The sequence below is a fragment of the Sceloporus occidentalis genome, unplaced genomic scaffold (assembly GCF_023333645.1).
Source record: "Sceloporus occidentalis isolate IW3139 unplaced genomic scaffold, rSceOcc1.0.p SCAF_346, whole genome shotgun sequence".
Lineage (NCBI taxonomy): Eukaryota > Metazoa > Chordata > Lepidosauria > Squamata > Phrynosomatidae > Sceloporus > Sceloporus occidentalis.
Window position 1 is genome coordinate 315,001 of NW_028317326.1, and position 247,500 is coordinate 562,500.

General features: G+C 40.4%; 17 protein-coding genes and 1 pseudogene across 20 annotated transcripts in view; 4 read left to right on the forward strand and 14 right to left on the reverse strand.

The window, feature by feature from the left end:
- Nucleotides 1-18,232, forward strand: part of LOC149274131 (segment polarity protein dishevelled homolog DVL-1-like) — a 49,751-nt gene extending 31,519 nt beyond the window's left edge. Inside the window, exons 5-15 of one of the 3 annotated variants that reach the window (XM_089505793.1) lie at nucleotides 4,500-4,635; nucleotides 5,879-5,972; nucleotides 6,199-6,268; nucleotides 6,994-7,133; nucleotides 8,064-8,140; nucleotides 8,422-8,489; nucleotides 8,750-8,953; nucleotides 10,841-10,972; nucleotides 12,481-12,648; nucleotides 13,446-13,652; nucleotides 17,826-18,232. In XM_089505793.1, coding sequence (XP_089361919.1) covers nucleotides 4,500-4,635; nucleotides 5,879-5,972; nucleotides 6,199-6,268; nucleotides 6,994-7,133; nucleotides 8,064-8,140; nucleotides 8,422-8,489; nucleotides 8,750-8,953; nucleotides 10,841-10,972; nucleotides 12,481-12,648; nucleotides 13,446-13,652; nucleotides 17,826-18,232 — 1,703 coding nt within the window. The remainder of the gene's footprint in view (nucleotides 1-4,499; nucleotides 4,636-5,878; nucleotides 5,973-6,198; nucleotides 6,269-6,993; nucleotides 7,134-8,063; nucleotides 8,141-8,421; nucleotides 8,490-8,749; nucleotides 8,954-10,840; nucleotides 10,973-12,480; nucleotides 12,649-13,445; nucleotides 13,653-17,825) is intronic. The other 2 variants (XM_089505790.1, XM_089505791.1) reach the window with 2 other exon arrangements.
- A 6,165-nt stretch (nucleotides 18,233-24,397) lies between these two features.
- LOC149274132 (ceramide-1-phosphate transfer protein) lies at nucleotides 24,398-25,209 on the reverse strand. The gene is made up of 2 exons (XM_089505805.1): nucleotides 25,085-25,209; nucleotides 24,398-24,920 (listed from the first exon to the last, which is right to left on the reverse strand). Exons 1-2 carry the CDS (start codon nucleotides 25,207-25,209, stop codon nucleotides 24,398-24,400), a joined length of 648 nt encoding a protein of 215 aa, XP_089361931.1.
- Nucleotides 25,210-27,252: 2,043 nt separating this feature from the next.
- LOC149274133 (integrator complex subunit 11-like) lies at nucleotides 27,253-34,368 on the forward strand. 2 transcript variants are annotated; one of them, XM_089505794.1, is made up of 17 exons: nucleotides 27,253-27,280; nucleotides 27,703-27,800; nucleotides 28,070-28,143; nucleotides 28,321-28,549; nucleotides 28,880-28,978; nucleotides 29,343-29,377; nucleotides 29,719-29,857; nucleotides 30,002-30,066; nucleotides 30,305-30,494; nucleotides 30,830-30,913; nucleotides 31,007-31,096; nucleotides 31,197-31,359; nucleotides 31,810-31,917; nucleotides 32,200-32,264; nucleotides 32,625-32,767; nucleotides 33,055-33,184; nucleotides 34,303-34,368. In XM_089505794.1, exons 1-17 carry the CDS (start codon nucleotides 27,253-27,255, stop codon nucleotides 34,366-34,368), a joined length of 1,806 nt encoding a protein of 601 aa, XP_089361920.1. The 2 variants fall into 2 exon arrangements, with proteins under 2 accessions (XP_089361920.1, XP_089361921.1); XM_089505795.1 differs by lacking the exons at nucleotides 28,070-28,143; nucleotides 28,321-28,549.
- A 2,337-nt stretch (nucleotides 34,369-36,705) lies between these two features.
- LOC149274134 (uracil nucleotide/cysteinyl leukotriene receptor-like) lies at nucleotides 36,706-37,779 on the reverse strand. The gene has a single exon (XM_089505775.1). It carries the CDS (start codon nucleotides 37,777-37,779, stop codon nucleotides 36,706-36,708), a length of 1,074 nt encoding a protein of 357 aa, XP_089361901.1.
- Nucleotides 37,780-39,870: 2,091 nt separating this feature from the next.
- On the reverse strand, nucleotides 39,871-49,138 carry LOC149274135 (tRNA pseudouridine synthase-like 1). Its single transcript, XM_089505776.1, has 6 exons — nucleotides 48,968-49,138; nucleotides 46,213-46,400; nucleotides 44,245-44,391; nucleotides 43,587-43,760; nucleotides 41,170-41,224; nucleotides 39,871-40,053 (listed from the first exon to the last, which is right to left on the reverse strand). The coding sequence occupies exons 1-6, from the start codon at nucleotides 49,136-49,138 to the stop codon at nucleotides 39,871-39,873; spliced, it is 918 nt and encodes a 305-aa protein (XP_089361902.1).
- Nucleotides 49,139-64,615: 15,477 nt separating this feature from the next.
- On the forward strand, nucleotides 64,616-139,105 carry LOC149274136 (arf-GAP with coiled-coil, ANK repeat and PH domain-containing protein 3-like). Its single transcript, XM_089505778.1, has 26 exons — nucleotides 64,616-64,662; nucleotides 99,587-99,644; nucleotides 100,301-100,420; nucleotides 101,440-101,493; nucleotides 108,198-108,256; nucleotides 113,584-113,767; nucleotides 114,015-114,059; nucleotides 114,598-114,693; nucleotides 115,097-115,171; nucleotides 116,027-116,038; nucleotides 124,066-124,178; nucleotides 124,503-124,554; nucleotides 125,099-125,199; nucleotides 126,505-126,616; nucleotides 126,693-126,901; nucleotides 127,183-127,252; nucleotides 127,367-127,461; nucleotides 127,823-128,031; nucleotides 128,353-128,451; nucleotides 129,752-129,853; nucleotides 130,796-130,888; nucleotides 131,440-131,660; nucleotides 131,795-131,904; nucleotides 132,294-132,404; nucleotides 132,838-132,899; nucleotides 138,999-139,105. Exons 1-26 carry the CDS (start codon nucleotides 64,616-64,618, stop codon nucleotides 139,103-139,105), a joined length of 2,616 nt encoding a protein of 871 aa, XP_089361904.1.
- A 3,961-nt stretch (nucleotides 139,106-143,066) lies between these two features.
- Nucleotides 143,067-144,508, reverse strand: LOC149274137 (phospholipase A2 homolog otoconin-22). The gene is made up of 3 exons (XM_089505779.1): nucleotides 144,336-144,508; nucleotides 143,729-143,838; nucleotides 143,067-143,215 (listed from the first exon to the last, which is right to left on the reverse strand). The coding sequence occupies exons 1-3, from the start codon at nucleotides 144,506-144,508 to the stop codon at nucleotides 143,067-143,069; spliced, it is 432 nt and encodes a 143-aa protein (XP_089361905.1).
- A 25,574-nt stretch (nucleotides 144,509-170,082) lies between these two features.
- LOC149274138 (nicotinamide N-methyltransferase-like) lies at nucleotides 170,083-171,955 on the forward strand. The gene is made up of 3 exons (XM_089505780.1): nucleotides 170,083-170,230; nucleotides 170,495-170,702; nucleotides 171,526-171,955. The coding sequence occupies exons 1-3, from the start codon at nucleotides 170,083-170,085 to the stop codon at nucleotides 171,953-171,955; spliced, it is 786 nt and encodes a 261-aa protein (XP_089361906.1).
- Nucleotides 171,956-174,806: 2,851 nt separating this feature from the next.
- Nucleotides 174,807-175,481, reverse strand: LOC149274139 (indolethylamine N-methyltransferase-like). The gene is made up of 2 exons (XM_089505781.1): nucleotides 175,334-175,481; nucleotides 174,807-175,036 (listed from the first exon to the last, which is right to left on the reverse strand). The coding sequence occupies exons 1-2, from the start codon at nucleotides 175,479-175,481 to the stop codon at nucleotides 174,807-174,809; spliced, it is 378 nt and encodes a 125-aa protein (XP_089361907.1).
- Nucleotides 175,482-189,710: 14,229 nt separating this feature from the next.
- LOC149274140 (nicotinamide N-methyltransferase-like) lies at nucleotides 189,711-190,350 on the reverse strand. Its single transcript, XM_089505782.1, has 2 exons — nucleotides 190,203-190,350; nucleotides 189,711-189,922 (listed from the first exon to the last, which is right to left on the reverse strand). The coding sequence occupies exons 1-2, from the start codon at nucleotides 190,348-190,350 to the stop codon at nucleotides 189,711-189,713; spliced, it is 360 nt and encodes a 119-aa protein (XP_089361908.1).
- Nucleotides 190,351-196,245: 5,895 nt separating this feature from the next.
- Nucleotides 196,246-196,880, reverse strand: LOC149274141 (indolethylamine N-methyltransferase-like). Its single transcript, XM_089505783.1, has 2 exons — nucleotides 196,733-196,880; nucleotides 196,246-196,457 (listed from the first exon to the last, which is right to left on the reverse strand). The coding sequence occupies exons 1-2, from the start codon at nucleotides 196,878-196,880 to the stop codon at nucleotides 196,246-196,248; spliced, it is 360 nt and encodes a 119-aa protein (XP_089361909.1).
- A 2,205-nt stretch (nucleotides 196,881-199,085) lies between these two features.
- Nucleotides 199,086-199,751, reverse strand: LOC149274142 (heat shock protein 30C-like). The gene has a single exon (XM_089505784.1). The coding sequence runs from the start codon at nucleotides 199,749-199,751 to the stop codon at nucleotides 199,086-199,088; it is 666 nt and encodes a 221-aa protein (XP_089361910.1).
- A 2,695-nt stretch (nucleotides 199,752-202,446) lies between these two features.
- On the reverse strand, nucleotides 202,447-203,109 carry LOC149274143 (heat shock protein 30C-like). The gene has a single exon (XM_089505786.1). The coding sequence runs from the start codon at nucleotides 203,107-203,109 to the stop codon at nucleotides 202,447-202,449; it is 663 nt and encodes a 220-aa protein (XP_089361912.1).
- A 12,666-nt stretch (nucleotides 203,110-215,775) lies between these two features.
- Nucleotides 215,776-217,435, reverse strand: LOC149274144 (charged multivesicular body protein 2a-like; annotated as a pseudogene).
- Nucleotides 217,436-222,474: 5,039 nt separating this feature from the next.
- LOC149274145 (charged multivesicular body protein 2a) lies at nucleotides 222,475-223,941 on the reverse strand. Its single transcript, XM_089505799.1, has 5 exons — nucleotides 223,774-223,941; nucleotides 223,256-223,435; nucleotides 223,013-223,143; nucleotides 222,749-222,810; nucleotides 222,475-222,596 (listed from the first exon to the last, which is right to left on the reverse strand). The coding sequence occupies exons 1-5, from the start codon at nucleotides 223,939-223,941 to the stop codon at nucleotides 222,475-222,477; spliced, it is 663 nt and encodes a 220-aa protein (XP_089361925.1).
- Nucleotides 223,942-226,309: 2,368 nt separating this feature from the next.
- On the reverse strand, nucleotides 226,310-226,534 carry LOC149274146 (small integral membrane protein 15). Its single transcript, XM_089505803.1, has one exon. It carries the CDS (start codon nucleotides 226,532-226,534, stop codon nucleotides 226,310-226,312), a length of 225 nt encoding a protein of 74 aa, XP_089361929.1.
- A 4,645-nt stretch (nucleotides 226,535-231,179) lies between these two features.
- Nucleotides 231,180-238,398, reverse strand: LOC149274147 (NEDD8-conjugating enzyme Ubc12-like). Its single transcript, XM_089505787.1, has 6 exons — nucleotides 238,290-238,398; nucleotides 237,048-237,142; nucleotides 236,424-236,462; nucleotides 236,050-236,153; nucleotides 232,338-232,401; nucleotides 231,180-231,326 (listed from the first exon to the last, which is right to left on the reverse strand). Exons 1-6 carry the CDS (start codon nucleotides 238,396-238,398, stop codon nucleotides 231,180-231,182), a joined length of 558 nt encoding a protein of 185 aa, XP_089361913.1.
- A 3,275-nt stretch (nucleotides 238,399-241,673) lies between these two features.
- LOC149274148 (transcription intermediary factor 1-beta-like) overlaps nucleotides 241,674-247,500 on the reverse strand; it is a gene marked incomplete at its 5' end in the record, with an annotated part of 8,269 nt that continues 2,442 nt past the window's right edge. The window contains 9 exons of the mRNA XM_089505788.1: nucleotides 241,674-241,880; nucleotides 242,347-242,481; nucleotides 242,688-242,762; nucleotides 243,175-243,286; nucleotides 243,428-243,726; nucleotides 244,005-244,197; nucleotides 244,275-244,317; nucleotides 244,841-244,871; nucleotides 246,755-246,840. Of these exons, the coding sequence (XP_089361914.1) occupies nucleotides 241,674-241,880; nucleotides 242,347-242,481; nucleotides 242,688-242,762; nucleotides 243,175-243,286; nucleotides 243,428-243,726; nucleotides 244,005-244,197; nucleotides 244,275-244,317; nucleotides 244,841-244,871; nucleotides 246,755-246,840 (1,181 nt within the window). The remainder of the gene's footprint in view (nucleotides 241,881-242,346; nucleotides 242,482-242,687; nucleotides 242,763-243,174; nucleotides 243,287-243,427; nucleotides 243,727-244,004; nucleotides 244,198-244,274; nucleotides 244,318-244,840; nucleotides 244,872-246,754; nucleotides 246,841-247,500) is intronic.

Consider the following 247,500-nt stretch of genomic DNA (forward strand, 5'->3'; position numbering starts at 1 on the left):
GGGGTGCACAACTCCAGTCCTTGAGGACAGAAAACAGGAGATCCCTTGAACGTAGGTATCTCAATTGAAAATCAATTAAGCTACTTTCGGACAGGGATACACAGAATTCCTGGCCTGTTTGTGGCCCTCGAGGACTGGAGATTAGCATCTTATTTTGTCCTTTGTATAAGGTCCCTTCTATGAGTTGGTTCCGCAAACTGCCGGGCAGAAGGCGACCTGAGATGTATCCTGGAAAGATTGACCAACATGGCTTCCCTACTAAAATGATGCCCGTACCAGCATGTTTTGGATCAAATATGAATTAACCCCTCGGCGTAATTCCTGATGTATCCATGTATGCGGAACGCCTCTCTGTTAGCGTTTGGAAGTTAGAAAAGCTTAGTGATGTGTTTCTACACAAAAGACACAGCGTATTAACGCTATCTCCCGTTCTTCACTAGTCAACCATTATTTCGGCTTTCGTCCTTCATGAGGATGTCAGGACATCTTCTCGTGGCTTGTAGTCGCACAGATGTATAGTATGTAAACTTAAATAGCCATAGGCTAGACAAACGTAATCACCTGGCCGCATACCAGCAGATAATGACCAGTGCCAGCATCCCCCTCCTCATTTCTTTGTATTTAGTGCTTTCAATTACAGGTGTGAAAACACACCGAGGGAGGAAAAACTATTACCGCGTGTGCACGAGGCTGCTTATGTTTCAGGTCTCCATTAGAACCGAGAAATTAACCCATTCCGGGCATGTTTCTAGGTCAGCTGCCTACGCTGTACAGAAACGGTGCGCCGTTGGGTTTGACCAGATACGTGAAGATCGTGGGTAACTAATCAGCTAAGTACAGGTTAAGTAGTCAGAAGATACACTTTGGCCAAACTCGGCCTGGACTCCACAGCTGGACCTGCCAGGGTTCATTGGAACTCAAGTTATGGGGTTAGTGTTTTGTGACCGATTGCGTGTGAGCTGATTTAGTTACTAAGATTGGGTTTACATTGCAGAAAATGGTCCTTAACTCAAGATGACTTGTGATTTATCGGAGCAATGGCTAAAGCTGACAATTTCTCTACTTAGATACATCTCAGAAGGTCTTTTGGATCACTTCCTGATCCATACGGTCGGTGATATTTATACCATAAGGTCCGAGATCAGAATACGTGAGAAAGACAAGGATTAAAAAAGAATATGCAGTTTAGTAAATTTGTGCCGAATAGAAGTTTGGGAACTTTGGTAAATACAGGCTGAATATAAACACTTTTGAAAGGTATAGCTGCGAACGTACAATCATTTAATCTCAGCAGTTCCTGTTAGTCCAGAGGCATCAGGATGACAAACTCAACCCATGTATCCCAGCGCAAAGAAACAAGTCATGGCTTGAGTCTTCTGAATACCATACGGTTGATTTTAGAATGCATGTTAACGCTGAATAACCGGTAATCTGATTATCCCACAAAAATACCCGCATGCTAAACGATCTTCGGTCAAATTTCACCTTTCATTTTAACTCCCTAATTACTGTTGATGTGTTGGGCAAATGTTGGACAGAACAAAAGTTTAGCGATATATTTGCTAACTATTTCCATTGGCCGGCGTATATTGTATTTCGTTCGAATGGAATCTTATTCTAGAATCTACAAATGTTTCTATAGGTGCTGTTTGGCTCATATAGTCACATTCCATATTCCATACATGATGGTATGCGGATCACGAGGTTATGTTATGTCGCTGCTCATGATAAACTCCATTGACTAAGGGGGGGCACTTTTGTTTTTTGGGGTGTAGTTAGAAGGGGTACAGGGTAAGGTTTTACTGAGACTTTTCATGTGACTGAATATTCACTTATAGATACTTGGGGACAAATCTATGTGGCTTACTGATAAAGGTACAAACTCTCGTCTATTCCGACCAATGCGAACATTAACATTTTGGAGAAGAAATTTTTTTTTTTTCTCTTACTGCAGAAAAAAAATAAAATTAAAAGCACAAACCCTGTAGCAAGCGAAAATCCCAGCGTAAGGGGAACGTGTGCAGTTTACCAATACAGATTCTCTTAAGCCGGGGGCTATGTCAGAGAGAGAAAGGAATAATATAAAATAAAGCACCAGCTGGGGAAGGCAACGGAACCGTGACAATTGGGGCTACCATCAGCCAATGGCCGATAAACCTTATAAACGGTGCACATATGTTTTTTTTTATATTTCTTTATAACTTCTTATGGACTGTAGAAAGCGCCGCAGAAATTGTTGCCGCTATATAAATAAAATGTATCATATTAATAATATTAGATGTTTCCTTTAACTGGGGACACCAATTATAAATGAGCAGAGATTTGGGGGTAACTGGTGTGAGAAGCTAAATGATTTTGAGTAGGACCATAAACTACATATAGATGACATGTTTCTGATTTTTGGAGTATAAGAAGTTTTCATGGAAAACAAGGACATTTCTGGCTGTAACATAATTGCAAAATAGTTTTCTAACGATCAATTAGCCTTTTAAACTTAAACTTGGATCAGCGGACACAACCTGCCATTGGAACACAGGAGTGATGGGAGTGATAGGAGTGATGGGAGTGATAAAGGGTCCCTGCGCGCCTTTGAATATATCCCATAAAAAACTTTCTAGCCACAAGGCATTTAAAACATTAACCCCGTCTGCGCTGTATTTCTGATCCATTTCATGTTATTTTCATGGACAACATTTGCTTTTCTTTCACAAACAAGGAACTTTCTAAGTGACCCCAAACTTTTGAACGGTAGTGTATATATCTATATAAGCCTGCTGTATTTTTTTGTGCTATATAAACAGCAACGAATAAGCATCAGCCCAACAAAGCTATGTTTCTCCAGTATGCACAATGTATACCAGGAATGTCAAGCCATACGGGCGGGTGATACGGTTTAGCTGTCTTTGTTTGACATCTCATATAGATTCAAAGATCCGACGATGGGGGGGGACATGAAATGCGGGCGTGAAGATTCCGGAATATCAGATTAGGAATTGTTTAGCTTTGCGTGAAAGTGGTTATCCGAGCCGCAGATGAAAGGCACGTAGTCCCTGTTCTGTGCCTTTACTGGAGAGAGATCAGAAGCTACAGCTCCGTGATAAACCAATTTGCTCTAGAATTTTACACCGTCGTAGAATATTACGTTTCCTCGTCAAAGGGATGATGGCTATCATCATTATATGTCACGGTACGCGTCTCGATAAGCCTTCATCACTGTTTACATGGAGAATAATTAACGATTGGGGTTGATTTTGTCACGACCGGTCTTTAAAGGCGTGTAGTCTTTGTGGGTACATCCGAAATCGTGGTTAATGATCTGCTTCTAGTAACCATAGCTTTATTGTAAGCAAATATTCTGTATATAACCTGAATAAATATGTACTAATTATAAAAATATAATATATTGTATAATGCCATATTTTTGGGGAATGTGTATTTCATGTAGGGCTCGGTTTTGGTTATCGAGTTATATTTGAACACATTGGGTTGAATTTGATCAAAGTAAAAAAGAAAACTCTGTGCACTCTCTTCAAAAAAAACATAAGCTGATCCAGAACCCCATAAAGTAACTTTAAGAAATGACTTAAACCTAATGGCTACATTTTCGGCTCGGATTGGCTGTGCCCCGATGCTATCTCCAGGGTCTTACCCTGGAAGAAGAAGTTTTTAGTAACGATGCTTCCCATTATGGTAAACACGACACACGTGTCCCATCATGTGCAGGACCAGGGCACACTTTAAGGCCATCCTGTTGGTTTTTTTAATGGTGCTCTAGATCTCTCACACCTGCGGTTTTGTATAAAAAAGGGATTATGTAGCAAAATGTGAAAAGTGGTCTTATCACCATACTAGCTAATGGCATTGTCCTTTTGATTCCATTCTGTTGGGTTACTGTGTTGGTTAAACGACTTTTCAAACCTTGCAACAGAATATATATTTGTTATGTTATGAATATATATGTTTAAAAAACATTGACACATTGGTTTGGATGCTAGAAATTATTTTTGAAACATTTTTTCTTTACGGCCTTTTTTGTCCCCTGATTTCTAAAGCCGGTGATGCCAACTTTGATTAAAGGGGAAATGTCAACTATAATTGAGCCAGAAAGGAGTGAGCATGGCTTTGTGCCGGGTCACCCGCCGCACTCCAAGCATTTAGAGAGATGTATTGAGTTACAGGTAGCAGAGGGGGCTGGGGGTGTCTGAACGAAATATGTTCCTACCTCTACGGTCCCCGCGTCCCAGATCAAACAGCCCGGAACCGACAGCGTTTATTATTTTGATTAAACGCCCCAACCTTTCCCATCTTTGTTGTTTGCCACTATCCGTAGCATCCATTTTTCATTGATGAAAGGAAAGATATAAGTGAGAGAGTATTATTTCTTTTCCTCTATCGATGGGATCTGAGTGCTGGGTGTAGTTCCTGTTTTTTCCTTGTATGATCTCAAAAGTTTTTACCTTTAATGGCTTTTTTTTCCTTATTTTTCTTCTCCCTTTTAGTTCCCAGAATTAATGGACACCCCAAACTGGAGAGGATTCGGGATGCAGGAGGATATGACAGCGCGTCCACCGTGATGAGCAGTGAATTAGAGACCAGTAGCTTTGTGGACTCTGATGAGGATGAGAACACAAGCAGGTAGGATGACTTCATATTGATGGAGGAACTTCTTGGACTTAACTTTCCGAACCCTGTTCTTATCGCGTTCAACCAACCTCCTACGTCTCAGCTGCATCAGGTCTGGGGAGACTGTAGATGTCCAATTTGTTATGGATCACATCCACCTTTATCCCACATTGTGTAAATTAACCAAAATACTGCCTTTGATACAAAAAAAATGATTCTAAATGGAATAAGAGACCCTAGTATTTACATGTCAAATCAACTTATCACAAAATGTACCATAAATTCCAACCTTTACCAGCTATGAATTAAAATAAAAAAAGCTTAAGCTCAGAAGATATTTTGGGTTCAATGTGATAGATATCGAATCATTACAATCAAACAGGTAATTAAACGCTGCAGGTGATGCCGTCCTCAGAATGTGTGTACCAACCAACCTGAATATGTTAAAATATAAAGACGTTAAATTAACGTAATATGAGAATGATATCTGTCCAAAAATCTGGCAGCAGATGGAGACATCTGTAGACGTTGTTGAGATGAGCCAACTCTTACCGTGTTTGTTCTGTATCCAAAACAAGCAGGAATGTGACGAGTGCAGGTAAAGACTTGGGAAGTCGGTATAGTTTGGGTTAAGATGTATCTTTTTCATTGGTTCCTGCCTGTCATCGCTTCTTAGAGCTCCGTTTTTCATGTTGCAATTGAAGCACCCTCAGATGAAACCACCTTCCCCGGGGCGCCATGTCTGAAGCATATTACAAGCGGAGGGTGTGTGCGTGTTTTGAGAGCAGGTTTGCTTTGGATATTAGTCTCAACCCTGACAGATGAATGAAAGGTCTAAATGACCTGTCAACGACTGCGTACGCTCTTAATCCACGCTGACTTTGATGCAATGTAGTTTAGGAAAGTTTCATAACAGATAGAAAGGGCAGGTTCTCAATTATGGGCCGACAGCAAAAAAAACCAAAAACTTTAAAGAATAGACAAAATAAATATTACAGCGGCAAAGGAAATGATACAAGTATCTAGGAGTTCATCAGAACAAGCTCTGGCTACCATAATTCCACCTGGAAAAGAGTTACTGGGCCCATGGCGGCCATGATGGTTGTTTAGGCCGGAGGTGCAGATGTGGTCCCACAAAATATTTTATATGGCGTCCATCCAATCGTGACCTAAGCACTGGGAATTATGATCAGATTTAGCGTTGATATGGTGGTTTTTTTCATTGTTACTAATTTTCACGCTTTTCTGTGTGTAGGTTAAGTAGCTCCACGGAGCAGAGCACATCTTCCCGGCTTATCCGCAAACACAAGCGGAGGCGGCGGAAGCACAAAATGCGTCAGATCGATCGGGTAAGTCACGGCTATTTCAGTAATCGTTAACCCTTTAATATGCACAGCAGAGTCAGGTAGTTGAAATGTTCCGCAGACTCCCCGTTTAGTGAATACGCCCGAATGTCAGCACAGATCGCCCTGCGGGGTGCATTTATTGCACTACCGCAGTAAGAAAGATCCAGTTTCTGGAGGGTTAATACGTGCGCATCTATTGTTCTGAATATTTTATGGTTCTTCCTTGCAGTCGTCATCTTTGAGCAGCATCACAGACTCCACCATGTCCCTGAATATTATCACAGTCACGCTAAATATGGGTAAGAAGCTCCACTTTCTACAAGCTGACCGGGTTTGTGCAGGTATCACAACTATCACAACTAAAAGTATCACGACTACATCTCTCGTGATGCTGGTCCAAAGAATATATGCTCTGTGCGATTTTAGCACATTAGTAAAGAATTTTATGTAACATTACTGATAGGTGCAGCTCCATCACTACTCTACGTCATGTAGGCCATTAATATCACCAACTGTGTATTTCTGTAGAAACCAATTTTTTTATTTTATCTTTTGTCTACTTTCTCCCGTACACTAAGCAGTAAATTCAATTACTTTGGACGCATTTCATCCAAAATATGTTTGTTTGACAGAGATTCTCACTCATTCTGTTAACTATAAACTCACCCAAAACAGTAAAGGAGAAAACCGCATTTAAAGAAACGGGAATCGCATCCGACGTAGTGATGCCCTGGGAATTCCTCAGTCTCCAGATTATTTATAGACAAAGAATTAACACTTCAGGAGAAATGAATTCATCTAATTGTCTTATATTGCATAATATTGTTTAGTTTTAATTAAAAAAAACCCCAGAAATCCTTTAAAATTAATGTATACATTTTTAGCATCACTTTTTAAATGGAATAATTGCAGACATTCTGCATCTCAAATACCTAAAGTGGACATGTTCATCTCCAACGTTCACCCGTCTTGTTGAAGTATCTCATTTAATGACTTCTGAACTTTTTTTTTCCTTTTCCACCAGAAAAGTACAACTTCTTAGGTATCAGTATTGTTGGGCAAAGCAACGACCGCGGGGACGGAGGCATTTACATCGGGTCTATTATGAAAGGAGGAGCAGTGGCAGCCGATGGCCGCATTGAGCCGGGAGACATGCTACTCCAGGTATGTTCCCTGTATCGAGTCAGGAACATGCGCAACCGCCTGTGAAGCATCATTCTACCACTATTTTTGTCTCTTCGGTTGTGTACCTCATTAGTTAAATGCTCTGTGACTTAAACTCAATAGGGGTTACTTATAAAGGGCAATTCTGATGCAATATGTTAACAGTGGTATCATCATCATAGCAGCCAATGAAATGCTCCATTGGTTGCTGTGGTGAGAAGATAACATTTAAGACTTTGACACTGGATTGTTCTTTATGTACACTACCCAATTAACCTCACTTATCACATCATTACATCATAATCCTTTACATCCCTGAACTCCTCATCCCTTACGGAATCCCCGTCACTACCCTGTGACCGTTCCATTAGTCGTGAGATCTGTGGCTGGCTTCTTAGTAACCTTCGGTGGCCTGGCGTTATTATATAACCAGGAGAATTAAAACAGAATGATCTTCACCTAAACGCAGCCGGACTCTCCTGGAGCAGATCTCAATCTTTAAATACATTGAAGGAATAGCTGTGCCCTGCAACTGACTCGCTATCAGAGCCGGACCGATCATCCACCCCGTACTAATCACGATGGGGACGGGGATAAGGATGTTATCTGCAGCGTCACTTCAGTAACCGCCCGGTCCAAACATTACATCGGACATTTTCATTTTTTTTCCGAAATGTCATACAATATTTACATTTAAGGTTTTTAGAAGGTGCAGCTAAATGAAAAGCAATCAAAACTGGTGACAAAAGCCTTGCTACCTTTCATCTTACACTCAGGCATGGCTCTAGACGGAGCATTACCACCTCTGCTTATACCGAGTAATATTAACCATGTCAATGTCATGAAGGCTGAGAATGGTTAGGACTCTCCGGTTATGATTAATGGGATCTTAGAGTCATTTTGTTACAAGCCGTTGTCTGGTTCTTGCAGGTTAATGATGTCAACTTTGAGAACATGAGCAACGATGATGCGGTGAGAGTCCTACGGGAGATAGTCTCCAAACCGGGGTGAGTCTGTGCTCCATAACGATGGACGGGGAGGCCGTGTTAACGTATTATATATATTATGTTATATTATAATATTAAATACGTATTACAGTAGAATGATTAATATGTACAGTGCTTAATAGTTTCTCTGTAAAAAAAAACCAAACCATTGGAGGCCACATTTTATATCCAACTCTCTTTGTGGCGTCTTCAAAAAGTGTGGAGTATTTAATGAGGGAGCTGTTGAATTATGCAGATGACGCTGGAGCCAAATAATTAACAGTAATGCTTTTTTTTTTAAGGCCAATTAGTCTAACGGTAGCCAAATGCTGGGATCCCACTCCAAGAAGCTACTTCACAATTCCTCGAGGTAAGTGATAATACATTTTCATGTATCCACTCGTCTAAGACACTGAAGCGAGAACTATAACCTATTAAATGCTACAGGTTATCATACTCTATACGTCTATATCAGTTCAATGCAAAAGCCCATCACGGTAGGGGATACAAGCTACCCATATCAGACTTTACGTGTCTTCGGCTCACGCCCTTACACTCTTGATGAGCCCGCGTTGGCTCACCTGTCTACACATACCCACAGTGTCACTTTTTATGATGTACGATACATTCTGCATCCGCAACGATGGTCAGCCCCTGATTGTTTTCTTCTTTTTTTTTTCACAGCGGAGCCCGTGAGGCCGATAGACCCGGCTGCCTGGATCACTCATACCTCAGCCCTGACGGGAACGTACCCCCGTTACGGTATGAGCCCCTCCATGAGCATCATCACATGCACCAGCTCCTCATTAACAAGCTCTATACCTGAGTCGGAAAGTAAGTCACACTGCAGCCCCCTACTCTGGGCAGAACCGACCCTGCTAAGGGGCAGCAGTGTACCCATATACACACACAGATATATCGATCAACCGGGCAAAGCGATTTTTTTAAATCCTAGCCTGTGTGTGATCTACCCATGTAGACTAGAAGGCGCACACGTGGACATTTACGTACTGAGTCTCTGACATATATGACAATATAACGGTGAACGTAACACATTCGTGGTATTAATTGTCTGACATGTTGTTTATCACTCCTTGTACTCAGTGTACTACTTTCTATCTGCAGATACCCGTCATGCAATAATCGAACTGTAACCGTAAACGTTTCATGTTTAATGCAATTCCTCGTTGCGGGATATTATCACAAGCTAGACATGCCAATACTTGAATATCCATCATGGATTCTTGTGGCCTAAAAACAGTCCAGCTGTGTTAAAGCAGAGACAATGGAAGAATAAACAGAAATGTTTATTATTATTTTAACCTTCAAGTCCCAACATATATTTAATGGAACGTTCATTACAAACCCACGTGCATTCAACGAGTCTCTGTGGAATCATGAGCGGCTCTCGACATCGCACCAGCGACATTTGGCCCCGCTGAATACACCCGTGCCCTACCTTGATCCTGCCCGCTCCCCTTGACTTTAAATTGTTATGGGGGGTAAGCCCCGCCTCATGTGTGTCTAGCTCCGCCTCCATAGACATGCCCCTGTCTCCAATAAGAAACAGGAAAGGGTTGTCCCCGCGCATGTGCCTTCCGTATTACCTATTTTTTTAAGAGAGTTCCCAGGTACGCTCATTACATATCCCTTATTTTTCAGCAGTTGAGTTATTATTTATTTGAGTCGTCATGCGTAAATAACTTGACCAGAACCCGGTGGAAGCTGTGACAGGTCCTCTTTAAGAATGTTTATGGAGTTCTTTAGCGTTATTGTGTTTCATGGTCTGTCGTGAGTGGTAGATTGATATATGGGTATCTATTATGTTTGTTCAGCTGGTGTCAAGTAACCTCTTCCCCCAGCACTACCTTTTCACCTCCTTCAGAAGATCCTCCTGTTCCTCATGAAAGGGCTTGAGTAATCTTTTTGATGTTAGCCAAAGAGGCGAGGGGTGTATCGTTTTTCCATTTATTAGCCTGGACTTTCTTATTGACATTGTAACCCTCGGAGAGACGTTGTCCACTCGTGTATCATCTCATGATTTCTCCCACTTAATGGGTAGTGGGTCTTTTGTTATTTTATTGAGTATTGGTTTCATGCATCGCATGTTACAAAGGAAGGCCCTCAAACCAGTGTGATGGGATTGCTGATGACTCGTGAATCTTATTATACAACAGAGCAGTTCAGAATATATATTAGGGGAATACTGGGATTGTCCATGATGGGCAAAGTGAATTAACACAGAAACATGGAACCATTTGGCCCGTCTACTTTGGCCATAAAGCCCTTAATCAGTCTGCATGGTCTTTGTGGAGGTTTGTGGTGTTGGTGGATTAGTTTTGGTAGCACATGGGTTACCTAGAGCCAAATTTCCATCTTGTAACTACATCTCTCCTATAAACCCATCCATTTGGTGGCTATATCAGTAGACCATAACCATTGGCTGTGTATTTTAAAATTTTTCCAGCAGTTTCCAGTAATTTTACTTGACTCTTCAACCTAGACAGGAATTCTTGACAGAGTGCGTTGGGCTTCATCTAAGTGATTGGCTGCCAACCCCAAATACTTGTTTGCTTTTAACGTGCATGCTCTTTGGGGCAATAGCTTAGATCATTTCATGGTAATTTGTTCCTCCTTGCATTGTCTGATGTAAAAGCTGGCCTTGGCTTTACCCCAAATCTAGACTATTTTATAATAAATGCATTTGTCTTTTTATTTCAGAACTGGAGGAATCTCCATTGTCCGTGAAGAGTGACATGGCCACCATAGTGAAAGTAATGCAGCTGCCAGATTCCGGGCTGGAGATCCGGGACCGCATGTGGCTGAAAATTACAATCGCCAATGCAGTTATAGGTACGTCTGCTTCTGTAATAGAACTACAGCACATATTGCTCCACCGATGGAGAATACGGATTAAAGTACTATGCAAGCCATTTAATATGCTTTTGTTAAACCTGTAGGAAAAAAAGTACTTACTTAAGGAGAAGCTGCAGCATATCTCCACACTTTGAATTTTTGTGCCAGCCTTGATTGCTTTACTGGCAAGAAAATGCTCCACGAGAGTGCTTCTGGTACATGCACATTGTGCAGCATTTTCATAGGTGTCTATTATAAAAGACAGATAGATAGACAGATAGATAGATAAATACAGGTAGATAGATACAGGTAGATAGATATAGATACAGATAGATAGATAGATAGATAGATAGATATAGGTAGATAGCTACAGATAGATAGATAGTTCTTTATTCAGTGTATTAGGCAGATAACATTTAGAGAACTGTAGATATCCATTAGAATGACATTTACAAATAACTATTGATCACACAGTGAACTTGCCCCGTGGCTAGTTAAGGTTTAAACAAGCGTGACCATTCATAATTAAATGTAAACCCTGAGGAAGCTGACCGGAGAATCCCAGCAAATACGTATCAATTAACTAGCGAGTATGTAAAACCAAAGACACAGCTTGTTTGATTAACTTTTTGTACTCAAGTGTACTTCAAATGAGAAGTCAGCAGTGAGATAATTGAAATGTGTAATTAAATATATGGGAAGGCATAGGCAATCAGTCTCATGGCAGCTGTTGTGGCATACAAGTCCCATCATGCTCAGTAAATATTAATCATTTGCCAGTTAAAAAATGCTATATTTTAAAGACATGGAGTCAAGGCAAAAAAAATGACATTCATGCAGTTGGCTATTATATAAAGTTATTTAATGGAACATTGTATGTTTGTTACAAAGATTTAAAGGGACACTGTGATGCGTATGATAGCTGAGTGCTCTCTCTGAATTTATGTGGTGTCCCCTTGAATGCGTGGCGGGATTCTGTAAAATCCCCCATAGTCGGTCAGCTCTTGCACTGGCTTGGCGAATGTCGCAAGGGGAGAGGTCTGATGAGACCCACACATGCGTGGAAAGTGCTCCCACTGATTTCAGCGCTGGTGCTTTCCTGCCATTGATTGGCTGCTTCAAGCACAGTGTCGAGACCCATGGAGGAGGCAGAGAGCTGCTGCTCTGAAGCTGCAGATTCTCCCTAAGGTTAAAAAAGGGTGTTACAATTCTGAAGCTGCAGCTTCTCATAAAGGTAAGTGATTTACTTACAAAGTCTGTCTGTTGATGAGCCTGCCTGGGATGCTGGTGTGTCCCTTTTGGCAATGGTGGCAGCCAATAAACCGGGGGTGACCTGTGTTAGCCCGCAGCTGTTGTTGTACCGTTCCCTCACCCTGTACTCGCTTGCCGGAGTGATAGAAGATCATCCGCGTTACCCAACCCTCCTTTATTGGGCGCGTGTGCTTTGTTAACGCGTTCTTTGCTTCTTGTCTCAAGCTCTTTGTCTTGCGTGTGATTGTCTGCAGGGGCTGATGTGGTGGACTGGCTGTACACGCGTGTCGAAGGCTTCAAAGAGCGCCGAGAGGCCAGAAAGTATGCCAGCAGCATGTTAAAACACGGCTACCTCAGACACACAGTCAACAAAATCACCTTCTCCGAGCAGTGCTACTACGTGTTCGGAGATCTATGTGCTAGTAAGTTTATTTACACTGACATTTCCCGAAGAAGTCTTTGTATGGCTCATTAAAACAGATTTTTGTATAAACTGGTTCTTTTATAGATTACATTGCGACGCTGTAGATAATTTTATATATATATATATATATATATATATATATATATGTATATATTAAATTAGTTGTGGGGTTGCTAAATGGAAATGTAAAGAATCTCGACAGTCGGCAGTATTTTTAAAACATTTTTTAAACTTCATGAGCTAGAAATAAATTGTGATTATTAAATTGAGATATATTTGTATTTCAGTTACAAATTATTATTATTGATTGTTTTATATAGTGCCATCCATCATATTCCGTAGTGCTGTATACAAGTCCCATCATGCTCAGTAAATATTAATCATTTGCCAGTTAAAAAATGCTATATTTTAAAGACATGGAGTCAAGGCAAAAAAAATGACATTCATGCAGTTGGCTATTATATAAAGTTATTTAATGGAACATTGTATGTTTGTTACAAAGATTTAAAGGGACACTGTGATGCGTATGATAGCTGAGTGCTCTCTCTGGTTCTTTTATAGATTACATTGCGACGCTGTAGATAATTTTATATATATATATATATATATATATATATATATTAAATTAGTTGTGGGGTTGCTAAATGGAAATGTAAAGAATCTCGACAGTCGGCAGTATTTTTGTGTTCTTATAATAACATTAATGACACTATTTATCAAAAAAAATTACTTTTCCCTAAACCACACATTTTTAAATATATACAATAATAAATGCCGTTTGCTTTTCTTTATCAGATGTGGCAGCGCTGAATCTGAATGATGGCTCCAGTGGTACATCTGATCAGGACACTCTTGCCCCCCTCCCGCACCCGGGCGCACCTTGGCCGTTAGGTCAGGGGTATCCTTACCAGTATCCTCTAGCGCCACCTTGCTTCCCGCCAACATATCAAGAGCCAGGATTCAGCTACGGCAGCGGAAGTGCAGGGAGCCAGCACAGCGAAGGTAAGCAAGCAAAATACAATGAGCTCTTCTACACGGTAGGATCTCCCTGGGGAAGCATGTTACTATCAACTCCATTCCATTCAACATATGTCGGCCAAACCATTCCGCCATACTGGGACCTGTCAGTCATCTCCCTTATTTAACTATGCATTATACATGGCAAATTAAGCTCTTCTTGTAGCAGAAGCTCACCAGGGATGGCCCTTCATAGCGTATAGGGAAGTTAAAAATACTTTCAGACAGCAGAGCTGTGCTTGAAGGGGTCTCAGTAGCCTATTTTCTCTGTAAAGGTTATAATTGGGGACACTTGTGGAAAATCCGTGATCCAGGGCGATGTTAAAAGTACGACTGAATGCTAAAAACGTATGCACCACGTTCCCCAAAGCTTTGGCTGTTTGCTGGTAGCGCTGGATAAGAACAGGACTGCTGTCCCATGCGAGCAACTCATGAACCTCTAGAGGGGTTCCAGCAATAAACACCAATGTCCTTTCCCAGGGTGTCCTTACCGAGAAGAGGGCTGTCAGCCTGGAGTGGACCTGCTGCCATCCATGATGCCTGCAGTGACCCAACTCTATGACCATTTTATCCACTGATCTCATAGTTAAACCCCTCCTGCCCACATTAAGTAATTATTTAACATTGCTCTTCAAAGTTTCAGATACACCTTCATCGCGTGCATTAACCCCTCTACATTCATTCTCTATTCCTGGCCCCTCCTGTTGGAAAGGTAAGATTGATAGGATTTGAATGAGAGATTTCATCCCAGTCTTCCTTTCACGCTCAAGTAATTACCTGACCTTTCACTTCTTGGACCTTTGACTCCATTATTCCAGGAAATAGACAACAAAGAAACCCCTGCCCATTTGTGTTCTCCACCTTTCCTATAACTCTATCTCCCACACTGTGAACAATGACATCAATCCTACGTGCCAAGACCTAATTGTATCCCCTCGCCCACTTCCCTTATTTATAAATATATATATACATACACAGATATATATATATATATACATATATATATATATATATATACACACACACATATACGTATACACATATACATACATACACACACACACACACACACACACACACACACACACACACATATATACACACACACACAAAAGGCTTCTAAAAAAAAAAAAAGTGTATTTATTGAAGAAGTCCCTAAAATGTTCTAACTCGTCAGGTCATCAATATTTCATCAATATCACATGTCTGTCCAGTTTAAAATGGCAACAGTTTGTTAATCAATTTCTTTATTCTTTAAACTTCATGAGCTAGAAATAAATTGTGATTATTAAATTGAGATATATTTGTATTTCAGTTACAAATTATTATTATTGATTGTTTTATATAGTGCCATCCATCATATTCCGTAGTGCTGTACAAATATGCGTACTCACGTATCTGCTTACATGGCCAGAGGTTGCCTACAATTTCAGGGCTTACTAAAGACCCACGTAGAGAGTCAAACCTTGGCTGCCTATCCTACATAGTACTTTATTTATATTTTCTACCATTCCTGGCATGTGTAATTTAAAAAATATAGATTGGGCTCAGCAAGTGCCAAGGTCGGATTAATGCATGATTTAAAAACACATTCAGATATTGTGTGACCCGTAGAAATCGGATTTTATGTAGTCCCTAACATGCCACCTTCTGTTTAAACAACTGAGATGTCTACCTGGGCTTGCCAGGAGTTGGAATACCATAAGTTATGCTCAGCCCTGTAATTTACTATCTAAGTCTGCACATAACCCCCTAACTGCGTATTTATATGTTGCTTATGTAATAAAGTATTTGAACGCGTTCTGTTACCCATTAACACCATCACTGGAAGGCCAGGTATCAACCACCTTTTCAGTAATGAGTACTTTGGCAAGTTACACCTCAAGCTTCCACCTTCCATTGCAGATCATGCCCTCTTGTTTGAGACCTGCCCTTCTTCTGCTCGTGAGCTTCTTAACACCTTCTGATATTGTGGGATCATCTAATAATGAATCTGTCATATAATGCATGAATAGCTGGGTACAAGTCATGGAACTATGTAACACAGGGAGTCTAAGTATTTGCAAGGATCGCCACTTTGGCTCTGTTTGTAAGGAAGATGTGGGACAATATGTCCTGTGCTACTGGTAACTGTGTTATTCCCTTGTTTTATGTTGAGCAAGCATTAGACTGAAGGATACATGGAAGGAATGGAGCAATCTAGGTTTTCGGTAAGCGTGAATCTCAGACCCTGACACCAGACTCATGGCATGCGCATTTGGATCCTTGTAGTCTCTCTTTCACCCACCTAGGACATTCCCTACCTTCCTCCAGTGATGACAGGCTTCTTCCCGCGTCATGAAATGTTACCCTGCTAAATGCAATGATAACCCCAACCCGATTCCCAGTATTCCCATATTCAAACTGCAGTATGTAAGTATGTTAGGAGGTTAAGGGTTGAGGTAGGTAGCTCTAGCTCCAAGCTACTGGGTCTTAATGTTTGAGAACGTTCATGTTTACGCAAGTTACTCACATCTTGTTGAGTCCTCATGGAATACATCAGACACTGACCTCTCCATCTGAACCTCTTGGCTCAGGTCTCAAGACGCCTCACCAGCTGATGAATTGGGCAGAGTTGGACCCAAACTCACAATTAGTAATAAGTGAACACTCTACTCGTGCACTCTCACCGCCTGAGTCATTAGTGTAATATACTTTGATCCGGATCTAAGAAAACCTGTTTACATGAAACTGGTCGTAATCCTTTTACATCTGCATTCACGCGGTTACAAGAAAATAGCCAAGCCTGACTTTCAAAGAATTAAAGCAATTACCTGTAATCCACATCGCTACGTACAGGAGAAAAGTGAGAACTTGGAACATTCATTTTCTTCCTAGTGAACAGGGAAGCAGGCGTGATAATTCTACATCTGCAAGCTTTAGGCGTTATCAGCGTGGCCGATCCTGACCTCCCCCAAATTACAGAGAGATTTCAGAAACGGCTAATGATTTGGTTATGAAAATATTTCTGTATATTTTTTCCATATATTTAAATTATCCAACTTTTAAAATGATATTGGTTTAGCGCAAACATAGCAAAGGGCAAGCGGCAAATGGTTTACTAAAAATGTCTTCTGATTTTCTTCACGTGTCATAGAAGTTGGTACAAGTCAGGGTGTCATAGTGAATTACATATACACTAATGATATAATCATGGCTGTCCCGAATATATCCTTTGAAGATTTTGGGGCAGCTTCGTGGAATTCTGCAGGTAGAATGCTAGCGATTTTTTGGATTGTACTATACATATAAATCATTAACATTTGAAAGTAGATTGCTCGTAGGCGTAAGTGCATGGCAGTGCATGACCAACCCACCTCATCTTCATTATCCATCTTTCCTCATCATAGCAGTTCCACAGGTCCTTGATAGATAAGCTCTCACGCAAAGGCTTTTCACCAGCCAAGAAAAACCTTAAAAATATAATGTTCATCTAAGTTAAAGAAATTAACAAACACAATCGGTTTTAATTAATAACACTCAAATGAATGTATTATTCTTCTCCATATTGAATACATCATTAAAAAATTCACAGTGTGGGTTTGAAAAAGTATGTGAACCCCTAGGTTGATGACTTCAATAAAAGCTAACTGGAGTCAGGAGTTACCAAACCTGGAGTCCAATCAATGAAATGGGATTAGATCGCATATCCACATGAAAACATACTGAATATGCCGCATACTGGTTTACTGAATATACCGCAAATAGTTTACAGTTAAAATTACATTCCTATCAGTTTTCGGAAAATGTATCATCCATACAGTATTTGCTCTTCAGTTTTACTCCATGGGTTGGATGAAAAAGGGAGATGCATGTATCTTTAATAAGCTAGTTGCCCTTGTGTTACAACCTTGTTCTATAGAAAGTAAGCTTTTACGATAACCGTCCATACTCTGCATAAGGACAAAGTGGTGTCGATAATGCATTTGGAAGGTGAAAGCCACAAGATCTCTGTATTGTCCACTCGGCCCTTAAGTTCAAAAGAGTTTTATAGCCGCCACCATTTTTGCTTTGGTTTTAATTTTCTTCCTCTTGTTGAAGCTTCTCAAATTTCTCGTTAATATTTTATCAATTGAGAAACAATTTTTAATATATTTATTTTAACTTTTATTTGATTAGGCAGCAAAAGCAGTGGCTCCAGCCGGAGCAATCGAGAAGGAAAGAGGTCATCTGGACGAGAGAAAGACAGAAAGTCCACTGGCAGTGGCAGTGGCTCCGATCGTGTCGCACACAATGGAGGAAGCAGAAGCGAGAGGCCTGTAAGCCAACACAGCCAAAGGAGTCACAGCTCAGCGGCCCGAAGCGAACGCAGCCACCGCAGCAGCCATCATTCCCACTGTCCTCCAGGGCACCCACCTCTTTATAGCCTGCAGAAGATTGGGAGCAAGGTATATGGCCCAGGAGGCTCCCAGGTGGGTCCTCCAGTCCGCGAGCTTGGCAGCGTTCCCCCAGAGTTGACCGGAAGCCGACAGTCTTTCCAGAAGGCCATGGGAAACCCTTGTGAATTCTTTGTGGACATCATGTGACGGTAAAAGTGCCTTCTGTGTCAGACACCACCAAGTAATTGTAAGAATGTTCTAAGACAGAAGAGGTGACACTGCCATTGCCAACCTCCGGAAATCAGCATATCACCTGCGATGGTCAAAATGTCTGTCGAGCCACCATAAAATATAAAGTCTGTTCCGTATAAACAGAAGGAAGTGCAGGTCTGCGATGGAATATGAGCCAAATGAGGGATTTCTAACGTTGCAGCCAACGTCATTTGGAAGTGGTGTTTTCAGATGATCTAATATTTTGCAGCAACTAAAACCAATCCTAAGATTTAATATTGATAAATAAGTGGATAAAGCATTAAGGAACTTGGTCTGCTAATTGGCCTTCTTTAAATCTGCTCACAGACCAGGCGGACTCTTTTCCACCCCATGATTGTTCCTACTAACACCTGCAAACCAGAAATGAATCCTTCTACCACAATGAATTGTACAGGAAATCTGTGTATAAGTAACCATATTCTAATTTAATGTTTTTTTTTTTAATTTGTATATCTGTGTAAATAACAGTCTCTAACCAGAGCCCCGAGTTCCATCAGCACTTTCCAAGTTTTACATTCATTTTTATTTTTTAACCTACTTTCCTTACTGCATCTAGTAGGCACCTACTCCATGTTTACTTCGGTGGCTTTGTGGTGATGGTAGGACAATACAGAGGCCATATATATGCCTGCAAAGTTACAGTTTGAATGTATTGTTCACCAGTGTCACCACGTGCCAAAGTATTCCACTACATCTCTACAATAAATTAATTAATGTCGTGGTAACCGGGTCGCATGCATGTCTATCCTTAACACGCAAGTCAAGCAGGTGCCCTACAATCGGGTGAGATTATTGCGTTTGCACGCGGAGTAACCCCGGTCCTGGAAAGCTTATTTGGACTGGGCTACTTTTTAAAAGGATTAATATTACGTACAGCTGAGTGAGCAGCCATGGGCTCCAGCCCAACGTTGCCAGGCTTGCCAAATGGTAGCAACACAAGCTACAATGTGTCCATCTCTTTGGTAGTTTGGTCCTCACATGCATCGATATGAATGTATGTGAGGTCTTCTGGTATCCAGTGGCCCCAGCTCCTGCTCCTGACCCATTTCATATACAAGATGCCACGTATTGATAAGTAATTAACAAACTCACGCAAGTTTAAACTACTAGCCAGCCATCCCAGCTCGTCGACTTCCTCTAGAACAACTTGGTTATTGTGTTGCCTGTATGTCCTACACCATATTATTATTATTATACGCTCTCTAACTCATCCCCTTCTACATCCAGATGATATAAGCATTGTGCAGCACGAGAAAAGCCACAAACCACGGACCCAGAGCTGCCATCAAAATGTGTTTTTCTGCATTGTACCCAAAATAGACGTGCGATACGCAGCTCTGAGAAGCCTTCTGTATTCCAAGGAAGATCTGGTCAAAGTTACACTGATAATAAAAGGAAACACTGAAAAAGTGCGATCATTTACCACGGCACGCCTGTACAGCCCCAACCGCGAGTAGATTTGCGAACGGTGCGTTGTAGATATTGTAAGATATAATGTCCTTGCAGCAAGAAGCAATGTTATCTAAATAGCTACATTTACACTTCTGCCGTTGTGACACCGAAGTGATTGATCTGCAGCTGCTTATATATAATTGCTATTTTGAAAAAAAAATAATTTTATGTCATATCTGTGTGTGTGTGTGTTTTTTCGGTGTTATATGACACATTGATTGATCTCATATTATTGACTAAATTTGCGAATTTCTATAATAGGACGGTTGGGACCTGTAGGAGCCCTTTATAACTAGTTCATTATTACGTTTATGTACTAGCGTGGGCTCAATGAGGTCTAATAGGCAAAAAAAAAAAATAGATACATAGATACACATTACCGTTTAAAAGTTTGGGGTCACTTAGCTGTTTTCATGGAAACCAATGAAATTTGTAGCTGTAACAGAATCGCAGTAGGGTTCTCCAACAATCAATTACCCTTTTAACCTTAAACTTGGATTAGCAAACACAATGTGCCATTGGAGCACAGGAGTGATGGGAGTGATAAACGGCCATTGGAACACAGGAGTGATGGGAGTGATAAATGGCCATTGGAACACAGGAGTGATGAAGGGCCTCTGTGCGGCTATGAAGATATTTCATTAACATAGTCATTTACTTTGTATCCATCTTCTACCAAATAAATATTTGTAAATTTCTAAAACAATTATTTTAAGGGAGATCTGACAAATTAAGCATGAAACTATGGAGAAAATGTCTTTATGGGTTGAAAGGACAAATTCTTCCCAGTTATCATGCCTTCTAAAGTTTTATCAGTTCCATAAGGTTCTAAACCAAATCTGCTTTGGACAGCATGTGATAACGACACGATGACAGGTAAGGTGGAAATCCAAAGGTAATGTTTATGACGTTAGTTTGTTCAGACAAAGCGAATTCACAGAACTTCCAAACAGATTGAAGACTGGTCCGAAATTACAGAGAACCGGGCCAACTCAACACAGCCCTCCATATTGCCAATGGGCCAGTTGGGGAGGCTCCATGTCCGCCACTCTAGGCTAAGGGCTACTAGGCTAGAATACATGACCGAGTGCCCCTTTTAAAGCGAATATAAATTAGTAACATTATATCCAACTCAAATTAATTAAAAAAAAATGTTTTTGGCGAGAAAAAGTTCACGTCTTATGACTGGCTGACTGCTCTGCTTCGTCAATGCTATTTTTAATTTCGTGAAACTGAAATAAGAACATTTTTTTTTGGTGTTAAATCCCTACAATTATGATCTCCAGAATAAAACTGCACATTATTCAGCGAACGGTTGGGTAGATAAAGCTGTAACGCAGACCACTTTGTGACTTGATGCTCTGCCCTTCGCCGACCTCTGTTCTGCTCTAGACGTAAGAATGATGCCACGACGGACCCGACACTAAAAAGTTCTTTTTGTTTGCTTTCTATAGAATAAGCGCAGAGCCGGCCTTAGGCGTTGTGGCGCCCTGTGCGGACTACTCCTCTGGCGCCCCCCCCTCACTGCCCCCTCAAACTACCCCTTCAAACTACCCCCCCTGTCCCTTCAAACTAACCCCCTCGCCCCTTCAAACTACACCCCCCCTGCCCCTCCAAACTACACCCCTCCTCTGCCCCTTCAAACTACAACCCCCCCCCCTCTGCCCCTTCAAACTACACCCCTCCTCTGCCCCTTCAAACTACAACCCCCCCCTCTGCCCCTTCAAACTACACCCCCCCACTTAACTTGTTGCCGGAGTCCTGCGGTGAGACCGGGAGGCATCCGTCTTCTCGCTCTGCCGCGCTGCCGGCATTTCATGTTGAGCGCCGGAATAGTCCGGCGCTCAACATGAGATGCTGGCACCGCGACGGAGTCAAGGAGAGTAAGGGGCGCCGAGCGGTTGCTGAGAACTTCACGAGCAACCGCTCGGCGCCCCTGCCCGGGACTTAGATTAAAGCATCGGGTTTTTTTTTGTTTTTTTTTAAACTTTATTTAACATGAATGATGTTAAATAAAGTTAAAACAAAAACAAAAAAACCCCGATGTTTTAAGTTAAGTCCCGGGCAGGCGCCCCTGCTACCATGGCGCCCTGTGCGGTCGCACAGGTCGCACACCCCTAAGGCCGGCCCTGAATAAGCGGACATTATTTCTGTTACAATTAGGGGGGAAACAAGTGCATTTAGCTGCGTGTTAAACACATCCCTTTACACAATTTAAAGGGACCGTGCAGCTATAATTCCATCATATTACAGTGTGATGTTTAAACATAAAATGTTTACATGTACTATAATCAGGAGGAAAGCACCGGGTGTCTCTGTATGTGACTATACATGCATGCGCCGACGGGTGACGTCAATAGGCTGCTGAGGCTGAACACCAGGAAGGAAAGCCATTGCATTGATGGCAAAGTGAAAAAGGCTTAGTCCTGTAATAACTCCCTAACCTGCCTTGGGATACCCCAGAAACACTCATGAAGACCCTCATACTGTGTAACGGCTTCCATAACAACAGCCAGGCTGTTACTGGGAAGAGTGACCTCAACTGGTAGATCATTAGAGTGCAACCAAAGACAAAAGGAGTAAATCCTCTCCAGAATAGTTTTGAAGGATCCATGGCTGATAAACCTTCCCAAGATTTTCCCATTTTCTGACAAATCTCAAGTAGGGTATTTAGTTTTGCACTAAAATGAACACACAGTCCAGATGCAAGAGGTGAAAGGATGCATTCATATCTATGATTACAAGGAGGGAATGAAAACAATCCTAGAGATGAAACAATGGATATGCCACGGAGAGCGGGTAAAATGGGTTGAAAATAACACATTGGCATACCTAGTGCATCTATTTGCATGTTTCCACTAAGGCGGTCCTGGAGGGAGAGGGAGAGGGAGAGGGGGAGAGGGAGAGGGAGAGGGAGAGGGGGAGAGGGAGAGGGAGAGGGAGAGATTGGTCGCCATTCCCATAGAGTAACGTGGGAAGAAATCCTTCACTAGAAAGCTTAAAGGGACACTCCAGCCTTCATATGTAATTTAAAACATAAGGTAGCTCAATGGTCCCTTTTAAATTCCCACACAAATGCTACAAGTCTAAAGTGATTGTATACCTTGTATAAAAAAATAAAGACATATATAATATTTCATAATAAAGACAACAGAGGTTTCTAGGAAACTAATCGGAGCATATGGAGGCACTATGGTTGTATATACATAAAGTGTCTCAGGTGCATGCAAACAGTAAGTGAATCATAAAGTGCTGAATCATTCAAATATTATTGCCTATCACTCACCCCTTGAAAAAGGAGAAGCGAAACGGCGTAGGGGAAGTGGAGGTTAATATGGGGAAGCACTACAGCACTTTTAGGATGTCCTTTTGATTATTTGGATTATTTATGTATTTATTGGAAATTATTAGTCCTTCACATGGTTACAGAATTAATAGGTGCACTCCGTAGTGAGTGATAGGCAATAATATTTGAATGATTCAGCACTTTATGATTCACTTACTGTTTGCATGCACCTGAGACACTTTATGTATATACAACCATAGTGCCTCCATATGCTCCGATTAGTTTCCTAGAAACCTCTGTTGTCTTTATTATGAAATATTATATATGTCTTTATTTTTTAATATTCTTTTGTACAATACAATAATATATTTTATAAGGGCTTGTGTAGAACTCTTTTTATACAAGGTATACAAGTTTATAGGAGTTTCCCTGGTTTGTGGGATGAGATCCTTATATACACCACAATATCTGTAACATCACGTTATCTGTGGAGGGTGTGGTAGGATTCTTGCGCGTTATAAGTCTAAATTGTTACGGGGGGCACTATACTTCAGCACTGCAAAATATGTTGGTGCTATAGAAATCAATAAATAATGATTGAGCTGGTGAAAATTAGTTCAAGATTCAATCTCTGGATTATAGCATAGAGTTCTTCTAAAACCTGCTGTCTTTAGGTAATAAAAGCATCTCCTTGTAAACAGAACGTGGCAGCATTACATTAGATAAGAAACGGTCAAAGACACGGCCGATGGTTATTAAACTGAAAGCGACGACAATTGGATTGTCCAGAATAGAATTTCTCTGTAGTACGGACTTTATTTCTCTTCACATAATAAGTGGTTGCTCTTAAATGAACAAAGGTTTGACAGACACTGGTTAATACCCAAAACACCAGGTTAAGGACAATAAAGCCAGACCTTAACCCCTGAAACATGCAGGTAGAAGCCAGGGGCCCAAACATACATACTTTTTACTTTAAAACCATTTTAAAAAAGTGGCACAAATGAGTGGTGTGAAAGTTTCCAGAATGCAGGTAAAATTTGGCTTTTGTTTTTTCATAAATACAAGACAGAGCCGTGTAAAAAGAGAATTGTTGGTCATGATTCAACCTAACGCGGCTGTTACAATAACTAATCGGGTGGATCCGACTATGAACTAACCCCCCCATCATAAATACGTAGATTTCAAGAGCTATATGCGAGAGTCTAAAATGGAATAGTGTCATTCATAAGCGTCTGAGGCATCAGCTGCACAGAACCGATAATACTTCACTGAGAAAGGTGTATTTATAGTACGGCTCCAGTATCACACAAACACGTTACATGGACCCATCCTTTTCATGATTAGTCGCCGACCGCCCTTTAAGGTAGATCTAGCAGATTGTGCTGGGAGTAGAGCTCCTGTGTAAAGTCATATACTTTGGAGACAAAGGGGAGAGCTTCCCCCAGCATGTCCACGACTTCTTCTGGTGTCCCCACGTTCATCACCTCGAAGAAAGTATTACGCACCGGGAGAGCGAGGAAAGCCACAGAAGCAGTCTTGCGTATGATCCAAGGATGGAAGTGGGCCAGAGAGTCATTGTACGCCTCTGAACATAGAGTGGAAGTCTTGCTGTCTTCGCTGCTTGTTCTTAACTTTTCTAGAAAGAGCTGTAGCCAGCGCAGCGCACGGTGGAGGCGCAGTATCGTGCGACAGCCGGAATCCGGGTGGCTGGAGCGTTTGGTTAAATCTACAAGGTTACTGCTTAACTCGTATTCGACCATGGACTGGAGGGACCGGTAACGCTCGCCGATTTCCCCCTTCAAGTAGTTTTCCATTATCTGGATTTTGTTCACAGCGTCCTTTGATACAAAGGAAAAAATTGATCCGAGGGTGTTCATAAACCTGAGATGAAAGAAACGGCGTTTGGGATTATCCTGGACCATATATCACTAAATGAAGTGGGTTTTTTATGAGTTGTTGGTCAAAAACAACCCAAGTCAGAAAAATAAATAAAACCCCCAAACAATAATACATTTCAGTTAACAGAAAGAAATAATCTCACATACCTCACTAACCCTTTCCAACCATTGAGGTAGTGTTCTAGCAGAACATCTTGGTCATCATCAACCAAGCAGGACTTGAAGCTGACCAGAACTTCCCCGAGCGAGAACTTTTCCTCCACGCCGGACATTATAAGTCTTTCCTAGGACGGACTCGGCAAGCGGTTCCCTTGAAGATCTCCTGGTGAGAAAAACATTATTAATTCAGAGAAACAGTTTATTCTGCGGAGCGCAGGCTTGTAGATCAGCAAGAAAATACTAATGTAAACAGATGGTGCTGGAAGAGCAGAGGGTCCGTGAAAGCCGCAGCCAGGTGTTTGCACATCTCACATGACAGCGTAATGCAGGACACAAAGAACCAAGATCCTGGAAATCCTTTCCCTTTAACCCTTACATGGCCACAAGGCCTGTGCTAAACATAACATCGGCCCCCAGACCCCCGGCCGAGGTACGAGAGGATGGCTTCACAGTTATCATCATACCTGGGGACCCTCAGGGTCTCGCAGCCCGGACTCCTTCCTATTCCACGCTCTTCTGACCATATAGAAGACCCCCACATGTTGCCTTTACTGCCAGCGTGTATACCTGGGAACCTTCGGGTAACTAAAGGAAGCTCCGGGTCGCGGGAGCGGCGTTACGACCCACTTCCGGCCCGTTAAAAATAGCTTATCCCGGGACGCCCACCCGCTGCAGCGAACAGGGGTCTTCATGGAGCCCAATGGTCCGTATATCTGCCCTTCTACCTGTATGCCAACATCATGCTGACATGAGATACATTGTTATCCTCACCTGCTGTTTCTGGAAGTCAAGTTGTTATGTTATATGCTACTTGTTATGCCCTGTCTACCCGCTGTGCAGCGCTACGGACTGTGATGGTGCTATAGAAAACAATAATAATAATTTGTAACAATCGCCAGAATACATTTATTTATAGATGGGATATCTGTCAGCAGATTGGATGATGTTTCAAACGCTCGTTTAGTAACAGATGTAACATTTTCTTCTGTTGGGAAAACTGGTTTCCATCCGGATTATATGAATATCCGATAATTACCGACCAGTTACCCGCCTAGCGGAAAATTCTATAACTAAGGGGATCCCTGAACCGGCTTAACCCTCACACGGCCGGACGTTAACCTGCATTGTCCTGTACACTGTATTCATGCACCCTCAGGAGCCATATGCTTATCCCATACATATTTAAATCCCTCACTGTATTAGCCTCTACCACTTCTGCTGGGAGGCTGTTCCACTTATCAGCCAATCTGTCAGGAAAGTAAAATACTTTACTCGTCTAGCTGGCAGTGAACGGACTATATAGTTGCCCAAAATAAATGAATAAACCCCCCATAAGAGTGCGATAATACACAGAATGCGCTGTCAGCAGGAAGTAACTCACCTCCCTTCCGTATCCACCTGTCACCGCACCTGAATCCTCCTCTGCACAGTAACCCATACCGATCCCTGCCTTCCGCCAACGTCACCGTGCCAGCCACCCAATCACCCGCTCCCCGTTACAATCAATGCACGTCTGCCAACCACACTTCCGCCCTTATCGTTGTCTCGATATCCGATTGGCTGACGTTCTAGAACGGCCGCGCCGATTGGTTGAAGCTGCGCCATACGCTTTGTATCGTAAAACACTCGGACTGTCATGGCGCTTCCCAGTCTATAGCTAGTAGTAGCTGTGCGTCTTCGGAGCGTTTCCAGCCCGCATGGGGTGATGTTGGCTTCTAATCATGTTATCTGAGCCCAGATATATAAACAGTCTCTGATGAGTAAAGTGACAGGCATTCAGCCGTTGTGTCCCACAGCTACTAATATTCAGCAGTGTGATGTAAAGTGATACCGGATTTTGTATTCGAAGGCGGGGGAAAGAGGAGGAAAAACGTCTTCCACTGGGAATTATATATACATAAGGAGGGTTTTCCATCACCTTTACCCACCATAACTTGTGTAATGGTATATATATATATATATATAGCCATACATATATGGAGAGCGTGTTAGAGCCTTTCACAGTACAGCCTGCCAGATTACCCCTGTTAAGTTATTGTAATGAGTGATTATTGTAATTAATGAATATGTCCGTCTCCCTCTTTAGGTTTGGAATGTAGCAGCGATCCCTCTGTGTATCATTTGCGTTTCAGCCACTGAGGATAATTGATCCCAAGATGCCGGAGATTAAGGTGACCCCTCTCGGTAAGGCCCTTGCGGTGGTCTGTCCGCTTACACGTTTGTCACTTTGATTTATGATCAATACTTTGATTAATCTCCAAATGTTCCTTCCTTTCCTGTCTTGAATTCCTTTTAAGAGCTCTGCGTGTAAAAAGTGATTCTGGTACATAGTTTGCAAAGTGGTTTTATCACCGTGGCAACCGATAGTGGTCTAGCCAGCAGGGACATTCTGTTGGTTGCTATGGGGATGAGACATCGTTTAAATCTTACTACCAGAATCACTTTTTTTCCATTTAAACCCTATTGGCTTGTAATATTGGCTGCTGGGTAACCTGAAAGCAATCACAGGTCACCTCAGACCTGTAGGTAGCCAAAGTATATCTTTTGTTTCTTTAATTTGCTTTTGTCTAGTGAGCTGACAGGTTTAACCTCTTGTTTCCTGCTAGGTGCTGGACAGGATGTGGGACGCAGTTGTATCCTGGTATCTATTGGAGGCAAAAACGTGATGCTGGACTGTGGCATGCATATGGGATTCAACGATGATGTGAGTGGCATACACTATATATATATATATATATATACATTTAAATGTGTCCAATGTGATACAGTTAGAATCATACATGTCATGCTACCAAGTGAGTAAATGAAAAATACTTTTGATAGAACGTTGACTTTATTTTATTGAACTATTTTCAATTGCCATCCATTACGGCATGAAATGTCTTTAAGAGAAAATTAGGGACTGTTTCTGAAAATCCAGTTGAGTTGGCAAATATGGCTATAATAGGTTTATTTTCCTCTCCTGATAAATAGCGTCGTTTCCCAGACTTCACGTACATCACGCAAAATGGACGTCTCACCGAACTGCTGGATTGTGTAATAATCAGGTAAGACACAGAATTGTGCGTCTCCTCGCCAAGTATGAGTGAATGAAACACAGCACAGAATTTTGCTTAAATCCTATAAACATACACGGTTGTGATCATAAAGAATTGTGGCTTTAGTATTGTGTATGCAAATACCTGAAACCTTGTTGTCAATTAATAGAGTTTGTTTCTTCACAGCCACTTTCACCTGGATCACTGTGGAGCGCTGCCTTATATGAGCGAAATGGTTGGCTTTGATGGCCCCATATACATGACTCACCCAACCAAGGCCATATGCCCCATCCTGCTAGAGGATTACAGGAAGATCACGGTGGACAAGAAAGGGGAGACCAACTTTTTCACATCTCAGATGATCAAGGACTGCATGAAGAAAGTGGTGGCCGTAAACCTTCATCAGACAGTACAGGTGAGAGAGGAAGAGGGAGCTACGCATGACCTGGGTCATCAAGCACCTCTCGTGTATCTCCAGCCGATGTGCCTTAACGCATGTTGCAAGAAGGATTTTCTAGACAGTGTGTCCTGCCTCTGGAGCATTTTCAGATATTAAATAATGTGTGAAACATGTTCAATATCTTTAAAAGGAACATAAAGGTGTAAAATTATATTATTTATATATATATTATGCAATATTATTATATATGTATTTTTTTAAAGCTAAAGGGATTCTTGAAATGCTGAACGTTTCTTTTTTTTCCGATTGATAAACTGATTATTTTTATTATTTTTCTTTTTCCAGGTCGACGATGAGTTGGAAATCAAGGCTTACTATGCTGGGCACGTCCTCGGAGCAGCAATGTTTCAGATTAAAGTCGGCTCGGAGTCTGTGGTGTATACTGTGAGTTTCTATATGGGATTGCGCACAACGAATGCTGGTCTTCTGATCGTACAGATTGCTTTGCTTTCTTGTGTAATTTCCTGGAGTCTTAACGTGGAATCTGCTAAATTTTAATTCTGTAATTACTTCCAAAATAGTCCAAATGCACGTCCTACACTGCCTATAAAAGGTGGCCATATTTAGGATATGTTCAAGAATTGAATTGCCTCCTTTTGAGCGTCTTTATTCAAGTCTCTGGCCTCTTGTGCAATCTGCCTTTTGTAGAGAACCAAGTTGGAGCACATGTAAAATAACACTGCCAATTTTTATTTGAAGCTTTTTTTTTAAATTCTGTTTACTGTTATTTTTCCTTTTTTTTTTGTAGGGTGACTATAACATGACTCCAGATCGACACTTGGGGTAAGATCCTAGGCTTATCAAACTTGGGAAGATCATCACAAGCATCAGAGCACCCCTGTCACCGAATAAAAAAAAAAAACTGTTTATATGACATTGTTTGTATGCGATTTTAATGATAGAACACCTTTTAACAGTATTTAGGGTGTTTGTAACATTTTGTAGGCTGATTTTAAGCTCTTCCTGTTTATAGTCTTTTGCCCCTTATTGTAAGACGTGACACGAAGGGGAGGCCAGTTTCATGTTGGGATTTCACCTGGTCAGCAGTAGGGACCGAAAATCCTTCTACGCAATATAGACCATTCATTCGCCAATGTATTTAAAATAGATTTCTCCCTTCTCAGGGCCGCGTGGATTGACAAGTGCCGACCTGATTTGCTCATAACGGAGTCTACTTATGCCACAACGATCAGAGACTCGAAACGATGCCGGGAACGAGATTTCTTGAAGAAAGTCCATGAGACTGTGGAGAAGGGTGGGAAGGTGCTTTGCTGTGTTCCTTTTTTATTTAAAACAATGTATATATGTATAATGCAGAATTAGAATTAACCACAACGTGTTACACGAGGAGGCTTTGAAATCATGCACTCAATATACTGTATTAACTGATTTATTTTCTTTTGTTAGGTTCTCATTCCTGTGTTTGCTCTTGGACGTGCACAGGAGCTCTGCATCTTGCTAGAAACATTTTGGTAAGAATTATTAAAGAAGTGTTTAATTATTTAATTTACTGTAATTTTGGAGATAAAAACCTATTCTTGGACAGGAAAAAAATACTTTTGCACATGTTACATCAACGATGTTATCTCCATGACCGTGTTAATTAGGGCAAACTCACAGGGTCTCCCTGTAGTTGAGAACACCGAATCCTACATATGTTTTGCCCTTATTTATCTACGTTAGAATGAGATGTTCTTCTCTCTCTTTCAGGGATCGGATGAACTTGAAGGCCCCAATTTACTTCTCTACTGGTCTGACAGAGAAGGCAAACCATTACTATAAGCTATTCATTACTTGGACCAATCAGAAGATCAGGAAGACCTTTGTGCAGAGAAACATGTTTGAATTTAAACACATAAAGGCCTTTGATAGGGCCTTTGCTGATAACCCTGGGCCAATGGTACGTGGTGATGTAAAAGTGCCTTCAAACCATTCTCCAGTAATGAGCTGAGAAGGTGTCTGTTTATGACATTATATGCTAGATCATGAATTTGGTGCAGGTTAAATGTCTGCAGATCTGTTCATTAGTAATAAGGATAATCCCCTGGTGTGTTACTCCACACGGTGAATCAGCTTTGCCAATCATAACAAGCTCAAGTGTATTTGGGGATTGGTTTTGCTACTTGATGCCGGTAGTCTATCCATTCAGTATTAAGACAATATGTGGCATCTTGTTCTAAAACCATAATTGGCATGAAGACTGTGGGTTTCATGCTCATAATTTGCCTCTTGCAGGTGGTGTTTGCGACACCGGGGATGTTGCACGCTGGTCAGTCACTACAGATCTTTCGCAAATGGGCAGGGAATGAGAAGAACATGGTGAGAGAATGTGGATTCCCTACTTCAGATCCAAGATGCTTTTTAAGACTCTTGACTCGTTCTATGTTTAAATTGCATTGTCTTCCCATACAGGTGATTATGCCTGGCTATTGCGTGCAAGGCACAGTGGGGCACAAAATCTTAAGTGGTCAGCGCAAGTTAGAGATGGAAGGAAGGCAGACTGTGAGTTTTGGGACAGAATTTTGGGCAGATGCTCATAACATTACATGGCCTATAATAGACACATTTTAATTCTGATTTTTTTTTTCTTTCTACTGACCAGCTTGAGGTGAAGATGCAGGTAGAATACATGTCCTTCAGCGCTCATGCCGATGCTAAAGGAATCATGCAGCTGATTCGCCAGGCAGAACCTCGAAATGTACTACTGGTGCACGGAGAGGCCAAAAAGATGGAATTTCTCAAACAGAAGATAGAGCAAGAGTTTAGTGAGTGTGTATTTTATACTTGTTAGTACAAATAAGAATTTTTACCCCATCCATGGTCCCACAAGCTATCTATGAAAGTTGCATTGATTAAGTAGACCATGACCATGAACAGAAACCATGGTTCCAACAGATTCTGCAGAGGTGATTTATTAGGTTATAGCACCTATTGCGAATTATAGCATAGACAAGTTGCGGAGGGCCTTGATTGCTATAGCTTACAATTTAATAAACAAGTGTTAAACATATTAGATTACTAAACTCCATGGACAACTTAAATATAAATAAAATATCCAGTAATGAATACAAATAAAGATACAAAAACATGTTTATAAATAAAAGACAAAATATATACAATTAATGTTTGGGGATAATTTGTTTAAGTTGGTTCTGTGTAAATGCAAAGATGGGGAGCTACTAGTATTTTTACTGTACTGCATGGTCTTTTCGTAGGAATTAGGTGCTACATGCCCTTCAACGGAGAGACTGCCACCATCCTTACTAATCCCAACATACCTGTTGATATTTCTTTGGGTCTCCTGAAGAAAGAGAGTGCATTGAGTAAGTCTGTCATTATTTGGTCAGCGATGCAAATTAGTGTTTTAAAGTCCAGATCAGAGAAGCTTTCCCTAGCCAGGACTGGGAAACAATATTCATCTTGTTCTATATAATACATATATGTAATAAATATATAACACATGCTCACTGCCCCAGTTACCCCGTTCATTGCATGGACATTTTACGATGTGTTGGTCTCGCCACAATTAGTTATAGCAACAGAACTCCAGAGTAACTCCAAGCGATCCATATGCTGACATGAAATACATGCATTTTCTTTTTCAGGCCTTATACCACCAGACTCTAAAAAGCCGAGGCTGATGCACGGGACGTTAATAATGAAGGATAATGTAAGTAAAGATGAACCTTCTTTGGATGCGTCGTGTAGTATTATTTAGCACAATGAACTCAATGAACTTCACCAAAAGACATTTGCGCTCAGTTTGGTAAACCTTTGATTTGGGGTATTTCCCTAAACTATTATAACCGTGCCTTTTAAATGACTTAAATAAAAAATCAGTTTATCCAAAATGTACCAAATTTAGAATGATATGCTGAAATAAACTGTGGTCAAAGCAAACCTTAAATAACCTTTGATAGTGTTGTCATTGTCCTAGTGAACTAATGTTTCATCCTTCTGTAACTCAAAGGTTTAACCTATTGCTATAGAACCATATGACATCTGTGTTCCTCCTTGTGTCTTCCCGTAGACCTTACGCTTGGTTTCTCCTGAGCAAGCCTTGAAGGAGATAGGTGTTGGAGAGCACCAGCTGCGATTCACCTGTAGATTACATATTCAAGATGCACACAAAGAGCAGGAGACCGTGCTGCGGATATACAACCATCTGAAAAGGTGCACAGACGGCGGTGTGGATAGATGTTATGGCTCATTTGATCTATATGTATTACCCTGAATTATAAGATAACCATGGTCTCATCCTACTTACTATACTACATTTTCTACAAGTATAAAAGGTAGTGAGAATGCTTGGGACTCTGTACAGCCCAATCTATGACGCATTGTAGTCCATCAGTTCCCCTCAACTGTAGGAAATGCAGTCTTTCATATTTCATTTCATCTGTAGGTATGTCTGTAAAAGCTTTACAAGGTTTTAAACATTTTATGCATCTCTTCTACAGTGTGCTTAAGGATCATGTTGTCCAACATCTCCCTGATGGCTCCATCATGGTGGAATCTATTCTGCTTCAGGTGTCAACCCATTCAGATGACCCAACAACAAAGGTTCTTTTGATATCGTGGACCTATCAGGTTAGTTTTACTGTTATACCCATGGGGGCTGATGTTTAATTTGAATGAGGGTGTTGGATATAAATGCAACCTTCATTCATCAGTTGTTTGTGTTTGAGGAATATTATCAGTAGCCCCGATAGCATCTGGTGCACTTCATCAATGTGTCTGGTTATTGTGTTACAAATAGTAAGAGTGCAACATAACGAGCACCTAGAGGGCCACTTTACTCTATGGGGAATACTTTGTGTTGGTTGTCTTAAAGTTAAAATTATCCTTCATTATTAACTGTAACTTCCAATCCTTTTTGGACTCACTCCAATACATTTTACTGCATGCAAACTGGGGCATCTGTTGTTTAGTTAATGGAACTAGAAACCTAGACTCCTGTCTCATTTACCTTCTCCCAGGGCTGCACATACTCAGTATCACTCCTATTGAAGTTACTTAAGCAGCAGCCAATCACACGTATTGTAGCAGAACATCAGATTTTAAATAACAGCCAATCACATGTATGCTGCTACACCCATTGATTCTGAGTTCTACTGAGCATGTGCTAGAAGCATACTCGTGTATGCCCCCCGACCGCTAGAGGGAGGAGCTGAATGAGACAGAAGTCTAATTTCTTATGTCTGCACCGATTTGCATGCAGTAAAGTGCATCGAAGTCTATGCAAAAAAGTTTCCAATATGTATGTAATATAAGAGTGTGGCTGGAGTGAACCTTTAATGAGACTTAGAGGGTTATTTATAAAGAGCAATTCTGGTTAAGTTTAAATTCTAACCATATAGCAACTGATTGCATAATCATGCTTATCGGCCCACTCCATTGGGTGCTGTAATGATAACGCCACATACAACATTGTGCCCCAAAATCAGCAATCTGTTTGCATGAGGTGCTAATAAAGTACATAACAATGTTGTATTAAGTCCTAAGTTGTTTTGCTGTTTTTTGTTAACGTAAAAATATATTTAGCTTTTGTAATCATGTGGTTTTGGTTCTGTTTACGTTTAAGACCGATTGGCATCAGGAATTTTCCTTTAAATCTATATGACTGTTCATTGTTGCGATGGTAATTTTTTTAGACCTTTCATGTTGTTTACATTTACTGTTTTTAATTTTTGCTTGAATATATTCAGGATGAAGAGCTGGGGAGTTTTTTGACCTCCCTGCTAAAGAAAGGCCTGCCCCAAGGAACAAGCTAGACCTCCGGGTCTGTACATCATGGCCGTGCCGTCCCTGTACAAGTCATCGAGCATCGTATGGTCTGCGGAGTTCGACTGAGTTGGGAATCCAAGCTTTGAGTGTTCTGGAATCCTTGCTGGCTCGCTGTTCCCCTGTCTGTTTTTTTGTGGCATCAGCCGAAGATTACTTTCTGTTAACAAACGTTTCATACCAAGGACTAAGAAACGCTACCGACCGTATAATATAAACTACAGAGGTGATCGGCACACGCTTGGTATGTACAGGATAGATGGACACCACAACTTATTTTGTATGATTTGCAACTTTTTTAATAAAGCAATTATAAGGTGGACTTTTCACAAATTAATCTTGTTAATGTAAGAAACAGATATATATGTGACTAGGTGTCTTAAACTGTATTTAATGTATCACCGTTAAACTGCTTAAGCTTTGATATCATAGAGTGGTTTTTGATGTAATTGTAACTAACTTATGAATGCTTAATTATTTTCCAAGCAACCTTCAGGCATTTTAAATAATACCAGGGGTTAGAGCTGTCCAAAGCCACTTCTTGGAGTCGATTGAAAAAAGCATTGTTTTCATTACCTTGTAAAATAAGTTTAAGGGCATAAAAATGATATATTAGTATATCTTAATAAGTAATATATATCAAGAGAGTTTGCGGTGGGTCTGGCCCTGTCGCATCTGGCGGGGCTGTTCATTTGCTCTCTGTGACTGTGAACACCAAAGGGGATAATTGTCTGGTTTCTGTCATCTTGAGGTGAAAGTTGGTGGTTTTGCTCTCGGTGCTGTGCGCGGGGACCTCAGGTTCCTTTATTAGTAGGGACTGCAGTTTTTTCTTTCATGTTAAACTATATGCACCATCATTTTATTATTAATGCAATTTTAAATAGGGTGGGAGGCATATAGTAAATTCATTTGTCAAAACCAACACAAATCATTACAACAATGGGTTAAATCTTTGATTAACGTTAGACAGGTAGAGGGACAGAGCTGTAGTTGCGATTGGATACTTCAGTGATCAAGTGACTGAGCGTTTGCCCAATCACTAAGACGTACGCTTGATACCATTCCCATGGGTGGCATGGAACCTGGAAGACTATTGTTTCGACGATGGTGTAGAACATCCGTTTATGTGAACAGGTTAATAGGACCTCCAACAGAAAATCAGTAAATGATGGTAAATACAGAATTTTGTAGTCACAAATGAGTAGAACCTTTCTTCTCACGGACTTCTTTATAGGTTATGAAGACCCAACAGGAGTCTCTCTTTGCAGGAAAGGCTGAGTTGGTCCTCCATAATACAGAAAGTGGGGATGGTTCGAGTCAACTGAACAATTAACCGTGTATTCTTTTAGGAGAACTCAGACCTTCTAGCGCTATAAGGTAATGGAGTTAGTTGGCCTTTCATAATGCACAGAGTTCTAAAAAAAAAAAAAACCTTTTCATCTCCAACTTTTTTTTTAATTATTATTAATATAAGAAACATGTTTTAAAAATACAAAATGTCTGCTGGTGTCCGTTTTATTCAAGACCATTGGGTCTGTAATGTAAGTTAACAAATTACAACAGAACAAATACAAACAACCTCATCGCTGCAAAGGATATTTAACGCATTATATGAAAAAAGCACCATGCTCAGGAAATTATTTGTACCGCAGAGGGATATAAAAAGTAACTATTTCCTGTAATCGTTACTTTCAAATGAGTTTAACACCTCAAAGGTTCAAACGGGGTTTTTTTTTCTTCATTACTTGCAAGGCGTTTTTCTGCTTTAATGGGAACGTCTTGTCTTTAATGCCACCACATGGACCTTATCTGTGACAAAAGACAACGTGAATTTAAGACACACGTGCCATGGCTTGAGGTCCTGTGAAACAGACTGTGAATAAGTCAAAGAAAAATGGGGTGTCCAAAAATATCCTAGATTGTACTTTTTTATTTTCTGAGGAGGGTAGGGAGGGTCTACGGCCTGAAGCCCGGTTGATTTTATTTGAGAAAATACATTGAAGCCATTATGCTAATTCAAGCATTTTAATAACTTTTGCGTCCAATACTTGTTATCCGAGATGTTTACGGCTAACAAGCTGTTAATCTTATTTAAAGGCGTTAGCACATAGATGAAACACACCTGTTTCAGGGTATTCCTTTGGGATTCCTTTGGATCAATAACTGTCCTCTGGAACATAATTATGCTTTTTCCAGGGTGTTCTTGACGGTTATAATTAATGAAACAAAGCTGTACATGGACAATCAAAGTTTAGATGGTGAACTGCCTTGTGGGTAACTGTCTTGTGGTAATCTCAAGTGGGACATGACGGTGATATCTTGTATCTTTAGACCGCTGACCATTCTGCCGTTGCGACCGTTGGGAATACGGCAGCTTCACGTTGACACAATGGATTTGTGGCCTTAGTCCTGGAATGTGTGTTTTCATTCATGGTGTATACCTTCTTGGAGTGAAAAAACTTTGGGGCACTGAATCGTCGGCTTATAAGAGGTATGAAATAGAGAATGGGGTTGAGGCAGCTATTTAGACTTACTAGTGCTAAAGTAATCCGGCGGAGCTTGTAGATGTGTCTCGAAGCCGCACACTGTTGGATGAAGCCAAGTCTCATAAGGAAGTGAAATAGATGCGTGATGTTGTAGGGCAGAAAGCAAAAGAAAGAGACTGCAACAATAAAGCCAATGATTCTCATAGCGACCTTTCCGTGCATACTGTTTTTAATCCGCCACACTCTGTGTGCCATCACTGGGAAAACCACTGCGATAACCGTGAAAGGGACCAAAAAGCCAAAGGTCAAGGCACAGACGTTATACGGTATTAGACGATTGTGCCAGCTCCGCTTGGAAAAGTCTTCAAAACAAGAAATCCGGCTACTGTTTCCCGGCCCGTTGTCAAGTGGACCCCCAAGAATTAACGGCAGAACGATGGCGCTGCCAAGGATCCAGATACCGACAGTCAACACCAATGGGTACTGACTGGACTTCAGTCTCAGATAGGTTACTGGATGCATTACAGCAAGGTACCGGTCCATACAAATGCACGTGAAAAAACCAATGCTCAAGTAGATGTTCAAATAAAACAGGGTGCCAGTAATCCGACAAGGTACGTCTCCAAACACCCAATCGTTTCCTCGGCTGTGGTAATAGATACGTATTGGCAGCAAGCATATGAAAACCAAATCCACTGCAGACAGGTTTATAAAATAAATGTTAGAACGTCTGGCACGCTGCGAAGGCTGACATAAGAAGTATAACGCTACAGCATTCCCCGGCAGACCCAGAATGAATGCAAGGCTGTACACAACCGTGAAGAAGCCATACTGGAATTCCGCTTCCAATCCACATTCTTCGTTGGGGTTGGTGGAATTGAGAAGAGTTGCCGCTAAGGGAGGTTGATCAGCCATAAGTAGACGATGGAGCAAGAAAAGACGTTGTGGTAACTGAAATAAGTTTGTTTAGTGGTTGTTTAGCATGCCCGCCAAGCCCAATGTGTTCTTGCCGTCTGTGAAGTTGACGATCCAAGTTTCTCAGTACAACTAATGCGGAAAAGCATTAATCACAAATGAACCATATAGACTCAGCAGTCTATAAGGCATAAGCCTACATATAAAGGAAGCAGCTACCCACAATCACGTGGAACTCTATAATTAGCACCCGACCCACACAAACTTACACAACTTGTGTTCTGACATCACCTTGTTGTACATAACTTTTTAAACATGATGGAAAATATTAATCTCACATAAAGCTGCACATAATAATAAATACATATGCTGACCTTAGCTGTTCAGTTGCTCCCAGCTTCAAGAAAGATAAAAGCATGCTTGATGATTAGAAGGGAACAGAAAAAAATAATTAAAATAAAAATATTAAACTTTTATTATCTTAATGTTACAGCAATTCCATAACTTATCTTTCTCATCGTTCCTTATAAAATATGCCTTAAGTAAGACGCATCTGAGAGGTATTTGTTCTCTGGGATAAATACACTCCTATGAGGAGTACACATTTTGTCCAAAGTAAAATAAAACGGTTGTTTTAATAGGACAAGGAAGGATATCCTATTTGAGGTATATATTCACGGAGAGCGTCGGACACCCAAACTGAACCATATCTGTAGCAACGAGGGTTGACGCACCATCAGTGACACCGGGTTGGTCTGCAGACACTAAAATGCTGCCAGGAGAAAACTTTTATCTCCATGGTTGACTCTTGGGCTCTGGAACAGGTTTAGGCATTTTGTGGGGCAGGTGTCGGCCCTTATAGGACACGGTAATTAAAAGTCCATGCACAGCGTTTCTCCTCGGGAGCTGATGTGGCACCGAGTTGCTGGTATTCAGCTAGAGAGACTCCGACATTGGATTCTCAACTTAAACATCATTTCTGAACTTCAGTCTATGGGGAGAAAAAAAGAGTCAGAACGTTAAAAAAAACCAATCCATTATAACTAAAATGGGAAATTACTTCCAATGTCATTTATACTGGTAGAAGGCGATAACGCGTAATCACCAAATCATAAAAAGTGATACTACAATAGTTCTATTAGAGGGCCACAGTTGGACAGCTATTAATAGTAATTTTAAACCCTTCTGGGACTCAGTAGGTTAAAGTTTTATAGTGATGTCATACATCCTGGTATGTGAGGTAATTACTGGGCTCTTATATGTCACTAGCTGTCTGTCCTCCTCCTGCTTTATTGGCCTCTGGTACAGAAGAAAGATATGAATGTGCAGACCGGGCTAACAAAGATGGCTTTGTCTCAGCGAGGGTCTTCCTTCGTTCCCCCTCACTAATAATGGGGAGGAATAGAAACATACTTTGAACCACAGCCAGTTTGGAGGAAAATATTTTAAGGAGTTATTTTCTCTGTACGACTCCTGCTTTTCCTGGGGCGGGAGAGACTTGGGGTCGACCAGAGTCTGTTTTAGCTATAGAAGCCGGTAAATTAAAACCCAATACTAGTCCCAAACTTCTCTGACTTCAGTCCCTGTACATCATAAATATTAACGACTGGAAGGACAGACAGAAAAGTCATGTGTCCGGCAGAGAGATATGTAGTCCATTCCCTGCTTTCCTCCATGTAATTTAGAGCGATGGCACGTTGACACGTGAAATCCTTAATTAATACGTTAACACGTGAAATCCTTAATTAATACGTTAACACGTGAAATCCTTAATTAATACATTAATACGGGAAATCATTCATTAATAGGTTATATACGGGAAATCAGCTTACTGCGAGGCTTTCAGATCTGAACGGGCCGGTCAATTCACTGAGGTCAGAGCTGTCCGTCGCATTAGAGAAGTAATGATGTCAAAATACAAGTAACTGTCCATACTACAAATTAACTATATTTTATCAGCCGTCACATTTTGATACCTATGTTGTTTCTATAGCAGGCCAAAAAACTAGCATGTTTACATCACAAACGCTATCTCTACAGCAGAAAACCGTGACAATCTGTGTTGATAAACCTTTGCCAAGAGATGACATATTACCCCGCAGGCTGCTCACCAATTCCATCGTATTCCACTTTCTTCAGGAAGAGGCCGTCCGGTGGAGCGATTGTGTTCCCCGGGAATGCTGTAGGGTCTCGCGCCTCCATAATAGCTTTCATTTCCCGAGGTGTGAGCCGACCCTGACCAACGGCTACCAAAGCCCGAGTCATCCTCCTGACCTGTCAAGACCAGCGATGGAATAACTTTAAAAAGCCATTGTCTTAAATAACATCAAAGCTAAGATTAGAATATCCACAGACGAAAAAGGGGCTGCCTGGAATATAACATCCATGTATCATTTAACCGTCACACAAGGTTAAACAATAAAGACGAACATTTTTTTATTGTGTTAGTTGTTTTTATCTCTATGTCTTCTGCTGGAGGTTTTAATCTTGTCCTTCTTACACCTGCTTTAAAGGCATTTTGTGAGACTTTCACCAGGGGGCAGAGCGAGAACACATTACGAAGCTCTAGCTATGTAGCTTGGGACAGCCGTGTTAGCCCAGTAATGTAAACCATACTGCCATATGAAATAATATCAATTGTCAATAGCAACAAACTGTAGGTTCGTATCTTAGTCACTAATCAGCAAATTTGGTGCCTTCCTTCAAATCCAAGGGCGAACGAGGCGTATTTTGACATTGACATGCTTTAAAAGGAGTGTCCCATCCATTGTTTTGTTATGAGGTCAAAAGTAATTTAATGCACTTGAGGGCCCTGGGCAGAGCTCTTAAGGCTGAAGTTTTTTCGGTATTTGTGTATAATTCTGGAATCGCCTTTATTTTTTTTCTTCAAATTGTGTCATTTTCAAATACAACATAATATTTTTAAAGGGTATTTATTGGCAGTTCTCCAATGAAAATGTTGTTTTAAGATAAATATATATATAAATATAATATAACCTTGTCGACACAGAAACAGGTACAAATGGGAGATGATGGGGTTCAGCCAAATGCCGTACTAAGAAACATCTTGGAACTTCTCAACGATTCATCCAAAGTTACTTTGCAGGATTTATGTTGGGACAACTTATCAAACAAGAAAATCTCTTTGATGCAATTTGTGATTAAACGTTACTGGCCTCCAGAATGTAACACGTGTTAAGATAACTGAATAAATAATTACCTGTTTGGAGTATTAGTACTTTAAAGAAACTTTCGTAAAAACAAAATATGTTATAAATATTATGTCACTTGTTCTCTATTATGCCACTTAAATCACTTGTTTTTAATAAAAAAAAAAAAAAAAATAGTTGTCGCACGGATAATCCACCAGTTATGGCCAGAGTACCGTACCTGCTTATAAAGGAATGATCTGCCCTGGAAGGTCAAGTCCCAGAACTGCAAGTCCCTAGAAAATAAAAGACGCAGTAAACACCAGAGACAGAACATATACTTTGTATGCTCTACTGATGAAAGGCCTTTCTTCTAGGTCAAGGGTGTCCAACCTGCGACCCTCCAGCTGCTGCAGGACTACATCTCCCATACTCCTCAGCCAGCCATTGAGCTGAAAGAGAATTATGGGAGATGTAGTCCTGCAGCAGCTGGAGGGCCGCAGGTTGGACACCCCTCCTCTAGGTCAGGGGTGTCCAAGTTTTTTCTGCAGTGGGCCACTTCATCAGAATTGTATACATGCGCGGGCCGCACTCACAAAACCTTTACCCTCACTGATTTCTGGGCCTAGAAAGTGTTGTGACTACAAATTAAGCATAATTAGAGATTAAATAGTTCTATTTATTCTAGGGATACACCAAAATGAAACTTCTGGACCAAAACATTCACTTAGCCACCTTTAAAAATAATAATAAAAACTCACATTTTTTATAAAAGTAGGTAACACACCACAATTGGACAAAAAAAATTAGCAAATGACTTGGCATGATAGGAGTGTGATTGTTAACAGCAATCACACTCCTATCATACACAGGCAACAAGTAAATGCTGGTACCTAGGCATGATGGGACTGTGCTTGCTGTGATTGCTGTTGGCAATCACACTCCTATCATGCCAAGTCAGCCAGTACATGCTGGCAGCATCAATACACAAGGGGGCAGCTAGCTAGTTTTCAGGATGTACTGGCTGACTTGGCATGATAGGAGTGTGATTGCTAACAGCAATCACAGTCCCATCATGCCTAGGTTCAAGCACTTACACATCCATGCTATCACACACATACTCATTCATTCATATACTCATTCATTCACAGATTCATTCCCTCAATCACACATACTCATTCAAACACCCTCCCCACCCCCTTACCTGCATTGCAGCTCCTCGATGCCGCTCACAGACTTCAGCAGAGGGCGTGGCCTCCCTCTGCGTTCTCTGGTACTGCACAGAGGAAGCAGGACTGGAGCAGCGCCACGTGATGTCACGTGAACTCTGCTGGGTTCCGCTTGCTCTTTGCAGTACAAAAGACCCTCCCACTGGTAAGTAGCAGGGCTCTTGTTGTAGCAGGGCTCGAGGTACGGCCCGCGTAAGATCGGTTGCCCTGGCTGCCGATCTTACGCGGGACGCACCTCGAGGTCTCGTGGGCCGCATTTGGCCCGCGGGCCGCATGTTGGACGCCCCTGCTCTAGGTGATTGTTACCTTGTTACATCATCTTCAACATGGTAACCTTTTTTTTACATTGTAAACACCAGTGAAATTGCAATGTTTCTGCAATGGGAGGATTGTCTTTAAGATACGGAAGGTTTGGGTCACAGATGGAGGGTGGTAACGGGGATCTTCCATTGTAAAGCCCAACATTTTTATGTCGTTACATGAACGGGTGGAGCCGGCTGTCCATTGACGCCTGCACAAGAATCCAGAGGGAAACATGATTATTTACACCAGATGTTGCCTCATTTATGGGAAATTCATGCCTACTCTTAGTCTCCGCTGTTAACCCATTCAAAGTTGTATCTTTAGGGTGAAATCAGATTCAATGCCTTTCCCCTAAATCCTTTAGAACTACTGTAATAATAAAATGAACATAATGCCAATGTGGCCCTGGGTAAGCTTTCCTCAGGGGCCGTGCTGCCAGGAGCCTTCTCTCATTACTGGCATGAGACTCAGTTATTCCTCCTCTATGCAGCTGGCTGCTTGTATGCAAACAATGGGGTCTCAATGGGCAGCTGTTATGGGCCCCTAAGATAAGTCCAGGGCAGCTGCCCCTTTTGCCCTGGGTAAAAGATGGCCCTAAACATGCTTGTGTATCTTTTCCAATTTATGTCCCCACTGCATATTTCAGACCTAAACCAATACCTGAAGTGTGGACAATCATAAACATCGAGAAGGAAATGACAAACCGGGTGTGTAACATTTCATTTTCCATACTCGTGGTTACATGGTCTCCCTTGAGGGTTTGTCTACACAGTCTCATTTTCATTAACCCATGAAACCAGGAAGCGTACTTAAGTACCTTTCCTGCACATGATCTGTACAGGACCTCCCAATGAGGTTAATGGAAATAGCCAATTATACGCATGCTACTAGAACTGAAACTGAGCAGCCAGAGCTTTATACAAAGTTCCTGTCTTTAAGTGGCCGGCTTGTGAGTTTACAATCTAAGGGATTTAATAAATAAATGGACTATCAATCCTGGCTGTCATTATTTGATCTCTGCTTTGGATATTCCCAAAATGAGTGACATGATAAGTGATGTAGAATGGTTAAGATACTATTTCCACATTCTCATGAACCTAAACCTAAACCCAAACTGTAAAGTTACCTGTATTGTGTGTGATGGGGCCAGAAACCAGAGGAGGGCGTTATGTCTGCCCGCAGTAATGTCTTGATGGGAGACCTGAACACATTTTCAGAGTTGGCTGATTGAAAAGCACTGAAGTCATGGGTCCCAAGTAGCTGCTGTGCCGCTTCTTGCATGGCTGGGATGTTCAGACTACTGCAAATAACAATAATACCAAACATTAAAGGTAATCATTCAAAAGCTAGAGTATGCTTAGAAAATTAGCTCTCATTACAGGCAAGTGGGTGAAAACTGGCTCGGGAACTTGGTAAGATGGTGGCATTTTCTCATAAAGTCACCAGTTTTGCTCCATGGACTCATACACATGACCAATAATTATGGTATATACTCCTATATAACCTTTTGGCCAGATCTGCCCAACATCAAACAGCCATGACCAAGTCTTAACCTTCACAGGAAGAGAGGGGTAGTCAGCCAATTAAAAATGTCACCCATGCAAGACCCTTAGTGAAGACACCTGTCTAGTCAAGGCTTTAACACTCAAGGACTGGACTTTTGAAGTGGTAGTATGAATATATTTTCCATAAGCTGCTGTTGATTTGGGAGCACGGTTCCATCAAACATCACAAAATCCCAATTTTCTGTTCCCGTTTTAATGTTTCAGTTCCCGAAGACCTACCTTACACACGCTGCCCAACACAGATTCCTCTCGAACACTGGAAGGTCAAAGTGGTTGCATCCGGTCACTATGCGGTATATGTACGTCCGAGATAATGCATTGTATCGCGCGTGGAAACTGTCACTAACGCGAATGGTCTTAAGTACCCTGGGCAAAAGAGATACAAACTTACAGTAAGCATTCACGAAAGCTGAATATAACTACAAGAATCCAGAACATGAAAAGAATACAGGTAAACTGATGATAAAGCGGTTTCATGCGGTTAAATAAAACCCTTTAACACTTGGATTCAGGTTTATTACAATACATTGTCCCTTCATTATCTTAGCTTAAGGCCTTGTCATCTAAACGCAGTTCTGGATGGTACGCACATGTGGGCAACATCCTTGTTTACAGCCGGTACCAAAGGCTGACGCATGCCTTGGCAATAACGCCCCATAACTCCAGGGTCAGCATGACACGTTAAACCAGACAGAAAGATTTGGGGATGTTGTACAATTTGAATGGGCAGATTCTATGGATCAAAGTCAGGAGCTGACTTCATATTCTACTCTCCTTGAATGATATCTAGGCATCCCAACTGGTGCTTTTCTCATCACAGCTGAATTCCCTACTTTGATACAGGTGGGTCAAGTTATGGTTTTCATAAGAACCATTTGGTTTTCCACCATTAGCGAGTTCCTGCAGCAGAAAGTTTGTGAAGTCCTTCAACTATCCCAAACCAGCTGGATGGCTGAAAATGGCTGACACGGTCTTCACGTTGGGCTGTAACTTGTTATAACTAGACTTGTGCATTCGTCTTCGGGCGAACATGAAAACGAACAGAGTCGCTCGTACAGACTTTTAAAATCCCAATGCTGCAACTTACCCGGCAGATCCCACTGGTCTCCCTGTTCTATCAGTTAATAAATGCTAGAACAGGGAGACCAGCGGGATCTGCCGGACAATTACGGCACCAGGAGTTTAGCAGTCTGTATGAGCGACCCTATTGGTCGCCAGCAGGGGGCTCGTCTGCCCCCTGCTGACGACCAATAGAGTTGCTCATACGGACATTTAAACTCCTGGCGCCAGAGCGGCTTTAACCCCGTATTAACCCCTTAACCGAGGAAAACGAAGAAAAAAACGAACACGAAGAATGTCCGCGAATATTCGCCCGAAGAGAAGACAGGAACAGGCGAATTTCCGCGGAATACAAAGTTTTTTTTCCCGAAGACGAGCACGAAGACGAACACGAAGAGCCCCATGGTGCCCAAGTCTAGTTATAACTTGGATTCCAAAATGTGAGCATCCTACTGGCAAGTGTACCGAGGCTCGCCTGTCATCCCCCGAAAAAGTAAAAACTGAACATGCTGTTCAATTGTGGTAATTAGTTACCATGGGAACCAGGCATTGTGTGCGAGATTTGCAGTATGGGCAGGAATGTACAGTTTTCTGTGTTTCCACGCCAGAAATCATTGCCGCTCCATCTCATCTGTTAGCAACAATAAACATACAGTGCATCGTCCACTTATCTGCTTTACTTCTCCTGACTGCCAGAGGCATCTGCAGTCTATCTGCTCTATCACAGACCGCTCTGGACGTTTCCCTGATAACAAAGTGCACCTGTCATCCAAAAAACTAAAAATAAAAACAGTTTGATGACTGCTTTAAATAGTAATAATTAAATATCTTCAGGAGTAAGCGGTGGATTTGCAAAAGGATGCTCTGTAATACGAACGATGACGGAGAACATAAATTCTCAGAGAACTGTCCATTAATATTGAAGGTTTAGTCCCAAGTCCCCAACCATGAGATGAAGCGGGTACCTTTTTCGATTGATCTCAAATTTTGGTAACAAAATACGTCATAGGACTCAACGGCATCGTCTATTTTTTGCCAACAGATGTTCTAGAACTAAACTGGTTACTATAAAAGTAACACTCCGTGAAGTGTTTCTAAACGCCCTACCACGGTCTCCTTGTTACTCACGAGATGGGCTCTGGCTTCAAGTGATGGTTCAAAGCGTTCACAAGGATGGTCTCTGAAAACGGTGGCTTTCCTCCTTCTCTCTCGATGTCCACATGAGCGGAATTACAGAGGGCATGGACGCCCGTGTCTGTCCGGCTGGAGATCGAGAACTTGGCTTTGCCAGCAAGTCTCAGCTTCTGCGCTGCCATCTACGGAAAGAGTTCAGAGGATGTATGTATGTCTGTATATATATATATATAATGCAAGAGGTAAAGTTTGATCCAATCATGAATACTTCTCTCTCTCTCCCTCTCTCTCTATATATAGGAGACGTCTACATAGGATCCTTGTAACCCAAAACATAGACTTTAAGAACTTCTCCCAAGGATCATTATTATTTTCTGGTTGCACTTAATTTATAATCTCACACTGAAAATCTGTCCCATGAGGAACCCCGTGGCAGCGGTTGTCTCCCAAAAACGCTTGGATTTTGTTTTTTTACCAAAAAAAAAACATTTTATTGAATATTGTATCCCATCACCATTCCAAAAGTCTTAGCCTCAAACGTCTCTTTCCTCCCTCATTTCTACGCCAGCGAACTACGTTGACACACATTTGAATTCGCATTTGGCGGCTGCCTTCCAGCCTCCCCGCTAATTTTTTTTTTTTTTTCTAGACTTACGCAGTGGGGGGAAAAGAGAAAAATAAATGTATATTTTGTAACTAAGACGGCCGCGTATGCCTGGGAACCAGAACAAAAAAAAAGAAGAAATAAAAGAGAGAGACAGACTGTATTCTTTTCGCCCCGTCTGGGTAGTTTCACGTTACATGTGGTTCTGATTAAGAAGCAAAACCTTTTTGCTCAGCGGCAGGACGGAAAAGACATATTTCCTTAGTATGGCTGCTTAAGGTTGAGTAACGGGGTAGGGGGGGCTTTTTAGTGCCCCGAGTCATAGTGACGCATAATCACATTGGGGTCAGTAGATTTATTCCGACTTATTCACGAGAAAACAATTTTCCAGTATTTACCGTTCCTAATAACTTGAAAAGAAAGTGCTATTTCTTTATTTGGGGGGAATGGTGACTAAATTCTGAGTAATAACCGTGTGTACAAAAATATCTGAAACTCACCAAATATTCCAATCGTGTTGCACAATCGTGTAATTATTAATCAAATGAGCGGCAGGGTGAAAAGCTAATTTATTTCCAAAACTGATCGATAAAGGACTAGTGTAGTCCCCAAAACACTTCATGCAAATTCACGCATGAACTCTATATGGAGGCATAAGTGGATAGCGTTCACAAACATAGACAAGGGAAAAAAACTGTCCTACCAAGGATAGTGGGAGAGAACAGAAACAGACAGAAACAGGCAGAATTGGGACACTTGGCAGGTATCGTTCTCTATGGTCATCTATTGTAGATCTATCCATCTTTGGTAAATGGTATTCTCATACAGATAACCTGATGTTAAAAGTGCTGAATGGGAAACTTTCGCAACTAAATACATCATTAGAAACATCATTCCCGGTACTGCGTCCAAACCCTTCCCAAAATTTTTTTTAATCATCGTCTCATTCATGATTTGTGCTGGGAACACTTAATTGTCATGTGACACAAAGGCAGGAACTGATAGGTTATTGCCATAGGGGAAAAAAACTAATCTTAAAAGTTTCCATTCAGATGAAGGGCAGATCTTCTTAGGTTAATAAAATTAAGTCCTTTCAGAGATTCTTTTGCCTGAGAATGCAGTATTTTATTTAGAAGCTGCGAGGACGGAAGGAGACCTCAGCCAAGCTTTGCTTAACCCTCATTCTGCTGACGCGTCCATAACCCCATCGCCGTAGAGAAATGTTTTAGCTGCTGATATGGACTAATGCCCTGAGCCTTAATCATGTCTCTTTCCTTAATGCTTTCCGTCTCCAACAACATCCTAAGTAAACCTCACTGGGTTGCAACCAAAGTTGAGTCTGTGAGCAAAAAAATATATAATTCACAGTTAATCTATCTAAAAATGGCAAGCTCTCCTTGAGGGACTCCTGTCTATATGTCTGGGTAACGCTAAGGGGTCTATTCACTAAAGTAAATGTTTTACTATTCATTATGAAGGGCCAACTCTTGCAAGCTCCAGTATAAAGGACCTACCTAGGCCTGCATAATGCATAATTCAACGGGTGGGGAGACTTTCAAGAAAATTCACTTAATGAACTATACATTATACAGGGCTAACCATGCTCTGCCTGAAGTAGAAGCTCATGGGGTTGGCTCCTAATAACGTACAATGAAGTCAAACTCTCCCTTTAGAGAACAGACCCAAAAGACCCAAGACGTTCACACCATTAACTTTACCAACGAGGGTCAATCTTCATTGGCAGTTCATCGGGTTCCAAGGACTGTACCCTAATCACAATAACAAAATAACCATAAAACACCCAAAAAGGTAATAAAAAATCATTAAGAATATACAGCCCGGAAACCGTAACCCAGCTGTAGAATCTCTTTGATGCCCGACATTCAGTTATATCCGTGAAGGTTCACTGTTTTTTTAACCTCAAAAACTAGGGCACAGAACAAAAATATTTATTAAATTTTTATCTTATTTTTCCTGCCTTTTTTTTTTTTAAATATAAAGTCCCTTCGATATTTGACTCGAAAAGCAAAACGGGGGAAGGGGTCGATTTCCGAATGACGTTCTGTCAAGATTTGCTATTTATGGTTAGAATGAATGCTTTCCGTCTATGTTTGATTTCATGTTAGACCAGGATTAGGATTTTACACGGACCTGGACGTGAGCCAGCATCACTTCATAACGCGTCCCCGCGCATGTAGTTATTGGGATTAAATGCTTAGTGCTTATCACGGATTTGCCGTATTTGTGAAGTGCCGTCAACGCACTTGGACCCCCGAAAAGCTGAGATGACTCGGCAATGACTCGAATATTATCCATGTCCGCAGGGACCTACAGATACATCGTATCCAGTATCACCATGTCAGGTTGTCCAAGTAAATATTAAACGGCTTCAGCTAAAGCAATTCTGCCAAATTTGGGGCGGTCAACCTAAACTATTTAAGAATGACAAAGGCCAAGCTGAAACGTTACAGCCAACAAGAAGTCTGGGTCATGTTAAGCGGCTATAAAGCTGTGTTTGCGCCAAAAAAGTTAGTGAATTGGCTTAAGTAGTCGGTTTACACGCAGCTTGAATTGACGTTTGACGAGCTTTTCCTGCAAAAAGGGCTAAACCGGCATTCTGTAGATTAACACGAAGCGGCAGCTATGATGCCGGGATGGGCGTTCACATCTTCTGAAGGGTTAATGTCTATGAGAGACGGTCTGTGTTTGTTGGGTGAAACAGAAATAATATGGCGTTTGTCAAACACGAAGAGACACATCTGTCATATGATTTGACGGGGAAGGAGATGTAACACGCTACACCTGCCAACACGTAACAACCTCCATGTACCAAAGAGTGAGAGCGAATTCATACACACCCGCAGACACACATTTTCATATGACGGGCCCGAAAAAACTGAGCAGGGAACAAGGAATTCCATGTTTGTTTTTTTGCAGCTGCTCAGTCAGCAAAGAAAATAGCTTTTATAAAAAAAAAAAGGAGGTCTGGCAGTGAAGAGGTTAATGGAGCATTGACATGTCTCTGGGCGTGCATGCTCTGCTCTGATTACACACATGGAGCCCGCTTGGAAGCTGGCCCCAGCCTTTGGAATAGACGCGTTCCCACATTGGCCCCGATTCGGCCCTCTCTCTGCGTGCGTTCGGCCGCCGGGGCAGAAAGAAGAACATGTGGAACGAATAAGGATTCAAAGGAGCGTGAGGGGGGAACCAAAAACCACACTCGGGGCCCACAACACCTTCCGTCACGCTTCTGTGACTCCCACACACCAGAACTCATAATAATCGGGGAGAAAAAAATAATACACACAAAATATTGTTTATTGTGTTATCGGTCTCTATCCTTATAACACATGCAGGCATTGAGTAGAATGTGTGGTATGTATATATGTGTGTGTGTGTGCGTGTATGTATGTGTGTGTACATATATGTGTATGTGTGTGCATATGTGTGTGTATATGTGTGTGCATATATGTGTGTATGTGTGTGTGTGTATATATATATATGTGTGTGTGTGTATGTGTGTGTGTGTGTAGGTATACTTGAGTTTGATAATATTTTTGGTGTAACGAGAGGCACACAGTTGCAGTGAATTGTTCAGAGTATTTTATTTAACAATGTCCCACACTTTGGGGTAACACAACAGGACGGTATTATATTTCATGAAAGTGTTAAAAATTTTCATCTTTTACTTCTTTTTAGGTATCCAGAAAGTGTATTTTATGGGAAAAGATCATATGCTTGCCGGCGCATTTGTTTTACTATCTCCAAAACACTGAAGGGTGGTAAAATAAACGTAAAAAGACACAGGATGTAGGGCTGATGGGACATCCTGGTAGCATTTATGAAGCCATTGGTCGGAAACCTGTAGGGAAAGTAATGAAGGTCATCCGTCTCATTGAGATCTGGCTTCTTTGGGGCCCTCTTCTCCAGTGATGTGAAGAAAAGAAGGGCAGCCAAAAATCTCCGGTTGGTCAGGCCTGGTTCATTGGCTTGTGTCGGCTGGGCTAATGGCCAATAAGGTCAGTATGGACAATTTTTAAGGGTTAATTATGCATTCAAAGATGTCTTTGGGGTTCCATCATGTTGCTTTCATGAGTGTTTTTGTTTATGGTTGGGATAGATGTTTTAATGTTGGGGAACCTCTCTATCATTGCTTAGTAAAGAACCCTAAAAGGTATAAAAAGACACGTTTGCTTCTTCTAGTGTGCTGATACAAGGACAAGTCGCCTCATTTACTCATAAACTAAAGCGGGGAAATAAAGTTACATGGTTTGGCTCGGAGACCTGAACTCTGAGGCTCCAGAGCTTTCATGAAGCCAGAATCTCACATACCATCGCAAGCCTCGCTGCTGCTGGAGTCTTCATAAAATATTAATGCTATCCATCAGCTTGAGAGAGTGGAGATTCCCAAAGGGATCAACGAGGCCCTTTTACAAATGTTTGCTCAGCAAAAGGTTTTCTGTCCTCCCCTAAAAATTGATTATTTCCACGTTTTTCCATTTTCATTGACTTACTTGCATACAGAGGAAATTCCAGCGAAGCTAAAAGACGGCACGACGCTCTGTGATAACCCCCAGAGTCTGAGGACTCGTAGCCGTTTCACTGCACTGCTCTGCAAATAGAACGGACCTGCCGCTATCGCTCAAAGTAGCTTTATTTACAGACGTCATAAAACGATTTCTGTGTTAACTTTGTATCCCGAAACGGAACCATACATGAGTTTAATGGCACATAAAAGGGGCCCAAGTCTCTGAATATCAGAACCGATAGCATTCACTTCAAGCCAAATGCTGCCTTATATGATGTGACCTGTGGGTAGTTCCCCCGTAGAAGGGTCAATTACGGGGTTTTCAATATAGATAATGTATTATTATGTATCGTTTTATATAGCGCCATCATATTCAATGGATAAACAACGTAGTATATAACACAACGAACCACCTTGGGTGTTTCATGATGTCTGGATTTTGGTGCAAAAGCCCCAAGAATACGTATACACAGAATGTAACTATTCTTATGGCATGATCATGCAGCAGATCTTTTTGTTGAACGCCAAACAAATCTAGAATTGAAAGTCCAACTCTCTAAAATCCAAATGATTTACTTTATTTTTATTTTTTTTAGCTTAAAGCTCCAAACTCACCAAGTGTTATTTAATCATTGAGGAGGCTGAATAGTGAGTCACGCAGCCCACTGAGTCTTAAAAGAAGATTGATAAGCTTTTTTCTGTCCTCCCACCTGTTCTGCTGCTATTTGCCTGTAAATTAGCAAAAATTCAATTTTTACTTTAAAAAAAAAAAGTCAGAACTTAACATATTAGATAAAGTACATTGGCTGAAAATCGTAACTCATTGGCCCCAAGTATGAACTTTCCCTTATGTCTTCCACATAATACATACACAGATCACAGATTTTTATACCCTATTTTAATGTTTTTAAGTCTATACGTGAAATGTTTTGAAGAACCTGAACTCCAGATACTTTAGGGACTCATTTTTCCATGAGAGGCTAAGTTTGGTAAACATTATGGAACAGTATTATGGCGAGGAATACCATAAATACCATAAATAAATACCATAAATACCAGTCTATGCATAATTATAAATCTGTCACGGACATTACTGTTGTAAAAAACGGCCTTAGATATCTTCATATCCTAAAATTGCTTCGACGTATGTCCAGCAACGTGTTCTCTCTACGTTAACCCCCTTGTGGTCCTAGAACATACTACTGCACCCTAAAAAAGGAGTCATAGCTAGTAGGGCATATGTTTCCTGGTACAGGGGACCAATTGGAGTCTTCCACAGTCATGTGATTACTGCGATCACCAATCACATGCATTTACAGGGCAGACTATATGTCTGACGCTCTGCCTCTCTCTTCTCGCCTTGATCTGATGCCGGAGATGCAGGGCAGAGAGTATCAGTGCGTTCTTCTACATTCTAAACGAAGAACGTTAACTCCTCCAGTGTCTTCCAGAGCTCCCCGGCACCCTTTTCATTACAGTTTGTGCTATCGTATTGTTCATGTTTTAAAAGTTCAAATGTTTTCTATGGTGGGGGTGAAGAGGAACCGGAGGTGGTGTAAAAAGTTCTAGTGTTAGAGAAAGTTTTAGGCACGTGTAAAAAAAAAATGGTGTTGAGTAAAAATGATTTCAAAAATAGACATTTTAGTTTATGTTTATTGATTAACAAAAGGCAAAATGAGTGAACGGAAGAAAAATCGAAATCAAAGAAATATTTGGCTTGGTCACCCTTGGTCAGCCTTCAAAGCAGCATCAGTTCTTCTAGGTACACTCGCAGAGGAACTCGGTTGTTCCAAATATCGTGGAGAACTAACCATTCTTTTGTAGATTTAGGCAGCCTCAGATCCAAGCCAGACTCATCCAATCATATCTTTATGGACCTTGCTTTGTGCACCACTATATGGACAAAAGTATTGGGACACCTGACCTTTACACCAACAGGGACCTTTACGACATTGCATTCTAAATACATAGACATTTATATATAGTTGGTCCCCCCTTTGGCGTTCCACTCTTCTTGAAGTTAGGAGTTAGACCCCTTACTTCCAGTGAAGAAGATCTTAAGGTAAACTTCTGCATACAAAGACATTTTGGACAATGCTCTGCTTCTGACTTTGTGGGAACAGTTTGGGGAAGGCCATTTTCTATTCCAGCATGACTGCGCCCCAGCAGACAAAGCAAGCTCCATAAAGACATGGTTGGATGAGTTTGGTGTGGAAGAACTTGACCGGCCGCACAGAGCCCCGACCTCAACCCCATCGAACACGTTTGGGATGACCTGGAATGGAGGTTGCGAGCCAGGCCTTCTCGTCCATCATTAGTGACTGACCTCACAAACGCTCTACTGGATGAATGGGCAAAAATTCCCACAGAAACACTATGAAATCTTGTGGAAATCCTATGTATTTAGAATGTGATGTCATAAAAGTCCCTGTTGGTATAATGGCCAGGTGTCCCAATACTCTTATCCATATAGTGGATATGCAATAGCATGAAAAGGGGCCTTCATCGTTGGGCAAACATATAAAAATGACAAAAAGAATACATCATTCTTTAGGGGTTCAAATAAAGTCTGTCAGACCTGTTGACTGCTTCCAAGATACATTAGAATTTGGTTTGTAAAGCGGTGTTAAATGTCATATAATGGGAACTGATCTTAAAAGTGATTATATAAAAGGCTGTGATTTGTCTCATATATTTACAGAGTGTTACTAACACGAGCTTAATGTTTTCCGCTACTAAAGCTATAAAGCTTCTCTGATGTCATAAACTAAAGGCAACCTCCATAACAGTTTATAGAATATAAATTCTCCAGGCCCTTTATGAACCCGTCTGCTATTGTAAACTGAATCTCTCAACCGCTACCTAATTCTGTCCTGCGATGATTGCAGTTAGAGAGAGGACATCTTGTATGTCTCTAATTATCGCATCACATATGCAGACTCCATGCAGAAACCAATGTCTATGAAGGATCTTCACCGAGGGTTTTTAAATTTAGCCCAAATATTATCTGATGAACGAAGACCCAGCCAATACATACCAAGCCGGCCCCAAGTTTTTCTCACGAACTATGCAGCTTTCTATAAACTGAACTTATCAGGGGTTAAATTTACCACCTCGAGCGCAATAAGTACAATGCGATTTTTCTTTTATACAGGGAACGGATCGGCAGAGTTGGATTCTCCATGAGGCAGACATGCGTGTCTATAAACGCGTGGTTCACAGGCCACCATTTTTGTATATGTGGCAAAAGGAAGGGATTTTATAGAAGCTTTGACCATTCACATTTATTATCCACCCATATAGCTTATCTTACATCTTATCTCTGATCCCACCTTTCCTCCCAAGCCCCGCTTTATTATATATTTATTTAATGTTAACCTGGAGGTCTTATCTAGGTAGAAATACAACAGAAATAAAATGGTAAGATTTTTTGGGGGGAAACATTAGGATAATGGTAAATTGTAGAAAGCTGGTCTCATCCTAACATAACACATGGTTTCCCAGGTACACACACCTACACTCTCTGGTGACTCACCTGATCATAGATTGACAACATAAGAGCTTAATAAAGGAGTACGTCTACTTTCTACCCACACACACTAAAATAACTTGGTACGCGGTACAGGGGCAGATTACCTTAACCCTATCGGGGAGAGGATAAGCTTCTACTGCAGTCCTCTGGCTTTTTAATTTTTTATAACAGACTTGAATGACTCTAAAAGTAGAGCTTCATATGTTTCTAGCCCCATTAGAACATACTGCCCCCCAGGGTTGCTAATGGCCAAGGAGGGTCGCTTTTTTAAGTCCAATTTTTGGTAACAGATGATGCTAGGGGGCACAAGACTTTTTAAGTAACTTTATGACCTACTGATAACTGTTTATATAAATGATGACATGGAAGAAGAATAGTATGGTTTATTTATTTCTGCTGTTTCTATGCAGATTATTGCACATTTTTTGGCTGTAGAACCCTGCGATACCCTCATATCCAGAAAACATTCTCCTAGAAAAGATGGACAGCGGGGGAAAGAGGGACAAAGTGATCCGGCTCTTAAAGAAGGACGTTTGTGAAGGAGTTAAGGGCAATTTTACCTCGGTAAAGCTCAGTTTTATGGTCCTCAATGTATTCTCAAGGAAGCAAAAATTATAATTTAAGGGAAGCATTCAGCTATCATATGCAGCAAAGAGCTGGACCGTCCCTTTAATTTGAGATCCAATGGTTAGACCTGTTTTTTGTGCAATCAATTTGTAATGGTGAGAATTAAAATAAATCTATACCCCACAATTAACCCTCTTACTTCCAGGCTGCCTGCAAAGTAAGTGAAGTACTCCGCCTGACAGTTCTCCCGCTGCTGCATGCTGAGCTCTCCTGCATCGCCGGGTCTTGGGACAGGAGATCCTGTTAATTACCAGCAGGTGATGCAGGCGATGGGTACCAGCGGGAGAAGCACAACACAAAGCTGCCTGACACACTAATGCCGTTTTTGTTCTTTAGTTAAACGGTCATTAACTTGGCATCCTCTGAGGTTTTGTTACAGGCGCACACTGAAGCCTGTTCCGCTATCAATGTCTCTCCTGGAAAGAACTCAAGAAAAGATGAGGTGCAATGTATGAGGTTCCGCTTATTTAAGCTGCAATTAATTGCAAACGCTACTTGGTAAGTAAAAGTAGAGTAACAAGAATTTAATAGGGGACATTACAGAAGATCAACAGAAGTTCTACTAGTGCCCAAATGTATCTTCTCACCATGCACTGCCATCCAACAACTGGCCAACCCAATTAGGTCAACTGGACAAATGACCAAACATCTAGATGTGTACATAGACGTGTCTTCTTATGAGACTCAGGGTTTGAAATAACATGTAACATAGCATGATCCATCAGAGGCCAGGGGCAAGTTGTCCCTTGAAACATATTCATGAATAACCCATTAAGTTGCTAATACATGCTAATGCGTGCTGATCAATAACAATTTCCTTGAAACATTATAGAACTAGAAAGGGTTTGTTTGTGAGAGGAGCAAAAACCAAAGGCACTCAGCCTGAATAAAATTGGTTTCCGTGAGCTATGTTCCGTTTACGTTCAGTCTTTATAACTCAACTCAGTCTTAAGCATGGTTTCGGCATTGAAAACAGGAGAATATTATTGAACGTTATTTGAAAGGTGAGGCGGATTTATTAAGATTAAGATTTATTTATTAAAAAAAACTTACCTCTAAATAATTTTGCACTCCAAGAACAGCCTGATCGGCTGGTGTCTCCATCACGCCGCTGAAACCAAAGCGAAACATACCATTAGGTCAAATTCTACTGGTTTTCTTGATGTCTACTGTTAATTGGTGTTTTTAATTGATACAGTCACCATATTTACATCTATTTAAATGTTTATCTTATATCAGTCTGACATTTAATTCTAAAAGTGCCTTAATTTATGGCATCCTAAATTATGTTGAGCTATCTCTAGAGGACCATTGGGCAAACCTGGGCAAAATGATGTGTGTATATTTATGAAAATATTCATACAATAATTCATGGTTCAAAAATCTAATATACTAAAGTCATAACTGATCTAAATAATGAGTACAGCTTTAAATATAATGTACCATATGAATTACACGACATTAAGAGACAATTCATACACATCTAAGAAAACATTTTCCTGGGAACTCCACTTGTGAGCAGTCTCTGGCAAGAGATATCAATGATTCCCTTGGCATATTAAATTGCATTTTAAATGTCACGAGTCAAATTGAAACTGTGACAAAAACAACATATTTACAAGTATATCTAAAAATTAGCCGTAATATGTAAATGACGAAGCCAAAAATAGAAGAGATAATAAACAAATCCAATTGCTTCGTTATGACTCAACAATAACTCATCCGAAGAGCTGAAACGCACGCTCCAATGATTCACGCCGTAGCACAGGATGATAAAACCTTGTGTTTATTTCAGAAACATGCAGAGAATTAAAAGGAGCTTGTTACAAAAAAGCTGTGTATGTATGAACGTGGAAACGGGTGTTTTAAAGGGTTTTCATTTCTGAAGAAATATCTGCTTCTCATTGAAGTAGGGCTAACATTACATGAAGTCCTGTTTAAAATTAGGGGTCCTTGAAGCATGCGCTTCATTCTTACGACTCTTGGTCTCTGTTGGGCATTCTAGCACATAAACTCATGTGAGCTTCCAAGTGGAGAACCATCTCTAGACTTCCATGGTTATACCTCTGCTAGAATGGTCATCCAATTACATCAGTATTTATTTGCTTTCCTCCTAGCCCAGTCATTCAGCCTTTACACTGAAGACTATGATTCAAATATCTCCATTGACGTACAAAGATCTGCACGACCAGACCTCGACTCTTATCTCTATATACTCTCCTAATGGTCCTCTTTACATTGCTGTCTCTCAACAGCCACCACTTCCCAATCACAACTCCAGGGCTTTATCCATTATACCCTGTGTCAGATTCTCCCGTAGCTTTGGACACTCACTAAAAACCTACCTGTTCACACAAGCATACAATCTATCCTCTTAACACCTTAAAACCTGCATTCTCGAAAAAACAAGGTCCCCTTCTCCTTGTGTAATAGTATGTGTTATGTTTGTTCATGTTCCCGTCAATTTTAAATTTGCCCCTCCCTGTAATAGAAACACAAAATTGATTGTAGATAAAATAAAATGAGATGGAATATATGGAATCACCTGAACGAGAGTACATGTATAGTTTTCAGTGTTGTGACAGATTCTTGATTCTGGATGAACTCGTGATACTACTCTATGATTCCTGACTGGCTTGACTTACTTGGACTTCGGTTGTTGATGACCCTGACCTTGGCTTGAGTTCCAGTTTACTTGAGACTCTGGTGTCTTATATAGCCTTTTTAAATCTTGTTTGTTAGCTCGGGGTTCCATAGTGGCTCTGTTTTATGGTCTTGCAATGTTCTGTGCTCAACCATGGGTGGAAAATTATATGTTTTGAGCACAAGATCACTAGCCAACCAACACTCTGGAAATTGGCTCCTGACATGAGGCTAATTAACTTTGACTGCAGTAGAGCAGACTGGAGTTTGATGAAGGCCATTACCATTGACACAGTATATCCAGGGCAGAAATGCCTTTGTTCAAATTGAAGAGAAGCCCAAAATACTTTCTAATAGGTGTTTTCAATGTAATGTTTAATATCTCTACACATTCTTGTACCTCGTATAATGCAGAAGATTTTAAGTTCTGCATGGATATCTGTGTTTTTGACATTACATAATTTCCACTAAAAAAAAAATAGTTTCTGTAGAAAATTCCAAAGGCCAAAATCCTCCATGACCCCAGTATTTTTAAAATGATATTCTATATTACTGCTTTAACAACCAGTTTCTCATTTGATCGTTACGCTGTTCAAACTACAACACGGGAGGGTTTTGAAAAAAATATAATTATGAATATCCATTCTAGTTACCATAAAATGCTATAAGTCATCAGTATACACATATAAATTTGTCCACGATTATTAAGCAGTTGTTATGTCGCCACCCCTGCTTTAGATGTATATGTGTTGTTGAATAAATATAAAGTATATCTAGGATTTCAGTGACGCCAAGCCAATAAAAACAAAAGGACATTAAATATATTAGGATTTTCAATGTGTGAAATTTTACACCCTCTTTTAAAACTCACTCTGCAAGCTTTAAAGGGTCATCCATAGATTATCGATTCCTTCTATTTATTTTACGTAAACTGGTAGAGGAATAAAGTTATGTATTACAGTAGATCGTGCCAATCTTTTACTGACGTGTTCAAAGGAACGTCATCGGCACATCGTTTTAATGAATGGCCAGTTGTTAACATTCTTGATATCCATTTTTATACGTTAAAAAATCTGAGCATCTCCAAGTATACACTTCACCCATCCGTTTTAATCTGTTGTTTTTTTTCTTTTTCTAACAATATTCTTCCTGCGTAAGTAGGGTCAAATTATTATTTATTGTTTTATATAGCATCATCGTATTCTGTAGCGCTGTACAAAGGGTAGACAGAACAATTTGACAGAAACAACAAGTAAGGAGATCCTGGATCAAACGAGCTTACAAATCTCTCCATTGACCAAGAAACATATGGTGATCAGTACCTACTACCATGCCAACCGCCTATTTCCCATTACACTAGTCCATGAAACACCTTGCCCCTGCCTCTTAGATGGGATCCAGGATTCGCACCAGCCTGGTTGTTACGACTGTCTCTGCAAAATCAGATTTTTTTAGTATGTATGCAATACACACCGATATGCATAATCGTTCGCCAACATAACTATGTACAAAGTAACTTTTGCTGAAGGGTCTCTTTTATGTATCTATATGTTTATTTATTTGTCTACTTGTTACTTCTGAAACGGAACACACATTTTAACAATCTGAAGATTTGCTATTACTTATATACATGATTGTACGGACTGCTGGTTTGAATTTGTTGTATTTTGAAAACAATAACCATCTAAATCCAATACTTTCCTCGCACGGCACATTTTTCTAACTGGTCGCCAGGCATAGTAATGGCAGTTAAAGGAGGAACAGGGTAAATCATAAAATCATATGCTAGTAATTAATAACAATACACAGCATGCCCACACAAACTAATGGCGTGTTCAATTTGTGGCATATCCACAAGGTATATTTAAGTGGCCACACACTGATTGGGTTCTGAAACAGATTTAATGAGCACCTACCTATATTTTGTCCCAAAATACTGGAAAAAGACTAAATATCGAACTTTGTTCAGAGTCATTATTTTAATCCCAGCTGAAACGTTAATTTACATAAAACGTGTGTTGAATAAACTTCAGTGAACCCAGTGGGGGTCCCAAACACACTTCCGGGACAAGGACAGTAATTCCAGCATGGGTACAGTTTAAGAGAACGAAGGACCCGCCAAAGGCACTCCTCCGCCTGACTAAAATGTCTACTGCACTGGGTGAGTAATACTTTCATAAAACAAAGTAAGCACATCTTTATATCGTTTATTAAAGTAATAAACATACAGAGTTAATATCAGATACTTGGAAGCCGATGTAAACTGTTTCAGGCATGCCAAGGCCGACCCGTCTTTCATGTAACAGGCGTGAGATAGAGCGGTTTCAGGGTCCTGTCTAATAGCTGTCGCGTAGTTATGACGTTGACGATAAGCAACAGCCGAGTAGTCAGTGACCCGAGTGACTTCCCGGATGTAATGTGAGGAAGTTTCCGAGCATTTTTAGATTGAGGTGTAATTAATAATTCTCGCACAGGCTCATCATTTATTTATTGCATTTTGTGCAGCGGAAAAATTGCACAATTATATTTAAATTATGATGTAATAAATTAACAGAATTTTTAAATGGGTTCTATGAAATGTGATCACTGGTATTAGTGATCTAATGTATGAAACACGCAGATGTATGTTACTATTAAAAAGTATTTTTCTTTTCATGGAGCCTCATGTATCTTTATGGTTTTGTGTTGATGATCCAAAGTGGTAGGGCCACCATGGGAGCCAGATCCCTGATCTTCCTCCTCTGGGGCCGCACTCCCACCCAGGGGCTATTCTTCTGGCTGTAGCCTATGAGAGTGCTGGATCTTCTAAGTGCCGCGGTGTATAAAAAGTAATAATGGTGCAAGAATGTTATGGTCCAATCAGCAAGAGCATTCCGTTGGTTGCTGTGGTAACCAGGTCATTTTCCAACCTTTCAATCAACCTAATCGTTGGTTACACAAATTAGTTTGAATAATTGTTTATATAAGGCTTGTTTAATGTAAATAATGCGGCGTCTGCGCTTGTGCTCGCGTTTTCTTTAGTAACAGAGCTGCTGAAAACGAATCTTTTGCTGGTTGATGTGTCAGGTGACTCAGAAAGAAGGGAAAGCTGTAGAAACAGCCTCAAAAGAACGCATGGAATCATTGAGCTTAAACTGGGAGGATGAAAGGGACGCTTTAGAAGAATGCAAATAGAAGTGCTTTAATATGCATTCTTCTTCTTCTTAAAAAAAATTTTTAAGTGCAGTAGAAGCTGCAGCTTCCCCTCCATGTGGCTTTCGGCTGATTGGTTGCTTTCCACGCATGTGCACGGGGGTCTGAACGCCCCCCACACCATTCTTAAAGTTAACTTGAGATGACTGGTGGTAAGTATATCTCTTGCATGTGTTTGGCCCATTGCATCTGCATAGAAAACAGCTGGGGAAGGGGCGAGTGCATATGTAGGATACCCCAATAATTCGCAAGGGGGTCCCCAATAAATTTCAATGGGCCAAACAGCTATCATATGAAATGTGGACATAGGCCGACTTAGAAGAGGTCAAGCCTGTGCTGATCTTAAAGCAAGAAAATTGCTGGAGGGAAAGGTATTTCAAAACTGCTGTCCATGTCGACCTATTCTGTGTATAAATAACACATTCTATGGAAAATAGAAAATAAATAATCTGGTAATATTTGTCTCCTGATGTGAGAAATGCAAATATTATTTAAATAGTGTTCTCTAATACAGCACCTTGGAGGTATCTACAGACGATGAGATCTCTGATCTTCTGGAAGCTTGTATCTGTGTTGGCCCAATAAAATTCACTTCCCACTCAAGGCCTCCATCTTTTCTTGGACCAATATGGCTATATATATATGACTGAGTTTCCTTCCAGGTTTGCTTGGATTTTTCTTTAAAAACATATTAGTAAATATCCCAAGACTGTAGACTACTCACCCCAGCTTTATCTTCGGGCCTACCCTGCTCCTTAGGAAATACATTCTTAAGTCATACCGCTGCTAACCTGAACATTAACAAAAGGAATCCCAGCTCAACCAACGTTATTAGATATTTAATGTTTTAAAGAGAACAGTAGGACGCCTTCCAAATTTTGTAGTAGTGTCCTAAACTAATGTCTGTTGCACCTTCTCCAGGAGTAGTCATCCTCATGTTCTCCATCCTTGACATACCTCACCTTCCTAAATCCTTTACCCTTCTCCCTCACCTAGCCTTAGTTAATTTACCTTCCAGAACCATAATCCTCATTTCTGCCATAAATGATTATCCTGTTTTTCTATAAGTCTGTCTAACCTATTTTGTGTAGGGAGGGTATCTTATCTATTTGGATCCATCACAGAAAGGAGATATCTCCATTGTACCACCCAGGCTTACTGAATGTGTTCTTTCCCCTCTGGTGCCCACCAAAGAGATGGTGCCACTTTTCTGAAGGGCATCAGGTCTAATGCTTCGACCTCAGCATTACACCAGGTGCCCCAATGAGACTCAAATATTGCCAAACAACCCTTACTGGCACATTATTTTAAGTTTAAAATCTCTACATAGATGTTCTGGGTAACTAAGGATGTATTCTACAAATCACACCCATCTCTGCCAAGCGTACTGCACGTGTACCAAACAGTTCATGCAACACAACCCTTCTGTTTTCTTTCTTAACAGTTAAATATTTTTCTCCGAAAGTATTTGCATTAGTCATATGTAATTACTATGTAGGCACGGCGTTCGTATCTTCAGTTGTCACACTGGTTTCATGGTTGCCACAGCTAAATTCTTGTTCCCCAATCATACTTTGTGGGATTAGTGTGACAAGAACAAGATTCTAGGAGGAGAATGTTTAGATCATTTTATCCCTGTTGTAAAAAAAAAAAAAAAAGCAGTATCGGCCAAAACCTTCATGTTTGTGATATTTTATAAAGCTTCATATGTGGTCTTATTAAACAGTTGAAATGTGATGTTTATTCAATAGCTAACTCATGTTTGGAAAAATGTTTCCGTCTATGGATGGCAAGAGACTCGAAGCCTGACGAGAAAAATAAATGGGATTCTATGCATACGACGGAATGCTTAGTCAAACAAAATATCATAAATTTAGATGACAGAAGCGAATCTATCATAAATGGAAAAATGGCATAAGTTTCCACAAGAAAATACTTCTAATGCTGTAAAAATGCTTTCCGACCCAAAACTCTGCCCCCTAGTGTTCAGTATTAAATTGCAGTGTTTCAAACAGCACTAAAAACACTATATTCAATGTCTTGTAATGGTGCTTAGTTTAAATGTATATAGACAACATATATAGCTGGAGTAAGTATACTATTTAATAAATAATTTACAGAAACATGCAGCATTATTTACAGTAATTGTGAAACAAATTATATTTTTTACAAAATTGAACATATTTAGATTTCATGCTGTAAATTAATCTATCTATCTATCTATCTATCTATCTATCTATCTATATATATATTCAAGTAACTTGGAGGCATCTCTAGATTGTAAATGCTTTACCTAATGTATCGCTTTGTCTTAGTCTGTTTATTTTAATTGTGTCAGATTATTTGTCTGTACGGACTGGAAGAAGCGCTAAGTAAATTGTTGGCATTCTATAAAAAAAAGATAATCACCATAATTTCCAATATTTCAGTCCAAAATTAGACACTCGAACTATTATGAAATAGTTGATGCAAGAAAATGGTAACATCAGAAAGCAGTTTGTGACATAACTATACCTGTATTTATTGCTCTGGAACCCTTTTGTACACTCATACAAACAAACTATCCTGAGATTCTAGCAGAAAGCGCTGGGAAATGACAGGGGGCATCTACATGTACCAGTGTAATAAAATATAATATTGGTGCTGGTAATCCTGACAAAGAAAGCCTCTTTGGTTCTTACATTGGGGCCTTTGCAGAATACAAATGCTCCCCCAAATGTTACAGACTGTGGGGTGCTCCCTGGAAGTGCCATAATGTGCAGATTACAGACACCCCCTGGCAGTGACAGGATTGGGTATTTACACACGCTCCCTGGCAGTGACAGGCTGTGAATGTGGAGAATGCAGACGCTCCCTGGCGGTGACAGGCGGTGGGTGTGGAGTTTGTAGACGCTCCCTGACTGTGACAGGCTGGGCTGCCTTGCCGGCAGTAGGAGTCACGCTCTGAGACCGGGGAGGGATCGCAGGCTCCGGCGTACAGCATTGGGATTTCCCGCTGGACCGAGCGAGTGCCGGGAGTCAGCAGCAGCAGCAGCTGGCTGGATTCGTTAAAACTCTGAGCTTTTTCCTATGCAAGCCTCCCATCAGCCTGCATCCATCCTCTGGATCCCGGTACCCGGTGCATCCCGGTGATCCCCCTGCTCTGCGCAACTACACGCATTGCTGGATTCGGGGTATCACAAGGGCATCCCGGGTCTACTTGGTACCTGCAAGGAAAGGGCTGGGGGGCATTTTACCGACTGCAATGCACTGAGGACCGGGAGCTGCAAACATGACTGTGGATTTTGAAGAATGCATCAAGGATTCTCCCCGGTTTCGGTAAGGGGGTGCGAGGGCTGGGGTACAAAGACATGGGGGCAGATCCACAGCCCACACCCCATAATGTTATATGCAGATAGGGCAGTTTTAAGCAGGGGGGTAGGGCTGCGAGCCCCAATACTTGGAATATGACCATGGATGAAAAGATTCTAGAATGCTCATTATATGGGGGGTTACGGTACGGATCATCGTTGGAATGATACAGAAAACGTTTTGTATTTTGTTTAAGTCGTGGACTGGTAAATAGGAAAAGCTGGAGTAAGGGCTCAGGACTGATCTTTCAATGTATGGAAAGGATTAGGCTTTTCTGGAATGGGAAGATGCTCTAGAGTAAGTCACTCAATGGATGAGTAGATGAGGAATGACCTGAAGGGCACATGAAGACCTGCAGTGACCTTTAGGTTTATAATCTATATAATGCCTTAGTCCTGTCTAACAAATGACATGAGTTATGGCCAACTAACTAAAAATGTTATTGAATTATCTGGAAAATGAACATCATAATGTAACAAGGCGGTGTTTTAGATACATCTGCTGAGATATTTATAAACATTTTAGAAGTTCAATAAAGACTAAACATTTCGTGCACAGGGAACTCCTAAATCAGAAGCACATTGCTTCTAGAGAGTAATCTGGAAGGTTTGAAGATTAAATGGTTTTGCAGTTAACTGGATATTGTTCTGGATTGCTCAATATATTTATTTATTTTAGGACATGTTATGTCTTCTGTCGGTGGCCTACTAGCTTTGATCGTGAGGGAGTCCCCTTAAGCCTTATGGGTCAAAAGGCATGAAGGACATTGTTAGGTTTAGCTTTGGTTCTAGAGTTCTGAGGAAATCTAGATATGGACTTCTCAGTGTCTGGAATAAGTGTATCCCACAAACAGTACGTTTTATAAACACTTGTTTTAGGATGAGGCCTCAAGATACTATATGACGGGACCTAATGATCCATAGGGTCTAGATTGACACATTGTAACCTCCTACAGAGGCAAGGATAACTTCTCCACAGTTTCCTTTCTAAATGTGTAAGAGCCAATTAGAGCAGCATTAGTCTTAGATGGGGCATTCAGCCCTATACCCAATAGGAACAGCAGCTCTAGATAAATCTGGTTGTGGGAACATTGGCAGAACATGTGGACCTCATAATTAGGCTTTGCAAGCCATCTATCTGTAACCATCTGGGTAGGGCAGGAAAGATTTGGAAAAACCCAAACATCTTGCAGCAATCTGAGCAGATTAGGCCGTGATAAGGAAGTAGCAGCGAATGTGGATGAATTAGATGGATTATAGTTTCCGTATGAGGTCACTGGCATTCCTGGGAGTTCTGGATTAGGATAGAAGATCTGGTATTATGAGGTGTGTGATTGTCTGCTGAGCAGAGGGAGGCAGGGCAGGGACATTGTGTGCATGGAGCTGGCTAGGAAGCCTTCCATGTTTTATTTATGAGCAAACCTCACGCTGTCAGTGCTATTATAAATCACACCAAAAGGTGGAAAGCATTCTTGGTCTTGGAAATGGCATTCATTTTTACAATGATTAACACTTTAACTGCCAGATGACGATGGCCACATGCAAACATGCAGCGCATTGCACGAAGGGTGCATTGTTTAATGTTGCATTTATTCTCTCATTCTCATCTCAAAAGAAATACTTCATTGTTGCTTTTTTTTAGCTCGTATTGTGTGTTGGGTCCATTTGCCATCCCCACCCCCTTAATTGTATTTGGAAATGATATGCATTCTATACCTGATCATTGCACAAGAGAGGCCTTAGGGAACGAGCCGACAGCTCTGGGTAGTCATAGCACGGTGTGATTCCTGCAGTCTTTAGAGACCGTCCGTCGTGTGCTGATCTCATAACAAAACAGGGTGGGCTTGTTGGTCAGGTGCTGGTAGTGTTTAGTGGAGGACATGTGTTAGAAGAGTGGGGGGGGGGGGGGGGTCTGGCTGCAGATCCAGAGAGCTGCTGATATTCCCTCCACCAGATATTCCCTGCCGGTTACGTTGCATGGCAGTGGCTGCTGTGGGGACCCTGTGTGTCTCTTTAGTGTGCATCAGAGGACAAGCACCACTGCAGCGTCTGTAGACTACAATTCCCAACATCCTCAGACTATTCCAAGCTAAGCTTCCTGGAAGTTGTTATCTGCACATTTTTACATCGTTGTCTATTCCATAGATTTCTAATTGTTCTATACATAGACCGGCTAAAGTTGTAACACCATATTTTGGATAGAGCTCGGGACAGTAGACGTGTCTCCATGACATTACATCTAGTAATCTCTCTTAGTTTAGCGGAAGTTAGTTCGGTTATTCGCAATGTAGACACATTAAATGTGCAGCCAATAGAAAAATATCTTAATACATAATAGATTTGCTAAATATTATGAATTCATTATAGTTTTGTGATGTAATATTAAATGATCTGATGCTGATTAGTGAATGGATTGGGTCAGGTTTTGTAGAGTCGCCCCATGGGATTGCCCAAGGAAACATTGGAGGATATCAGGGTTTTTTTGTTTTCTAGCTGTCCTTCATACAATAAAGGATGGATGAAGGGAGCGTGAATGGCCTTTGAGTGAATGTCACAATCAGTTTCTGTGTCGTGATCTGCATTAGTTATGTGCCAAACGCAGCTGCATCCCGGTTACAGGGCTGATGATCCTGTCTATGTGAGCTCCATATCTATTTGCTTCGCCATAACTCTTGTATGTTTATCAGGATATATGCTAATTTATCTACATGGAAATAAAAGAAATATAACCAGAAGGGAGATCCAGACATTGCAGATCTTAAATTGTGTTATCTAATCCTCTGGCACTTCCAAGGTTAAAGGAAAATTATAATGGGGTATTTTAAACAAACATGACATCGTTAAAAAGAAAAGCCATGGTACGTCCATGAGCAGAACTCTTTGGCTATAAAACACAGTTATTTATCGCTTAAGTATCGTCGCTTTTGTACTCTTGGATATTGATGTTAAGAAACCTATTTGCCAAGAGCTTTGGGATTCAACCACACTGGGTTACTACCCCCTCTGACCCTTCATTAAGTGCAGGATCTGCTCCTTCTGTGTTGGACCTGTTTTGCCCCCAATGGGCCTGCATCATTATTCAAGGTTTGGACTTCTTATCAGAGGAGGTAGTGGGAGCTGGACTACTTTTAGGGGAAAAGGTTGACATTTTTTAAGCAGGGGCCCTGGTGGGGTTTGATGTGAAGGGCTGTGATAGGGGTGACCAGGCCCAAGTTGGCGATCGATCTGGAAACACAAAGGGATATTGTCTTTTCAGTTATCTGCACCTTGTTGATGGTGACCTATCATGCGTTCTCCATTTGCGATTTATCTTTAGAACTATCCACCAAATGAGCTGTGAAGGGAGATACCGATTGGGCTTTTTTGGCTTTTTTAGGAATTTTTACTATCCAATTGTTTTGAAAATAGTGTCTTTCAATACAGAGAATGACTATTGAGGATAATGAGGTTATATATAAAGGTGTACATCACTCACAATTGCAGTTGTGCCAATGTATAATCGGTTTTGCCCCAATTTTTGTCACAAAATGCGTCATTCTCGCAAAATATAAGTCTGAACAGGCACAAAATGTGGCGCTCCCCGTGTATAAATAAATAAACCAAAGTGACACCCACATCACAAGTGGCGGTATCGCTTCCACAATTTATGCACACATTAAGAATGCTAATTCTCTTTTTACCTATAATTATGCTTCAAGCGATTAGGCATTGCCCCCGTCTTGTGGCTGATTTTACCAGCAGGTGAAAACCTTAGTGCTATTCTATGCTGTTGATCTGTTTGGCATGGAGGCTCCGTATGATAACATTTGCCTTTACCTACCTTAATGTGTCACTGCAATTATCTATGAGACATGCGAAAGCAAACAGATAAATATACACAGGGTTGGGTAAAAAATATCTATACTGTTTTATTTTCCCTTTTGCTGTAAATGGCATTTCTAGAAAAAAGAGAAAATGTTGACAGAATACAAGGCACTGTTGCGTTTTCAGAATTTTCTGATCTATATATGTATGGAAGATATATATATCAAAAATATATTGTTGTTGCTTATTTGGGGGAAGGTATTATCCATGCACTCATCACTTCCTGTCAAACTCCTGCTGAGCAATCCATTAGGAACGTATTGGTGCAAGAAAACATACTTCCCCATCCTAACTAATAAAATATCACGTTACTTCACGTGTGCTTTTAGCTAGAGCTTTTTAATTGTATTTTTTTTAATGAACCTAAGTTACTCCTTACCTTTTAATTTTCCTGGACAATATTATGAAAAGCCCAGAAATGCTATCATTTTAGCCTTAAGTGCTAGATAAGGGCTTGCTTGGTTCTATATCCACAAACACAAAAAGTCAGCAAAATCATATAAAATATTAATATAAAGATAGATTATTATATTTTCTAAAACAAAATGTATATTAGATATAAATGTATATTTTTCATGTTTCCATTGCCGTGGAAATAGACTGCACAGACAGCAGGAACAATGAATACATCGTTGGTCAAATTCTTAAGTGCCTTCTGATCCTAACATAGTCGCACTAATTATATTTCTGTGACGCTCGTGCAGGAAACATCTGTTCAGCCAGCAGATATAATTATGTGTATTTTGGGGTAAAAAGGATATTGTTAAATATTGGGATTGATTATTTGTGAATACCACTAAGATTTCTCAGGAGAAATAGTTACCGTTCAGCTCGGTGATTTCACTTTTATGTTTGTGGATAATAAAAAAAAAAAATTATATATATTTTATGACCATTTTTTTAGTTCAATTTTTTTTTACCAATTTTACCAAAGTTATAGGTTAAAATCCATTATGATAGGGGTTGTTGCTTGTCTGTTCTTAAAATTTAAAGTCCCCCAGTCTGTGCGCTGTAGAGTGTTACAGGGGCACTCCACTTGGGCCCCCAAGCTGCTGGATGCTGCCCCCCCCCACACACACACTGCTGTCGCTCTTTTGGCCAATCACAAGCAGGAAAGCACTGTAATTGGAGCACTTTCTGCACATGTGCACAGGGGGTTTTTTAGACCCCCTGGAAGTCTCCCGCTGGCAAGCAATGAGTATATTGCACCTTCACCATCCAGTATTATTTAGTAGTCACATATCTAATAGCTTAACCCCTTAAGGACAATGGGCGGTCCCTAATCCCATTGAAAACTATGCATTTTGAGCCTGTACAGGTATGGGCTTTGTCATTAAGGGGTTAAAATACAAAAAAAATCTTTGTACAGAAATCTGCACTGAATTTTCCACCAGTAATAAAATTCTAGGGGTCATGGGTACAATTTGCCAATATATTCCTAACAGTAGAAGTCCCAATCTCAGTGTCTCAGAATCCAATAAAAACAATTGTGTTACAGTATCGCAAAGATAAAAAACACAACACATCAACACCAGGCATCCTGTAAGTAGATACATTGTTATCTTTCGACTCTCCTACGACTAATATAATCATATGATACATTTAGATGGTCATGGGTTCTGTAGTTGTTCTGAATGAATGAAAAGTTGCGTTTAAACAAGGAGCTAATCAGGTGATCTTATTCGTGACCTGCAGGTCGTGGCGCGAAGAACTCTAATTGCTAGCAGGGTCTCCTTGGCATGAGGCAGGTGTGGCAGATGGCATTCTGCATGCGGTCGAACATTTGCATCTCATGAATGGCGCTGTGTATTCCAACCAGGGACAAGGCCTCTTAATGTCTTTGTCTTTGGTTTTCCTCCTTGTGTCCTTCTGGGAGATGTATGTTCTGATCTCTGTGTTGTCTACCTTTCGTTATTTAAGGACAGACTCTTAGGTTTTCATACTGGCTTTTAGTTTTTAAGTACTTCCGCCTCTTGTGGAAGGACCAGAAGCTTTGTTAGGTCAGCTGTAGACCAAGCAAATCCGAATGTCCGTATATCCATGGTGTACAAATACTTCGGCTGTTCGGTACAATGTATATAGTTACAAAATATTCCGAAAATAAGGACAAAAATGGTGGATACCTCCCTACTCCAAAAAAAGTTCTTTCTTCACATGAGAAACTTGGCTGTTTGCTATAAGGGTAGTTGTGTGTTAACTGCATTACTTTTATGACATTAACCCTTTCCCAAATCTCTCCCAATCTGTCTAATAAGCAGTTAGAAACTGGACTCCGAGGAGGATGCCTACCCGGCCGAGGTGTGATACCAGCTCTATATTGTCTCTCAATTACTTGTACTGTAGCCTGGAGCTTGTTTTTAACTCAGGATAGTGACTTCGCAGCTATTCGTTAGATAAAGATCAGCAGACAGAACATGTGTCCTGGATCTCCATTAGTCTGAAAACTTGATTGGTGGGTAAAGGCAGCCCTGAAGAGGTTTAAAAAGCAAACACTTTAACATAAACAGGAATAAGCTCCTGGAAATACCTGTTTCTGGAGTGAAACCGCTTGGCCCATGCAGGATGTGGCACAAGGTCTCATCACATGACTCTTTCAGGGCAATGCATTTCATCACCTATCTTGGTTGGGAAATGTAACCTCTTAAGGACCAACGTAAACCTCATATCTATCACTCAAACATCTTAAATATGTTTTTATAACATAACCTGATTAAGATCATAAATAAGAGAAATATGTCTGCTTTTCTAATAATTATTTTAAAATAATTAGGCGTATGCAGCTTTTGAGTATCGGAGTCTGGCTGCTTGGGCATATGGGCTTCACTGCTGTTGATTGTAGTGTTTGTAAGCATTTTATGTCTTCGCATATGGTGCCACTTTCTCAAGGGCCGGGATGTCACAACATCTCAACAGAAAGTCGTGTCTTCTGGAAGACATTGGCCTACAATTCTACAACAGCAACCAGGGTCTTGATTCTTCGCGAGCCCTGCCACGTGTCGTGAATGAATAACTTAGTGGTGGACTTAGTATGAATACAGAGAACCCAATATGCTTTGGAGATATCACACCTCCCAACTGTTCCTCTTAAGGAGGAATGGTTCCATCCCTTTGTCCTTCTTTCCTCCTCTGATGCCCTTCTTTTCTAGGAGGACAGAATGTTTGCTGGGTATGAGGGTATCACAGGGTTCTACAGACCTAAAAGCCACAATAACGTGAATAGAAACAGCAGGAAAAGGGTTTAAAATTACATTAAGTTAATACAATTATTCTTCCAAAGCATTGGTGTATATATAGCTATCAGTAGGTCACATAAAGAGTCCTGAGCCCAGTCTTTCCTCTAACCACATCCCTTAAAGACAACGAATCCCACTTTGGTTAATGAAAATGTTAGGGACCATGTTACTGATGCCAACCTCAACCTGATCTCATCTGATCTACTTTTACCTTCCTCCCAGTTTAACTCCTTACTGGCACGCTCGCTGTTCTTAAGTTACTTCGGTAAACAGCTACTCTTATTTTTTGGTCCTACCACCCACATTTCCCAAATCGATGAGGAAAGTCTATTTTATGACTTTAGCCTTAATATAAATAGGAGCTTAAAGTAAACTCCGTAAATCCCTTGCAGTGCTTCCGTGCTGTTCTAAGTTCATCCTTTGGTCACACGGATTAATGAGAGCATGCCTGCTGTTAATAAATGCTTTTTGAATACCGCCTGGTTGTTTGCGCACGAGAATTGCAGTTTTTCACATTGACGTATATTGTAGACAGATGGAGTGATGCAAGCAAGACAGTGATGTGGTTCACTAACATGTAATGTAAGTCGTGACATGGTGAGGCACACTGGGCAGCAGATAAGAACCATTGGTCCCAGGCTATCAAAATGGGGAATGGTTTGCAGGATAAAAATTAGCAGGAAAAGATAAAGGAACTCCATATGTTCAGCTTGGAGGGAAGAAGAGAGATGTGATAGAAGCATTTTAATACTTAAGGGGATTTAACAAAGTACAGAAGAGAAGTTTATTTGAGAGGAAAGGAAATATTAGGACCATAGTCTAAAACTGGTGGTTGAGGGGTTTAGATGTAATGTAAGGGGGCTTACTTTACTGAGAGGGTGATAGATAAATGGAATAGCCTTCCGTCAGGAGCAGTATAGGCTAATGCAGTGAGGGAGTTTAAACATGCATGGGATAGACATGAAGATATGCTGAATCTAAGACAAGATCAAGACTTGAGTCTTACATCGGGAACAAACAGAGAGTAGAGAGATGGAGAGAAGGGGGAGATGAGAAAGATGAGAGATGGGGACAAAGGGGAGAGAGAAAGAAGAGCGATCTAGATAACTAGGAGGGGAGATAGTTAAAGAGAGGAAAAGGGAGAGATGAGATAAAAAGGAGAAAGGTGGGGTGAAAGAGATATTGAGTAAACGGGGAGATAGGGAGAAAGAAAGAGAAGGAGATGAGATAAAAAAATTCTGTTTTAGCGAATTTATTTTGATGGCTTGAGGCTCACATGTTTACTTTTATTTTAATATGAATCTGGAGGGGGGGGGGGCGCTATTATTTCATCCTTGGACCTGCCCAGTAAAATATCTTGGGCCAGCCCTGCCTGTAGATATACTAAAATTTCATTTTTTGGGGATCTTTTTATGTACAAATGGCAGACCAACCCTTTAAAAGATTCCTTGCCTGTAAATACAAGTGTTCAAATTGTAACATTATCAACAAGTGTGGGCACCGTAACACAAGGCCTGCACTTTATCTGATTTAAACACATCTCTAATTTATAGCTTGTTGTAATCTAAATAAAACAAAGACCTGGTTTTGCTAAAAATTCCAGTCTCTAAAAGTTTTCTTTTTTTTTTTTTATTGGCTTCTGAAGCCAAAGAGAGGCAGCAGGTCAATGCAAATCTCATTTTATTCTCTCTTGCTTTCTTTAAATATTGTTTTGGGACTTACACCATAGTGACACGAAGAAGAATGCGGCGTAAACTTCCATTTGGCATTAAAATTGGCAGACTTGACTTCACGCATTAAAAGGATTTTGCAATGTTCTTCACGGCTCTAATTTCTTTCCTCCTAAAAATCCTGAATCCTGAATCCTGAATGAAACACACACACACATCCTAAAACATACTTCTTCAGAGGCTCAGATATGACGAGGCACTGATCTGTGGGTATGGGGGAAATGGTCAAGCTTTTCATAGACTCCAGGCTCTATCATCATTATCTTACATCTTGAATAAAGGTTTATTACATTATGTTACGCTCTCTTCTTATGCTCTTTACATAAGAAGCTTTGGCAACTGTAGCAATCACATTAAAATCAAGCTACTTCAGTGATGTTCCACCCTGGCAAGTGTATAGTCAATAGAATTGTGCCTGGGGAGGAAGCAAAAAATACAAGTCAGAATAAAATGAGTAAGCATTTAGGATTGTATGCATTGGGTGGTAGAAATTTGGATGGAATTTGACTGAAGATAACAACCGTTCGGTCCATCTAGTCTACATCTGGAAAAATGGGCAAAGATCCTTCATTGATCTCTTAGATTCAGGAGCAATATGCCTGTCCCATGCATGTTTAAATTCCCTGTACCCCTTCTGATGGGAGGTTGTTCTTTTTACCCACTATCCTTTGACAAATGGCCCAGTGGTTGGACTAGTAGACCAGTAGACTTAATGCAGTCATATGTGATGACGTATGTTTTTTTAATCTAAATACGCATGATGTGTATTGTGTGCGTTGGTTGACATCATCGAGTATAAAAAGAACTGTATCGGCTTCCTTTTCCATGTGAACACCGCAGCATGTGTTTTATAGTACAGGGACTGCATGCGTGGGCATCCTTCACATTCATATATCCTGCCATTCTATTTATACACCAAGCTTCCAACATTTGGCAAACCAAAAATAGTAACATTTTAGCATTTGCATCACCGAACTGAAAGGAAGATCTCGTTAATTAGCAGGTATATTCATATGAATTAAATAGAGGCAATAAAACGGGATACAGACGTCATATGATGATTATATTGACGTGTATGAGGTGCGATACAGTTTGGTTGGGCTTTAAGAGCTTCTAAACAATTGCAGGAAAATCAAATGTATCAATGTCAAAACATTTAAAGTATATTTTTAATATCTTTTATATAGCGCCAACAATTCCCGTAGGGCTTTTTACAGTAGACACATTCAAAGGGTCCGACAAAACTGGATACATATGGTAATGCAGAGATATCTTGGGCTCCAACTATACAATATGTCAAAGTTCCTAGTTCTCGGTGGGGTGGGTCCTGGGTCTCGCGTAACGTGGTCGTGTTGTTTGAATGCCCTACTTCTGATTCACCCTTCCATAAAACAATGAATTGAGTTGCGCCGGGCTACTGCTTGAGCTTGTACTGACTCACACAGGTAGGAAGGTGTCTAAATTTTGCCCCCATATCGTTAATATTGCCCTACAATCTGGAAGCCTGCATTGCGCTAATATTGCCTGATGCAGCCAAAATAATAGACCTCTTATTAACTCTTTGAATTACAGACATGCGTGCAGTGCATTGCTTAACCCCTTATGGTATTCAAGCAGTAAATCTGGACCAGGTTTGGGGGCTAGGTCATGCTCATTTAGACCTGTTACCTGTGAATGTGTTCGGTGGTAATTATATTCATGTGTTTGGTATGGTCCAGTTGGAATAATGTGACCAGTCTAAAAAAACACTTCTGGAGCTGAGAGTTAAAGCACACCCAGGCTGATGATTTTTATCTAACCTGGTGATAACATCACGTGATATTCTGTGTTGGAATGTGTGCAACAAAGCAGCACAAAAAGATACTCACTTACAATAAAATGAGTCGTTTGTCCTCAGCCCGTGAATCTTCCAGAAACCTGGCCAAAAATACTGGGACTTCTATTGAATAATTAATGCCGCTCTGTCATGGGTGCCATATGATACATCTCTATATTACTATACATTTAGGGCTTGGAACACTGATCGATTAATGTACTTCTTGTGTCCCCTCCTAGCTGTCATATTGCCATAACTCTTTAGTATGCTCCAGAGAACTGATTCAGAGTGATCGGGGGTGAATGAGTTCTTGATCTCTAAAGGTGATCTTTTACGTTAAACCTTAAATTATACCATAACTCATCACATACACTTATGAAATATGCCAGACAACATAGAATATAATGGCAGATCTAGTCTGTCTGTTTTTTTTTTCTCCTGATAGAAAGACTCAAAGCTTAATCAATCCCTGATCCCATCTAAGATTCAGGAGCCAAACTCATGTATGTTTAAGTTCCCTCACTGTATTAGCCTCGAACACTTCTGCTGGGAGGCTGTTTCACTTATCCATGACCTTCTCGGTAGAGTAAAACTTACTAATGTTGCGCTAAAACCTCCGAGCCTCTACTTTTAGATCATGACCTCTTATGACCTTTTATGTTTCTATCACATTCTCTCTCCTCTCCTCCAAGCTATATTACAACATTTTCTGTAGAGCGGTAATCATACGCTGGCCTTTGAAATGTTTTATTACAGATTTATACACATCTTTGTAAATCCCAAATTCCTAATGCTTAAAAAACACACAAGAATAATAATTCAATAAAAAAAATGTCTAATTTTGAGATATATAGAATGACAAAGGTATTATCCACCCCCCCATTGGACATGCTGTCTGTGACCTCCCAGCTTGTACAGCTTTATTATCAAGTTATACTGTATAGCACCAACATATTCTGCAGCGTGGTACAATGGGTGAAGAGGATATAACAAGTAGTACATCGCATAACTGCTCAAACAAGTTTACTCTCTAGAAATGCGCTTTCTGGGATTAGAATAATTCATGTTTTTTTTTCTCATGTAGAGATACTCAGACATGTCCCTTGTGGTTAATTCAGTGTGAACATCAATGGCTTTGTGGCTTCCCTGTTACTTCAGTTTTCCGTCAGATGCCTAACAGAAAAATGCTGTCACTGGAAGCGACTGGGCTTTGTGGTTATAGCGTGTATTTAAAAATCCGGGATTGGAAGGCTGTTTGGAGTCGTATAATTTGTTAGCTAAATGGATACATTGGAAAGTTGGAGTAATAAATAAATATTTCATTAAAATGCATATAACCTAAAAGTATACATTTTTTTTCTAAAATACTTTAATACTTTACAAGATGTCAAAACGTAAGACCTCAGCAGTTTTTGACTTCATTTCATCTCAAGTTTTTACTGATACGGAGTCGATAAAATGTTTGTCCAAAGAAATTCCTCTTTATATTACTTTACATTTAAAGAAAAGACAACCTGGTGGTAATAGTAAGAAAAACCCAACAAAACGTAATTCCGCTGTTGACATCTTTTTTTACAGGGATTCTGTTGTGAGTGTGTGATCATGTGATGGTAAAGGTATGAACAACCTCCCAGCAGAAGTGGTAGAAGTTAATACACTAAGGAACTTTACCCATGTGTGGGATAGATATATCCCTATCCTGAATCTAAGATGAGACCAACGACTGATGAAGGTTTGGGTCTGTACAGCAGGAAAAACAGGCTGACTAGTTCTTATCTCCTGTCAAATTCTATGTAATAGTGTAGGTCATCGTTTATTTAGGTAAATGATTTACGCGCAGATAAATTCACTGGAGACTATATTTTCTATATGTATTTGACATTCAGATCTTCTAATCCTCACAGTAGGAAAAATGGACAGACTAAATGGGTCAAATAGTTCTGTCATCAAATTCTTTGCTTCTATGTTTTAAAAAAGTATCCAAATGTACTGTTCCAAAAGAAAAAATGACTAACCTGCAATGTGTGCCCCCAAACGCTCTAATTTTTGGAGAGGAACGAGGAAAAGAACCCTTATTGTTTTTTTCTTTTTACGTTCTTTTTTGAAAATAGATAATTGTGATGTATTAGTATGGCATGATTTGCAACCCCCCCCCCCCAATAAATGTGTTAATTTTGTAGCACAAATCATCATGTTAAAGACTTTTGTAACAATGTATCATTTTGTTTATTGTGAATTTATAAAGTGATCGTTTTCTGTGATACAAGTCCCAATTCTAGCACAATTCAGCTTTTTTCCCCCTCTCTTTATACTGATCCCTTTACCAGCGGAGCTGGGAATTCACAATCTGCTCATCAAGGCTAGACCCCCAGGCGAAATAAATGTGTCATCCATTAGCTACTCAGGGTCCCCAGACAAGAGTCTATATTCATTTAATGATGAGAAAGCTCTACAGTCATAAAAAGCTTTCCAGTTCCATGTCATTCTTTGAGTCTGTTTATCAATCGGAGAAGGTTTTTGGAAACACTTTACTGTTATATATTCTGGAATACAGTATGTGGGGGTTTTTTCCACCAAGAAAAAGTGAGTTGAAGAAATGGCCTGGTTTTCCATATGAAAATAGTGTTTGGCCTGGGACTTGAACTGGAATTGAGCTAAATAAGACAAAACTGCTAAATTCGGTTAGAATCCCAGGCAGCTCTGTTACTCCAAGATCCCACCCAGGGCCCTTATCGTAGTGTGAGGGATGTGGAGATCATTACATTTGGTGAATGCACATTGCCAAGTCTACCACAAATCATCAGAGCTTCAGCTGCCTAGCATGGTATATGAATCACAATTGTTGGCAAGTTGACCTCTTCATGGACAATGTTCTCCCCATTATTAGTGCCGTCTGCCCTGTTATTAGTTCAGAGTCTCGAGTGCAGCTAGAGGCGTTTGGTAAAAGGGTTAGGAATATTCTTGACAAACACTCCAAGGGTCCCTTCATCTGGGTGCTTTGTAGACTATAGAAAATTATTAATACGGTGGCAACTGAAATAGCACTGATAGAGAGAGGGGTGTCTGAGTGCTCTTCACCTTTAATGTCTATGTCCTACATATCTTCTGTCACTGAAGGTTCTGTGTTGCTGCTTCCCCCCCCCCTCTCTCTCTCTCCTTTTTTCCCTCATGTTCTTCCTTCCTCGCACTCGGTAATAATATAAACCACCTTTTGTCTTCCTCTTCTTGTGTTTGGAAGAAGGCAGGGGATGGTTATTTAATGACCGGCGGTTGGAGTATGAGGAGAAGGGGGCCCAGTTCTTGAGAATAACCAGTCGCACATTTCTCTGAATCATACAGTTTATTAATGGGAAACAATTTCCATCCTTCTTTTCTTGTTTCACCTCTTCCTGTTTCATTTCAGTTAACCCTTTCACTATCTACGGTGTCTTCTGCATTTTAAACTTACGTGTTATCGGGCTTGGAAATCACATGTCACGGGGCCCTAGCAATGTTTTTTAATTAAATGAAAATGTCTTGTTTTGTTTGTAGAGCACAATTTATACATTATCTTTAACGCTTCTATGAAAGGTTCACCTTGTCATGATTATATAATACTTCAACATCAGTTTAATTTTAGTTTAACTAAAATGAATGGGTCCTCTCCTCTTTCTCCCCTCTTTCTTTCTCCCCTCTCTTTCTTTCTCCCATTTCTTCTCTCCCCTCTCTTTCTCTCTCCCCTCTCTTTTCTCATTGAGCTGTAGCGGTAGAGCTAAATAACTTTATTCATTCCCATAACCTAGTAACAGTTCATGTGCCCCCATTAGAAAGCCTTTAGAATGATATCCCCTCCCATATATCTTTCCCATTTGGAATACTGCAAGATATGTTACTTGATTTCAAATAAAAGCACTTTAATTAACATGGTGGGCTTTCTTGGCACACTGTACCTTTGATGTTCTGCCTGGGGTGGACAGCACATCTTTTTTTATTGAGGCAACTTATCGACCTTTGGGAACATAATGAGCAAGTATGCCGAGGTACTTTACAAATATTTGTACCCTTTCAATACATCAACTTAATGTACTAAAATCTACTATTATTAATTTATTATAGTGACCTGCGTATCCTAATCCGACCCCTAGTCTACCCCAGATCTTAGTAGACTTCACTACGTGACATTGTTATTTTACTAAGGTCTCACTGGCCCCTATTAACTTTTAAAGAGAATTGTACCATGTATTTCTGAAATCTCTCATTTTTTTTTAAAGAGTTAATATAAAGAGATGTTTGGCATTGCTGGAATTGTATTGGGAGTAAAGAGGGCATACGTTCCAGCGGATATATCCTGTCTTGTGATGGTCAGCGAAAGGTTGCTTTGTGTTTTATCCGGGGATCTCTCAATGTGCCCCCATTAAGAAGATACAGCTCTCCCTCCCTTCTCGGCAGGACGTGAGGTTTAATGGTAACATTCCTTGAGAATAGAAAGATCATTGTAATGGAGCTGAGATGAATATCACAAATTTCTGAAGGGCGGCTGTGAAGCAGAGAACACGTATGTCCTCACATGATTGGCCAATCAATAAATTAAATTAATAATTCCATCTTTTTTTTTTGATACTTGAAGTAGCTCTTCAAAGTATAGAGGGCTGTCAAACAAGTCAACATAATGTAAACATCCCACAAAACATAATGATAAGCCACAGCCCTAAACCTGGATGCATTTGAAAATAAAATCCTGATTTCTTTGGAAATGTCCATGATCAGTAAATGTAAGGGAAATATAATGATCTGATTCAAAAGTCAGAGGGCCCTGGCTTTATTTTGGCGATGCGTTTCTATATCTTACGCTCGGTGCTTGAACGTCACCTTGATTAACCTGTTGGACGCCTGGATAATATGTAGTGTGAGAATCTGGTTAAAAAAAACCCCATTCACTGCTTAATACTCCCTTCTTTGAAAAATTGCAACCCTGTGGTTGATGGGGGAAAAAAAGGTGAGAAGACATGAAATTCTTGCCCAGTAGGGGGTTAAAAAGGAACAATCTGTCAGCAATCATTGACGTTCTAATTCATGGGTGGGGGTGATGTACACTGCTGAACCCTGAAGGAGTCATAAGGAAAGAATTTTGTCGGTCATACTGGAGTGAACGGCTTAGGGTAATTTCTAAATGTTAAAGGGGCAAAGGGAGAGATGCTCAGCGGAGGTACTAGAGGGAGGTGTGAGATCATCTGCTGTATGATGGTGTTTATATTATGTGTCTGTTATTCTTGGATGTCCTAGTCACCAAGCCTTCTGTAAACTCACCCCTATCTCCGTCTCACTCTAATGCCTTTATACTCTCTCTCACTCTTAACCTCTGACATCTTCCGCCATTTATTCATCTGCCTCTATACATTGTCTGTATTGCAGATCTATTCTGTCCACGCCACCCACATTTATTTTTTTCCATAGTAGACTGATGATGTTGAACCTTCTGACCCAACTTGTTTGTTCATTTTCACATTTACTTTGCTTTTAAAATAGCCACTTTACATATCCTGGCTATCTTTTTTTTTTTTTTCTATTTAGTATGAGTTAGAAGGCGACCACAGGCATCTATCACACTATTTGTTAAACAGTACCTCTTGAAGATTATCAGTTGGCCTCCTACCTTTCAGCGGCAAACCGTGCTTTCTCGTACCAAGTTGTTGGATTTTATGGGTTCTAGCCATGTGGTTGGTTTGGATGGAATCAGTGCCAGGAGGAAACTGCAAACTGGACCCAAGGTTAGCAACCACCACCTATCTTGGGTCCTTGAAGTCTCCTTCCAGAGCCTCACACATTGTGTGCAAAGGGGCTCAGCTTCCACCTGGCTCAGCTCTTATTCACTTTTGTTCTATAATTGCCTCAGTACTTTTTGTCTCCTCACTCCCCTCTTTATGCATGCTCAACGTTTTTCTCTATCATAGAACTGTTGAATGAGTATTACAAGACCGTTGAAACAACAAGGCTGGACTGCAAGGTTCTCCCAAGAGCCCTTCACAGGGATTATAGCAACGTTTGAGGTCTGGGGTCTGATAGACTCTAAGCATACCATAAACAACAAGAATGAAAAAAGAAATCCTTGATGTAGTGGCTTTTGGCTGTGAGCATTACGTGTGCACGCGTTGTATTGTATGGAACTGTAAAATGTAAGCTTTGAGAAAAGTGACAGATATGCATTAAGTACCCTTTCTCCCACTTAACAGAATCCCGTGGGGTGCACTTACCGCAAGTTAAGAAAACCTGAACTAATGATTAAGAAATACAACATTTTAATTTTTATCATATAGTCAAAATGTATCTTTTCTTTTTTTTGTAATTGAACTTTATTGAGGTAGGGTTGGTAGAGATTGCATGTAAATTTTGCTTGACTATAACATGGTATCAGTTCCTTGAAAGCCAGCAGTGATGGTCATTACTAGGCTGGCCTTTGGCTCATTTATTCTTAAAGTCCCATCTTGACAAAATCCTGCTCTGAGGAATTGGACATACTCTCACAAACCCAGAAGATGATGGGCAAGCCACCTTAATGAAGCGGAGCAAGATTAACCTTGGAATTTTGTTGGAATTTGACGCCATTTTGAATCCTTTTCTATTTTTTGTTTTGGTGGCAATGGACATGCTGGTCTGCTGAAGGCCAAATGCGTTGCTTTCCAAAATAGCTGTGATTAGGGTTAACAAGAATGGCTGTACTGAAAGAAGCAGCTGTTCACATTCTCAGAGGCAATTTATAATCTTCTGTATGGTGAAATAGCTCTCATCTTTATACGTCGCAACATGCACAAGAAGAGACATAAACACTGCAGACTCTCTACTCCTTATTTAGGACTCCTAGTCAAAAAAACAGACAATACTACACATAATATTTCTATTAATAGATGCATGGCTTTATTTGAGCTATAAACTATTTGAACCAACACAAAATTTTGAGGACAAACTGTTTTTTTCTTTGATTTTGGGCTCCACACAAAAAGTATAATATTTTAGCAAAAAAATTACTAAATTATTACACATTATAAAGCCAGATTAAATAAACAAATAAAAACATGTTATTTTTGTACAGTACCATGTCTCTAATCCAGGTTAAATTGTTTCAGTTGTAAAACCAGTCAAAAAGTACACTTTAAACAAATTTTAATGTTTACTTTTTTTCCATATTTATTTATTTAGACTCTATTTGGTCTAAGCTAAATATTTGTGTTTTTATGTTAAAATTAGCCAGTTTTCTGTTGTTTTTTTCATGGTCTACTTAATGGGAATGTTTTCGGGTAATTATTAAGATTTTTTACCTTAATCTAGTAAAATTACACTGCCAAGATAAACACAAAGTGGGAAGTACTCAGAATCCACAAGCTCTCTGTGTACAGAACAATTTAAAGTGCGTGTTATCACGAAAGGAATCGAATAACTACGGGAAAGAGTGCACAGAATTGGTATGAAGACATTGGAACAAAACAGCTATTTTTAGCTCCATATTTTAGGTTTCACTATAATTGTCAGACTCGTCCTGAATGAAGGGCAAGCTGGCCTTATATAATGCTTAGTTCCATCGGTTACTTCAGGAAATCTCGCTTACTAATCTAACCATTAGGCTGGTCTTTCATAATTCAAGTTTACAATCTAATGAGATTCAGTTGGCCAATTTAGGATATCATCGTTACCAGGGGCAGGCTGGTTCAGGGAGCAAGGGGGTAATTGCCCCACGGCTAGTACAAACTTCTTCTCACCAAGGCAGGAGCACAGTGGGGTCTCGTAACCGTAACCGCGGCCATTTTATAGCGTGGCTTCTCGCACTCGCGAGTGTGTACAGCAATAGGAAGAGCTCCAGGTGAGGTAACGGTGTGATGTGTGTTAGTGTGAGTGTGTGCGTATTAGCTTGTTACTGGGTAAAGCAAGAGGTTGAGGGTCCAAACATAGGTACCTACCCCTGGGCCAGAAGCTGCCAGCCCTCACCCGATTGTTACCCATATTGATAAATCTTTAAAATAGCTTTATGTACATCCCAAGCTGACCCTCGTGGGTAATCAGGCTCCCTGTAGCACCGCTGTTTAGCAGGCCAGTTAAAAGAGAGCTCACTGATCTCCCCAACCGGCCCACTAACAGTATGGAGGCCTCCACAGTTAATTTCCGGATATGATATGGCTTAGACCTAGGGCAGAGTCTTAACTCTCCTTTTACTCACTGTTCGGGGATTAAATGTGACATGGGAGAGGGTCCTGCACTAATATTTCTCGTTCCTTGTATTGATACAGAAAGATAATACATGTACTAAAATCTTTCGTCAACTTCTTCTGACCTGGCCTCCTAATCACAAGTACAGGTAATTCCTGTTGACTGACCGAACTTCAGGGAAACTTTGACCTTAACAGATCCCCGGAACAGGTTTAGAAGAACATCAAGTTTGGCCAGAGTCTTTAAATGTATCTACCAAGAGTTTTTTTTGTATCATTATATATCCCAACACAAGATGGCCGCAATGTGTGTGTTTTTAATTTGATACATGGTTTTGGTTTTTAAAGTAATTGGGGATTATGTTTACGTCTCTTAAGGTTCCACTTTGTGTTTTTCCTCTTCTCTCTTCATCTCCAGAATCTACTGGATAGAATACATTATTAGCAAGCAATAATCATGGAAAACAGGTCAATGCGAACTGAGCATTTTAGAAAGGGACAGCTTGACTTAAACTCTGTAGAAATAAATCCAACGTCTACATGTAGCTCATCTTATTCGTTCATTAAACATCTCCAATGGTACAAAATAGTAAAAATAATAATTTTTCTGATGATATCCTCGAGATACTTAGTGTTGTGTAATATTTAAATAAGCAAAATAAAGGTTTTGAAGTATGCGATTGCTGTTCTAATGGGAGATGCAGAAGATGTGTCATCCTGGCTGTAAAATCTATAGGAAGCTAAAAAAAAAGCTATTTTTGATTGTAATGCGGCTCTTAAATCCCCATGTTAGCTTTTGAGAAGAAGAAAAAACTAATGTTTCATAATTGAGGTTTAGAAGGTATAATGGTTGCCCATCTCCAGTCTCATCCCGAATTATCCGTTTGTTTGATATTGTTTCTGTTTAATTTGAGTATGTTTTATTTATTAATTTTTTTGTATTTCTTTTTTACATGTAAAAAATTGGCAAAATTAATAAAAATTTCGATAGGAATGTTCCATAATCTCAATATTATAAAGACAATATCTAAACCATTAATTTTTGTAAGCCAAGAAAGGTGACGACTCGCCCCGTATAAACAGGAAACATCCCATGTTTGGGGCATTATGAGATTTCCAGCTTCTGTCAAACCTCACTCTCTCGCTCCATGGGGAGATCCCCACCTGTGAAAACACCTCCCAGCAGATATCACTTTCTTTCCTCCCCTTATTTTGTTTTCTCTGTGGTCATGAAGAGGGGCAAAGAGCGGTGAACGTCCTTATTTTTTTTTTAAGTATATCTGTGCGTAATTAATACCAGACGCGGGGCGGGGGGGCGGCTGAGAACGGGCTGTTGTAAGCATGTTATTGCCTTTCAGGGCTTTATATTGTGTGTATTACCCAGTTGATCACATTGTCGGCTTTTGGCCTTTAGATATATAGCACCAACATATGATGCAGCGCTGCATTACTTAATTGGACGATCTCGAGAGATACAGCTGTTTTCAGCTCTGCTGCAGCGTTCTGTATGTGATTTCCACCATAAGTGGGCTTTTATTCGCTTCTGATATATTTATGGCTTGCAGGTTTCAATGATTTGGAGGAGAGTTCCATCTGTTTTATTAATATGGTTTATTATAACTGTCCTTGCCTTTGAGATCAAAGCTTCATTGTAATTTCCTGATGATAAAAAATATTGTTTTGTATAAATCATCTCATAATTTCTTATTGGAGGCTCTTTTTGTTCTTGCAAGAGCGGTAAGAGGAAGGAATTAGTTTGAAACTGATGAACTTATGTCCTGTTTTTCAACTTTAATCACTCCACTATGTTACTACGCGTCAGTATTCACAAAAGTCTGCTTTTAAAATTATTTTATTTTAGGGTTTTATTATTTTTCATCATTGCTTGCTCAGTTTTTAAAAGAAACCATGCTGTCATCCTGATCTCCGTTTCCTATAGAATGGGTGTATGATATATCAAGATGTGATACAGTTTGCATTTTTTCTCCTTTTTATTAATTGAGCGATCTTATCATTAATTGTAGTTTGGAGCCATTCTTTGAAACACACCCATCTATTATTGGGTTCCATTGATCAACGTTGAAAGAGACAAGCTAAAATCCCATGCAACCCTTTTGAAAGTACTTCAATATGGATTCATTAAACATGTAAAAAAACGGTTCTTAACTTTGGGAGAAGCTGCAGCTCCAGAGCTGCAGTGCAAAGCTCTCACCACGGTTCTCATTACAGGGCCACTTAAATGCCCGGGGGAAGCACAATAAATTAAAAGGACTATTCGACTATCATATACATTAAAGTGCGTGTGGTGGCTCGATAACAAAGCTCTCCAAAATATACCACCTTTATAAAGCCAGAGACCGTTCTATAGCATAGATCATTTGTTATATAATTTCATAGATTCCGAAGAGTATCTAAGGCTGTAGAAACATTTGATGTCCTTGCGCGCATGTGTGTACATCTCACACTCTCCCCAGATGACACGTTCTTCACAATACTTTCTCTGGGGAACCCTCTTGAGGTGGGAGATAAATTCTACGACCTTTTATTCTAGTGTCAGATGCCTAAGGGGGGTTGTAGCGGCCCGACACATGACACAAAGAAGAAAAGCTAAACAAAGCTATTCAGCTGTCACAAATCTTTGTGGCATCCTATCGTGAGCTTGAGGTGTATAACTGAAAAAGCATCTAATAGTATCTTCTGTTATTCCCTGTAAGCAGGTACATTTTTATAATATTTTTGAAGATGTTTTTTATTTTCTTAATTTTATCATTTTGTTAAACATTGGACATTCTAAGATAAATACAAGAGAATTCCCCTCTTAGCTGAGGTTGCGGGAATGCTTTTGCTATTTACTGCAATTTAAAGTCTAGCGCCACTTATGTGTTGGTTGGGTTGGGAAGAGATGGGTTTAAGGTATAGACGCGATTCACAACCACATCTCAAAACAAGACTAATACGCTTTTCAGAAAACTAGATACAGTCCATAAATAAGGACCGTATGGCCGAGCCATTCTGTCCCCGAATGTTAGGGATAATATGACCCGTACAATAATGTTATGTATTTGCAGGCACTCTTTCGCCCGTCCGCTGTATCGGTAGTATACCATCCTGAAAGTACAACTTCAGTTCTGTAGCAAATGAAACAAAATAAATATGCTTTGTGAACCATTTCTGAACAATATGGAAATCCAATGGTTGTCTTGTACGATTCAGAAAATGCTGCATGATGATTGGTGCTGAAATATTCTTTTAATGTCTTATTGCTTGAGCATATCTTGAGTTATCGCTTTTATTTCAGACGATAAGCCTTTATTTTTCTATTTTTGTAAGATTCCTCATTGTGACCTACAATGCTGTAGATAACTGTGAAACTGGCTGTTATGGGAATCTTCTAGCGCTTAATCATTCATCTTGTAACGTGTTTTGGGGATTTTTTTTCTCTCTTTAGCTTCTCTTTTGTGGATCTCATGGTCTCCACTGTAATTGCCCACAGATGAGACGTTTTGACCCTTTGCATTCGCTCTCAGGTTGATAATTGCTGGTTGACAATTCGTTATCAGCTCTCTATTCACCAGTGTGAGATTGAACTCGGCAGAATTTCTCAGCAGTTTGCCATTTTCAAAATTAGGTTTATAAAGTGCTTTTGCACTGTAGGTAAAAAAAATGGGCTTCTGACATCTCACGGAGAAGTTCAGCTGCCATCTTGCAATGGGGAATCCAGTGGAATTTCTGGTTGTATTAAGTAAGGACTTGTGTACCCCAGAGTTTAAAGTCTCCATTTTGAGATATACAACCCAACAAGGTAGTTACTGAATTTATTGGGTTCTATCTACTAGGTCCTGGGCGAGTCCCATTATGATGGCGCGATATGTAAAACAAGAAATTATAATAAATTAGCTATTATATAGATACCAGTTTTTCCTTTCGTAACTAGAAAGTTAGGTATGTCTTTTCACGCCGTGTCCTCAATAAATGTGAGGAACCCTGTAATACCTAAAAGCTTAATACCCTCCAAACTATAATATACCCTTCCGTGGGAGGGAAGGAAATATAAACATCCTTTGCTTTAGTATTCCATTGGCTGCCATTGTCCCTTTTATGCTTAGAATCACAGATTCAGTAACCTTCTCCCTAGAGGATGCGTAGGTCTGAGGATGTCACGGTGGCCGGAAGCAGATGTGACATTAATAGCAGGCAGACTTCTAAGGGCTTTTTGTTTCCGATTCGTTGACTTTATTCTACAAACCATGCTGAATGCACATGAGCTACGCTTCCCTTCCCATCCCTATTTTATTAATGTTAAGTAAGCCGGCGTATACTATGGGAAGAGTACCGAGGACAGGGAAGCTGCTTTGAACTCCTGATTTGTAATGTTTAATAAGCTACAATTCTCAGTCCACTTTCGGACTCCATTCATGATGAGGGACATGTATCTCTATTAACGTCATGCCCTGGTACTGGCCTTGGCATGCTGTGCTACCTCATCTTATTGCATTATGGTCCCTGTCATCTTCACCCACAGGGTATCTGCCCCTGGCTTTATGGCTGATGTGCTGCCCCTGGACCTGCTGCCCTAGGCGTTGTCGGGCTAGACCAGAATACACCACAACCCACGCATGGCCTTTTGTATTAAAGAATTGAGGGAATATAAAGGGATGATGAACTAGTTTGTTGCAGAGTAGACAAATAACACAGAAGGCTTTTCACCTATGAGCTTAAAACTAGTATCCAGAACATCCAGATTTTTGTTAACGACATCATTGTTTCTGGAACATAGGATTTCCTTCCTGACATACATTTCTACGTCCAGATGTCTTTCGTAGCTCGCCCTCCGTTACCCTTCCTGACAGAAACCTGGACTTAGCTTCTGTTGCCGGAGGTTGTTGGATCTTAAAACAAAAGGGTTTTGTACATGTTTTGTCCAACTGCATCTCTCTAAATGTAATTGACATGACATTTTGAAGACTGTTATATTCTAGTTACTAGAGTAAAATCGTGTTTGAAATAATGATTATATCACAATGGTTTCAGTGGCTTCCACATGAGTTGGAACTTGTTAGACTAAACATGGTGCTGCACAGTGGCCACTAAGTAGACCTTCATTGAATTACATGGGGACTTGCCAAAGGAACCAAATCTGGTCAGCTTCCAGAAAGACAGAATCATAAACTAGCTTTGGTTTCATGTTTCCTAAAAAGTAAAGATCTTTGGCATGACTGCACCTTGAAGTATTTCTATGGGAGCGAATCCATCCTACCCAATACGTGCATCCCATGAGAGCGGCTACTAAATGACTACCGTGGTCTGTATTCCTTTCCTCTGACTTATTATGAACACTTCAACATCTTACAGTGTTACAGAATTTAGGAATCTTAGGACTCCAAGAACCAGCAAACAGATTAAATTAACTGGGGGTGGCAGTAAAATCCCTAATCTGCTCTGTGCACCATAAGCAAGCGTGTGGGACATCAGTGATTCCATACACACCTCGCGATATAACCACAGAAGGGGGAATGGAAACAAAAAACACCGCGTGACAACCAAATAATGACATGGGTAGCTTTTTGTTTAGGAAATCACCATTTAGGTTGATATTTATTATATTGGTTCATGATCATTTACTTTTGCATTTAAAGATGTATATAAGGAGCATTGCCGGTACAAAGTGGTAAAAGTGAGACTTTGGAATGTCGCATTAGTTACTATGGTGATTGCGCCACTTTACCACTGTACAGTGTAATCACACTTTATATATAACCCCACGGTATAGAATGATCACGGACAATCAGTTTCCTCCTCGGAGATACCGAGCCTGCATCGCGTTCAACTCCAGACTCCGGTGAACGTTATCCCCCAACTCTCTCCTGTATTTTTCCTGCTTGTAACAAAGCCGTTAAAATTGTATTTAATTTAAAGAAAAAAAAAAAAAAAAGGAAAACCAAACAAATAACAGTTTGATGTGTATCTGGATGCACTTCCTGTTAGAATGTATCCTTCACATCATGATGTCATCTCATTAGTTGCTCAGAACAGGCCAAACAAAAGCCCCTTGTAGGGCAAATTCGCCCAGTGGGTCAGCTCTTTCACGTGGTGCTCGGATGGGTGTTGTACGGAAATTTGGTTTATGTCTTTCTGTTTTACCCAGTTTTTTTTCCTTGGATATTTTTGACTTAAGTCTCTTTTTACTGCTTCCTGTGAAACCTAAAACTAGCATTTCTCAAATGTCAATTTCATGTCGAAAGAAAGCACAGGGGGTGCAAAGGGGAGGAAAAAAAAAAAAAAAGCTCAGTGGTATTCGGGAAGTGCATTACTGAATTGGATATGCTCGCATATTTCTCATGGTAAGCGGGGAGTCTAATGGAAATGCATTACTTTAACACGAACAGTCTCTTATCTGTGTATTAGAGTCAAACGCGTATCAATCCCGCATGTGGCAGTCACATGTTAATGCATTCATGGGAAAATGTCTGTGAGCTCTCTAGACGAAATGATATATAGCCAAACTAATGTACTAGTACTGGGATAATGTATGGGGCAATCTACCCCAGGGGAATGTAAAAGGAATACATCGAAGAAAAGAATAAAAAGAAGAAATAAAATACAGGTCTCTTTATAGATTATTCGGCATGGATGTCGGTGAAAACAACTTATACTTAATTGTGAAAACCTTTTCAGTAGATTTACAATCTGAATGTTCTTGTGAATATTGAAGATTAATGTTTGGTTTTTTTTCTTGACGCTTTGAGCTAACAGGATGTTTTCATATCAATGAAAGTGGCAGATGATTGGTTTTGCATTCTCTTTATAATGGGTGATCCAATAACTGATATAGGAGTATGGGAATCCTTAAAGCGTTGTTAAAGGGACAGATTGCTGTGCCTGGCAGCCCCACGAAGGAAGAATCCATATTTCAATACAAATTCTTCAAAAACAGAAAAAGAGTATCCTCCTACGTGGTCCGATGATTCTTGCCACTTATTGGTGGCTGGAACACTGGATCTGACTGGGGATAAGTATATCGTTAGAGGGAGATTTATTCTGCAGTATCCCCCCAAACATTTGCAATGGGGATACCATAAAATTTAGGGTGGTCTCGTGCAAATCATGTTGCTTTTGCCATAGTGATCCAATAATAACGTGAAAATTACAAAAAAGTCATCTGTGTGTCAAGGCCAGGTTACGGAGGCTTGGGCCCCGGAGCAATTATAAATGAAGGGCCCCTTCTCTGGATTTCCTTGCCTTACTCTCACGTCTGCGTCCTTGGGAAAATCTCTTTACTTTTGGACCGGGCTGCATGGCTGGCATGTCGCACGTCGCATAAACTCAAAACACGACGCTTGCACCTTTTAGACATTTAGCCACAGGGCCATAACTTTCATAGATCAAGAAGTGCAGGCGACCCAGCCACCGCCAGGTCCCTGCGTCATCTTCTGCTTTCTTCTGACCTTGCCCCAGGTGCCAGGAGCTCTAGTTATGTTTTGTGCAGACAATATGTAGCTCTCTTGTTGTTGTGCTGCTGTAATTCCTGTAAAACTGATCCACCCCCCATAGTATGTGAAATAGTGAAATGCTTTTGACTTGATAAAGGGAGGACTCCCGAAAGCTCGTCTATTATTTTAAATATTGTTAGTCCAATAAAAAAGGTATTACAAGATTCTGCAACATTCTGTTTTTTTGCATTCTTATACACTGGACTAATACGGCTACCCCAAACTACAGTACCACCCATAGTAAAAGACTATTTGCTACTAAAGCAAAGAACATAGAACACACATTTATTGTTGTGCCCCTTGTGGCTGTATAAGGAATTACAAGTGAGGCACCACAGCTACCAGGGTCTTACTACAGATAATTAAATCTGCATAGTGATTGATTAATCCCTTGAACCCTTTGCCAGCCTCCCTTTGTTGCTCCTTTGTGCCCAGATGCTCCACAACCGCATAGACCTTGTCTATGCACAGTGTAGAGATGAAACGGTTAAATAGCTTAACGTTACTTTTTTTTATTACCGAATGGAAGCCGGGATCCTGGCAGCATGAGCTCTGGAGACCACTTGGTTTGGCAAGAAAGTGATTTGGACATAGTTCCATTAAGGACATTTTTGTCTTGATAAATAACTGACTTTTTTCATTTTCCTGCCCAATTTTCCTCCCTTCCATTGCTCATAGCATGGGACATATTTAGCTGTGGGTTGGAGCAGTTCACGTCTATCATAAAGTGTGAGACCTGGAGGTAACTGCAACAGCTGTTGGACGATTTGAAGAACTATAGAAACTGGCATAACAAGGAAACTGCCTGCATTCATTAAATGTGGGTTCTGGCTATTAAAAAATGCATTTTCTAGGGAAATATTGATTGCTTCTGAATACAGGGCTAGGATGGCAACTTTCAGGTAGACCAAGAAAATGCTAAAGTTATGTCGTTCTCCAAAAAACAAATTTGCTGCACCAGGCATGTCAAGCAGTTCAAGTCACAATGGCCAACAGAACCTACAGTAGGACCTATAGAAGGGGTCCCTGTATAGAAACCATCACATGAACACAGAAAGGATCCAGTCTGAGTAGAGATGCTTAAGTGTCTAAATATGAAAATTCCAAACTTAAGGACATATTATTTGCCCTATGAATAAATAGTTAGAATTGGGACACTATTGGGTAGGTCGTCTTTAATTTAGGTAACCGTAATATATTTTTATTAAAATGACATTCTACTTACATATAAATTCACTTGAAACATTTTAGATCTATGCCTGGAAAAGAACAGAAGCCAGAGGTTTCGTGTTCACATCTAATCCTTTTTAAATTGCAATTTCTGGCTTTAGGTGACACAATTTCCATTTATGTCGTGGAAAAAATTACATTTCATCCTCAATTCCATTTTCTTTGGAAATAAAAGCATTTTTTTAAATGTGATTTTGATCCTCAAAATAGACAGAGTGGCGGTTTTATAATACAAAATACACTAGCAAAAATTGGTATGTTCCTCACATAAATTTATTGGGATTATGTATAAAAAAGTGATTCTGGTGCAAAGTTTGAAAATGTTGGTCTTTTGTGCTGTAGAAACCAATGAAATGGTCCAATGGACATTCCTAGCTGGCTCTGATTCTTATTCTTATTTTTATTTAATTAGTCTTATATTGATTTATCCATCTTTCATATTAGAAAACATGTGTGGGATAAATCGCTTTCTTGAATTAAATGGGGAGGGGGGGTGAAAATGTCTGCAATGGGCTGCAGATAGCTTACCCACTACTCTTCTACTTTATCTAATAAACCCATGGCTACCATGTATGTTCCCGGTTGTCATATTCTCTTGGGATACATAATAAAAGAAACAGATATGTGTGGGGAGGGAGCCCTGTGTTTTTTTTTATTGTGATTTATGGAAAGGCAGAGCCAGAGGCCACAGAAATGCTCTGTAAGAAATGATATCTGTTCTAAGATGTCCACAAAAGTGAGAACGAAATTATAGGAAAGCAGAGGAAGAGTAGGTGCAAAGAGAACATAAATCAGTTTGTTTTATACGCCGGGGAGTATTTCATGTAAAAAATGGCGAATTACTGGAAAAATCTAAGCTGCAGATACAAAGTTACTTAGTTGATTTTGCTTTAAGGAAACTCATCAACTGTAACATCCCGTAAAGCAGAATTCCTTGATGTTTAAACAGCCCCTATGTACTTGAAGAAATACCCCCATCACATTGTTATAGCAGATTCCAGACTTGTTCTTGGGACCAGAATCCAGAGGTTCTGACCACCTTGTTTTTGGTCTTTTTTTTTTTTTTTTATTTGCCATTGATTTTTATTACGATTTAATGCACAATAGTAAACATAAGAATATTTGGAATGGGGCGAGTTTCTCCTACATTAGGCCACTTTCATGTCCTTTTCATGGTACACAATCATATGGCACGGCTGGTGACCTCACCTACGAAGAGCGTGTAGCTTGGATCATCTGTCAGGGTGAAACCTGCTAATTCATGATGTGTTTTCCCATGATAAATTGAATCCCCGGCAGACCCCTCTGAGCTGACTCTCCCCTCTCAAGCTCATCCTCCCCCTCCCCGTCGTCTCCACCTGCGTCTCAGCCCATCCTGCGAGTCTATTCTTACGCACCCTCGCTATAATTGGTAGCTTTCCATCTCACGCTGTGATAGATCTCAGATGCATGCGACAGGCACTGGGCAATTGTTATAATATAGCATCCCTCTGGCCTATGCGATTCTAGGTGAATATTTTTTTCTTCCAACAAAAGGAGTTTTTTTTCATTACCCTCGGCCAGCCAAAATGCTGTGAAATATTTATTTATAAAGGGAAGGGTCAAAAATATGAAGAAATGTACAGTATTTCTAGAGACCAGCACGTTACCATGTATTTCGTTCTTAAATAGCAAAAATACTTATTACTGACCCGTCCCCTTTTTGAGTCTCCAGCCTTGAGATGTCTTCGGTGAGGTTCAGGCATCCTAAGTATGGTAAAGTTATGGTGTGTATGGATCAGATTGTGCCATCAATTATTTAAGTGATAATAAAAGAGACAAAGTCAGCTGACACATACATTAGTAATGAGTCCCGCTAACAACTGATTGTTTGGGTCTCTAAAATAAAAAAAAAGCCTTTGGGTTATAAGCAAACGGTATAGAGCATCCAGCAGCACCTGAGAATACATAACCCAGCAGGTAAAATGAACTGTATATAACTAACCTGTCGGGCGCCACGTGCTAAACGTGGGCCAGTTAATGGGAAGATTCCATTGGTTTCCACGGTAACTGCTTAGGGGAACGTAGAATTCTACTCCAGATTTGGTCTATATAAATATGGCCCCCGCTTGATATTACTTTTAGAAATTCTTCATAAGAAGAATTAAATGGGGATGGAGGAGATAATGGACGCAGTCAATCAATCTTTCAATTACCTAGTGTAGTCATGGTGGTCAACATGTTTGCCCACCCCATTAAATTGCAAAGCTCTCCAAAATAGGTTGGTGTTTTCTAAATTAATAATAATGTGAAATATTGTTAAAGAACTTTGTGGGGCAATTATTGGTTTGGTGTAAAGTGGGGCCAATAACGTTTAAGTAAAATCCCACAGGTAACGTTTTGCGATAGGCTGAAGTGCACCGATATGGCGGAGAGTTTTATTATTTGGTGTAAAAACTCTTATATTAATATGTTTATAAATTTACCAGTAGTGTATGAGCCACTCCGAAGGATCCGTATGAAAATATTTGAGCGGGGAGAGAGTTATAATGTTACAATAAACTCAGTTAGGTTTTCCAGTAGTAGGGGTCCATAGACCCTTCATGATGTTTTCGTAGGCAGGCTGAATGAGGCCCGGCTACTCTTCTCTTCTGAACAACTTGGTTCTTGGAAAGGAAGGCAGTCCAGACAGGCAAAAGTTCAGGGAAAACTGGCATCATGACAAGGCCTACAAATTTCTTTAACTGACAAGGATGTTCTCAAGTCGGAACTCTGGGAACTAAAGGGTCTGGATTGCCTTACATCCAGATCTCATTAAAAGTTGAAAGATTGCTTTAGTCGCATTCCAGAACTTCTAATGCAGAAATATTACTTGGCTACTCCAGAAATATTACTGAATGAGGAATGCTCAATAGGACTGGCAGATGTGTGAGTGTGTGTGCATGGAGTGTGCGAGAGACATGAAAACTTCTAACAAAAATTCTTACAGAAAACAAAATTATCTTTACTATTCTAGTGTATTCTATAGCCACGTCCTATACATTCACAAACAGGCAGACCGTGTGAAAACAGTCATATGGATCGGTATGATGTTATATGATGTCAGAGAATCTCATAAAACATGGCTTCCTTTTTTATCCATTATTATCCTCAATGTATCATTATTCTATACAGTGTCACCTCTCGTATGCAGCTTGTCCAACAGTTTGTAATTTGTGCTAATACAATGTTGCTGATTGTGTTAACTGAATAGTTAATAGAATTGTTAAGTCATCTGGTGCATAAAATTCCAGATTTCTTCTGCTTTAAGTTAGAGCATTCTGCATTAATTATTTACTTGGTCCTGGAAGCAGATCAGAGCAAAGGCACATTGGCCCAGGAAAGTAATGCCTGGCGGCGCCGTCCAGATCATTAGACTGAAGAGTGTCTTCTGCCACGTTACTCCATACCTGTCGGCTGTCCCAGATATCCTGGCAAGGCTTAGCTTTTTTGCAAGCTTGGAATCTTCCGACTTTTTGTTTTGAATGCAGTGATTTCGGTATGTCTGGACCCTGTGGCACGGTGTACATCAGGAGGCAATACAGTGTCCTACAGAGAGAAAGGAGGTAGCACCAAGTTCTGTAGAGGAGCTGGCTTTGGTACTGCATGTTTTGGCACATTGCCCTCCCTGGAAAGGGCCACTAGGCAACTGCTTACACTGTGCTTTCACCTGTGGTAATGATTGTGGAGATATCCATAGAAGAATGCTACCTTTCCAGGTTCTGCTATTCTAGAACACTTCCGGAACTCTGTGTTACACTATTACCATGTCATGATTGAATTAAGAATTGTTGACATAACACAGGGAAAACCCAAGATGACCTGTGGAGTGGAAACAGCAAGCCATTAACGAATTGTGCTTACCATGGATACTGTAGTCCTGGGATACTGTTGCCATGGAGACAGAAAAAAAAAAAAAAGAAATTAAGCTCTATGTAAGCAAATGGGTTGAAATCGGCTACTTAGAAAGACCGGGTTATGATTTAATAAACCAGCTAATGGCAATAAACTATTGTGGTCATTAATCCTTTCAAGGACACACATGCGTGTGATATAGACATTGAAATTCCCTGTGTGATTTAATTATGAACAAGCAGGGATTTTTAAAACTATATAATGTATGTTAACATATTCTAAACCATGGGGCAAAATCACATATAAAATATTAGATTTTTGTTCATAAAATGCTACCAAGGTTATGTTTAAATAACCAGGGGCTTTAAAAGTATACCCTTTGTTTTAAAAAAAGGAGAGATTATAATGATTAGCACAAGAACCTTACAGTATCAGGGTCAAGGAGGACCCACACTAGGACCACTGAGTGTTTGAATGGCGGGTAATTAAAAGTCTTCTTAAAAATTGTTTCGGAGTAATCATGTAAATTAAGTGGGATGTCCATGTGCCCCTGACTGAATACAGGTTTCTTCCTTGCAAGGGTGCTGGTGGATACCTTTATGGCAAAGCTCTATCAAAAGCAGAAGCTTCCATCAAACACATCTATCCACCAGATGAGATCCTAGCTGTCTGTAAACTAACATATAATCAACATCATAACCTATATTATCAATAATCGGTGATATTTTGACCTGCAAGTGCCCGCACCCCTCAAGGCTTCTTGCTGGATGACCATAGACCATTGGAGAGCGTATACAATTAGATTAAGTGTCAATGACAAAGAATATCTTTGTCCCATTGATTTTATTTTTGGTTCAGTATCCCCGGATGATACATTTTTCGAGGATGACCTCCTCTTCCGGATAAAACTCTGCATTCCTGCGTGGAGCTCACATGATAATTGTCAGTAACATGGTAATTTTCTCTTTGTTGGCATTCTATAAACTGTCAGTTGACGTGGAGCATAAACATCAAGCTTCGTGCCTAAGGCTTATACTACGATTTCCAAACCGCTTGAGATTAATTCAACATTATCTGCATTTTAAGAGTGATGCACTTATTAATTTTTCAGGAATTAATACCTAGAGGAAAATATATATACAAGTGGTCTTAATAATCATATTAAAAATATTTCTTAGGCTTCAAAATACATTTAAAATGGAAAGATATATATATATATATATATATATATATATATATATATATATATATATATATACTTTTTTTTCTTTTCTTATTCAAACTGATAACTCCTCAAACAGAACTAGGAAAGGGATGGTCAAGAGACCCGATTGTTGCTATCAGCCGGAATGGGAAGGGAATAGATATGAACACAGTAATATTGCGGTTGTAAACATTTGTTGAGGAAACAGGAAAGTGACAATCCTTCTGTCAGCAGGTTTTAAGCCAGAAGAGATTTTAGGGGAGGGATATCTTTGTCCGTATAAACATGCGTATCTACCTTTTACCATTAATGCTTTTTTCTGTTTATTTGTGTAAATAAGCGTATGGAAGAATGATGCATATGGAGCACAGAACTGTTTTACTTGCAGTTCCACATATAGCCACTAGGGACTAGATTTCTTCTGTGGTTCTTTTTTTGGTTTTCTACAGTGTTTCCATTGATCAATGTGTGGTTGACATGACTTGATGCTAAGTTCTGAGTTTATTTTGGTCAATCGGGGCACTTGGGCACATTCTTCCCCATGGCTACAAGTTGCCCCAGCCCTCCCCTCAAGGGGACATGACAAAACTACTATGACATTACTTTCTTTATTGCGAACTAAATATGATCATTTTGGGAAGTTACCAGACTTGCTAGCTGTCTTCCAGACTAGAAAGCAACAAACAACCCCGAAAACATTCCAATTACCAGTAAAATCACTGTCCTTAATGATTGGACACATCAATTTGCAGTTTTATAGTAACTGCAATATAAAACTTGTTTTTCTGGTTATGCAGTAAATTTAGTTGTTTTGTGACTGGGTACTTGATGATCAGCCAATACGTTTGCTCTAAATTTAAAAAGGAAGGGTGAAATGCTGTTCCACTTTCAATTCTTTCCACTTGTAGAATGTGTCTTTGTGATGATAACAAAACCCTAGGAATTTGTCCTTTTGTCAGCAGGTTTGGCCAGTGGCACTGTGTACAGGTCCTGACACAGATTACTGAGCACCAGATATTTTCTAGAACCTATATCAGCAACAATTGTATTTATCTCTGCTTTAATTGTCCTGTTTGGCTGGCTACACTGGTTGGCAACATGTTGTTCTGTAGTTAGAACCTTGCAGTGTGAGAAAGCCCTTCTGAACTACACTAATATACCAGAGTAGTTGTGGCTGCTCAGTAGATAACTTCCTCCTAGTGATTAGTATTTTTACAGCCATAAGATTGATCCATTTCAGTTCTAGGTGTCTCAAGCCTGAGGCGCACAGAACCAACTTGCCTGGAAGTTCCAGGTTTTCAGCAGGTGCTCAGATTGTATACATGTGGAGTTAAGAATTAGATGTTCCAAGCAAACATTCTTCACATTTCTTCAAAAAGATGAATGTAGCATAATATATAATATAAAGGATTTTATTAGGCCAACATAGAAAAAGATGTAGAGTCACATACGCTTTTAGGACCTCAGAGATATCCTCTTTCCATTTGAAGAATAGACATCGGAGGTTCTGAGAACTTATGCAACCACATCTCGTTTCTCACGTGTTGACTAAATAAATGGTTTCACTTTTGGCTGAAGATCACGTTTTCTCTTGGACCAATATGACTATAACCATTAGTATGGGGGGGGGATTAAGAATGGAATGAAGTCGTGGGAATCCTTATGTAAGCAAGTGGGTCTTTGGTGAGAGCTTTGAGACTAAGTAGAAGAGAGCCTGACAGAACAAGGTAGGGAATTCCAGAGAATGGATGCAACAAGGGGTGAAATCCTGGAGATGTAAGTATTAAGAAGTGATGACGCTTGAGGGCAGAGCAAATAGAGCAGTTAGGAAAGTATTTGGAGAACATCGGCAAAAATACACAAACAGAGCAATAATGGTGGTAGAATTTTTTTTTGGGGGGCTGTAAGTTTGGGGTAGGAGCATAGAAGAATGGGGTCTTCTTGTTCCTCTGTGGTCCATATCAAATAATTGAAACATTGTGTTTCCTTCTTAGCATGTTATTGCTAAGAAAATATATACCGTACGTATTTTCAAGAGTTTATTTTAGAGGAGGATTCTGTTATTATCTTGGAAAAAGAATATACCACGTTTTCTGGGATAGCTGCTACTCGAGCTTTTAAATTTACAAAATGTAGGGAACTTGGCTGGGGTCCCAAAATCTATCTTTTTAGGTTTTTATAACTATTTAGAATGGAAATTAGCTATTTTTTTAGTGCTTGAAATTTGTGTTCTTGTTCCTCTAAACAAATTAACCGTTTATTTCCCTTTTTCTCATAGGGCAGCTATAGATGATGTAGAAACAGATGTGGTGGAAATTGAAGCCAAACTGGACAAGGTGAGGACTGGCACGTAAAATACCTCAAGGTCAAGGTTGCCCAGTATAGCTCCACTTTTCCCTACCCCCTGCTCCTCAACCCCTTCAGAGCCTTTGGTACTGAAACCGTTATGGCACATCGGCGACAGACGTTTGTGAACATTATCTGAAAAAAATTCCACAGAGAGAGGCTTAATTTTGACAGGCAGTCGGGATAAAACATCTGCACCCAGCAAGCTGGAAGAAATTCCTGAACATTTTTCCATAGACGCTCCGGAGTACGTTAGACATTTGTGCTGAGGGAGCATTCCTTGGCTCCCAGTCTCTGTGTATCCTCACAGTTTTAGTGTATACACATATCGCAGCTAGCCCGCTGCTGGCCTTCTCTCTCTTTCTCTGTCTGGTCTCCAGATGACAAGGAAAAACTTCCCACGTCTACACACAAGACACCCACGTTTACTGGATCTGACGTGGACTGCATGAAAACATTCAGACGCAAATCCTGCACTCTGTTGATATAGTTTTAAAATAACAATTTTGTTTTTAAAGATATCTTCCTTTTTTTACATGGATCTATCCATCGCTTTCCTTCTACTTTCTTTTTTTCTTTTATTATATTCTTTCTTTTGTTTGCTCAGACCATTCCACTTGGGTTTAATACACTCTTTTTCTTTCAGTTGGTTAAACTATGCAGTGGCATGCTGGAAGCTGGCAAAACCTACCTTACCACAAACAAGCACTTTGTAAATGGCATTCGAGACTTATCGCAACAATGTAAGAAGGATGAGATGATCTCGGTAGGTGGTGCTTGTACTTATTTTGTTTATATTGTGTGAGTATTTGCTCCAGCTGTTTTGGTTCTTCACCTCCAATGTTGGTCTTCCAGCGTCCCTAACAAAAAGGTGGCTATGTTTTCATTGATCATCAGTTAATCTCAGAACTGTCTTCCTCAACATTTGGTGGAAGACCAGCAAACTTGTCAGTCCATTTTATTGTTATTTATGACTCCAAAACCTATGGACTGCTTCTTTTGGGGCAAGCAGGTCCTAATTGAGATTACTAGGAAACAAGCTCAAAGGCATATCGAGCTTCAGGAGACGTGGATTCCAGCTATAGAACTATTACACCTAAAAGTTAGGTTTTAATGAATAGACCTTAAAAAGGCTGAATATAACATTTATTTATCTTTTCACGTTTCTCTATTTCCTTTTAGTACCTTATTGCAGATTGATTGATTACTGCAAGTAGACTATGTAAACCCCAATCAATTCATTGGGTTAAATATTGATATCCTGACATCCGATTTGACCTTTTTCTTTTTTCTCTTGATTAGCATTTGTGATCTCAAAGGGTTGGGTGGACGATTCTAACTTTTCACTCAGTGATAGGGGGAGGTCATTAGAAAACGATGGGGTGCCGTATCTTCATGCGTTCTTTGGCACTAAAATAAGTAAATGCACCTTCACAGGGGGGCATTTTTTTTTTTTAGGAAGAGTCAAGTCCTGATTTGAGTTTGAAATTAGCTTACATGCCCCCCCCCCAAAGCCCCCACGCTACTTTATCTTATCAAGAGATCAGCGGCACCAGTGCCAACAAATTATTAGGCACGCAGTGATTATAGATACTATTACTTGTCCCTGATCAGCTCCCGAGGATACATTTATCTAAGCACAATGCCAGTCCACAGACGTCTTGCATTAATGTCTAAGCTCACCTGGTCCTTGGAAGAGTTTAGGAAGTTCCTCTTTAGGGTTCTTCTGTTGACTATAATATCTTACCAGGAATCTGATGTCCTCCTTTAATTTCTTTTTTTCAGGAATGTCTTGACAAATTTGGGGACAGTCTGCAGGAAATGCTGAACTACCATACGGTAAGAGTAAGAATACCATACATGTATATTGTAAATGCACAATTTACTAAATGAGTCCGGCGTACTTGAGATTAATGGTACTTTGGTGCAGTTACTTTCCATTACGTAGAAATGTATGGCTATCGCCCAGCCGGTTGTTACTGAAATGTAATTTCATTATTTTGAGGGATAAAACCACATGACAGCCTCTTTCCCTTTTGTCTTAAAGTGGTCATTCCAGTTTTTAAATGATTTAAAAAGATTTGCCCTATGGTGAATAATAACCAAGGTTTCAGCCTATTATCAGAGTGTTCCTGGTGAAGGTCCTGGTGAGGATTGAAACGCTGATCACCGGTGGAAGCCGGAAGTAAATGCTTTAATTCTTCACAAAAAGTTTCTTCTTTCTTTTTACATATATTTGGGAATATTTTCTATTTCATTGAGCATTGGGGAAACACCGTAATCTTTTTAATTTTTTTTATTTTTTTTTAGCTAAACAGCAGGGTTAAACGGGCAAAGTAAGATTGTGTGTTTATTTAAAGCACTCATCTCGTTTGCCTGTTGAGACTGGATTATTACAGAGATTTGGGAGCACATCTGGTCGGCCCGGCTGGGTGTTGCATAATCTCGCAGTGAAGAGGTTGTCGGTGACTGCCAGATGCTACAGTGTGCATAGCCCAGGAAATGAGAGAGGATCTTGTCACAAAGCTTTCCAGTTATTCACCCGAAATCAAGCAGCTTCCAAATCCAGTGGTATCCAGAGTGTGGAGAGATAAAAAAAAACCGGTCGGGATCAGATGCTCACTTTTTGACAGTGTACAGAAAAAAAAATAATTTCTAAGGTTTGCTGGAAGAAGTAGTTACTGGTGCAGGGATACTAGGATCCAGCAGGGCTGAATGCAGGAGCCAAGTAGCCACAACTCCTAAAAAAAATAATTACTGGCACCTTACTTATGGATGCCCTGCCTTAAAATGCATCCTCTTCTGCCTCTTAACATCTATTGATTCTTAAAAATGTTCTGCCTAGCTCCTAAATTCTATATCGATCTGTCTGCTTCTTCCTTAATGTAAACCAGACAATGCCCCGGAGATCGGCGTTTCTAGTGTCACAGCTGCATGTTACAATCTAGGCTTTGATGACACCGGCGTTGATAATGGCCTAGTATTCACCCCCCCCCCCCGATTACTTGTCGGAGGGTTATATATAAAAAGTGATTGTGGTGCAAAGTTTGAAAGGTAATCCTATCACCATAGCAACCAACAAATTGGCCCTGCTGATAAATGGTCCATTCCAATGTTTGCTATGATGAGGATGACTCCATATTTCTAACTTTACACCAAAATCTCTTACTTTTTGCACTAAAGTGGAGACTAGAAGGGTATGTTAGAAACGGCCATAAAGGGGTCAAGTATTGTAGAAGAGAAAGTATATATATCAGCCAAGAATGAAATATGACTCTTCTGTAGTTGCTCGCTAATTCTAGAAGACACAGAATAATCTTATTAAATCCCCATAGGCCAGTCTAAAAATTTATCGCTTTTAGGATAAATTCCATCCCACTTTGTATAATGTGCTGTTTTAATAAGCCTTAAAATTAATCCTAGGAAGTTTCCTGTCCCTCGATAAATAATGTGGCTTGTCCAAAGTGAAATATTTAGGGTCTTTATATCAGAACAAAATGTTACCAGACCTTGCTTCTCTTTACAAATATAAGATTTATAAAACATACATTTGAAATGTATGGAGTAATGTGCACTGGACGCGCTGAGGATAAACAGGGATGATTCCGGATTGTGAGCACCCGAGGAGCTGGTGGACGTATCAACACAAGCTTCTCCCCTGTGTTGGCCAACTAGCATATACAGAAGATCCTACTTAAGACATGTTTAAGGGAGTCCCGTATAATATTTCTCAGCTGTACATTTTGTGTGGCCTACAATATCGGGTTATCAGGTGAAACGATCCCCCGGAGCTGGGAATGTGTTCTTTTTTGGTACATTCATGTACTGACCCCTACATATCATCCCTCATCGTGTGATTCTTTGCAAGCACACATGCACCAATTAGTTATTCTATTTTAGGAGATACGTAGTAGCAATGTGCGAGATGTCACTGTGTCCCTTTTGTGCGATCTGGCTCGGTTCACTATAGTAATCTCTCTTCTAGCGTGGAGCTGTTGGCCAAGGCTCAATCACCCACTGATTGCAAAAAAAGCTCAAAGCTTCATCTCGCTACGTCACAATCTGGAAGGATAGGCTTAGGGATGGAAGGCAGCGGAAGGTCAGATAGCAAATCCCATCTCATTTCCTGATTTCTTAGCGTAAGGGTTTAAGAGGAGAATGCGGGGAGAGAGGAGGAGGGAGGAGTGCAGGACATGCATGAACGGAGAGGCTGGGAGGGCAGACCCACAGGAAATATTAGGATATGAGTTGAGCATCTACTGATCTTCTGCATAGCTGCCCCCAGAGCTAAATGCTTATTACTGGAAGAGATCTCCCCTGTACAGTCTTGAACGAAATTATTTTTGTGTTAGGTGGGAAGGGGGACAAGAAGCTTAGAGAGAACTGTAATGGAGAGCTGAAGCAGGACATTCAGACATTGTCCTACTAAAGCTCGCGCATACACACGTAAGGCGGATACACACGTGTGTGTGAAGGTCCTACTACCAGCATAATTGTAATGGAGGTTTAGAGTCCCTACCTACAAAATGTCCTTGTTTAGTAGGAACAGTTCCAAATCTCCCTGTTCCTTTTTCCTCCTCTGATGTCCCTTTTTTCTAGGCGCTCAGAACGTTTGTTGGATATGTGGGTATCATAGAGTTCTACAGCCCTGAAGTCACAAGAATGGTTATATAGGCAGCAGTAAATATATTTAAAAGTTAAATTGTGTCAATATCGGTATTATTTATCGAACTGCCTTACTTAGTTACATAAACCGCTATTAACAGATCACAAAGCCACATAAAGAGCACTGTTAGAGCCCGGCCCTTAGCCACGTCTCTAACCACAACCCGTAAAAAAAAAAAGCGTCCCTCTGATCATTTGGAATGTTGACGTGAGGGATGTGCTGAGAGTCGCAAACGCAATAGAACACTTACCACACTGGTTGGTGAGCACACAACGTTAAATGTGTGATTGCATGCTTATTAGAGAAATCCTAATACACTCGTTTTCCGTAGATGACTGAGTATTACACGTTTTTTCTAAAAGGATTCAGGCAAACTATAAGCTGCCCCCCCCGTTCTTTGTAGACCGAGGTGAACTTTAAGCTGGGCACCCCTGTTCTATGTAGACCCAGGCGAACTATAAGCTGGGCACCCTTATTTTATGTAGACCCAGGCGAACCATAAGCTGGGCACCCCTATTCTATGTAGACCCAGTTAAGGCTGTGTAATCTCGTAATGCATGTTTTTGCATATGAGTTCATAAGCTACGGCGACGCGGTACAATGTGCCGGCGTGCCCTGTTACTAGCAGGGTGCTTGGACTTTTCGTAGGCGATAAATGTAGTGCCCTGCGCTCACACTCAGCACGGAGAACCCTTATACTCAATAAAAAAATACCAGCAGCTGCAGATGCGTAGTTTTCGTAGTTTTGCTATAATGTTAAATATAGAGTTTGGGAAAGTGATAGATCTTCTTTAAGTCACATTTTTACTGGCCTGCCAAAAAAATACCGGCTCGGTGACAACCGCTCCCAACTCGGAGTTTGCATTATCAGCCAGCGATGACGCAAATAAAATGTATGATTACACGTATCCCTCGGTTAATGTTGACATGTGCCCACATGCCTTGTTCCATAATGATTCAGGATGGTGGGGGGTCATTATCATGTTTTATACTCTCTATGTATGTAAAAAATTAAACATGCATGCGATACGGCGAATGGTTCTTATCTGCCAACAAATTCTATGTTTCCATGTAAACAATTTTATAAATGTATATTTCTGAATGTAGTTCTATTAGTATGATGTCACTAAAACATACGGTGGCGTCCTCATTTCTTCTCGGAAGTCTGTCTGCCCGCTTCTTTTGGGTTAATATCCTGGTGTGTGGGGGCTTGCTTGGACATGTACACTTGGACCAGTAAGTTCATTTAATGCCTCTCTTTATATAAAAGTTTTCCTGAAACCGATCTTGCATCACAGCGCATTGTAAACATTCTTTTGATATTATTTTACTTGGCTGGCGAGATTTAAAAGCTGTCCAAACTTGATCCTGTGACTATTCTCATATATAAAGGATACAACTGTAGACTAATGACTCATCGAATCGGGGTGAATTCACGCAACCTACTTTTTTTATGTGATCTACTTTTACTGAGGGGGTGGTAGATAGCCTCCCATTCGAAGTGGTAGAGGGTAATACAATGAGGGGATTTAAACACGTATGGGATAGACATACGACTCCTGAATCTCAGACAAGACCAACGACTGATTAAGGTCTGAGTCTTACATCAGGACAAACGGGCAGACTAGATGGGCCAAATGGGCATACCTGAGACCACTCTGGCTACCTGTCAGGATGCGGGTAGGAGGTCCCGCTGTCACGGGGGGTCCTGCCATTTTTGGAGGGGAAGTGGGGGGTGTCACAACGCCGCTCCCGCGACCCGCAGTTTGCCCGAGTGACCTGGAGAAGCAGCGGAGTCTCTGGGTATTTCCAGGCAACCACATGGGTCTTATCTGCCATCACATTCCATGTTTAGAGCATTTCAGATGCCGTATACACAGGGGACCTTGGATAAAGGTTCATTCTACGCGCTTCTTAGCACCAGAATGTTGTGCCTTATAGATAGAAGTGGTTAATGCCTCTTAGTAGCTCTGATGAGTTTTATTCAACGGGCCACTTCTGGTTATATTTAATCAAATTAATTGAACTATTATTCAGCCTGAATCTGGAACGAGTCGACAGAGATCATTCAAAGTACGAAGCATGTGACAGATCTGGCAGCGTCCTTTGTGTGCATATGGATTTCTTTGTGATTGGGAAAACATATGCAGTCGCACGTTTCCTTAACCTTCCGAGACGCTCGGTTATATGCAACGCGTGGAAAGTTATTGTGTCCATGGGCAGGGAGGCCACAGTGATGGTATATCATGACGAATCATGGTTCTCCTAATCTGATTACGTTTATAGTAATTTCCGTTGTTTAATATGGTTACGAGATTATGATATTTTCAATCGCATTTTGATTGTGTTGTTCCAAATCCATTGTGGTGGCGTACAGAGCCAAAATTCTGAAAACTGTCACCGTCCAAATATTTATGGCCCTAAATGTGTGTGTGTGTGTGTATATATATTTGATATTATATATATATATATATATATATATATATATATATATATATATATATAAGGGGTAGTAGAAGTATTATTAAACTCTCATCTACAGACACCAGACAAGCCAGAAGGCTTGTTTTTCCCTCAGAAATCTCATGGTGTATTGACAACCACAAAGGATTCTGGGTAGGCACATGCAAATAAGGTTAACAATTATCACCTTTGCCTCTATATCCACTTTATACATGGATCCCTTGAAAGTAATTGCCTGCTGTACAAGACAGCCTTTAGACAAAACTCGGGAAGAGGTACAATAGCCAGATCACCACTCATGGACAGCTGTTTCGTCCTTCATGGGACTCGTCAGCATGAGGTTGTGATACTGGCTTAATTATATATATATACGGTAGTATATATATATACTACCGTTCAAAAGTTTGGGGGAAATTTCTAGCTGTAACATAATTACAAGAGGATTTTCAAACGATCAATTAGGCTTTTAAACTACAACTTGAATTAGCGAACACAACATTGGAACACAGGAGTGATAGGAGTGATGGGAGTAACAAAGGGCCTTTGTACTCCTATAAAGATTTTCCATTAAAAGTCATTAATAACATTAATACCACCTGTGCTGTAATTTTAATGGACAAAATATGCTGTGCTTTCAAAAACAAGGACATTTCTAAGTGACCCCAAACTTTTGGATGAGTGTCTGTGTATATAAAATCAGGGGGGAAAAACTCCTGTCAGGACATCTAACCTTATCTTAAAAAGTCATGATCATAGATGCGTGGATGGATTGTTCAATTATTTGTGAATCTACACACTGTGAGCTTATACCCCCCTCTGCTGTCTGAAAATGGAAATGCAGCACTAAAAAAACAAAATCACAATATTGCTGTGTAAAAGTGTGTCTTGTCCCATATTTTAGATATGTTACATATTTTTTAAGTGTTTTAAGAAATCAATACTTAAATACTGCATTTTGTTTAAAGCAGCAACATGGCTACATTATAATTATGAACTGTTGCCAATAAAACAACAAAAAAGCAATATTGTGGGTCAGCGTATTCATGGACTTCTTATATAAAGTTGCAATATGTCAAAAATGTGTGCCATGTATTTAGTGTATGGTAGGTGCAAATTCGTAAAAGTGGAGCAATGGGAAGAAATCATTAGTTGCTATGGTGACTGCACTACTTTACCACTCAGAATTTCTCTATAGAAAGGCTTCCTAACTTTAGATAAAACATTTATTCGAAGCTGGCTCTAGATGGAAATGTTTGTAGTTTTGCTGTTCCATTTATCTTCTTAAATGTAATATTTAATATGTGGATGAACTTAATGATTCGGTGCCGGTGTAAGGGATAAAGTTGTGATCGCTGGTAGGAAGGAGCTAAAAGCGATGCCTTTTAGTAACCAACTTTGTTTTCTCTTCCCGCAGATCCTTTTTGACCAAGCGCAGCGGTCGGTGCGGCAGCAGTTGCATAACTTTGTCAAAGAGTGAGTCCGATTGTTTGTTTTTTCTTTGAAAATGTTTCATTTACTTGTTCTATTCAAAGCCGTCCACATCTGGACTGGTGTGAACCACCGCCTGAAAACTACGCATTTAAGCCCTAGTAGAATGGATTATGTTTAGACTTTTGTTTTTTTCCCCCGTCTACAGCCTTACGGAAGGTTACCCAGATACCAGTCGGTAACATACTGGGGAGAGCATACCAGTCTGAAGGGGCAGACATTGTTAAAATGGTGATGTAACCTATATACCCCGATATATGGTCCTGTGCTATAGGTATTGGGATACAAGCTATAGTATACCTGGGAACTCTTGGGGGGACAAGAGGCCAGACTGTCTGGAGCTGACTCCGTTCTATTCTATCCAGTACGTTCTGGTTGATATCCCTGCTTGAATGCAAGTGACTCAATGTGTATCTTTAAGTAATGACAAGTCAAAGTTTCTATAAGGACCACTATTAGAGCCATTTGGGTAAGAGGTTTGGCGAGTCACTACATAGAATCTTCATAATGGCTATTAAAGGGTTAATATTTCCAGAGTCTCAGGGTCCCCTCCATTAATGGGTAACGACACCACATGAATTTTGTCTTGAACCGTTTTTTATGATTAACCCTTTGTCCTATGGAGGCTTATATTGTGCGGATACCTTAAACGGACCAAACATAAAATTAATGCTTTTAGCTTTTTAGGTAATTAAGGGGTTAATGAATTACGTAACGGAGAATCCCCTTTCAGTATGGAGTTTAAACGTATATGTGGTTAGTTCAGCGTATAATGCCGCATCGCTTGCGTTTTCGCTTCCACATACATTTGCCGCTCCTTTCGATAGCCCTCTTCCTGACGCTGATCAGGACACCGCGTGCGATTAAAGCTCTTGGCAGTGGGGGCAATTACCCGGGGCAGAACCGGGCAGCATTGCAGATGTCAAGACGGGAGCTCACAGACGCAATCGATGTATATAGGCCACAGACGTAGCAGCAGAAACACTGCTGGCAGGCAGGAGGGAGACAGTTTCCATAGCAACGGATAATTAAGTGAGAATCTGTCAGCAGCAGACTCCGTGTGCATGCAGGGAGGGGAGGGGGAAGGGCACTTACAGTATCATGAGAACCCGCACATAGGATGCCCCTCTCACCGCCGTCATCTTATACATACACACACATGGTCGGGCTGATGCCGGGGCGCAGGGTGCCCTTTAGTATCTTATTTAACACTTTAGCGTACAGCAGTAAATTAATTGCTCATTCAGCCAATGCGTATATAATACCGTGTATACAAGACATTGTAAAAAATGGCTGGATTAATCTAAGATCATGTTCATCGCGCCTAAAATGTTAATAATGTAGCCTCGTCGGGGCACTTTACATCTCTCTCGACGGATGCCCTGCTTTGTGGGCATCTAGAACCGAGGCCGGCTATTACCTCTTGCTAGACCTTACGCAAATGCGGCAGATTCTATGCTGTCTCCAATAAAACACTACACCCTTAAATATAGAATGAAATCGGATTCATGTGTAGGTATAGACACATATGCTTATTTTAATGTCGTCAGTTCTTCTGTTCTTCTACCAGGGGCGTAACTAGACGCCTCAGGGCCCGGGTGCGAGAATCTTTTAAGGGCCCCCCCACCCCCTCACCCCCCCCAAAAAAACCCATGATTTTTACCCAACAATTTTTTTTTCAACAAATTACATATCGAATAATATCTGTAAATTTTTTCAACTTACTTTATCTTCAACAATGCAGCATTCAGGACAGGTAAAAGGTGACACGTAACAGCCATTGATGGTGTGGTTCTGCAAATATAAAGGACAACCATTAATCAACCTGTTTTATACATTTAGTGAAGTTATTGTCAATGATGTATATTTCTATAAGAAAACCAAGAGAAATTCATGGCAATTATGGCAATGTTAGACAGGAACCAAAAGTGTTAAAAGGCCAAAATAAATAGCAGGGAATAGACAGAATATTAACTCCTCACCATCCATGTATGCTAGATAAAGATGACCTCAGAGCTCAGCAGATGTATGAGATAGAATCTTTTGTGATGGGATTGGGAGTACATCAATACACTAAAAAAGTCATGTTACATCCGAAGCCACAATTTAGTGCCACTAATAATTTTTAATAAAATATGCAGATTGAAATAGAGTAAATAACATAAAACCTTTACCTTTCTTCTCACTGATTTCAGGGCCTAGAATGTTTTGTCCACTGAAGTGACTACAAATTCAGAAATGGCGTTTTATCTCTGGATAAATAAAAATTACACAGTTCTATTTATTCCTACAGAAAGTAAAAAAAATGCCTAACATTAGGGTGCAGTCTTCCCTCCTTCTGACCCTGACCATGGTACTCTCCCCCGTAATCATCCCCAGAGTCCCCTTGTCCCTCATTAACTAAACCATACCTCTCTTGCTTACTCCCTGTAGTTCATGTATAGATCAAATAAACAACACATGTAAACAGTACGTTCATGTATAGATCAACTGAATAAGACATAAAAACCCTGTATTTACAGGTATACATAAATAATGCTTAAGAAATATAGATCACTCTATCACGTGATATGTGTTCAAATTAAAAAGTGAAAATTAAAAGTAAAAATAATAATAAACAAGACTCCTCAAGCAATGCACTGCAGCAACCCGACAAAACACTCCTCAGGATGTTCAAGACCAGACGTAATCAAAGAAAAAGGGTCGCATGTACATAGGGCGAAATCAAAGAAAAAGGGGCGCATGTACAAAGGACATAATCAAAGAAAAAGGGTCGCATGTACATAGGGCGAAATCAAAGAAAAAGGGGCGCATGTACAAAGGACATAATCAAAGAAAAAGGGTCGCATGTACATAGGGCGAAATCAAAGAAAAAGGGGCGCATGTACATAGGGCAAAATCAAAGAAAAAGGGGCGCATGTACAAAGGACATAATCAAAGAAAAAGGGGCGCATGTACATAGGGCCCCTTTTGTACATGCGCCCCTTTTTCTTTGAATACATAAATAATGTATGGAAACATAGCATAGCAGATATAGATCAACAGAATAACACACACACCCAGCATTGCAGATATAGATCAAATAGAATTCACATAAAAACTCTGCATTAAAGGTATATTTAAAACCCCCTAAATTATAGGCATTGATCACAGGTTGCACACCCCAAAACCAGCCCTGGCCTCCACACTGCCCACATAGAACCTGACCAGCACCCAGATAACACACGTAGGGTTTTCCATCTTTGTCCCCAAACAGCCCATCCTGTGCCTGGCTGGATGGGGACAAAGGTGACACTGGGGAGCTGAACTTGTGTGTCTAATCTATATATAAGTGTTTATATATGTATATCTATATAAAAATAAATCTAGAAATCTCCATTTTTTTAAGAAAAAAAAACTTTATGCGTTTTGTCCCCCTCCACAGACACACACATATATTTATTTTTGTGTTTATAATTGAAATAATAATGAAATAATAATTAAATGCCATATACAATATTTTTTTTTTAAATACATTATTGTACCGACCTCCCTATTCCTTCCACTTTGGGGCCCTGATGAAGTGCTGATGGAGTGATAGCTCCAGCTCCATCAGTCTGTGTGATGGGGCGGAGCTTTCAGCCCTCATGCAGCTCTTGTGGCACGATCCAGTGCTCCTGCAGTCTGTATGAGGGGGCGGAGCTTTCACCCCTCATGCTCTATGTGATCCGGTGATCCTACACTCTGAGCGTGAGGGGGCGGAGCTTTCGCCCCTCACGCTGCATCAATGATTAGGCGGCCGTCGCCAGCTCCGTGGCGCGGCTTGCCTTATTTAAAAAAAAAAACAAAAAAACATAAAAAGGTATCGGGCGGCCCCTTGGCTTGGGCCCCCCTGCCGCCGGGGCCCGATTTCGTGCGGCCCCTTTGCTTGGGCCCCTCTGCCGCCGGGGCCCGATTTCGTGCGGCCCCTTGGCTTGGGCCCCTCTGCCGCCGGGGCCCGATTTCGTGCGGCCCCTTGGCTTGGGCCCCCCTGCCGCCGGGGCCCCGGTCGCAGTCGCGACCCCTGCGACCCCGGTAGGTACGCCACTGTCTTCTACCAATAATGTTTATGACGTCCACTGTTCTTTAAATGTCCTTTAAGTCGTAGCAGACGCTTGGCGGCGTTATGCTGTTACATAAATGTCATGGAAAATTCATAACGTTGGCCATAAAAGCATAACCCTGCGAAAAGGTTATTGATATTTTACACATGAATCCACTTGAAGGTTTGTCGATGGATCAAAAGAACGTGGTCTTTGGCAGCAGATGACAGCCACTTGGCCGACGTTCTTTCTAAAATTCCAGGACTTCGTTCTGATTGTGTTTTGAGTTGTTCTGGTACAACAATTACATTTTAAAATCTAATACCCTGTTGGGTCCAACTCTTTTATATTAATTTTAATAAAGTCAAATCTCATTTAACCATTTGAGTACAAGAGGACCATGCAGCAGAGCGGGAAGCACGGCACCATTAGCTCTGTAAAGATTCATATCCCATATTTATTTACTGATAGGAGAGTCTTACTGCTGGTCGTCAAGTGGCCAAATTAATATTAGAATTGACTGGCTTGAACTTCAACTCGTGTTGAGACGTATCTAGTACAGAGGTATAAAACAGTCCTGGTCTTGAGAGCTTACGATCTATGGGATGATGAGGGGGAATGAAAGGCGAGGAGCTGGTTTGGCAAGGATGATTTAATTGTAACGAAGGTCAAGGGGAGAAGTCCTGGGAAAGATGGGGAGAATGGAGTTGCTGTTAGGAGGACAGATTATATACTTCTCTTAATGTTTAGAATATGTAGAGGAGAGAGTGACAGAATGAGGTAGGGAATTCCAGAAAATGGGTACAGCGCAGGTAAAATCTGAATATGTGAGTGGGAAGAGATAATGGTCAACGAGAGACAGCAAGTCTTGGGCAGAGCACAGGGGTTGGTTAGAAGAGTGGTTAGAGATAAGTGTATAGATATAGTATGGTTGACATGTCAAGAATGATAAGGAAAGATGATTAGCCTGGCAGAAGTGTTCAGAATGGATTGGAATGATGAAAGGTAGCAGCGGTGGAGGCCGGTTAGTATGGGTTTGCACTAATCCATGTGAGAAAATGAAGAATTTGAGAGATGTTTCTTAGGTGAAGGCTGTAGGATTTGGTCAGTGATTGGTTATGATGGGTGAACAAGAGAGCGGAGATATAGGCAACAGACCGGTTTATTGTAAGGTCCTCTTTGTGCTTCTTGCTTGCTACATGTGAACGTGTGATCTGGATTTATGGAATGGCTTTGTTGTGAAATTTTCAGTGACGTGAGAAAGTTCAAGGAATCCAAGAAGCAGTTTGACAAAGTGAGAGAAGACCTGGACATCGCACTAGTGAAAAATGCCCAGGCTCCCCGCCACAAACCACATGAAGTAGAAGAAGCAACGGGTACTCTGACCATTACAAGGAAGTGCTTCCGGCACCTGGCTCTGGACTACGTATTGCAGGTAAGAAGAACCAGGCGAGGACCATCACCTACTTGGCCATTGGCTTTAGTTTAGTGAATACACCTGTATTCTAGGCCATCATAACATTGTTTAATATAACTACATTGGGCGTGTAAATGTGTGTTTAGACACTCTGGCTACATATAAGTTCAAAGCTGTTCTCCTGCCAGTGAGAGAAAACATATATTTGGTACGCATGATTCTGTGAAATGGCTTTGAATTGGGGGTTCATTTCTTTTTATTCCAGATCAACGTATTGCAAGCCAAAAAGAAGTTTGAAATTCTGGATGCAGTGAGTATTTCAACACAACTTTTCTTAACACAACATGTTTGTACAACTCGCTTAACGGGTCCTCCAATAAAAGTCCTCCAATGTGCCAATTATATCTGATTGATTAAAAAATCCACTGGAACATATGAGGACTGCATCCAATTTCGTATCCAGGACACACTTAATTTTCACTTATTGCTGACCAGTGCATGTAAAGTGCTGCCCCCTTCAGAGTATGTGATGTATAACAGGGTAATTGATTCCCCTCTGTTATCTATACATCCTATATACTGTAGCAAGGTATGAGAATTATGTGTGTCCTGGGATAAAGGACCGATGCGGTTGAATTTTAGATCCCTGATATACAAATGTACTCTGATCCATTTATCTGTAATCTAAAATCTGGACCTTTGAAAGTATTTCTGGGAAAACCAATCAACAATCAGGATCTTACTAAACGGCCAATCAGAGCTGCTAGCCAAGATGCAAGACTGGTGAACGTATTGATTCCAACATTTTTTAACCCTATTTATTCATATACTGACTCTGTCCCTAACAGATGCTGTCATTCATGCATGCCCAGTATACCTTCTTCCAGCAAGGATATAGCCTTTTAAATGAGCTGAATCCCTATATGAAGAAACTAGCCTCAGAGGTATGTCTGTAGTGTATGTCAACCATGGTATATGTTCCAAAATCTAACTCTCGTGTTTTGATTGGTGCGCGAAGAGTAAATAGTTTTAAGTTAAATACCTAAGAAACCATTTCAAAAAATAAAATATAAGCTAAAAAAGTTTTGATTAGTTTAGTTAGAAGCTGTACCCCATTGATAACATAAACCACGATAGGTACTCTATGCTATATTTAAACATCATTTATATTGGGGGTGGGTGATTTACTTGGAGCCTTGGATGTCATAAAGCTTGTTTGGCCAACTATCTCTGTTAAAGGCCTCGGGGGGCAGCTGCCATGGTCCCCTTAGATAAGCCTGGGCACGGGGCAGTTGCTTTAACGGTGACTCTGCAACTCAACAGCTTTTTCTGTGTCCTTCTTTTCAGTTGGACCAACTGGTGATCGACTCGGCTGTAGAAAAACGAGAGATGGAGCACAAACATGCAACTATCCAGCAAAGGGTAAGGACCACATGATTTATTCTTTGCAGATCATTGTCTCCTTTCCAAGAGTTTTCTATTTGTGTGTCTATACCAGCCCCACACATTGTAGCCAACATCTTGTGAAACCTCTTGTATAAGCAAAGCTACAAAGTCAGATCTAACTGTGGTTTGCAACACAGGAGAAGACAACCTGGGTACACGAGTATTTGAGACCCAAGTAAAATATAGATATTTATTATGTATTTATCTATATATGTATTTAGTATGTTTAGAAAATAAAAAATAAAAACCAAAAATATAGATATTATTAAAAAATATTTATATTTTTATTATATAAAACCAAAACCAAACTAATGTACATTTTAATTTCTAGTGCTAAATTAGCTTTATTATATGGCATTCACATGCACAAAATTATTTTTTTTACAATACCGTCCCTATAAAAGTCAACCCTACCTCTGAATCTCCAGGCAGTGATGCCTTCATTTTAGTTCATATAATAAAGATTAAATCCTTTGTGTTTCTTATATTTGTTTAGATTAAGACTTTCTGTGGCTCTATTCTTTCCGTAATTGTCGATTTATGGTTCTCTCTCCTATCAGTAACCGTTTTCGTCAAATTTTATTTCTTATACAATGCTCCTTTTGATCTTTTAGTAGTTCAAATGTTAATTGTTCATTATTCAGGACAATTGTATGTAATACGTTTCTTTTTGCACCAGCCTTGTACTAATATTTATGGCGCATACGTTAATTGTTACCAACAGATACCATTAGGAAAGTTGTATACTTGCTAAGATAATAATGTTTTTTTTGTTTTATTTCTTTTCTTTTCTTTTTTTCTCGTCTCCTTGCCTTTTAAATGAACGTTCAGACTCTTCTTCAGGTGAGTGTGTAGCTATTATTATCTATCCATCATAACATTAACCTTCTGTCCATAATGTGAGACCTATACACACAGTAAACAGCCTATACACTATATACAGTTTGTGTATTATATACAGTATGTATGTGTATTTGTTTTTTTAATTATTTTATTATATATATTTATATACCGTATTGGCTCGAATATAGGCCGCACTCCCCCCCCACTTTAAGTCTTTAAAGTGGGGGTGCGGCCTATATTCTGCAAAGAAAAGCAACTTTTGTCCATTAAAATAACATGAAATGGATCAGAAATCCAGAGCAGGCGGTATTAATGCTGTAAATGATTATTGTAGCTGGAAACGGCTGATTTTTAATAGAATATCTTCATCTGTGTACAGAGGCCCTTTATCACTCCCATCACTCCTGTGTTCCAATGACCCTTTATCACTCCCATCACTCCTGTGTTCCAATGGCCCATTACCACTCCCATCACTCCTGTGTTCCAATGACCCTTTATCACTCCCATCACTCCTGTGTTCCAATGGCCCTTTATCACTCCCATCACTCTTGTGTTCCAATGGCCCTTTATCACTCCCATCACTCCTGTGTTCCAATGGTCCTTTATCACTCCCATCCCTCTTGTGTTCCAATAACACGTTGTATTCGCTAATCCGTTTATGTTTAAAAGGTACATTTTTTAAAAGATATAGAAAAAATAGATAAATATAGAAGAAAATATAGAAAACTCTTGCAATTATGATACTGCTAGAAGTTGCCTTATATGATATATATATATAATTGGATCTGTATTTATACAAAAGTTTTATGTGAAGCACATTCTATTCTCTACAGAGACCATCATGTCTTTAGACCAAATCCTTGACCGCAATTTATGATGCTCCCCCATTGTGGCCATGGACAAAAACAATGGGCCACCACCAAATGGGCAATTGTGGACTAGACCGAAAACAAGGTCCACTGCTTTTTAACCACTAAATCTTTTATCAAATTTGGTGTATCAGCAACACAGCAGGATACTTAAACTGTGTAGCCGGAAATCTCTTTTTTTTCCCCATTAATTATGCAAATATACAAATGATTTATGCAGCTTCCTGACCTGGGACATAAAAGATTATTGAGCTTGCTGGGTAAATGCAGCGAGTGTCGGGATCAGACAGTATCGCAGTCATACTGGAGAGTGTGGAATGGTGTGCAGACACTATGTACATTGTGTCGGGTAATACGGTTGTGTTCTAGTCACTATTCACTGGTTATGGAAATGCAGAATGGAAGCTATTGAGGCCCCGCAAATTCATCTCATGAGAAAGATACATCTCGGAACTTCTCACAACGGCTAGCGTTAAAAATAAGTCAAATAGGAATCAATCTGATGTCTGCCCAGATGTTGAGGCACTATAACACCCATAATGCTCAGCTACCCCAACGCTGGTTGGCTGATAATTGGCAGAAACGATGGAAATCCCATCATCATCATAGTCTCCTTTTTAAAAATGGGTACATTTGAGGTCCAAACGTGTTCAGATGTAGTACCAAATGGTACTAATCATATACCGGTTTGTACATTCTTATTCTAATGTCCTATGCTAAAGAAGGGGTTAAATCATCTGTCCTCAGCTATTGCTTGTGTATTAGCACATCTCTTGGAGATGTTTTCCAACCAGTTGACGATGGATATGACATTTGGTTAGTAAAGGGGAGACTAGCCACTTGTCTCCATTATCTCTGCGTTATGTTCAAGGACCACTAAGGCGACAGCCTAGAACACCCCCCCTGTCTCTCAGTCAATACAAGGTCAGAGGTCACCTCCGACGGGTCATTAATAAACAAAGCCTAGGAGGATCAATACAGGAATTTTCCATTTGGCTCTTTTTTGTTAAGTTATTTATATATAGGGTGCAGACAACTGTTGGGCTGTGAGGGGGGCTCTCATGAATGCAGGGGACCAATAGCTGCGCTACCAGCATCACATAATACTATCCTAGATTTTTTGGGGTTTCTATAACCAGGTTCTCAATTCAAATCGTTCTCCTATTTCCTAAGCTTCCGCAACTCCCCTTCCCCAAAGGATGTGGAAATCCTTTCTTTCGATCTTTGAGTTGTATTTCGTAAGGTCTGTCGAGGGTCGGGTTGAGGTATTCAATAATAGGACCTCTCCCAACTTTAACTGCAGGGGCAACTTAGCCCTTCTTACAGAAGAAGCCCAGTGGGATCGGCCACCCATAGCCATGGTGTAACTGGCACACATCATTAGTAAAATGGTAAAGTGGTGGTACTCTTCTACTGCTTAATACTTTTGGCAGAAGGGATACAGGTTTCCCATCTGTAGGAGCCAATTTCCCTGTTGGGGTATTTAGCTACAAAGCCCCCACCACCCAACCTCTCTCCATCCACCTAATTTTATTAACAGACCTAAGGGAGCAGTATGGTCATCAGGACAATACCTCCAGGTAGATGCTGATAGATCACCAGGTCATTCGTTAGTTTCCGAGCCTGGAAGTGACACGAGTGATTCATTAAGCAGGAAGATATATGTTACAGTATTGACAGAAGGGGTGCAGAGGGAGATTTAAAGGAAGAATCAGGTAATTAAGGCTCACATTTACAACCGTGAAAGTGCTGTTTCTTCTTAAGCATTTTGCACAGAACGTTGTTTTAAAAAAAATATATAATAGATCTCTTTAAAACAGCTCTGTTACCTTTTCTTATACAGAGCCGCATAATACACTATAATGTGTTTTATTTATTTATTTAATTTTTTATTATTTTTTTAAGAGATTAGATTTGTTCACCCGGCCTGCCCTAGAAAACATTGATAGTTGGTCCTTTAGCATGATTTATAAATGTGCAGGTTGGAACCAGCAGAGCTGTATCATACGGTCGATGACAGATCGTTAACAAGTCATTCCCCAAGGACGAGCTATAAGGCAATAAGAGTCGGAGGACAACCAGAAAGAGACGGAACATCACCAGTTCTGCATCGCAATCTAACGTGCCTTCCCACTTGCTTTGGAATATATTCGCCTGCTAGAGAAAAGTTTAAAATAAAGGCGTGGAGGTGAGACAGATGGGGCTGCGTTATTAACGCTCTCGCCGTGTCCCATTTCATCCGATCAGTATTTGCTTGAGAGGACGGGGCTCCTTTGTGATCTGACTTGATGAATCAAGGAGGAGGGGGGGGGGTTTAAGTAAATTGTATGGATGAGAGGACATGACTAGCCTCACCTTTCTGGCCTCTGGAGTAAAAGACAATGATAATTGTTCCCTGCCATTATTTGTCTCCTGTCTTCCATGGCTATCCAGAAAGTGACAGCTGTATGCTAATGGCCCTCCTTCCCTCCCTCTGGAGTAGGAAGGCTGGTGGGCTTCAAAGCAATGACACACTCCATCCCACTAGAGCTTGAGTAAGTAGGAAAAGGGGGCAACAGGCTTTTCAGATGAAGCAAAGTGAGGTTTATGAAGGCGGAAAGACACATAGATAGCCTGCAGGATTTAGGCTACCAAGCAAGGAGAAATGGCATATATTCCAGGATTGATCTAATTAAAACACACAAGGATGAAGATATTTGGCCACCTGGAATACTTGCTGGTAAGTAAATTAAATAGCAAGTTGTACCAGATAAAATCTGCCTACTTTATGTGCGTAGGATAATTATTATTTTATGGACGCAATTTTGGGACTAATACTCCGATAGTGTAACATCGTGGATATCGTTTTATTTCTGTTATTCTCTCTGCGCCACACTGTATATTTGATGATTAATTCTTGCTTCTGTCTGTAATTAAAGCAACGTAATGTTACAGTAATTTCCGTGATTTATTCAAAAATAGTTTTTCTTTTATATGCTCAGACTAGAAATTTGTCCACCTTCCATGGTGTATCTTAACCGTTTCTGTGCCAGTAAACTTTTTTTAGGTGGCATTAGGGTCCTTGGTTGTTCTTGATTTTTTCAGTATGATTAATCTGATTTGGCAGTCGCTGATATAGTAAAAATTGGCGTGTGTTTTGCCACCTCTACTGAGATGCCATGCAATTGGTTAACTATTTTTTTACACTTTTATTTAGCACATGAATACCTGCTTCATATCCAGCCTCTTATGAAGCAATAGTTACTTGTTGAATGCTAACATGTTTCTATCCGCAACTTAGAATAAATTAGCGCACTTCCCATGAGTGCATTTAGAAGGAATCTGTTACCATATTGTGTGGCCTCCCTGGGCATTGAACAGGTTGGCATGGCAACCATTGTGATGTCACGGATGGAAGGCTGAGACTACAATTTTAAAAGGTTAACCCCTACAGTGCTGCTCCAAATGTATGGTCTTAACTGGATGTGGTATTTTGTGGTATATATTTAGACAACATACTCTGTACATTAAATTAACTATTATAGTTAATATTAATAAAGAGGAGAAAATAAAGTATTACTTCTGTGAATTTTCTTCTGGAGGGTGGTAGAAAAACAATTCAGCTTTAAGTGAATTTAACTCCTCAAATACTATATAGTTCTATAGAAGCAATATGACAGTTTAGTGACATGTTAAACATGCCCCAGCTATACAATTATTATTATTGTTATTATTATTATTACTGTTATTGTTTTATTATCATCATCATTATTATTACTACTATTATTATCTTTTATTTATATAGCGATAACAATTTATGCAGCTATTAGGAAATATTTCAAGGCCATCGGGGAAACAAACATTCTTTTAGCATGCTATTGTCTTAAAACTTTTATTCTGTAGATCAAAAGTATGAAAGTACGAAAAAAATTTGGAAGTGGACAATAGGACAATGGTCAATATGTAGGAGGATCCTTTTTGTTTTCATTGATAAGTATGCGCTCGTATTTCCTCCACCCATAATTAAGTTACATTAAGTTCATTAAAGTAAAAACAAACAGGATAAGCATAAATAATTGATAGAAAGTGTTATTACATTGAATTTCATTAGTTTGACACACAACGGGAGTGACCTGATTAAATTTGAATGGGATTTAAAATATAGTGCAAGGAATAATTATACTGCTTTACAATACTTTGCTTTTAACGTAGACCTCCATAGTACAATTGGGTCTGTTAGAATCATTAGAACAAACAAGTTTACACTGATTTATTAATAATAACCAACCATAAAATGGCTAGTAACATTGTTATATCAGGGATTAAGAGGTATATATATATATATATATATATATATATATATATATATATATATACTCAATGGATTACATTGATTGATTCTTGTAATTATTTGTAAAATACACCGTATGACCAAAAGTATGTGGACGGCTGATCGGCACGCCTATACAAACTTGTTGGGCATGCCGTTTCAAAACCATGGGCATTAATATGGAGTTGCCTCCCACCTTTGTGGATATAACGGCTCTTCTGGGAAGGCTTTAGGAGTGTCTGTGGGAATTTGTGCCCATTCATCCAGTAGAGCATTTGTGAGATCAGGCACTGATTTTGGACGAGAAGGTCCGGCTCGCAGTCAGCATTCCGATTCACCCCCAAAGGTGTCTGATGCAGACCACAGTAGTTCCTTCACACCAAGCTTGTCAAACCATGTCTTTATAGACCTTGCTTTGTGCTCTGGGGCACAGTCATGCTGGAAAAGGAAAGAGCCTTCCCCAAAATGATGCCAAAAAGTTGGAAGCATACAGTTGTCTAAAGTGTCTTGGTATGCTGTTGTATTAACAATACCCTTCACTGACTAAGGGGACTAAGGGGCCAAATGCCTGAAAAACAGCCCCAGAATCCACTATGCATTCTAGTAGGTAGCAATTTCCTTTGTAGGTCCGTAATGGTTAATAGTAAGAGAAAACAGAAAAATTCAACAAATAACCAGATAGATTTTTGGCCACTTTCATTTATTCTGAAATGATTTTGGGTTGGGAAGCAGATAATGGTCGGGGAACAGAGGGGAATCAAAGGGGAGAGTCCAATCAACTAGGAGATTCAGCGTCTCCCACGTCTTCTGGGACAGCGTCGAAGTATTAATAATTATTAATGAAATGTATACACAAAATCAAGAATCAATCGCACAATACTTTATTATCAGTACTATATTAAATCTACGATTAAATGGAAAGAATTGCACTAATCTTGGCACTTTTATTCATATGGTTAGATTCGGAATACTGTTAACTTATTTTGTTACTGGAGTCCAATACTGGAGGTAATAGAGACCATCCTTCCCCATCCTCTGCTATTTTACCCCTGTTTGGCTGTAAGTTCATAGGATCCATAGGTTTAATATATTGATCTTATCGCCACGTTCTACTAGCAAGAGATGCACGAGGCATTTGTGGGTCCCTTTTATTTCTTGTATTAAGTGGTTATGACAATGAATTAATGAAGTTGATGATTAAATAAAGATTGCACGTGGAAAAGTGGTTATTATTAACATCCCACAAGGGTCCCATTTGATTTACTATTCTATCCAATCCACTGTGTATAGTATAGGAATGAACGAGGAGCCACAGGGTCCCATCTCACATTAATTATACCCTTTCCCAGTATCTAATGTAATAGGAAAATGAGTTTGTCTGAATTGTACTGGTAGCAGGGGATGGAAGATTGTTTCGTTTACTTAATTATTTTTATATATATTTATTCTGTAACTAATTAATCGATATTAGTTATTGTAATTACAGGGCAGTTTTTTTGAGCTACTTGTGAAAGCTCACATTTTAGTTAACCATAAAAACAACACAATATGTCGCTTTAATTAATTTTAGTTACACTAGAAGCCGTAATGGGACCGTTACCTTTAAGGTGCTGTTATTGTTTATACATGTTTCGGAAGTTAAGTAAATAAGTATAAACCGTGTTTGATTGTTTAGCTCAACAAAAACTGCGGTTTTGGGACAAGGTCTGATCTCACAATCACTCTAATTATCGCATAATTAACTCATTAATCTAAATCCAATTATTGCACAGGCACGCTGTTTAGGTATATTTTGTGGGCAATTACCCTAATTTTCACTCTCATTAAGACAACAGGCTTAAATATGTTTATCTTGGAAGTTCTTTCATCTATTCAGCTTATAATAGTGGCACTTGCTCCATTCTCTCTTAGTTGCAGGTAATTGTATTCTTATTTTGTCTTAAATGAAAGACTATTATTTCAGTATAATTAACTTTTAATACAAAGCAGATGTGTTAACAAAAGTTTCTGGATACTTCTGCTTTTGTCGGTTTTGATAATTGATATGGAGGAACTTGTGCAAAATTCTCTGTATCATATGTTACGTGAGATTCATTCAATGCCATTTGACTTATTTATGTATGTATTATGCAAGTACATTTTGGCTTTTATTGCAGGAGAAGCTCATTGTTGGGTCTTCACATTGCATTGTGAAGCTTTTCAACAAGCCCCATATTTCATGCAAACAGGCAACTTAGCAAATATAGTTGTGTTACCCAGTGAACTGATTCATCCTCTGTATTGATTTGATGATAGTTGAGCTTTCCAAATGGTCATTTTCTCACTGTGAGAGTTGAAATCTCTGAATATCAGTGTCTCCAGTGAGTTAATCTTGAAGTGGATGATAGTTACTGTTCCATGAGCCATTGTTATTGGATTCATTCAGCTACTACGTAGTTACATAGAGGCTTTATACAAGCGCCCAAGTTCCTAGTACCGGTATGTTGCTAATATAAATCATAACTGTCTAAACTGGGTTTTGATGTGGTAAGTTTTCTTCTATCTTGGTCTCTGTTGAATGTAATGAGGACTCAAAGTTTAGTAGCTGGAACTCAAGTTATATTGCACCTAAGCCAGGTTCTAAAACACAAGTCCAACATATGGAACCCTTCTCAGCAACAGCAGCTAAGAACAGCTTGGCCCATCTAGCATCTCAAACCCAAGATCTGTTGCATGTTAGACCTGGGAATCTGCAACCCAAGTCATGTTTTGTGGTTTCTGGCTGCCTTATGAAAGTCTTGCATGGTTCCGCTTGTCTATTTATCCTTTTGGAAGATAATTTTTCATTATCTTTTCTGTTTTTGTTCCAGGACTTCTCCTATGATGACACAAAGGCAGAATTTAATGTCGATGCCCCTAATGGGGTTGTTATGGAAGGATATCTCTTCAAAAGGGCCAGCAACGCATTCAAAACATGGAATCGGTTAGTAGATCCAAGCGCAAGTGAGGCAGATGGGGGGGGGGGGGATTCAGATATAATAGGGTTAATATGTCCTCCAATAGCACATACGTCTATGGGACCAAAGGAGTTCATTATGGCCATTTACTGATTCCATATCTGAAACATTGCATCTCGGTACAGCAGATGAGACCGCAAAGAAGGAGAAGCCCATAGTAATACAACTTCCATACAGGCGTCATAAAAAATATGCCTTTTCATTCTGAAGAGCTATATTACAGCAAGAGGAGGGGGGGGGGTTCCCATGCACGGCTATAGAAATTAAACTCCATTTTTTTTAATTTACAGGAGGTGGTTCTCTATCCAGAACAGCCAGCTCGTTTACCAGAAAAAATTAAAAGTAAGTATATTTGAATATATATATATATATATATTTTTTTTTTATACAATTTCATTTTTATCTGTGACCGTTAAAACAACATAAATTGCTACAGAAGAAAGTTGAGTTTTTGATATGATTCTACTGTGCGTTAAGATGAGCAAAAAGTAATTGTAGATTCTTCTGTGGTCACAAAAGCCATCTGGATAATTTGAGTGAAGGACTTAATAGTCTCTTATATATATTCTTGTCTACATTGCAGCCATATTTGTTCATAGGGAACTATTTCTAAGCTTACACAGTCATTGTTTTGAGCATTTCTCCTGGACTTGGAGAGGTAGACTCTATACTAAAAATGGCCCTGCTTGAACATGCATCCCTTTCTTGGACAGGGATATAAGTCAGTGTTCCTGGCGCACATTTACGGAATTCCCATCTTTTTTTTACACAGTAGCAACATTTATACAATCGTTTTTCAATCAGTTTCATGGTAATTGTGACGCGGTATCTCTGTTTTATGAGTTTGAGCTGCTGATGACAGTCCGTCTCCCTGTGTTTGTTACAGGACGTTCTGACTGTGGTCGTCGAGGATCTGAGACTGTGTACCGTGAAGCCCTGTGAAGATATAGAAAGGAGATTTTGCTTTGAGGTTGTCTCGCCCTCCAAGTAAGTTGGATTCACTATAGCATGCCTTCCAGCTTAAATTATACGAGGGACGTTTATTTCCAAGAAGGAGAAATGTTAGAACAAGAGGTCAATATCTAAAACCAGAGAGTCAGAGGCTTAGGAGGTTTTACTTCACTGAGTGAGCAGTAGATAAGTTTAACAGCCTCCCAGCAGAAAAATATGGTTCCTGAATCTAAGACAAGACCAAGAACTTATAAACGTTTGAGTCTTTACATCAGGAGGAACGGGCAGAGTAGACAGGTCAGAGGGGTCTGATCTGCCCTCTAATTCTGCATTTTGGTGCCCCCATTCCAGTTTAGTCTCTACTGTTTAGTTCCCTCTCGTGATAGGCTTGGTTGCTGGTGGCGCATAGATCATTTCTGTGTTTGGACCGTATAGGACTCCCCAGAGCTGAAAGCAATCTGCATAGGCCATGATTCACCTAATGCATCCCTCTGTCCAGACACAGATGTTATTTTAGCGAGTGGGCAGCTTCCGTGCCCATCAAGACATCAATTATAAATGCTTCTGGATGCGTCTGCCTCCTGTACCCATGATTCTAAACTTTTACTGCCTAATCGCCGTTTGGCCTTGGCTATTGCATTAAAGCCATCTGGAGTGAGCAGCACTGCTGAGACGTGATGGTATTAAAGTGAAGCTCCCACAATGCATTGCACATTTATGGTTAGTCCTTCTCCGAGTGCTCAGCTTGCGAATTAGAAGCACTACAGCGCCACCTAGAAACCTTTTTGGGTATTGCACCTTATCACAGTTTATATTAGCCAGCTACCTTTTAATATAATATTATATTTATTGTTTTATATAGCGCCATCCTATTTCGCAGCGCTGTATTTAAGGTACATTCCCTGCTGGTGGTACAGCTATAGATCATTATTTGGTGTGATTTGAAATGACGGGAATATAAATTTACTCAATGGTAATTTTTTAAATCTAAGCTACAGAGCAGTGGATACTTTATTATAGATATTCTACTTGGCTACCGGTTAGATAATAGTTCAGTTGAGGTTATAGATGATATTGCTTTTAGTATGAGACTCTGCAGTTTTAAGCAAGATTTTTTATATTAAATAAGTATGCAGTGTTTCTAAACATAGTACTGCAGGTAAAGGACTAAAAACTAAAATTGATTTTTTTTTGCAGCACTTCTTCTATATCAATAGAATTCATAAATAAATTGTGAAATAGAGACATATTTATTTGCTGTTATCCAAGACCAATGAGGATAGATGGGATGGCTAGGACGATTTGTTAGCCTACTTATGACTTTCTTCGTCGATATTCCAGGAGCTGCATGCTTCAGGCCGACTCAGAGAAACTTCGACAAGCCTGGATCCAAGCCGTGCAAGCCAGCATCGCCTCTGCCTACAGGGAGACGCCAGATAACCATTACATAGAGGTGGGACTCCTACCTTGGGGTTTATGCACCATAAGCTAATTCAGTTGTTAAAATTTTGTTTTTTTCCCCCCATTAGAGGCTTGACAGAACAGCTTCTCCCTCCACGAGCAGCATAGACTCAGCCAGCGATTCGCGGGAACGCAGCGTGAAAGGGGAGACTATCTTGCAACGGGTGCAGAGCATTGCCGGCAATGACCAGTGCTGTGACTGCGGGCAAACCGATCCTCGATGGGCCAGCATCAATTTAGGAATCACCCTTTGCATTGAATGTTCAGGAATTCACAGGTAAGCAGCTCCAGGAAAAGAGTGTTTTATTCTATATATTAAAGAACATTAAATGTACTTGTTTGCCGCCAATAATGAAGTGGATTCTATATTATATCACGTGTACATAAATATATGAATATATATAATAATTAGTCATTTTTAATATGGTTTAAGCATATAACACGTGGATAGACAATATCATTGTTTTCTGCATTAATGATGTTGTTGCTGTTAGATTCGGTGTATCGCAATTATCAATGGGTTGACCAATTTCTGCCGTTGATTCTCATCCTTTTTAGGAGTCTGGGTGTTCACTGCTCGAAAGTCCGCTCCCTCACTTTGGATTCCTGGGAGCCAGAATTGTTGAAGGTGAGTAAGGTTCTAATTTCTTTTGGACCAAAAAGCTAATGTCTGTCAGTCAGGGGTTTGTCAGTTTACCTGATTGGGATTTTTTTTTCTCTTTTTCGCCGTGTCTCAATCCAGCTGATGTGTGAGCTGGGAAACAGTACCATCAACCAGATCTACGAGGCAGAATGCCAGCACTTAGGCTTAAAGAAGCCGACGTCGGGGTGCTCTCGGTATGTATTTCATAGTTTGCACATGGTCTTTGGTAGAACAATCTCAAACATGGTGTGCTTGATGTTTTATGTTTACGTGTAGAGTTAGTTTGTGTTATTTATGCATCAGTAGTCCAGACTGTTCTCAAAATTGAAACACAGTTCTTCAAGGTCTAGAGCGGACTAGAGCTTGTCTGCTCTAGAACTTGAAGAGCTTCTAGAGCTTGAATACAAGAATAATTGTAACAAAGCTGTTCAAGAGAGACTTCAGCTTTGTTTTGTTTTTCATCATTTCCAGTTAGATGTGTGGCAATAAATAATATATAAGATAAGTGGATTAATATAATGATGTGCTGCTAAAACACCATTAATGGCCTTTAAGACAGGAAAAGGAGGTGTGGATAAAAGCAAAATATGTGGAGAAGAAGTTCTTGAAGCGGCTGGGGAGCGTTGAGGTTGAAAATATCAGGAAACCTCAGAGGTGGAGTGTGAAAAAATGTCAGCGGAACAACAGCACCACCAAAGTGCCCTCTGCCCGCCGGAAATACCGACACGAAGGAGGGAACGCATCTCCGGCCATGCTGTCCTCAGGTATGCTTTGTTCTTGATTTTCCTCCTAAGCATTGGTTTATCCACATTCCTGGGATAAAATAATTGCCTGCCGAGGAAGGGTTAGGGCTGCAAGTGAGTCTTGTTGGCCATCTAAGCCCCGGTCAGGATTACGTAAGTGTCTTGTAGACGTAGCTGTGTACAGTCGCGTTACACTTCACATAGAATGTGCTGTCCGCCATCAAGAACCAACAAACTGCATGGTATTGGGTCGACTATGTCTCTTTTCCAACCGCTCCTCGCAAAAAAGAAAACGCAGAAACATTTGTGAATTACGTTAACCTTCATATTTTTGTTTCCTAGCTGCCACGCTTGAACGCAAATTTCGTCGGGATTCCTTGTTTTGTCCAGACGAATTAGACTCCCTATTCTCCTACTTCGATACAGGAGCTGGGCCACGCAGTAAGTATACATCACGAGTCATTGTCCTTAACCTTCACCGCGTTTTTCCTCTTACGCCAACATTTATCCGGCGAGCGAGAAAATCTCCTTGACACGGGATTTAAAGAGATGCTCTCAATAAAGAGATTTTGCTGCCACTTAATAATCTAGCCTCGATGTATTTTGGATTAAAGTTTTACGTGGGAGAGCTTAAATCTTCATTGCTATGGTAGCCAGCTTAGCATTGCTCCAATGCCGTTATCAATCACACAAAGATTTAGGAGTATAAATGTTATTTGTCCTAGTTCTGCTCTATTTAGTGATCAGTCTACTAGGACAAGAACAAGTCTTTATCGCCTCACTGGAAATAACATCTTTATTAAGAGGACTGTACTCGGGTGGATGGTGTAACAGGTAGCCCTTTAGGGGTCGATGAACAACAACTCCCAAGTCAACTGAGAACATTTGGAGTTGTGGTTGAACGGCTTGATCACTAGTGTTGAGTGAGGTTCCAGTTTGCGGTATTAGCTCTGAAGACATGTTTAGGGTTAACCGAGATGTTTCAACGGGTATGGAAAAGCTTTAGCCAATCGGAAGAAAAGCCGCCGCATTTTATAAATAAAAAATAAATAAAGCAGCATTCATCATTCCTAGTGCCATAAGCCCTTCTAGATATAATTCTTAAATTGTGTGAAAGTTTACACCATTCATATACCTTCAGAGAAGAGTTAATAGTCATGTGACATAATGGCAGGCACTGATTGTTGTCTCATTGTCTCATTGTTGTCATAGACGCTAAAAAGACATGGTCCTTAGAGGTCTCTGTGTTGTTTTTATGGGGTTAAACCCACAGTGGAAATAACAAAATGAAAGATCTGCAAGGGTTAATTGGCTTAACATGCTAGAGATCACGATTCATGTCTTATTTAAGTGGGACGGCACCTATAGCTCAACTTAAAGAACCGACTTAAAAACCGAAGTACCCTAATAATGTAAGTGATACTCCATGTACGCGCACCCCATGACTATTTTAAATAGTCATCCCAATTCTGAGCCCATAAATCTAGGGTCTTTGCTTTCTTCATTTTAGTCTGTTTTGGTGTCCGGGACAAACTACATGGTGTTTCTGTGGTTACCGTATTACCATAGCAACTGTTTTCATAGAGATTATGCAGATCTAAAATACACCGTCCAAAACATTGGATATTTTGCATGGATAGTAGTACCATTTCGTCACTATTGACCTACTGAAAGAAATCAAAAGTAGATTTTTTTGTAATTTTATATAATTTCTGTGACAATGCCCTCACCTTCCTCTTAGGTGGCAACCAGGTTCATGCGCAGCATCCCCTGCCAGCTGCTCCATGGACTGGCAGTGGCGCTGAGCCCGGTGGGAGCGCTATGACGTTCCTTCCGGATGGAGGTAAGGTCAGCGGCAGTAGAATACAAATATGCACCTATATGTATGCATGATAAGGGGGTCCTCTTGTATGGGGCGATTGCTATCAAGTCAGCCAACGAGTCAGCCATTTTGAATCTTATTGAGGAAGGTTATATGCCTTCAGATCAGCTATGACTTTTTAACATTAAAATCCTTGTATATTGGGAAAATTTTGGACCACATGGTTCCATGGTTGACCTTACAAAGTATTATTCTTAATGAACCCCAAACTTTGCATGCTGTTATAACTCAAATTGGCTAGACCGTATCCTAGACTCATGGAGTCCATTCGGTGACATCGGTCAGTTTGACTGTCACCTGTGCCAATGAAACCATAATAATAAAATAAACTGCTGGATAACTAAATCATGAATAAACCGTAAAAAAAGTAAACAGTTTAGAATGTTTCTCCACTTTGCCACTCAATCCAAGACAAGGAGCACTTTTACGGTGGGTCATAGATGTGCATGATATAATCCTCAGCAGCGGGCACCTGCTTCTGTCACGTCCTCTTCTGACATCCATAATCAGGAGGACCTGCTTGTTCTAAATCGTAGCGCATTCTACACACGGAGCAATGTTTGGCCAGTATCCCTAGCAATGTAGCGATTTACTGCTCTTTCAATTTAATTTATAGTTAAATGTACAAAATTGTTTGAACAATGTTTCATTCTCACACTTCATGGTATATATTGTCTATTAGTATTGCACACTGATCTCGAACATTTAAGCAATCCATGCATATGTAAGTGGCGCTTGTGAGTATCTGTTAACGTTTTTGTAAATGTGGCATTATATATAATGTGTATATCCAGTTTAAACAAGTAATTGGCCATGTTACGCTTGTAAATGTGTGAATGCTAGTCTTCCTTTAGCTACCCGCATATTAACATGACGGTGCTTTGTGTCTTGTTGGCCCGGCAGGTCTGAGCAGTGACAGCGGACTGGGGGGCAGCACAGACGGAAGCAGTGACATCCTAGTCTTTGGCTCCGTAGTGGACAGCGTCACGGAGGAAGGTGAGTCCCTTTTTGTTTTTCTTTGTAATTCCATTTCACTTTCTCTTTTCCCGGTGTTCCTGCTGATTTCCGACTATATAGCACTTAATCAATATGATCTTTTGATGGAGCCAATGCAAAATCCTGTGTTTCTAGATTTCCTCTCGGCCTAGATTAGGTTGCCCACGAAATTGAACAATTAAGGTGTTTGTAAGAAACAATTGAGTTTGGGATGTTAACTGAACATAGTCTAGCAAGAGTCCGCCTAATCCACTTCAATACTAGTCTCCCTGACCTTGAACCCTGGAGTGTAGATCATGGAAAAGTTTCCAACTCGGGTCCAACATTGTTCTCTCACATTGAAACACATTGGCCATCCAAGAGCTGTTAGGCTTACTGAAAGCAAACAGGTTGGAAAGTAACTCTTCTGTAAGGAGAAAAATACGTTCAAGGATTTATATCCCAACTGGAGATGTTCACCATGCAAAGGATTATTGACTACAGAAGATAACAATGTATCACTTACTCGTAACTCAAGCCCCACTCTAACTTTTTCCCCCCTGTTAATCCAGAATGTGAGATTTCTGAAGATTCCAGCGGGGAGGCAGAGACGGAACAAGAACCCTCTGATCCAGAAGATCTTCGAGAGCTGCACCCGGGCTTGTTGTTGTATAAAGCATCGCGTGCAAGAAACGTGCCCATTATGGCAGAAGCCTTTGCTAACGGCGCAAATGTCAACTGGGTAAATGATGAGGACGAAAGCAAAACACCGCTCATCCAGGCTGTAATAGGGGTAAATATCAAATCCCTTGTTCTAGGCATATGCAGGAGTATTCTAGCTTAAATAATAAATGTATTATAATAAATATTACACTTAATACTTTTGGAATACAGGCACTTTTATAAAATATTATTTTCTTCTTTTAGGGATCACTTATAGCCTGTGAGTTCTTGCTGCAGAACGGAGCAGACGTCAACCAAATTGACATGAGAGGGCGAGCGCCAATTCATCACGCCACATATCTGGGACACACTGGGTAAGTCCAGTGTCGATCACAACATATATTCAGCGTGGGGTAGAAAGATGCGGGCGCATGCCGGGGGGATGCTGACCTCCCAATTTGAGGCTATGTTTGTTATCCGTCTGCAGTGTAGGTCAGTAACTTAGTAACGCTTAGTAACTGGAGGGTCTCTTTAAAGCAAGGAAAAAATTGACAATGCGAATGTAATCATCATCACTATATGTGAGCCAATCATTAATGATCCTATTAGGGTCTAGTCAATGCCTATAAGTTAACTGTAATCTTTTTGGAGCATGTTGCTTATAAGCTGTTGATCAGCTATGCTCAGGAGCATGCATGATAACTGACCCTGGGTTATAAACGGGAATGTGTCTGCTCTTAATGACAATGCTGTCCTGTTCCAGCCAGGTCTGTCTGTTCCTGAAACGAGGGGCAAATCAGCATGCTGTGGATGAAGATGGACAAGACCCTCTCAGTATCTCGGTGCAGGCTGCTAATGCGGACATTGTTACTTTGTGAGTTTTTCCTTTCTTCCTGCCTCACTGCCTTCACATTTTCTGCAAATTCTTCCTTTGCAGTAGTCACATCTTCCATGGGAAATCACTAATATATATATACCCTTTTCAGCAAAATACCATGGGCTTTCATTTATAGTTTTTCATAAAGACCAGGCTTTTCGAGAACATTCTACTTTTGTCAACACAACAGGATAATTAATACTTTATAGGTCAACAATATATTTTTAGGGCACATCCGCCCTCTTAATTATGTGCCACAAACTAATAACACACTCAATACCTATTTGTATAACAACAATAATAGAAATAGATTAAGGTTTATTTTATGTCCCTTTTCAGTGTTTCTTCTGTATTTTTGCCTAGGGACATAAATCTGACCTTGCCTTGGCATGAGAGTAAGACATTAACACTATGTTGGCTTCCCCCCCAGGTTACGACTGGCTCGGATGAACGAGGAGATGAGGGAAGCAGAAGGTCCTTTCGGGCAACCAGGTCAATATCCAAGCAACAGTCCCACTGAGCAGCAGTACAGAAAGTGCATCCAGGAATTCATCTGTTTACATATAGATGAGTGTTAGAGTCAGACAGACGCCCTCCTCTGGCTTGTGCTTGAAGGAGCACAGCTTGTCTTTCCTTAGAACGTTTACAGTGCTAGCTGCTCTTCTTTTGGAAACCTGCATGGGGTTTGTCTTCTGGCACCAGGGGAGGGAATCATTACAGGTGGACCAGGGGCACAACTAAACCAAATCTTTGGAAGGGTCTGGACCTGCATTTTCTTTTCTCCTCATCACTGCCCCAAGAGAGTGAAAAATGTGATGATACATATTTTGTGTACCTTTCAGCACTTTTATGAACTGTGATTTGTTATACTGTTTATGTTACCAAGATGAGAATGGGCACTAAGGTGACGGAAGCACGTGGATTATCCAGGCCTGTTCTGCCTCTTTAATGCTCACATGCCTCCCAGCTGAACCCCGTGGAAGGTACTTAGATGTTCAGGGAGGTCTGAGAACCTCAAGGAACTGGTGCTTAATTTATTGGAAAATGTTGTGTCTTGATACATTAAGGTCCACCCGAGAGCAGGAATTTAAGAACCAGTAGATAATGCAGAACTGAGCAATGGGGAGTGAAGGGTTCTAGAACGCTGCGCAGTATCACTAGATACCCTATTTCAAAGCACTTTTCTATCTTGAGGTTGTCTATTTCCTGGTGCTTTTACTGCTAGGTTTTTCGTGTGATACACAAACAAGATCCTATAGCTTCCCCAACCCAACTCCAGCTATAAATATGTTTTGCATCAACCTCTTCACTGCCCAATAGATGACAGAAGACCGATAAAGCGTATAACCTTTGTCACCTGCAGCTTGACACACGATCACAGAGTACCAGCTCCTTCCCCTATTTAAATCACAATAGAAGGTCATTAGAACCTCCTTGTTCAACCTTCACCCATGTTTTCCAGCTTCTCTTCATGTTCTGTTCTATTGTATCCTTAATTTATCCTTGGTCTGGGTATTTCCCAGGCAGTACGAGCTGTGGTACTTCAGTAGAGGACCAGATCAAATCCCCTGTGCTGTATGCGCAGAGTGGACAAAGTGCACTATTTAAATGTGGGGAACGCCACTATCCCTAAACTCTTATCTGTGGCAGAACAGAGGCAGTGTTGGAGGTCTTTGCCCTTGCCTGGACTCAATGACAGATAACCCTACTCGGGCAAAATAGGCTAGACCCAGTCTAAATAAAATGTATCCAACTTAACGGCTTAAGAGTTTAAAACTAGAGGCTTCCCCATCGTATCTATCACCTCCAGTGCTATGCAATTCCATTGTACTAAGAGGTCAGGAAGGTCAGGGACACAGAGAGGACTGTTATGTTATTTGGGTTTTTTTCTTCACAGAGACCTGATCTTGTCGCCATTTTTCCCCACTTTCGTATGTTTGGACTAAAAATGATGTTTACTTTTCCATGGTGTTTTTGTCCATCAGATCTCTGTTCTGCTTTATTCCACCCATCCACCGAAGTAAGAAAATAAGTGTTGTATAAACTAGGGAAAAAAAACTGTACCAATTTTCTAGCCTCATAACCTCTCCAGGGCATATGACTTGGAGAATAATATGCACCTTAAGTCCTCCATACCTTCACACTGACGGCTTTGGTGGGACGGGCATTGAAACATCTTCTCAAGAAAAAAAAAAGCACAGTAAAGGAAATCCATTCTTTAAAATAAAAAACCACAATTGCTCTACACACTTTATTGCTACACTATAGAACATGCAATAAAAGCCTAATCATATAATCACCAAATAATTAAGCACGTGGGAATGGCAGCCATATTTGTATTAATCTCCAAAAGCCTATAAAATGCATACTATGGATTTCCATTATCACTAGAATAAAAATATAACAACCACCAACATTGTAAAAAGCATTAAAATATAAGTTGATCAGTGAGATGGACAATTACTTTATATAATGAATAATTCACTACTTGGGAACCATCGATGACCATTCGTGCTCCTTATTCATGGCAGGAAAATCAGGATGCTAAAACTAGATGCACTGCCAGACCGAAGCATGCTAACTTCAGACCAGCAGGACTCCCGCAGAACGGGAGGAAAAATAAGGTGCTAACTTGATAGGAGGTCCATAAGACCACCGGGTGATCTCAGTCCTCAGATGAATGTCTTGGTTGTAGGTCAGAAGTATTCGGTAAAACTCAATCAAACATCAATACTCAATGCCAGATTATGCCCCTTCCGTGCCAAAATGGAATTAGAACTGCGGAAGGGGTTAAGTTTTTTTTTTTTTTTTTTTCTGGTCAAGGCTGTACATTTTATGTAAAGAAAAAAAATACTTGTGCACTTTCCTCCTTCCAGTATTGGAGATACACACATATATGTATATTGTTTTGTTGTGTATATGTAATTTTATAAGTGAATTTATTTTTTACAGGCTTTTTTTCTTTTTTTTTTTTTTTCTTGAGCAGTGATGGTGTTATGTGATATATATTTTTTTTATTTTGATAGTTAATTTATTAAGGTTAATGCCAATCAGAGCAGTACGATGCAGGCTGATATAATAGTTTTAAAAGCTGGTTTAACCTCTGAGGAGTCGTACACAAGAAACTTCAGTTTGGAGCCGTACTTTCCTTTCTAGAAATGCTAGCCTAAAGGTTTTTCTCGGCCCTTTATGTCTATACGGGAAATGCTATACATTAGCTAAAGGATTTTTTAAATTTCATTCACGATCGGCAGAATTCTGCATACACATATAAATGTATTATTGTTTAGGAAATGTGATGTTTCCTTTTGATACAGATTATTATTATTTTAAAAAAAGGATTTTATTCTTTAAGTGAATACTTAGAAGTTCTTATGCGACTGTCTTTCTTAATTTCTACTTACTTTATAGAGATGGGTGTTCATACCTATTTATACATAAATCTTTGACTTCTAGTTGTTTTCTGATATTTTCTGTATCTGCTCTAAATATATATATATATTACTATTTTCATGCCTGCCAAATCCCCATCCATTGTGATCTGGTTATAAGTTTGATTTAATTATTTCTGATGTTTTAGCCATATTATAAAACTTGTGAATGTTTACAAGAAATGTAAAGAAAACCAAGCCTTTGATAGTTAAATGGGATGTATTTTGTATCTTTCTTATATATATATTGGCATGATATTTTGTTTAGTTAGCTTTTTTTGACAAGTTCTTGCTGTTAAAGTTTAACATCTACATCCACATAAGTGCTTCCGCTCCCTGAATTCTGGAACTGTGGAGACCTAAATGCCCGTGATGGACTTACCTTAAAAAATAAATAAATTTAAACTATGATCAATAATGTCATCTGTATGGGGCATTTATATGACATTTCCTGACGCAGAAATCATTAATGGTTGGATATACAGTAGAAGCAACAAAGATTGTATAACAGCTAATCTACAGCAGCAAGAACAATCAGATGAAGTAAGCATACCCAAAAACTGTATATTTAGACATGGAAAAGATATCCCATTACCACTTTTATATGAAACAATCTCTTTAAAATATTAAAACATTTACTGCTAGAGCACTTATAGATACAACCCCATTTTATTTTACCCACCTATTATAGTACAAAGCTCCTAACAGATTTACAAACTATCTCCAAAAATAATCGCACACTGTACATCCATTTAAATCCCATTGTTACCCAATTTGACGCTCACTGGTTTGTGTTCTGCACGAGGGCATGTGTTTTCTTTTATCGTTTGTGCCATGGACAAACAACATAAGCAATGGCGTGAAGTGGCTGCATTGTGGTTGATTGCTTTGTTGCTGGAGAAGGATCGCTCTCATTGACCTGATTTGAACTTTTTGTTTATTTTTTGTTTTCAAATTTGGCTATTTAAAGAATAGTTAATGCATTGAGGGAAAAACAATCGCATGGAATAGATAGGTAATGGGACCAGAGAAAGCAGATAAAGATGGAAGTCATTATAATTGATTGTTACTCATTGGTTAATTCCACATTCCAATTAATGTCATTCTAATTCTTATTACAAACATAGAACACTGAAAACATTAGCTCCAAATTGAGTTTTATGTAAGATACGTGCATTGTGAAGTTTTCCTTCTTTGGGTTAAAAATGCTAGAAACAGATGAGAAATGTTGTTGTTCCTTTTTTTCCCATGTAAGCCTAATGAGGATGTGCTTTCTGGACTCAACAGGGGTTGCTTATCTCTGTTCCTAAATGCTATTCTCCGATCGCATTGGCTCCGCTCTTGGGGACTGGATAAATAATTACTAACCGCATCTTGTAAATCTGGTTGCATGATCTCCTAACAAGCATGCAGCTTATCTGGAACTGTACAAGATCACCCAACTGGTTTTTGTTTTTGTTGTTGTTGGAAACTTCTCATCTGGTCCAAAGTTGTAAAGGCTCCTTTTTGGGACTCCTCTTTTGTGTGAGTTCTTGGTTCAAACTGTGGCTGGTTCTGCAAAGGCTTAGCTTAGGGATATAAGTTATTATCTGAGGTCACATAACCTATTCAACCGGATAAATTGAAACGTTAGCAGTACAGGCTAATGGCAGTCTTATGTGGGAGAAATTGGTTAAAGGAATGGCAGGCGCATGATGAATTTGAAAACTGCACAATTACGACACATCCTGCTTGCTGTATATATAGGCTAATGCATACTGTACACTTTTCTTACACCTCCATTGTACTTTTCTTTTCTTGCTTGTTCAACCTCTAGATGTTACTTGTGAATATTGTATGTCATAATTAATGTATTTTTGAAGCCTCTTGTTTCTCGATGGGGGTCCTTATGGCTCGTCATAGGGCATCTAGCAACAATAGGCTTTCATTTAACGCAACGACGTTGGTGTGTGTGTTCATAAACACAACGGATCACACACATTCACAAAAATCACAATGTTTTTACTTCTTCCTCAATCTGTCTTTTTAAGCACTGTTAATAAAAATATACTCCAACTCTTAGCCTGATCTGCTTGGTTTATTATTGTCGTCTTGTCTGGCTTCTTAATATATTTATATTAACCCTTGCCATCTGATACTAAACATTTCTTTGTCTGGCTTTACTTGTGCCCTAGTTTGCGCATGTGACAACAAACTACTACTTGATATGGAGCGATTCACTCGTCAGATATGATATTCATTCAGTTTAATGCCAAGTCTTAACCTAACTAGGGGTCCCATCACTTATAGAGAAAAAACACAAGTCTTACTATTATTATTATTATTTTTTATTATTTTTTTAAACCTGTTTTATCTAAAAAACACAAGTTGGGAGTCCTATGACCCTATCACCACACCGCCCAATGAAATGTACTTGATTGGGCTATTCTGTTGGTTGCTATGGTGTTAAGTCCTCTTTTAAAACTTTGCACCATTTTTTAAAGATTTATCAATAACCCCTTGTCTAATGTATACTAAAGGTGAATTATTCTACGTAGGAGGCTTTATTTAAAGGCAAATGGATAATCTTTGTTCCTAAACCATTGGAATGGTCTAATCAGGAGGAACTAGAACAGGCCCTAACTAATAACCCCCCCCTGTACCAATACATTTTTGTTGTTTTGAGTAGATTTGCCACTTATATTCGTATTGACACTACTTCATCTGATTTAAAGGGACTAAATGTGTAACATCTCATAAATTCAGAGAAAAATGTATTGATCTCACCATCTGGCACCATATGCAAATCCATTCCTCTACAGTGCAGTAGAACAGGATTTATTTAGCATGAATGGATCTTTTCGGGGGGGGGGGTTATACAAATTGTGTATTTTTGTATCTTAATACTTAATATTTAAAAGAAGCTAACACCAGAATTAAAAAGAAAATGGTTGTTGACTTCTCAGTGTGAGATGCAGCTTTCATAAGGAATATTAGAGTACTTTACCTATTTTTTTTTGTTTTTTTGGTTCAAATGTTGTTTAGCCTTTTGGGTGATAAGGGAGGGACATGTACTGCTCAGACCTCTTAATCTAAAGAGTTTCTCTTGGTGTTAATAGGGCTGTCTCAGTCCTCTTTCCTTTTGGTCGTTGTTTTTTATTTTTGCTCCATTGCATTGCAGGTGACACCACATACTTGGACATTTTCCGTGAATTCTCCCACATGGCATCCAACAACCCCGAGAAGCTAAGCCGGAGGAGTGTCCACTTCAGTCATTCTTGCAGATAGTGAAGACCGAGAACTTTGTCTAAACCCACAGGAACATTATTGCTTTGAGCAACACGGTTCTGCCGTCCCTAGAAGGTTGCCCATCATGATGTATAAAGTAGATCCAAGAAACCACATATGGTCCATGGATCACAAAAGTGCAGAGTGGTTCATTTTGGACACCCACCCAAAAAACAGACAACACTCCTAAATCTTAGCATGGATGACCTACCTTGGATTTCCCTCTGCTTTGGGCCAATAAAATAGGAAAGCTTGATCTGCTGCAGTTGAAATAACCCAGTTGCTTAGAACTGCAGATGCTGTGTATGATTTGTGTACAGAAGGCTTGTCTTTATAATCAAACCACTGGGCCTAATTATATACATACGATAATGTACGTATATATATATGTACTATATTTATGAACACACTGTATGTACGTGTTTTGGCCTCCAAATGAAAGTTGCACTATCTAGCCTCCAACTGGAGGGCAGCCGTGGAAGAATAAGCCTTTCTGTTGAAGAAACAAAATTGTGGCTGGAGCCTAATACCTATGACCACTTTCTTGTCTCAGTATTTTTGGAGAAACGAACATAAACCACTGCATAGTCCAAGAGAAAGTCAAATTTTGACCTCCATGTTCTAATGGAGCAACAAGACATGGCATTTTTTATGCCCGCGCCACTGATTTTCTCCCCTCAAGTCTTTTACCAACTGACCATGGGTTTCGATAGGAAATTTTCTTAGAAATCTACATTATACACAGCCGCCTCCAAAAATATGCAAAACTTCTTGTAGTATTGACTGTTCTGATATCGTTGGAGGATACGTCTAGAAGCTACGAATCTATTAATAGCGGTACAATAAGTGAAAGAGCTATTATGTGATCACCATTTCCTACCACAACAGCTTCAGAATCTCCTCTCTTCATTTTATGTTCTTATTTTCATATTTCACAGCAATTTTGATACATACGCCTATATAATATTACATAAAGTTTAGTATGAAATAAATATAAAATATAAAATTTATTTTATTCAGTTTATTACTGCACTTGCATTTTTTTTTTCTGGCTGGTCCAGAGAAGAAAAACTAAAAAAAAAACAAAATAAAAAAATATATTTTAAAAAACACAACAATGAATACCATAAGATAAATATAAATTAGTATGATTACAGGATATGGAAGGATGGGATCCTCATAAAATAAGAGGACTAAACAATGGTCCAGAGACTGAAAAACTAGTTGTCCATCCTAGAAAACTTTGAACTGGCCACTTTTGATTGATGATCTGAATATTGGGAATTTTACCAAAATAATGCTGCAGCAATCTTGATCTTTTTTTGAGCCCACAGAATATTGTGATGTCATTGCTTGAAAAACGCCAGTGCCGGGGGTAGGAGCCTCCATTGAGCAGTTTTCCTTGGCACTCTTAACTTCAGTAAAAACAGGGGAGGACTGACAAGGAGGACAACTGTCCCACTGACTGCTCTAATTTTAAGGTTTTGATCCAATGCAACATGTTTTTTTGGGGTTGTATTTTGCTTGCAGTTACACATATGGCCACTAGGGTATCTATTATGCAAGGCAGCATTTTATCCCTAATTGGGTCCTTTCTGTGATCCTTTTGTTGATTTCATATGCAGGCTTTTATAGTAAAATGAGTTAGAACTGAGTTGTGAGTAGTGAGTGAAGTGTAGCTATAGTACCCGTTCATCTGTCTAGGATTGTCGTACCGAGGTGGAAGGTTGTCAGCCCTATCCTGGTAACAGTCATAATATCTAATAACTGCCCTATTGAAGTGACATTCTAGCCAATATTTTCCCTACAAATAAGATGGTAGCCATTGTTATGCATACGCAGAATATGCTTATGCTACAAGTTGACCCTAAAATATTCACTTACTTTGTTGGGTGGAGATCTCCATACATCTACCTCCGTATTAAGAAGTTCCTCTCCATATGTACTCAATGCTGCATTTTCTGTTTAGCATGGCTTGCTCCATATTATTCCCATAATCTTGTTTACGTTCATTAACCTCTTGGGTGCCAAAGCTGGAAGTAAAATTACACAGCTGTCAGCATTCAGAGTGTTAAATTGTGAAAAGGAAAGGTGTGAGGATATACAGGTATATTCCCTACACACTCCACATGTTTTTGTTAAGGTCCTATGACCTCAAACGTGTCATTATCAGCTGTTGGATATTATGTACAGAAACTCTTTATATGCTAAATAATATATCATATGGCAAAGGATGTGTTATTTAATAAAGCTGAGAACAATAAGAAAAGTTTGAAACAAAAGATTTGAGTCCATACGCATTTATATTTACTTTGCTGTTTTTGCCTGGCTTTCTTAAATACTTATTTTTTTTCCTTGGGTTTAAACTAAACTTATGTCCATGAAGTTTAATAGGCAGCAGACATATTGTATTAAGCCCTGTAAACTCTACTGGTCTCGTCACCAGACGAAACTTCAACTGTGCGTCTGCCGGTCAGCACCGCATCGGATATGATGTCCTATCTGGTGCGTCAGCCGGTCAGCGCCACATCGGATATGATGTCATATCTGGTGCGTCAGCCGGTCAGCGCCACATCGGATATGATGTCATATCTGGTGTGGCACTGACAGATGGACATTCAAAACGAGACCGCAATGTAGACTGCCAGACTTAGAGGCCAGGAGCAGGCAGGAGAGGATAGGAAAACATGGAGCACGTGCAAAACACTGCTATCATTACACTACTCTCTAGACTAGATTGGCTTACGCCAACTTGGCCATTGCTGTTGTTTTACTAATATCAGAATATTCTATACACACTGTACACAACAAAACCTTATCATCTGAGACGTGAACTCATTGCACAGACGTGACCTTGTGGTGCAATGGGAGTGCGACTGGTTGGATGTTCAAATCACAAACTGTAGTCTGTGTAAAAGTAACACCCTGTTAAAGTAACAGTTCTTGGAATTGTTATAAAAAATGGCAGTTTAACCCTCTAATGAGGTAGCTAAATAGTCTATATTTTCTAGGAGGTTTGAGCAATGGTAAATAATAGGCACAGACAAAAGACGCAATTATGGAGCAGATTATTTTTTATTGCATAGAAGATCACACAAAAACAACAACCAAATTACAAAATGGCTTCACTTTATAAAATATTGTCCCTTTGTATTGTTTTAGTTTAGGGTCACACATTGTACAGAACCAAATCTGAGACAGGAGCGCTACATCTAATAAGGATCGCTGATCCCAGCTATAAACAGAATTACAAGATGACATTTTTTTTCAGCACGTATGGTGGTTCATGCTGGCAATAAACAGAAAACATGGCAGATCCTGGATAAAATGGAATCATTGAGCTCTAAACAGAGATGCAAGTGTTACATCTGAAAGGCCAAGAACTAGGAAGGCTAAAGAATGATGGACCATATCTAAAAGTTGAAATCCCTGAATTCACTCTAAATAAAAGTAATACTGCAACCCATAGCTCTAAGGATGGTTAACCATGGCCTTTAGCTCATATTCCTACCGGCATTGAATACATATAATACACTTTCCATTTGTTACTTGTCCAAACGTTCTTACTCAAGAAGCAGTGCAGGTCTGTACACCATGGTCCTGTGCAATATGTGCAACACTGTATACAGGGAAACGAAATGGAGAGGTAGTTGAGGGAAAACATTAGATGGATGTAATGGTTGAAAGATGAGGACCAAGGGTGGACTTGACCATCACTAATATTTTGTAACCATACATCGATGTTCATTTCACTGGGAGTATAAAGAAGGTTGACAATGCAGCCATTAAGTTTTTGGGGTAAAGGGGTTAAAATACAGTAAGAAGGCATGACAAATTTATTTTGCACATATCAGTCAGGAGGTAAATTATGTTAAGCTTTATCTGCTCCATAGTAATGCTAGTATAATGTCTAAGAAATGCATCTACCCAGATATGTGTGAATTATGGAGGAAACATTTGACTAACAGAATGGTCTGGGGCCCCTGCAAGCACCAAGTGAAGAGAAATTCCGGAAGTAGATATTGTAATCGTCCAGCTCTTTACGGAAACAGTTTGCAGCTTTTTCGTCGCATTCACAAATCATCTTCTCACATCGATTATGGGCTTTCACTGGGGAGAGAAATGAGCATTGTTGTTGCAGGAGAAATCTAAGAGTGAGTATCTCACGCTCCAGCAGCTTAGACTGGAATGGAATACCAACTCATACTGGGTTAGAAAGTCAGTCACACTATTAAGCTAGGGCAGTGATGATTGCCCCACTCTTGCTGCACCAAGTAATAAAATAAGCCTTGGGTTATGGTCGTCGTCTACACCACAACCTCACCCCATCCCCTGTTTAGGACAATGAGAGGTTTAATGTATAAAAATATATCAATATTGGGAGGCATGGATCCCATCTCGTGCCTCCCCTTTCCATGTATCCTTTTTCTAGTGATATGGGGATGTTAAAAGTAAAGTGAAAACCCATGAGGGCATCTATGTACCCACTCCTGCCCAATGTGGTGAGGGAGGTCAAATGCTAAGAAATACCCTTTGAAGAGGCATAAACCCTATCATCATTTCTTCCCTCCACACCTGCCCTGGGGGCAGATCTGCCCTAACGCTTTCAATTCAGATACTTACTGCATTTCACCTTCCTTTCCTCCTCCACATAGAAACGGTATGTCTGTGTTACTGGATTGCACCCACTAATCTCAGCCTTATTGTAACAGCAGTCCTGGCTATGGCAGCACCTTCATAATGCAGAAGAATATCATCGTTAGCTTTTGGGACAGTACAGTTACCATGACAATGTCTGATACATTCCAAGCAAACAGATATAATGGACCATGCGCAGTATACACAAAGCAATTCAAGTTGTGTCATTCAGTAATCTGATAAGATACTTAGAATCAACATAATAAGGGGTGACCATGGGACGATTAGATTGGCCGAATGGTCTCTTATCAAATCCCAATGCACAGCAACTTTCGACACAGGTGATTCAATCAAAATAACAAACATAGTTTCTTAAGAAATTTTCATGAAAGCAATAAGCCTTGGAGTTTTGGTGCTTCTTGGGATCTGGGTTAGACCTCTGTCAATTAAAGGTGCCTCCACAAAGACAAAGTATTATTTGAGTGCTCTTGCATGGTGGTACATAGCAAGATAGATCTGATTTTTGATTGCTTCCCTAAAGAAGAAAATGAATGCTTCTGTAATATCAAAGATATATATATATAAAAATTACCAGTCGATGGCATCCACAGGCATTCCTTGGTTGTTGGCACCGCAGTGACAGCCGTAATCAGAGAAGTTAGCCAGGCCATAAATGGTGGTGGTCACCTTAATCATGTCATCAAACTGGGTGGGTGTGCTGATGACAACAGCTATGACTACATAGAGAAAGATGCTACTGGTCATGCTGGTAACATTTCACGTAAATGTTTTACATTGCAAAGCTATCGGCCAATACAATGGAAAAAAATTAATGGGTTCCACTAAAGATCTGACATATTCTATATTTTCCCAGCTATATATATAATCATATCTTTCATGCTTTTTTTTACATTTTATTATTTGCTGTTGTGCTGTGTATGGAAGCTGCCATCTTGCTACCATATGCTTTAAATGGTTGCTACACTAATAGTATATGCGCAATAATAGCTTTCTGCAAAAAAAAAAACCCACACAGAACACAGGAAGTGCACCACAACTTCCTGTGTACAACTTCCTGTTAGCGCTGGTAGTTGGATTCCAAAGCATTGAGGCATCATGGGAAAAGAACAAATAGATGATTTACCCTGATTATGCCTTTAGTAGCGGCAGAAGTGATATCGGAGATGGAAACCTATTCCCAATAAAGTCAAATCAATAAAACAAACATAAAAACCTAAGCGATAAGTGCTGACTCGGACATAAATGTTTCAGTTCCTCCTTAAATAAAACATCTCCACTTAATTAAGGATAATTATAATGATTCCCTCTAGTGTCTTAGGTTTGGTGATCTGGCATTCAATTGTTTTGGGGGATATAACAAATTATTACACATTTTTTTTTAAATTAGACCAAAACAAAATTAATCTACAAAATCCTAGAACAATGCACCAAATTGGAACCAATATAAAATGGTTTCTATGATGAGTTGTCCAAACGCGTCGCTTGAGCATAATGGGGGAAAATTATCAATAATAAGATACAAAATAAGATTTTTGTATAAAATACTTACTGCATGTCAGAGTCAGTCCTAACAGGAGAAAGCTTCCCATTTTGATGTTTCAATGTGAGCTGAGACTGTTTCTATTCTGACCTCTCCATCCATTATATATCTTATGCCAGGCCCTCCTCTTTATTAATTCTTGTTATTAGATATGTTGGCTGCAACAGAAGTTAGATTTGAAAGGGAAAGATATAATATTAGTTATTATATGTTGGCGCCAGCACTGGTAATGCGTAGCTCTGGTTTAATGATAGACTAGAATCCAGCAGCGTAAGTAAAAGTAATATAATACGATCTGTCCAGGACGTCATTAGCTGGACTTTAATAAAGTCTGTGGGCGGAACAAAAGCATTTATCGAAGGACTTCCAATCTCATACCAACAGTATTTTGTGGATAGAGGTTTTTTTTATTAAGGAGAATACCGAAAAACAGAAATGAGAATTTCAAAAAGACATACAACGGATAGAAGACACGAAGTATGAAAAATTATATAGATACATAGAATATAATAGTTTAACTGAAATATAAGATTCCATAGAGGACAGGAGCCATCTTGAATTATTTAGTCTGCCCTTTATTATTAGCTGTATGACTTTAACGCATAGAAATGCTCTCAATACATTCTCTTTGGGAAAATACATAGTAGCTGAGTTGAGGATTGAACCTTGGCACCATCTGTCAGGCTGTGAATTAGCCGCCTGGCACACCCAGGAGATGCTGGTGGGCCGATAGGGCATTCTTTTAGTACCCCACCACACAAGATGGGGGTCATCATCTGTTGAGGTATGTACCTTCAGTCAAAGGTAGTCAGTCACGCTAACCCTCTCAACTTAATAGACCCGAAATTGTTAATTTGTTGTATTCATCTATTTAGTATAAAAGTTGTGTAAAAAAGTTTAATATCTGCAAAATTATAGGATAGGTGTGTATATTTCCCATTGCTTTGATGTACAATATTATGTTTCCCAACTACTAATCATCCACTCTGCTCTCCATAATCACAGGTATGTTCACTTGGTTCACTAACAATGGTTCTTATCATCAAAACCGATCCCTGGATAATTACCTGTTAGTCTATTACTTGGATTACAACCCAAAGATGTTTTGTTCAGCGGTTGTTTAAAAAGAAATGTGAACTTTGTGGATTTTAGGATAATTGAACGTAAAGGTGGAATTCTGACAATGTGTGCAAAAATGAACAAATACAAATGAACAATGTTGGTGCAATCACATAGAAGACAATGGTTCTTACCACTTACTCCTTTTAACATAACTCCACCATTATACAGATTTTATATTTGAGGTTTTTTTCCTGCCCGAGAGCACGTATATCATGTAATGTTTCTAATTCATTTTTAATTAAAATTTTATTAAAGTATCTTGATCTGTACATTTGCTTGCTGTTGGCACGATATATATATCGACCTTGATGCTCACGGCTATAGGTGGTGTTGTTATTTACCTATGAAATGGTCTTGCTGCATTATCTTCTGTTTGGAAGTGATTTAATTGCAAAAAAATTTTTATTTGATAACATTTTATAAAAAATAAATTTTAAATCGACATAAAAAAAAATAAATAATAATAATAATAATAATAATAATAATAATAAAAAATGTAATTAAAGAGGCCTTTAATACATGCATTGGTATTAAGTCACTGGAGTAACCTTCCAGTTCTGCCTTGTTTACAGGATCCTAGTATTAAGGTAATAGTGAGGCATCTAAGAACGCTAACAAGCAACTGCGTTATGAGTACGAGAGAAGGCGACAGATCAGCAAACCTGGGAACCTTCCTAATGAGCAGACCCTGAGATTCTTGAAATAATAACCCTTTCATAGTCGAGCGTGAAGATTGTAGAAAGCGACTCGCCAAGTGTGTCACCCAAATGGCTCTAATACCCGTCCTCATGGCAAGCCATAACATACTGGAAAAATTATCAATAATGATCAATATGGGTGAGTAATAAATACATATTTTGTAAGAGCAGATCATCAAATTGTACAGGTCTGAAACATTTTTTGTTTAAATTCGTTATAAGTATGCATTGTGGATGAGTTTTCCTGAAGCCATGTCAATATTAACAGGAGCATGTTACCTTACCATGTGATAGCGGATTATGCTCATCATGATTTATTGCTATTTTTCTTTGCTCTGAAATTTTAATATCGCCTAAAGGAACCATAACACAAAATAGTTTTCCATTTTTTTCTGGTATACGTTGGATTGCATTTTTTTAGTTGGGTGCAAAAATGAAATGAACGGAAAGGACCCAGGCAGAGTCCGATTAAGTCTAGGTTACCGACAGAGAGCCCACCGAGAACCGATGGGAAAAGGACCTCTTTGAAGGCAGGAGCATTCGACCCGTTTAGCCTGCCTGTTTTTCCTTCTGTAAGGTCTAAGATCTTCATCAGTCGGTCTCGTCGTAGATTCAGGAGCCAAATGCCTGTCCCATGCAGGTTTAAGATCCCTGATCTCCCACCCAGGGGTCTTTGAGCACCTTCATTGTATAGGCACGGGCTGCACTATATACCCCTGGGGGCTTCCCATTTATCTTCTGTACTCACCCCACTGCTTTCATAATGGTGCGATGAGGGGTACGGTAACAGGTAACAATATATTGTCTTATTTCTTCATTTTAATATTTTTTATATTTTCATGTCACAATGGTAAAAAGAAAACAATGCTAATATCTGTGCCAGAGGCATTCAGTCACTCGCAATGTAGCAATGTGATTCTCACTGCCTTTCAAGCTCCTTTATAAAGCCCCTTCCCTGGGTACCCGACATGCTATCAGAGCAAGCAGTAGGGATGGAGCCCTCCGCTTTAAAGCACTACCATATGGAAGAGTTTGACCCCAAACTATTTCATGGCTCATTTTTTTCTCCTTCAACCGATGAAACAATTTTTGAAGAACTTTTTCGATTCCCTATAAAAAAACTTCATCAGATATTGAAATCCGGTAGGTCTGTCAATGATTTAGCACTGCATGTGTTTATATTTTAAGAATTCTTTTCTGTGTATTAAAAGTTGCTTTTTCTTTAGGTAGAGTCTCAAATTGTTCTCCAAAAGAAATAATTTTTTATTGCCATAGATAACCTTACTTATTGTTATTGTTGTTATTTTGCATGCATGAATTTGGTGACGAGAAAGTTGTCAAAAAAGTTTCAGTCCATATATCTTTTTTTCCGTGTAAAAAGTTTCGTAGAATCCTCTCTTCTCCAAATGTTCTTGACCAATAATCGATATTTTCCATATCTGGATATTTACGTATTACTTTTTTTTTCTCCAGGGGAGATTAAAGGAGACGCTTTGATTGACTTTTCTGCCGGTCCTGTCATTTTCCAACTTTTATCTGTCTGTGAATATTTCAAAGAAATCACTGTTCTAGAACTTAACGATAAATGCATACAGGATTTACAGAAATGGATCAAGAAGGAGAAAGATGCCTACGACTGGTCACACGCATCAAAGATCGTTACTGAATTGGAAGGGAACAGGTTAAGTATCCATTCCATGTCAATATTTTTTTAACAGATACAATTAATGTTGTAAAGCTGCTACAATTGGTCCATAATTCACAGATTGTGAATAAACAAAATATACATAGCATAGGAACTAAAATATAAATATAGATCTAATAGTTGCTATCTTAAAATTACAACACAACTAACTGATACTTATCGTTACCATAACGGAAAGACTTCCATGTTGATTATATATTATTTCTACTGGGGGGCCGTTTTGAAAGCTAATCTTTATTTTTGTTTCTGTTATGTTACTCTTCATATTATTATTAACTATTACGTTCTAAGGTTGAGTGAGTTTAAGATTTACATTTTATTCTGGGGATTCTTGAGCACAGTAGTCCCCTTTGTTTTAACAGATTAATTATTATGTGGTTGTTCTTGACATGATGAACACTGTAGTTCTCCTACTCCTTCTACTCCTTGTCCTACTCCTTGTCCTACTGCTGGTCCTACTCCTCCTATTACTACTACTACCCCTCCTTCTCGGGAGTTTTGTAGCATTCAGACACATCTAGGATTATTATTATTAACATGTTTTTAAGACTTGGCCCGTAACTGTTGATAAGAAGAAGGGATCTCAAACAGGTAGTTCACAAGCTACTAGTAGCCTCCTGACTGCCTCTTTGTCAACCAGCTGGCAATCTCCATTTCTGGGGGGTGGTGTAGGGATAGGTGTCTGTTCTAGCATTAATGAACGAAGTACAATCAAAACTAAAACCATGAAAATATTTTTTTTAAATATACTTATTACCTAAAATGCAATATTCAGCTCTAAAACCTGTTCATCAATAATAAATAGTTCTTATTATATGTAAAGTTGAAGAGCCATGATGTAAAGATTTCCAAGTACACGTTCATGCATTGATTTTGTGTCATTTTGTTTTTCAGTGATAAGTGGAAACAAAAAGAAGAAGCCCTGAGAAGCCGAATTAAACAGATTTTGAAATGTGATTTTACCAAGCAGAACCCGACGGACCCTGTTGTATTACCCAAAGCCGATTGCGCGATAGCCTTGTATATGATGAATTTTGTGTGCAAAGACCTCGACTCTTACCGTGACTACTTAAAAAAAGTCTCATCTATGCTAAAAGTAGGGGGGCATCTATTAATATTTGGGGGATTTGATGCAAGATTTTACACTGTAGGCAACCACAAGTTCCACAAGTTGAGCTTTGATGAAAAGTTTTTGAGGAAAGCTCTGGGAGAAACGGGGTTTTCCATTGAACACTTTGATGTTATTGAAAGCCAAGTACGAAATGAGTTTGTGTATTATGGGCATGTTTGGTTTGTTAGTGCTCTCAAAACTAGGGAGATTTAAACACGTCAAGCATTAAAATAATGATAACCATAATGCTCATCACTTAGTGCTTCTTGCTTTTAAATCTTATAATGTAGACAATCTACCGCACAGGAAACAAAAGAGATGAAATTATAGTTTTAGTTTTTAAGACCTATACACCCCTTCCAAAATCTAAAACTAGAAGGTCGGAGGTTTAGATGTAACATAAGCAATGTTTACTTTACTGAGAGTAGATAAATGGAACAGCCTCCCATCAGTGGTAGAGGCTAATACAGTGATGGAATTGAAACATACATGGAGTAGACATGAAGATGAATCTAAGATGAGACCAAGGATAGGTTAAAGACTGACTTGGCAGACTTGATAGTCTGAATGTTTCCTATCTACTATAAAGTTCTATGTTTCTGACCTATAAGCTCAGTTTGCCGTCTATTCTAGAAAACACATGCCCATTTTGATGAATTGGCCAGAGATTTCCACAAATTGATCTCTGGATAAAGTGGTTGCCTCGCAGTTACGTACACGCTCCTTATGATTTTTTTTATATACGTTGTGTCACTGCAGCTGTAAGAAATGAAATAATGCATTCCGAATAAAGCATTTCATGAATTAGATTTGAAAGATATTTTTGTACATGTGTGATATTAATAAATTAGTAAATTATGGATCAAACAAAAGGGCCACATGTGCCCAAGATAATTTGGCGAAACTGGTGGCCTGGGGGTCGGTGGAGCACAGGAACTCCGCTATTTGATTCAGCCAATGCGGCCAGAGGACCACCTCCGATAGCCACCTCATAATATTTAAGCGGTCGACTTGACTCTGACTAAAACAAATTAATCCATCATCCACTGTCAATACACCCCCCATAGAGTAAAATCGTCAGATGTCTGTGGGACTTCCTTAAATGAGCCAGGCCACCCATTGGGAATGATGTCCTTAAGACGCTTGCAGGTGGCGTCCAGAGCTAACATCTCCAGGGTTATCCGTGGTGGGGAGGTGTGTAACCTACAGTTCACTGCCTCGCTTATAGATCACATTAAGGTGGTAGTGCTGAAGCTCGAGCATCATTCGCTAGATGCACGCCGATGCTGTGCGCAGAGGCTTTCTTAGTATGGTTATAAGTGGCTGATGATCTGTCTCCACAGTCACTGGGCGCCCATAGATATAATCAGTCCCAATAATTCTTTCTCAATTGGTGTATAGCGTGCTTCAGTGTCAGTGAGGCCTGCCATCTTGAAGACAGACTGCACCAAGACCATGACAATATTACCCGCTTGTGCACATCTGTAGGACAGGTGGATTTGTCGGATGTCATCAGTTAGCATCTTGTCAGTTAGCATCATGTTCCTCAACAGAACTGCCCCAATTTAAGATATCATCCACCACTCTTTCACACGGTTATCCAGCAAGGAGGTGTTTTTAATGCATCTCTTGAAAGACTTACCTTCCATTTGAAATCCCATTTGGCATCCATAAAAACTTGTTTTTTCCGATTGGGGTCATAAATGTTGTATCAATGATTCCACATCCAGAGGGATTTACCAGAATCCACAATTAGCATCACTTGCTCTACAACCTTTAATGGGTGATGAGGCCTCAGGACAGCCTTGTTAAGGTGCACAGGGTCAATACATATGCATACCATACCAAGTGTCAGTATGAAATAGGTTCTCATAATCGGTTATCTCAGGAGCCTGTTGTTGTACAGCATATACCTCTGGGCTGGGTTGAATGAGATTTAGCCGCATGCTATCTGGTAAGCCTAACAGGCTTTTAACATTTCTATCCACTATGTGGAATAAGCCAGGGTAGCAGTGCCTAGTGTCTGAATTGTTTGACCGCCATTAGCTATCAGATTTACTTTATTTGACTGATCAATTTTGGCTTTGGGGTCAATGCACTGCAATGTGGATGAGGACATGACATTGCGTTTAGCACCGGTTTAAATTTGTGACCTGCTTGTTACAAGTTGGTGAATATTTCTCCTTTATTCTGAAATGGATCCATACTTTAACAATGAAAAGAATATTGGTGAGCCTCACCTTACTACTTCATTTATTTTGTGCACATTTTTCTTTTTGTTCCACTAGATGGCCTCATCCACACACCAATATTTTGAGTCTTGGATCTTTTTTTTGAGGAACTTTGCAAAATGATTAATTTGTTGCATGAGTTACAAGGTTTGTTAGAAGCCGGGCACTTGTTGCGCTCAGTAATGTACTCACCCCCGCAGTTGCTGAATTAACACTTCTGCCTCTCTCTTTTGAGTTCCTTAGTGGTCCTTTCAGAACGCTCAAACAACATACATATTCTAATGGCGGATTCCAGCGACAAAATCTTTTTCGCTTAATAATTAATAAGGAACTGCTTCATTATGGATGCCACAGACAATCCTGTCACGTATTAGCTCATCTTTTAGTGCACCAATAGTCTCAATGTGGCCACGGAGGATCGAATTCCTTTCGTCTGGTTTTTAGCCATCATGTTGAATGCATGTCTGTCTATTATCACATTCTGTTCTGGTAAGCATATCTCATCAAATGTCTTGATTAACACATCAGGATCCTCTTTGTCCTCACCCTCAAGTGAAATGACTCTTATTTATCTAGTGCATTTGAACCGCCAAAGAGAGAAAAGTGTAAGCTTGTACCTTTTTTGGATAAGTCTCTTGAATTTTAGCCAGCCCTCAAAGACAAATGGTTCTAGGCGCCGTAGATTTTGAGGACACAAGCAATGATGTAGTCACCATGCTGTCTGCTTTCCAGTGTCACTATCACTGTCCCCACACATCTATGCATACGTGCAAAACATACATATTATGGAGAAAACCATCATTTAAATCATACACATCCGCAACCACGTGCATTAAAGTTCATATGGCTGGAATGTCCCTTTTAACTAGTACAGATATCTTGTTCTCTTAAAATATTGATCTTAATTTGAATATTCTTAATTCTTAATATTTTTTATATTTTCGGTTAGACATGTCACAATGGTGAAAGAAAATAACGATACGATCTGTGCCATGGGCAATCAGTCATTTGCACAGAATTATCAATTACAATATTTACTTTTATTCCATCTTAATAACTTGATTCTCATCATATGGCTTTTATTGCATTGCAAACATATTTAAAAAGCCGCTTCCCTGGGTATCCCACATGCTATCAGAGCACAAAGTAAGGATGGAGTCCTCCGCTTTAAAACACTACCATATGGAAGAGTTTGATCCAAGACATTATCACGGTTCATATTTTTCTCCTACAACCGATGAAACGATTTTTACTGAACTTTTTCAATTCCCTATAAAACAACTTCACAAGATACTACAATCTGGTAGGCCTGTTAAGGATTTAGCACTATATGGTTTAAATTTCACTATGTACAGTATATGCATTTAGCATCAAATTATTTTCCTGCTGATTTTTTTTTTTATTGCCATAGACATCCAACCTTACATGTTTCTTTCCATGTTTATTTGTCAGACATGTATTTAGTGAATAGAGGTTTTGTTCAAACGGTTCCAGTTCATATATTTCTTCCCCAAATGCTCTTGATCGATAGTTAACGTTGTCCTTATCTGGATATTTGCTTATATTCTGTTTTTCCCCCCAGGAGAGGTTAAAGGAGACACATTGATTGACTTCTCTGCTGGCTCTATTATTTTCCAACTTTTACCCGTCTGTGAATTTTTTTAAGAAATCACAGTTTTCGATGTAAATGATAACTGTATCAGGGATTTACAGAGATGGGTCAAGAAGGAGAAAGATGCCTACGACTGGTCACACGCATCAAAGATCGTTACTGGATTAGAAGGCAACAGGTTAAGTATTAATTCCATGTCAATTCCTATTTTATTTTATAACAGATAAAATTACTGTGCCGAAGCTACTAGAATCTTACAATAAAACAACGGATTGGGAATAAACAGAACATACATAGAATGGGAACAAAAATGTAGATCTAATAGCCACTAAATTAAAATTAACTGACACTTACTTTCATTAAAGAGCAGTTAAATGAGTTACAATATAACTAACCCAAGAACTGCATATCATAACTTTACTTTTACTTTACTTTTATTTTTTCAGTTATTCTTGTGAAGGTGGACACTGTACTGCTAATACCGCTACTACCACCGCTAATACGACTAACAGTACTACAACCTCTCAACTATTACCACTACTACCACCTGCACTTATACTACTACCAGTACTACAACCACTACTACTAACACTACTACTATTACCACTACTACCACATGCACTAATAATACTACTAGTACTTCAACCCCTACTACTAACACTACTACTAATACCACCACTACCACATGCACTAATAATACTACTAGTACTTCAACCCCTCCTACTAACACTAAAACATATTCATTAATCTTAAGTAGTTTTTATTACATATATAGTTGAAGGCCAGTCATCTAAACAGCTCCTAATTATGGATTTGAGGCATGATGGAAGTACATGTTCATAAATTGATTTTGTGTCATTGTGTATCTTAGTGATAAATGGACAGAGAAAGAAGAAGCCGTGAGAAGTCGAATTAAACAGATTTAATATTAAATGTAATAATATTTTTAATATTAAATTTAATAATATTTTTGATATTAAATTTAATATTAAATTTAATATTAAAATAATATTTTTTATTTAAATTTAATATTAAATGTAATATTAAAACTATTACATTTAATATTAAATGTAATAATATTTTTAATATTAAATGTAATATTAAAATATTATTACATTTAATATTAAAAATATTATTAAATGTAATAATAAATTTGATATTACATTTAATAATAATTTTAATACAATTTTTAATATTAAATTTAATATTAAATTTATTAATAGTTTTAATATAAAAAATACTATTAAATGTAATAATATTTTTAAAATTAAATTTAATATTAAATGTAATATTAAATATATTATTAAATTTAATATTAAAAATATTATTAAATTTAATATTAAAAATATTATTAAATTTAATATTAAATATAATATTAAATTTAATATTAAATGTAATAATATTTTTAATGTTAAATGTAATATTAAAAATATTATTACATTTTATATTAAATATAATATTAAAAATATTATTAAATGTAATAATATTTTTAATATTAAATGTAATAATATTTTTAATATTAAAAATATTATTAAATTTAATATTAAAAATATTATTACATTTAATATTAAATTTAATATTAAAAATATTATTACATTTAATATTACATTTAATATTCAAAATATTATTAAATTTAATATATTTTTTATATTAAATTTAATATTAAATATATATGACACCAGGTAGTCTGAAGTACAGGGGACAAGTCTGGGGAAGCATTGGCAATTCATTTGAAAGTGAATTGCGAAATGATGTTGTAAACTGTGGGTTTGTCTGGTTTGTTTGTGCTCTCAAAAGTAGGGAGGTTTAAACCCCTTAAGAACCAAAATGATCATAACATAGAATCCAGATAATGCTCATCAGAATGAGAAGACTATTCTTGTAGCGCTTCTAGCTATATCGTATATTCTAGATGATAGTACAGTGTTTGCAATTCATAGCACAGGAAACAAAAGTAAAGGTGAAATTAAAGTTTTAGCTTTCACAAACTATAGACACGCTTATCCAGTGTGCTGCGGGGTTACTTTCAATCTCTGCTCAGAGCCCACTTATAGTCTAATAATTTAATCAATTAACAAATGTAATAATTTTGTATGAAAACGCAGAGAATCTGTAATACAGCATCTGACTTTTTACCTGGCTGGATGAAGTAGATGTTTTACAATTACATACATGCATTATTTATAATCTGGTGGATATGTTGTGCCATTGGTATAACTGAATAAATAACGCATATTGTGACTTGGAGCGTATTATTACATACTTGTGATGTCACAGTTAATGACCAATGACGGGCCTGGCACACAAGTTATATTAATAAAAAAATCTGTGCAGCAGCAGAAAGTGTGACTATCCTCTGGGTGGTGCCTCTCTATTAGTTTTTTCACTAACAATCTTGATGATCTTAGGTATGAGATTTTAGTCCTGTGGGAACATTAAAATATCTGTAAGTGTTTCTAATTTTTCATGGGATTCTATTATACCAAGAATAGGCCATTGCTATTGCAATATCTTCTCATTGCCAGCTTCATGTAAAAACAAGTATTCAAATAACGAATCACAAGATACTCATGTTAATATTGATTTAAATTGAGACAAGCAAGACGTTAGCTTGTTGTTCTTTTGCCTAGAATCCTGATCATATGAATATCAAACAATATAAACATCATATACCTAAATCTAAAAGAACAAATGGGTTTAAGGACAAGTTCCCACGATGAAACATAGAACTATTTTAAGTGGAGAAAAATGTATCCAGACACATAATACAAAGGCAAGTGATTATGCAAACAACATAGGACTATAACAATAGGGCTATAAATAGAATAACATATTTTAGAGCTTCTTGATTCAAGGAGAAATCCGATTGCCTTTTGGAGTCAAGAAGGAATTTTTTAAAATCTGTCCTCAATGCATCTGCCAGGCCAATCTATCTCACCCGACACTCTGCATCTGTCGCACCTCTCTGTGAGTCCCTCCACTGGCTCCCCATTCATAGCAAAATTTAATTCAAATTACTAACTCTATCCTACGAAGTCTCACTAACACCGCTCCCCCTTACCTATCTTCCCCCATCAGCAAATATACCCCAGCCCGCCCTCTAAGATCCAACACTGACCTGCTCCTCGCATCTTCACTCATCACCTCCTCCCACGCCCGCCAACAGGACTTCTCTCGCGCAGCACCAACCCTCTGGAACTCTCTTCCCCGTGCTGTCCGACTCTCACCAACTCTACCCTCCTTCAAATGCTCCCTAAAAACTTTTCTCTTCAGGGATGCCTTCCACCCACCTAAACATCAAAACTCTCTCACCCACTTACAACCCTTATCTAGCCCTACATTAATGTCATTCACTACCACGCAGTCCTCACCTCATGTTTCTCACCCCTTACCCACCTAGAATGTAAGTTCCTGCGGGAACAGGGCCCTCCATTCCACTTGTATCTGTATGTCAATTGCTGTATTGTACTTGTCGTTATCTGTAAAACCTTTACCTTGTACAGCACTGCGGAATCTGTTGGCGCTTTATAAATAAATTATAATAATAATAGTAATAAAGTCTACTCATAAAGAGTTGCAGACACATAAATGGAAGAAAGCCATGGGTAGAAAAGTTGCATAGGCTTATAGTTATTTTTTGCCTAGGCTCTTGGGTGCTCTCATACAAAGTCACATTCATTCAACCCTTACACTTAAACTCCACGGCTTTCTCAGTGTGACGAAGGGACAAGGTACCAGAAATGTACCACTAACAATGATATTGTTTTATTTCTGACAATGTTATATTTTATTATGGTAGAACAAAATTATGCTAATATCTGTGCGGTAGACATTGAGTCAATTGCCTGGAGTTGTCCAACTGTGATATTTACTTGTAGTTATCTCAAGTAACATGACTCTCGTCATATGCATTTCAAACATATTTTAAAAGCAGCTTCCCTGCGTCTCTGACATAATATCAGCGCACAGAAAGGATGGATCCAAGCACTGTGAAACACTATCACATGAAAGAGTTTGATCCGAGACATGGTGTTTTTTCATATTTTTCTCCTACAAGTGACAAAACAGTTTTTGATGAACTTTTTCTATACCCTGTAAGGCAACTTGTTAAGATACTGGAGTCAGGTAGGCTCATTTACTATTCGCCAACGTGTCAGTTTGTAAAGCTTTTACATACTTACTTTTAAGGATTGCATTCTATTGATTATCTTTTGCTACGCTGGATAAATAGACGTCCATCTGACAGATGTATAGTCGTGCATAGTTGTGTCAAAAGTTACACTCTATCAAAAATTAATATTGTTGCTATAGACATCCAGGATCACCGTGACAGCCTTGATCATTCAGAAACAGAACTCGATGGAATATTAGAACCTTTCGACCCATCTGGTCTGCCCATTGCTTCTGTTCTGAAGCCTCGGTTGTTCATAGGGACGTTATGGATCTAGAAAAGTGCAAAGCAGGGCTACAAACTTAAAAAGGGTATTTGAAGATCTTGGTTATGAAGACAGATTAAAAAAAAGAGGTCTTAGAGGGAATATTATAACCCTGTATAAATATGTGGCGTGCCGAGCTTTCCAGTGACCTGTTCATTAACAGAAATTCTTTACAGTTAGGGCAATAAAGTTATGGAATTCACTGCCAAGAGAAATGGTGATGTTAAATACAATGGATACCTTTAAAAAGGGTCTAGATATTTTTTTTTAGAAAAGCATACCATATAGAACTATAAATAATAAATAAATATTAATAGAGCTTCTTGATGCAAGGAGAAGGCCTTTTGGAGTCAAGAAGGACCCCCGCCCCCCCAAAAAGTAGCAACATTTGGAAATTATTTTAATTTTAAGTTGTAAATGTAAGCTTATTATGCTTTTCTTTAGGAACAAAAGCAGAAATGATAAGTGGAAGGGTTGAACTTGATGGACTTAGGTCTTTTTTCAACTAAAATGACTCTCATATTTATTCAGCCCTTGATCTTTTCTTATATTCAGGGCAACGCATGCCTGTTCTACACATGCCATGTCTGCTTAGTGGCTGTTCCACCTTTCTGCTGCACCCTCAGTGAAGTAAACCTGTGATATTTCTATCATACATGTCATTGGTGTCATGTTCTAGTTCAGACTATTTTTTAAAAAAAATATTTTTTTATTAGAATCCTCTCTTCTCCAAATCTCGTTGTTCGTAAATGATGTCATATATATCTGTGTCAACGCTTTTTGTTTTCTCCAGGGGAAATTAAAGGAGAAACTTTGATTGACTTTTCAGTCGGACCCGTTGTTTTCCAGCTATTACCCATCTGTAAATTTTTCAAAGAGATCACTATTTTGGAATTGAATGATGACAGCATCAATGATTTACATAAATGGATGAATAAGGAGGAGGATGCACTCGACTGGTCCCATGCATCAAAGATTGTTATTGAAATGGAAGGGGACAGGTAAAGAATTAGTTCAATATGAATCCTTGTTTTACAGCTTTTTTCCCAATAAGTAGTAGGTTTCCTTATGCATAAAATAACTGATAGGCCAGAGGAGCACAAAGCATACAGGAAAAATTATAACTACATGGCAACTGAGGACTGATAACTGAATGGCTCATCCAATATTGCTGAAATATTTATTTGAGTATATTTATTTTAACAATAAATCTGATGATCTCAAATGCTCCTCTTTAATACTGTACCAATGATTTCCAGAAGCAGATGACGGCCGATAAGAACCAATCGGCCCGTCTGTAACAAATATAATTCAATTATTAATCTCCAAGGACAACAGCTGGGGTTCCTCTTGAGTAAACCAGTTTTAAGGAAAAACCCAAATGTCCAAGAACTGCACCAATGACTTCTAGAAACAGATGACGGCCGATAAGAACCAATCGGCCCGTCTAATCTGCACATTTTTACTGATGTGAGACTCAAACCTTAATCAGTCGTTGGTCTCGTCGTAGATTCAGGAGCCATATGCCTATCCCATGCATGTTTAAATCCCCTTACAGTATTAGACTCTACTACTTCTACTGGGATGAAGTTAACATCAGTGAGCTGGGTAGAGCGATCTCAATCCGATCTCAAAAATTCCATTAGTTCAAATAGTTTTGTGTTTTGCATTTGTTGTTTAGTGAAATTTTGTGTCATTGTGTTTTTCAGTGATAAGTGGAAGGAGAAAGAAGAATCCCTGAGAAGCCGAATTAAACAGATTTTGAAATGCGATTTCACCAAGGAGAACCCGGCGGACCCTGTTGTATTACCCAAAGCCGATTGCGTGATAAGTTTGTATATGATGATTTTGGTGTGCAAAGACCACAATGCTTTCTGTGACTACTTGAAAAAATTGTCCTCTATGCTAAAAGTAGGAGGGCATCTATTAATATTTGGGGGATTTGATGCAAGGTATTACACCATAGGCCAACACAGGTTCCATAAGTTGAATTTAGATGAAACGTTTTTGAGAAAAGCTCTGAGTGAAGCAGGGTTTTCCATTGAACACTTTGATTGCATTGAAAGCAAAATACAAAATGATTTTGTGTACTATAAGCATATTTGGTTTGTTAGTGCTCTCAAACCTTCATGAGCCGGAACAATAACATCTGAGTAACACTTTGGTCTTCGTAAATTGATTGGAGCTTTTATATTTTGTGCAACTAGCTTTAAAACCATATCATGTAGATGGGAGTATACCGTTTGCTATCTGGACGGCCCTGTCACTTTATTGCCAGTGGCCATCTGATGGCCTAGGTGCGCTGATGGCTAGATATGCTTATGGTGCAGCAGATTGGGTGAGTATGGGGCATTTGCCTGTGTGCCAATTGGCCAGTCCAGGAAGAATGGTGAAGAGAGGCTGAATGAAGATTATATTAGATCCAAGCTAGCATTTATTTAACCATAACTATCTTTCAAAGCAAAAATTCTCATCACAGAACTCCTCACATTAACGTCTGATAAAGTGGTTTATTTGCATTTATATCAGTACATTCTGTACAAACATGTTATGTGTCAATGTAGTAAATCCTAAAATACGCAGTGGGAAGAGAATAAAGATTTTCATTAATTAAGACCAAATACGGACCTGTCATTTAGAGACATATTATGCTTATTTTAATGAGCCAAAATAAAGCTGTGTCTTGGAGAAGCACAACTGGCTGGGAACCACATTTATTTATTTGGTAATTTATTGGCTTTAATGCACAACAATAGAATTCACACACACACACACATTTCCTGGCTCATGGAAGTGTTATCCATGTTCTGGGGCCCCCTCACTATATGTGTACCATGTTTTGGATCTAAATGGAACTTCTCATTGCGCATGTATTAGAGCTCTTCTGCTGATAGAGAAGAAAAGGTAAAAAAAATGCCACAGAATGAAAAGTAAAAAAAAAAATTTTGGGTGGTATGACCCTCGATCTCCGGCCAGGCCTCCACCCAATTTACCTTATGCCAGAAGTAATTGCCACGCAACCTTAGGCCCAACGTCTTGTTGCGTTAACAGGGCAAAGACTACAAAATAAACCCATAAATATAATAAATAACATCCATAAACATAAATAATTAACAAAACTGATAAAGCCTACCAGGCAAACTAGGAACCACCACACAGGGACGGACATACCAAGATGCCCAAACCCAAACCTGAGGCTCCCAGCACCCCCTACCGGGAACCTGCCATCAAATGCTCTTCCCCAGAGCATTCACACCCCCTAGATGCCTGGTAAGCAACCCACCGGCTGTGACAGCAGAAATACCCCAACATAACACAATAAACAGGGAGGGAGGGTGGTACAAACAACACAGGGTAAGGAGACTACAAAATGTCCCTCAGCCTTGTGTCACAACCCCTTAAGTAACTACCCCTCTAAACCCCACCCCCAACTTACCAAAAAATTGACGCCAAAGCATTTGGCCATCTTGCTATCTAGCTATTACTACCAGGCTCAACTGCCCTTGGGTCATCTTTAAAGCCACCAAGAGATACATTATCTGCTCCTGGTGGGACATTGTCTTTATTTTCTTGTGTCTTAAGGCTGTACAATCCTTTTTATGGACCACTCAGTACGGACCATCATTATTTTACCTACCTATATAAGCTGTAAGTCTTTTTCACAAATAACTTGGGTTATATTAGAAGCTCTGAAGACTACAAATCCCTTCAAACACTTTGCTTTAAAGACACAAAACAATATTGTCAGGGCTCATAAAATGTTATTATGTTGGATGCTCATTAAATGTTCTGTGTTTGACTTTCCCAAAAGAAAAAAAAATATTGTTGGGTTTCTTTTTCATTGTAAACAGGACATGATTATACCCAGTTGTAAACCCAATGCTGTTACACTTATGACAAAGCAATAATAATAGTTATATATATTTATATAGAAAATTGCATTTGTTTTTACACATTCCGCTCCGTCGTTGATAGGATTCTGATCATATGAAAGTCAGCCCAGATCCAAATCATATTTATAGCCCATATTTCACTTACTGAGTTATACTGCAACAGAACAGAAGCGCAGGATGGATCCGTCTCACAAACACTATCATGTGCATGAATTTGATGCAAAAAAGGCTTTTGATACATACTTTTCTCCAACAGCTGATAAGGGTTTCATTGAGGATAAAGTCATCTTTCCTATGAAAGAACTTCACAAAGCGGTAGCTTCGGGTGAGTACATTTACTCTCTAATAACATTTAGAATTTTTTACAGCAATCTGAATTTTTTTTACAGTAATCAGAGATTGACAATTTGGACAATGCTACTTATATTTAATACACTGTATCAGCTCTACTGGTAAAAGGCATTAAGAGTTCTTATGACATTAAGAACATTATGACATAATTAAAGTGTAAAAGAAAGAATTATTAGTTTTTGTATTTATCAATATTATTTTTTCACAGGTGACATTAAAGGAGACACTTTGTTAGACATGTCTGCTGGTCCCGCCATTCACCACCTGTTACCAGTTTCACAGTATTTCAAAGATATCGTTGTTCTAGAATTCAGTAATTCCTCTATCAAGGAGCTGGAGAACTGGCTGAATAAAGGAGACGATGCTTTGGACTGGTCTCATGCATCAAAGTTTATGGCGGAATTGCAAGAAACCAGGTAGTTTATTATCCTCCTAATAACTGCAAACATCCAAACTGCCTTTCCTCTGCTGCTGATTTTTAGCTATGGAGTTCTTATTGCTGAATGCTGAAGAGCAAATTACTGTGTGATTGGGAATTATGGAGAACATGGGAAAAGAAGAAATAATAGAGGAAATAAGAAATAATGTTATAAGTTAAAAAAATATATATATATTTTAAAATCTTATATTTAACATAAATAAACATGAATTTAAATGGAGCCCTTTGATACTGTGATGACATCATTATGGGTAACCATTTTATACAAAAATACTCCCAGGGGGTCTCTAGTCATACTCCATTGTTCTGTGAAAAAAAGTAATGTAAGTGGTTAAAAAAAGGTACAAGAAAATAGGATAATAGGAAAATCTAAGATGATAGGAAATCCACTTTTCTGCATTTATACTTTATGGTTTGTATGGTTTGTATAAAAATTAAAAAACACTACTTCAGATGATATCCAGGGACTGTTCTATCAGGAATGTGTTATTATGTTTTTCAGTGATAAGTGGGAAGAAATGGAAGAAAATCTAAGACGAAAAATTAAATGCATCTTAAAATGTGATTTCACCAAAGAGAACCCTACAGACCCTGTTGTATTACCAAAAGCCGACTGTGTTCTGAGTTTATATGTGCTGAGTATTGTTGCCGAAGATCATGAAGCCTACGTTAACAACCTGAAAAAAGTCTCACGTATGCTAAAGCCAGGGGGTCACCTGCTATTATTTGGTGCGTTTAATGAATCTTTTTTCACTATTGGCAAGGACAGGTTTCATGCTTCAAAATTTGATGAAGTTTTTATAAGAAAGGCTATAGAAGAAGCAGGGTTTGTTATAAATTACCTTGAGGTGAAGGAAACCAATGTACGTAATGAGTCTTTCTATTCTGAACATGCTTGGTTTATTAAGGCTCTTAAAATAAAGGAGGCTTAGTATCCAATGTGTAACACATTTAGTGGGCAAACCTTTTGGCAGGAGCACTCTAGACATGAATTAAAACATATTTAAAAAGTTGTTGAGTAGATTCATTTTTGTTGTTTAAATAATATTTGCCATCCCTTTATCATACTTTGGAAATAGGCTGTGTGCTCCCCTTCCAAGTGTTACACACAGGGCCAGCGCTGCTTATAGGCAAGATAGAGCACAGATCTACTGGGGGCAAGCCGGACACGCTGCACTCTGCTAGAGCTGCACCACGGCGGTGCTGTGTCCTGAGAGAGAGGTGCTGCCTAGGTTGACCGCGTGTCACGGATCACGGGGACAATCCAGCATTTGAGGCATTGTCCCTGAGCTCTGGCACCTCTATTCAGCCTTTTCTCTTACCTCTCTTCTTTCTTCATCCGCTAATCCTCTGAATCAGCTCCGTTGATCATGCTTTCTGGAACGCTTCTGTTCTATTTACTAGTTAAGGGTACAGCAAAGGCGTCCAATGAAGCCCCTACGTATGCAAAAAATGGGACAACGATTAGCATAGGCCTTTATACCAAACCAACAGACAGGACCAATTCACTCCATTTCAGTAGTTTCCACCCTCCACAAGCAGGACTTGGTCTACCATATTCTCAATGTATGAGGGTTAAGCATATTGTCTCTGATCTCCTTAAAATCAGGGGAGGGCTGGCAGCCTAAGGCCTGGGGGGCAAGTCAAGTGAAGTGGCCCGTTGTGCCACGAATCAGCCCACCATACATGCCCATCTTTTCCTGAACGCATATTCATTATAAAAATACAAATATGATTCAACATAAGTAAATTTAATAGCAACAAAGAATGGTAAAAAAACAGCAAAACCTAATGTCCCCCTGATGCTCAGCCAGTTAAATGCCCCCCATGATACTGGCTGAGGATTATGGGAAGTATAGTACACAGCAGCAGGGAAATTGTAAAGGCTAATATGAGTACCCTACCAGGATCATACCTTAAAGTGGGCTGATTGGGGACAGAGCTGACACTGAAGAGCTGAATGGGGACAACAATGACACGGGGGCTGAAGGGGGACAGAGGTGACACTGGGAGGGGCTGATTAGGAACAGAGGTGACAATGGGGAGCTGAATGGGGACAGCAATGACATGGGGGGCTGATTGGGGAGAGAAGTGACACTGGGGACACACTTACATACACACACACACACACATAACTATTTTTTTCTTTTTAACGAATACAAAAAAAAATATTATATAGCTTGTACAAAAATAAATTGGTTTACTAACCTTCTACTTCCACTTTTGGGGGGTTTCGTCTAGACCTCCATCCCCTGGTAGCAACAGACTGTTTTCTATGTATACAGGATGTCACTGACCCGACATCCGGTGCTCCAGGGGGCGGAGCTTTCACCCCTCACGCTCCTCCCATCACTATGCGGCCATCAGATTAATGGAAAACTGATCTAGACAGCCGCTGGGTGCTGATGCCACCGGCCGGAGCTACTTTAATACTTTTTAAAAAAAAAATGTAATATGGCAAGCCAGATCGGCTATTAAATGAAAAAAAAAAGTATTCAAGTAGCTCCGGCCGTATTAAATTGCCCCCCTGCCCCCCGGCCCAGCCCGCCCCTGCCCATGTTCCTAGAACCTAGTAAAGTATAATACATTTTAGCTTTACCTGTGTGGTCAGGGGAATTTTCCATTCTGTTTGTTTGGGGGTTTTTTGGAGCTCTACTTTAACCTGCTGCTCATAATTATTTCATATTAATGGGTTTTATTATAATTATTTATTGGTTTATATAGTGCTTTTTGTGGCTACATGCACTATACACAAACACATACATGCACACATACACTATACACACATACTACATACATTACATACTGTAGATACATATGAATCACATACACACATACACAGTACCTATTTAAAGCTAGGAACAAAGTCTGGCTCCTTCACACTGCCCTCAGTTGATTGCTCTGTGATGTGGCTGATTCACTCTTCTTATCCAGTTTCTTGCCCTGTGTGTGAAGACTGACAAACTGTCCCGACTAGAGGTTATTTGGAAAACTGATCTTAACGTTTAAGCAACACGTACATGCTTTTAATGAAAAACGCTACGACCGGCATCCCAGCCCCCGAGGTGAGATCGTTACTATGATCATGCTTCATCACTGCGAGCTCATTGTGGATGTGTTTATTAGAAGCTAAAAAACATTGATGTGGATGGTGGGACCTGGAATACACTCTCACAATGCCATAAGCGCGTATATTGAGTCAGACACCCAAACTCTCTGAGCCAAAATTTTGTTGCACTTATTTAATACTGTGGCGCCACCACATGGACATTTTTTTCTTTAAAACACACGATAGGTTTGTTTTTGTTTTTATAGCACCTTATGGAACCCTGTTTACACTGTTTTTTGATTAACTCTCAATTAATGAACTGTGTATCCATTTTTTCTACTAATTTATTTTTATTGTTTTGGAGTTTATCAATTTCTCTCTGATGGACTGATTACTGGAAAGAATTTGGCAGCCTCTTTTGCACTTTACATGATGATTTGTTTCTATTTGCACTTTCATAAATTGTTTACAACTAATATAGGTATCTCTTCAATAATTAGACAAGCTCTCTTCGGGCTTTGCATATTTATTTGCTATTATTTGCACTTTCATTTTCCCCTCTCCTGCTTCTTCAATATCTGACAATTATGAACTACCTCAATTTTCTGTTCTTGTAATAATGGTTCTATTATCTAGAATAAAATTAACTTTTACATACTTACCTTTTCGGATGTATTCAATCTGATCCAAGTAGTTTTCTTGTAAAGTGAGCAGCTCATAGCCTCCTCTTTTCAGCATCTGCATTATATTACGGTTGAGGTTACCGTAAGGTTGAGCTTGCTCCTGATTGGCCTTCATGCAAGCACTAGCATATATTTTTAGTGAGTGCCCGCCACTTCTTTATACTGACGCTTCTGCGTAAGGGCGGAGCCTCTGCCCACCACATGGACAGCCTCTCCCTCAATTGGAGGAACAGGGGAGAAGCTGACAATGTGGTGTGCGGAGGCTCCGCCCCTTATGTGTAAGTGCTCAGGAAGGCCTTTTCAGTGTGGCTGACACAGGGTAGAAGCGGATGAAGACGGAAAAAGAAGATGCAAGAAAAGACGTGGAGCTGTGAGAAAGGAGACATGGACGTGGGAGAGAGTGTCCAAGTCAATTAGCCTTAAAATTTGTCATACTGCACCATGCTCAGTGTCTGAATCATGTAATGATAGGAGTCATGTTGTACCATCGTCTGTGTCTGGCTTGCTATGTAATGATAGGAGTCATGCTGTACCAAAATCTGAGGCAATGAACTTGTTAGGAAGTTAGGAAATGTGGTCACTCCCCTGAGCACCTAGAAAGAAAGCCTCCTGTATGATGAACCACTTAACATAGTGGAGGAGAATCTGCTTCCCCTAGTGCCTCCCATCTCCATCTAATAGGAGTATGAGGAGGAATAGGGAGGTGCAGATCCTCCTGCTGATGACCCAGACCCTGCATATTCTCAGTACAAGACACATTGCCTCTATATCCACTATATACATGGATCCCTTGAAAGTAATTGCCCGCTGTACAAGACAGCCTTTAGACAAAACTCAGGAAGAGGTACAATAGCCAGATCACCACTCATGGACAGCTGTTTCGTCCTTCATGGGACTCGTCAGCATGAGGATATAGAGGATATAGAGGCAAAGGTGATAATTGTTAACCTTATTTGCATGTGCCTACCCAGAATCCCTTGTGGTTGTGAAAGCACCATGAGATTTCTGAGGGAAAAGCAATCCTTCTGGCTTGTCTGGTGTCTGTAGATGAGTGTTAAATAATACTTCTACTAAGCATAAAATAGAAAGACATAGAAAGTATTAAAAAATCCCACTCTCATACAAAACTAATACATAAATGCCAAGATAAAATCTGAGTTATTATTCATTTGGAGAAATATGTCATCTCACCAGCTTAACAATGCATTATGAAGAACCTGGCCAAGAGACGTTTCTCTGGCTAGAAGGACCGGATTGGCTCTGTAAAATACACAATTAAATACCTATATCTCTTATTCATTTAATTGTTGCTGGAAACGTTTTCTGTTCTCCTAGGAGAAACATCCCGGGACAGACCATTAACAATACAAGATGAAATGCTCTTTTCACCTTAACTCAACTTGCAAACCACCATGTAATAGGTAACTACCCAGCCATCTGGATCCGTGGCCACTTAAAACCTAGATATCTGAACACCATTGTCCCAATTATGATTTCATTTTTGTATTTTAATCTGTATGAGGTCATAATGATTAGACCTCCTATACAAGCTGTAGATCGTTTCATACCTATTTTTTATTTAAAAGCTGTAAGTGTAGCAGCTCCCTTAGAAATGCCTGTTGTTGCCAAATAGCTTAACTTGTTGCTGTGTTGGACATAGATAAGTTCCTTTGCATCGTTTGCCTTCCCCAAAGCAAAAATAAATATTTGCAATTTTCGTTGGAACTTTGTTTATCACAGTAAACAAGATGTGAACATATCCAAAATAATGCATACATGATCTACATGTTGTGATCCTGATGCACATGACCATGAAATAAGTTATAATTTGTTTATGTCATAAGATCCTGATCACATGAATATCCAACATACAGGTTGTGTTTATTTTAAGCCATATCGCACTTATTGTGTTATACCAGGTAACAGCAAAAGCACAGGCTGGATCCTCCTCACAAACACAATCATATTCATGAGTTTGATGCAAAAAACGTCTTGTATGAATCAAAACCATAAAATAAAGTCTATGGGACCCTCCATCTTGGTCCTTCGGGATATAATTGTTATTGGGAAACGTGTGTCTTTATCACAGTTTCCAAGCAGACTGTTTAGCAAACATTTTGCGTGTAGCAGAACATAACTGGATGCGCATGGAGTTTTACCTGCTTTTTGTTTGATGGCAGATTAGGATTATGCAGTGTGGCAGAAAGATCCTAAATATTAAAGTTAGACAAAGCTTCTACTAATACTTACCAATACTCACACAATTGATACAATTGTTAATTAACAGGTAAATTGTTGGTGAACTATCTTTATGTTAAAAAAACACAATTGGAATAGCTTTAGAAACAAGTAAATTAAACAATATTCTTGTTTACTACAAGGTAAACTTTACAAATATTAACTGAATCAGTGCTTGGAGCAGGCAGTCTCATATAGCTGTCTGATTAGATAATCTAAAGAGTTCCAACCCTCAACACTCAAAAGGTTACAGCAAAACCTACACTTCCAACTTTACAACCTACCCGTGCAAATGTGCACAGTTAGTTAATATCTAGCCTCTGGCCTCCCCAAACTCATGTATGTTATAAGGTGTTATTGTAACACAGTGCCCACTGATTTTCCCCAAATTCTATGGGCGTATGGGAAACAAACACACCCATTGCTAACGCCAATGCACACTCCATAACACCATACAACAAAACGCTCTTTTGCACACGCTAACACCCACACACTCTCCCTCACACTATTTGCTAATACTCACATACACCATGAGGTAGCACCCATACACATTTAAAGCCATAAGAAACGCACAATGTGCTAACTTACACACTCTGTTTTGACCTTGCTAGATGTTTTTTCAAGCTTCAAAAGGTTTTCACACCTAAAATTAGGTAAAATATATTGTTTATAATAAATATTGTGTTATCTTAGTTCTGTATCTCTCAGGAGGTGGGTAATCGACAATTTAGGAATACATGTTCTGGTTTCATTTGGGGGAGTATAATTGTTGGTGACACATATGGCGTCCTACAGATAACCCTTTGAAATTCATCTTACCTACAAATGCAGAAGTGTCCAGTGTTAAAACAAATCAGACAAGGGTCAGATTGGCTCTGTAAAATGCACAGTTACATCTCTAAGGCTTTCTCACTGATTTAACAATTGCAGGACAACAATATCCCTTGTTTGCCTTTTCCAAAACAAAATAAATATAGATTTTTTTTTATTGTAAACAGGACATGATTATACCCAGTCGTAAACCTGATGTTGTTACACTTATGACCAAGAATGAGTCATATTAGTTATACCTATACATATATTATTGATTTGAATGTTGAATTTTATTTTTTTATACATCCTGGTCATTTGAATATCAGCCCAGATCCAAATCCTATTTATAGCCCATTTTCACTTACTGTGTCATATCGCAACAGAACAGAAACGCAGGATGGATCCGTCTCACAAACACTATCATGTTCACGAGTTTGATACAAAAAAGGCTTTTGATACATACTTTTCTCCAACAGCTGATAAGGGTTTCATTGAGGATAAAGTCATTTTTCCCATGAAAGAACTTCACAAATTGGTAGCTCAAGGTGAGTACATTTACTCTCAAATAAATTTAGTCGGATTTTGCTACAGCAATCTGAGAGTGCCGGTGAGCAGAGAGTAACAATTTGGACAATGCTACATGTATTTAATACACTATATCAGGATACCTCTAATAGTAGCAACACATTACATTCCGTAGCGCTGTTACAATCAGTGGGATAATTTAGAGTCACACACAATAACAAACTGATACAAAAAGGAGAAGAGGGCCCTCCTTTTTGTATTTATCAATATTATTTTGTTCACAGGTGACATTAAAGGAGACACTTTGTTAGACATGTCTGCTGGTCCCACCATTCACCACCTGTTACCAGTTTCACAGTATTTCAAAGATATCGTTGTTCTAGAATTTAGTAATTCCTGTATCAAGGAGCTGGAGAACTGGCTGAATAAAGGAGATGATGCTTTGGACTGGTCTCATGCGTCAAAGTTTATGATGGAATTGCGAGAAACCAGGTAGTTTATTATCCTCCTAATAACTGCAAACATCCAAACTGCCTTTTCTTTGCTGCCAATTTTTGCCATAGGTACAAAGTTTTCCCATTGCTGAAGAGCGCTGTTTCCTAATTACTGTGTGATTGGCAAGTATGGAGATGAGAGTGACGAGAAGCAGAAATAATGGGTTTTTTTCCCTTATAAATAAACAGGCATTTAAATGGAGCCCTTTGATGCAATGATGACATCATTATGGGTACCCACTTAATACCAAAAAGGCTACATAGTCCCCAAAGGGTCTCTAGTCATGCCCCATTGTTCTCTGAAAAACAAGTGCATAAGGTTGAAAAAAATAAAAGAAAAGAGTATCATAGGAAAATGTAAGAGGACAAATCTGAAAACATCCATATGTCCCTTGGACAAATAAAATTTTTTCACTGCTCATAAACCAAAAAGTATAAATGCAGAAAATTAGTATTGCGTGTTTGTTTATTGGACACCACCTAGTTTTTTGAAAGCTGTCAAGATAATCAACCTCCGTTCATCTAGTCCAAAATATTACTTTAATGGCTGCACCAAAGCAAGTAGAATGATATTCGTGAAATAGTCTACGTTGTCTTCTTACCAGAAATTGTTACTTTTATGGGACAATTTTGGAAACTAAAAGAGGGCAAGGAAGAATCTAGCATATCAAATGTGAAAATATGTCATATTGCTTAACACATCATATAGTATTCGGATGTTAATCTATTACTTATATTTTTCATAAAACAATTGCAAAAACACCTACTTCAGATGATCTTTAAGGAATGTTCTTTCAAAAATGTGTTATTATGTTTTTCAGTGATAAGTGGGAAGACATGGAAGAAAATTTAAGAAGAAAAATTAAACAAATCTTAAAATGTGATTTCACCAAAGAGAACCCTACAGACCCTGTTGTGTTACCAAAGGCCGACTGTGTTCTGAGTTTATATGTGCAGAATATTGTTGCCAAGGATCATGAAACCTACATTAACAACCTGAAAAAGATTTCTCTTATGTTAAAGCCAGGGGGGCACCTGTTGTTATTTGGTGGGTTTAATGCAACTTTTTACACTGTTGGTGAGGACAAGTTTCATGCTTTAAAATTTGATGAAGCTTTTATAAGAAAGGCTATAAAAGAAGCAGGATTTGTTATTAATTATCTTGAGGTGAAGGAAACCAATGTACGTAATGAGTCTTTCTATTCCGAACATGCTTGGTTTATGAGGGCTCTTAAAATAAAGGAGGCTTAGTATCCAATGTGTAACCAATGTGTGTCTAATCAGTGGGCAAACCTTTTGTCAGGAACACTCTTCTAGTAGACATGAATAAAAAAACTATAAAATAAAGTTGTTGAGTGGATTTTGGTTATTTAGAAAATATTTGCCATGTCACTATCACAGTTTGGAAATAGATTGTGTGCTCCCCTTCAACGTGTGGCACAGCATAAACTGAAGTCCATGGAGGATCACCTTCCTTACTGATGGGATTCTGAGATTATTCAGTGTAGTAGGAAGAGCTGGAACATTAAAGCCTCTGCCTAGGGTGTGTGACATGGTGTCCTATGCAAGCCCCTATCAGATCATGTTCCCTATTGACAGCAAGAGGTTTTAATCACTCTAAGCTGTTCTTCATTCAAGTGCGAAAAAACTGCAACCTGATGGCCCTATCTTAGAAGAAGCATTTAATATAAGGTTTGGAAAGATCAATGTCCTATTGTAAAATATCCCTTTTTAATACAAGGGGAACATTAAAAAAAATATATTTAGTGCTTGGAGCACGCAGCCTAATATAGCTGCTTGCGATTATTTTTTTACAGCAATAACATGTGAAACACACTGGACACACACACACCAGGACAGGCTCTGCCACATAGACAATCAAACACACACACCAGGGCAGACTCTGCTACACAGACACCCAAACACACATACAACAGGACAAGCTCTGCCACACCGACACTTAAACACACACACCAGCACAGGCTCTGCCACACAGACACCCAAACACACACACCAGGGCAGACTCTGTCATACAGACACCCAAACACACATACAACAGGACAGGCTCTGCCACACCGACACTTAAACACACACACCAGCACAGGCTCTGCCACACAGACACCCAAACACACACACCAGGGCAGACTCTGCCATACAGACACTCAAACACACATACAACAGGACAGGCTCTGCCACACCAACACCCAAACACACACACCAGGACAGGCCCAGCCACACCGACATCCAAACACACACACAACAGGACAGGCTCTGCCACACCGACAACCAAACACACACACACCAGGACAGACTCTGTCACACCGACACCCAAACACACACACACCAGGACAGGCTCTGCCACACCGACACCCAAACACACACACCAAGACAGGCTGTGCCACACCGACACCCAAACACAAACACCAGGTCAGGCTCTGCCACACTAACACCCGCATCCAGACGGTTTCCACGCTGCTCATGTCGTTTGTGTTTTTGCCCCCTTGTGTATTGCCCCCTGCCAGCCCTATGTGTATTTATGCTCCCAGGCTGCCCCTCCCTTTGGTATTGATTTATGTGATGGCCGCAGCTGACCCTCTTGTGTATTGATGCAGCCAGCCGACCCACCAAACATTTGGTGGGTCTAGTCTTTATTTTCCACGTTTCTTAGGGCTGTGTCTTCTCCCCCTCTTATTGACTGCTACTCGTCAACTTTTTTCCATTGAAACTTGCCAGTGAAAGTATTTTCACTTAGTTTTGAAGACACATAATTCACATTACAATGTTGTCAAGGGTCTTAAATTGTTGCTATGTTAGATATTTATTAAAACGTCTATGTTTTATGTTTGTTGTTCCCAAAACAAAATAATAATTGCACTTTTTAATGTATTTTTAATAGAAGTAAAAAGGACACGTCTGACTCTTGCAGCTAACTAGTTATTCCAGAATCCCCTGTATCCAACCCCTCTTTCCAGAGAGTTCCTGTATAACCCGGTTATAGAGGAGATAAACAGTGTATGTGAAAGTACACACATTCATGTGAAAATACAGCTCTTTCGGTTCAGTTGTCTGACCCACTGGAGAGTATCCCATCCCCGTTGGAGCCTTTGATTCCAAACCATTTGTAGTACATTACTATGCAAATTTAATTGTAAAACCAGATAGATTATCTCACACACACACAAATTTTCCCAAAACCATTTATTTATGTATTAAATGTAATATCACATTTTAAAAGCGCCCTTCATTTCTTACTTCCGGCACATTGACAATCATTGTATTAAACTCTTCACAGGGTAAGGAAAGTGTAAATCAAACATTTTTCTATCTATTGAATAGTATGGATTTCTGTATATATACTAAATAAAGGACTCCAAGTTGTAAATGTGTTCAAAAGTAGAGAATGTTTTATCCTGTTTGATCAAAGGTAAGTTCCAAGCCTGCAAGCCAAGCGTGATCTTCAGGCTTGCGTTCATTTATTTTGTTTGTCTACATTGTGGAGATTTGATTTTCTTCACAGTAGAGGTATTATGGTTTATACAACATAAATGTAACACAAAACAAACCCTTTTCCGTCCCAATGACAATTTGCTTTAAACTGCACCCCCCAAAATAAGAAATCTACACCTCAGCCTCTTTTATTTTAAGAGCCTTAATAAAAAAAACATGCTCCGTATATACATTCTCATTACGCATTTGGCTTTCCTGCACCTCCAGGTGTTCAATAACAAAACCCGCTATTGTTAAGGCCTTCCTTATAAATTCTTCATTAGATGTTAAAATATGAAACTTCTCCTTACCAAGAGTAAAATACTTTGAATTAAACCCACCAAATAATAGCAGGTGACCCCCTGGCTTTAGCATACGGGAGACTTTTTTCATGTTGTTAATGTAGGTTTCATGATCTTTGGCAATCATATGCTGCACATTTAAACTCAGAATGCAGTCAGCTTTTGGTAATACAACGGGGTCCGTAGGGTTCTCTTTGGTGAAATCACATTTCAAGATGTGTTTAATTTTTCTTCTTAGATTTTCTTCCTTTTCTTCCCACATATCACTGAAAAACATAATTTTTTTCTGAAACAACATCCCTTAGAGATTCCCTTTAGTAAAAGTCATACAAATACCTTGTCCCTTGCAGTTCCATCATAAACTTTGATGTATGAGACAAGTCAAAGGCATCGTGTCCTTTATTCACCCAGTTCTCCATTTCCTTGATACAGGCATCGCTGAATTCTAGAACAGTGATCTCTTTGAAATACTCAGAAACTGGCAACAGGTGGTGAAATGAGGGGCCAACGGACATGTCTATCAGAGCTTCTCCTCTAATGTTACCTGCGGAAAAAAGTAACATTAAAAAATTTAAAAAAAAGTTATGGGAAGAGTAATCACAGACCCTGAGCATTCACTCTCCCATCCTCTACTCTCTAATCACTTTGGAGAGTTCTATTTAGAATGCACTGTTATAAGAACCCTCGACCACTGTCGCTAGTAGATGTATCCTAATACAGAACATCAAATGCAAGTAGGATTGCTCAAAGTGTTTCTCTCTGCTCACCGGCACTGTAGATTTTAGACCGACGTAGCAAAATATAAATATAATTTAATATAATTAAATATTAATATACTTACCTGGAGTCACTGCTTTGTGTAGTTCTTTCATGGGAAACATCAAAACTTCATCACAGTAAACTTTGTCAGTTGCTGCAGAAAAGTATCTGTTAAAAAACTCTTTGGAATCAAACTCGTGCACGTGATAGTGTTTGTGAGAGGGATCCATCGTCTGCTTCTGTTCTGCTGCGGTATAACTCAGTAAGCGATATATGACTTTAAATATGATTTGTATGTTGACTGATATGCATATGACCAGGATCCTATGACACGGACTTACTGGGACTAAAAAAGAAAAAAACAATATTATAATCAATATTAACCCCTTAAGGACCGGGCTCATTTTTCGTTTTGTACCCTGTGGGACCGAGGCTGTTTTGACACTTTTGTGGTGCTTGTGTTCAGCTGTAATTTTCTCCTCACCCATTTAGTGTACCCACATAAGTTATATATTGTTTTTTTCAGGACAAGATGGGCTTTCTTCAGATACCATTATTTTGATCGTATCATCTTATTTACTATAAAAAAATTAAAAAAACATGGTGAAAAATTGAAAAAAAAACACATTTTATGACTTTTATTTGAAAAATCTTTTACTCACCTAAAAAAGCAAGTAAAAAAACTAGCTAAATAGATTCTACTACTTGTCCTGAGTTTAGAAATACCCAATGTTTTTATGTTTTTTTGCTGTTTTTTGTAAGTTATAGGGCAATAAGTACAAGCAGCGTTTTATGATTTCCAAATCTTTTTTAACAAATCTGGTCAGTCTGCCTCCATCTCCTCTTTGGAATATCTTTGAAGCCGGTTAACTCAATTTAACCCATTCAAACCATATATTTTTGAAAACTAGACACCCCAGGGTATTCCAAATGCTGTTATTTTAACCCTTTCCATGCACCAATTATACAACTACACTTTGTCAAACTTTGTAATAGTAATTTTTTTTATTTTTTTTTCCACACAAATTGTACTTTAGTTATAGATATACAGGTGCTGGTATATGTCACTGTCAAACAACCCCCCAATATGTGTTCAGCAACATCTCCTGAGTACAGCGATACCCCACATGCATGGGTTTGTCAGATTGTTTGGCTGGTAAAAGGCTACTTTTGGGGCATGCGTAATTCAGGTGGTCATTTGGTCATTGTGCCTCCCTCTCCTCTTTGGAATATCTTTGAAGCCGGTTAACTCAATTTAACCCATTCAAACCATATATTTTTGAAAACTAGACACCCCAGGGTATTCCAAATGCTGTTATTTTAACCCTTTCCATGCACCAATTATACAACTACACTTTGTCAAACTTTGTAATAGTAATTTTTTTTATTTTTTTTTCCACACAAATTGTACTTTAGTTATAGATATACAGGTGCTGGTATATGTCACTGTCAAACAACCCCCCAATATGTGTTCAGCAACATCTCCTGAGTACAGCGATACCCAACATGCATGGGTTTGTCGGGTTGTTTCAGATTTAAAATGCCACATTTGGGAAGTGCGCTTTTTTTCTCCATTTTGGTCAGTCTGTACCTATGCCCTATCTTTGAGCTAGGCCACTCCAATTTACCCCATCAGCCATTTTTTTTATATATTAGACACCCCTTGGGTATTTGAAGTGCTTTTATTTTAACTCTTTGTTGAGATTTTTGATAAATTTTAGCACTTGCTCAAAATAATAAACTTTATTTTTTAATTTTATTTTATTTTTGTAATACTTTTTTTATATATTTTTTTACACATTTTGCTGTTACTGGATGGTTCATCTAGTGACATCACTGCATAATTATTTTTAAATGTTAGCACATTTTTTTTTAATTTTTTTTTCCATTTTTTATTTTTTTTTAATATTTTACTAATCACATAGTGATTAGAAAGCTGGGCTCCATTGACTTGCATGGTTGAATGCAGTACCTGTATTCAACCAGCAAGTGGAGCCAGTTCTCTAGAGGGTCTGGAGACCCTCTAGCGAACTTTTTCGTCTTTATTGTTTTATTTCCCGGGCCGCCGCCATCTTGCTTGATGGCGAAGATCACCGGCAGCGGCGGCTGTGACCGCTCTCCGGAGCGGTCACAGCCCACCCGGAGGTAAGTGTTTGGTGTCGCTGGATGCCTCCTGATCGAGGCATTCCAGCGACACCATTTAAGTTTAGGAGGCGATCGTTGATCGCCTCCTAAACGCTTTTAAAACGGGCGTCCGCCGCCATACAATGTATGGCGGCTGATGACGCCCCGGGGAGGGGCCAGACATGGCCCCCGATGCCGATCTCGGCCTTGCTGAATGCCTCGACATCGAGGCATTACAGCAAGGCCGTTTAAGCGAAGAAAGTGATCCTTGATCACTTTCTAAGCTTATTTATTTTTTTGACGGTTCAGGACCGTCAAAGGTCATTTAGTGACCTTCTTGTTATGACGGTCCTGAACCGGCAAAGGTCGCGAAGGGGTTAAATATAAATATTTATGACTCATTGTTTGGTTCAAATGCGTGACTGCATCAGGTGCTCAAAATGAAGAAGGGAAACATGTTACGTGGCTGCGATCACCTCCTGTATTTTGTTTTAGTGACATGGGAAAGGAAGTATAGGAAACAGACAGACATAAATTTTAATGTATATTGAAAGAGGGACCCTCAGCAACACTCTGTGAGTGTGGGAAGGGTGAGACACTCATATAGGTGTGTTATAATTGGAAATTATTCTAGCCTTGGTGCACGAATAATTATAATTTTAATAAAGACGTATTAATAAGTTACCCAAACACGGGAGGGACGGGAGGGAAAATACTCGCCTCCTGTCTTTATTAAAATTATAATTATCCGTGCACCAAGGCTAGAATAATTTCCAATTTTAAGGCAAGACAAGAGGCTTCCTTTTTTGCATTTTTAACGCCCGAAATTAATGCCACTGCCGCAGAAGATAGTGGGCGAAAGTAAAACTCCTGGAAAGTGGAGACCAATCTGCCGCCTTAAGAATGTCGTCCAGAGCTGCCCCGGCCCGAAGGGCGCACGATGCAGCTGCCCCCCAAACCGAATGTGCCCCGAAACCAGCATCCACTCCCGCAAGAGAGAGGAGCCAGCGAACCCAACAAGCTAACGTAGGAGAAGAGACGGCCTTGAAAGGCTTAACGTAAGAGATGAGAAGTTGGGAAACTGAGGACGGACGTACCAGCACAGAGCGAGATAAATACGACCGAACACAGCTGGCCACACAGATTTTCGGGTCCTCAAGGAAATAAGGATAGGAGATAGACGAGGAAAAAGTCTTAGTCCTCCTGTGGATCTGGAATACCAGACCCTCCGGGGAGAAAGAAATAGCGTGCGCATCGAGAGCCTTAACGTCCGATACCCTGCGAAAGGAAAGAAGACACAACAGGAGGGTAAGTTTCGCCGACAGTTGACGTAGAGAAAGGGAATCGTTATCTGGCCAGGACCGCAAAAATCCAGCACCATAGCGACATCCCACAGAGAACCATAGCGAGGTGCCGGAGGACAAGATAAACGAATGCCGCGGAGAAGGCGGCAGAACAATGGAGCCCTACCAACCGGTTCGCCCGAGACACCCACATGACTGCATGAAATGGCAGAGCGGAAAACGTTAATCGTACGGTAAGATTTGCCCGAGGAAAACAAATCCGCCAAAAAATTAAGCACGTAATCTAGAGGGGCTGAACGGGGATCCACTTGCCGTTAAAAAACACCAAGCAGCCCAACCTCGCCAGCATGAAACACGGAAGAGGACTGACCTGCAGCTACGGTGAGCAGCAAAGAAAGAGGAAGAGGAGGATGGCTTAGGGGTTTATATACCACCTATGTACTGTTTTCTATTGGTTGTTTCCACTTATGTTGTTAACTTTTTCTTTGCTGCTACTGGTGAGAGTAAAGGAAGATATGCAAAATAGGAAGCCTCCTGTCTTGCCTTAAAATTAGACTTATGCATTCGTATTCGGGGGAGCACGAAAACGAACATAAAGGATGCATTTTCGTTGTTCAGCCCGAATACCGAACATACGAACATGTCGGGGGCAAAAAGTATACGAAGACACACAACACAAAGAATCTTCGTGTTCGTCTTCGGTTACTAATCTCCCTGCTCCCTTCCCCATCTAGCCTACCTTATGTACGCAGCATTGCAGGGGTTAACGAGAACGGAAATCCGTAGGTTCGCCGTCAGGAGTTAAAGGGCCGTGCGAATGACTTTATTGGTCGCCTGCAGGGGCCTCCTCATTGGTTGATGCCAGAGGAGGCCCCTGCAGGCGACCAATAGACTCACTCGCACGACCTTTTAACTGCTGGCTCTATTGGTCGTTCGTACGGACCTTTAACTCTTGGAGCGGGGAGACCAGTGGTCTCTCCCGGCCAAGTTGTGGCACAAGGATTTTCTGTACGAATGACTCTATTGGTTGCCAGCCGGGGGCTCGTCTGCCATCAACCAATGAAGTACAGGTGCACTCTAGATATAATAAAATAGTTACAAAAATGTGAGGGGTGTACTCATTTTTGTGAGATACTGTATATATATATATATACCATATTTGCTCGATTATAAGACGAGGTTTTTTTCAGAGCAAATGCTCTGAAAAATACCCCTCGTCTTCTAATCGGGGTCGTCTTCTAATCAGACCTCAAATAGAGGTCTGATTATGAGACCAAGATCCAGATCCCCCGCACCGCTGCAGGGGACCTGGATCCTCCTGTCTCCCCCCCACACACACACACTTACCGGTGCTTCCTGCTGTATTGCCGGGGCAGCGGGTTGATAGGAGTGTGATTGCTGTTAGCAGTTATATATATATATATATATATATATATATATACCTCCAGAAATGTCTTTTAACCCCCTATATGCCACTCTGCCCCATGATATGCCTTTTAACCCCCTATATGCCACTCTTGCATATAGGGGATTAAAAGGCATATCATGGGGCAGAGTAGCATATAGGAGGGTATAAGACATTTCTGGAGGCAGAGTGGCATATAGAGGGTTAAAAGGCACATCATGGGGCGGAGTGGCAAATAGGGGGTATAAGGCATTTCTGGGGGCAGAGTGGCAACCCTGGGGGAAGATGCATAACTGGGTGGGCAGGTTGGCAAATAAAAGGAAATAAAAAAATATATATTTTTCTCAATCATAGCTTTTATTAAATATGAAAATATTGTTTGCATGAATTAATATTTACTGGTAAAACTTTTTTTCCTATAGGGTCGTCTTTTATTCAGGCTTTTTGTTTTTTTCCTAAATTAATATTTAGATTTTGGGGGGTCGTCTTATAATCAGGGTCGTCTTATAATCGAGCAAATACGGTATATATATGATTGCTAACAGCAATCACATTCCTGTCATGCTAAGTCAGCCAATAAATGCTGGAATCTGGGTATGCCTGGGCATGATAGGATTGTGATTGCTGTTAATTATATATATATATATATATATATATATATACATGGATCCCTTGAAAGTAATTGCCCGCTGTACAAGACTTTAGACAAAACTCGGGAACTCACCACTCATGGACAGCTGTTTCGTCCTTAATGGGACTCGTCAGCATGAGGTTGTGATACTGGTTTAATACTTGAGGCTGGGGTAGCCATGAAATAAATATATATATATATATATATATATATATATATATATATAAATATATATATATATATATATATATATATTTATATTAATATTGTTATTTATTTTTTTTGTCTAATTTTGATGTTACTTTTAATAAAAGTGTGTTTTTTTTGTTTTTGCTTTTAAAGTTGGGGGGGGGGAGTCATTTTCGGTTTCTATCAAGTGAATGCTAAATTTTCGGTCCAGATTTTTAATTTCTGTGCATCCCTACTATATACTAAGCCAGATACTGTAGTGGTAGGCCTACAGCACATCAATGTTTTGCTTAGTATATAGTGATAGGGGTTATGCTGCATTATTGTCAATGTGTGCCTCGGTATATAGTGATAGGTGTTATGCTGTACCACAATGCGAGGTAGTCGGTCAGACAGTGGCGGAACTACCGGGGTCGCAGGGGTCGCGACTGCGACAGTTGCTGAAAACGACCGCTCGGCACCTCTTGGGCTCCCCTGACTGACAGAACTCCAGGACTCCTCTGCTCCCCGCCGCTGCTGCTGCCGCCGCCTGCCTCAGCGCTGCCCAGACTGCAGTGTTGGGAGCGTGAGGCGTCTGTCTCGGGTGCCGGCGCTTGTATCCCGCAAGCAGCTCCTTTATCTGCCCCAAGCCTTAAAGTGAAAAGGCAAAAGAATTAGGTATTTACTAAAGGAAACTCGCAGTATATCTGCTGGGTTTGCTTGGAATGTATTGGTTAACTTTTATTATGTCTTTTATTATGTAAGAAATGATGACCCTCTTCCAGGGTTATAATCCAAACATATATTGACATTGAATGAGGTCACTGCTACAGGTTATAAAATATATAAAATACACAAAACACTTGATAATAATACAAAACTAAAGGAATTAAGCATTAAAATGATGATGTTGTTCTTTCGAGTTCTTCTTCATCGTTTGGCTCAAAGCATTCTCACGGACGCCATCTTGAGCAGCTTCGTTCTGAGTCTCCTTCTGTTCACTGCTCTCTCGTTACTTGGACTGACTCTTGCAGCCCCTAACTAGTTATTCCAGAATCCCCTGTATCCAACCCCTCTTTCCAGAGAGTTCCTGTATAACCCGGTTATAGAGGAGATAAACAGTGTATGTGAAAGTACACACATTTATGTGAAAATACAGCTCTTTCAGTTCAGTTGTCTGACCCACTGGAGAGTATCCCATCCCCGTTGGAGCCTTTAATTCCAAGCCATTTGTAATACATTACTATACAAATTACATTGTAAAACCAGATAGATTATCTTACACACACATATGTTCCCAAAAGGATATATTTATCTATTAAATGTAATATCACATTGAATATTATGTATATCCATCCCCTGATTTCTGTATATATACTAAATAAGGGACTCCTAAATGTAAATGTGTTCAAAAGTAGAGAATGTTTTATCCTGTTTGATCAAAGGTAAGTTCCAAGCCTGCAAGCTTGCGTTCATTTATTTTGTTTGTCTACATTGTGGAGATCATTTGATTTTCTTCACAGTAGAGGTATTATGCTTTATACAACATAAATGTAATACAAAACAAACCCTTTTTCCGTCCCAATGACAATTTGCTTTAAACTGCACCCCCAACCACCCACCAAAATGAGAAATCTACACCTCAGCCTCTTTTATTTTAAGAGCCTTAATAAAAAAAACATGCCCTACATATGCATTCTCATTACGCATTTGGCTTTCCTGCACCTCCAGGTGTTCAATAACAAAACCCGCTATTGTTAAGGCCTTCCTTATAAATTCTTCATTATATGTTAAAGCATGAAACTTGTCCTTACCAATAGTGTAATACTTCGCATTAAACCCACCAAGTAATAACAGGTGACCCCCTGGCTTTAGCATATGGGAGACTTTTTTCAGGTTGTTAATGTAGGTTTCATGATCTTTGGCGATAATAGTTTTAACGTATAAACTCAGAACGCAGTCGGCTTTTGGTAATACAACAGGGTCTGTAGGGTTCTCTTTGGTGAAATCACATTTCAAGATGTGTTTAATTTTTTTTCTTAGATTTTCTTCCTTTTCTTCCCACGTATCACTGAAAAACATAATAACATTTTTCTGAGATAACATCCCTGAGAGATTCCCTTTAGTAAAAGTCATACAAATACCTTGTCCCTTGCAGTTCCGTCATAAACTTTGATGTATGAGACAAGTCAAAGGCATCGTGTCCTTTATTCACCCAGTTCTCCATTTCCTTGATACAGGCATCGCTGAATTCTAGAACAGTGATCTCTTTGAAATACTCAGAAACTGGCAACAGGTGGTGAAATGAGGGGCCAACAGACATGTCTATCAGAGCTTCTCCTCTAATGTCACCTGCGGAAAAAAGTAACATTAATAAATAAAAAATAATAATAAAGTTATGGGAAGAGTAATCACAGACTCTGAGCATTCACTCTACCATCCTCTACTCTCTAATCACTTTGGAGAGTTCTATTTAGAATGCACTGTTATAAGAACCCTCGACCACTGTTGCTAGTAGATGTATCCTAATACAGAACATCAAATGCAAGTAGGATTGCTCAAAGTGTTTCTCTCTGCTCGCCGGCCAAGTAGATTTTAGACCGATGTAGCAAAATATAAATAAATATTAATATACTTACCTGGAGTCACTGCTTTGTGTAGTTCTTTCATGGGAAACATCAAAACTTCATCACAGTAAACTTTGTCAGTTGCTGCAGAAAAGTATCTGTTAAAAAAATCTTTAGTATCAAACTCGTGCACGTGATAGTGTTTGTGAGAGGGATCCATCGTCTGCTTCTGTTCTGCTGCGGTATAACTCAGTAAGCGATATATGACTTTAAATATGATTTGTATGTTGACTGATATGCATATGACCAGGATCCTATGACACGGACTTACTGGGACTAAAAAAGAAAAAAACAATATTATAATCAATATTAAATATAAATATTTATTGTTTGGTTAAATTGTGTAACTACATCAGGTGCTCAAAATAAAGAACGGGAAACATGTTACGTGGCTGCGATCACATCCTGTATTTTGTTTTAGTGACATGGGAAAGGAAGTATAGAAAACAGACAGACAGAAATTTTAATGTATATTGAAAGAGGAACCCTCAGCAACACTCTGTGAGTGTGGGAAGGGTGAGACACTCATATAGGTGTGTTATAATGTATCTTGCTCCTAAGCAGACTGTGGATTCCATTCATTGATTTACTTTGAATGATTATTTTTGATCACTTGTACTTGGGATAAATCATTTGTCAATTACTTTTCATAGCCCCCTAAAAACCCAGAACCACCTTAACTCGTTGTGTTCCCGGGGTCAGAGAGTCTTCATATAGTTGTGACCATCATATACTTTACGTAGTATAACCTATATATTCTATAAAAGCAAGCGTTGCTTCCATTTACATGATATAATGATAAAAAACAATAGTGTAATTTTCTCCCTGTTATTTTCCCATAAATGCCAAGTCAAATGTTGAAAGTAAAGGACCAGGGAGACAACATGCGACAGTCCCTCGTTAACGGTATATATAACCTGACATAAACATGCCTTGGTCTGTGTATACCTGGCAAGAGAACTTGGGACATCATTTGACCTTTTATATTATTACTATTATTATCTTTTATTTATATAGTGCCAACAATTTACGCAGCGCTTAATGCAATACATATATTCAAGGGGTATGACAAGACCAGAATTGACAGACTAAGACAAACCGATGCATTAGGTGGAGAGAGCCCGGCTCTCTTATATCTATGAAGTTTAATGAGGGGACCTGTGGCAATATGTGTAGTTAGTAGGCACCCTTTGATCCATACTGTAGTCTCTCATAGCTCAGGAGAAACGCATTAGACACTGTGTTACTATTACTCCCCCCCTATTGATGAGACGGGGGGAAGAATGGCCAGGGGTCTAGATGGTAACCAGTGGCGGAACTACCGGGGTCGCGACTGCGACCGGGCCCCGGCGGCAGGGGGGCCCAAGCCAAGGGGCCGCCCGAAATCGGGCAGGGGCGTCCAACATGCGGCCCGCGGGCCAAATGCGGCCCGCGAGACCTCGAGGTGCGGCCCGCGTAAGATCGGCAGATAGGGCAACCGATCTTACGCGAGCCGCACCTCAAGCCCTGCTACTTACTTGTGGGAGGGTCTTCTGGACTGCACAGAGGAAGCGGAGTTCGCGTGACATCCTACTTCCTCTGTGCTTTAGCAGAAAAGGCAGAGGGAGGCCGCGCCCCTTGCTGAAGTCTGTGAGCGGCATCGAGGAGCTGCAGTGCAGGTAAGGGGGTGGGGAGGGTGTTTGAATGAGTGTGTGTGATTGAGGGAATGAATCTGTGAATGAATGATTATATGAATAAATGAGTGTGTGTGTGTGTGATAGCATGGATGTGTAAGTGCTGGAACCTAGGCATGATGGGACTGTGATTGCTGTTAGCAATCACACTCCTATCATGCCAAGTCAGCCAGTACATGCTGAAACCTGGCCAGCTGCCCCCCTTGTGTAGTGATGCTGCCAGCAGTATGGGGTCTGCACTTACAGCCACCCTGTACCAGCATGTACTGGCTGACTTGGCATGATAGGAGTGTGATTGCTAACAGCAATCACAGTCCCATAATGCCTAGGTTCCAGCATTTACTGGATGGATGTGTAAGTGCTGGAACCTAGGCATGATGGGACTGTGACTACTGTTAGCAATCACACTCCTATCATGCCAAGTCAGCCAGTACATGCTGAAACCTAGCTAGCTGCCCCCCTTGTGTAGTGATGCTGCCAGCAGTATGGGGTCTGCACATCACTTACAGCCACCCTGTACCAGCATGTACTGGCTGACTTGGCATGATAGGAGTGTGATTGCTAACAGCAATCACAGCGAGCACAGTCCCATCATGCCTAGGTACCAGCATTTACTGGTTGCCTGGGTATGATAGGAGTGTGATTGCTGTTAGCAATCACACACCTATCATGCCAAGTCATATTGCTAATTTTGTCCAATTGCGTGTTACCTACTTTTATAAAAAATGTGAGTTTTTATTATTATTTTTAAAGGTGGGGGTCATTTTCGGTTTTGGCTAAGTGAACCCTGAATGTTTTGGTCCAGAATTTTCATTTTAGTTCATCCCTAGAATAAATCTAGGGAATCCTGAATTTGTAGTCGCAAAACTTTCTAGGCCCAGAAATCAGTGAGAGGAAGAGTAAAGGTTTTGTGTCATTTTACTTTATTTTAATCTGCATATTTTATTAAAGGCCATATTTTTTGTCACAGTGAAAAATGAGTGCGGCCCGCGCACGTATACAATTCTGATGAAGTGGCCCACTGCAGAAAAAACTTGGACACCCCTGGATTATGCCCTTTGTACATGCGCCCCTTTTTCTTTGATTTTTTTTACAGATATGATTCAATATGTAAATTGAATTTGTTGAAAAAAAAATTGTTGGGTAAAAATCATGGGTTTTTTTGGGGGGTGGGGGGGCCCTTAACAGATTCTCTCACCCGGGCCCTGAGGCGTCTAGTTACGCCCCTGATGGTAACCCTTATCATCTATATTCATTGGGTGGTGTTATTTTCTACATTGATTTATTTTCACAAAATAAGTGGAGCCAATCTTACTTTGCAACAGTCACCAAAAGCTTAAGCAGTAAGAGGCTTTGTCTAACAAAATCTAGCAGATGATAGAGTCATCAGAACATGATCTCATAGGGGTTTGCAAGGAATATTTAGTCACACGGCATAAGTAGAGGCACTGCCTAACTTTAATATCGTAACTTTTCCTACAACACCAATTTCCCATCAGAAAACAGCAGACTAATGTTGTGCCAAATATCCAGAAGGTGACAGATTGCTTTATTTCTAAACTAAAGATAAACATCACATCTTAGCAAAGATCTTCTAGACCAAAATGAGCTCTCTCAACAGTTTTATTTTACAGATTTTAGAAGGAGCACCCCTGGCAAAATATTTGCATGAAGGATGTTTTAAACAGTTTATAGAGTAATAATTGTCAAAACATAGCACAATTATACTTTCATAAAACATATTGTCAAATATGCATGAGGCTGAATCCATGCGAGGATGACTATACACTCGACTTGCAACACGTTTTAAACACATTTCTTGTTTAGTTTTTGGTCTTTTATTTCAAGCTGTCGAGTGAAATGCTTTTTCCGTTCAGAAACAAACTTTCTTGTCACTCACTCACTCTCTCTCACACTCTTATTCACTCTCTCGCACTCTTTATCAATGTCTCCTTACTCTCTCCACCTTCTGTTTCTGTGTCCCTGTCTCCTTTTCTGCAGATCCACTTCTTCTCTTGCCTCTTCTTCTCATTCTTTCTCTGCCCACCTCCTCTTCTCAGTAACAACCATGTTAACCAGGTGTCCCAGGGTGCTTCCGTGAACGGGCTGAGTCACGGGGACAGCCTTTTCATGAATTGGGGAAGAAGCCAGCACCTACCTTTACTGTCCCAGCTCTTCCTACTACATTGTGTACATCCAGTTCTCCAGCTCTTTGATACATGAGTTATTGAATTCTAGAACAAATATATCTTTGAAATACTCAAAACCCTTTAAAAGGTGGTGAAATGTGGGGCCAACAGAAATGTCAGAGTGTCTCCTATAAAGTCACCTGCGGAAAAGTGATATTAGTAATTTCAAAAAACAACATGAAGTTTTATCAGGATTGATAATTCCATTATATCCTGAAACAGAGAATCAACTGTTGGTTTTAGACAGAGTAGAAAAATATACTGTAGATATATTACTAGAGAGTAAGTTTACTTACCTGGAGCAACTTATAAAGTGCAAGATTACTCCATAGTGTAAATAAACTGGCTGGGGAGATTAAATATACCCCATGTAACTGGCCCATTGAGTAATTGGTCTAGTCTACCGTGTCTGTTGTTGCCAACACTCATGAGATTGGAAGAAAGGAAGGAAGGGTGCAGGGGCTATATGTTAACCTAAAATGCAGACATTCACCGTGTGGTTGAAGTTCTTAACTAGTATCCCTTAACAAACAGGACTATTTTATTATTGGGGGACCAAGTATTTTCATATATTTATATTATTTATATTATATTTTTAACTCAGTACCCTTCGGATATATTTCACCAGGTCACTAGGGTTGCCCTCATAATTACTTCATTTGATTTTGTGTGTACTGCCATTGTTGCTGAGGATGCCTCAGTCCAATTGTGATTTACAACTAGTTCACTGAGGCTTGTCTTTGTAAACACCTAATTTGGTTATTTTTATTCAAAGCAAATTTGAGAACAGCTTGAAATAGAATGAATAAACCTTCTGCTCTTCTCAGTGAACATGATCTGCTAGGGATTTCCATAGAATATCTAGTCACCCACCTATATAGAGGCAACACCTACCTTTAATGTCCCAGCTCTTCCTACTACACTGTGTACATCCATGGATGTCGGGTAATACTGTGCCCAACAAAGAGAAGGTTTCATACATGACCCCAACTAGGATGATACCCATTACAACTTAGCAAAGATGCTCTAGAACACCAAGATGGATGCTCTCAATAATTTTATTTGAAGTTTTAACATTGACAATTATTTCAGGGTACAATCATTGCTTAATAAAACACATTGTCAAATATTCATGAAGCTGTACCGTTTGTGTCTTATCTCATTTCAACATTTATGATCTACAACTTACGGAGAGTGTAGGAAGATAGACCAGAACAAGCACACTGGATAAATCAAGTAAAAAATAAAAGAAGCTACCATTAAATAGAACTAGCTAGTCAAAAAGATAAAAGGCTATAGAGCATAAAATAGAAGACTATACTATTTCCACAAAGTAGACTAAATAATCAAATAAATGTAAATCATAATCTAAAGGTTATGCTTTTTCAAAGGTTGATTGTCCTTGACTCAAGTACTTCACAGGTTAAGACATAGAGAAACACACTCATATACCTTCCAGTAATAATCTGCTGTCCCCTGTTTGAAAATTATGGATATCCCTTTCTTTATTCCTATACATATTCTCAATAACTATTTCAAATTCCCACCTAGTGTGATCAAAAGAAGAGAAAATATTTTGGGTTTTTTTATGTAAGGCTGATTCTAAGCCTGCAAGCAAAATGAGATGTTGAGAACTGCGATAGTTTATTTAGGTTGTCTATATTATGGATACTATTTTATATTTTCATTGTTTATTATTATACTACATAGCAGCGCTATTTATTTAATTAAAATACGTAAACTGTTTAGCATCTGAGTTCCAGGCATTGCTGTACACACACACCCCATGCTGAAAATGTTAGCCTACATGTTAGGTTCTTTTATTTTGGAAGCATTAACAAAGCAAATATGTTCACAATAAAAGGACTCATTGCGCATTTTGCTTTCCAAAACCTCCAGGCCGTCAATAGCAAAGCCGGCTTCTGCCAAGGCCTTTCTGAGAAAAGCTTCATCATATGATAAGGTATGAAACTTTTCATCAGCAAGGGTGAAGAAAACCGCATTAAACCCTCCAAATAATAACAGGCGGCCTCCTGGCTTCAACATAATTGAGAGTTTTTTCAGGTTGTCACTGTAGCTTTTTTGATCTTTGGAAACAACATTTATTCCAAAATAACTCACAATACAGTCGGCTTTTGGCAACACAACAGGGTCTGTAGGGTTCTTTTTGGTAAAATCACATTTCAAGATGTGTTTAATTCTTTTTCTTACATTCTCTTCCTTTTCTTCCCACTTATCACTGAAAAAAAATAAAATATATATTCCTGAATGAATACATATTAGAGTTCATGCAAGGTACGACTTATGCAAAATAATAGTAATAATAATAATAAATACATTACTTGGTTTCCTGTAGTTCTGTCAGAAACTTTGATGTATGAGACAAGTCAAAGGCATCGTCTCCTTTTTTCACCCAGTTCTCCAGATCCTTGATACAGGCATCGCTGAATTCTAGAACAGTGATCTCTTTGAAATACTCAGAAACTGATAAAAGGTGGTGAAATGTGGGGCCAACCGAAACATCTATCAGAACTTCTCCTCTAATGCCACCTGCAGAAAAGTAATATTAGTAATTACAAAAAAACAAAGTGATGTTTTACAGAAGGAGCAGAAACAGATGAATTAATAATTCTATTCCCTGCGCCTTAATCACATAGGAGAGTTTAGTTATATGAACTCTCATGGACTGTTACTAGTAGACGTATCCTGATACAGAGTATCACTGCAGGTAGCATTCTCCACAGTGTTACTCTCTACTCACCCGCACTGTGGCTTTTAGACCAATGTATCAAAATATAAATAAATATTGTTAGAGAATAAATGTACTTACCTGTAGCAACCGCCTTGTGAAGTACTTTCATGGGAAAAACCACAATCTCATCATAGTAAAGCTTGTCGGCTGTCGCAGAAAAGTATCTGTCAAAAAGTCCTTTTGTATCAAAATCATGCAAATGATAAAATTTGTAAGGAGGATCCATGCTGCGTCTCTGTTATGTCTTAGTATGACACAGTAAGTGAAATACGGCTAGAAATATGATTTATATGTTGGGTGATATCTATTTGATCAGGATCCTATGACATCGTAAATAATACAATATTATTAAAATCAATATGAAATATAAATATTGTCGTTAGTCATAAGTGTAACTGTATATAATATGTAAATCAGATGAACGATCATGTCCTGTTTACTCTTATATTAAAATTTGCACTGAAATTACAAATATTTATTTTATTTGAGGACAAGGAAACATAGAGGGATAACACTATTTATCCCCCCCCCCAGACATTGTAAATAAACCTATGTTACTATAATGTATCTTGTTCCTAAACAGAATGTAGATTGTATGTTTTGTATTCCAAATCTTAATTATAAGTACCTCTATTACCATATGTACTCAAGATGGGGCCCTCGCCGAGATATAATATCTGTTTAATGTGTTGAGAGTCTGACAAACGCCTGAACCTGCTCCTGAGAAACTTGGACTGTGAATTTAACTACCCATTTTGGATTGACCCCTGTTTTTTCTACGCTGGATACCAACCTGTACCTTTCACAATCTCTACGGACCGTCTGCTGTTTTCTCTTTAATGAGATTCTGAACTTACCTTACCTTTTGGGATCACTTGGAGATTATCCACGTTTCTTCTTCAAATTCAATTAAGTTTACCTGTTTGTCGTATTAATCAGGCCCTGTGTTCTCTGAGAGACTGAATTATATTTCAAGCCTGTTTTATACACTTCTCCGCTGAAAATACCGTATTGGCTCGGATATAGGCCGCCCCCGTATATAGGCCGCACCCTAAAAGTTTGGTGCTTTTTTAAAGAAAAAGTTTTTTTCTTTAAAAAAACACCAAAAAAACATGCTGCCACTCTGCCCCCCCCGCCCCCCGAGATATGCTGTCACTGTCCTCCCTCCCCGAGATATGCTACCACTGTCCCCCCCCCGAGATATGCTGCCACTGTCCTCCCTCCCCGAGATATGCTGTCACTGTCCTCCCTCCCTGAGATATGCTGTCACTGTCCCCCCCCCGAGATATGCTGCCACTGTCCCCCCCCGAGATATGCTGCCACTGTCCTCCCTCCCCGAGATATGCTGTCACTGTCCTCCCTCCCTGAGATCTGATGTCACTGCCCCCCCCCGAGATATGCTGCCACTGTCCTCCTCCCCCCCCGAGATATGCTGCCACTGTCCTCCTCTGCCCCCCGACTTACCGGAGTAGACTCCCGGGTGTCTTGCGAGGCCGGCGGGGGACATCTACGCAATACGCGTATACAACTTTCGGTGCCGGATGTGCCGGCACCGGAAGTTGTATACGCGTATTGCGTAGATGTCCCCCGCCGGCCCCGCAAGACACCCGGGAGTCTGCTCCGGTAAGTCAGGCGGGGGGCCAGAGGTAAAACGCATCGTGCGGTTAGACAACCGCACGATGCGCTTAGACAACCTCCCGTGCCGGCACCCCCCCCCGTGGGAAGTGCTGGCAGGGGAGGCTGTCTGAGCGTATCGGGGATTAGGATGCAGGTCCCCTGCACCGCTGCGGGGGATCTGTATCCTAACCCCGCTGCCTGCCCGGCGCCCGGGACTGCATGTCCCGGGCGTCGGGCGCTAGACCCCGAATATAGGCCGCACCCCCACTTTAAAGACTTAAAGTGGGGGGAAAAAGTGCGGCCTATATTCGAGCCAATACGGTATATAAGAAAATATCTATTCATCTTATAGAAAGTGATTTATTGGATTTATTTATATCCAATCTGGCTAAATAACCTGTTGGTCAGCTCTCATATGACACATACAGTGTGTTTAAATCTTCTCCAGGCACCATTTATAAGGGCCGGACTGGCCCACCAGGATACCGAGAAATTTCCTGGTGGGCCGGTCGGTCCGTGGGCCGGTCGGCCGGTAGACCAACATTCAAAACTACCACTAAGTGGCTGTGAGTGGGATTGAAAGTGGACGCCGGCCCCTTTTACTTTATAAATGCCTGCCGCTGCCCTCACCGGACACCAGGGAGTCAGAAGCAGTGGTAAGTCGGGGGGGAGGTTAAATGGGGGGCATAAGGCTTTTCTGGAGGCAGAGTGCCCCATGATATGGCTTCTAACCCCCTTTATGCCACTCTGCCTCCAGAAATGCCTTATACCCCCCCATATGCCACTCTGTCAAATGATATGCCTTTTAACCCCCTATATGCCACTATGTCCCACGAAATGCCCTTGGCATATAGGGGTATAATGGATATCATGGGGCAGAGTGGCATATAGGGGGTTAAAAAAAGCATATAATGGGGCAGAGTGGCATATAGAGGGTTAAAAGGCATGTCATGGGGCAGAGTGGCATATAGGGGGGTATAAGGCATTTCTGGGGGCAGAGTGGCAAGCCTGGGGGCAGATGTTCATAACTGGGGGGGTAGGTTGGCAAATAAAAGGAAATAAAAACAAAAAATATATATTTTTCTCAATCATAGCTTTTAATAAATATGAAAAAATAGTTTACATGAATTAATAAAGAAATAAAGGTTTCTTATAAGAATATCGTGAAGAATAACGTGATCACTGTTTTGTTCCACTGAATAAAATGGAACTTTTTCATCTAAAAATGTTTGCAGTAGCAAATGTTTTGATTCCATTATGTCTAATGTATTTCATTTATTAGGGCCTTTAACACTTTTGATTTCTGGCATTTTAATACAAATAATGTGATAAAAAGAATGTTTTACAGTTATTTGTATGGCAAATAGTGTGACCAGGGCTGGCCTTAGGGGTGTGCGACCTGTGCGGCTGCACATGGCGCCAGTGCAACAGGGGCGCCTGTCCGGGACTTAAATTAAAACATTGGTTTTTTTGTTTGTTTGTTTTTTAACTTTATTTAAATCCTCCATGTTAAATAGTTTTTTTTTTTACTTTATTTAACATGGAGGATGTTAAATAAAGTTAAAACAACAACAAAAAAACGATGCTTTAATTTAAGTCCCGGGCAGGGGTTGCTCGTGAAGTTTTCAGCAACCGCTCGGCGCCCCTCACTCCCCGTGACTCCGTCGCGGTGCCAGCGTTTCATGCTGAGCACCGAAATATGATGGCGCTCAGCTGTGAAGCGCGCAGAGCGGGAAGACGGACGCCTCCCGCTCCCACCGCAGGACTCAACAAGGTAAGTAAGGATGATGAGAAGTGGGGAGGGGGGAAGGCAGTGAGAAGGGGCAGAGGTGGTAGATAGTGATAAAGGGGGAGAGGGGATAGATAGTGAGAAGTTTTGTGACAAGTTTTTTTTCCTTTCTTTTTTTGTGGGATGGGGAGGGGGCGCCAGAGGAGTAGTCCGCACAGAGCGCCAGAACACTTAAGGCCAGCTCTGACTGTGACTCGGGTATGTATAAGGGATGCATGTGAGTACAAGAGCTCGACCGCAATATAAACTATATGGGGCTGGTCTCCAAATGTTTCCAGAGCTGCTTTTCAGTCCCAGTCCGGGCCTGAACCTGTGTGGTAGGGATGGTGCTTAACCCTAAGATTTGGTGAGAACCTGCAATTATACACAAAAAAAATGCTTGATTTTAAAACCATCTGGTATATATAACCTGAGGAACACATGCCTTGCTGTATATCTGCCCAGGGAACTTGGAAGACCATTTCACTGCTTAAATGTATGGAGTTTGATGAGTGGACTTGGAGGCCTGACCCAGGGCAAAGCCCCCAGCCGCTCCCTCCACAGCTGCCATCATTATGACCTTAAAAGCAGGTTATGGAAGTTTTGCTGACTCTGAATAGCCCTCCATAGTGTAAATGAACTGGCTGGGGAGATTAAAGATATCCCATGTAACTGGCCCATGAAGCAATTGGCTTAGTCTACCGTATATTGTTGCCAACACTCATGAGATTGGAAGAAAGGAAGGAAGGGTCCAGGGGCTATATATTAACCCAAAATGCACACATTCACTATGTGGAAGAAGTTTTTAAAAATGTATCCCTTAATAAACAGGGCTATTTTATTATTGGGGGAACCAAGTATTTATATTTGTAACTCAGGCGCCACTGATATATTTCACCAGGTCACCAGGGTTGCCCGTATAATTACTTAATTTCTTTCTTTTCCCCCTAGTTTGCAAGAGGGGGAATATATCTTGTACTGGAAATCAATATATTTTTGAGGCTGTAGAGTGATGATTTTGTGTGTATTTCTTCCTTTTTTTGGTGGGTGTATGTGCACTCCTGCAGGGAAGTGTTGGGGTAATTGTTGCCAATGTTGCTGGGTTGCCCCATTGATTTGCAACTAGTTCACTGAGGCTTGTCTTTGAAGCTAGCCAAGCGGACGAGAGTCATCAGAGTTGTCCTTTGTAAACACCTAATTTGGTTCTTTTTATTCAAAGAAAATTTGAGAACAGCTTGAAATAGAACATGATCTGCTAGGGATTTCCATAGAATATCTAGTCACCAACCTATATAGAGGCAACACCTACCTTTAATGTCCCAGCTCTTCCTACCATGGATGTCGGGTAATACTGTGCCATATAAAGAAAAGGTTTCATACATGACCCCAACTACGATGATACACATTACAACTTAGCAAAGATGCTCTAGAACATCAAGATGGATGCTCTCAATAATTTTATTTGAAGTTTTAACATTGACAATCATTTCAGGGTACAATCATTGCTTAATAAAACACATTGTCAAATATTCATGAACTTGTACCGTTTGTGTTCATGTCAGGAAATCCGCACACCTTACATGTAATTTTATCTTATCTAATTTCAACATTTATGATCTACAATTTACGGAGAGTGTAGGAAGATAGACCAGAACAAGAACACGGGAGAAAGACTATACTATTTCCACAAAGTAGACTAAATAATCAAATAAATGTAAATCATAGTCTAAAGGTTATGCTTTTTCAAAAGTTGATTGTCCTTGACTCAAGTAGTTCACAGGTTAAGACATAGAGATCCACACTCGTATATCTTCCAGTAATAATCTGCTGTCCCCTGAAAATTATGGATATCCTATGGATATCCCTTTCTTTATTCCTATACATATTCTCAATAACTATTTCTAATTCCCACCTAGTGGGATCAAAAGAAGAGAAAATATTTTGTTTTTTTATATAAGGCTGGTTCTAAGCCTGCAAGCAAAATGAGATGTTGAGAACTGCGATAGTTTATTTAGGTTGTCTATATTGTGGATACTGTTTTATCTTTTCATTGTTTTATTATTATACTACATAGCAGCGCTGTTATATTTTATATTACTATGTAGATCGAAATATTTAATTAAAATACGTAAACTGTTTAGCATCTGAGTTCCAAGCATTGCTGTACACACACACCCCATGCTGAAAATGTTAGTCTACATGTTAGGTTCTTTTATTTTGGAAGCATTAACAAACCAAATATGTTCACAATAAAAGGACTCATTGCGCATTTTGCTTTCCAACACCTCCAGGCCATCAATAGCAAAGCCGGCTTCTGCCACGGCCTTTCTTATAAAAGCTTCATCATATGATAAGGTATGAAACTTTTCATCGCCCATGGTGAAAAAAGTTGCATTAAACCCACCAAATAATAACAGGCGGCCTCCTGGCTTTAGCATAATTGAGAGTTTTTTCAGGTTGTCACTGTAGCTTTTTTGATCTTTGGAAACAACACCCATTGCAAACAAACTCACAATACAGTCGGCTTTTGGCAACGCAACAGGGTCTGTAGGGTTCTTTTTGGTAAAATCACATTTCAAGATGCGTTTAATTCTTTTTCTTACATTCTCTTCTTTTTCTTCCCACTTATCACTGAAAAAAACATAAATAAAACATATTCCTGAATGAATACACATTAGAGTTCATGCAAGGTACGACTTATGCAAAATAATAGTAATAATAATAATAATAAATACATTACTTGGTTTCCTGTAGTTCTGTCAGAAACTTTGATGTATGAGACAAGTCATAGGCATCGTCTCCTTTTTTCACCCAGTTCTCCAGATCCTTGATACAGGCATCGCTGAATTCTAGAACAGTGATCTCTTTGAAATACTCAGAAACTGATAAAAGGTGGTGAAATGTGGGGCCAACAGAAACGTCTATCAGAGCTTCTCCTCTAATGCCACCTGCGGTAATATTAGTAATTACAAAAAAACAAAGTGATGTTTTACAGAAGGAGCAGAAACAGATGAATTGATAATTCTTTTCCCTGCTCCTTAATCACATAGGAGAGTTTAGTTATATGAACTCTCATTGACTGTTACTAGTAGACGTATCCTGATACAGAGTATCACTGCAGGTAGCATTCTCCACAGTGTTACTCTCTACTCACCCACACTATGGCTTTTAGACCAATGTATCAAAATATAAATAAATATTATTAGAGAATAAATGTACTTACCTGTAGAAACTGCCTTGTGAAGTACTTTCATGGGAAAAACCACCATCTCATCATAGTAAAGCTTGTCGGCTGTCGCAGAAAAGTATCTATTAAAAGGTCCTTTTGTATCAAATTCATGCAAATGATAAAATTTGTAAGAAGGATCCATGCTGCGTCTCTGTTGTGTCTTAATACGACAAAGTAAGTGAAATACAGCTATAAATATGATTTATATGCTGGGTGATATCTATTTGATCAGGATCCTATGACATCGCCTGATAGGAATAATTAATAAAATATCATTAAAATCAATAGGAAATATAAATATTGTGACTCATTAGTCATAAGTGTAACTGTAGATCAGACACATGTTACTCTGGATTTGCTCATGTCTTGAGTCATGTCTGAGAAAACACTGCTCTGAAAATGACAAATATTTATCTAGTTTTGGGAAAAGGAAACAGAGACAGTATATTCAAATCACAGCAACACAGGAGCCGTCGCCAACATTGTGATCTACATCTTGTGACAGTGGCTATGCCTGCCAGGCAAAAATAATTTCAGAATACCTTTTACGCCATAGTAGATTAGGCAGGTATGGCTATCTAAGTAAGGGATGTATCTTTTTGTTTTTTTGTCCCCCTACCCGTAACGCCTTCAGATTTTGTGTTTGAGGCCTCCTCAGAGGATGTTGTAGGGACACAGATTCCAAATAAACCTATGTTTCCATAATGTATCTTGTTTCTAAACAGAATGTGGATCGCAATTATTGTAACATTTAGTTTAGTTATAAGTATGACTTTTATCATTGGTACTCGAGGTGGGGACAATAAGGATTATATCCATGCAAAACACATCTGGTCTTAAAAGGTTTTTGTTACAAGGTTGATTCAAGTGGGATTGTATCTGTGTTCATTACATTTTTCTATTTCACCTAAATCTTGGTATCTCAGATGAAAATCAGAGACCTCTGGCTATTCATGTATTTTTAGCAACAAAAATATGGATTGGAGAAAATTATACAAATAAGGTAACTATTTGGTTTGCCATTCATGATGTGATAATGGGGAGAATTGTCTAATTGTTTTAATTCATTTAATTATACCGTATTGGCTCGAATATAGGCCGCACTTTTTCCCCCCACTTTAAGTCTTTAAAGTGGGGGTGCGGCCTATATTCGGGGTCTAGCACCCGACGCCCAGGACATGCAGCAGGGTTAGGATACAGATCCCCCGCAGCGGTGGAGGGGACCTGCATCCTACTCCCCGATACGCTCAGACAGCCTCCCCTGCCAGCACTTTCCACGGGGGGGGGGGGGGTGCGGGCACGGGAGGTTGTCTAAGCGCATCGTGCGGATGGTCACCGGCTGCGGAGGTTGTTTACCCGCATCGCCGCAGCCAGTGACCGTCCGCACGATGCGTTTTACCTCTGCCCCCAAGACTTACCAGAGGAGACTCCCGGGTGTCTTGCAGGGCCGGCGGGGGACATCTACGCAATACCGGACCGGAAGTTGTATACGCGTATTGCGTAGATGTCCCCCGCCAGCCCCGCAAGACACCCGGGAGTCTTCTCTGGTAAGTCCCCCCGATGGGGGGCATAGTGGCAGCATATCTCGGAGGGGGGGGACAGTGGCAGCATATCTCGGGGGAGGGGAGGACAGTGGCAGCATATCTCGGAGGGGGGGGACAGTGGCAGCATATCTCGGGGGGGAGGAGGACAGTGGCAGCATATCTCGGGGGGGAGGACAGTGGCAGCATATCTCGGAGGGGGGGAGGACAGTGGCAGCATATCTCGGGGGGGAGGAGGACAGTGGCAGCATATCTCGGGGGGGAGGAGGACAGTGGCAGCATATCTCGAGGGGGGAGGAGGACAGTGGCAGCATATCTCAGGGGGGGGGACAGTGGCAGCATATCTCGGGGGGGGGAGACAGAGTGGCAGCATGTTTTTTTGGTGCTTTTTTAAAGAAAAAAACTTTTTCTTTAAAAAAGCACCAAACTTTTAGGGTGCGGCCTATATACGGGGGCGGCCTATATCCGAGCCAATACGGTATATGTTAGGATGCACAGTTTACATCAAAATGCTACATCAATAATAAAATAAAATAGAATAATATATTTGTTTCCCCAGGGCACTGGGTAACTATAGAAAAATAAATGGCTTGTACCAGTACTTAAAGTGTCACTTACTGGGTCATTTTTATTTTAAGGATATAAAAGCAAACAGAGAGAAAACCTACAAGCAAAATATATATATTTTTTTATTAAAAACAAATAATAATATTGAGACATTACTTGTAGTCTTGAAATATTAACAAAAATACATATATTACATACATATCAAAACAAAAACAGATTAACCAAAGTGCATTAAATGTCTATGATGAAGAATGAGCTCCGGTCTCTGGCTGTTCTTTCTCGCTGCTGTTCCGGGGCTCGGCGCTCTTTCCCTCTCCATCTACCGGTGTCTGGGTCGTGCTGATGGGGATGGTCCTCTCCGCAGCAGCTGCCGGCAGCGCCAGGCGAGGAGCCTGAATGAGGAGCTTTCCGTCCTGGGACAGAGAACTCATCACTTCCTCAGGATTCACATCTTCCGGGAGCTCCGCTTCTCTCCTCCACTCTCGGTATTCATGGAAGCGGCTTCCGTCCTCGGCATCTCTTTTCTCGTTATGTTTCCCCATCACAATCAGTCTCCTTCCTTCAGTTTTCACGGTCAGTTCTTCGGGAGAGAAGCGACTGACGTCTAGGCTGAGCTCAAAGTGATCTTTCCCTGCTTCATCTGTTTTGGGACGGACCTTCTCGCTCTCTTTGGCCGCTGACTGTCCGTTCTGGGCTATTCTCCTTCTCGTGTCCGCGTCCTGAGAGAGGAGCTGATAAGCCTGGTCGACGCGCTGCATTCTCCTCTCCATCTCGCTCCTCATGCTCAGCATGTCATCTTCCAGCTGCCCTAAGATGAGGCGCGTAGCTGGCCAGAGTGTGAGTGCCGGCTCCGTGCAGACACACAGCGGGCTGTGCGGGGACTGGAGGAGGCTCAGAGGAAACATCTTCTGCTGCTTTTCCCGGGAGCTTCTTGTCAGAGTTCAGCTGCAGACGATCTGCCTGTTCTGGGCTCTCTTGCTTCTCAGTGCTGCGGCCGCTCAGAGCTTATATTCACGGCTTAAAGTTCTGGCCGCTTCCTGACATTTCTTGGTGCTCGCTGTATATGGTGCGAAGGGGAGGGGCCTGTGTGTGCATCATGAATTATGTAAGACGTGAGAGGCAGAGGCGGTGCTGGCAGCTTCTGGAATTCACTGGGACGGTGACATCACGAATGGGTGGAGCCAGAGTGTGCGTCTGTGCTGGAGACTGCTAGAGAATTCTTACTATAAGTGTTTGAGAATTCTTTTCGTAGTTTAACGCGCCGTGTATTGGGATCAACGACCCCGAAATGCAACCGACATCTCTGAGAAAAAATATAATACAGCCAGCATTCGGAGTTATTTCGGTTTATATCTTGTAGGAATAACAACATCCAGAAGCATCCGCAGGACTTTTCTGCAAATCTTTCTTCTTGCTCTCCACTCTTCTCACTTTTGCATGCAGTGGGGAGGCTGGTGGGGGCAGTGGGGATCATGGGCTGGCTGGGGGGATAGTGGGAAGAATAGCCCTTGTGTGTCACAGCACATAAAATATCACGGGGTAGATGCACATACGAAGGGGTTAAATTACCTAAACATGAAAAAAAACTAGGTAGAAAATACAAGTTCACAACTATGACACCGTTTTCACTCTCCTGGCGCACCCACCGTTCATCATTACTCTGGCTGAGGGTGGTGAGCGTTATATTCTCAAAACCTCCTCAGGCTTTTTGTTTAATAAAACATCACAAAAACAACTTAAAGGGCCAGTACGGTGGAGATATGTAGCTGGCCATCTGAGCCCACTTTGGCTGCCAGGTGTCTCCTACATAGCTGGCACTCCATGGGTTATTCTTCATTTAGGTGTCACTTTTCCTAATACAGTGAAATATGTTTTATCATACACGGCCACTAGGGGGAGTCTGAGTCAATCATACATACATAATGTGCACCTCCACATGTTCTTGTTGAAAATACATACTTTGCATTTACTGTCAGCTACAAAAGATCACTTTTTAGAAAAATGATTCCCTTGTAGTTTATTATATGCCCTGCATAGACTTTATAGTGAATCTTGCTAGCGCTTGAAAATGCTTTGTATATTTCTCATAAGTGAGCTGTCTGTGAGTGAGTACAAATGCGTAATGCTTTTCATTTTGTGCAGAGCATGCCAGTGGATGGACAGCCCTATGTCCTTGCTTGAAACTCATGTTTTTTCTAATAAATCTCCCTGCAGTGTATTAATCAAAAAGTCTATATCATAAAATAATGAATAAATAAAAGGAAAATTGGGTCTACTGGCGACTGCCCCACCTGCATCCCGTTTGAGGTGAGAAGTGATTAGTGAACCTTGGAAGACCCAAAGCCCATTTATACTATATGGAAAGGGAACAAATGTTATCAAGCTAATACATCTTAGATAATTTTTATAACAGAGAATAAGTAATATGCAAATGGAATTAACCATTTATGTGCTTGTAAAGAAAGATGTGCATGAATTTACCTCTGCAAACAAGCAAGGATTTTATTGTAATTTAGGGCAGCTTCTATTGCAGGCACTGTGTACACCGAATACATTTTTTTCTGTGTGGCTAATCACTCTCTCACACACTGACTCTTGCTCCCACTCCCACTTCTCCTGTCAGAATGTTTCCTACTTAATAAAAGTTCCCGACAATCCATGTGTTCACCAGACCCAGACTGGGCACCTGGCACACCAGGAAAATGCCTGGTAGGCGGCTGACCAACATCACCATGTACACACACCCAATCTATGACTGGGGCAGAAAAAAAAGCACCATGCAGTTGCTCGTATTCAGCAGCGGCTGCACTGACATCATTGGGCGGCTGTCCGCCTTAAAATGCCTGGACCACCTGGTTATTGCAAGTTCGGCCCTGATGGTCACCTGCCTAAGATGAAAAGCCACAATGTGACACTAGTCTCATGAGGATGCATGTTAGCGCTGAGAAGGAGGTCTGTGATGCAGTAGTTGAGTTACAACTAACCATTCAACTTTTAATGTTAATGTCCATAGAGTTTATAAATGTGTACATAACATCTATTGTTTCTGTAAGTCAAATTGTTATCTTATATACTACTTGGTCATTGTACAGCGCTACAGAATATGATGGTGCTATTTAAAACAATAAAGTCAAGTTCAAGTGCTGATATGTGCAAGTTACTCAAATATGAGAGGTTTTTTTTTATTAACATACTGGGCTTTATTTATTTGTGTTCTATTTATCTTAAAAGTATCTTTGTATTCTATTTCTCTGGGCACATAAAATATTTCATTGATAACTACCGTATATGTTACTGTTTAGAGATTTTGTGTAACCATTTCCTCTCGATTTTCCTTTAAAAACAAGGAAGGTACCGGAGAAATATTTAGAAATCATATTGAAATTTTTATTTATTTGGAGGGTATGGTGATCATAAAAGTACATTTAATGACATTAAGATATAATAAAACAAATAAATATGTGACAAACAAACATTTAAATAGACTACAAATTAATCATATCATACATTTGTATTAAGAAAGTAGTTGTAATAATCACATTTATATTTATAGTACTGTCATTGTTTCCATAAAAAAATTATAATTTTCTTTTAAGGTTTTTATGAAGAATGAGCTCCGGTCTCTGGCTGTTCTTTCTCGCTGCTGTTCCGGGGCTCGGCGCTCTTTCCCTCTCCATCTACCGGTGTCTGGGTCGTGCTGATGGGGATGGTCCTCTCCGCAGCAGCTGCCGGCAGCGCCAGGCGAGGAGCCTGAATGAGGAGCTTTCCGTCCTGGGACAGAGAACTCATCACTTCCTCAGGATTCACATCTTCCGGGAGCTCCGCTTCTCTCCTCCACTCTCGGTATTCATGGAAGCGGCTTCCGTCCTCGGCATCTCTTTTCTCGTTATGTTTCCCCATCACAATCAGTCTCCTTCCTTCAGTTTTCACGGTCAGTTCTTCGGGAGAGAAGCGACTGACGTCTAGGCTGAGCTCAAAGTGATCTTTCCCTGCTTCATCTGTTTTGGGACGGACCTTCTCGCTCTCTTTGGCCGCTGACTGTCCGTTCTGGGCTATTCTCCTTCTCGTGTCCGCGTCCTGAGAGAGGAGCTGATAAGCCTGGTCGACGCGCTGCATTCTCCTCTCCATCTCGCTCCTCATGCTCAGCATGTCATCTTCCAGCTGCCCTAAGATGAGGCGCGTAGCTGGCCAGAGTGTGAGTGCCGGCTCCGTGCAGACACACAGCGGGCTGTGCGGGGACTGGAGGAGGCTCAGAGGAAACATCTTCTGCTGCTTTTCCCGGGAGCTTCTTGTCAGAGTTCAGCTGCAGACGATCTGCCTGTTCTGGGCTCTCTTGCTTCTCAGTGCTGCGGCCGCTCAAAGCTGCGGCTCATTTTATATTCACGGCTTAAAGTTCTGGCCGCTTCCTGACATTTCTCGGTGCTCGCTGTATATGGTGCGAAGGGGAGGGGCCTGTGTGTGCATCATGAATTATGTAAGACGTGAGAGGCAGAGGCGGTGCTGGCAGCTTCTGGAATTCACTGGGACGGTGACATCACGAATGGGCGGAGCCAGAGTGTGCGTCTGTGCTGGAGACTGCTAGAGTCTGCTGAATAATGAAGAAAGACTTTCTAATGTAACAATATAAGATAGACGTGCAAATGGGCCAAAAAACGATTTGGACAGATTTTTTGGCCTGTTTTTGGCCCTTTCTTTTGCATGCTGGAAATTTGGGCCATTTTTAATTCCGTTGCCCTGTGACCGCATTCACTCTTATTCACTCTCTCACACGCTCGTTCACTCTCTTTCACATGTTCTCTAAATGTTTCTCTACCTTGTCTGCCGACAACTTCCGCTTCTGCCAACCACTTCCGCATTCTCTTCTCCATCTTCTTCATTTTATACATTTTCCCTTCTCTTCCCTTTTCTCGCTTCAATCTTCAATCCTTAATCTTCTTCCTTTACCGGCATCTCCGTTGGACCTAACCTGGCGACTCCCGCCAAAATAGCGGTGCTGTGGTGATGTCCTCCCCGATCCTCCATTCGGAGGTGCTTTTGGTGAAGATTGAACATTGGAAAAGGAAAAGAGAGGAGAAAATGAAAGGGAGAAGATAGAAGAAGAAGATGTGGTAGTGGTTGGCAGCGAAGGTAGGGAAACATTTAAAGAGCATGAAAGAGAGAGTGAACAAGAATGAAAATGTGAGAGAGTGAGTGAATGTGGACCCACAAATGTCTGACGAAAATTAACATATTTTTGCTTCGTTTTCATCTGATTCGTGGGGAGGTCTGGCCTTGTTTTCATGGCTTCGTATGAATTTACCAAATTTGATAAATATGCAATTTGAACAAATCCGAATGCACATATCTCGTAAACGAGAACTCTCAAAAAAAAATGCAGTTTGTCTGTTGCAGAGACCCTTTACATAACTTAAAATTTATGTTAGCCTCTTGGAAGGCTGCTTCTTTACTACAAGGTGAATATGAAAAAGCTTTAAGCCTTTCTTACTTGTTTTAAAGCAGGACTTGGGATAGTTGAGGTCCATTAAGAAAGTTAAGGTTTTAACTAGATGTGCGTCATACCATTAACGCAACTAAGCGTTAAAATCTGCTGGTAAAATATTGTAAAGTTGCTTAGAATAATTTGATTTTCAAACATTATATAGGTAGTTTTGTACTTCGGTGCTTAAATGTTGCTCTTCCTTTACCTGACAGATCCACCTCAAAAGCCCTCTTGGTGTGAACTATGTTGTATCATGCATGTCCACTAGGGGGCGTCTGTGTCAATGACATAGAAAAGCGTCTGCGTACTCCAGATAAATTTACTTGGCTAAAATGTAAGATACCAGGACTTTTACTGGGATAACGTACTGTCATCCATACATGTAAAGAATGTAAAGTTTCAAGTCGTGTCTAACTATGTGTCTCTACATTGTGCTACTAAAACTGAAAATATTTAACTTAACGCAATTTTAGAAAAAGATAAACACAAATAAACCTGTTGTTTTCTACTAATGATGTTGTGTAGAGGTGTGTAGTGTCTGTAGTCGTAATATGTAAAACTGTATAGGCATATTTGGTGTGTAAGCCTATCACAATTACTGGGGTACGCATGGTTAACACATGAAATGAGTAGACTTTGGGCTTTTTGGGTTTATATACTGCATTATAATCTATATTTCACATATAATATGATGACCCTCCTTCTTTATAAATAGGTTCACATTATTCACCTCTATAAAATTAGCAGTAGAAAATACAATACTTCATTAACTTAGTATTATTTCAACCTGAACTTTACGGCATGTCTTTGAAACCAGGTTAAGTGGTAATATAAAAAAAAAAAAGAGTAGTGAAACTTTCCCTTTAAGGGTTTTTGTTTAAAAGGATACACCAGGAAGCATCAAAATGGTTAAAATAAAACTCAAAAAAAGTCCCCTGTAAGCTCAAGAAGTAGATATCTGTTTTATATGAAATGAGGTGAAAATTCATGTAGCTGCCCTCTGTTACTGTTTAATTTATACCGCCTGTGCTGCACGTATCTAAAGGTCACTTCCGCTAAAATGTCTCTCCTCTTACATAATTTTTGTGAAGTAAGCACAGCGACGTTAATACTCGAGTACTCCGTGGCCGTCCCTCCTGTATTCCTCCCTCCCTGTGACTGGGCAGGACTATCCGAACCCCGGCGTGAGTGACATTCATTCTCTCAGTGCATGCAAGTCATAGATAGGGACTGAGAGGGGACTAAAGGCTGGCCATACCGAGAACCGGGCTTCATTTGGAAAAAAATCCGTGTTTCTTGTAATTAAGATTTTTTGGGGAAAAAATATCCATTATGTCCGACAGTCCAAAAGAAGGGTCGGCACAGACCGTCGAAGAGGTGAATGCAACACCTACAGAAAATCCATGCGCCGAACTTAAAATTGCCATGGAAAAATGGTAAGTCAAACCCAATATTTTGATACAAGATGCACGTCAATGAAGCTTGAGATGAAGGATTCAAATAATTGGTAGGGTATTGTTATATATTGTTATTTTATAATAATAAAATGTTAAAAATAAATATTACAAACGGGTTCATTTGAAACCTCAATAAGTTGAATTATTCCACTTTTTTTGGGCGTAATATTTGCGGGTAATTTATGTGTTGCGATAACTGGATTTTTTCAATTATACAACAGCCTGTTAACGCATAACTGGTTAATTTCTGCAAACATATAACGCGTTCTGCCTCGTGAATTCCATGGGATTGTCTATGCAAACAGCATATTACAGATTCACCCTAAAACTAATAATAAATTAAAACAAGACTACGTTACACCATATAAAGTTTAGTTAATGCTAAATTTTGAATATTGTAACTTTTTGTAATAATGTTACATATTTTGTAAGACAAATTGTCAGTTTGTTTTTGGTCAGCGTAGACTATAACGCTTTACATTGTAAACTAAAACATTTAGAGAACAAAGATATATATTTAGATCAATTGAGATAAATTACGAGATAAAGCTTAATTTCCATGAGCATGGAAATCTATTAATATGTAAATAGGTGATTTTTGACATTTTTTTCTATTTTTTTTTTAATAAGAGATCTACCTAACATTTCATAGGAATTTTGAAGATATATATACCCGTTTCCAAAAAGATGCCACAATCTAAACTGGCGATCTCATAACGGGGGGGTATAATCATCACCTTTATATCCGTTTGGCTGAACTATCTTCTGATGGGGCAACAGGATTAGGACATATTTAATTTCATTTGCCACCGTCAGCCTGGATTACCCTACATCTGCTTCTACCAAACTATTTAAATACGATGACATAAAATTGTATGTATTCTCCAAGAAATGTTTCTTGTGATAGAGATTTGACAAGCAATTGACAGCAACATATTCTCTCACCTATACATTGCGCTCAGTTTTGGGATATGTTATGGGTTGCTGGATTATGGGAGAGGCTTTAGAAATGTTTCATGATGTATTGTGGATAAAAAAAGTTTTTCTCAATAACTTCACCGTGAGTGATTCAAGGGGGCAAGCCTGGACCAGGCAAGTGCCCAGTGGGCCAGGTGCTGCAGTGTGTGGCCAGAAGCTGGATATGGCCGGCCTCATGGTAAGTGAGCATTAAAACGTAGTGTGCGGCCGGCATAGCCTATGTCATCAGGCACCACGGGCCTTAAAGTGCCAGGACTCTTAAAGTGCCTCGTCATTGCCAGTCCAGCTCTACAAGGGGGGGAATATACTTCCTTCTGTTGGGGCGACAGCCATGTCCCATTCCGTGTTTAGTGAATCTGTAGGTGTAGTAACTCTACTCAGCGACTTATGTACCTGCAGCCTCTTGACGTCAGAAAGTAAACCCTGACAGCCAACAGAGCTCCCGCAGCAACCCCACTAGTGTCTGAGTTCCACATTGAACCCACTACACCCTTGAACCACACAAGCTAAGGGTTGGGATTATTCTTTGCATGGCTTCTCTGCCTTTTGTCTGCCATTTCTTACAACCTTTCACTATGACCTTGGCTTTGACTACAGTTGTAGATGACTAATTTCTCGGTTTACTCAATTGCCCCGATGACCGCTGTTGGGCAACGTCCTGGAGTTGAGCTCCAAGCTTAAAACTCGGACGGCTCTTTCATAGTTCACCTGTCTGAGCTGGCTCTTGTGGCGTCCGGGTTAAAGTTAATAAATGCACATGGTGAGAGTTCTCATGTTTCTATCCAAGGATCCAGGGCCAGACCTAAAATTAGACCCTGGTATTTAAAGCACGACGGCCCACAGATTAACTGATTACATTACACCTTGCAATTGGAAAGTAGGTTCAGGCCCAGTGGACCACCAGGCATTTGTCTTGTGAGTCCTATGCCCTGTCCAGGCTTCTCTCGGCGTATGAACGTATTTCCAGATTTATGGTTCATAGATGCATTTGCACACTTGCACTTTTGGCCAGATTTCCGCAGTTTTTAGTTACAGAAGACTATGAGAAAGCAGACCCTGGCATTGCACTTGTGGTCGGTGACCTCTTGTAACTCCCCGCTATCTTCTCGTTGAGATTAACCTAAATAAATCATATAATGACTGATACGGGCAGCCCTTTCAGGAACAGATGCTTTTCCATCTAAACAAAAGATTAATTAAGAAGAACTCAAGATTTTGTATTGTATACCCTAAAATAATTTCCACAGCCCACCCCAGCCTGTAAAGGTGATGTTCTGTGATTTAATGCACTGTGGCGCCTCTCAAGCTGACTGCCGCAACCAAATTTGCTGTTGACCCACATTTTCCTGGGTATGTAACCATGGTAACGGCAGATCGGCTCATCTTCGCAGAGGATTGCTCTGTTTCTGACGCAGCCAATGGCCGTGGGCATCGGGAAAAAGAGGTCATTCGAGGCCATGCACGCCAGCGAGCTTTTGATAGGACATATTACATCACAGAATTACACGGAATGGTAAACCATCGTCTTCCCAGCGCCCACAATTTCTGAATCGGGAATTTTTGTGCAGAATTTTAATCTTGTGTGGTGGGTTGAAATAAACATGTTCAATGATGTAGTTTGCCCCCAATATTAATATCATTATGTATATAATATTTTATAGTATGCCAGCCAAGCTAAATAACTTGTTTTGTTAATAGGACTACGGTGGCATAAGGGCAGGAGATGCTCCATCTCTCCATTAGCTCTCCATCTCCTATCCCAGTAATGCTCTGGGAACCAGTTATATCTCTAATAGCTGTGTGTGGTGTAATAGTGAGTGCATGCGCCAGCTTTTTACGTCACATCCAGGCGCTTTCTTTCAGTCTTCTTTGGTAGAACTTAAGACAGGCAAGAGAGATCTCAGGTTGGATTTTCTCCGGCCAACATGTCCTCGGCTTCTACTTTAGAAAGCAAACCTGTGGACAGCCAGGGACTGGCCAAGAATGATAGAAGTTCTCATAGTAAATATCCAGATTAAAATGGCAAATATATCTCGGTTGCAAATTTTGTAAATTCCCAAGCTCTGTTTGGCACAGAGCGGAGCAAACAACCCATATTGACACTTGGTCAATACATCTTCTCATCGGCCTGTGGTATTCTCCTCTCTAAAATCCCGTTGCTGGCTGCACGGTGCGTCGTTTTGCTTCCCTTGGTGGAAATGGTTACTTGGCTCTGTGCACGGTTATAATGACTGGCTGCCCTAACGCAGCCTGACAGGGAGCCCGTCCTGTTTATCTGACAGCAGCACCCCCGGGGCAGACACTCCCTGCACGGAGCCAAAAACGGCTTGGGGGGGAGAGTGACTAACGGAGGGCTTTGCTGAGTCAGGATGGGCCTCATTAGCCAAGTATAAAGAGTGTCGGATAGTCAAAGTGCAATAACGCGGGGCTAATGAGAAGTGGCAAGTTTAACACCCCAGCCTTAACATGAGGTTGAATCCCTCCTCCCGCTAGTCTGGGGTGGTTTTTACCAGTTCCTCTGACTTGCATTTTATATATATATATATATATATATATGGTGACGTTGAACAATAACTTTTATTTATCGTTGATACTTTGTTATTCTTTCGCCTGTAATATGTTGCAATCATATAAAAGCATTGGAAACGTCTGTAGAACTACAGCTGTGTTTGTAGACTACAACTCCCATCATCACTGCTGGCTGGTGATCTTGAGGCTTGCAAACCACTTTCACTGCTGAGTTGGGCTTAAACGCTGTCCTCGCTATATGATCGCGTGGCTTCTTATCTACACGTATACCTAACACTGGATTTTGTTATCTTATTGTGCACATGAATGGCTGGCAGACCAGATTACAACATCAAACCGGACTTTCCTACCATAAATGCCAACCAAATATATGCAGATATGTTAAAAGTTAATAAATATAAAAAATAAGCTAAAAACGTTATGTATACGATGGTTTAATAAATGGGTTTTATTATGCTCAAAGCTGTGAAGGTGACATTTCCCCATTAGATTCTACCAAAGCGTGGTATCAAACATATACGATCTTAATCATGCCCTAATAAATATTAATGAATTAATAGGAAAGCTAATACCAGGGCTTTGGGTTTTTTCAATAAAATGAATTTGTGTGGAAAGAAAATAAGAAATAAAAATATCTAGAAGTGTATTTTTTCTGCGGATGGGAATGCATTTGCTGGAGTTTGGGTGTAGTTAGTATTTTTAGTTGCCCCCGTCGGCTGCTGTCAGTGGCATCCGGGCAGGAAATTAAGAGCACAGCTAGGCCTTCGGGGTAAAAGAGAAAAGAATGTCTGAAATAAATAAAACGTAGACGCTGACCCCGAATTCCCCTTGGAAGTCTGCTGTTAGTTTGTTGTTTGTGATGCGGTAGATTGTGTTCATTTAGTTAAAGTGCAATAACGCGGGTCAAATTTTACACCCAGCCTTAACCTGAGGTTGAATTTCTCGTTGTGTTCATCTGTGGAATATACCTGTATCCATACCTGGGAACTTGTGGGCTCCATCTACCCGGAGCCTACCCTTGCGGGACCCGGCCAGGACTGCACACTGACGTCAGGGTAGGCGGTCCTGCTGATGCCAGGGGCATTTGCGCTGATGTTAGGGGCGTTCCCCCTGCTGCGAGTGGTCGTTCCCCATGCTGTCAGTGGGCGTTCCCCCTGCTGTCAGTGGGTGTTCCCCCTGCTGTCAGTGGGCGTCCCCCCTGCTATCAGTGGGTGTTCCCGCTGACATTGCAGGAAACACCCCCAATTAAAGAGTAAATGGGCGGGGAGTGTCCCGCGACCCAGAGGATTTAGATGTGATGACTCGGTGAAGCAGCTCTTCTCCAGGACAAACCCGGAGAGTTCCCATGGAATGCTGATATAGCACAAACCCCCATTTGAGTTTTCACTTCCCAGGGTTATTCAGGGGAGATCAGAGGATCTCCCCACCCGGCCTGTATCCCCCACTACCCAGAAAAGCTGGGGTATTAATGCATTGCAGGGTTCCACAGCCCTAAAATTAACAGTAATGTGTACAGAAACAGCAGGAAACGGCTCTATAAATTATAGGAGTTATCTAAAAATAATGATTCTTCGAAATGACTCACATAAATAGCTAACAACAGTCACACAACAAGTCTTGCACCCAACCACCGCCAATATACACAGCACTTTACATATTGCACGGTGTATGACGGTTCACCATGGAAAGATGGCCCTACTACGGTTTTATAGTTGAAAAGAGACAATTTTGTAACATATAAAATACGAATGTAAACAATTTCTTAACAGGATACAGAGTGAGATGTTCAAAGTCATGAAGCTATGGGATATTTTGCATATTTACTTCCTTGTGTATCAGTTTGTCTGTAATTCCGTGGAATGTACCGTAAATACCGTGTAGTCGCAGCGATGCAGCCAGGCTGTGGTAATTGTGTGTCCTACATTTCTCCACAAGAGGGTGCCAGAGACACCATCCAATTCTCCATTTGCAAACATGACATATTTGATGTGTGAGGACAGCCATCTTCTGTATTATAAAGTAATAGTCTGAGAGCGGGGTTAAAGTGCTTCAGGGTTCAGATATTTATTTAATGGGGGCCGTCACGGGGCGAAGCGGCAGCTGCCCTGGGCTCGGCTTACCTTAGGACACAAAGCGGATGTTCCTTGGAACTCCAGATGTTGCGCAACATCAGCTCCCTGTGTAAAGAATGTCCGAAGGGAGGGATCACCATGGGTTGTGGCATCGTGGGCTGCTGGAGGCAACAGGTACAACTGGGCTTGGCGGGGTTATGGAACAACCTGGCTAAGATGTTGCAATAAGGCGCCGGTTGGGCTTGGGATGTATAGTAGATGACCTCTGGTTAAGTGTCCACTTGGAGGAACTCTTGGTTTTTTGTACTTGTTTCGTGACAAAGTAAATAATCATTTGGACTAATCCTGACTGTTTTGTAGTGCGGCGGAGAAAGGGGAAGACAACTGCCTGGAACTCATTCAAGCCTACAAAGAATGTATGAAATCCCTCGGACTGCACATCTAACACGTACCCAGGTAACCCCCAACACAGCCTTCACCACTCGGTAGTTCTTCGGTTTATAAGTAAATAACTGTAAATAAGTCAGTGATGTATTTAAGGGTTTTTGGAATATACGAGCAAAACGCAGCTTTTTCAGACACGTATCCGGATTTTGTTTGACAGATCAGTGAAGGATACTCGGTTTCCTTCACTGATTCCCGTCTCTCCTGCGCATGCACAGGCATTGAAAGAGTGAATTCACTAATGTCAGATACATAGACTAAAAGGCACCTAGGTGATACTTCTGTACAGTTGATACTTCTGGTTTGCATATCGTGGGTCTGGCGAGCATTTTTGTTTTGTTTTTTGGTCCTTCGGGACTGTCTTGATAAATCTGAGACTGTTGGCATCTTTGGATTTGCTAGGCATATATATATAAGAAGCCCCGCCGGATCACTTCAGCAAAGTTTTTGCTTATTTTTACAAAACGTCATCACGCATTCTGCCTTTTATGCCGATGATACCGAATATCACAAGCACTCATCTGTAGAATATCCGCAGATATTAGGCATTTGCACCCCGTCCATAATCTGATCGTAAAGCGACGGATTGTAACCGCTGTCCATGTTTGTTCACACAGGTACCGCGAGCGCAGAAAGGGTGGTCCTCTTCCCCACTATTCTCTCTCTCTCCGAATCCGACCATTCCGCCGGGATGAACAGATGGGGAGTCCTACTGTCCGTGATAAGCCGTTAAACGTTTGAGCTGCAGTTCTCCTGCAGGATCCTACCTTGTACAATCTCAATGCCCTCCTGCCAGGGGAAGGGGCAAACTCTGCGGAGGATGCCAAAAAGTTTAGAATAAAACTTTATATTTTACAAATTCTTCTCTTTAATTTATGACTAGATCTGGGGTTTTTTTTCTGTAGAAAAAAGATGGACGGTAATTCTATTGGATATAAAAAGTACGTCTTGTTTAACACAAAGAGAGAATTCTCCGCTAAATCGAAATGTAAATTCAATAATTTAATAACAGAACTCTGAGACTCTGGAGTTTATTCACTAAAGGAAGAGTTGTGGTTTCAACTCAATTAACTATTCATTGTAAAGGGCCAACACTGGCCAAGTCGACCCTGTATAATGCATAATTTAATAGGTGATGAAACATAGAAAATCTTCCAAATGTATAGTCAAGGAGCTTTAACACAACTCTAACCTTAGTGAATAAAGCCCATCCGACTTTTCGGCTGTGTCACATTATCTTCCTAGGCAATGAAGCCATCTTATCTAGAAAAGGTTAAGTCTTCCTTGTGATCTCAAATCCAAACAGCAGGGGTCGGCAACGAACAGCTAGCAAGAGAAAACATCCCGGTGTGATATGGTGAAAAATATATATATATATCAAAAATGTAACATGAAAAATGAAGGGATTGAGTTTGGTGAAAATCGTAATAGGCAGAACTATAACGGGAGAAATAAAAACGTATCGGTCAACCGAACTCAACATACTAGACTACAACATCAAAACATATTTGCTGTAAGAGTTAAAAACACAGAAAAAGAATTTGACGGCAGATAAAACCCACTCAGCCCGTCTAGTCTGCCCATTTTAGCCACCGTATGTTATCTATTTTGCCGTAGTCCAGTAAAATCATTCAGTCCAAGCACACCATATTGCATATTTCCACCCATTAATGTTAGTGAAGGGATCCTTTTTAGGTTCCACCACTGATCTTTTTACAGGAGATGCGTATTTCTTCTCGGTTACTGGTGCCGCCTACAGACACCCAACACACATTGTATGTTTAATGTTTTAAGGGGATCGAGATCCCAACACGATGAACGTCTGACGCATAAGTCTTTTTTTTTTTTCTCTTTGCTGCTGTTGTTTTTTTTGGGGGGGGGTATTTATTTTTAATTTATTGAAAACACTTTAGATATATGAAAGGGAGAACAGAGACAATGGGGGTTGTGGAGATGAGCTGCATGGTGTGTTTTGGAGATGGGACACTGAATACAAGTCTTTATCGTGTATTGGAAACGTAGGCGGTTATTAATTCACCTCGTTGGGATCTCGATCCCCAAAACATTGGGTGGCGCCACTGGTTTTTCCTGTACCCGACACCAGTAACCTCACATTACCATCACGGGAAGACATTCCGAACCCATCACAGCCGGAAAGACAAGTTTTATCTCCTGTGACGCAGATACCTGATCGAAACTGACACGAGCAGGGCACGAGCCGGATGCAGAGAGCAAACCGGCTCATCCCTCGCTGGCAGCTGTTTCACGAAGTTCTCAACGCAACAGAAAACCCAACAGCATCCTCTTCATCAAAAACAGCCTACAGTTTATTCTTTTTGCAGATAATCAAGTTACACAAAGGATGAAAAATAAGCTGCTATGGTAACAAGACTGAAACCTGCAGCGGGTAATGTTGGATCCGCTCTCAACATAAGGAACACCGCCTTTTCATAGTTGCTAAAATATAGTAAGCATTAGACAGAGAACATTGGAAATACCAACGGCCGGGCAACATATAGAGAGAGAGAGAGAGAGAGAACAATGCGGCATTCTTTGGTTTTGGTGAAGCTTCATGTTTGACGCTCCCACCTGCAACAACATAGATCCAGAGATTCTACTCAATTTGGAGTTTAGGGACTCCAGACGTATAATTAAACCATCATTTCATAACGAGTTACTGTAAGGTAATGTAAATAGGTAGACCAGGGAGTGTCTGGGATATCCCATTGTACAGCGCTACGGAATATGATGGCGCTACATAAAACTATAAATAATAATAATACTTCCTGGACAAAACCACACTGCAGTCCTAATACCACTAGGAATATCCCCATCGCACGGAGCCGGAGCTGTTTCTACGCCTAGGAAATAATTGGGGAAGGGTTTGCACCGTAACTGATGACACAGCGCCACGAGAAGGAAATATTAGCGCTACTAAGGACGGGATAATTAGAGGTATATGGAATTCTGTTTAATTGCAATACAGCTCAGAATCACTTTAAATAATTAATTACAGCCGTATATCACCATCCGCCAGCTCTTAGCGGCCTTATTTCTGACTTCTTTTCTTAAAAAAAAATAATAATAATAATAATAATCTAGTTTAGAAATCTGAGTAAAAGAAGAAAAAATAAAATGATCGCTTCTCACGTCACTGAGATTACTTCAGCCTCCTTTCTGACTTATTTTCTTAAATAATAAAAAAAGCTATTACTTTACAGAAAAATGCATTCTACATACTTTATTAAAATGGTACTTTCTTGCAAATGATTAAACAAGATCACAAAAAAATCTAGTTTAGATCGGCATTTCTTTGGGGACATCATATCCCAGAATAACCAACGTCACACATTTTAATATTTATAGAGCACTACGGCAGACCAAGTCTTTTTCTTTCCTTGCTGCTGATATATCCAGCAAACTATTAGTTTTATGTTTGGTTTTGTTTATTTTTAACTTATTGAAAAAACACGTTTGATATATGAAAGGGAGAGCAGACAGATCGTGGGTTTTGAAGATAAATTACTCTAAGAGCCGTAAGATTTTTTTTTATCAATGTATTTAGTGTACAAATAATTTGGCCTTTCTGATACCAAAAGCCTACACTGCGCAAGCATAAATACCTCGATTAACATCAAATTGCACCGTCTTAGGGAGAAACTGAAAGATAGGAACCATTCTGCTTTTTGTATCTCTTTATTTGGTATAATTAAAACAGAACGAGTATATTTCAGACGCAAAGGAATCAAGAATAAAAGCCAGCGACCAACAGGCTACCGCCGACCGGAAAGGCAATGGAAGAGGACTTTGCCTGGAACGAGGGACAGATTAGAGTCAGCCGCTTTAATGTCGGCCTTCGTGTTGTGTTCCTCTCAGCCGGAAAGGTCACGGAGCTCACAGCCAAACATCATCCCAATTCCCAACACATAGAAGAAGTAAAGATAAAAGCTAAAGTCCGTTTGAGACACGCTCAGTCCCGGCGTAGGTTGTTCAGCCTTTCTTCCAAATCCGCATCGGCGTCAGCCAAGGCAGCAGAAGGCTCGGCTTTCTTGCCCCCAGCCACGCTGAGAGACCCTCCGGCTCAAGGGAGGTCTAGAAAGAAAAAACCCAGACATTAAGCATGGTTCATAGGATCTTAAAGGGATTGCATTTAAGAAGAAAACCTGTTCAGTGAACACTAGTTGGGGATAAAAGGCACTTTCGGGGTTTATAAGTTAATTTATTAGTCATGTACTCACTGGACAGTTCATCCGTCAGTGTTACACCCAACTCATCCAGGACCTGGGAAACGACTGCATCACTGCACGGAAAGAAGAGAAGCCGAAATCAGCATCATCCCCGTCAAGTGTATCTCACAGATTTATTACACTAATGATAAACATTTTTAGAAGGCACCTAGCTATCCAAATCTCTGCCCAACCAACACACGTTAACCAAACGCAATCAGAGATACCGATGCTGCAGGCAAAGGAGTGCCATACAGATTTAACGGCGGATCTTACAGTACAACCCAAGCCTACCTCTCTTCTTCATCGTCTTCATCGCCCATGGCATCATCAATGGCGTCATTCATCATCTCCTCCTTCATGTCCACAATTTCGGCTTGCTTCTCAAACTCCGTCATTATGTTTTGGATCTGGGGAAGCTTGAGCTGCAGGGAGAAGGAGATGCCGTGTCAGTTCCACTAAGGACATAGTTACAGTGCCGCGCGGCTCACATTCACTCCGTTCACTAGTGTGGGTTTAAATGATCTTTGGTCTATTAGACTGCGTGGATCATGCCGTGCGAGTTATTATAGTATTACTTAGTAGGCACGTGTCTGGTGAGAATAGTCATTTTGAGGTTATAAGAACCATGTAACAGGTGACTGAGGGTTATCAGTCATCACGGAAGGAGGTAAACGTATTAATAGATTTAAAGCCCGTCCGGCCCCGCACCTGTCTGTTCATCGTGGCCATGGCTTTGGTTACTCCTTTCATCTCCTGAGCCATCGAGTCGTTAGACTTCAGAGTTTGGATTTTGCTAGAAACGGCCTGGATTTTCGCTCGCATCGTGATAAACTTCTTCACGTAGCGTCGAGTCCGCACCAAGTCTTTGGCCATAATCTTCACGGCGTCCTGGAACGGAACAGAAAATAAAAAAATAAAAAAAACGTAAAACCTCCCAGAAACACCATAATTATACATTCTGGTCAACCGTGGGGTTTTTTTTGTTGTTTCTATATTAAGGCAATTATGAGGTAAACTATGAGTTTTGTGTAAAATCGCACTCGGATACAACTTTTGAAAGGTGGCTGGATCACCATGGCAACAGGACAAGGCCCCGCTGGCCGGTCGGTTTCATGATAAGACCAACCTTGCACCAAAATCACTTAATATAACGGTTTTATGGGCAAGAAATATATCATCGCGTGATAATAACTCCTTCATGCAATAAGGTGTTCCGATTCTCGGGGCGTAATAAACGGCACTCACCATCTGTCCCTGTTTAGCCATCTCCTTGATGTCCACAATAGTCTTCTTTTCTTGCTGCTCCAGCTTCTGCCGCTCCTTGTCCAACTCTCCCATGGCCCAGGTTAGAGCGCTCTGATTTTGGCGTAACATCTCCTCCGGAGTTTTCCGACTATCCATGTTGATAGCTAGGGTAGAACTAAAATTTAAAGCGCAATAAGAACACGTCAGATACGACTGGTGAAATTTTTTGGTCCCAAAATAATCTATTCCCATCAGCGATGAGGTCAGAGGTAGTCAACGCAGAGCTAAACCCCGGGGCGATGATGCTTTTATGCAGTCAGCTGCGCGGAGGACGGCATGAATCACGGGGATGGTAGTTATACATCAGCCGGTGGCCACCTCGGCTTTACCGGAAGATGACATCACTGCCGGAGCCCGTCGAGCACACCCTACGTGTTTGCTGCAACGTCTCGACTTCACCCGCATCTCCAGATACCTCCGGCGGCCACACAGGGGCACTTTTGCTTTAGTTGCGGAGCTTTTAGAAGAGTTTTTAGGTGACTTTGCAAACCGTTGTTGTTACATAGAACTGGACAGGAATAACCAACTTTGTTTAGTAGGTTTCATTTCTCTAAGACATTTATCGCCATAGAATCCTGTGATATACATTCAAGCAGATATATATTCAAGCAGAGTTCCCATGAAAGAGGGACTTCAATCACAAAGAAGGACACTTTGGCAGTATCCTCACCTTTAAATAAGGGACATCGGGGGCTACAACTATTACGTCCGCCATAACAGCTCAGAATAAAATAACGAACACCGATCCCTGTCGTTAAATCCCCAAGGCTCTACAGATCATGTGAATAAATGCAAAAGCCAGCTCACCTCCCTATATATTCGTCTGCACGGATCCGCACGGACACGATTCGTGGAATGAACACAAAGAAAAAGAAGGGGTCGATCCAGCACTTGAATGAAAAAACTTCCAGCTTTAGTTTACTTCAATATTAAAAAACATAGTTCACACCTGAGTGCACAGGAGACCCGAAATCTGGACGCGTTTCGAACGGCACCCCACTCTTTATCACAGATAACGCACCACTGAATTTGTTTCCCTTAAATAGGTTAAGAAGAGGAGTGGTGAGATTGCACGTCATCAACACATGTGCAATTAAAATCCAATTACATGTAATAAGATGAAAAGAACTGACGTAAACAGCGTGAGCACGGCAGAATAACTTACAGTGAATATATAAATATCATTAACCCCCCAAAAATATCAGTAAGGCTATTACATGTATAGTATATGTTTTAACCTGCTCACAGTGTTTTTATATCACAGGGAGGTACATAAACATGTATTTATGTGATAAAGATAAAATAATAAGTAAAAAAAAAAAAAAAATATATATATATATAGGGAGACTTCTGAACCGGAAGAAGACAGAAGAACTGAAGAAGATGAGGAAAAGGAGCTGACTGCTCTAAGGAGAAAAGAGGAAATCATTCAGTTTCAGTGAGAGTGAGAGTGGATTAGTATGTGTGGATTGGTAAGTGTGGATTGATAAATGTGATAGAGTGATGGGTGTTATGCTGTACCATTTCCAATGTCTTTCATTATATAATTATGCTCTAAAGTACATCATAACTCCCATCACTCTATACTGTTCCATACAGTGGCAGAGCTGGGAGACAGAGGCCTTGCACCCCCACCGCAGGACTCCTGAAAGGTAAGTGAACTTCAAAGGGGGGAGAGGGTAGATAGTTAGGAGGGGGTAGATAGGGAGAAGGGAGTGAGACAGGGGGATAGGGGGTAGATAGGGCAGAAGGGAGTAAGAAGGGTTAGATAGGGCAGAAGGGAGTGAGAAGGGGTAGATAGAGCAGAAGGGAGTGAGAAGGGGTAGATAGGGCAGAAGGATGTTTGAGCCTTGGGGACCAAGATGACACAGACAGGGTGGTTATGGGACAAAGATGGCACAGGCCAGGTTGTTTGGGGACAAAGATGGCAGGTCCTATGTGTGTAATCCGGGTGCTGGTCAGGTTCTATGTGGGCAGTGTGGACACCAGGGCTGGCTTTGGGTTGTGTAACCTATCATCTATGCCTGTAGTTTTATCTCTACCTTTATTGCTGAGTTTTTAAATGATTTCCAGTTGATCTATACCTGCAATGCTATGTTTCCATACATTATTATTGTATACTTGCAAATACAGGATTTGTATGTCTGATTCTATGCCTCCAGTGCTGAGTTCATATGTGAACAATAATAATATTAATATATATATGATTGCTGACAGCAATCACACTCCTATCATGCCCAGGCAACCAGTACATGCTAGAACCTGGACATGATAGGAGTGAGATTGCTGTTAATTATATATATATATATATATATATATATATATATATATAGTCCTATTTTGGTGTGTTACTTACTTAAAAACAAATCTAAGACTTTTATTTAATGGTGGGGGGGGGGGTCATATTCGGTTTCAGCCAGGTAAATGCTGCATTTTCGGTTTCAGTCCAGAATTTGTTTCGGTGCATCCCTACTACTAAGCCAGACAATGAAGTGGTTGGCCTACACCACATCAATGTTTGGCTTAGTATATAGTGATAGGAGTTATGCTTGTCCTATTTTGGTGTGTTACTTACTTTAAATAAAAGTGTTAGATTTGTTTTTATGGTGGGGGGGTCATATTCGGTTTCAGCCAGGTAAATGCTGCATTTTCGGTTTCAGTCCAGAATTTGTTTTGGTGCATCCCTACTACTAAGCCAGACAATGAAGTGGTAGGCCTACACCACATCAATGTTTGGCTTAGTATATAGTGATAGGAGTTATGCTGCACTATTGTCAATGTCTGGCTCAATGTATAGTGATAGGGATTACGCTGTACCAGTCAATGTGTGCCTCAGTATATAGTGACAGGTGTTATGCTGTACCACCATCATTGCCTGCCTCAGTATATAGTGGTAGGTGTTATGCTGTACCACCGTCAATGTCTGCCTCAGTATATAATGATAACAGTAATGCTATACCACCTTCAGTGTCTGCGCCAGTATATAACGATAGAAGCTATGCAGTTTTAAAGTGTGTGTGGGGGTGCCAAATACAGGATCCGCCCCAGGTGCCAAATACTCTAGGTACGCCCCTGAGTCTGCTGTTTCATGAAGTTCTCAACGCAACAGAAAACCCAACAGCATCCCCTTCATCAAAAACAGCCTATAGTTTATTATTTTTGCAGATAATCAAGTTACACAAAGGATGAAAAAAAGCAGAATTGCTATGGTAACAAGACTGAAACCTGCAGCGCGTAATGTTGGATCCGTTATCAACATAAGGAACACTATATTTTCATAGTTGCTAAAATATAGTAAGCATTAGACGGAGAACATTGGAAATGCCAATGGCCGGGCAATTATATATATATATATATATATATATATATACATACATACACACATACATATTTATATAGCAATGCGGCATTCTTTGGTTTTGGTGAAGCTTCATGTTTGACGCTCCCACCTGCAACAACATAGATCCAGAGATTCTACTCAAACTGGAGTTTAGGGACTCCAGACGTATAATTAAACCTTCATTTTATAACGAGTTACTGTAAGGTAAGGTAAATAGGTAGACCAGGGAGTGTCTGGGATATCCCATTGTACAGCGCTACTGAATATAATGGCGCTACATAAAACTATAAATAATAATAATACTTCCTGGACAAAACCACACTGCAGTCCTAATACCACTAGGAATATCCCCATCGCACGGAGCCGGAGCTGTTTCTACGCCTAGGAAATAATTGGAGAAGGGTTTGCACCGTAACAGATGACACAGCGCCACGAGAAGGAAATATTAGCGCTACTAAGGACGGGATAATTAGAGGTATATAGAATTCTGTTTAATTGCAATACAGCTCAGAATCACTTTAAATAATTAATTACAGCCGTATATCACCATCCGCCAGCTCCGAACAGAGGTGCCTGGGCAACACCGGTAACTGACAGACGGTTATCGAAACAATTTCTGCTTTGAGCAAAAAGAGAGAGAGACGTTTGTTACACCGACGGTAATCATTTAGGTTTCTCTCTCTCAGTAATAGCAAATACATCTACCGGGCAGTAACCTGATCACCGAATCAAAGATGGGATAAGCTACTGGGTTACGGAAAAAGGAGTGTGCGAGCGTGATGGAGGCTGAAATGCTAGTTAGAAATCTGAGTAAAAGAAGAAAAAATAAAATGATTGCTTTTCACGTCACTGAGATCGGGAAATCAATTACTTCAGCCTCCTTTCTGACTTATTTTCTTAAATAATAAAAAAAAGCTATTTCTTTACAGAAAAATGGATTCTACATACTGTATTAAAATGGTACTTTCTTGCAAATGATTAAACAAGATCACAGGATGATAAAAAAGAAAAATCGAGTTTAGATTGGCATTTCTTTGGGGACATCATATCCCAGAATAACCAACGTCACACATTTTAACATTTATAGAGCATTACGGCAGACGCATAACAGTCTTTCTTTCCTTGCTGCTGATATATCCAGCAAACTATTAGTTTTATGTTTGGTTTTTTTTATTTTTAATTTATTGAAAAAACACGTTGGATATATGAAAGGGAGAACAGACACATCGTGGGTTTTGAAGATAAATTACTCTAAGAGCCGTAAGATTTTTTTATCAATGTATTTAGTGTACAAATAATTTGGCCTTTCTGATCCCAAAAGCCTACACTGCGCAAGCATAAATACCTCGATTAACATCAAATTGCACCGTCTTAGGGAGAAACTGAAAGATAGGAACCATTCTGCTTTTTCTACAAGGTTTTATATACAGTCATCATACAAGTTGCCTCCTAGAAGAACAAGAGATATCCTTCAAAGAATCAACCAACATTCGTGTCTAAATAATATCTCTTTGTTTGGTATAATTAAAACAGAACGAGTATATTTCAGACGCAAGGGAATCAAGAATAAAAGCCAGCGACCAACAGGCTACCGCTGACTGGAAAGGCAATGGAAGAGGACCTTGCCTGGAACGAGGGACAGCCAAAGGCAGATTAGAGTCAGCCGCTTTAATGTCGGCCTTCGTGTTGTGTTCCTCTCAGCCGGAAAGGTCACGGAGCTCACAGCCAAACATCATCCCAATTCCCAACACATAGAAGAAGTAAAGATAAAAGCTGAAGTCCGTTTGAGACACGTTCAGTCCCGGCGTAGGTTGTTCAGCCTTTCTTCCAAATCCGCATCAGCGTCAGCCAAGGCAGCAGAAGGCTCGGCTTTCTTGCCCCCAGCCACGCTGAGAGACCCTCCGGTTGAAGGGAGGTCTAGAAAGAAAAAAACCCAGACGTTAAGCACGGCTCATAAGAACTTAAAGGGATTGTACTTAAGAAGAAAACCTGTTCAGTGAACACTAGTTGGGGATAAAAGGGACTTTCGGGGTGTATAAGTTAATTTAATTTATTACTCATGTACTCACTGGACAGTTCATCTGTCAGCGTTAGACCCAACTCATCCAGGACCTGGGAAACGACTGCATCACTGCACGGAAAGAAGAGAAGCCGAAATCAGCATCATCCCATCTGACGTCTCAACAAGTGTATCTCACAGATTTATTTACACTAGTTATAAACATTTTTAGACAGTACCTATATATCCAAATCTCTGCCCAACCAACACGCATCAGAGATACGGAGCGCAGTACAGATTTAACGAGGGATGTTTTTGAACAACCCAAGCCTACCTCTCTTCTTCATCGTCTTCATCGCCCATGGCATCATCAATGGCGTCATTCATCATCTCCTCCTTCATGTCCATAATTTCGGTTTGCTTCTCAAACTCCATCATTATTTTTTGGATCTGGGGAAGCTTGAGCTGCAGGGAGAAGGAGATGGCGTGTCAGTTCCACTAAGGACATAGTTACAGTACCGCGCAGCTCACATTCACTCCATTCACTAGTGTGGGTTTAAATGATGCGGCCCCGCACCTGTCTGTTCATCGTGGCCATGGCTTTGGTTACTCCTTTCATCGCCTGAGCCATCGAGTTGTTAGACTTCAGAGTTTGGATTTTGAGAGAAACGGCCTGGATATTCGCTCGCATCATGATAAACTTCTTCACGTAGCGTCGAGTCCGCACCAAGTCTTTGGCCATAATCTTCACGGCGTCCTGGAACGAAACAGAAAATAAAAAAAAAACATAAAACCTCCCAGAAACACCATAATTATATATTCTGATCAACTGTGGGGTTTTTTTGTTACTATATTAAGGCAATTATGAGGTAAACTGTGAGTTTTGTGTAAAATTGCACTCGGATACAACTTTTGAAAGGTGGCTGAATCACCATGGCAACAGGACAAGACCGGTCGGTTTTATGATAAGACCAACCTTGCACCAAAATCACTTAATATAACGGTTTTATGGGCAAGAAATATATCATCGCGTGATAATAACTCCGTCATGCAATAAGGTGTTGCGATTCTCGGGGCGTAATAAACGGCACTCACCATCTGTCCCTGTTTAGCCATCTTCTTGATGTCCATTATAATCTTCTTCTCTTGCTGCTCCAGCTTCTGCCGCTCCCTGTCTAACTCTCTCATGGCCCGGGTTAGAGCGCGCTGATTTTGGCGTAACATCTCCTCCGGAGTTTTCCGACGTCCAAACAAGAAATCCATGTCGATAACTTAAGATAGAACTAAAATTTAAAGCACAAAAAGAACATGTCTGATACGACTGATGACGGTTTTTTGGTCCCAAAATAATCTATTCCCATCAGCGATGAGGTCAAAAGTAGCCCACGCAGAGCTAAACCCCGGGGCGATGATGCGTTAATGCAGACGGATGACGTCGGCCGTGCGGATGGTAGTTAAACATCAGCCGGTGGCCACCTCGGCTTTACTGGCAGATGAGATCACTGCCGGAGCCCGTCGAGCACACCCTACGTGTTTGCTGCAATGTCTCGACTTCACCCGCATTTCCAGATACCTCCGGCGGCCACACAGGGGCACTTTTGCTTTAGTTGCGGGGCTTTTAGAAGACTTTTTAGGTGACTTTGCAAACCATTGATAGTTACATAGAACGGGACAGGAATAACCAACTTTGTTTACAAGGTTACATTTCACTGCGACACTTATCGCCATAGAATCCTGTGATATACATTCAATCAGAAATATTCCCGAGCTCCCACGAAAGAGGGACTTCTATCACAAAGCGGGACACTTCAACAGTATCCTCACCTTTACATAAGGGACATCGGTGGCTTCAACTATTAAGGCCGCCATTAGAGCTCAGAAAAAAATAACGAACACCGATCCCTGTCGTTAAACCCCCCGCGGCTCTACAGATCATCCCTAAACGGGCCGATCACCGAGTAAATGCAGCACCTGCCCGGAGTTTTGGACTCACAGTCCCCCGCATCCACACAGAGGCACCCCAAACGCACCTTTCCCAGCCGGACTGGTCCCGTATATCCTTTTCTCTGTGTCTCTTCCTGTTTTGCTGCTACGTGACGACACGATCACGAGGGCTCGCAGGTGCGCCTCTACGTCATGCGATGTGGTGCGATGTGACTCACGCAGCCGGCCGGTGACGTGTGCAGCGGCCATCTTTGATACTGGCACTTAACAGTGTCTGCGGGTAATTGGCTGTAGGATTGCAGTACTAGCGTACTGCGCCTGCGCAGCCTCCCGACCCGCGCCTGCGCAGTACACAGTAGTACCATAGTTATCCGGGTTTCATTAACGGTGTACGCGGAGTCCTTCCCTTACACGGGCTTTATGGATGGAGCTGTAATAAAACGAGCGGCGGCGCGCCTTACCGACCCCATACTGCGGGGTGTTTTGGTTACAAGCTTTGGTAAAAGCAAGCTACCCGCTGCGTAACAACTCTTATCACTCTCAGCAATAACACCTGAAGACTGATAGAGTTCTGCGGGAAGGTGGCAGCCCTCCGCTTTTTGTCCGCATGGATGCGGGAAGCTGTGGTTGAATTGCTTATCCTTAACATTGTGTGATTACAAAAGATTTGTACTCCTAATGCTTTTATGCAGTCCGCACGGCCCCCGACCTCGCCTGCCTAACACTTCCGCATCTCCGTGGACATAAACCGCCAGGTTAACTTCCGCCTAAATGCATGATCAGAGGATCAGGGAGAGGATGTCACTGTAAGTGCCACCATTTTGCCAGAAGTTACCGCTAGGTAATGTCCACGGAGATGCGGAAGTCTGCTTTGTGGCAGGTCCGGTCTCATTTTCGGGGTTTCTTACAAATAGCCAAATTTACAAACATTCGGTAAATTTGAAATTCATACAAAATCTAGCCCTGATATATTATCACAGTTATACCTCCATTGTGTTTATTGATCTTGATTTATTATATATTTTTATAGATATTGCGGCTTTGAGTCATTTTAGTTCTGTCATTTTCCATTTGTACATTTAACTCTTTAAGACATTTTGTCTCGCTCCAAGTCCAAATACACGCAGGCTAATTTTAAAATGAGCCAACGCAGCTTTTTCTCATCTCCGCTGTACTCATTACACCGGTTACTGGCCAGTGGCGCATATCTGACCCCCGACCCCTTATAATACGGATATAGAAACGTAAAAGTCAAAATAGAAGAAAATCAAACCTAGTAAAGTAGGTATTAAAGGTCCAAGATCATCAAAGCATATCTGGAGCCATCTGGGCACAAACGGGTGAGTGAGGAGGAAGAACCGTGTCAATGACTTTAGCGCATTGGTTTAAAATACGCAGATTCGGTGCAGAAGGTATAGTTTTCTTTAAGAGAACATTTATTGCAAAAAAAATTTTTTAAATAGCATGTCTGAGATGAAATGTTGAGCTTGCAATTTATAAAAATCAGGAATTACAGGTTAAAAGCACCGTATTGAATGTTCAGATTGGTCAAGCCGTTTTCAACCGTTAGAGAAAGAAGAAGAAGAAAAAAAAGGGGGGAAAAATCCGCACAAAAACAGATATATAGAAAGTCTCCCCGACAACCGATTTATTTACATTGGTAATGTTCTGCAGTTCCTTCTATTCTTTAGTCCTTCTTCGTTCTCTTGGCCTTTGCTATGTTCTCCTGGCGCTTCTGCTTCTTTTTCTGCTCCCGTTCTTTGACCTCGATCATTTTTGCCAATTTCCACGACAGCGCCGCGCTCGCGAGGAACAGCGGGGTTAGGGCTAAGATTATGGTTGTAAGGAAGCCATAGGGGTCCTTGGCAGCCCACTCCACCACGTACTCTGCCCAAGCCTTTATATCGATCATATCTTCAGGTCACTACCTAAAAGAAGAAGAAAGGGAAGAGACAAGACATTCGGTGTGCTGTTAGCATATATCATTTTTAGGGCAATATTTATTTTTGACTTATAAATTAAATATGTAAAGAGATCCCCTTATTAATAATAATATAATTGGGGGGTTGGATACCATTCACGATGGCTGTGCCAGGAATTAGACCCCAGAGGGGGCTAAACTCTGCTCCAGAAAAACAGTCGGCACGCGAACTGCTTCTAAACTTACCGTAGACGTCCTCGAAAACCAGCCAGCCCAAAAAATCTGAAGCCTTCTTCAACCAGCGCTCTGAGGCGGCCAACAAAAAAAGCACAGGAGGCCTCGGCTCCTCAGTGACCAGGGGCCCACGATGAGATTGAAGAGGAACTCCAGCCACTGACAGGAAAAAACATTAAAGGTCGTGTTAGTTGACTTAAGAAGCTCACTTCAAAAAGACTTTTGTGCAAGATATAAAGATGGAAATGCAGGTTCCGGGGGATGGGACATCATATTAATGCCTACAAAGACCTTGCAGATCAACTGAAGAATAAGCCAGCCAACATGGAGGATCGTAATGGGCTCAACAAGACAAGGATCAGGGGTATAGAAGAGTCCATCAGCCCCCAACAGTTATGTTAAAGGTTTTTTCCAGGACCCTTCTGCCAGAGCTCACAGAATTAGACCACATTGTTTGCCTCCCCCATGGCCGACATCACTAGAATGCATTTATTTTATTTTTAATTAAGGAGAGATTTCCGTTAGAAATGGAGAGGAAACCCACGACATTACAGGTCCCTCTCCATCTTTGCGGACCTCTCCGCTCATACCCTGGCGAAAAGAAGCTCGTTCCGGATCATCAGAGCGGCTCTGAGGCAGCAGAACTTTGCTTACCGACGAGGCTTTCCCTCCGAGCTTCTAATACACAAGAAGAGAGCATCTCAGGTCATCACCTCGCTACAAGAAGGAACGGAACCCCTCAAAGCTTGGATACTCCTGGACGGACCTGATGAGTCTCCACCAGCTAAATTACCTCACGAGTGATTCTGAGCAGTAATTATTCAACATGCTTGTCTCCAGCTACAGACCCCGGGACACCCAAGTTGGACTGTATTTACTTTATTATTTTCGACCACGCTTTCCCATTGGGCAGGACATCGAGTCTTTACGCCAAACGGGGCGAGCTAGAGGCACGAACGGTTCTCACCCGACATCTCTGTATAAATAATACGAGAAATCTGACGGTCATTAACGTCGCTTCCAAGGATCTTAAACACACCTCTAGGGCGATAAGATTTAGGAACACTGATTTGTGGCAAAATGTTTATTTTATTTACAAGAAAGCCCCCCCCCCCCCAGCGGGACAGTTGGGGGGCATGCATTAGTCTTCCAGATTGTGACGCTTCAGGGGGTTTAATGTTCACATACGGCACCTTTCGCGGGTTTCATACACAAGAGTTCATTTCACTGCGACTTTCTCGGCGTGGGATACTGTGATATACACTAAAGCAGAAATATTCTGAGCTACGAAAGAGGTACTTCTGTCACAAAGCGGGACACTTTGGCAGTATCCCCACCTGTAGATAAGGGACATCAGGGGCTTTAACTATTACAGCTCGGAATAAAATACCGAACACCGATCCCTGTCATTAAACCCCCGGGCTCTACAGATCACCGAGTAAATGCAGCACCTGCTCCCGGGGGCTATATGCGGAGTTCGGGCTCTTCCTGAAGCTGGATTTATCATTACGGGAAGCCAGAGGAGTCAATAAGGTGCAGCAAACATCCCCGAACATGGAAAACCCGCAGGTCCCCCCACTGCCCGGAGTTTGGGGCTCACAGGCCCGGCATCCAAATCCCCCGCCCAACGCACCTTTCCCAGCCAGACCGAGGCCTCTCCACACCGATCCCGTATATTCCTTTTCCTGTGTCGCCGCTGTGTGACGACAAGATCACGAGGGTCCGTAGGTGCTATGTGGCGCGATGTGGCTCGCGCTGCCGGCCGGTGACGCGTGTGGCGGCCATCTTTGATGCTGGCACAGGTCAGGTGTATTTAGTGGGATAAGGGCCCTGAGCGATCTCCGCGAGTTATTTACCCGTAGTGATTCGAGGTGGCGGGATAGCGGACTGCCTGGTCTAGGCCCGAGACGTAGTCTTTTGTTCTGTTATCTGTCTGGCTCGGGTTGATGAGAGTTGTAGCACATTGAAAACTCGAGTGCCGCATTTGCCCAAATTATAAAAAGTGCGGTTTGCGGGTATTTTCCCTGTAGTGCCTTCTGTCACTTCTGCTGGGAGGCTGTTCCACTTATCTACCACCCCCTCAGAGCAGTAAAACTTCCTCACTGGAAGGAGAAGTGCTCTTTTCGATTTTTATGTTTTCATTCTGTCTCTGCTCGCCCATAATGTCCCTCTTTCTCATTGAATGCATCCAAATTCTAGATAGGAGGGCTTTATTTCCAAAATAAATGGGGGGAAAAAACACGTATATAAAAACTGTATTCAGCAATGGGGGGGAAATACCCAGAATACATTATTATTATATTATAAATATTAAATTGCCCTGATTTGGAAAATGCTCTCTAGGGTCAGGATTTTCATCTATTTTCTCTGTTATTGGGCAAATATTAAAGAGGTAAAAAAAAAAACTTAAAATGCCACCAGAAGGTAAATAAATCTACCAGAAGCAAGTCTACTTTGCAGCACATTCTACGATCCATGTTAATGGGAACTATTGCACTTAGATTGTAAGCTCATAAGCCGAGCCCTCAAAAGCCCACCAATTCCTGCCAGGAGCTTCGTATAAAGTACCAAGAGGCTAGACGGCAGTTAACGGGCCAGGTTCTCACCTCCTGATGTATCTGTCTGCATTAATGTATATTATGTACGTATTAACTGCCCCATTTATATTGTACAGCGCCACACAATTTGTTGGCGCTTAATAAAATAATAAATCATTGATTATGTGATCAGTGCCCCGTTACTTTATGAGAGACCAGCAGTGCTACAGTAACCTTCTGCAGACACAGGCTGAGCAGCCCTGTATAATGAATGTATAATTCAAAGGCTGACGAAATCACTGATTTAACTATACATTATCCAGGGATAGCCAGGCTCTTCCTGCTACAGCAGCCCACTGGGGCCGGACCTTCCTAATGTATATTGAAGTCAACGAGCTGAAACACAACTCTCCTGCTAACTCTGGATCTACCAGAATTTGTTTTTCTGCTAAATAAAGCCGATTCGGTAAATGTTAATAAAAAATAAAAATAAAAAAACGATCAAAGACGGTATTTAAAATTAGAGCATTACGTCGGTGCCCAAACCCCACCCATGCAGCAATAATAGAGCAGATAACAACCAGGTTTACATTTTATTTTATTTTTTGTCTTTTTGTTTTATTATTTAAAACCATACACATCACGTGGTCTAAGGGTCTCATTCACAAAACAATTGTAGCCATTACTGCAGTTATACGTCAATCAAAGTTTTGTGAACGAGGCTCTAAAACTGAAAGGGTGTCTTGGGGGCCCCTGGTGCTCTAGAGCACCGATCGGGGCCCGGGCGTGGCTGCCACAAATAAAGGGCCAGCTGGATGATGGCCTTAAAACCTGTTTAAACTGATAGCATCATACTACGCTTATGAGTACATAGCCCATCGTGACCCTGGGCCACCCAAAGTAACCTCATGTGGAAATGCAAGGTATGCAGAGCCCTCGTTTAGATTGTGTACAGAACCAGACTGAAGCCATTCATTAATAAATACGTGCACTTAAAGAAATCTTGATCCCACGCAAAGTGAAGGAAGGGTATAGGAATAGGTTACAGCGAAGGAATGAAGACAAAGGGAACAGATGATGGAGAATCTCATTCATACTTTACCTCTGCCCTGTCACTAAAGACTTACAGATCAGGTCATCTGCGGAAGCTCCTGCCTTATGAGCCTTTACAAGGTCACAACGTCAAAAAAATTGGACTTATAATATATACATTACATCTGTATGATTTCTGCAAGTGAACCGAGGACAGACAGAGCTAAAGATCTAAAGGACAAATATAAAAAAGAAAAAGATCCAGAATTATTCTTTAAGGCTTAAGGCCACAAAAAATGTCCCTCAAATATAGATTGCTGTGTGCCAACACAAAGAAAAGGCCTGTAGCAACAATCCAAGGGACGTTACAACTCTGCCATAGAGAAAATCTAGCTAAATAGCAATAATAAAAGGACTCTGTTGGCTCTTAATCGTTGGCCATTTGCATGGATTGGAGCTAGGGATTTCCAGACGGCACGAAAAATAAAAAAGTGAGTGAATGGAGGGAAAATATTTATTAACCTAAAGGATAAGCAAATGCTCGACGGGAGCATAGTGAGGTAACAAGGAACAAAATAATGGTGTGGCAGGTACTGCAATATGTGCATGCAGTGTGCCCTTTAAAGGAGGGCTAGCAGCAGGAATCAGAAGACACAAGGACTTTACTTCATTCTTTCCACATCAGGAGCTCGGGCTGTATTTTTGGGAGTAGAGAGCCGCAATAAGGGGTCTGTTGGATGATGGTGCGATGAATGAGCGTTGAGAGGGAGAATGAGGGGGATGGGGGCAGGAAGGCAGGTCAGATGGATGGCGGGTTTTACACTCAGAGCTGCTCAGTTCTGTTTCAGGCAGCGTTCAAAGTAGGTGGATCCTATGTAACCGCCTCGCATAGACCGCTGCACGTTCTGTTCAAACAGGCGTCTGTTGTTCTGAAGAACCTCAGCAGCTTCTTTGTTTAAGGGATCTTCGGGGTTTGGCTCCTAGCACACAAAGCAAAGAGTTAATGTGCAGAACAAACACGCTGTTTAAGCCCGATCATATCAAAAGCATTCGGGACCAGGTAGACAAAACCTTTGTAGGGGAAGCTCCAAAATTCCATCAGCAAAACCTGTACTTTAAACAGGGCATCCTCTCATACCAATAAAATGAGTCTCAAGAGGAACACTTATGCTTCATAAGATGAAAACAATGCATCGACTTAAGTCTCGCAATCTCTAATATATAATATAATACATATCTATATATATATCTATATACACACACACACACATATATACAGACAGCACAAAATAGGACAGTTACATAAATATGTCTGTTTTATAACATGTTTGTGTGACATGCTGTGTAGATGACACTAATAACGTAACGGGAACATGTTTGAACACTGGTGCAATGAGATGGGCACCTAGACCACGTATTAAGTCACACAGAAAATAATAAAGTGATTAAATTATATAATACTGATAAAAAATATATATATATTTACTATTCCAAAAGCTTGGTTTCTTTGGATGTTACTACATGTGTTTTCATGTCAGCAAGCCCACATTCACGCTCTAACTCGAACTATAGAATACCAGGGGGTCCACAGACCCTAAAAGGTTATCTTCAAGATGTCATAAGGAGTAGGAACATTTAAACTTGTATTAATTTTAACGACCGCCAATGACACGGACAGAGAGGCGGCACAGAATGGGCAAAACTCTTTCACAGCAGTCACAAGCACATTACCGATCTACAACCATAAGCATTGAACGGCACAGAGACCCCTTGTGTATACGACGGGGGGGCTTTTCATTTTCACAGACAAAATTTGCTGTTGTAAGGAGGACCTCTGTGTATTATGTTTAAACCCAATACCTTACCGTCCAACTATATAGGCTGTCTTGACACTGGGAAGGAAAAAATATATACCGACTGCCCAATAAAGCAGGCATCATCCAACACAGTAAACAAATATTTTGCTTTTAAGAGCGATTTTCTATACTTACCAAGAAGAGATACTGCAGGCCATAAATTATTGAGTTTATTGTAAGTACAGGCTTCCAGTCCTCTCTGCGCAAACAGAAAGAGGGGGTTTAGTATCAGAAGACATCTCTATACCCCACATAATAGTTAAATATATTTTTGTCTAAGTACCCATTTAGAAGACAAAAATTTTGAACAGTAATATAATAGGAAAATGACTTGTTGCACGCTAAAGAGCGTACCGGCTGTTACTTGATGTCTGTAAGCCAAACTAAATCAAACGTTTTCAAGAACTATAGGAACGAATGGAAGCTTCCAAAAACGCCAATAGGGATTTTAAACAGACATGGGCCAAACGTAACTGTTTCTATAGAGAAACAGGACTTTAGGTATTATAAATTTTATATAATAATATATATATATATATAATATATTATATAAAATGTATAATACCTAAAGTCCTGTTTCTCTATAGAAACAGTTACGTTTGGCCCATGTCTGTTATATATATATATACACACATATATATATATATATATATACATACACACACCTACCCACATCTATAGATATTTATATGCATGCCTATAGAAATCCGTATATAGATATAGAGATTCCCCCTGAAGATGGAAAGAGGCAAGAAAGCCGTGAAGCTTTAGAGCAGAATCCTGACCCCAGCAGGCAGCATTCCTGAAATTTCCTAAATCCCCCCCCCTCCCTTTTGAAGCCATAGAGCAGACCTGGGCAAAGCACGGCCCGCGGGCCACATCCGGCCCGCTGAATAGCTCGGACCGGCCCGCAAAGAGTGTCCTGGTGACTCACCAATGAGTCCGGTGTCCCCCCCCGCCCCGGTCACTTACCTTAAACTCCTGTGTTGGAAGCGTTTGTCTCGGGTGCCGGCGCTTTACGCTGGGCGCCGGCATATGACGTCAGACGCCGGCGATCAGCAGTGAAGCGCCGGCACCCGAGACAAACGCCTCACGCTTCCAACACAGGAGTTTAAGGTAAGTGACCGGGGCGGGGGGGGGAGATCCTGAGAAGGGGGGGTTAGGGAGTTAGAGGGGAGATACTGAGAAGGGGGGGTTAGGGAGTTAGAGGGGAGATACTGAGAAGGGGGGTTAGGGAGGGAGGTCTTACTGTGTGTGTGTGTCTTACTGTGTTTGTGTGTGTGTGTCTCACTGTGTCTGTGTGTGTCTCACTGTGTCTGTGTGTGTCTCACTGTGTCTGTGTGTGTCTCACTGTGTCTGTGTGTGTCTCACTGTGTCTGTGTGTGTCTCACTGTGTGTGTGTGTCTCACTGTGTCTGTGTGTGTCTCACTGTGTCTGTGTGTGTCTCACTGTGTCTGTGTGTGTCTCACTGTGTCTGTGTGTGTCTCACTGTGTCTGTGTGTGTCTCACTGTGTCTGTGTGTGTCTCACTGTGTCTGTGTGTGTCTCACTGTGTCTGTGTGTGTCTCACTGTGTCTGTGTGTGTCTCACTGTGTCTGTGTGTGTCTCACTGTGTCTGTGTGTGTCTCACTGTGTCTGTGTGTGTCTCACTGTGTCTGTGTGTGTCTCACTGTGTCTGTGTGTGTCTCACTGTGTCTGTGTGTGTCTCACTGTGTCTGTGTGTGTCTCACTGTGTCTGTGTGTGTCTCACTGTGTCTGTGTGTGTCTCACTGTGTCTGTGTGTGTCTCACTGTGTCTGTGTGTGTCTCACTGTGTCTGTGTGTGTCTCACTGTGTCTGTGTGTGTCTCACTGTGTCTGTGTGTGTCTTACTGCGTGTGTCTTACTGTGTTCATAGCTTATTCAGTTATTGTAATAAATATTTTAGCCCATTTTTTAGCTCAAAATATTTTTTCCTTTTTTTTCTCCTCTAAAATCTAGGTGCGTCTTATCAGCAGGTGCGTCTTATAGAGCGAAAAATACGGTATGCACTCCGAAGCCTTGTTCATTTTGTTCACTTCTGTGCTGTGCTAATAGTTATTCAGGCCTTACTTATTCAAGCACCTCTACCAATGACGTAGGCTTGAATAACTTTATTAAACAGCACATAAGTTAACAAAATGGACAAGGCTTCGGAGTTTGTAGTTTGTAGAGGTCTGGCCCTCTAAAACCATTCCAATTTCTCATGTGGCCCCATGGGAAAATTAATTGCCCACCCCTGCCATAGAGGAACATTACTCCTTATAATGAAAGAGTCTGTTACATAGTTTCTCTTCCATGAGCTATACATTTGCTTGCACTTCTGCTTATACAACACATATAGCAGGGGCGTCCAACATGCGGCCCGCGGGCCAAATGCGGCCCGCGAGACCTCGAGGTGCGGCCCGCGTAAGATCGGCAGCCAGGGCAACCGATCTTACACGAGCCGCACCTCAAGCCCTGCTACTTACTTGTGGGAGGGTCTTCTGGACAGCACAGAGGAAGCGGAGTTCACGTGACTTCCTACTTCCTCTGTGCTTTAGCAGAGAAGGCAGAGGGAGGCCGCGCCCCCTGCTGAAGTCTGTGAGCGGCATCGAGGGAGCTGCAGTACAGGTAAGGGGGTGGGGAGGGTGTTTGAATCAGTGTGTGTGTGATTGAGGGAATGAATCTGTGAATTAATGATTATATGAATAAGTGTGTGTGTGTGTGTGTGTGTGTTAGCATGGATGTGTAAGTGCTGGAACCTAGGCATGATGGGACTGTGATTGCTGTTAGCAATCACACTCCTATCATGCCAAGTCAGCCAGTACATGCTGAAACCTGGCCAGCTGCCCCCCTTGTGTAGTGATAATGCCAGCAGTATGGGGTCTGCACTTACAGCCACCCTGTACCAGCATGTACTGGCTGACTTGGCATGATAGGAGTGTGATTGCTAACAGCAATCACAGTCCCATAATGCCTAGGTTCCAGCATTTACTGGATGGATGTGTAAGTGCTGGAACCTAGGCATGATGGGACTGTGACTACTGTTAGCAATCACACTCCTATCATGCCAAGTCAGCCAGTACATGCTGAAACCTAGCTAGCTGCCCCCCTTGTGTAGTGATGCTGCCAGCAGTATGGGGTCTGCACATCACTTACAGCCACCCTGTACCAGCATGTACTGGCTGACTTGGCATGATAGGAGTGTGATTGCTAACAGCAATCACAGCGAGCACAGTCCCATCATGCCTAGGTACCAGCATTTACTGGTTGCCTAGGCTAACAGCAATCACACTCCTATCATGCCAAGTCATATTGCTAATTTTGTCCAATTGCGTGTTACCTACTTTTATTAAACATGTGAGTTTTTATTAGTATTTTTAAAGGTGGGGGTCATTTTCGGTTTTGGCTAAGTGAACCCTGAATGTTTTGGTCCAGAATTTTCATTTTAGTTCATCCCTAGAATAAATCTAGGGAATCCTGAATTTGTAGTCGCAAAACTTTCAAGGCCCAGAAATCAGTGAGAGGAAGAGTAAAGGTTTTGTGTCATTTTACTTTATTTTAATCTGCATATTTTATTAAAGGCCATATTTTTTGTCACAGTGAAAAATGAGTGCGGCCCGCGCACGTATACAATTCTGATTAAGTGGCCCACTGCAGAAAAAACTTGGACACCCCTGACATATAGCTTCCCTGGCATGCTCCACGTATGTAGCTTTTCAATCAATAGGCGACATGCTGCATTTTGGATAAATTTCATGAAAAGGGAAGTTTAATGCCGCAACTTAACGCCACTAAATCACAGAGAAGAACTACAAACTCATTCAGGACATCTGGAACATGTACATACCTTAGAATATTTAGGCAGACATTGCCCTCTAGGTCTATGTTTGGATGATATACCATGGTTTCGCATTTGACCTTTGGCGGGTCATGTGGGTAGCCCTGTCCCACCTGGAAATAATAGCACATGCATTTAATAACTGAAAAGCGTCATTTTCACGGATATCCAAACACGTTTTACTTTGCTTCCTAAAAGTTACTTAAGAATCTTTTTAGAATTCCACATTCAGCTGTATGAAAGAACATGAAATAGTCCTAATATATTTCTATAACCAAAACCAGAAATACAAACGCAACAGATATAGGACTGGCTGTTTGTATGGATCACGTGCGATATGAAGTACTGCTCTTAAATACTCATTACATAGGTCACAATCTTACCTTAAAACTGAAAACAAATTTTCCAGCCTTGTAGAAACCCTTGCAGAAAAATTGGATAAACAAGAAAAAAAATGCATTATAAAACTGGTTAAATATTGAATTAGATGTAGAACATGACAGTTTCAGCAAAGGACGGTACGCTAGAGTCCCATGCAGTTCACCAATGTGATTTATTATGTATTCTTCACCGGCAACCAATAAAAATAAAGCATATCCCACCCAACAACCGCTGCATGGTCCAGTTTTCAGGCCAGTCATTGGCTGGTTCATACGGCCAATCGGTGGCAAGAGAGGATTAGCATTGAAATCCCCCTTGCACTGTTGCTAAGCCAAGGCTGTAGCAGATACCATGCGGGGACAGGCACCTGGAGATGTGTTTGGCCGAACACACCCGCAAGCTCAGGAGATGGGGGATGGGAATTCTGCAGCACCCCCCCCCATGCATTAGCAGGGGGGCCATACCAAAATAAAAAAAAAATAAAGTTCATAAACTTGAAAAATAGAACCTTATTGACTTGCCCCAAGAAGCGCCAACGTGGTGAGTGTCAACAATCTCAGCTCCATACGAATTTAGCAACAACTGCAGAAGGACCAGGCCGCTTTTAGCCGGCAGCCGACGCTTACCTCATCGGGGCAGATGACTAGCTTGAAATTTAGGAGATCATCATGGTCAGGAAATTCTATTTCACAAGTCTTCGGCAAATTTAGTTCATTAATATCTGAAACAAAAGCAAGGGATACCGGATATTAATAAAAATGCCACTCACTGTTTGTGGGGAAATTACTAAAAGCAAACGCGGTCTAGGGAAATGAGAGAGAAAGGGAGCTTTACTAGGCGAGTAACGGAAAGGATCTACACTAAGCGACAAAAGTTACTAAGGAATTGTTTTCATTGATTAAAGCCTACACTGACAGGATACAGAGAGCCGTCAGAGCGCAAAACTCCCACCGCCTCCCCCCGAGACCGCACCGCCAGAGCGCAAAACTCCCACCGCCAGAGCGCAAAACTCCCACCGCCTCCCCCAGAGACCACACCGCCTCCCCCAGAGACCGCACCACTAGAGCGCAAAACTCCAACCGCCAGAGCGCAAAACTCCACCCGCCTCCCCCAGAGACCACACCACCAGAGCGCAAAACTCCCACCGCCTCCCCCAGAGACCACACCGCCAGAGCGCAAAACTCCACCCGCCTCCCCCAGAGACCACACCGCCAGAGCGCAAAACTCCCACCGCCTCCCCCAGAGACCGCACCACTAGAGCGCAAAACTCCAGCCGCCAGAGCGCAAAACTCCGACCGCCTCCCCCCGAGACCACACCGCCAGAGCGCAAAACTCCGACCGCCTCCCCCCGAGACCACACCGCCAGAGCGCAAAACTCCGACCGCCTCCCCCCGAGACCACACCGCCAGAGCGCAAAACTCCGACCGCCTCCCCCCGAGACCACACCGCCAGAGCGCAAAACTCCCACCGCCTCCCCCCGAGACCACACCGCCAGAGCGCAAAACTCCCACCGCCTCCACCCGAGACCACACCGCCAGAGCGCAAAACTCCCACCGCCTCCCCCCGAGACCACACCGCCAGAGCGCAACTCCCATTGTCACACAGTAATGGTGGCGTGGCAGTAGTCTCTCCAGCCTCGCTGCATTCTGAGGACCCGCATTAGCCTCCTTATTAACAGTATAATAAAGTAGGACTGCCCTCCCATGCCTCGCAGTAACATCCCACGGGAGTGCACTCCCCCTCCCCAGTGATCTGGGAACTCTTCACAGCTACCGAGTAACATTGCAGCGTATGGGGGTATGGGGGTATGGGGGAAGGGGTACCTCGATGTCTGCAGCGCCCCCCGGCGGCACTGAGGCCCAGCTTACCTTTCTGTATGCGGAGCTGTGCGGCTGACGCCTTTTTGCTGCTCCCCTTGGTGCCTCCGGCCGATTCCTCCTCCTTCTTCTGCTGCTTCAGGGTGAATAGTTTGATCATGTTTGCTTGGTATCCCCCGCGGGCCCGCACCTCCCTCAGCCGCCTGGCGCTCTCTCTATGTCCCGCACCGGGGGCAACTCCCGGCCTCCCTCCGTCCCTTTCCTCTCTGTCTAGCACACACAGGCCAGGGAGCGGAGCAGGCCGGATCCGGGAAGCTTTCCTGTTAAGCCGCCTGGGTAATCACGGCTGTTGCTGATCAGGCTGGCTTCGTGGGGTGTCAGTCAGAGGTGCCACACGAAGGGCTTCGCGGCTCCCAAGATGCTGCCTTCTCCCTGGACCCGGCAGCTATTGGAAACCCTGAGCTTTGCGGCCGCTCAACTCGCCTCGCCGCTTACTGCGCAGCTTCGGAAACAGTCGCGTCTGCCGTCGAGACTCTCCGGAAACACTCGGGCGTATTCGGAGGGAACATACGTCATCTGACAGAACGCAAGCGCCAAAGTCGCGAACAGTTGCGGAACATTACAGGCTACATGCGCACACGACCCGGAAGTGATACAACGATTGGTTGTAACCAAGAAACAATCGGAAATTGAGTAACGGGTCTCGTACGGAAGCCGTGATAGTCCAGTTTTGTAACGCGCATTGGCCACAAGTCTATTCAGTGCGTGCGCTCTGGTTCCCGGGTTACTTTTTTCATTTAAATATTTTATTTTCAATACTTCTTATAAGTAATCATGATCGCTGCTTAAATCCGTGCTGTCAAATGTAAAATAAATGTTAGAGAAAACTAAATCCTGGCATGAGGCTAGAGGTTAGCACTAGTTACAAACCTAGAATCTGCCCGTTTATCCTGATGTAGAGACTCAGACCTTATTCAGTCATTGATTTCGCCTTTGATTCAGAATAACTATTTGCCTATCCCGTGCATGCTTAAATTCTATCTACCACTTCTGATAGGAAGCTGTTCTACACATCCACCACCACATCTATGGACCCTGATGTTTAGGACTTACACAGCACTGTGTAAGAAATATATCCTCGGGGCTTCCATGAAAACATGAATACGGGGCACACGCTGAACCGAGATTCGTAAGTAAGCTAAACCCAACATTTAATTAAAGAGAAAAATCAGTGAATGGGCCAGTCCCGGGACTTCGATGCTGCACGTCCACAACTTAGCAGAGGCTACTGGTTGTTCCTCAATGACATATAGACCCAGGTGATGTGTACATTCAGGCATCCATTCCCAAGATATTGTTTAGACTCCCGTTTAACACTTGCATTTCTCGGTCAATGTTACTACATGCAAAGAAGCCATTTATCCACGTTTCAACTGTTTATTCCACATGAAAGCATTCTAAAATATACAAGCATCATAAAAGGAATGCGAGAACGTTAATAAATGCCACTGTAACCGATGCACACTTAAGTGTATTACAAATAAAACAAAAACCGTCAACAGCTAGGCAAACAAAACAGCACATCGGGCTAAAGAGTACATTGGTAATAAAAGAAACTTTAGACTTGTGTTTGAAACCGTTTATTAACAAGGATGGTTCCATAGACAGGGCTAAGAAAAAACCAACCGTGGAACTGCTTATTGACCTACTAAAGTTTGATCCTTCAGCTTTTCAATTTTTTTTACTTTCCAATATAAAATGGACATTTCGTACGTGCATTACTCTTCAGGAAAGCACAGTCTCCCGTATGCAGGGTTAAGAAGCCTATGAAGATTTGAGAGGAAAAAAGGCACAAAAACAAGGAACCACTGAGGGAAAAAGCAGATTAATAAGTGGTTTTGCAGCAATCAAACCAGATTTGGAAACAGGGATGCTTATGTGGTAGTCAGAGGGGGCTGGAAATAGAGTTAAGGGGTGGGAGTAGCAAGCTGGTGTTAAATATTTAAAATAAACACCCAGAATGAGCCATTGTTCCCTGAATATGCACCACCACCACCTGGAAAACTACACACAAAACCGTTTTATTTTGGTAGGATTTTCAGCCTTAGAGCTTGTCGGAGGGATACTTCATTAACATAATTACTGTTTGCAGCGGAAATAGCCATAATGCGATTTTAGATAAAAAAAATAAAAATAAGACAATGATATGAACTATCTAGACAGAAAAATAACGTATGCTAGTGTTAGTGCTTTTGCAAGATGTACCCAATAATCATGATACTTCTGATTCTTTTCTTGCCAGTATGGGAGGTTTAAAACTAATGTATTGTAATAGTTTGCCACTAACATTGCTAAACCAAGAACTAGGACATAGCTTACTAAATTGAGTATTTAAACAAAGAAGCCAGATGTAAGTGGCTCTTTTTAAAACAAAATGCCACACTTGCTGACAGCTTTCCATTCTTTTATACACAAAAAAAACACCAAAAAAAACAAACAATAAAACTGCTGTATTTACAAATCATGCAGGCGAAAGTGGATTTTTTTTTTCTGGATAGCCTTTCCCAGTTCAAGGTTATTTTGTTTAATTCGTCATTCCTGTATGGGCAATATATTGGATGAAACACCCCTGTACAAGGTAGTGCGTACTTAGAAGAAAATAAGTCACAAGATTTGGTCCTGAATTGGGCTGTTGTCACAAAAGACTGGAATTTACAATTTTGGAAATGGAAATTATAATTTGAGATTGAAAGATGCAACTAGAAATTAGACACGGACAACATTTTGGGGCCAATATCTTGTTTTGCCCGGAAGGTATAAGAGCTGTGGTTACCCGATTCCTGGGATTTTATTAGCCCTATTAACGAAGAACAATATTCTTACAAAACACATTTAATGAGGTCGTGACACATTTAACATGATATCCAAGATATAACGATAAGCTAACCGAGAAACACTGACAACTTAAAGGAATCAGTTTCCAGTACAAAGCAGATACAACACTAAATGAAAAGTTTGAATGTGGTACAAAGACTAACCAGAGTATAAATACTTCACCTGTTTGGAAGGGTCCATATTTTTTTTTTTAGTGAAATGTTTAAAAGTCGGAGGACTGAAAAATCCAATAGTGTAACCCAGGGTTAGAGGGCAGAACGTCACTCCCAATGAAGGGAGAGGACAGGAGACTCATTAAATTGTGTAACGCAACAAATAAGACCTTAACTACATTTTTTTTTTTTCCTTTTTAAACCAGGCCTACTTTTACAAGAACTGCCCTCTCCCAAGCAGTTGCAACTGCCTACAACAGTGTCCATGTTTAGTGGCAAGCACACGCTTCCATTTCAAACTCTCCAGTCATTAGCAAAGACATGACATCATATGAAAGGTATGTGCATGTCTGCGGTCATTAAACTACAGGTATGCAGCCATGCGCGATTAATCCTGGTCCGCAATATTCTTGACAGACGATACGCTCTCACTGGTGGTACTCATCGGGGAACTTCTTTGAGTGATACTTTGTGGATCCTCTTCACTTACTGGTTCCCCAAGGAGACTTGAGAACTTGCGGTCACCAAAAAGTAGATTTAGCCTTGCTTCAAAGAAAGACTGAAGTTCGATGATTGATTGCACCACAGCTTTGTCCTTTTAGTTTTAAATTAAAAAAAATATGATTAGTATTTACAAAGACTCCGAAGTTTCTCAGATTAACATGCAAAAAAAAAAAAAAAAAAGACCCATTGAATATCACCGACTACAACATGTAAGGCACTTGTAAACGAGAACTGATTTACATTTATTGGCGACATTTACTTTTTCACAATATGTTTTTAAGCAGCTGCACCACTTTTTTTTTTTTTTTTTTAGGTGTTCCATCCCAAACTACTAGACTCCTAAAACTGTCCGTTATATACCACACACTGGCTCTGTCTCAATTACCAACCCAGAGACTGACAAAAGGAGTAACTGACTTCATTAGCACTTTTTTCCTATTTTTTGGGAGCACTCACTGAGTGTATAAACCATTGCACGGCCATAAAGAATCTGCTCAGTATAGTGCTTGAACAGGGAATGTCGCCCAAATAAATATCACACAACTGATAAAATGTACCTCTGCAAACTTGCTGACGTTTCTGAACATCAACCATACGTCTCGAACAAAGTCTTCAGGCGTGGTATATGAAGGCGATGTTTTTTGCTGCAGCTTAGCGCGAATCACTGTCAAATCAATTACTGGGTCATTACCCTAGAATTAAAATTTTAAAATTAGAACCCCGCAAGGGAGACGACAAGCACTCGATCTGTCATTTAAGTGAATGTAGCGAGTGACAAAACATCTCGGGGCACTATGAAAAGCCACAACCTCAGTTGGAAGGTTTGTGTTAACCTGGAAACAATGATAGTCGCAGCTGAGGGTTATTCAAATGCAGTTAAGACATTACTAAAACTTACCCCCCCAGATGATAGCCTGTGGAAAGGACGGCAGGGTTCATGGCAAAGTAGCTCCAACAATAAGCGCTCACATTTCTGGAAGGAAAAACCCCACAATGAATAGAGCACACAAGTGAAATATTCAAACTAATGTATATCCATTCGTTATATATAATATACACACACTATTGCATGTCTGTTACAGAGTTAGTTTGGCATCAGTTAGGTTAAAACAGCCCCAGGACAGTACTTTTGTTGAACCAGTGGAACTTGAAGCCCTTATTGAACAGGGTATATTAAGAGAAAACAAAGCAGGACGACAAGATAACTAATGTTCAGCCGTGCCCTGGCAGGGTGTCATTGTCAGGGCCCAGAAATGCTTATCTGTTGAGCTTTGGAGTCCAGTCAATTGTTAAGCAAAAAGGGATAAAGCTTTGGGAATGTTGTGCTACCGAGCAAACACCATGTTTTTCCTAAAAACAGCGAATAAACCATAAAGAAGACTAACCTTTTGGTCAGTTGATGATAGCTTACTGGGATCTTGTTCTGCTACTGGAAGGACATCCATACTTCGATCAGTCATAGGAACGTCTTGGCACAGGATACATTTCCACTCACCACTTAAATGATAGGGAATAATGCAATAAGTTACATATACACAAAGTTCTCCATTAGGGATAACTAAGAGGATGTTTCACCACCTCATAGGTCTGCTTGGAAGTGTGTTTAAACCAAACTAAGCCAAAACGTCTAATTCATACCTTGAAATCTCCACAACAGATGGAAGGTGACAGTCTCTGTGGAAGAATGTTTTGCAGTGGGAGCATGACAGAAGAACCCCTCCTTTCTGGCAGACCTTACAGTAATTGGCACCACCAGCTTCTGAAAAAGTACCACTGTTAGAGCCTTGGAAGTCAGAAGACGCGCTATCACTGGCCACACTTGATGGGCGGATGGAAGGCTGCAAAGCCTCTGTAAAGCCATCTGGGCGACTGATGCTGGGCTTTTCTTCGCTAGGTTCGATGATGGGGATACCGATTCCAGTTTCCATGGCCTCTTCCTAGAAGAGGAACACAAATCACTAATAATGCACTGCAAATGGAAAAACTAAACTTATACTGTAAATAAATCGTACACCAATAGACTTGAAAGACAATGTCACTACTGTTATGTAAAAAGCAGTCAGATTTCATCATACTCTTGAAACATAGCACAATGCTAGCAAACATTGGCCTGAAAGCCATACTAGTTTTAAAAGCTAGCTAATGCAAGGGATCAAATTTCACTGGGAAGTACATGTAAACATTATGCTACTTCAGTGAACATGTTACCACTTACTTTCACAATAGGTTCCCCTGGAACATTGCCTCTCTCAATTACTATTAAGTTATAATCCTCATTCGTTGTTCCAGGAAAAACTTTGAAGACTGGTGGCTGAGTATCAGGATTAAGGTCAACATCCAAGCGCTCCAGGCTCACACGTGGTACTTTCTTTAAAAGTTCATTTACATCTCCATCTGAGCCACGCCCTCTTACAGAAAATAAAATAGATTAGTTGTCACATAAAACAAGAAAGGTACAAAAAGACAAAACAGCTGCCAACTGTACCTTTTGTGACCACTTAAGGTTTCTAATCCTGAAGATTCACCTTCTAGGGGAAAAAAGAAAGTGTCAGATAAAAGATCTATTCTTTCAAACTTCATGCAGATAAGTCAACGCATATTCTAAGAAGAACCATGCAGGGTTTATGCAGCCATGACTAGTGGAAACCACAACTCTATTTACAATAACTAACTTCACTATTCATAAAGAAAGCCAAGAGTGGCAAATTTCACCAGCAAGAAGGGCTGAGCTGGCATGATACAATATAACAGTCAGGAAGCTAAAATTTCCATCTTTGGGGAAGAGACCCGCATGGCACCTATGTGGTTTGGTTAATCTACATATCAAAATTAAGTTGATTCACCAACAATATTAGGGTTTCCCCCCCTTTCTTAATGATTAGAGTTCCCACATTTCTGCTTTGAAAAAACATGGGAAACTGATATGATCAATTCCAGCGTACTGAATTATGGTAAATAGTCCCGTCCCCCCCCCCCCGATTTCAGTCTAGTATATAGTCATGTTTTATAATTCGATCGCATTGTACTATAGTAAGAGTTAAAAACAGTTACCTGCACCAGTTCCATCAAAGTCTTCCATGTGCTAGAAGTAAATGAAAATAAAGAACCGCTTAAAGCATAACTAACCTCATTTTTATTACAATTGCTAACCACATATCTTTGCTTTGCCTTCCGCTAAATATATTTTAAACAGTTTTCAGTCTCTCTTGACTGAAGTTACTATACCAAATAACACAGTTGGGAGATGTAACTCATATCTGCAGGATAAAGTCCTTTCTTCCAACGATAATTATACCCACAGAGTAGGTTAGTACTAAAATGGCAATCGTAACACTTAAGTATATATCCTTTAACAAGCATACCTTTAGAATCCACTTACTCCTCCGTTATAGTATATGTTATGTTTACTTCAAGCCATTAAAGCTATAATCAGCGGGCATAACAGGATTTCGACACATCATAACTCCAACCTTCGAGCATTGGAAGGATTTGATCCCACTGAAAACTACTCGCAACTGTGCTACTTGATATAGTAGCTTATCTTGAATTTGACATTGCTACTCTATAAAGTGGTTCTAAAGTTAGACTAGCGATTTGATTCTCTTGTGACCTAAACCTGGAAAAGCATCCCCCTGGAGTGGACAATGCAGAGGAATAAAAGATCATAGAATTTGACAGCAGATAAGACCCATTTGTCTGCTCGTTTTCCTGATGCAAGATTTAAGATGCTGCCATGATACTAACTTAATATGGAATTCCACTACCTATTTTAGATGCAAAAACTGCTGTTTTGTAGCGGTTTAAGGCTAGGTTTCCACTTGGGTTTTTGTCCTGCGTTTTTTTTCTTGATGAAAAACGCCAAGAAAACTGCCACTGCATTTACCTGCGTTTTGGCGTTTTTTTCTGGAGTTTTTTCTGGCGTTTTAGCCTTTCTGTGGAAATTGCTTTTTTTGACCTTAGGCAGTTTTCCAGCCTTTACAAGTTAGAAGTTTCACCCAGCTAAAAGGGATTAGGATAAATGGCAAGTATCTGCCCCCTGATGTCATTTACTTGGTAGAGTTCTACTTAAACGCCCCGGCGGACCCTTTTGTCACTTTTCTGTGGTTTGTAAGGCATGCTTTATTCCGAATGTCTGCTCCTCTAGGAAGATTGGCCCCAAATGATGGTGCAAATTGTTTGCTGTTGCTTTTGGCACGCAGGATCCAGTTGATGTGTCGCGTATGTTTGTTTGTAATGGCATGTTTGTTCCAAATGGTGTAGAATTCAATATGAACTTTGTTTTGTGTGAAACTGTTTGTTTCCAGCCTATTTCTCGTAGGACACACAGATACTGGGTCCATCCTCTGCATTGTAACTGTGGAAAAAACGCCATAAAAAACGCCAAGGCAATAAACCCACATGGCTTTTTCATGGCGTTTTTTCTCTCCCATAGACTTCTATTGGAGAAAAACGCCAAGATTTCCTTGCAAAAAACGCCAGAGTGTCAACACGCTGCGATTTTGAAAAACTGCCACAGAGCCCAAAAAAGCAGAAAAACGCCAAAGAGGACTGAAAAAACACCAAACAAAAAAACGCCAAGTGGATATGGCATTCTGCGATTTCCTATTGAAGAACAGCTAACATCTGGCTGCTGCGTTTTTTCACTAAAAAAAACGCCAGGTGGCGCTATTGGCGTTTTTATGGGCGTTTTTAGCTAAAAAAAAACAAGTGGAAACCTAGCCTAAGGAAAATAAATTAGTGTGTGACACCTGCACAGAGCCAACACAAAAGGAATCCATAAAACCACTGAAATGACCATACATTTCGAGGACATTTGTAATCCCTGTTCAACTGTACCTGCATGGTATGGATAAAGCTGCCAGGGCCTCCAGTGACAGTTGTTGCAGGTGAAGACAGATTCTGTGAAGCACCAGGTCGTGTTCTATTCTGTACCATTGGACTGAAGTTGGTTAGAGGTGTCAGAACTTGAGATGCTGAATTTACCCCTAAAGTAGTCAGTGATCCGCCAGACAAAGGTTGCAGAACACCAGCTTTGTCAGAAACTATTTTGCCTTTTACATGGAGAAGAGGGGGGAAAAAAAAGTTTAGATAGAATGTTTGTATCCCGATATATAACAACTAGTCCTAACCCTAAGGACTGTCACCTAAATAGTTTTCCTAAAATCTTGTACTGTAATGTATAGATAAAAAAATGAATCATGCAAATCCTGACACAAGTAACGTAGATGGCGGTTCATGGCAAATATGTTCATTATGTGATACAATATTCAAAAAGCTCTCTTGATAAGGGCGTTTGTTCATGCCGAAACCGGTCGGTGTTTTCATTAACTGTTTTTGACTATTATCCTGGCTGAGTTTCCTGCTTTTCTTCATATTCATTATTGAGGGTGATACATTTGTATCCAGTGAATACCTACTCCTCTGTTTCCCCTGTCTCTCTCACTGAGAGCTTTTTGAATATTTATTGTTGCTACTTACAGAGTGGAGTTCACATTTATAAGCAGCTCTGGTGATCCTTTGCTACATTATGTGATACAATCACATTGAAATAATGTAAATAAAATTTGACAATGTGTTGAATAATAAACATCTATACTAAGCAGGTAGGGGACACGTGCATGTAGAATTTGCTATAAATTGCCAGGGATAATGTACAACTTTTATAAAATACACGAAAACCTCCATGTTCCAAGCAGTACAGTAACCATTGC

Excerpts from the sequence above, each read along its gene's own strand:
- LOC149274132 (XM_089505805.1), bottom strand. The coding sequence starts at position 25,209 with ATGTCCGGCGTGGAGGAAAAGTTCTCGCTCGGGGAAGTTCTGGTCAGC. Across the intron at positions 24,921-25,084 it reads GGTTGGAAAGGGTTAGTGAG|GTTTATGAACACCCTCGGAT; the intron begins GTATGTGAGATT and ends CTTTCATCTCAG.
- LOC149274133 (XM_089505794.1), top strand. The coding sequence starts at position 27,253 with ATGCCGGAGATTAAGGTGACCCCTCTCG. Across the intron at positions 27,801-28,069 it reads ATATGGGATTCAACGATGAT|CGTCGTTTCCCAGACTTCAC; the intron begins GTGAGTGGCATA and ends CCTGATAAATAG. Across the intron at positions 31,918-32,199 it reads GAAGAAAGAGAGTGCATTGA|GCCTTATACCACCAGACTCT; the intron begins GTAAGTCTGTCA and ends TTTCTTTTTCAG.
- LOC149274134 (XM_089505775.1), bottom strand. The coding sequence starts at position 37,779 with ATGGCTGATCAACCTCCCTTAGCGGCAACTCTTCTCAATTCCACCAAC.
- LOC149274135 (XM_089505776.1), bottom strand. The coding sequence starts at position 49,138 with ATGGATAATATTCGAGTCATTGCCGAGTCATCTCAGCTTTTCGGGGGT. Across the intron at positions 41,225-43,586 it reads CCCCATCACACACAATACAG|GGACTTGCAGTTCTGGGACT; the intron begins GTAACTTTACAG and ends TTTATTTTCTAG. Across the intron at positions 40,054-41,169 it reads GATCATTCCTTTATAAGCAG|GTCAGGAGGATGACTCGGGC; the intron begins GTACGGTACTCT and ends TGGTCTTGACAG.
- LOC149274136 (XM_089505778.1), top strand. The coding sequence starts at position 64,616 with ATGACTGTGGATTTTGAAGAATGCATCAAGGATTCTCCCCGGTTTCG. Across the intron at positions 100,421-101,439 it reads AGAAGGATGAGATGATCTCG|GAATGTCTTGACAAATTTGG; the intron begins GTAGGTGGTGCT and ends TCTTTTTTTCAG. Across the intron at positions 132,405-132,837 it reads AATGCGGACATTGTTACTTT|GTTACGACTGGCTCGGATGA; the intron begins GTGAGTTTTTCC and ends CTTCCCCCCCAG.
- LOC149274137 (XM_089505779.1), bottom strand. The coding sequence starts at position 144,508 with ATGACCAGTAGCATCTTTCTCTATGTAGTCATAGCTGTTGTCATCAGC. Across the intron at positions 143,839-144,335 it reads CCTGTGGATGCCATCGACTG|GTGCTGCCATAGCCAGGACT; the intron begins GTAATTTTTATA and ends TGCATTATGAAG. Across the intron at positions 143,216-143,728 it reads GGAAAGGAAGGTGAAATGCA|TGAAAGCCCATAATCGATGT; the intron begins GTAAGTATCTGA and ends TTCTCTCCCCAG.
- LOC149274138 (XM_089505780.1), top strand. The coding sequence starts at position 170,083 with ATGGATCCGTCTCACAAACACTATCATGTTCACGAGTTTGATACAAAA. Across the intron at positions 170,231-170,494 it reads TCACAAATTGGTAGCTCAAG|GTGACATTAAAGGAGACACT; the intron begins GTGAGTACATTT and ends TTTTGTTCACAG. Across the intron at positions 170,703-171,525 it reads ATGGAATTGCGAGAAACCAG|TGATAAGTGGGAAGACATGG; the intron begins GTAGTTTATTAT and ends TATGTTTTTCAG.
- LOC149274139 (XM_089505781.1), bottom strand. The coding sequence starts at position 175,481 with ATGGATCCCTCTCACAAACACTATCACGTGCACGAGTTTGATTCCAAA. Across the intron at positions 175,037-175,333 it reads ACACAAAGCAGTGACTCCAG|GTAACATTAGAGGAGAAGCT; the intron begins GTAAGTATATTA and ends TTTTTTCCGCAG.
- LOC149274140 (XM_089505782.1), bottom strand. The coding sequence starts at position 190,350 with ATGGATCCTCCTTACAAATTTTATCATTTGCATGATTTTGATACAAAA. Across the intron at positions 189,923-190,202 it reads TCACAAGGCGGTTGCTACAG|GTGGCATTAGAGGAGAAGTT; the intron begins GTAAGTACATTT and ends ACTTTTCTGCAG.
- LOC149274141 (XM_089505783.1), bottom strand. The coding sequence starts at position 196,880 with ATGGATCCTTCTTACAAATTTTATCATTTGCATGAATTTGATACAAAA. Across the intron at positions 196,458-196,732 it reads TCACAAGGCAGTTTCTACAG|GTGGCATTAGAGGAGAAGCT; the intron begins GTAAGTACATTT and ends ATATTACCGCAG.
- LOC149274142 (XM_089505784.1), bottom strand. The coding sequence starts at position 199,751 with ATGTTTCCTCTGAGCCTCCTCCAGTCCCCGCACAGCCCGCTGTGTGTC.
- LOC149274143 (XM_089505786.1), bottom strand. The coding sequence starts at position 203,109 with ATGTTTCCTCTGAGCCTCCTCCAGTCCCCGCACAGCCCGCTGTGTGTC.
- LOC149274145 (XM_089505799.1), bottom strand. The coding sequence starts at position 223,941 with ATGGATTTCTTGTTTGGACGTCGGAAAACTCCGGAGGAGATGTTACGC. Across the intron at positions 223,436-223,773 it reads TGGCTAAACAGGGACAGATG|GACGCCGTGAAGATTATGGC; the intron begins GTGAGTGCCGTT and ends GTTTCGTTCCAG. Across the intron at positions 223,144-223,255 it reads TGGCCACGATGAACAGACAG|CTCAAGCTTCCCCAGATCCA; the intron begins GTGCGGGGCCGC and ends TTCTCCCTGCAG.
- LOC149274146 (XM_089505803.1), bottom strand. The coding sequence starts at position 226,534 with ATGATCGATATAAAGGCTTGGGCAGAGTACGTGGTGGAGTGGGCTGCC.
- LOC149274147 (XM_089505787.1), bottom strand. The coding sequence starts at position 238,398 with ATGATCAAACTATTCACCCTGAAGCAGCAGAAGAAGGAGGAGGAATCG. Across the intron at positions 237,143-238,289 it reads ACAGCTCCGCATACAGAAAG|ATATTAATGAACTAAATTTG; the intron begins GTAAGCTGGGCC and ends CTTTTGTTTCAG. Across the intron at positions 231,327-232,337 it reads GCCTGCAGTATCTCTTCTTG|GAGCCAAACCCCGAAGATCC; the intron begins GTAAGTATAGAA and ends TTTGTGTGCTAG.